The sequence below is a fragment of the Leuciscus leuciscus genome (genome assembly GCF_965113295.1).
Source record: "Leuciscus leuciscus genome assembly, chromosome: 11".
NCBI lineage: Eukaryota > Metazoa > Chordata > Actinopteri > Cypriniformes > Leuciscidae > Leuciscus > Leuciscus leuciscus.
This window is the reverse complement of record NC_138735.1, coordinates 11,368,171-11,656,528: the sequence shown is the minus strand read 5'-3', so window position 1 is coordinate 11,656,528 and position 288,358 is coordinate 11,368,171. Positions and strand designations below refer to the sequence as shown.

The 288,358-nt window shown below is 38.1% G+C and overlaps 1 protein-coding gene and 1 long non-coding RNA gene across 3 annotated transcripts; both read left to right on the top strand.

The window, feature by feature from the left end:
• The first annotated feature begins 53,622 nt into the window (after nt 1–53,622).
• On the top strand, nt 53,623–59,963 carry LOC309508726. Of its 2 annotated transcripts, XR_014209696.1 has the most exons (5): nt 53,623–53,750; nt 57,854–57,907; nt 58,121–58,185; nt 58,286–58,524; nt 59,594–59,963. It is a non-coding gene; the product is annotated as an uncharacterized lncRNA (long non-coding RNA). The 2 variants fall into 2 exon arrangements; XR_014209697.1 differs by lacking the exon at nt 59,594–59,963 and having other exon boundaries at nt 58,286–58,534.
• An 81,414-nt stretch (nt 59,964–141,377) lies between these two features.
• On the top strand, nt 141,378–277,307 carry ofcc1 (orofacial cleft 1 candidate 1). The gene is made up of 22 exons (XM_082184815.1): nt 141,378–141,507; nt 152,675–152,725; nt 158,974–159,040; nt 159,400–159,534; nt 165,589–165,693; nt 166,403–166,492; nt 169,059–169,237; nt 170,856–170,942; nt 171,732–171,793; nt 172,564–172,690; nt 175,173–175,412; nt 181,465–181,728; nt 185,145–185,286; nt 193,658–193,752; nt 201,965–202,056; nt 239,855–240,091; nt 242,065–242,317; nt 244,973–245,136; nt 249,992–250,151; nt 269,452–269,634; nt 276,964–277,078; nt 277,197–277,307. Exons 2-22 carry the CDS (start codon nt 152,720–152,722, stop codon nt 277,268–277,270), a joined length of 2,877 nt encoding a protein of 958 aa, XP_082040941.1. The 5' UTR covers nt 141,378–141,507; nt 152,675–152,719; the 3' UTR covers nt 277,271–277,307.
• The last annotated feature ends 11,051 nt before the right edge of the window (nt 277,308–288,358 follow it).

Below are 288,358 nucleotides of genomic sequence, written 5' to 3'. Positions count from 1 at the left end.
ATTAAATTATATACAGATACAATTAAAATGTCACATACTGTAACCATTAAATATAACATTTACTTATCTAATCTGTAATTTATTAGTGACTATGGCAAATCAGCTGTTCTCCCATAGTAGACAGTTACAGAACGTCACAAAGTAGCAGTTAAAGTCGCTCATGCGCAATAGAACGCCAGAACCATTGCCGTTACATCAGCAGCTGTTGCTTAAAGTTCCTAGTGCAGGGGTGTCCAAACTCGGTCCTGAAGGACCACTGTCCTGCAGAGTTAAGCTCCAGCTTGCCTCAACACACCTGCTGGAAGTTTCTAGTATGCCTAGTAAGACCTTCATTAGCTGTTTCAGGTGTGTTTAATTGAGCAAAACTCTGCAGGACAGTGGCCCTCCAGGAGCAGGATTGGACATCCATGCCCTAGTGTCTACTTAGGGGCTGTTTACACAACATCGTTTTCACATAAAAACGTAAAACTTTTATGTGTTTTGGCCGTTCGTTTATACAACAACAGCCTGAAAATGCAAACTTTTGAAAACGGGGTTCAAAGTGCAAGTTTTTGAAAACGGTCTCCGTAACTAAAATGCGAATCTCTGAAGACGATGACGGCTTGTGCACGCATATTACGTGTTCAGTCTATACTGTTTCATCACCATCTAACGACCTGGCAGCAGAATACAGCGTTTTTAGTCGTTTTCACAGATTTGTGTGAATGGGGATAGTTTTGACAATGGTGTCGTCTGTGCGCGGAAAACTAAGAGGAAAAAACCCTTAACCGCAACGTCTGCTAGCGTTCTATTGCTGTTGATATTCGCTAACATTGCAATCTGAATTTGTTATTCATGCTGCTGCTGTTGTACAAAAATACTAGGTATTTCTGTAGCTCCGTTAGATATGCAAATACAAAATCAAAAGCCTATTCCACTTAAAAGAATTCAGCAAAGCTTGTCTCTGTATCTTTGCAACTACATTGCCTGCTTGCTGCTGCATAAATGCTAAATTGCATATTCACTGGCTGCTAATATGCTTAGTAATTCACTCTAAGCATTACTGTAAAACAGGACTGTTGACATGGCACATGAATTAAACCTTGTGTGTGGTTACTTCATGAGGAATTGATAAAGCAGACTACGCAAAAAAAAAAACATAGTGATATAGCATAAAAACCTATTTATTTATCTTAGATGTTGAATTTCAGAGGATTTCTGAAAGCGCACTGCACTGCTAAGCAAATGCTACCCAGTATTTGAAGGTTGCAGCATGCAAGCTTATTGGCTACTGATACAGCAGGAATCAATCAGCTGTGCCAATTGGCTTTTTGAGAGGAAACCAGGGTGATACTAACTTCCAGGCTGGCCTACACTGCAGCGCTCTATTCAGCTCACTTCACTTCAATCCTGTCTTTCCCTTCCTATGTCTCTCTCAGGTCTTGTATTGGTATAATAATGGATTGGACTGCAGTAGTTCTGTTGTGTCTCACTTTTCAGAAACTGAAGTTCAATAATCATCACATGTAGTTCTGACAAATGAACCACGGGCTCCATCAGAATGCACCCAATGGTCTAAACACACCAGCACGCAACTGCTCCAATGCTCATTAGAGATGATCAGGGGACTGCTGTGTATCTTTCACAGTGTGTGAGTGTGTGTGTGAACATGTTTCTACAATAAGTCATCTGTTAGGATGGACTTTGTAGCCATGACGCAGGCTTCCAAGCATGCATGCTCAATGGAAGTGGTCATTTCTCGTTTTTTAAAGCTGTTTCTGGCTAAATCAAATTACAACCATGGCGCCTGGTTGGCACATGCTATCAGGAAAATTCCCCCCAAAACAGCAGCAGCCTCACTTTTGTCTGTCATACTTAAACCATGGAGTCATGATAAATGAGCCACTGAAAGAGGCTTGTGATATTTTGAGCATTGACGAAATAATGACACATGAAGCAATGGTTCCGAAAAGACCCTTGAGAACTTATTAAATGTCAAGATGAGGGTGAAAAGGTGAATAAATGAATTAAACAAACAAGTGAATGAATGGATAAATTAATGATTGAATAAACGAGAGAATGAGTAAATAACTGAACAAAAATGATTTAACGATGAATTTGATGAATTAACGAGTGGTGTTGGAGCAAATTTGTTCAATATATATAATTCATATCTTTATTGCATTCTCAGTGGAGACTTGTCTGTTGTTATTGAGTTTACTTACATATAAAGTAGAAGACACACACATGGCCTGCACATTTCACTGCTCGCACATACGGAACATAACTGCAGGACAGAATGAATGATCAAACAAATGTATAAATTAATGGAACAATGCATTGTGTTGATGCATCAAGAAAATGTTTTTAAATCGCATAACGCACATCATAAAACTCTCTCACAAACACTCGGACAGGAAGGAAGTAGAAACAGACACATTAACACACTGACACATGAATCTATAGTGCTGGATGACAGACAGATCTATGAGTGTGTTCGTTTGTGTGTTTGTCTGATCAATAGCCATCAGTGACCCTCCGCTCAGCTCTCACAGCTGTGATACACACATTGAGTGTGAAGTCACAGTGTTCTCTGTTTTAGAAAGCTGTTTTTTGGTCTGTTGTTCTGCTTCAGTCATTGCTCTGCATGCAGTTTTTTTTTTTTTTTTTTTTTTTTTTTTTACAGAACTACTGGTCAGTGGTTTTCAGAGGTATTGATCAGCTGCCACACATCTCTGTCCAAACATAATTATTCACTACAGCTCCCTTATTACACAGGATTGAGCTACTGCCTAGTCATTTAGCCATTTTGCAGTTGTAAGGAGTGAGGGGGAAAAAAAGGAGTGAGCTAAATACTTTTCTGATAAATAAAATGTTCATCATAGAAAACCAGCTCAATAGTAGAGGTCGGCACAGGCATTAACTTGAGGCCTGAACCCGGCCCATAAACAAGACCCTGTGACCTGATCCAACCTAACCTGACCAGGGCTGCGCTTCTCAAAAGCATCGTGAGCTAAGTTGATCGTAGAGACCATTGGTGGCAATGGTTCTACAATCTACTTGGCTTATGATGCTTTTGGAAAATCCAAGCCCTGTACAGTTACATTTTAAAACAAAAACCAAGCTAAAGCCAAATTCACTCGCTGTCTGTTTATTTCCTCTCAAGTAGAGACTCAACTGATTTCTTTACAGTCTGATATTAGCATGTTGATAGGCTATACTAAGAACAAAATATACTGTGCATAATTACATAGAACATAGGCTACAGCATAGTAATATATTATTATTAATAATATTTTCTATTAAACTTAATACAATATGTTTCCCTAAGATAGAACATTCCTCACATACTCATTTTCATTCGTGTCGGACTGAATATAACACCTACCTTGACTGAGGTCTATTGTGATACAATTTGTTTATTACACTTGTAGTTAAGTGCATGCACAATCTGTAAATATAGGCTACATGAACAAATGAAGAAACACACATTTGTAAATAAGACATGCAATCACAGGGAAAACTCTAATGAGGAAGTCAGTCACACGTGTGTAGACGCGTTAGCTATAGAAGAGTATAGTGTTAATTATTCTGCTAATTAACATATGATTGCATTGCACTTGTTTTTGCACTTGCTAAGCTATATACTAAGAACAAAATACAATGCATAATTACATAGCACATAGGCTACTGTATAATAATATATAAATAATAATAATATTTTCTATTAAACTTAATATAATATGTTTCCCTAAGACAGAATATTCCTCACATACTCATTTTCATTCGTGTCGGACTGAATATAACACCTACCCTGACTGAGGTCTATTGTGATACAATTTGTTTATTACACTTTTAGTTAAGTGCATGCACAATCTGTAAATATAGGCTACATGAACAAATGAAGAAACAAACATTTGTAAATAAGACATGCAATCACAGGGCAAACTCTAATGAGGAAGTCAGTCACATGTGTGTAGACACAGTAGCTATAGAAGAGAATAGTGTTAATTGCTCTGCTAATTAACGTATGATTGCATTGCACTTGTTTTGCACTTGCAGGTGATTAAATTTTTAACGAAACATATTACTTGGCACAGTTAACAGGTGCCCAACACACACACACACACACACACACACACACACACACACACACACACACACACACACACACACACACACACACACACAGTGGTGGGGGAAGCAGGGTAGATTCAGTCAAGCTGTGCTGCACTGGGCTAATATGCAAAGAGCAGCAACCTATTAAAAATTGGCGCGGCATTCTGGGTCGTCCAGATGCTGTAGTGAAACCCACCGAGGCGTTATCAAAAAATTAGGCAAAGTCCCGGCTGCCAACTCGCACCAGTCCACACTCTTCATTTAGAAAACATGAAGCCACCGCAGGGACGGCGTGTGCTCAATATGACAGCGAGTTTGGCGCGTGATTTATTCTGTCCCAATCTGTGCGGGAAAATCTGCATCTGTCACGCATGCGGAGCACACGTAGGGATCCTATACTACAAGATCTCCCGAGCCAGGCCTTTACATCAGTAATGTAGTCAAAATCATTACATGTTATGTAGAAACATTTTGACACATGCAATTTCTAGTTTTAACAAAATAAACACTAAACATCCAACGTTATCTCACGACCAATTCGTATGAATTTGTACGAGTGAGTAAAAGGTGGCTAATTCGTTGGCAGGGTCAGGTGTAGGCCAATTGGGCAACTTGTAAAATACGTACGATTTAGCAAAAATCAACCTAATTCGTACGAGTGAGGTCGTATGAATTAGTACGAATTAGCCACCTCGTAAAATTCGTACGAATTGCCGTGAGATTGGGTTGGATACATCCTGTGTACATTAAGGCTGCTCAATAAGTCAGCACATGTGAAACTTTTCTGTGTAATTGATGATTTTTCTGTGTAGTTTATCGTTCTAATGCTGCCAAAAGTATTTATGGGAAATGTAGTTTGGTTGCTAAAGTCTTTCTTTCGTTGACCAAATGAGTAGTATTTTCTAGCAAGGATTATCACTATTTTTCATCAACAGTATGCACATACTTATATTTGTAATTACAAAGGTCACAACAATTTTCTTCTGCAATGATTCTTTAATTTCATAGAGCTGCAGGAAATTTTTTTTTATTGCAGTGATGACTGTCTAATGGCACTACAAGAACATGCATATTCCCAAGTCGACTATCTTACTAGTGAATAAAAATAAATAAATAAATAAAAAACTATATATATATATATATATATTTCATGTAAGAGCCCTCCAAAAAAAAGGTCACTGGCAAACATCTCATTATGATATAGCAGATGCTAACTGCCCATGCTAACCAGTCAAACCTTGACTTCTTGTGTGATGCTGCCTCAGATTTCAGCCAAAATGATAGGTGTATTATAAGGAAGCAAATTTGCAGCCTACTGTTTGGCACAGCCTTCCTGTCAGGAGTGCGTCTATGATGCCTAAACCCATTGTGTAGGCATAGCTCACATATTTATGATTTATCTTAAAATCGTAGTATGGTCATAGCAGCTCTGGCCTGCACAAATCACAGCTGAATAACATGTTATTATTCACAAAAACCTAAGACACAAGAAACATTCCACCACTTTTCTTAGTGTTCAGTGAACGAAGAAAATCTATATGCCTTTGATAAAATGAGGTAAAAGAAGAAATTCTACTGTCTTGTGTTTCCTTCTTTTTTCACCCAGAAACTTTCAGCGTTATCGAGATCAATGGGTCCGATGAGAAAATAAATTCTGGGTTGGGAGATTGTATTGATCCTGCTCTAAATCAGAGGCCTGCAGGGGAAGAGTGTAAAGGTAAAAAAAATAAAAATAAAAAATAAATAAATAAATAATTAAATAAATAAACAAACCATATTTTCCTACTAAAAACAGCTGTATGTGCATGCACATCAACCTGAAACATTGTTCAGAATATTGCAGTTTTAAAATATGATCAGAGTTTAATTAAATGTTTTATTGGTTCCACTTTATATTGTCTTTAATTACTATGTACATACATTTCTCACACCTACGGTGACCGGGAGGGGACATCTTCGGTTCACTTAGTTTTGTCATGGCCACAACATATAAACTCGTGGGAACATGATAATATGTTGTTGCCACAAGATATTAATTTGTTGGAATGTCATATTAAGGAACGTGATTATAAATCAGGGCCACGAGATAATTTTGTTGAGGTAACGACATCATTATGTCGTGGCCACGCGATGTAAAGTCGTGGCCTCGAGATCATATGTTGAGGGAACAATATATTTTTCTCCTGGCCACGACTCCATATTTTGAGAGAACGACATCTATTTCTCATGGCCACGAGTTATGTTGAGGATACCACACCGGTCAATACTCTAACCATATACAGCAGTCGGAGATGGAGATGATCTGATGAAATAACATTTTACTTTGAATTAGGAATGTCATATAAAGATATTGTGCGGTCTCTGGCATTAAGACATGGGTACGTTAAAAGTGAAAGACACATGAAGCGCATTCTTAAGTTGAATGGGGTTTTTGGTCGGAAATTTGCTGGCTTGAATGAAATACACAAATTATGAGAAACTTAAATTAACAAATAACAAAGTAAATTATGACCGGGTTAAAAGGAGGAGCCCGTGCTCTGTGTGAAGATTCGGTTCCCACGTTATAAAACTCGTAGCCACGAGAAACGGATGTCGTACCCTCAACATATTAAGTCGTGGCCACGAGAAACGGATGTCGTTCCCTCAACATACGATCTTGTGCCCACTAGATAATATGACGTTCCCACAACTTAATATCACATTCCCACAAGTTTATATGTTGTAGCCACGACAAAACTAAGGCACTGTTTACACGACGCTCGCGGGTGAAAACGTAAAAATATTTTAGCAGATGTGCCTTTCGTTTAGACGGCGACGGGGTTTTTGGGGCTTAAAAACGCAAAAAAGTGAAACCACCCTCCAGAGTGGAAATCTTAAAAACGCTCCACCGTCGCGTTCCCGTCTAAAGGGTAAAAACCATAGGCAGTATATAAACTGGACACAGCGACCCCATTGGATTCAACAGAGACAAGTGAAGTCAATTAGAAGCTCTCACTTCCTGATGGCTGACTGTACTGCGCAGACTCAAACTGAGCTTGACGACGTAGATGTGACGTGAGCAACCCGTCTGTCTTCTAGTAGCTGTGCCAAGAGAAATCTGAATCATTCCCTTCCGAAACTTGCAGAGACGGAGAGTGTGAGTAGGAGGTGTCCGTGAGCTTGGAGCAGGAGAAACTTTTGCTAAGTATTCGGATTAATTACTTTGTCATTTTGCCTCCACGTCCCCCCGATTGCCGCGAGGTTCTCCTCCTGTCCATACGGTCATTTCTCTACTGTGCGACAGAGAGTCGCGTGGTTATGACGCAATCGTTAGCCTATTTTTACAAAAAATTGCTTCTACAGGGCCATAACGTAAGATACAAGGTAATGGAGCCTTTTATACATTTTCGTGTTTCTTTAGAAATAAATAATGGACAAATGGAGTCTTTAAACGCCTCAGATGTAAAGTTATTCGCTGTCAAAGTGACGCCAAAATGAATGGGAGTCAATGGAATGCTAACAGCAGGTGGGGGTCCGCTAATCAATGGCGGCGCCTGGGGAAGCTTCAATATTTTATGAAACGGTGCCCCCCTGGTAAAAACGCAAAAGTCTACTAGGGAGAGAAGTAGAAGGAAGGTTGTACGCAGGCACGCGGACTTGGTGTTGTTGTGTGGCAGTGCTTCACATTGCCACCTAGCTGCCTGGAGTGCATACTACATCGAATTTCACACACTTTTGCGCCACCATATGCACGCAGAGCCATAACGCTCGTCTAAACGCAGAATAAAAAGTGATAACGCAATGCCACTTTTGCGTTTTCTCTTCAGATCGTTTCCGTGTAAACATAGCCTAAGTGAACCGAACACGTCCCCTCCCGGTCTATATATTTATATAGTGCTGGGCAAAGATTAATCGCATCCAAAATAAAAGTTTGCATAATATATGTGTGTGTATTGTGTATAATTATTTTGTATATATAAATAATATCACATATACATATGCATGTATATATTTAAGATTTTTTTAAATTTATATATAAATTATTTATATTTATATATATAATATAAATTATGTATAAATACATATACAGTATATACATGCAAATATTTCTTAAATAAATACTGTACATGCATATGTGTATATTTATATATATACAAAATAATTATACACAGTACACACACATGTATTGTGCAAACACAAACTTTTATTTTGGATGCAATTAATCACGATTAATCTTTGCCCAGCACTAATATATATATATATATATATATATATATATATATATATATATATATATATGTATGTAATTCATTTCTGCAATTCTATCATTTATTTAATCTATGATTACACTGTTGACCCTTCCCTTACACCTAAACCCTCCCCTAAACTATATATATATATATATATATATATATATATATATATATATATATATATATATATATATATATATATATATATTTGTAAGTGCATAGTAGTTAAACATACCTAATATAAAGTGTGACCTTTTAATTTGATGGTGGGTTATAGGAATTGTTTGATTATGCTACCTGAAAGCCATAACATTGTGTCATACTGTTGAACTGGTGAAACCACTAAAGCATTCCTCATTTTTGACATGTCAGGGCAACTGTTATCCCAACTGACATTAATACTATTAAACTGATTAAGAACTTTCTTTGATTTCTTTCTGTTTAATTTTCAGACCCTCATTCCTATCATGACAATCATTGTGGAAATGAATTTTAAAACAGCAGTTTGCAAACCAAAAATATCAAGCTTTTGATCAGCTGCCAAATCTTTTTTTTTTTATTATTATACAGTATATATATTTTTTACTACAGTCAAGCTTAAAAGCTAGCTACTCTACAAGTTGCTAAACAAGTAGAAAACTACATTGAAACTATTTAAGGGGGAAATATATTTTAAAATAAATATCAAATAATATAATTTATAATTCAATCAGATCAGTAGGCTATTTACTTGCCACAAAACAACCAGCTTTTTTGAAATAATGAATATTGATTAGGGTGACAGCACTTAACTTAAACAAAAGAGAAATAATTTAAATGTATAAAAAAAAAAAGAAAAAAAAAAGAACAGCAAAATTAAATACTTAAATACTTATTAAAGACAAGACTTTCCAGTGCTACATATGAAAATGACAAGTTTTAAGAGAGTGAGTTTGATAGCTGCCTCATTCCACTTGGCTGTAATTCTAAAACAATGGCAAAAGTAACTTGGCAATGGAAAAACCAGTTTTGCAAATATTTGAGCTACTATGAAGCTATTGAAAATGTAGTTAAATTAGTAGCATTGCTAGTTAACTACTCCCCTCTACTTTGGTTTTGGTGTTCTTTTAAGTTTGATCTCTCTGCAAAATCTGTGTTTCTCACTAATATAGAGCTGAAACGGTTTCTGGGTCTTGATCCAGCTGGCAGAGATTAATGCAGTGGAGTTCTGCCCTCAACACCCACCTCCCCCTTAGCGCAAACCTGCTTCATTTCATGTGGCTGCAGGTAGCCTGGCCTGGGTCAAAGGTGAGAATGTAGGACACACCCCAAAAATGCATGGGTGTGTCAGAGTAATTAGTTATGCAGCTAAATGTGTCTCTCGGGTGCTTAGTTTTGTGATGATTACTGTGTGCACATTGAATGAGCATTCAGATTAACAGTCACCTAAAGAATCTATGTAATGCTATGCGCTGTACAATTTTTTTTTTTTTTTTTTTTTACTCTTTAAGGAAATGTGACCATGATGTGATCTTAAAGGACAAGTTCGGTATTTTACACTTAAAGCCCTGTTTTCAGATCGTTTCTGATGAAATACAATGGTTAAGATTGAAATTTGGACAAATGCTGCTGGCCCGAGAATTTTCGGTTTCTGTGGTAGCACCACCGGATGACAAAATCATGGCCAAAAATGTCCTTGCAGTAGACAAATGATGTAAGAACAGTTTACTGTAGATGCTTTCATAATAACTTTTACTGCCACTTCCTAGACAAAGTCAGAGGTGAGGATACTCCAGTTGAAATTTCCCAATTTCCAATCATGTTGTGTTCCAATAACTTGGAATTCTCCAGCATCCGCTTGTACTTAGCCAATGGAACATTGTTGAAGTCACATACATTATGTACAATTTTCAAATTACTCTAAAGCTTAGATTGATCGATCTCTACCAACTTTACATTTCAGACCTCAAGCTCTATTAGTGAAGTTCACACAGGTGTCTTAGCAGACTAGCCATAAGTGTAGTTCATCACATTATCTCCATGAGCATGTTCCAGTAACACTTGCCAATCACATACTTCTACTTTTTTACCATTTTAAACAAGCTGCTTTTCCTAAAAAGGTTTTGCTCAAAAAGTGTGGTTGTGCTATCTCTCACTTGTTTTAAATGTTGGTTTTCAATGATATTAAAACATTTTTAAGTGTTAGTTTGTTCAAAAACTTTTACGGCCCACTGTAAATGGTTTTGGGTGAGAAACGGTCCTGTCTCTCTCCACATTTCACTCAGACTTTTGAACAACTTCTTCGTCTTAGCGTCTGTCTCATATTTGCACTGGGTCCGCTTGTTCGCATTCCTTTTGTCAATTGGCTCGATCCAGAGCATCACCAGGGGCGATATTGATTGCGTTCATATCCTCCGCCAGGCGAACGAGCCACCGTCATGCGCCTTCGGACATCTTCGTTTATGACGTGGTCAAATCGCGTGAGGCAGAGGGACCAGCGGAGCATCTTCATCTCCATAACTTGGAGGGCCTGCTCGTGTTTAGTGGTGGCTGCCCAACACTCGGAATTTTACATCGCGTCTGGGCGTACAACGGTTTTATAGATCTTGCCATTGGGTGGAATGGGTATTCGGCAGTCACAGAGAATGCCTGTGACTTGTCGCCATTTGAGACATGCCGTGTTGACTCGGCGCAGGCGTCAGGGAGGGAGTCGCCGTTGCTCCGGATGAGCGAACCGAGATATTTGAATTCGGTGACTTTGTTCAGTGGCTGCCCTCTAACTCTGATCGTCCCGTCGGTCTGGGGCCCGCACTCCATATACTCAGTCTTTTTGATGTTGAGGCACAATCCGTGCACGTCCAACTGCTCGTTCCAGTCTTGCACTTGACGTTCGAGCCCACGACGGGCTGCCTCAGCTTGGAAAGATGTCGTCGGCGAATAGAAGTGACCAGGGTTGAGATGCCTGAATATCCACCGTGGCAGTGTCCATGCAAAGGATGAACAGCAGCGGGGAGAGGGCGGATCCCTGGTGCACACCGACGGTGGTCGGACACGGTTCGGACAGGCTGGCGGGGCATTGGACGGCGTTGGTGGTGCTGGTGTAGATGAGCTGGATCCACCGCACATACTCTTCGGGGGCACCATGAGAGCGGAGGGAATGTCAGATGAGGTCCCGGGGCACCCGGTCGAATGATCAGACCTGTGAACAAAGAACAGGTAAATACATACAGAGATGACAGTAGCATAATATTAGACTGCTCTTAAAACACACCAGCAGCAAAAGTGAGGTCATTATGAAACAAACTCTTCCTCTTATGTAACAGTTCCAGTTTCTTCTAATTGGGCTGTGACAATAGTCAAAGCATCATCATACCGTGGATTCAGGTGTCACGTACAGACAGGCTTTCATTTATCTCAGCTGCAAAATCCCAGCATCCAGTTGTCAGTCTCTCTGGCATCAGCGTGCTGCTGACTGCTCCATAAATATGACACCTTGTTTTGTCCTGCCAGTGTCTGGAGGTGCTGCATGGCCTTTGAGGGGGAGACAAGTAAACTAATAGGCTTTCTCTGATGCATGGGAACACGGGCTCGCGGCTCAACGATCGCCCTGCGGCGACTCCTGACAGCCACATAATGACTGTATACCTGTCAACTGAAGGATATCTGTCGAGCCATAAATACAGAGTTGCCTTTTTGACATCATTTTTTTTTTTTTAAACTCAATGATCAACAGAACACAGGCCGCTTTTACCCAGCCTTTTTTCACACAAAAAAATCACAAACTCAGACACACGCAACCGCACACACTGAAAACAGCTTCTGAGGGGAAATGTATGCTGTTATAATTGCGTTTTTCTGCACTGTACTGCACTCGTGTGCTATGGTGTGTGTTTGTGTGCGACAGGAAGCACAATGCAACACAAGGCGAATGAGATGTAGAAAACAAGCACACATGTGTGTACACTGCCTAAGGGTTACAGGTGAACACTCTCTCTGCTTTGTTAGGCTGTAAACACTATGCAGCGATGAGTAGGAAAGAAAAATCAGAAAAGAGATAGATCTCTTTAACATCTACATTTTTTCTCCTTTACAGTACTGATATTAAATGGAGACTTCTGCTTATTCTCAGATTTTTTTTCCTATGAAAAAAAACAAAACAAACTAACAGTAATCTTTAGAGCAGTGGTTCTCGACCAGGAGGCAGAGGCCCACTAGGGGGCCTCGAGATGACTTAAAATGATAAAAAAAACAAAAACAAAAAAACATTAAAATAACCTTATATAACCTTATAAATAACCTAGATAAGATATTTATTCTTTTAATTCACACCTTCAACATTTTCTTTGAAGAACCAGGGTTCACACAGGAAAGTCTAATAAATGAGGAAGCCTAATTTTAAAAGTGTGATTTCTAGACCTGGAAAAGTCATGAACATTATTAGGCATTTGTTCTAGTTATACCAAAGACAATGACTGGAAAAGCCAACAGGGTAGGGTAATTTCTTTTTCATAAACACTTTTTGTCATTTTGGTTGAAACTCTCTTCACATGATAGCAATAAATAATGGAAGAAGTCTATATATATATATATATATTTTTTTATATATATCTTCAGTGGAAGTCTCAGGGACAAAAAGTGTTTGTTCAATCATTGTATTTGGACCGGATAGGATGTCCTGCCTGCCTGACAACTCATATTTCCATACCTTTGCGCACCTTAATCACGCAGACATCACGTCATCAGCACGTTCCATGAGGCTATGTAGAGTTGTAGACATACATTCACCGAGCGGCGCAAACAAACAGCAGCCACCTTTTACAGTTCCTCTTGAGCCAAAAACAATGAGCTTAGTTCACAATATGTTGTAACTGTAATTACAAGATGGCAACCTGTGACAGACTACCCGGAGCTGTAGATAAAAGCGTCTGCAAAATTAATAAATGTAAAGCTGTTCACGTCCTCAGACTCGGGTTTATGTGTTTTTTTCTGGCAACACTATCAAGGGCAAAATGTATCTGCAGCAGTCAGGTGGTTCAAGTCCGAGCTCTGTAAGTTGTTCACGTTCATTATTTGTGTTATGTTATCTGCTTCCTTTGAGACAAGATGTAATTTAACACCGTCTCTTGTGATAATTTTCAGAATCTGCTCTGGCTCTGCTCATGTGTTTTGAAGAAGGCCTGGTTTTGGAGAGCGCTCTGAAAGGAATGGGATCTAATGTTTTCAAAGCTAGCTTGCTATTGCTAGCCTCTCCAAAATTACCTATGCCCTACATTTAAAGGACAAGTTCGGTATTTTACACTTAAAGCACTGTTTACAGACCGTTTCTGATGAAATAGAACGGTTAAGATTAAAATTTGGACACATGCTGCTGTCCCGAGAATTTTAGGTTTCTTTCGCTTCCCCCCCCCCACCTCCAGAATGGCTGCATATGGGCACTGGAACAATCCTTCCTAAAACGCATTAAACTTTCGTTTACAAAGACGTGAAACTCACCGAGTGGTCAGGGGTGTTCACTGATATGCTCACACAAAAATCGCTGCAAAAGATGCTTTCAAACAGGTGTTTTATCATTCGTTGAGAGCTTGAATAATAGACACTCCAGCCCAGTTGGTGGCGGAGTAATAGCGTACCTCACAGCACATCCAATACAAGTCAATGGACATCCAATACAAGTCAATGGAGTTGGACAAAAACTATGATAAAACCTGTTGGAAAGCATCTTTTGCAGCAATTTTTGTGTGAGCATATCAGTGAACACCCCTGACCACTCGGTGAGTTTCACATCTTTGTAAACGAAAGTTTAATGCGTTTTTAGGAAGGATTGTTCCAGTGCCCACATGCAGCCATTCTGGAGGTGGGGGGGAAAGCGAAAGAAACCTAAAATTCTTGGGACAGCAGCATGTGTCCAAATTTTCATCTTAACCGTTCTATTTAATCAGAAACGACCTGTAAACAGGGATTTAAGTGTAAAATACCGAACTTGTCTTTAATGTCTTAAAATGCTTGGAATTAAGTCAATTTTTATTTAGCGTCTTTTTTATTATTATTTAGGATTAGGGGCTTTTAAATAATGTTTTAGACAATGGTGGACCTTAGGGATCAAAAAGAAAGTCAATTTCTCAAACATGCCAGTGCCAATATAGCAAAGCAAAGTCTTCAAAAGTCAGAGATCCGAATACAAATATTTCTCATTAATTTCCCTCAAGACCAATATATCTGAGCTATGTTAGTCACATTCTTTTTAGAGCTCTATATAACAAAATATGTCTCATTTGAGTCTATATTTATTTCTATTAGGAGATATATTTGAGACAAAGTTGCTGAAGCACAACTGATTTCTCCAAAACGCCACCCGAGCTATGAAAAGCTACTTCTACTTCTGAAAGCTACTCCTGAAGAGTAAATTGTTGGGAAGACCTGTCTCCTGCATTCCTGACCCTGGACACACTCTCTATAGCAAACACTGCAGCCTTAAAATAGAACAAACTAAATTGTTGTGTGGAGATTCAAAGCAAATGCAATTGCACATTAAAAATGTGAAGCGCCAGGCAGCCCTCCATGAATGGAAATTATTTATTCTGAAACCATATTAAAGGTCCTTTCATTTATATGGAGGGTTATTTACAACTCACTGGCTGCTTACTGCCCCTGTAATGCCTGTGATATCCCAAATGCAGCTACTAAACGAATGCATCTTTTCAAGATCAAGCAGAGTATTTTTCTACATGAGATATGTGTGGTCTGCTGCCAAGGTTTTCTTCACTGTATCCTGCTTTAAAATCTCTCAGTGCTCATACACATTTCTATACTGTGGATGCATGTTCACAATAGGCTGTCTAGAGTAGGGGTTTTCAAAGTGTGGGGCGCCTCCCAAGGGGTAAGCTGTGTCAAAAGGGAGGCCCACTGTCTTAGAATTTGAAAATCCCTGGTCTAGAGGATGGTGGTCCACATGAAACTGTGATCTCTTATGATAATGAGAAAAAAAAAAAAGTAACACATCATTTGACACGTGTGTGTAAGAGAGAGAGACATATCTAAAGATCCAGCAATCCTCGTATATCTTTCTTCTGCTCTGCACACTCATGTAACTCTTTCACACATTTCAGTATGAGCTACATTTGTGTAAATTTGGAGAGAATTATTGAGCCCAATGAAATACGTGTGTGACAGGAAGAGGAAATGAGCAGCCATGCAAATTAATCACCTCTTATTAGCGGCTATGCTAATAATACCTACGTTCATATGACACTCAAATTAATTGATTTAATTGTATAAAAATGGATGAAGCACGGTGAAAGATTTTCATATTTGCATTCATCCACTTCAAATGCTGCTGAATATGCTTTAGAATATATCATGAATAAAATTAACACACACACACACACACACACACACACACACACACACACACACACACACACACACACACACACACACACACACACACACACACACTTTATTCACACTTGTCTGTAAACATATCTACACATTTAGCTATACACACATGTTTTCATATTGACAGAGAAAGAGACCTGAAAAACCTACAGGGACACTCTCACACCTGCGTCCAAACTGGCATCTATTAAAGGAGTTAACTGAGCTAAAAACAGGAACAGCTGCTACACACACACACACACACACACCAAACACAGACAGGTGACAGTGTGTCATAGCGGTGTATCAGTGACAAACACTCACCATGCACGTGTGTGTGTGTGTGTGTGTGTGTGTGTGTGTGTGTGTTTTTGCGACCAGCGGCGAACCATGAGAGCTGTGGCAGATGACGAATATTTAATTGAAATGAAACTCAGAAGAGACATTATGAGAATTGTACTTGTGAGGGAATAAACAGACACAATTGAGCATAGCTCAGTGCGATAACAGAGAGAGACATGCTTAATAGTGTCATGACAACATGAGAGAGAACTGCAACAATTCATTCGTAGGAAAGAAACATACTCAATGCACATAAACAAACATGAACATGACTGCCTGGCCAACACATTGCATGCATGCATTGTTACTAGTTAGCTTATTAGCTAGCTATACACGTTTAGCTATCTTTAACTAACTTGGTACACATGCAGTTCTCTACAGACTGTTGCTCTGCCAGGAAAGTAGTAGCTACCTGAAAGAGAAAACTGATCGTCGAAGAAGACAGTTTATAGCCTACTTATAGGGCCCTTTGTAGGCCATGCTTAGAATGCAACACAAACTTATTAAAAGCTGGCATCCTATAATGGCATCCTATTCTGTACTATCACTATATCTTGCCACATAACCTGCAACATGACTCTTTAAAGTACTTAAACTAAACTAAAGCCAACATATTTGCAGCTAATTGTTTTTCAGTAAACTGACATATGTTTGAGTGAAACAAGATATTCAAAGAGGCATTACTGTTGGGCAGGTTTTGTCAATTGGAAGCTGTATTGTTACATACCAGAATGGAGCTTGGTAGTTGGAGGGGAGGCATTTAAAAGTAAGAGGAATTTGTGAAAATGTCGGTTGTTTTAGTTATTATTCATTTTGATGACATCTTGGAATGATGATTGACCAGGAAATTTCGCACAATGTTGAATAGATAATATTTAGATGACAAACAAAATCTGTCATATTTATGTCCTCGTGTGTGTTTCCTGCCATAACTATAACTTTTACGATTTTCAGATCATCCAGTCTGTGGATGGTCTCTGGCACGCGTCGCCACTCTCTCTGCGTTCTGTTATCCACACTGGGGTTTGGGTGCGTTTGGATGTGCTCTCGCTCTCCGTGGCAGTGCATTGTGGGCCAATGCAGAGCCTCTAGCCCCAGGCATCCTCTGTTTCAGGTCCACGCGGCCCAGCACTCACAGATGTTCTCCGTTTGATACCGCTCTCCCCGCACTCCTGGAAGTGTGGGTGGCCAACCATCATGCCTGTTGCACCCGCCACTGCCACACTATTGGCTGTGATGGGGTGACGCACGTTGAGCAGAGGGGCGATAGGCGGATGACTTTTAATCCTGAGAGCATGAATAATCCTGGTGAAGACCCCTGAAGAGTTGAAGAAGACTGAGGAGAAGAGACAGAGGAGATCTTCCTCCAACAACTTCAAGGAGAGTGACACCATTTTGCTTTTGAATTTGCTTTTCACCATTGTGTTCATTTAAACTTCGGGAGTATTTTACTTCCTGTTATTGTTATATTACAGCATTTCTGAATGCTTTGCTGCAAGAACTGTAAAAAAGAAAAAAGAAAAAGAAAAGGTGAGCAGAATTAAACATTTTGCTGTCAAATGTTGCAAACTGCAACTATCAATTTAATAAATAAATAGGATAATTAACAGGCAGGTTGCAAGACATCCTCTTTTCCTCAGAATCCATAAAATATAACAAAGATCAATAATGCTTTGTTATTTAACATTCAACAAAGATAACTTGACATAACAGACTAAAAAATTCTAGCACACTGAACACAGAGAAATTACTATGTAATTTATTTAAAGTGCATTTTTATATTGTTCTAATTTGAAATCATGGTTTCCACTTTCCAGTTTAAACTTGTTTTGTTCAGTTCAGCTCGAAAAATCAAATAACAATCCCCATAGAAAAAAGGAAAAGAAACAATTTTGTTTCTTTAAAATTTTAAATTTGCTTGACACCATATTGTTGATGTGCAGAACAAAAACTTTACCGACTGTAGAAATGATTGTGGGTTTTATTTATTTTAAGCTAATTTATAGACAGATAGACAGTTCACTTAACAGCAACTGGTGTCACTGATAGCAATGTTTTCTGAATTCTATAGCCCTTTTAAGTCGGTCTAAAGTATCATTTTTGTCAGTGCAATCCAAATGGCTGCTTTCAGGCTATGAATGCAAATATGTACTATATTATTAAATCAAGAGACACATATTTGACTATTTTATTTAATTATCACATTTTCTCATAGTAACTAGAAAAAGGTATAGTCATGGCCCACAGCAGGGTCAATACTCTCCAATTCATTCCTCTGGCCATGATTATAACAAAATATACGGCCAGCTCTTCAAGTCCCCATTACACTGATTTTGCATTTGTAATTTGAATTTAAAGGGCCTGTGACGTAATAGCTGGAATGCTGCTGAACTGCTCTTAAATTGTTGGTCTAAATGCAGGCTGGATAAGCAGTGACAGGTTATACTCCCTCACTGGCCCATTTACAGTGTCTCATCTGATGAGAGTGAACTCGTCAACTTACTGCTGGAAACACCTCAATTTCTCTCTCTCTCTCTCTGAACTCTAATCATTCAGACATGATTAATGGAGCAGATAGATCATTCATTCCACTCTCAGGTCAACATATTACTTTTCATTTTTCCCTGGCTGAAAGAGTGAATGTGTTCACAGATCAGGCAGAAGAGCAAAGAAAACCACAGAGACAGACAGCAGTCGAGGAAGAATGGCAGAAAACAAACACAGAAAGAAACAAACAAAGAGAGAGATAGGCAGGAGTTTTAATAGAACAAAAGCAGTCAGGGGGAGCAGGAGTGTGTTAATGACAGATGAAGGGATGTGTATTAATAATGGAAAGTGGAGTGGAATAGAGTTTTACTTATTCAGGACTGCTCTCTCGCCTCTTTATCTCTCTCACACCTTCATACTAGAGGAACAAAGAGAGAACAAGTTATTCAGAACAAGATTCTTTAGATATTCTGAAGAAAATGTGACTGCTGCTTGCCGTCACGTTTTGAAAGTGAGTTGCCAGGTTCTGAGTGTTTGCCAGGCTATTGTAATGTGGTTTTTGAAGTGTTCGTGAGCTGCTTCTCTGTAGTTGATTTCTAACCCAAATCAAAAGAATCAAAAGAGCACAACACCAAGTCGCAAGTCACCACTAATATTCTGGTAGTATCTAATGCTATGTCTACATTAATCCAGATACATTTGAAAACAACGTTTTCGTTTAAAAACGCTCTCCGTCCACACTAGAGTTTTCAGGCGTTTTCCAAAAGTTTCTCATCCACACTGAAACGTCGGAAAACCCTAAATTCACCTTACTGCGCAAGCTTACACCCTCACAAAAGAGATGATACAGACGGAAAATAAATAATTAAGTTATCGCGCAATTCTTCTGGCAGGATAATTTTATTTAGCAAAATATCTCACCATTCACTGATGCATCCAGGTCACACTCAGTCACAATAGGTTTGGTCTAAAACGCAACTGATCTCATGTATTGCCGCAGGACATTAAGTGTGAGTACATTTTCTGTCATCTTTGCAGGACTGTGATATGAAGAGTGTGCAAAGTAAAATATTTCAGCAACAGTGTGAAAGTGAATAGCATATAACAGGCACAATATAGTATACAGTATAAAAATGAATATCTATTGGTACAATATGCGTCACTTGACTAAACTTACGACATCGTTTTTAAATATCTCAGTTTTGACAGTCCACACTTCAACGCAAAAACAGCGTTTTCAAATGTATCCACTTTGGAGAGCGTTTTCAAAAAGGTTTGTTTTCATTAATAAAAATGCCGTCTTAGTGGGGACGGAAGGCCATGCAAAACGGAGAGAAAAATATGCGTTTTCAAACTAAAACGTATTAGTGTGGACATGGCCCAAGTCTTCTGATTTTTTTCTCTCCACGCCAGTTAGAAAACAAGTCTGATTTCTTGAATAAGCATAGCACACATCTCCTCAATAAGTTGCATGATTTCAGGTCTCATTTGTGCACAAAACGAGACAAGTTTAATGCTTAACTCAAGTATGAGTAATTGCGTTCCTGTAGCTCAACTCATAGATTATCATGCCATGGTCATGGTTTTGATTTCCTTAATGTGATAGTAATAGTGATGCTTGACTTCTAACTAGATCTCCAGCTGCTGCAGGTATATGGAGTGAATTTAACAGTTATTAGTTTTGTGTGCAGTTTATCGTAATGTGCTCCACTGACCTGCAATGCTGTGCCAGTCTAATTTTTAACCACAGTGCGCTGGTTAATGAAACTACTGGTGCCCTAGTAATCATGTTATTCTCATAGTCTTGATTGCTGAAACAAATTGAATGCAAATGAAACTCGAATAGAGAGAAAGGGTGTTTGAAATGGAATCAGAGTCATAGAAGAGAGCCGCTCTGTGTGTGATTGATAGCAGAGAGTTTAAGCGTGTTTCTACAGAGCTGCGCTCACATGCAGCTGCCTTTGCTCATTACAGCCAAGCATAATTCACATTGTGATGTCGGCCGTATATGTCAGGGAGTCATCTCAACCCATCCACCGCCCTCTTTCTTCTGCTGCTTTCTGTCAATCCATCACAGACCCAGCCACACACACCTGCCGCCCTCCGGCAGGCCGTAGCTGCAGGCCACAACTGCCTTGCCGGTGACTGCTAGCGCACTATGAAGGAGCTTCATTTCCCTGTCAGATGTTGAGTGGGCGCTGCTGCAGCGTTTGGCATCTAGAGTCTCAGGAGGCATTGCTTGTGTGAACGTAAGCTGGATCATTGTACATAAAAGCAACGTCTGCGAACAGTGCACAAATCTCATGTTGAGTCCTCCTCTGCAGGTTCACAGCAACTATAAGAAGCAATTTGTCTCGATTGCTCCTTCCTGTTAATAAGGAAGAGACCAGCAAGCCATTTCAGACACGTTGTGGTGGTTTTGATTTAAAGGTTCAGGCAGATGTCACGATTACAGTTGTACGTTTGAAACGTTGTGCTTTTCAGTAACTAGATTAACGCCACATTTTCCTCGAAGGTGAGATGTGTTTTTGTTCCTGCACTTCCAGAAAGACCTAACTAAATTATTCCTGAATAAAAACAAGGGCTTTAACCCTGTCGGCTTAGCTCGCCTCTAGACAGAGATTCCTCCACTGAAATAAAAGAAGCACACGTTGTAGACGTCTCCAGTCTGATCGAGGGCTGAGTCTGGTCATGGTACTCATGCAGTCCTGGAAAACAGAATACACAGGCGTTACACAGGATTATTGAAGACACCACACAAAGACAATGGTGGGAGTTGATACATCGAGAGAGATATGCACGGAGTGACAGCCATGGCAGGCGCATGGAGCGCAGAGATATGAGGAATTAGTGCCGTTACAAGGCCGCAACAAAACCTATTGTCTGTGCAAACATCAACAAGAGCTCAGCACTCTCCAACTTGTGGATTTGACGGCCGAGATTGAGATGATGCGACCAAGCTCATTGTTTCCTAAATGTTATTAACCGCCGCGCCACTGATGCAAATGACAATTCCGCTGTCATAATCCACGCACTGATGGGAAACCTTACAGCAGCCTTGTGTCTTAACAACAGATTACTTCCTGAGCCCAGCTCTTCACCTCTTTCCAAAGACTGATGCCACAGGATTTCTGCTTCTTTATACATCCGTTGATGTTCATTCTCTCTCTTCCATTCTTCCATTGATCCCTCCATAGCATTCAGGATCTGCCAATGGTTCATGCCTGCAGGGGTCCACAAAACCCATTATCAGGTAGAGCACCCACCTCCATGCTCCTTAACTCAAAGATATTTGATTTTTGGAGGGCGTGCATTAGTCAGTGTGTGCGCATGTCTTTCTTTAACCTTTGATGCAGATTTTTTAAATAATAGTGATAACAATAAAAGTTTACATTTCACAATGTATAAGGTCACTTTACAGTCAAATTACAAGCAAAGTAACTTCATTCATTAAATTCAAAGTAATTAAATTATTGCACATTTATAACTCAATCATTTTACCAAATGTATTTATTATTAATTTATAATATTTATAATATTATTATTTACAAATTACATACACTGCATGTTGTAAGTAAACGGCACTACAAACTGTACTCCTGACAAGATGGCCAAGTTCAGTTTGAGTTCTGAGTTCATTTGGAATGTTCACTTATAAGCTATAATTCGTCAACCGCTCTCAGACCCCTATAACAAACCAGGTTAATCAGTAAATTACTGTGGGAATAGAGCCATTGCGGTCATTTACAACTGAAGGACTCCGGTCAAATGAATGCTCTTATACAATCAGGAAAATTTTAAGTAGTTTAATTATGAGTTTGGCAGCAAAATTACAACAAAATGACAACCAAAAGAATGCTCTCAGAATCTTGCATGCAGAAAACCACACGCAAATTAAGTGAGTACAACACAAAAAGACAACATGCACACTTGCGGCATGCTGTAGTTTTAGTTAGCTGTAAATTCCTTTATCTCTCTCTCTCTCTCTGTGTGTGTGTGCGTAGTGTTGTACATTTCACCAAGTGTGTGTATGTGGCTGGCAGCAAGGTTTTTTGTTGGATATCTGCCACCCCCAGATAAGTCACTCGACTGGGCTTTTTCAGCAGACACTGGATGGGCCACGGGGAATCGAGACAGAACATCAGAACTGAGTTGCACTGGCTTACATTCCTGTATTTTAGGAACTCTCATTCATAATGAGACAAACCAGTCACATGATTTCAATTGATTCTATATATTTTACAAAACAAATACATAATGGTTATTATGTCAAAATCACTTTTGCCATTTTCTGGCCTGTTGAACAATATAAGATCAGATTCTTTGCCTGCAAGGTGGAGTAGATGTATAAGAACGTTATAATGTTTATGCATTCATGTGGCACACTGGGTCTTACTTCCACTTTTGGCTTTGCAACCCGGGGTAGCAGTTACTTCAACCCAGCCTGAGGGGCAGCAATGCATTGTGGGAGTCAGATGCTCGGTCATAATAGTATAACTGTTTTTCATTGGAGTGGCCAATTAATGATTCCGAACTCTGCACTATTCAGAATGCCCTTTAAATTTCAATTCATTTTAATTTATTTGAATTGAGGTAGCAGACCCAAAGCAGAACTTTCATTTTAATTGAAGTAGAATCCAAAAATAACTACGAAACTAATTTCTTGTGTTGTTTTCTTATACACCGCATATGGTGATTTCCAAAAACATTGCATAATATTCAATGTTTGGAATTTGTATTAAATTTATTTGTATGGAATATCATTTCATTTCCCACAATGTTTCAATTTACCCTACATTTTGATGAGAAAAAAGTATTTATATCTGAATAGTATATATATATATATAAAAAAAAAATTTTGTAAATAATAAACGTTTGAAATCAGGCATAAATGTGCATAAATCATGGAAATAATTTATGCGATTATTTAAGTTTATTATAAGACTTTGATGCTTGCAGTTCAGTAAATCTCTTCCTCTCATTTAAATTAATTTCTAATTCAACATCTTGTGAGGCGTGGCCAATTTAAGATGAATTCTAACTTATAAACTGAAAGGGAGCCAATTCTTAATTTTTTTGTAAAAAAAAACACAATCCATTCTAAAAAGACATCTGACCTACTCAAACTCAAATGCAAATAATAAAAAGAAAAAGATACGATCTGTAAAGGTTAATGTGCACAATCAATCATATACACGTTATATTGTGTGGTTGTGTGTGTATGGATTTACTATGCATGAGCGTGTGTCCCTCATGACATCAAAAGACAGAGACAGAGATGGAGAATGTGTCGCTATGTGTGTATGTGTGTGTTTGATGGCACTTGAAGTCGGGTTCTTTCCCCGCGTCCCCATTTCCTGAGGGCTCGGACTCAGAGAGTTGTCACCTTGGAGTATTCCGGGGCCTGTGAAGCGCTCCAGTCCTCTGTGAGAATGTCACGTCCCGCCCAGGGCAGTTTTGACAAACAGAGTATATATTGATACATGATAAAGTATGCTAGAAATCACCCCACTGCTAAAGGCTACTATAGTTTTAATATCATCATTTGAATTAACAAGCATTCTGTGCAGGAATAATGAGTCTTCATTATTCAAAACATCATCCTTAGCCGCAGAGCTCTCGGGCTATTACGGCATGAGAACTTAATGAAGAGAAGATAAAGAAGGGTTGAGATAAAAGTTTCAATGGCCTCACTCAGTAACCAGAATTAAATTTTAATGCAGGGTGGGAGGTGATGGATGGGCAGACTGGAGCCGATGCCTTCTGAGGTGGAGGACATCTGATGACCACATACAGGAGCTGACATATGGATCCTGCCTATGCCAGCCTCTAGAATTGGGTTTAACGATCGAATGGCATGACCTGACAAAGTGCGAAGAGATTAATGTCTAAAAACCTTCTATGTCTACCAACTCGTGGACATCCAGATTAAGGATTGGTTGAATGAAAATTAAAAAATCTTCAAATTAAAAGTTCCTCTGCACTCCAAAAAAACTTCAGGCCTAAATTTAAGATTGATGTATTTAAATTGCATACAATTTCCATCCATTTAGAAATTTTACAGTTTTAACATAACACTTAATGTTGTGCAAATTTGTCAGTCATACTGTAGGCTGCATAAAAGAAACAGGTAAGATGTCTGTACAAAAAAAAAAAAAAAAATCTGGCATAGTTTTTTATCAACTATTTTAACCTATTTGATTTTATAAAAAAAAAAAAAGTATTTATTTTTAAATCTGTAAAATCACATATTTTACTTTGTTGCAGCACCATTCTTCACAGGTTGTCAGTAACGCTGTTTAGTTCCTGTCTCTATGAAGCCCCTCCTTCCGAAAAAAACAAAGTCTGCTTTGATTGGTCGGCTGGATTAGCGTGTTGTGATTGGTCAAGCATGTTTCGGAAATGTCACGTCCCTTACCATAACTGCCTTAGATCCGGGGTGGAAAATACTTGTCACGCTCTCCAGTCACTTCACCATCACACTACATTTCCCATAATCCCTCCTGGCTCACACCTGGACAGGTCATCCACACCTGCCATCATTCACTCTCATCAGCTCCACTTAAGCAGTCAATCTCCTCATCACAGTTGTCTTGTCTCGTTGTTGTATACATGCTTCAACTTACCAGACCCCTTACCTGTTGGACTATCTGCAGCCTGACGCTACATAAAAGCAGTTTTGTGGGGTAACATGCAAAATATTAATAATAAAAAAAAATCTGCCACTGCGTCATGTATATGAGATTTATATAGATGAAAACTCCACTCATAGTCATCTAATGTAGTCTACATCATAGTTTAATGGATATGTTCTAACAGGAAAGAGGCTTAAAAAAAATAAAATAATAATAATAATAATAATAATAATAACTCACAAAAGGAACCCAACTCACAAATCACTTGTGTGTGTATGTTTGAGTGTGTTTTCTCCCAGGGGCTTTAAACTCGAGTGTGTTTGCCTGCTGAAGCATTGTGATGCCTGCTGGAGGACATCTCTGTGAATGGAGACATCTGATGAATGAATGGGTCTGGTGACCGATCTACACTCTGCTGGCATATAGCACGTGGTCTGAGTGAGAGAGAATCAACTATATACATCTCCGACTCTAAGACAACATAGAAGCCCTCTAGCATGCAGATGCATTTCAGCACTTGAGGAAAACTATGACTTCAATGTATCCAACTGCAATCATGTGGAGTAGGCTGTTTACATGACTTTACTAGCCTCCAGGGATATAATCACAGTGTAAACTAACACAAGAGAGTCTGTGGATGGTAAAATTAAAGGAATAAGCCACAGGAGGTCGTACGTTACAGTGATTTTACCACGGTTAAGGGATGTTGTTTGGCACAACAAGAAGCAGAACCACTGCTCAATATATAAATTGTTATAATTGAATTGTTCATTGTTAATAATAAATAATTATTTTGCCAAGTGATTTACTTCATTAACTGTAGGCTGTTTACAACTTTGTGTATTAATCAAATTCATATGATCTGGAGTCACAAGTGTGCGTTTATCGGCTATAGATTAAGTGAATGACGCATCATTCCCTTTGTACATGCTTTAGTGTAGGGGGAAAACCGTAATAAGTAATTCATTCATATGGGGATTGTAATGTATATATAATACAACCCCAAATCCAGAAAAGTTACATTTTGTAAAATGCATAAAATCAAGAATCTGTGATTTGTTCATTCTCAAACTCTTTCGGAACAGTCCACAATGAGTAGGTGAATTGGTAATAAGTGAGGGTATCGTGATTGAGTGTAAAAGGAGCATCTCAGTCTTTGCGAGCAAAGATGGGTCATGGCTCATCACTTGGTGCCAAATATCATGAGAGAATTGTCAAACAATTCAAAAATCACATTTCTCAATGCAAGATTGCAAATAATTTAGGTATTTTACCATCTACCATTCATAATATTTTGAAAAGATTTAGGGAATCCAGAGAAATCTCAGGCTGTGTAAGGCAAGGCAGGAAACTTCTGTTAAATGTGCGTGACCTTTGAGCCCTCCGACGGCATTGTACGAGAAAACATCATGCTACTGTGTTAAAAAATAGCTACATGTGCCACGTAGTACTTTGAAAAACCATTGTCACTTTACACAGTCTGCTGCTACATCAAGGAATGCCACTTGAATCTCTGTTATGCAATGAGAAAGCTATACATCAGTTCTGAACAGAGATGCCACAGAGTTCTATGGCCCAAGCTCATCTCAGATGATCCAACACACAGTGGAAATCTGTTCTGCGATCAGATAAGTCCACATCTAGGTGTGTTTTGGGGGAAACGGACATTGAATTCTCAGTCCCAAAGACAAAAGAGACCATCCAGACTTTCATCACTGACAGGTACAAAAGCAAACATCTGTCATGGTATCTGTCAATGCCAGGCCTCATTCAGCATGTGCTACAACAGAGTGGTTTTGTAGACACTACACCATGCAGTCCAGATCTGTATCCTACTGAAAATGTAAGGCCCATCATGAAAAGGAGAATCAGACAATGACGACAATGGACTGTTGAGCAGCTGTCTTGTATCAGGCGATATTGGGTAAAAGTTCCACTTGCAAAACTGCAACAATTAGTATCCTCAATTCCTAAATTTTTTAAAAATGTGATAAAAAGAAAAGGTGTTGTAACTCACTTGTAAACATGCCTCTGTCCAAAGTTTTTTGAAGTGTGTTGCAGACATCAAAATAAAAATGTGTCAATATTTACAAAATACAATTAAGTTAAATAAAATTGAAAGAAAATGAACAAATCATTGATTTTCTTGCATTTTTCAATTGGGGTTGTACAATATATTTAGTGTGGTTTTTATCTTCAAATAAAATAATAATTCAAATCTATAACTTTTGTTTACCAGACAGTTGAAGACAGAAAAACTATGAGAAGGCTGCAGTGAATACAAACAATTCAGCAAGATGATAAGAAACACGTGCATCTGCATCAGAATTTACAAGTAAGTAAAAAAAGTAATAATTAATTTCCCTGACAGTATATGAAGCATCACTTTACAAGTGTATGACAATGAAAATATAATTATCTGCAATTTTTTTTTTTTCGTGTTCCAAGGCCATTCTCTGACACTTATTTTCTGGCAGTATCCTTTTCACTATGGATGTATGTATTTAAAATCAGCAAAGTAAAGTTTGATGTAGACATGATGTAGATTTTACAGGTGTCTCTTATATTAGATGAATTGCTGACAGGCACTTTTTTTTCTATGGGCCTAATTATAGTAACTACTGTAAGTAGTAACTATGATAAACACAATTTGTTTCCCCCCCTCACTAGGCATGCTGCTTTCTTGATTATCTGTAAAGACTTGGTGGTGCTAGCTGGAAGGTCAGCTAGTAAAGGTTGCAGTAGTCCAGTTTTGAGATGAAAAGAGTCTGAACCTGGAGCTGCACAGCACAAGATACTGTAGGTAAGATCTAATTTTTTAATGTTATAGAGCATGAATCTGCATTGCCAGGCCATTTGGAAATTTGCTGTCAAGATGTGCTAGTTTTTCAATGGTTTGCAGTAGAGTATTTCACATTTACTTCTGAACAATCCAATCTTATGGCATGCATGCATACAGAACATTACTATTCAGAATTATTCATGTGATTTTACTTAAGTGATTTTTTTTTCTGGTCTTGTAAGTAACGTTGGTATAATAAATGAGATGTTTGTTGACAGAAGAAAGCATCAGCGGTCTCAGGTTTTTACGAGTGCCTCCCTGTAGTTCAGGTAATCGGCCCAGTAAAGCCACCACGTCTGTGTTTGCTTTAGAAAATGACTTACACCTTGTCACCATACATCAAGCCTCCATACATGTGCTGCTAATGTGCATTTCAGTATATAAAATGCTTATGTTGGGCTGTATAATCTTTTTAAAATAACCAATTAATGCCTCTACGAGGACAATAAAGTTGGACATCAAACTCAGGTGCTCTATGGAAAAAGTAAATATCATTTGAGTGTGTTTAGCTCAGTGGTTTTACAGCTCTAAGCAGAGTGCATTTCACACTTCAAAGAGTGAGTTTGGTTTTCTCCACTCCCATAAAGGATCTCCCTTCATAACACCAGTCTATTTATGATGGTCATATAACCATAATTAAACAGAGACATGTGTTTCCTAGCATTACTTGGAACAGTGATAATATGCAGACAGGAAAGGTTCTCTCTTAGGATCTCTCTCACCCTCAGCCCTTTTTAAAAGTTATTTTTCAGAGAGAGGATAATTTTTTTTTTTTTTTACATCACTAAACAGAACATGGAAAAATTTGGTATTTCTAGAGTTGATAGAATATCATTTGGATGTGTCACAATTTGGATGCCTTGGTGATTGTTTTATACTTTCCAAATTATGAAGTATAACAAAGAATAAAATTAACATAAACCATTTCAACCATTATTTTTTTTAAATAATTTGTTTTAAAACATATTAGGAAAATGATGACTGCCCCTTAGTATCATACCAAGGAGACAATAGCGTTGGTAAAGGGAGAGAGAGAGAGAGAGAGAGAGAGAGAGAGAGAGAGAGAGAGAGAGAGAGAGAGAGAGAGAGAGAGAGAGAGAATATTCACCTTGAGGCATGTATGTCCAAAGTTTGAGACTGCAAGACAAACTATGTTTTTGAGTTTTGAAAAGTTTGTTTGAAGGGAGTTTAATACATTTCTAAATGTTCTAATAGTGGAAGAAACACCAATTTATGATGTTTTTTGAAGTCCAAACATGTACTCAGTAACGAGTTTGTTGAGTTATTACAGGTCAAATTCAGCATATGGTAGCTAGCACACAAGAAAATATATCATGTATTGGCAAAATGTAATCTAAAGGAATTTACAACATCATGAACGCCAACTTAACTGATTACTTCAACCTCTATAATTTGCCCCATTGCATCATTTCAGTGGGATTTATAGTCATGGTCCACACGACTGGAGAGTGCCGCCCACTTCTGAATCCAAACAACCTCGCTGCAAACATTCACAAGCCCCAACCAGACGAAACTATAAAACAGCTCACTAATCATTTCAATCCATGACAGGACTGCAAACCTGACATAACCTGATTCTATTTCTTTATTGCATTCTTTCTTAAACACAAATATTGTTTCCAACCTGACCAACCTGTGACACTGATTTTTAAGTTGAACGACGTCCTACAACAGTTGGGGCCAGTCAAATTTTTTACCTTTTCAAGGTCAGTTCTTTTCAAACTCTTAAGAGAGATTTCCTCACTTCTGAAAAGCAATGACAAGCTGTTATTGAGGCTCTGGTACAATGAAGGGCTGATTTGGTTAGATTTGGAATCAGTTGACACCCACAGGCTTCTGTACAGGTATTTGATTTATGAAGAGAAGGAGTGCCTGGCATAGAGCATCGTCTCCAGAGAGAATCTTTCCTCTGATTTCCCTTGAAATCATAAACAGCTGTTGTTTAACTAAATCGGATCAGAGTCACACGGCTTCAGGCCAGAACAGGAGCCAAAGCAGTCCTGCAGTCTGTCATCTGACAATATTTTGAACTTTCACTGTCCTTCTCTCTCTTCTGCAGTTTAACGTTTACTATGGTCCAAGACATGTTACCTGGGAATGAAACGATGAATCGGGAAATATTTTAAAAGACTGATATTTGTTATCTTGCATGGTAAAATACTACCAAAAGTGTCCATACAGTAAGTCTCTTAATTTAATATTTCGCTCAACAATTGACTTTTCATTTTTGAAACTTCAAATATTATATATTTCTCAGTAGCAAGGTAGTTCCTGTTTTGAAATCACGTGGCATTTATCTAAATATTTATTTTAGCAATCAGGTTTCAATCTAGAATTCTATTATTTCTTTCATAAACAAATCACAATTATTTAAGAAAAAAAAGCAGCTTCAATATAGCAAATTGCTTTTGCAGTGTACAATATTTACAATTTTAAATGTAACTTCAGTGCTAACAATAATTCAGTAATTCTTTTTGTACCAGTATTATCTTTCAGCTGTTTTTATTACTAGCGATATCTGCTTCACAGATTAATGAACTGGAGTTGGTTAATTTAAAAGAATAAGTAAAAGTACTTCTATCATGACAACTCTCGGAGTGATTGGCATGGTAATGGGAATGACAATGTTGTATGTTTGGTCTTGGTGGAATAGATCTGCTACGCTGCTGTGTGCAAGTAAGACATGCAATATAGCATACATGAATTACCCATAGCAGATCTATACAGGTGGAGCTGGGGAAGGTGGAGGGTTTCTGAAAGCGCACTGCACTGCTAAGGCGTATGCTACCTAAGTATTTGAAGGTTAGGCAGCGAGCTCATTGGCTACTGATATGGCAGTAACCAATTAGCTGCGCCCTATAGATACGATGTGATTATGAACAGGTGAGTAAAATGACCTATTAGTCTGCACCATCTAGAGTTTCATTCACATTTATAAACTTGTATTCATGCAGCTTTGTACTTTATAGTGTAACTAGCTACTTTAGACCAGATTTCAAGTAGCTATTTATTCTGTATAAAGTATCTTAGTTGGCTACTTTTTAGTAACTTAGCCAACTAGATTCATTCTTCTTGCATTCTCTAAACTCTTTATATACTGCTTTAGATAGAAATGCAGAAGAACCAGACCTCAAAAAGCCAGGGCCATTCTAGCCTTCAGATGATTATTTACTGCCCTGAGAAGAACCATATACACTTGAGTATGGTCCAAATCAATAAAAGTTGCCACAAGTTTAACTTCAGATTAATGTTGTGTTTCAATGAACACAATTGGACTATGTGAATGAAGACCAACGAGTACCAAAAGTTCTTGCTGACAGAAGTGACCCATTGCTAATTATTTTTTCCACTCAAATACCTTTTTTTTTCACAGATTATTTCACTTTTACAACCCAGGCTTTCATCTGGCCTGTACGAGTTTGTCACACAACGGTTGTCAGTGTATATTTATATAACTATACACCGTTTTTCTTCAATAATGGGGTTCTTCAAACTATTTGCTTTAAGAGGGTCTTCTCTTTTTCAGAAAAAAAAAAAAAAAAAAAAAATTGGTTGCCTTTTTTTTCCTCCTGGATTTGCTTCCTTGGATTTTCTTCCCAATTCCATACAATTTTAAGCTTTTCTTTTTCATCCCATGTTTTATAGGCAACCTCAATCCAGCAAATTAGATTCGTGAAGGTTTAACAAATTAATCTTGTTTCATTTAGTTTAGGACACTATAGTTCAGGTGTTTGTAATACTTAATCTGCGTTTCAGAAAAAAAAAAAAAAAAAAAAATTAGGGTATGTTTACACGACAAAGATGTACTAAAAATGGGAACGTTTTTCCTTTGCTTTTTTTTCGCGTGCAGACCACAACATTGTCAAAACTAACGACTAAAAACGCTGTATTATGCATGCCAGGCCAGTAGTTGGCGATGCCACTTTGTAAAGAAACATTATGTGCCTACAGACTGAACACGTAATATGCTTGTGCATGACGTCACCATTTTCACAAATTTGCGTTTTCGTTGTTTACATGGAGATGATAACGGTATCATTTTCAAAAACTTGCACTTTAAAACACAATTTCGGAAGCTTGTGATTTCAGGCCGCCAAAACACTGTTGTCGTGTAAATGAACAGACAAAAACATAAAAAAAAGGTTTTGTTGAAAATTGTTTTCAACTGTGTATGTAAACGGCCCTTAAACTATGATTAACTGTTCTAGATTAATACCTACTCCTGGATTAATTTAAACCCTGTCTGGGAAACACCTGTTTATGTCTATATGTTTTTAGTTTCTAAAGTACCTTTTTAATAGTAATCAGTTATTACACGTATGTGGTCTACCATTGTGTTAACTGTGGACATTTCTGCACCACTGTTTACAAACAGGATTCCTGAATGCTCCCATTGTATTCCATTAGTTCTAAAAACAGATAGTCCTACCCCAAACCAATTGGTGGACATGTTGGGCTGCTCAAACAAACGGAAAACGCAGTCTTTTGCAGTGTATTATGCAGTAGTTAAATTGATCCCTTCTCAGTGAGAGTAAATGACAGCACGTCAGTCCTCTGGTCTGGCCTTCAGCGTCAGCACAGCCTGAACTTTAAATATCAAACACAGCCCCATTTACTGCAACTGTCTGTTACTGTCTGACAAGGACCACAGACTCAAGTACAGATCTACAGGGCTGAGTCTGAACGCATGAATGCACAGGGATGAACATGGGGAACTAGGTGTTTTCTTTTGAGCGAGTGTGTGATGTAAGAATCCTGTGAGTTGTGTAATATATGTATGTATGAATCAGAGTTTCCTCTTCACAAACACATCCTTAAAACTTACAATACAGAAAAATATTCATTTTCTTTTTATATAATTTCAGAAAATAGCTACTATGAATAATGGAGTACAGATAGTGTACACTGTGAATTTTTTTTCTGTCCTTGACAATTGTTACTTGCCAAATTCTACAACAGAACACACATGAGATCTAGAAAAATGCCAAGGCAGACTGTGAAATCAACAGCCTTTTATTTCATACTGCACAATATAGACGTTATACAATACTTTTGTCACAACTGGCGACTTTGACCGGACGATCAGTTGTATCTCGATCTGACATTCTCAATGATACACAAAATTGATACTGCAAAAGTGGTACTGCAAAACCCAAACAAGCTCTTGTGCCATTATTGGAATGAAAGAAGGAATTTGTTGATTTATTTTTCACAGATGATAATTAAGTTTACATGAAAAGTTGCATTTCATATAGACTAGCAAGTAACATTATTAACTGAACACTCTTTCTTAACTTAGTCAGTGAAGGTCAGATAAGAAGTTTTCGTATCTGGAGAATTACGATTAAAAAAAAAAAAAAATGTATGGAATATTGCAGTATTTAGTTTAATAATTTATCTGTGCACATTATTATTTTTTAATTTTTTTTAATTCATGTGCCCTCATAATCTTTAAATAAAATAACTTCCCCTCCCACTTCCAGTGACATCTCTTCTCTGATGAAATGTTTTTTTGGCGCGAGGGCAGGACAAACTGTCAACGATCCAATCAATACCTAAAATCAAGTCTTGCCCTACATTTTTTTTCTTGTTCGAAAAGCTGTTTAATTTGGATATATGTCACCATAGATAAAAACTAAATAGAAAAATATAGGTATATAGATAGAAAAATGTGGGACACACTAAAAGTAGGTTCTTGCATGTGTGTCTATTCATAGGTACAGAGCAAAAACAGACTGCATTTTAATAATCATCTCTTTAGAAAGTGTCAGGCTTAAAGTAAAACAAATACAAATAGGATTTTATTTGTGTCTCAAGACCAAAATTTCAGTTATAAAATTGACCACAGTGCAACAGGCCAACCTCTTTTCCAAGTGTGTGGTCATGGAGGTGATTGGCACTGTTGAAGAAGAGATAAAGGCATTTCTAGATAGATGTGTCATGACACCATCAGCACTGGGTGGATGTTTTTGGCATTGATAGTTGGCTGTTGTTATACACTTCGCTTAATTGCTTCTCTATGATAAAAGTTCTTTAGCAGAGTGACAGTTGTGTGTTCATGTTTCAGCAGATCCCGGTCAGTTACAGCCACACTATGAGACACAATAGAAGCAACTGAACTGAAATTACACATTTGACATTTTCAACAACAGACTGTCAAACACCCTCAAATGTCAATATGTGGCAGTGCAGGGGTGAAGTTTATATAGAGATAGTACTTACTGTTTGCATACCTTATATGAACATAAACAGTGAACACCCTTTTTTTTTTCTTCCTAGAATTGTATTTTCCATTCATTTTCTCCACAGAGAATAATAAAGAGTTAAATAATAGAGTTTGTCAATAATATTAAAAGTATGGCTATATTATATTGTTCCATTCACCTTATTCAAGTGTTAGTGAACTTAGTGTATTCATATAGAAACATATTAGATCAATAGAGAATGAAGAAGGCAAATAGGCACAGCATCCCAAATTAACAAATGCTAGGTACATTGCGAAACCTTCAGTGCTACTCAAAAACAGTATTCATTTATTTTATGACATTACTGAATAAAATGTTCGTTTATGACGTTTTTTTTGTTTGTTTTTTTGTCAATGACAATGAAGACAATAAAAAAAAATATGAATCTTGATAATTACACGAAAAAAAAAAAATTTTAAAAAAGATGTATTTTAGAGGCTGTGGACAAATGCTTCCCTGTGCAGTTATGTAACGACATTCAAGATAAATTAGTTTTTAAAACGAAATACAATGTAATTTAATTTAATTAACCTATCCAGCACGTGTATAACTTATAATAACATAAATAATGAATAATAATATATTCCGTAACTAACATGAAGTGCTTTTCCAAATATATTCACAGTAACAACAACATAAATCTAAAAATGCATTTTATTTTCTCAGATCTGGACAAGGGAAAGAAGAGAAGAGAAGAGTGCCAAGTTTTGTTATCACATTGATTTTTGTCCATAAACTATGCTGTGCAGAGCTGACAAAAAAACAAAACAAAAAAAACAATTCAAACACTGCCTGGAAAACCGAGAAACATACAATATCTGTTACAATATCTGCGCGTGTGAAAGAGACTAGCACTGATTCACAAATCTCTGTTACAGATGGGAATTGGCCATCAAACACAGAAACATTCATTTCCCTTTTTTTGGGGGGGGGGGGGGGGGGTGATAGGGGCGGAAGACATTAGAGCCAAGCGCACTGTTCATTAGCAGATGAGAGTGGCGGCAGGTATGTTGTCCCATTAATTAAAATAATCACATTATAGGTGCTGGAATAATTTATTAACTCAGATTTAGTTAAGGCTTAATTTTATATGTCACTGTTGGTCAGGAGGACAGAAGAAATGAAGAGAGGAACGACAATGAGGATATTATGCTACAGAATTGAAATTGTCAATTTGTGTTGGGCCACTCCGCTGGGGACAGCTTTCCCTCTTTCTGCAGATCTATCATTTCATGAAAAAGAAAAGAGGCAAACGAATGGGGGAGGGAAATCAGTCGCCTACTATTTTTAACTGCCCCATAAATCTGTTTTTAAATTCCCTTCCATTTAAAATACCCTGGTGAAGCTTGCCTTCATACAGCCTGTTAAGTACCACAATCCATGCATGGCGCTACATTTATCCTAACAGTGTAATTGGTCCAGCTCCCTCGGCTGGTGGCTCAGTTACCGGTCCTCCCCCAGGCCTGCAACCGGGAGAAATCCCAAATCACCCAAGGATCCCACGCACAAAGACCCGGCAGAGAGAGACAGGGAGAGAGAAAGACAGGTACCCCCTCTGCAAATATCTGCTCCAGTGTTTCTCACCATTTTTGTCTTCTATATTACCACAGGGCTGGCAACAATGCTCTGGCATCCCTTCATCAACACCGGTGGAAATGACGAATTTAATATGAATGTAATATCAATGAGATGCTTAACAAAAGTCATTGTGTACGCTGACATGCAATTAGTGCACGCCACCATTTGTAGAAATGTCAAAGGGAAAGGTGCAATTTCATAACCAATAGCATCGGCAAAAATAAGAACACGAAAACCCATGCACAATTGGTCAAAACACAAATGCAATTGGTGGAGCTACTGTAATTTCTGTGCGAGTCTGTTCAGAATGCTCAAACAAACTGAATGAAGAAATGAATGAATAAATAATCTGATTAAATACTAAACTATTTTTTTTTTTGTAAAATTGTTTTATTTAACCTACTGTTTTGTAGGTTTAACTAACCTGTTTAAGTACCCCTTAGGGGATGTGTTTACATGTTTGGGAATCACCAAGCTACTCCATGCTGGCTAATAGTTCCACTAGAGGGAAGTGTGTTTGTGTATGTGTGTTTGAGATATGGGCTGGTTCTACAGTCAACAGATGAAAAGCATCACACATACACACACACTGAAACACCCTGAGCACATTTGCTGTGTGGCACCATGCACGCTACAATTACGTGCGGGAGGACAAAAGCCTGAGAGAGGGGCGGCAGAAGGCCGACTGGCAGCGAGTTTCACCTGCAGCTAAACTCAGAGGAGGGGCCGGAGAGGGTGAACGGCGCATAATCAAGCCCAGCACTAATTTAGAGACTCCAGCTGCTCCTGCCAGAGGGGTCTAGGAACACCTACCACTAACCCCAGACGCTCTTGCTCGCTCTCTTTTCCTGTTAATCATCCAAATGACCTCCTCCTCTCTGTGCTTAATGCATGCCAAAACAAAGAGGGGCAGTGTCAAACACTTTCAAATGTCAATATGTTTGGCGTGGCACTGCAGGGGCGGGGCTTGTATATAGGTTGTGCTACCTGCTTTCACACCTTGGCTGCATTAAGTCTTTTTTTATGCCTTTCTATCCGGAACTTCCCTCCATCTCCTTCATTCAGATATACGTCATTGCTTACGTTGCACGAGTGCCCACTACTGCCGGAACTCTTGGGTTTAATGGAAAGTCCTTGATCACTTGTGGGTAATTTAAATGCGAGCACTGCGAGTTGATGTTCTGACGTCACAAAAGTGTTGCATTGTGGTCCATGGATCTGCCTGAAGTGTTACATGTTAGTAGACTCACTCCCTTACTGTCTGTCCAAATAAACTTCCCTCATCCACTTAAAATTGATTGCACTTCAAAATGGTGCCGTGGATTCTCATACCGGCAGAGGTGTGAAAGTTTCTTCGAGTGAGAACAATAGAACATGAATTGAGCAGTTCTCCTAATGATCTTAGGAGATGTTTAGTAAAATTTATAGTTTTAGAGATATCATCCTCAGATCTGAAATAAAGCATGACCACACTTGTGGCTTCAGTTTAATAGTGGTTATAAGTTGTTATACTACATTCACATAATATTTTTGAACATTTAAAATGTATATTCTTAATATTATTATTATTATTTATTTTTTTATGTTTGAGCTTATCTCCATATTAATAACAGTCTGAGTAATTGTAACTGTAAACTCACAAGTGTTGGCTTTCTAAATATACTGTATATTGGTTATGTGTCTTTTCAGAATGCCTTATGAGCAGCAACCTTTTTTATTTTGGGTATGTCATTTATGCCCCACTTTCCAAAAAGGGGGGTGTGGGGTAAGGGGATAAGTATATCAAACTTTATCTGCATATAAATAGTATACATACAGTGTCCTCATAAAAATGTAAACTATATCGTCCAGCTATTATCGTTCAGATCGAATCTGCTAAATGCTACCAACAAGGCATGAAAATATTAAGATATTATAAACAATAACATCATGATTTATTGATTTATGATTTATATCATGAAGATGCTTTGAACCAATATTGTGAAAAGCACTAGAAAATTTAATTTGACTCGACTTGACTGGAATTCATTTAGTGAAAAGATGTTATAGAGCAGGGATGGGTAAACTTGGTCCCGGAGGGCCACTGTCCTGCAGAGTTTAGCTCCAATTCTAATCAAACACACCTGAACAAGCTATTCAATGTCTTTAGGATTACTAGAAGGCTATAGGCAGGTGAGGTCCCTTTTGAGGGAACTCGAATTGCGTCGAATGACACTTTGGGGGAACGCCCCTCAGTGTAGCGCCTCTAAAGCATGAATGAAACTAAGCCAATCTTGATTGGTGTTGTGTCATGACGTAACGTGTGACGGCATACACGGAAGCTACAAAGGGACGCCGGCACACAACAGCGTCAGCTTTCTGTTCTACAGCAAGCGCTCTCTGTCGTGTGTGTCTTATTTGGTGTTGTTTGTCAGTACACGATCACTCATTAAACAAAGAAATGGCGAGTCATGCAAATGCAAGTTACAGGCGGTGTGTGCATCCCTGCCCTCGTTACATCATGGGTGGGGACACACCAAACGTGCGTGAATTGTTTGGGAGTACAGCACGCACGGGCAGCTCTCGAGGGGGCTGCTTGCATGGATTGTGAATCATTACCAATCTGAGTGCTGCGCTCCAGCCTGGCTATTTTCAATGATGATGGCCAGGCTCGCGAGCCCCGTGGTGTGGGACCGCGACACTCTTCATGGGGCTCGCAAATGGATCAGACAGGGGATCCTGAGACTGCTGAGGCACGTTCTCAGGATTCCTCTGCCAGTTCTGACGTTCTCTCTCCTCGTGCGGAAGGCCACCCAGCGGCTTCTTCCGCACGAGTGGAGAACCCAATGCTTGAGCTGTCTGCTTCCGAGGAAGTGGATGTGCTCAGCATCGAAGGCAGGGATTTTGGAGATGACTCACCACTCCATGTCCCTGCATATTAGGAGCTGGGTGAGGTTGTCTCTCGTGCCGTGGCCCATTTAAATCTCAGTTGGCCATGTTAGAGACAGGAAGCACTCACTAAAAGTTAGTCAAAACAAGTTGTGTAAATGAGAGAAGGGTTATGGGATGATGCCTCGGGTGGAAGAGTCTCTTGCCACCTATCTGTCCATCTGTCTTGCCATCACCTGCAGAGATACATCTTCCTTAGTGGGCAGGGCTTATATGGGCTGGTGCCAGTTTGCACACAATGGCAGTACTGCAGGCGTACCAGGCCGACCTTCTTAAAGACACTGATGAGGGCGAGGGTCCAACTCCCGAAGATATTGCGGAGTTGTGGAAGGCTGCAGACTTGTCTCTCTAAGTCACCAAAGAAACAGCCCGTGCTATCGGTCGTTCTATGGCGGCTATGGTGGTCTCGGAGAGACATCTATGGCTAAATCTATAGGGGCATCAAGGAGAAAGACAGGGCTTTCCTCCTTGATGCCCCGATTTAGCCTTCAGGCCTGTTCGGTGACGCCGTAAACAGTCGTCGACAGGTTTCAGGAGGCGAGGAAACAGTCTGCAGCCTTCAAACAATATCTCCCTCGCCGCTCTAAGTCGAAGAAGTCTGCCCACAGTCTGTCCACCAGCTCCTCCGCCTATAGACAGGCACAAAAAGAAAGCGTCGCTTCTAGAGCCCCCCCTCAAGGAGCTTGGGGGCATAGACAGCGCTCTCAGCCGAAGCCTCAGCAGAAGCAGGGCGACGAAGAAGAAGGCTTCAACAAAGAGATTCTAGCCAACCTATTGTCACCTGCACCTCATGTAACATGTATAGCATGGCCTTTCTCTGTCAGCACAGGATTTACATGTGATAAATGCAGGGAGATAGTAAAGCTGACGGGGAAGATTTCAGAACTAGAGACACGCATCCAAACTAATCGAGGTTAATTGTAAGAGTGCAAGGACTTTAGATACTATTTTGGATGCGACTAGCTTAGTGAACTCTGTACACTGTTCGGTTCCGGCTGAAGAAGAGCCCTCGCAGCAGGGCAATTGGGTGTCGGTGAGACGCTCTAGTCGCGGGACAAAACACTGCTCTTCCGTTCCGATTACAACATCAAACAGATTCTCCCCTCTCAGTGAAACACCCACTGAGAATCCTGTTGATTGTGCCCTAGTTATTGGCGATTCTATTACACGGAACGTGAAAATAGAGACACCAGCCACCATAGTCACATGTTTGCCGGGAGCCAGAGCGCCTGACATCAGAGCAAATTTAAAAGTGCTGGCTAATGCTAATCGTAAATTCTCTAAAATTATTATTCACGTCGGCACTGATGATGTTAGGCTCCGCCAGTCGGAGATCACCAAAATTAACGATGTACGATGTCAGGCAATGTAATTTGCTCCTGCCCCCTTCCTGTTCGCAGGAGTGATGAGATAGTTAGTAGACTGTCCTCACTCAATGGCTGGCTGTCTGACTGGTGTCCGCGTAATAATATAGAATTCATAGACAATTGGACAAGTTTTTGGGGCAGACCTGACCTGTTGAAAAGAGATGGTATTCATCCCTCCTGGGATGGTGCTGCTCTTCTCTCTAGTAATATGGCACATACAGTAGTCTTAGAGCTCAAACATGACAATCTGGGGCTCAGGTCAGGAAGCAGACAGACTGGCTAAACCGACCGTCTGCTAGCTGTCTCACGTCACCAAGGTCAGATAAATCCCATCACATAGAGTCTCTTTCACCTAGATATCATCATATAGAGACTGTGTCTGTTCCCCGAACTAGGAAATACAAAAAACTCCTAAACCCATTCAAGGGTAACATTTTTATTGATGTTCAAAAAATAAAAAACAGATATAATACGGATGAACAAATGATAAAGCTTGGGTTGCTGAACATTCGATCCCTTACTTCAAAAGCAGTCATTGTTAAAGATATGATTACTGACTATAATCTCGACGTGCTGTGTTTGACAGAAACCTGGCTAAAACCAGACAATTATATTACTTTAAATGAGTCCACCCCGCAAGATTACTGTTATAAACATGAACCTCGTCTGAAAGGCAAAGGGGGAGGTGTTGCTGTAATTTATAGTAATATCTTCAGAATTACTGAGAAGTCTTTTTTTAAATATAATTATTTTGAAGTGTTGTTGCTAAATGTAACACTATCTAGTGTAAATGATAAATCACCTTTAACATTTGAGCTGGCTACTGTATACAGGCCACCAGGGCACCATAAAGATTTTATCAAAGAATTTGCTGATTTTCTATCAGAGTTAGTACTGGCTGCAGATAAAGTACTAATTGTTGGTGATTTTAATATACATGTAGATAACGAAAAAGATGCATTGGGATTGGCATTTAAAGACATTCTGAACTCTATTGGAGTTAGACAACACGTGTCAGGACCTACTCATTGTCGTAATCACACTCTAGATCTAATATTATCACATGGAATAGATGTTGATGCCGTTGAAATTCTGGAGCAGAGCGATGACATCTCAGATCATTATCTAGTCTCATGTAAACTTAATTTAGCCAAGGCTGCAAAGTTGACTCCATGTTACAAATATGTTAGACCTATCACTTCTGCCACTAAAGATTGCTTTATTAATAATATTACTGATCAGTTTCATCATCTCAGCATACCAGATAGCTTAGAAGAACTATAGGTATTTCGCATTTCATGGAAAGAGAGCTCGATTGCATATAGAGAGGCTTTAAAAGCTGCTAGATCTGCTTATTTTTCAAACCTATTAGAAGAAAATAAACAAAACCCTAGATGTTTATTTGAAATAGTGGCTAAACTAACGAAAAATAAATCCTCAACCCCAGACGTTTCTAAACAACACAGCAGTAATGACTTTATGAACTTCTTTACTGATAATATAAGGGAGAAAATTATAACTATGCAACCGTCTACTACAGTATCGCATCAGGCAGTGCATTGTAGTCTCCTTGAAGAAAAATTTGATTCATTCGTTGCTACTGTATAGCAGTATAGCATTCGTTGCTACCCTATCTATGTGGAAGAAAACTTGGTTTCTGTCCCAAGGTCCCGTGTTGGGAGTGTCATGTCACCGGAAAGCCATTTCAACAGAAGCCTCCCTCACGGGCTGGCGCGCAGTCATGGACGGCCGCTTTATGAGAGGCCTATGGCAGGACCATCATTCTTCCTGGCACATAAATTGCCTGGAAATGTTGGCAGTGTTCCAAGCTCTGAGGAGCTTCCTGTCAGACCTCATAGGTCATCATATCCTTGTGAGATCAGACAATATGTCAGTGGTGGCCTATATAAATCATCAAGGGGGTCTGAGGTATCGCCCTCTATGCAGACTGGCGCATCAGATCCTCCTGTGGTCCCAGGGGAGACATACAACATACATTCCAGGGGATCAAAATCAGGGAGCAGACATTCTGTCGAGGCAGGGGCTGAGGCCCGGGGAATGGAGACTCAACCCCGAGGTGGTGGAGTCAATATGTCAGAGGTTCGGCCCAGTGGAAGTGTATCTGTTCGCGTCTCGGGAGACGACACGCTGTCCACTGTGGTTCTCCCTCACGCATCCAGCCCCGCCATGGTGCATACGTGGCCGAGGCTGCATCTGTATGCATTTCCCCCGATCGCTCTGCTCCCGGAAGTTCTAGAGAGGGTGCGTCGCAACGGGATCAGTCTACTGTTAGTAGCCCCGTTGTGGCCGGCCCGAGTATGGTTCTCAGACATAATATTGTTCCTGGAAGGCCCTCCATGGGAGATTCCCATCAGGAGGGACCTGCTGACACAGGCAGAGGGCTCAATATTTCACCCTTGGCCGGAACTATGGAAACTGTGGGTCTGGCCCCTGAGGGGGCACAGTACCGAGAGGCTGGCCTGTCAGCAGGAGTAGTAGAGACCATACTCAGCTCTAGAGCTCCCTCCACGAGGAAATTGTACGGCCTAAAATGGAATGTTTTCACCATATGGTGTAGAGAGCATGAGGTGGACCCAGTTAACTGCCCAGTGGCTTCAGTGCTGGAGTTCCTCCAAGATCGCTTCTCGGCTGGTCTTACCCCGTCCACACCCAAGGTGTGCATGACTGCCATTGCAGCTTTCCACGCTCCTCTGGGTGATGGGCCTCTGGGTAGACATCAGTTGGTCGTACGTTTCCCCCGTGGGGCTTGGAGAATGAGGCCTGTGGCTCGTACCAGAGTTCCCACATGGGACCTGGCAGTGTTTCTCGAAGGGCTGGTCGAGGCCCCCTTCGAACCTCTGTAGTCGGCTGAGGCCAAGAACCTTTCTCTAAAGGAAGCTTTTTTGTTGGTCATTACTTCTCTGAGGAGAGTAGGAGATCTTCAGGTGCTCTCGATATCCCAGGGCTTAAAAAAAATTAAAGCTATCCTGCATTCATATGTGCCAAAGGTGCCATCTAATGTGGCATGGCCTACGGTTCTGCAGGCTTTTCATCCTCCACCTCACATGACGGCGGATGAAGAGAGACTTAATTTGCTCTGCCCTGTCAGAGCTCTCAAAATATATATTTAGAGGTCCTCTTCATGGCGGAAGTCAGACCAGTTGCTAGTGTGTTTCGGGTCATCCAAGAAGGGGCTTCCCGCATCCAAGCAGACCATTAGCAACTGGATTGTTCAGGATATCTCTATGGCCTATCTCTATCAGGTGCACAGTTTGCCTTCACCTTTGGCTGTGAGGGCTTATTCAACCAGAGGCATGGCATCCTCTAGAGCAGTGGTTCTCAACTCCAGTCCTCGGGACCCGCTGCTCTGCACATTTTGTATGTCTCTCTTATCTGACACACTCAAATCAGTTCATGGAGTCTCTCCTGACGAGCTGATGATCTGGTTCAGGTGTGTTAAATAAGTGAGACATACAAAATGTGCAGAGCAGCGGTTCCCGAGGACTGGAGTTGAGAACCACTGCTCTAGAGCCCCCCTTTCAGGGAACCCGATCCAAGAAGTGTGCGATGCAACAGGATGGGCCACCCCTCATACTTTCATCAGATTTTATAGCCTGGACATTCCATCTACTCCTGGAAACCTTGTGCTTTCGTCCTAAGTGTGCCTGTGCGCAGCTTCACACATGGTACAGGCAGGGCTCGTTGTGGCATAGTGGGTACTCGTTCCCCCAAAGTGTCATTCGATGCAGTTCGAGTTCCCTCGAAAGGGAACGTCTCGGGATACGACTGTAACCCTTGTTTCCTGAGAAAGGTAACGAGAACTGCGTCCCTTCGCCACGCCTTCCCCTGCCTGGGAACGACTTACTTCATCACAGAAGCTGACGCTGTTGTGTGCCGGCGTCCCTTTGTAGCTTCCGTGTATGCTGTCACACGTTACGTCATGACACAACATCAAGATTGGCTTAGTTTCATTCATGCTTCAGAGGTGCTACGTTGAGGGGCGTTCCCCCAAAGTGTCATTCGACGCAGGTCTCGTTCCCTTTCTCAGGGAACAAGTGTTACAGTCTGAGACGTTTTATCAGCAAGTCAAAACTCTGCAGGACAGTGGCCCTCCAGAACTGAGTATTATTATTATTATTATTGTATAAAAAAATGTGTCACATTATACTGTACCTAAGTGCCTTATGTGGTCAAATCTAAATGTACTTTTTTTAAAGGGGTTGTGACTTTTTTTGAATTATTTTTACGTTCTATGAGGTTCACTTATAATGTTAATAACGTTTTGTCCCAAAAAAACTATTGTAGACATTATATGAAAGCTTTAGCATAAGTTCTGCCAGGAAGACTCAATCAGCCCGTCATGTATTACCTCACTTCTATCCAATCATGTGTTAACACTCGCAGTATAAAAGATTGGTACTTACATTTATCTCAGTTCACAGATGCTGACGCTGCCAATTACCTCCATCCTCCTCAACCACCACCAAGATGGTACCTTCCCCTTCATCCTCCCCACCACCACCAGGATGGTCCCTTCCTTTACCTCCAGGGGGTCGGCTGCGCCCCTGCCTTCGTCTTCAGGCAGGATATGCAGCTTTCGCTACCCTTGCATTGCGCGATAAGGACGGGGCCTACGCCAAAGAACTTTATAAATTTATGCTTGCTGGGCTGTTAATACATTTATGCTTGTTATATCAATTTATCTCCCGAGTCTTTCTGGTAGAACTATATAAAACCGTAATTTACAATAGAGTATGAAATAGCTTACGCACGGTTTGCGTTGTAGCTGCTTCATCTTTAACAAAAGTTTCTTCGCTAACTCTCCATTACACACCGTCTCGTTTACAAAACAATCTGTAGTCAAATGCTCCATACAAACATATAATCAACGTGCGGGGCAGGGCTTTTCCTATCATTATTTCTAAGGATGCTGATTTTTAGAAGGCATCTGTCTGACTCCGAAATGGCGAACGGGAGCATGGTGTCAGGATTATGTTTTAGTTTTAATTTCGTCCCTGTGTGTTTTTTTCTTGCGTTCAATTTAGGCTGCGTCCAAAAACTGAAAAATGCTGCCTCCGCAGGCAGGATACGGAGGTAGGAAGGTAACAAGGCATGTTCGAATCCAATGATAGTGCCACATCCTGTTTTCTGAGATGCCTTTCTTGGATCAATTTTTTAAGCAGCATAGATGGATCCTTCACTACCTTTGATATCCCACAATCCAGTGCGTTCCATTCCCTGACTGTTGAGCTAAAAAATAAAGATGGCGTCTGAAATTTGAGGTTGGTGCTCAGTTTGTGTGTAAAGTGTACATTTTGACCAACTTTTCCCACTTTTGATGACATTTCAAGCGAGAAGTTGATAATGTAGTAATTAAGTATTCAATTGGTTCAATTGTTGTTTGTCAGACTGTACGAACGTGATCCTTGCTGTAAGCCATGTCACACTGTAAGATCTCAGTTGTCATTAATGTCAGACTGTAAGACAGTCAAGACGTGTTAAAAACAGAAGAAAACTTGTCAGGAGTTTTACATCATCAATCAATGACACATTCGGTGATGTGAGCTGCGCTACACGCGGAGATTAAAATGGTGGCTAAAAATAAATCTTTAACATTAATTTTGGTCATGGCTCGACTTGAAAAATGAAGAAAATTTGATGGTTGTCGTAGGTGAAATCACACTGCAGGACTGTGAATGAAATCTGACACTGAGACACTGCTAAATGAGACACTGTCCAAATTTTGTCGGATGTAAAATTTTATCGCAACGGTCATTAATCGGCTGTTGGTGAACATGTCAAACTTACCATCAAAGTCATCAGATTTTAGCCTAGGGTCATAGGAATCTTTCAGGATGTGCAAAATTTGTAAAATACGATATCCTCGGCCAGATTTTGCTGTTGGAGGAGGACCATCATCCATTGAAGTCCACTGATTATGGCTTGTGGGTGTGCGGATCCTCCCTCACTGTGGGAGTCATTGAGGACAACGACACCATTAACTCCAACTTCACAAGACTATCAACACCTCCAGCAGCCATCTCTCTGCCCGCTCCATAGAAAACACTTTGTCCCAGCCCGGAGTGTCCCAGAAACAAATAGAGATCCCACTGCCTGCCTGGAGTTAGAGCCAGCCACAGAATCCATCCCTGAGCCAGAGCAGGTCATCGCACTTGTCCTGAGGCTGGAGCCGATTGCTAGATCCAGCGAGGAGTCATGTTCGGTGAGATCCTTCCAGTTCCCAAATGAGCCAGTTGAGGAGCGCATTCACCACCACCTCGTCCCTCCGGCTTCACCTTGGTCTCTCGTCACCCTGGTTGCGCTGCAGACTTCCGGGCCTCCGGCTGCGCCACAGCCCTCCACCCATCCAGCTTCACCGGATCCTCCTTCCCTCCTCCTCACCCCCCTTATAACCCCCCTCCCTCCCTCCCTCCACTCCTCCACTGATGGGCTTGTGCATACAAGCTTGTGGGAGGGGGGAGTACTGTCAGGATTATGTTTTTAGTTGCATTTTGCTCATATGTGTTTGTTTCCTGTGCTTCAGTTGTTTAGTCTTGATTGCATCCTAGTTAGTCTCCTTGGTTACTGATTACATTCAGCAGTCTATCATAAAGTTTCCCTGTGTATTTATATTCCCTGTTTCATTCAGTTCATTGTTGGTTCTCATCTTTCAGCGTGTTAATTCTCCATGCATACTCCTGTGTATTCTCTTTGTGTTCATTAAAGAACATATTGTTTGATATTCTGTGTCATGATTCTACTAACTACCATGACAAGCGTGACAGATGGTTTGTGTAACATTAGCAACACATTATTTGCTGTTTGATAACATAGTCCATCCAAAGGCTAATCATATCAATTGCCATTGCCACTTTATAATTACTAAAAAGCTGTCACTTATCTCACTATGTGATCTCACAAAGTTTTGTTATAATCAATGAAGTGGTACACACTACACAATGAATCTCTTATTTACATTGTTTCTAAACTAGTGAGTTAGTTAAAGAGAGGATTTGTGAGTGAGCAGAACTCCGGATTCAGACTTAAACAAACAGCCCTGATTGGTCACTGCATTCAAGGGATCAACAAACATGTGATTGGCTACAATGCTTACCGCTACAAAAACACGTAGTAAATAGAAACATTTGGTGTAGTAAAGCACAAACACAAATACAAACTGGAGCATTTACCAAATCTGTTTTGTCAACATGATGTTATTACAGTATTAACTGAGGATGCTCATGCTTTATGAAACCAATATTTCCACTTGCCATATCGAGCATTTACTACAGTTGACCGATTGGATCAGGTAGTACGAGCTGGTATGATTTAGTGGAGGCGGGGGCTAATTTGCATATTCATGGTCCATGTATTCTAAATGAAGCAAAGGTGTAGAGTTACATTCAAGCTATTTTAAGGCATGAAGAAATTAGTTTTACAGGAAAAAAGTTTCAATATGTAATTTTGATTATCAAAGATGAGTTTTAAGGGATACAATTATTGACTACAGGGGGACTTTAAAAAAAATAAACCATCTACTTTTGTTCCTGATGCTGGAATCCTCCTGAAGTCTGTACAGAGAAGTGAACGTTCTTTTACTCCTCCATTTGTCCTGCAGTCAGCAGACTAAAGCATGCGGAGAGCATCAAAATTGAATGGGTATCTGAATACTGTATTCAGAGTAGATTGTGTAAGTTGTTATAATGGCTTCTGAGCTATATAATGGCTGTATAAAAATACTGTATAACTGTTTGTCATTGTCTTGCTCTAGGGGCAGTCATATGCAAAAGTATTTGTCATTTTGATTCCTCATGTCATGACCCCTTTAAAGCAGAAATTATTTCTTAAAGATTAAATGGCTTGATGAGTGCAGATTTATTTTCTGTGATGTATTTCCTGTTGACACTGAAGTATGTGAGGAAAATAGCCAGACTTTGCCATGTAAACCTAACATGATTGCTAGTTGTTGGCAGGTGGTATTCTTTTAAGGGGGTGGTATATTTTTTATTCTAGAGACTATTCACTGGACCAAAAAAAAAAGAAAAAAGAAAAAAAAAGTACGCCCATGATTGCAAGATGAGTCATCAATATGTTTGGTTTGTAATTACAGGAAGATCAAGACTTTATATTTTAAAATGTGTGTGTATATGTGCTAAAACAATTTTGTCATTTTCATTTTATACAGTGTAGATAGTATGGAAGTAGAATAATGTCAAATGTTTTTGAAATAAAAAGCCTGTTGAATTGCACTACTTGAAAAAAAATAGGCATTGCATTAACCATGCTTGCATTTTAATGCATTGTATTTTTAGTGCTTACATTTTTATGGGCTGAAATTCAACATGGTTGAATATTTAAGCTGTGAATATTTCAATTAAAAACATTTCAAACACCTTTTCATTATTAAAAATTCAATAATCCATATTCACCTTTCATATTTCACTTCCAAAATATTCAAACTGTTTAAAAATACAACCAATAATATTCAACAGGCAATTTTCGGTCCATTTTATTTCGCTTTGCAAATTCGCTTCCACAAATTTAGTGGTTCAAATTCGACAGTAAATTCAACATTGACGTCCAGGAACTGCAGGAAAAGCAGTAGATTGCCGAGCATACTCTCCATCTGCTGTTAGTCGACCTCACCATCAGATGGTGCAAAAGCGCTTGTTGTTGACGAAGACATTCATTCATAAAATGAAAATGATTATCTGTGTCAGTATATGCGGAAAAGATGATAAACACACAAAAGCTGTGTTTATGTTTCATTCAATAACTTCATTGTTACTTTCCCTGTGTATTCTACATGTCATCAGCTTTCTCTACCATGAACAGGATTATAATCGGTTTCCCTCAATACCTCATACTCAAGGATTTCCCTTCCGTTGATACAGTGATATGAAAGACCAATCTTGCACCTTATAGACCCTTTTACAGCCCACGTGATCAAATAGCTGCGCGCGCATTTTGGCAACGGAAGTGGTGTTTCTCCCCACTGGCTCTAACGTGTTAGCAACTCCGAAAGTTTATCAAAACAGTTTCCCAGCATCAAAATGTCTGGTTGTTGCGTTTACGGTTGCCCTAATCGATATTCCACCAAGGGGCTTAAGTTTTATATTATTCCGACAGGATCACGGCCGTTTCAGAAGAGTGGCTGCAGGCGATTAAACGTGTTGATTGGAGCGAGGACATAATAAAAAATGCTTGCGTCTGTTGTTTAATCCGCTCGCGTAGCTTGACACGCTGTTGATTCTCGCCATACTTCCGTTGCCAATGTGCGCGCGCATACGGCATCATTGTGTACAAACAGTAAAAGGGTCTATTAGGGAAGTAGGCTGTAGGCTACAGCCTACAGGCAAGAAGATGGACTCAGAATATGAATTTAACGCGCAAAGTTTCATGCTGAGCGTTTCGTGATATACTGGCATAAAATCAACACATACATATATATATATATATATATATATATATATATATATATATATATATATATATATATAGTATGCATACGTGTATTGCATTAGCTTAAACTGTCACAGCACTTGCATATTGTCCTCCTATTGTTAGTTTAACTGTAAATCGCTTTGGATAAAAGCTTCTGCTAAATGACTAAATGTAAAAATTGGCTTGACATTGGACATTCGCACATTTAGGGACCGTCTCTAAAGTTGCATACAACATTGGCATACACGTTTCTAACTTCAATAGCAAACTTAAATTTATTTGAATAAATATCAAAAATCCAAAGGGTGCGCATTATGCCTGACACTAAATGAACACTTTACAGTAGGTTTTATGACTGTAAGTCGTTCTATTCAAATGCTATCGGAGTTAGAAACGTGTATACCAAAGTCGTATACACTTTAGAGACGGTCCCTAAATGTTCGAATGTCCAACATCAAGCCATCTGTATGCCAATCTATCACTGTGAAACGCTCAGCATTAAGCTTTGCGCGTTATTCTGAGTCCATCTGCTTGCCTGCGAGTTTGGTCTTTTACATCACTGTAGTCCATTAAGCTACGTTAAGTTGTATATGTCCAGCAGGGGAATCCTTAAGTATTGAGGGAAACCCTAATAGCCTGCATGCAGCACATCCACAATATAAAGTTAAGGCAACTAAACAACCAAGAGAAATATATGTCAACCTCAAAAATGTAACATTGGATCTGTATATCCGCATCGGGGAATAACATTATAGGCCTAATCTCGTTCACGGTAGAGAAAGATGCATGTAGGCTACACAGGAAAAGTAACCGTGAAGACACTGAATTTAACATAAAACAGCCGTCATAATAATCACAAATACACTTACATTGCTGTAAATGAGTTTTATGAATGAATGACTTGTTCTAACTGTTGCTGGTCTTCAACACGCGCTTTTGCACCATCTGCTGGTGAGGTAGACTAACAGCAGATGGAGAGTATGCTCGGCAATCTACTGCTTTTCCTGCAGTTCTTGGACGTCAATGTTGAATTTACTGTCGAATTTGAACCACTGAATTTGTGGAAGCGAATTTGCAAAGCGAAATAAAATGGACCGAAAATTGCCTGTTGAATATTATTGGTTGTATTTTTAAACAGTTTGAATATTTTGGAAGTGAAATATGAAAGGTGAATATGGATTATTGAATTTTTAATAATGAAAAGGTGTTTGAAATGTTTTTAATTGAAATATTCACAGCTTAAATATTCAACCATGTTGAATTTCAGCCCATAAAAATGAAAGCACTAAAAATACAATGCATTAAAATGCAAGCATGGTTAATGCAATGCCTATTTTTTTTCAAGTAGTGCAATTCAACAGGCTTTTTATTTCAAAAACATTTGACATTATTCTACTTCCATAATATGGCAAGCTAATGTTAGCTATAGCTAACACAACAAAACTCACCACAACCTTGATTGTTGTGATTTGTGGTTTCATGGTAACTTCTTTTATTTTTTGGATCTCACTTCAGGAATGAAGTGAATAAAGGTGCCATCAGATAAAGGTGGGTGTGCTTTTGTTATTTGCTATATTTGTAAGATGAATCATACTCTTTTTGATCAGGTTGTCTGACCAAACCTTTTATATTTAACAATGAAGCACCAGGCATGAAATTCATCACCACTATAAAGCTTCATTAAAAGCTGAGGTCAGCAGTGCAGCATTTAGTCTGATGATGAGAATTCACTAAAGACTGTTAGGACATTCAAAGCCAATGCCTGTAGAATTTAAACAACAGCACAAATATGTTCTGCCACAAAACAGTTCATAACATCATTAGCAATTTACAGTACATGAAACAGTCCCTCATGTATGCTCCAAAAACACACTGTCAACATCAACTGAGCAAGGACTGATAAACTTTTTAATACCCTGATTTTTTTTTTTTTTTAGGAGGAAAAGATTCAGTATGCATATAGATTTCACTATTTTTAAGTCGTAGTAATGGATGTAGTATATTATTTGTGACTGAAATTTGATTCAAAAAGCTAACCACATACATATGTGGTTGTGTGAAATCAACTGAAATAGTGTGCAGGTAGACACATATGCACAAACACAGCTCTTTATGTATTAATGTTGAAGCCATAGCTGGGGTCTGTGTCATAGATTCCCTCCATGAACCCCTCATGTGTCACTCAACGCCCCTTAAACACATGAGGCTGCAGTCGTTTCCCCCTCGACACGAACAGCTTCCTAACATGGCTAGCCACTAAATCAGACACACTCAGGTAAACACATTTTTAATCGAATGTGTTGGTTAATGTGTCACTCACAGAGGCTTAAAAAAACTGAGTACTGTGGGAATTGTAAAAAGTAGCTCTTTGTTTCAAGATTATATATTGTAAAATCATGTTTAATATTGTTATTATTAAAATTTTTTGTGGATGTTGAACACTTTCTTTTTTATGATGTAAAATGATTGCCAGAACACCCTGCATGACCCTGCCTTGACATTTGTCAATATTTTATGTAAACAGCTTTAAGTTATTTTCATTGGTAGCTATGCACATCAATATATTTAATGTTATTTAGTTAATATTTACTATTCTATTTTAGTGACATAGGTCATAGAATATATTGTAGCATTTTAAAGTCATTTTTTACTGGTCAAAATAAATGAAAATGCCAGTTTTTGTGATGTGAGAGTTCACCTTCCTGTGCTAATACGGTGGTTATCAGTGCTTTCTGTAGTGTCAAGCAGATTTATGTTAAATGAAATGTGTTTGTATATTAACCCAATATGTATGCCAAACTGTAAAATATAGTAATTCAAGTGCAATATCATTATTAATGCTTCAAATCATATTTTTCTACGGCGAAACTCAATAACTACTACATAATTTTTTTTTTTTTTAAATACATGAACAACGAATCCCGCATCCACTATAGATCAAACACACAGAGATACACACACCCATGTGTACGAACAACAAAACAACAGTAAATGCAATAGTACTGGATGATTGTATGATGAAAGATTGTGTACTTTTCTCATCTCCCCTCCGCAGTTCCAGCGCGCACAATTAAATAAAACCTTGCCTGAGTTTCACTAAATGCATTAGAGCAATCAGATTCCCTAGACAGAGATTAAGGGACTGGCCTCATCGGATTGGATTACTCAGGACAGTGCGCTCACTCTAACACTGCTGTCTCAACGAGGAAGAGCACTTGGACACTCACATGTCCTTTATTGCGTCTTGATTTTGTCGAATTTCACATGGCTTTCAATAATTTTTTTTTGTGTGAGAGGAGAGGTGAGGGGGGAGTGTTTAAGGTTCAAGCCCCGCAGCAAAGAGCTTTGATACTGTAATGATGATGGATCACAAGAATGACTGACATCACGCCACATTCGACAAGAGCCACAGGTCGACAGCACAGATTAAAATAGGGAGCACTCAAAAGAAAAACAGAACAGAAATGCAATTAGAAACCAAAAATTGGGATGTTTAAGATCAGAGAGAAAGTGAAAATGTGTGTGGGTTTTCTTAGCTATAATTTGGGAACAAAATTTGATATCTGTCAAAACCTTCCTTTGGAGACATCTGAGGAAGTCCTTGGTGAGAAAAAAAAGTTCCATTATTTAAATAACTAATTTTAATATATATATATATATATATATATATATATACTGTATATATATACTGTATATATATATATATATATATATATATAGTTTCTCTTAGGGGTAGGGGTTAGTCTGTAGTCATTATAATTAAGTTGATTTAAAATCAATAGAAGTTATGTCCTCATTTAGTAAGCTAAGTAAACATGTATGTGTGTGTGTGTGTGTGTTGGGCGTGTCTGTGGGGTATCACACACACTGTGGGAAGATTCCTTAGATGCCCGGTTTGATTAAAACTTTCAGGATTCCACCACACACACACACACACACACACACACACACACACACACACACACACACACACACACACACACACACACACACACACACACACACACACACACACACACACACACACACACACACACACACACACACACACACACACAACACCTGACAGGCGCTGACAGGCGCTGACAGGCAGTCAAATCTTCTCCACACCCTTTCCTGTGCTCCTGCGCGCTGAAATGTATTCACTCTGCGGGTTGAATAACAAGACTTGGCCACAGGTATGATCTTTAAACATCTCTGAAGTTTGTTACATCCGTTCTCATGGCGCTTTCAGTTACTATAGACCTGCAGTGTCACTTTCAATACGCCACAGGATATCAGAATGGATCTGAAATGTATGTAATACTCTACGTTTGAAGATCAATCTGGATTCTTTCCAGAAACATTGTGTGAATGTTTGGGGCTGTGCTGTATACTGTGTTTATATCTCTTAGAAGTGACATATCTGCATTCCATTTATTCCAGTAAATGCACCTTAATGCACAGAGAACAGGGTCAAACTTTATGAGGAGACACATCTGCTCTGCCTTCACCTTGAGTCACTGTACACAAACAAACACACACACACACACACTGAATCATAACACAACAGAGAACGTCAGATGTGTGGCGGCACTTCCTGTGGGAGAACCAGCATCAAGTCAGAGTTAGATCGGATGGAATCCCCACATCAGAAATATCAAATCCAGCCCCTGACGCCAAATCTTGTCGAAATATATATCCGTTTTGTCTGGTGTGCAACCCAGCAAAACCTGCCAACAGAAAGTCTTGTCTTTTACCTCAAAACTCCATTAACAGCCTTTTATCAGCCTGAGAGTTTGACTGAGAAAGCCAGAGAAGAGCAGAAGCAGGAGACGAAGTGATGATACTAAAAAGAGCAGAGTATATTGAATAATCTTAATCGCGTATGTTTCAATCTGACTTCATCTAGATGTTACACTACTCAATGCTCTGACTTTGTCTGACCAGTACGATTCCAACAAGTGTTATTATACCAAAAAAAATAAAATAAAAATCGTCACAGGACGATGAAAACCTTGAAATGGAGACATTCTCTTATCTCATACCAGTGAAGACAAACATCCCTTTAAACCACACAATCGTAAGATTTAAAAACAATAGCAAGCATTGCAAGAGCAAGGAAATAAGTAATATAAAATATAAAAATATACTATTACATAAATTATATATTACATAAATTAATAATAATAATAAAATGATTAGATGATAAAATAAATAAATGATGTAAGTCAAATAATAACAATATCATGAATAAATGATAAATGATTATGAATTATTATGAATTTAAATATAAAAACAAAGAAAATAATCTTTAAAATAATAAAGAAAGAAAACACCAATGTATGACTGCATTAAATACAGAAACAGTAAACAATAACATTAACAACAGCACACATGTGTGTGTGCATGCAGACAGACACACACACGCCTTGGGTTTCCATGTTTTATGGAGACTTTTCATAGGTATAAAGGAAAGGGAATAGGCATACTGTAGAAACAGTAGATTATAACCCCTAACCCTACCCCCAAACCTACCCATCACAGAAAAAGTTCTGCATTTTTATATTTTCAAAAAATATCACAACATATAATGTATAAGCTGTTTTCTTAATGGGGAGCAAAAAAATGTCCCCACCAGGACAATGGTTTTTGATATTGCCATCTTTGTGGTGACATTTTGTCCCCATAGCGTAGGGTTTACCAGGACCACACACACACACACACACACACTATTTGAGAAGGCCATATTCATCACTGTATGACGTGTAAATGGCAGACCGCTCCATCATGCAGCCATGTCACACTGTTCAACCCTCATTCACATTTTAAACATTCAATCATTCAGCTCTCACAGCTTAAGCACAGCCTACAGCCTGCAGCCACACACACACACACACACACACACACACACACACACACACACACACACACACACACACACACACACACACACACACACACACACACACACACACACACACACACACACACACACACACACACACACACACACACAGGCATTGGTTTACATGAGGACTTTCCATAGAAAGTCGGTAGACATGATGATTTTTATACTGGACAAACTGTATATTCTATCCCCTAACCCCACCCCTAAACACAACCCTCATAGAAAACATTTAGCATAAAATAAATAAATATATATAAATATAAATTAGTATGATTTATAAGCTGTTTCCTCACAAAATACACAATACACAAAGAAAAATACCCACAAGGTCAACAATTACTGGTATTACTATTGGTCCCCATAACGAAGGGAATACAGGATTTTTTTTACATTTATTTATTTTTATATTTTTTTATATAGGGATGTCTCTAGATCCCCATAGGGAGGTTTTGTTATAATCAGTTTACATCTGGGGACAAACGTAACTTAGCTGTAAGATAAAACTCCTAAAACTAGACCAAAATAATACCACATTTACATCAAGCAGAGTTGCAGAAAATAAACAATGTTTTTATTACATTGTACCCTCATTGTAACAAATTACAGGAGTTTTACAGTAAATTCCCCGCATTTCCCGAAATTTACAGTAAAAAAAAAAAAAAGTCCTGAATTAAAATAGTACGTTATTATATTTTGCTATGGATTCTTGGAGGTGCTGTCTGGTTTTTATTCTAGAATTCACAGACATAATTCTGTTCTTTCTTTATAAAACTAACTACATGTGCTGTAGGCTTATCCAAAGAAAACATAAATAAATAAATAAATAAATAAATAAATAAATAAATAAATAAATAAATAGTTTGTGTCACATTTACACAAACTTCTGAACTCAAGTTGTAAATTTAAAGTATAGAACACTCATAAACATTGTTATATACATTCCATGATTCTCTATAGTTTATTTTCTGTCGTCGGACTCTAGTCTGCCAAACTGTTAAAATAAATATGTTTAATGTTTAAATAACTGTTTTTCTTTCTTACTTTAAAACCACACTACCATGGCAATGGTTCAAAAAAGTATTACAATGGTAAAAACAATGGGAGGGACTATGTGTCGTAGCACAGTTGCACTGTGAATGAACACACCGAAGGCACCATGATGATATAAAATGAGTGACTACTTATAAGCAGTCTGCTACTGGAGTCACTTCCTCACCCGAAGCTGATTGGTTGGCTGAGGGAATAGAAGGTTACCTCACAGCCAATCAGATTAAGTCTGTCTTTAGCTCCCAGCTACCACAAATTGAAAAGATTTGCATCATGACAAACATGTCAGGGCAGAAGAGCTGAATGCAACAACTCAGAGTAATAATAGCGTGGGCAATAAACCAGTGGGTGTTGTTTGTGCCAGTGAGTGTGTGGTTGTGGCACACATACATTGTTAGACTTTTCTGTAATTTCTACAGTTATTTACATTAAATCACCCAGTATTATACTGCCATTTCTCTTTACAGTAAATAACTGTGATTCCCATTGCATCATGGGAATTTTCTGTGACGTCAAACACCACATACAGGGACTTACTGTATTTTTTAAAATTTGCTGTATACTACTGTATTTGATGTAACGGCCTCTCTGGCACAATTCCATTGTGCTTTTTATTTCCAAATGTTTTGCCTCACACCGCGTTTCTACAACGCTATTACAGCCAGAGGCTGTCTATATTGGACACATTGAAGCGACCGGACCATTAATGCAAAATGCAAACCTGTTTGTCCCTTGTCAGAAATAGAGTGAGCGCTCTGACTCGGAGTACCGTACGTCAGAAATATAACGGGGCATCACTATACACTGTGTCTGGGATTTGTCGTGTCGCACTGGAGCATCCAGTGTAATATCACTGGTTCTGACTGTCTTTTGTTGGATCGCGTCGTTCGTGTCTGGCCAGGGGTAGAGACAGAATTCACTTCACAGAGCGAGAGCAAGCAAGCTTGCATATAAGCAAGGTAAAAAACATTCTTTGTGTGTCGACAGGTTTGTGCACCCCAGTTTAACGTTATACTCGTCAACATGGCAGTAACGAACTTTACCTCGGTAAACTGCGCTAACGTTTCATTTTACAGACTTTGTTAGATTATTGAATTGTCGAGTTAAAATACGCCAACGAGCAACGCTTAGTTTACATTAACATTAAATTAACTAATGTGAAATTCTGTTTTGGTTGTAGGTAATGTTGGCCAACTGATGAGAAAATAACGTATGTTAGCTAACACGTTTTATGGCTAGCGGCCACCTTTCTAGTTTTAGCATTAGTTTGCAAACTATAACATATTATAGTTTTCTTTTTTTATGGAATTTAATATTTACTGCAATTTTTGTATGTGTTTAAAGGCAACTGCAACAAAGCGCCAATTCGCGCAAGTGACTTCTAGCAAGATTCCTGAGGTAGGCCTAAGCTGTAGGCTACTTGAAATCATATTTTTTATATGTTTTGACATACGTTTGCTGAAATGATTAGCAATATGTGATAAGTGCTTTGGAGACACTGGTGCAGACTAGGTAGCATACAATATCATATTAAAATCTCTATAAAATTGGCTAACTTGATATCAAATAAGTGACCTTTGCATCATGTCTAACATTATATTTATTACACAGCAAATTAACCAATCAGAAGATGGACCATTTTCTATGTTCATTCTCACCAGATTAAATGTATACAGGTAAGCACTTCAGTAAAACTCTCACTAATTCATTCATACCAAATCTAGTATTCTAAACAACTTAAGTTTATATTTTTGCATTATTTTGGTATTTTACTAGGCAGAGGACTCTCAACCATTGCAGTCCCACCTGACCAGGAAGGTCCAAATATCAGTGCACAGGTGGGTTAACTACTGTAGGAAGGAGAACGATCATTACACAGTGATTTCTTGCATGTGTGTTGTGCATTTGTCTCAAGCAGGGACCCCTTCACTGCAGACAAGCTGAAATGGGCTAAATCATCGATTTCAGTCTTTCTCTCTATGGATCTCAACATTTTTGGACAGCATTTAGGATATGTAAGTATTACAGTTTTTTTCGATTGCTAAACGACAGTTAAAATCGACATATATATACATATATATATATATATATATATATATATAGGTAGAGCTCAGAAAGACTGATTTTGGAAATGGAACAAGGAAGACGGGTTCATGGAGGGAGAAGGGTGGCAGGGAGAGGGCGGATGCGTGCCGGATGTGAGGACACAAGTCCAGAGGACTGCCAGGGATGGATAAGGCACTCCAGAAGGTTCTTCCCCAGGTGCATGGCAAGAGAGAACATTAGATGTGATGTTGATGAAAACCTGTGGCCTGATGCTAGAGAGAGGCAGGATTAGCCCCTCAATTATTTGTTCGAATTACAGTATGTACTTTTAGTTTCTACCTTTTTTTTCTCATTACTGTAATTCCGTAAATTACTACAGACTATTGAAGCAAACTGCTCATTTTCATTTACCTTAAAGAATTATGTTCTAAAAATTTAAATAAATCATGTGAAAGAATGTCACTCTTTTCTTTGAAGAAAATATTACTTTGTATGAAGTCACTGAAATTGTTCAAACTGTAAAGATGAAAAGTTAGTATTTTCTGTATTGGTGTTTGATGCTAGTGTTTTTACTCTCAGTGTGTTCTGAGTGACAGTGTGTGTTATCTCAGTGAGGGTTGTGCATAGTGTTGGCTGCACTGAGCCTGTTTTGAGCCATGTGTTAAGAGTTGTGTTGCTTGGAATGAGTTTTGCAGGTGATGTGAACTGTTTAGCTCAGGTGACTGTTGGTAGTGCAGACTGTAGTTAGAGTTTTGCACATGTAGCTCCAGTTGTGCTCACTGTCGTTTAGCAATCGAAAAAAACCTGTAAAATTTAATCTGGCAAAATTTAATTTAGTTCAGCTGGAATGTTTGAATATGCTATTGACAAAAAGCTGGTTACAAATATATATATATTCTTAAGTTATAGTAAAAAAAAAAGAAAAAAAAAAAAAGTTAAAAATAATTTGACACTAATATGGAATTTTCCCCTCTCTCTCTCTCTCTCTCTCTCTCTCTCTCTCTCTCTCTCTCTCTCTCTCTCTCGACACGCATACAGACCAGGGAACATTCTGATGTTGTCAGTCAAGTTCTGAACAGGAACCAATCTTGGTGGACAAAAAGGTGGACAAAAACATTGTGTTGGCTTTTTAAAGATTATTTTGATGATGACTTTTACTCCTATGCTGTAGAAAAGATGGAGGAGTAGACAGTCAGACATTGATAATAATAAGAAATGTTTCTTGAGCATCAAAGAGACTTCTTTCAAAAACATTAAGACACTTAAATACTTCTTTTGTCCACCAGTGTACATGAATCCAACACATTTTTGGAAATAAGTGAAATTATTTTGAAGGTGGGGTTATGTGTCATGTATTGTGAAAAGAACTGTGTTTTGTCCTGTGTTGGACATTTCCTTTTTGACTGCTTAAAAAAATAAATAATAATATATATATATATATATATATATATATATATATATATATATATTCTGCAGTTTTATGAATGTATGGTTGATATTTCATTATAATAATTATATAAGATAAACAACCAATGACTACATTCATTTTGTCAAATGCTAATGTTTTGTTTAGGATTTTATGTATGTTTTTTAACAATGTGTGCAGTGAACGACAGCACATAATGTGTTAATTTAACACGTTTACACATCTTTGTGCTAACCTTTCTGACATATTTACTTTGTTAAAATCATTAACACAATGAATGAGTTAAAATTAACAAAAAAAAAAAAAGTTGTCCCTAAACTCACCCATTAATGTGTAAAAATGTCACACATCATGTCCAGCATTGGCAGACTGTTTATTTTGTGATATATATGAAATGTTTTAAATAAAAAAATAAAAAAAGGTATTTTGTAATAATTTTGTCTAATTAATTTGTATGTCAGTAGTACTTATGTAGGATACAAATACAAATAATTCTATATCAAAATTATGAAATCTAATTTATATTTAGTACAAATAAAAATTAATTACAGTAGTGTACTGATTAGCCTGGTTTTTACAGTAATGCACTGTTGTAACGAGGTATGTTGTTACGGGAAGAAGGAGGCGGGAACCGGCGAACATTTAAAGACTTTTAATGACAAAAATAAAACAAATACAAAGTGAAAGTAAAAGCCAGCAGCCCCTCACGGACGACTGCTGGTAACACAGAACATCAAATAAAACACAGGCCTGTTCCTCTCTCGCTCTTCACTGTCGTCGCTCCTCCTTTATGCTTCCGCTCCTCCATGAGAGATGCGAGACCGGTGCGTCGCGCACGTGTCGCTCATTATCAATCACGCCACCGGCCTCGCGCCGTCCTCCCACGGCCCTCGACCTCGTCGTGCTCGCCACAACTGTATTACACAATTAAATCTTAATTACAGTAAGTTACTGTAAAACCCCCTTGAAATGTCTAACAATGTAGGTTGGGTGTAATGCACTGTTTGTCTCTTTTTCTCTGTGAAACAGACCTAACACACAGCAGCCTGAGGTCACACGCACAGCCTCTCTCCCTCAGGGGTGTGTGTGTGTGTGTGTGTGTGTGTGCATGGCTATCCTTCAGGGAGACATAGCTGCATGCATTGTCTTTGTAAGAGCGCCTAATACACACATGTTTTCCCCTTTTCTAAAAATGCAAAAACGTTTTTTTCTATGTGCTTGGAATTTCCCATATGTGCTTGAAAGTACATTCAGCAGTACACTTTAAACATATTTCAAAAGTAATAAAGTAATTTTGAAATTTCATATAAGGACATACTTAAGTCCTACTTAAGTGGGTCAAAAAAGCTCTCTTAACTTCAACTTATTGCATTTCATATAATTGTAAATACCATGCAATTAATTGTCTGAAAAGATTACATTCAGATTACACTTAAGTATATCACACTTTTAAAGTATATTATTTCCATAAGTACTCTTTTATACTGAAGTGTATAGTTGTCCTATAAATTTCCCTTCATATATATACAGGTTCTTAAAGTTCTTAAAATGCTTCCTGATACTCAACTGTACAAATACACACACACACACACACACACACACACACACACACACACACACACACACACACACACACACACACACACACACACACACACACACACACACACACACACACACACACACACACACACACACACACACACACACACACACACAATATGTGTGTGTGTGTGTGTATTTGTACAGTTAAGTTTTAGGAAGCATTTTAAGAACATCCTTTGCATATCATAATGCATGACATTAGCAATTCACTTTTTATCTCATGTCGTTCCAAACGTATATGCATTCCCTTCATCTGTAGAACATTGGGGACAATCAACATGGGTTTGAAATCATAACATTTGGTCACAACCAAGCGGCAACCTCCCCGTCTCTCTCTTGAAACCAACACGGAAGTGAGTTAAACTGCAATTCATTTTTTTTTTTTATTATTATTTTATTTATTTACCAGGACAATGCATATTAACAACAGTATGCCTGTAACATGCCAGAGTTAGCCAGTGGCTAATTTTCATCTGTAGTCCTGGTTGCCAGATGTACAGTGGCACCCTAGGGAGAATACACATTTTTTATAATTCATTGACTGGCCGCTTGAGGCTGGCTGCAGAAGTGAGTCAAATCTGTATCTCCCCCATGTTAAAATTACCAACTTTACAGCAGAAAAAAACATGTTTACAGCCTGGATCTCTATGTGGCTTTGATCTATACAGCTAATTTTGCCCTTCATAACAACTGTGAGGGGGGTGAATTTTTTTATAACTCATCCGTTTAGTTGATTCATATTTAAAGTTCTGCATAATTAAGGGTGTGTCCACTTTTGAGTGACAGGTGGGCCGCTGATGTCAATTCTAGCCGATTGTTTGCTGTTAGCCGCGTCACTACTCACTTCACCTCAGCAAATGTTAGCTGCTGAACTTGCCATCTCTGCAGTGTTTGTGCTTTTTTCGGGATTATTTCATACAATTTAATACACCCATTACTTCGCCCACGGCTTTGGATTCCGTCGTTGTTGTCGAGTATCGTTCGAGAGAACAACCAGAGCTGTATTTCAGTTGTTTTCCTCTGTGAACATGCACTAATGGATGTCTGACAATTTCGTTGCTTTTTGGAGTTTTCAGATTTAAAAACGTCTATAGATATAAAGGCTTGTTTGTTCTGCTCTCACGGAACAGATAGATTATAATATGCTTATGTACCGTCAGATGAAATCCTGCAGGTGTCGGCGCTTTCTCCGTCCATGCAATAAATGCACATCCTTGAATGAGCGCGGATTTTCTAGCGCATTTACTTGAACTTCACAGGTAATATATCTATGGTTTAACCCATTTGAGAGGCGGCCAAAATCAGAATTTAAAATGGACTGAATAAGCTCTCTACGAACTTGACGAGCGATGCCGCGCTGACGGACCATAGAGTATAAAAAAAGAGTGACTGACATGTAACTGTTATGCACATAAATCACTGTCACACATACTCTCTCAGAACAATAGTTAAGTTAATGCATAATACATTTTCAACTAGCAGAATAGTAGGCTACAGAATCACGATACACAGTCTCACTTGTAGCCATGTCTTTTAATAATATTTCGAAGGGCAAAAACAGGAACTTTTCATTGGCTTTACATCAACAACTGTCACTTTAGCGCGAGGCCCTGTGCAGTCGCAGACTTGGTACTTTCAGTAGCATATAGCATTACCTCCCAAGCCTGAGCTAACTCGATCACGTCGAGCGGTGAGCCGCGAGCGTGGTTTCATAGCCAGGCTCCTCCAGCTTCACCCACGCCCCGCCTCTTTGCCCATTTTCTGTTATCCGAGAGTGATGCAAGGTGACGCGAGGCCAAGATAGCGACGGCCGACTCCGCCCACTTTAGGCTTCAAAAATGCTCTTCAGAAACCTACGGGTGACGTCACGGACACTACGTCCATATTTTTTTAGTCTATGGTCACAACACACCTGAACCACTGTTGTTTTGCGTCAATGGCGTCAACACACCAGTTTTGTAGCTCACATGAGCTTTGTAGTGCATTTCAGAGGACTACTTTTAAGTCTGTTCGTTCCTTTGAAAATTAAATTTAGTTTCATATGTTTATTCATAAGGTCACATGAAGATTAATGATGAACATGGAGAGTTTAAAGAAAAAAACAGAGGGAGTGTAGGGTGGTGGACACACACACACACACACACACACACACACACACACACACACACACACACACACACACACACACACACACACACACACACACACACACACACACACACACACACACACACACACACACGTTGAGTTTCCATGTTTTATGGGGTCTTTCCATAGACATAATAATGATTTTGATGCTGTACAAATTATATATTATTTTCTTCAACCCTAACCCTACCCATTATAGAAAACTTGCTGCATTTTTACATTTGCCAAAAAAAAACAAAAAAAAAAAAACAAACATCATTTTGAATGATTTATAAGCTGTTTTGCTAATGGGGTCCAAAGATTTCTGGTATTGCCATCATGGGGACATTTTATCCACACAATGTAGGGAATTCCTGAATCACACGCATGCATGCACACACACACACACACACACACACACACACACACACACACACACACACACACACACACACACACACACACACACACACACACACACACACACACACACACACACACACACACACACACACACACACACACACACACACACACACACACACACACACACACACAGGACAGGACAGGACAGGACAGGACATTGGCATAACGGTTTTTATACTGAGCTGATGACATTCTCTCTCCCCTAAACCTACCCTTCACAAAAAAAAATAAAAAAAAATAACTTTCTGCACTTTTACATTTAAAAAAAAAAAGTATGATTTATAAGCCGTTTTCCACATGGGGACCGAAATGATGTCCCCGCAAGTAATTTAGTCCCCATAATGAAGGGTTTACCAGAAACACACACAACTCAGTTTTATATACAACTAGTTTAAAATACTACAGACTGATGAGGTTTTGACAGACTTTTTGTTGTAAGGTAGGGTGTTCCCAAAAACGAAGGAGAGTTGTATCCATATGCAGTTTATTGACAGAATAAACAAACAAATCCAACACTGTGACCAGGGGCTCGTTCTTCGTACGTCGCTTATTACATCTGAGATCAAATGACACATCCAAGATGATATCATCGTGCTAATCATGATCTGGCTAACTCGGTTCTTCGAACACACTTGCCGGATATGATTGGAATAGCTGGATTGAGTTATCTGAGATAATTGCGCGTTCATGCGCTGGGTTAAAAGGGGATATGTATCGATAGTAGAAACATTGATCAGCAACGCTGCTATTGGCTGTTCAGCGTGGCCAAAGAGCGCGCTCAGTTTTTCTCCTCAGCAGAGCAAGAACAGTCAAAGTTTATTCGGAATTTTAATGTTTAATCAAAACGCCAAGGAACACCTCAAAGTCTGCAAAAGCCAGGAGAGAGGGCTGGCAAAAAGTAGCAGACAATTTAAATCCGTAAGAAGTGGCCATGTTAGATGTTTTTTATCACTTAATAGCCTATATTTTTGTATTTTAATAGTTGCATAATTACTTTGTTCATTGTAATGTCAGAGTCACCACAGTAGAACATGGGAACAAATAAAAGTGAAGTACAAAAATATTCTACATAATGGTAATTTTTAGTTATATTATAGTCTCTTTTATAAAAGGCACTGTTGTCTTTAAGGCCTTTTAATAAATGGTTGTCTGTTTATAAAAGCAATCAAGAAAAAGATCTTAGTAGCCTACACTGTAAAATAATTTTTGCTGCATTAAATTAAGGCTGTATAGTCATTTCAACTGTTAAATCTTGAGTAATGATGAATTGCTTTGACTTGTGAAAGTGAAAACTGATAAACTTATGTAAATGTAAAAATATTTTGCCATGAGTTATTGATCATATTTTTCCCGAGTGTAGTTCATTGTAATGACATTGTGTTTTTCTCTTTTGTGCACTTTTACATAATACAACAACACTTGTATCTGTTCCCAAGAAAGTGGTGGCTGAAATATGTGCAGTAAGTGGACATTTTCTAACTTTCCAAAGGAAAGAAAGTATAAGACTTTGTAATGTCCATTTGTTTCCATTGCACCGGACAGTGAATAAACCCTCTCAGATAACTGTCATATGGAGGAACTAGCCTACCTGCAAGTGCATAAATAACTTTACTTAATTTATACTTGTGCTTTATGGCAGCAATATAAGTTGCAGGATTCCACATCTACAGAAAGGCCTACAGAAGAGTCTGCACAGACAGAGGAGACATAGGCCTACAGGTGGGCAGTGTATAGCCAACTTTTCCTTTTTATTTGTTGCATGAGGCATGTGTCTAATATCTCTTGTTGCAGGCACTTGACCACTGGCTTTTCTTTACAACGAACAATTGAAATAAAACTCAAGGAACTAAGTATATTTGTCTTTTATTAAAAATTTAATGAAAAGTGTTTTTTTTTTTCGTTTTTTTTTTCAATGTTGTATAATATGGCACATGCAACAATGTCACAGGCCCTGTCAGGCGTGCAACCCTCAGACTTTTCAGACACTGAAATCGTCCCTTTAGTTAGCCAAAGTTCATCTCATTGTGTGCCCTTGTCCTGGCTAGAGCTGCATTGTAACTGGTTTGGGTCAGGGAATGGGGTCATAAAACACCTGTCTGCAGGCAGGAACATGTCATAATCACCTATGAAAAAATGCAGTTCTGTTAGGATCAGCATAAGTGTATGTAATACAGTGAGCTTGATATTTAATTGTGGAACTTTTCTTACCACTTTCAAATAATGTGCATAAATGTGAATCTCTGAAAATTCTTAAGTCATACACAGATCCTGGCCATTTTGCTTTCACATTTGTGATATGGAAGATTTTAGTCAACTGCCTTTTTTTTTTTTTTTGATATAATATTATTAATCTGGAATATTAAGAATCCCAATAGTAACTGGGCTGCACATTTACATTGTGAACCCCCTTTCTGTTCACATAATCCCCTTCATTGAGGCCTTGATGGCAGTCTATGGTAGCCTATAGTCTATGGTACCAATCACGTTAGTGAAGCCTGAGTGACATATACTGTAATCGGCATGGTCATGATTGCATGATCTTCATAAAAAATTATGATAGCCTAAAAAAGAAAAATTTGCTTTAAAAAAACTGCTTTACAACATTGGGTCTTAAGTGGCTTGGAAATGCCACAAAAAAACCTAAAACTGTTTTTTAAACCTAAAAGCGCCAGGTAAACTCCGAATGACACGACAGACAGCACTTTCCATCAAGTTCTTCGCATCTCCAATAGTGTAAAGGAAAGAGGCACTCGCAAATAATCTTAGGGCAATGCAAACAGTTTGTTCTGTAGTTAAAGCCCGACTCCGACAAGTCGAAAATAAATGTGCGTTTCCAACAATTTAATAATGTAAACGACAATCTCACGAGTCACGAGAAAAAATATACATCTCAGAAAGTGCACTATCGCTCAGCGCTGGACTTCCCGTATCAGCTCAGCTTATAAAGCCGCAGTCTAATCCTGTTTGCATGAAATAAGCCTGCTCCCGAGCAGGTTTAAGCTTACGGACCTGTTGCTATGACAGCAAGTCCAGGATGAGCTTCGAAGAACCAAACAATCCAAGATCATGCCAAATCGTCAACAATCAAATCCAGCTAACTGAGTTAGCGACGTACGAAGAACGGGCCCCAGAGAACCAGCAAACAGAATGAGCTCACCTAACATACAGCCATGAAGGACAAGACTCGACAAGGAACACAATAAACACTGGGGTTTAAATACACTATGGGCCCTATTTTAACGATCTGAAACGCAAGTGTCAAGCGCAAAACGCAAGTAACTTTGTGGGCGGGTCTTGGGCGCTGTTGCTATTTTCCCGGCGGGATAAATGACTCTTGCGCCAGGCGCAAATCTAAAATGGGTTGGTCTGAAGTAGCTTCATTATTCATAGGTGTGGTTTGGGCGTAACGTGAAATAAACCAATCAGAGCGACATCTCACATTCCCTTTAAGAGCAGACGCGCTTTTTCCAACACGCCACTGACTTTAAACAATTTTTTCCTGGTTAGTGGCGCAATTGTTTTCTAAACCATCAAAATAGCATGAAGGAACGTTTGCGCTGGAACACGCCTCCTTTTTTGCGCTGAACCGCCCAGGGAGCGCAAGTTCATTCCCTAGTTTAGCGACGTGCTTCTGTGGAGGGAAAAGCTCGCTTTGCGCGGGTGCAAAATAGGAATGATACATGCGTCGGTGTACAAAGTCAATTGCGCTGGGTGCAAGATAGGGCCCAAGGGGTTAATGGCAAACAAGACAGACCTGGGGACAATCAAAGAACTAATCAACAAGAAAAACTACAAAGGACTACAAAACATGGTGCAAAACAGGAATCATGACATATCTTAGTACAAACACCTATCTGTCATCATCTCCAACCTGGCTAAAAATTGAATCACACAGATGAGTCACTTTAGAGACTCATGGAATATGAGACAGAGAGAAGAAGACAGGAAATGAGAAACAATAGTTCTGTTCCAAATTTTGTGAGCTTATTTGCTGTCAACTGGCCACAAAGGCAGCTACCTACTGAGGCATCCTTATGGAAATTTAAACTCACAAGTGACTGATCTTGTGAAAAGGTTGACTTTAGTATACTTATTATTATTTAATTAAATTTAATTACTTATTATGGATTTTATAAACTTTAAGAGATATACTTTAAAAGAGTATGCTTAAGTGCAAACTGAACATGTTTTCAGACACTTAATTTGGTGTTATTTTCAATTAAATTAAAATGTAGTTTCAATTTCAAATGTAATTAAAATTTTGTTTTCAATTAAATGCAGTTAGTTAAACTCAAGGGTGCTTTTTTCGACCCACTTGAGTACTTCTTTTTACAGTACGTAATTTCATAATTATTTCTATTGTCTTTGAATTATGGTTGAATTAAGGTTAAGTGTAGGCTACTGACAAGCATTTATGGTAAACTAAAATATATACGTTACTGTTATTTCCATTAACATGTATATGTCATGTATTAAAATATATTTGAAATGACCAATTTGGAACGATGATGTTGCAATTTAATACATTTAAAATATTTTACAAAACACACAACAGAAATGTCATATGTCATACATAATGTAAACCAAAACTTTATTTTACAGTGTCTTTGTTACATGTTACATGCATTTACTATAGTAATAACAGTAAATTATGCTTAATTATGTATGCAACTAACCTTAAACCAAACCCTAACCCTCCACTGTAAAAAAATACTGTGCCCGTTTTACTCAATAAAATTGAGGTAACTATTTGCATCAGCTTTTTGAGTATTTTAAACTCATTTTATTTGTGTTTATCCTATTAGACATTACATGTTTTCAACTTGGACTCTTAAGTAATGGGAAATCAATTTTATCAATTTACTCTCAGTCAGTTTACTTAAAGGTTTATGTTGGATAAACTTAAAACTACAAGTCATATTTACAAATTTCTCCTTGTAAGCCATACATTTTAAGTTACCTTTTTCCAAGTTACTTATATTTTTTACACCTATTTAAATGTTTTAAAATTTTTCTAAAAGTGCCATGAAACAGTAAACAATCATCTCAATACAAAACGTTTATTCACTTTACAATGTTACAGCGCAACAATGCAAATTACAGTACTTAATTTTTTCACCTTTACATAAAGTAAAAAAAATAAAAAATAAATAATATATATATATATATATATATATATAAATATAAATAAATATTATGTACTAGTAAATACATGTTAATTAATATTACATTTAGTACTTAAATGTGTAATTAATCACTGCATCAAAGACACCTTAAAATAAAATGCAACCACATATACTCTCTTTAAGTACACACTAGAGGCCTTTTATTTCATTAATATTATATTATCTGTAAGTGCATTTTTATATTAACCATATACTTAAAAGATTTGAACTGAACTAAAGTGAACACTAAATACAGTTAAACGTAATTCTTTTTCACAAGGGGCTCTATGCCTTAAAAAAAGTTTTTGCATTTAAAAAAATAAATATATATATATATATATATTTTTTAATAATCCAACATATTCCTTCAAATCTACACAAAAGTTACAATAATGTGATCATCACGGTGAGTGTAATTACAGTGAGATGTTTAATATCCAGTTTACCCCTGCATGAACACTTTTGACTTGGGCCAGTAAGCAGCCACCCAAAACACCCTTGAAATTAACTACAGAATATCATAAAAAAAAAATATATATATATATATCACCCAATCACCCTAAAAAAAATACTGAAAAACCACTTAAAACACTCATGCAAGCACATAGCAAAAGTACTAAAAACATTAAAAATGTCTTTACTGCAGCAACTACCCACAAAACCCTATAGGATTGAAGTGGTGAGTTTTGTACTGGCAAGCACCGCTCATGTTTTCTTCAGATAATATAAAAAAAATATATAGTTTGTTTTACAGCTCTGCGGATAAATGCGTGTATGGAGTGATGGAGGAGCGAGTGTGATGAGAAATGTATTGATCTGAATGTTGTGTTTGCTTTGAAGGAAAGAGTGTATGTGGTGACAGACTACTCTATTGACTGACCACACAGGTCTTTCGCTAGTGTGAGTATGTGAGTGTAGGATATGATTAAGTAAAGACAAAAGGAGCAAAACTGTACTCTTTTGTTTTTCTTGCCATTCATAACCCTTAAAATTCAACAAGCTATAGGCTGCTTCCATACAAAATAGTGCAACGAGTCATTATTTTGTTGGTCTTATCATTATCATAAAATTGCTGTGAGTGTGGGATTCTAACAAATAACACATATGACTTTCATTAAGAGTTCTCAGTTTTCTGTTCATCAAGGTTGAGCAGAACCCTCTCTGACCCCTATGGATGGTTACAAGCCCCCAAAACACCACCCATTCCCAGGCCGGGGAGTTCCTCTGTGACCCCGAGTGGCCTTTCACGCAAACCCTTAATGTGAGAACCCTCACAGCTGCTGCAATGAGAAACGCGGTTACTTTTCCAATACGCTGATTCCATATCCATTAGCTTAAGCGGTGCTCGGGTGGTTAATACTGAAGATACCGACAAACAAGCTCGAGCTTGCTAGCAAAATCCAAGGGTTAAACCACTCCTAAAGATGCAGTGTTCAGGTGAGTCCAGGCCCAGGCCTGTATGATAATCAGGGGTAATGTTAGAGGCTGTTCCTCTTTGTCTATGTCTGTGTGTCCATTCTAATAGAGGCTGACAGTTAGCTTTGCTCTTTTATGATCTTTGCGTCACTTGGAATCAGTCATTGTGAAATCAGGCGGTAAGAGGAGGGCAGGGCAGGGCGTATGTGAACACCCTCCCTCCCTCACTGCATACACACACACACACACACACACACACACACACACACACACACACACACACACACACACACACACACACACACACACACACACACACACACACACACACACACACACACACACACACACACACACACACACACACACACACACACACACACACAAGGGTGTGGGTGAAAGCCAGACCTTTTTCTGGATGTGGGTCACTCTGCTCTGGCCTGTAAAGCCGTATTGATTTTTTTCTCCGGTCAGAAAAAAAACTAATATGCAGCCACTGTCACTTCAGTTCTCCGAATCATTCTCTTGCTGCTTTTCTCTTTTCAATCCTGATATAGACAAACAATGGATGCATTTGATAGAGCAAGGGCCTGATGATTTGAAAGACAGTCAGACAGACAAGAAATCATCTGACCCCAACCCCCTGCTTTAAAAGTGAGGAGCTTCACCCATATGATTGTCTGTGCAGAGAATGTAGTCAATTGGAATGAACTAATTTGACCTCTCTCTTTCTCTCTCTCTCTCTCTCTCTCTCTCTCTCTCTCTGTGTGTGTGTGTGTGCTTACTTAGCTATAGTTTGGAGACAAAATTGTCCCCAAAAGTTACATTTGACAAAGCCGCCTTTAGGGGCATTTGGGGACATGCAAATTTCATGCATGAGATTTTGAAATTTCATTTGGGGACACATCAATTTGAAAAAAATGTTTTCTCTCTACAAAAGCAAGAAATAGGGTTGACTATAGTAGTTATAATTACTTTTTTTACAATAAATATATTTTTAAATAGTAAATATTTAAATAGTAAAGACGTGTTGTATATGTTCTTTAACTTTAAGCTATAATTTAGGGACAAAACCATCACAAAGATAATTTGAGATTACAATTACGTAAAAACAATTCATTATTGAAATAAAGTTTTTATTTTTTTTATGGTTTTATCTGAGCTAATCATGGCACTTGCAAAGCCAAAGTCATGGGTTCGATTCCCAGGGAAAGCAAGAACTGATAAGAATGTAAATGTGTACCTGGAAATGTAATGTAAGTCGCTTTGTGTGCCCTGTCACACAGCCTGTCTACATTGGAATCTGCCTAATTTAGCTAGTTTCTACCAAATGAATGACAAATGTTGCGACAAAACACTGGAGCTTGATTGGACAAAAAAGCAGTAATTCGCCTTGTTTTCCTTGTTGTGCATTCTGTAGTTTAGTGCTAATTTCAAATGTTTCACACATTAAGAACTCAATTATGTTGTTGTGAAGAGACTGAATAAGGCACACTCACTTGAGATGAAGAATGTACTCATAATAGTTTTCTTTGGAAAAGTGCTGTAACTATGTATGGTATATGTAACCCCTCTAAATATATTCTGCCATGTTGAAACCCGTGGTTTCACTAAGCATCAAAGAGAATCCTCACGATCACTGGCTGTAGATGTCCTACGTCAGAATTTGTTGGCTGTATGGCCGAAGCAGCAGAAAATGTCTGAAGCCAGATGATAGAAAGATGGCATATCCATACGGCAAAGACTGAATCCCATTTGGCATTCACAATGTAAAAAGAATCCTGAATAGCGATGCCCAAGTCGGTGTATAAAAAAATAAAAAAGGCAAAAAAATGACAGCCCATGGCCAATGTATGAAAAAGAGCAACATGAACATTAAAACATTTCTTTTAGTGATCCACAAAAGAAAGTCCAACACTCTCATGGCAATTTGTAACTGTTATATGTTTTGGCGAATTGGTGGCTAATTCGTATGAATTTGCACAATCTTATTCATTAATATTTGTTCCACTGACAGTTAGGTTCAGGGGTGGGGTTAGGGTTGGACCTTCATGCTTGTGTTTTTCTAAAAAAATATCATACTTTTTCATATGATTCATTTTATTTGAATTCATACAAAATCACTACCTTGTAAAATAGTTATGGTTTCACATTATGAGTTTGGAAAAATATGAGGGAAAAATATTTCTTTCATTTCTGGGTAAACTATCACTTTAAATGCTTACAAACATATTCTGAAAACTTTAAGAATTGATCTGTCACTTTTGAGAAAACTCAGACATGTAAACTGAATTTGGAATGACGGGCCAAAACCATGAAAATGAAATGAACAGCACATGTCAAGAGTTCAGAGCCCTCTCAACATCATCGTGACATGGCCTGACCTTTACACCCTGTGCTGATCTCCAGTAATTCTGAACGGCCAACGCTGAATAAATAAAGCTCATCTCTGCTGGTTGAAATCCCTGCATTTTCAACACAATTATGTATGAGGCAGAAATGGAAAGTTAAGTTAAGAGATGTAGCAGAAACACTCTATACTCACTTCCCCACCAGCGCCCATTTAGCCCTCTCATTAGCTCGCTATTCGTTATCAAGCATGCTGTAGGCCTTTTCTCAATTACACTCATTTAAGTTCTGCCTGGTAATTACATTCAACTCTGCTACCTGTAAGGTGGGCAACTGTAAATTAATTTGTAAGTTTTTTGTCTTTTTCTCTTGGGAGGTCAATGGTGGGACGTTATTCAACGCAGCAAAGTAGCAGTACAAGAAAAATCACCTCATGGATAGAGACATACAAATAAAACAGTCTTCTTTCATATTGCAATGTACATGATCATAGATATGGTGATATTTACACTTGGTCATCATCTACAACTGAGGAAAAAAATATAAATCTACTTTCCTGTGTAATATTCATATAATGAAGTTCACTTCCATGATGATGCTTATGCTCAGGAGCAATATTTTCTGTTGAATGCTCATTTTGCCTCATAAGGCAACTAATGCTTGAGCTTCACAGATGCTCAGTCCATGTGTAGGACTATCATTCAAGATTGCTTGCTCATGTGTGCATCACGGGGCTCCCACCCGTTTGTAAGCAGAACAAACCACTTCATAATGCAAAATGCCAAACAATTGGCTTTAGTGATTAAGGGGAGACACCCCAGGTGAATATGAAACTAAATTAACTAATAGATATCAGCATGAAACTTCCCCAGTTGATTACTGACATTAAGACAAATATCTTTTGTATTACAAGTTTTTAGAATATTTGTTTAAATATGTGTGGTGGGATGTATAGAGTTTCGGTTTTTTAATTAATGCTTGTGGGTAATGTAGTGTCCAATTATATTCCGCGAGGGAGCGTATAAAAGGGGATTCGGATGCACCTTTTGTGTGTGTGGTCACCGCCTGTGCGTCAAAACCGCCCATTCCGGTTTGTTTCATCCCGTCCACTTTGAGCATTATGGCCGATGGTTCGTTGTTGGTGGCGGCTATTCATATGCCCCGCCTGCATTCCCGTGCTTTGTGACATGGTGGTATCCTTCTGTGTGTGCGTGACGTGGATGTGCGACTGGTTATGAAATGAAGGAGGAATAGACTGTTTGGCGGGGAAACGCTGTTTGACGCTGCTGCTTTGTATCCAGATTTCCTGCCGTGAAAAAAAACTTTCTCATCAACACGTGCGCGCTTTGTTTCTTCAACTAGTCCTTCAATGTCTTTGTAATTTGTTTTATTTTGTTTTTGGTATATTTAATTTTACCTTTTTTTTCAGTGCATTCCTTTATGAATGTTGCTTTGTTTAACTGTATTCTTTATTTGGCTTGTTTTGTGAAGTTGTCTTGTAGTGTTTTTTTGTTATCTCTGTTTTGCTTTAAGAGTGCAGTGAGGAGGGTAGTGAGGTGAACATATACCCAGCTTGGTGCCAATCCTGAACCTCATCATTGTAGTATTGTTTCATGATCTTCTGGTTTATTAATTTAAATGTTTATTATTTTTTTTTATTTTTTTTTTTGTAATTGTTAAGTGGCCTTGTTGTATATTGAGATCAGTGTGGTAATTTTGCTTTCATTACAGGAGCCGAGGCTTCAAGGCAGGCCGCTAGTAGGCCCTCACGTGCGGTGGTGGAGGTTTTGTCACAGAGTGCTGTGCGTTCATGACCTTATTGGAGTGCGTGTGTTGATGCCCGTGCACAGTGTGGTAAGAGTGATTGTAGGAGCCTTGTGCTCACTAAAATAGCGTACCTGCCATTGTTAAGCCTCGGCCTCCTTCTTGGATTCGCCAGAGCCGTGAATGATGAATGTCGAACCAGTCTTTTAATGTCGTCTTTTGATGGTTGTTGACTATTTGAATAAAACTTTTGTATTTTGTGGTATCCACGTCTCAGGCCCTTCTTCGATAACCACGTTCCTGTGTGTCCTTTGTAGGTGGTTAAATTGATTCATATTCTTATTTCCCTGTTTAACAGGGTGGCGTAGTCGTGCATATGTAGAGGTAGTTTTCTCCTCTTAAGGTCCCGCTACATATGCGAATTAGGTATTATCTCATTAAATATGTGCTAATTTGCATATATTTCCAGAAGAGAAATAAGAAGAGAAACATTGGATAGAGCCAGATTCAAAATTCTTGTTTCATTTTGTTGACATATTTTTAGAGTCAAAGGTTTTTACAGAGGGGATTTTGGATGTCTCTTTTTATCACTCCATTAATCAGTAAAAACTGTCCCATGTAGAACTGCCACCCAGGCCAAGATCCTGTCTAGCCAATGAGATTTCGCTTTTAGAGTTAAATGCCCCATTGTAATTTCATGATTGGTTGCTGATAAAAAAAAGAGGAAATGACCATATTTGGATCCGACAACATTGTGCAGGAGAGAGAGAGCTTTCCAACGGTATATGTGATGACAGGGTGCAGACCGCGATCACGGAGCAGCATGTTGATTTAGAACGCCAACTTTTGTTGAATTTAGGAGAAATCTACAAACGCAAATAGACAAAGTGTAGTAAAATAAAGACCTAAATGTGTATTTTGGACTTTTTTACACCACAAGTCTGAAAGAAGACATGTTATTGAAGAAAAACAGCCCAAAATCTAAAAATTTACCTGAAAAAAAACAAAAACAAAAACCAACGATGTTTTTGCCTGCCGTGTCTCCCCTTAAATAGAACTAGTTGGCTGGTGACTGCAACACTAGATGGTTTCTTATAAATCTTTGAATGACTGAACACGTCAATTACTGAATTCTTCAAGAATGTAGATCTCCAGGAACTAGAATGAGTATATCTAAATTATTGTTAGTGGTAATATTGCTGAAAATTACAGACATTAAGTTGGAAACAACCTGAAATGCTCCTTTAAACTTCAAACTGCTGAAATGTCAGAGGTCTGTTGCTTTCTTTCTGCACATGGCATTTACAGCTTGTGTGTTTTGTATATCAAGTGCACTTGATGTACTTCGAGTGGTTCTCATTTCCTCCGCATCTTTAACTGCTTGTTCAAGCATCTTGCTGATTAGTGGTCAAATAAATCAGGCTCGGGAGGGTGACACACACACACACACACACATTGACAAGCTGCAGTGCTTGTTTGTGACACTGGAAAGACTCAACAGCTAGTAACGACCAATTTGCTAATTACCAAATTCCCATTTTATATGGGTTCCTCATGCTTTAGATTTAGTGTCCCCCCATCTAACTTACATTCACCAGAATGCTGCCTTGATGAAGAAGCTTATTCTCTTAGAAACGCTGTAAAAAAACAAAAAAAAAACAAACAAAAAAAACAATAAGATGCAAAAGCCGTTTGTGTTTCTGCTAATGCTAATAACAGTTTTGCTGGCACACATACCCACACACTAAACACTCACAGACATCAAGCATGTTTGTGGTGGTGTACTTCAGTTCTTGGTCCCCTCCTCTTCTCCATCTACACCACATCACTGGGACACATCATACAGGCACACGGTTTTTCCTACCACTGCTATGCTGATGACACGCAGCTCTTCCTCTCCTTTCAACCAGATGATCCCACAGTAGCTGCACGGGTCTCAAGCTGTCTGGCGGACATCTCCACATGGATGAAGGAACATCACCTGCAGCTCAACCTGGCAAAGACTGAGCTTCTCGTCCTCCCTGCCAATCCGTCTCTACAGCACGACTTCACCATCCAGCTAGAGTCATCATTAATCACCCCATCAAGATCGGTCAGAAATCTTGGAGTAACGTTTGATGACCAGCTGACCTTCACAGATCACATTTCAAAGACAGCTCGATCATGCAGGTTTGCACTGCACAACATCAGGAAAATCAGGCCTTTCCTAACTGAGCATGCAACACAACTCATCGTCCAGGCCCTGGTCATCTCTAGGCTTGACTACTGCAATGCTCTTCTGGCTGGACTTCCAGCATGTGCAACCAAAACCCTACAGATGATCCAGAATGCTGCAGCTCGTCTTATCTTCAACGAGCCCAAGAGGGCCCACGTCACTCCTCTGTTCATCTCTCTGCACTGGCTACCTCTCGCTGCTCGCATCAAGTTCAAGGCACTGACGCTTGCTTACAGAACTATCACAGGCTCAGCTCCCTCCTACTTTCACTCACTCCTACGAGTCTACATCCCTACCAGACACCTACGATCGGTCAACGAGCGACGTCTCGTGGTTCCATCACAGAAAGCCACAAAATCACTTTCCAGAACATTCTCATTCACAGTTCCATGCTGGTGGAACGCTCTCCCCACCCTCATCCGGAATGCAGAATCCCTGACAACATTCAAAAGACAGCTGAAAACAAATCTCTTCCGTGAGCACTTAACCTTAAAAAAAAAAAAAAAAAAAAAAAAAAAAAAAAAAAAAAAAATTTCCTTTCCCTTTGTAACATCACTTATCAGGCTTATGCTACTCTGAATAATACCTGAACTTCGTACTTTGAGCACTTCTTGCGTTGTTGTTGCTTTTGCCTCTTTATGATGACTCGCTGAATTTTGTCCTAATTTGTAAGTCGCTTTGGAGAAAGGCGTCTGCTAAATGACTAAATGTAAATGTAAATGTAAATGTAAATGTACTGCTCTCAGGCATTAAGTGTCAAATGAGAGACTTTACTATAGTGTACTGCCACTACTTTAATGTAGTGAGCAGTACACTAGGAGCAACTGCATAGTTCAAAGTATTGCGGCAAAAAATTATGACAGATGCCAAACGTTTAACATGACGTGCAAAGAGCTGAACATCTGTGCATGCTGACAGAGAAAGAACTACTATATTCTGATAAGGATGTATGATCACATTTCTGCATAGTTATCATGAATCTGTTCGCCATTGTGGACTGCTTGGCCTGAAACATACTCTAAGCTTGGCCGCATTTACATTATGTGGTTCAAGTGACCCATTTCCGATTTTTTGCCCCCATGTGGCACAGATTGAATATGACTCACAAACGTGTAATAAGAAAAAAAAAAAGCACATGGATTCCAATATTCTCGGATCGCTTTCAGGCCTCATTCATATGTGGAAATAAATCTGATATAAATCACAAATATTAATTTGGTCTACCATGTATGCGGACAAATAGAATATTCCGAATGTTATTGACGAAGTGGCGGTAGCGAATGACGTCCACTCGGCCTTTTCAGCCTAAGCGTTTCCGGGTAAGCATGTCTACCTTGGGTTGTTTCACCAACTGTACAGTGTAAATGCAGAAATCGGATATGGGTCACTTTTAAAGGGGTCATGAACTGGATTGTTTTATTATTTTATAATGTTGCCTGGGGTGCCCTTATATTGTTAGTATGATTTTTACATCAACAATTGTCATAATTTATAAATAAAAGCCATTTTTCCAAGCCTGATTTCAGCCTCAGATTTGAACGCTCTGTTTTAAGGGGTGTGTCTGCGGCAGTGCAAACGCCCACTGCTGTGATTGGCTGACATGCTTGCACATGAAATAGCTAGTATTATATGAACTCTCTCGAACTCGTTTTTACTATTACAGCTATCGAGATTAACAAATCGTGAAAAGTATCGTTTAAAGCATTATATTTAAATCTATTCCATCACATGAAAGGTTGCAGCATGATGAGCACTGACTGAGCAGATGACAGACAGTCTGTTGATCGCGTGAATAAAGATCTTATCATTGCAACACAATTTTTGCACTCTCACAAATGCTTACACCAAATCACAATGCAAACACGATGTGAATGCACAGTAAGAGCTTCGTTGTGTAGTGTAACAGTGTCATTATTTCATCACGAGTTTGGTAAGTGTCCAGATAAGCTCTCGCGGCTCGCGCTGTGCTGTTTGATTGACAGCTTGGGCGATTGGAAAGGGATCGTTCTTTGATCGCTTATATTATTTTCATAATTCTACGAGAAATTATGTGAAGTTGATCGTTTAGTCACTGATGCATAAACAGTATTGAACGATTTTAAGAGAAATATCTGAACTTGAATAATTACACAGAAATCACTGATCACAGATCAGGCATTAGAATACACATGGTTATTTACATGTTGCTGGCAGATCCGTGTCGGGAAATTGTGATTGACTGATTTAATCAAGTTTAACCATGCTGGAATCCGAAGGAAGCTTATGCAGACTGTCTTCTTCCACAAACAGGCACTGCACAATATTTAGTAAACAGCATGTTTATTGCTTGGAAGTAGCTCGATCCGGTTTAGCAATTATCATGTCGTCCTATGTTATTTAGCATGTTTGGGCGAATCGGTGGGCGGGGCTAAACAGGCCGTGTTGAAGTAGGCGTTGATCTTCTTTTGTGGAGGCGGTGTTTTATCCTCTTTGACGTCATAGTTCCCCACTTTGAAAAACGAGTCGTTTGCTGAAAAAGCTTGTCTATAAAAGCTTTTATTGGACTAACAAGGTAGTTTTCAGTTCTGAAACTTACAGGATATTATTATAGTATGATGATCTCTTATATGTCAAAAGCTCAAGGCAATTTTGATTTCTCAGTTCATCACCCCTTTAAAGAAAGACGTAAGCTGGTCATCAAAAAACAAAACAAAAAAAACAGAATAAAGTCAAAAAATCGAAATTGGGCATTATGACCTGCAGTGTTAAATGCGGCCTATGTGAATGCAGAGGTTTAATGGCTTAATTCCCCCTTGAGTACAGAGGTTTGTTACTATAAGAGTAATGCAATAATACACGTGTGTTTTTGTATGGGTTGATGTTTAGTACAACAAATTTAAACTTTTTTTTTGTTATATGACTGTCACATATTAAACTGTCTTTTAAATCATTTAATTTGACTACTTTTCAAATACTTTTTACAATTATGTATGCAAAACAGAATACATCACTTGAGATGTGGTCGAAATAACATTTGCTGAAAAATTGGTTCCTGAGACAGTGTGAAAAGTGTGTTTTAAGGGAATTTATGTCTTGCCAATAGTGACAATTAGCTGATAAAACTCCTAAAGCTCTCCATTTAGGTACTATGTTTTCAATCCTTCTTCCTGTCGAAAACTCAACCAAACTCAGTCCCCTGACCTATCAAACACATCAGTGAGTGTTATATGCGTACATGCGCAATGCTAACACCAATTTATGTGCGGAAGTAAAGAGATATAATCAACCTATTTTTGTTTTCTCACACACACACACACACACACACACACACACACACACACACACACACACACACACACACACACACACACACACACACACACACACACACACACACACACACACACACACACGGTCACCATATTATAATATGACCTTGCTTTGCTCAGTGTTGAATGATTAACCAGTTCAGTCTGATGATTACAAGTTCAAAAGAATCAGGAGTTAATGCACATGAGCTGAGTGTGCTACTGGTTAACGGCACATCAACAGCTCACTCTCTCAGTGTACAGGTGCAGCGCTCAGATGATCAAGGACTTTTTTAGACATGCTGGTTTCCCATTTACCCAAAATACACACCATCTCATTTAAAAAAAAGACTCTTACCCTTTGTACAAGTCTTCTGTCCATTGTTGACATTTTCCTTAAATCAGAACATTATCTAACAGGTAATTAGGTGTCTATTAGGTCAGTGGTTCCCGACCCTGGTCCTGGAGAACCCCTAGCACTGCACATTTTGGATGTCTCCCTAATAAAACCCAACCAATTCAAGTCTTCAGCTCATTAGTAGAAAAACCTGAAATTGCTATGTCAGATAGGGAATACTTCCAAAATATTTAGTGTTTGGGGAGGCTTCAGGAACAGGGTTTAAAATCACTGAATTAGGCCATCTTATGTGGAATGAGGGGCTTTAGCATTAGCACTGTATTCAGGAAGTACAGGAGAAACGCTTGGGTGACTTTTTTTCATGCGATTTGTCTTAAAAACTCACTACAGTGATTATTTCAAGAGTTTCTCAGAACACTTTGCATAAAGTCATAAAAATAATGAGGCCTAGCACCAACATTAAGGTGTGTCGATAATTCTGAGTATTGTAGAAGATTTCGCAAGTGATCAAGTGCTAAACAAATATTAGCATGTAATTGTTTCACTCCATCTGAAGAAATATGATTAAAAGTATTTGGCTTCTAAGAAACTAAAAAGTGAGTTTACCATTACCACATCACATACACAAACACACTTTTGTCGCTTTCAGACTAGAGCTTTTCATGTGGACTCGAGTCCTTGTGATGTCAAACTTTAGGTTGTTGGTTAGTACGAAAGTAGTTTTCCAAACTCGTGTGTGCACCACCAAAACACACCCAAGTCTGCATGAAAGTGATCTGGGGTGCAGTTCATGCATAGTTTTATCAGCTCACTCTCTCTTAAAACTGCTTGGCTCTTAAAAAACAAGCTCACATTTTTCATATCCTTAAAGGGATAGTTCAACCAAAAATGAAAATTCTGTCAATAATTACTCACCCTCATGTCATTCATTGACTACCAAACTGAACTATTATGCACTAACATTTTAACTAAGTCATTAAAAAAAAAAAATTAAAAAAAAAGCGTTCAAGTTTGGAAGAAAATGACTAATGATTATATTTTCTTTCTATTTTGGGTGAACTATTCCTTTAAATTCTCCTTTAAAATGGTTAAACTGTTTTTGTCAAGCTAACATTCAGAGTTTTGTCTTGACAAACTTTATTTTTCTAGTTTGCCATAGTCTGCATGCACCCAGTCACAATTTCATGATGTCATAATGCATTTATCCAGACACAGAGAAAAATAAGAAAGTAGTGGCAAATCTGGTAATTTTTCAGCAGAAAATGTCCTCCCTCACAGGTATCTGTGTGTTTTTTTACTGCAGTTATCACAGCGAGATTCATGGTCCGTCGGTGAATATACAATCAATGCCAACAGCACCACAAGATGTTCTCTAAAATCTCCCTGTGGTCCTGATGTTCTGAAGATCAAGACCTAAGGATGACCTCAGGCCAGTTTCTTCAATAATTTGTGGTGCCCTTTTGATGATCATGTTAGTCGCATGCACAATACGACAACCAAACTAGAGATGCTTTTCCATGCCAAGCTTGTTCACGCAATCTTTCCTCTTTTCTTTATCACAGTGAGCAGGCACGCTACATTCAAAGAAAGCAGAAAATTCTTTAATAGTCTTATTCCTCTCTTTAGCATGCATATTAAATATATCACGGCAGACATAGGCTCTGAGCAATCCAGTCTGTAAAACACTCTGTAAATATAACAAACATATCACAGCTGTAGTTTTCACTCAGATATAAGTAACTGAGTTCTAAAACACAGTCACTTCCCCACTCCATACTGTCTACATAAGCAGCTTCCTAAATGAAATTGAGCTTCAGAAGTGACTGTTCTGAAGCGATCTATAGGCAACATCTCTCTACATCTCATAAATATCACTTCTCATGTAAAGCACATGAGACCCAACTTACAATATTCCAGATTAACCCCTGTTACTAAGCTATACTGTTATTTATTTTAAGAAACACACACAATTATGAATTTATTGAAAGGATAACCCCTTCAGATAACATCTCATTCTTGAGGGGGTCCTAAAAACACTTAGCCTGGCTAACGTCAGACCACATCTTATTGAGACGTGGTCTGGGAACCATATGTTCATTTTCTCGTATTTGAGGCGTGGTTTACGAATGCCCAGAGCCGTTTATTGGGCGCTACGAATGTCTATCAAATGCGCCTGTACGTAGCTCATAGCCAATCGTTTCAATTATACCAGATGACGTATGTAGAGCGGCAGAAATTCGACGAGGAAGAAGACGAAATAAACTTGCGTTCTAAACTACTTAGAACACTATCTAAGGCTGCATCGAAAGGTAACTTCGCGTCTGATGCCATGTTGGATCCATAGATATAAACAAACTGCTTCGATGTGTCGCATAAATGTCGTCATCGTCTTGCTGCTCCCTCCCCGTTCTGTGATTGGATCCCTTTTTGAGGGGAAAATCTGGTCCATGGCGTCAAAATCTGGTCCATGGTGTGAATAAAATCGCGCTGTGCTCAAGGCAGCATGGGGAAACCCAGGCTAAAAAACACTAATAAAACTTTTAAAAATACACTACACTAAAAAATACTGGGTTGTTTCAACCTATATTTTGGTCAAATATAGACAAACCCAACCATTGGTTTAATTTTGTGTAATATATATACATATATCTATCTATCTATCTATCTATCTATCTATCTATCTATCTATCTATCTATCTATCTATCTATCTATCTATCTATATATGAAGAGTTCAGATGCAAAAGCCTCTAAATGCCATCTGCAATTTTCTTATAGAATGATCATTTTTATCAAGCTCATATATTTAAGTTCAGTAATTTCACTTAAATGACAATTAATAGGTAATCTTCATTGCCATTTAAGTGAAATTATTGAATTTAAATATACGAGCTTGGTAAAAATGATCATTCTATAAGAAAATTTCAGATGGCATTTAGAGGCTTTTGCATCTGAACTCTTCATATATATACACTCACCTAAAGGATTATTAGGAACACCATACTAATACTGTGTTTGACCCCCTTTTGCCTTCAGAACTGCCTTAATTCTACGTGGCATTGATTCAACAAGGTGCTGAAAGCATTTTTTAGAAATGTTGGCCCATATTGATAGGATAGCATCTTGCAGTTGATGGAGATTTGTGGGATGCACATCCAGGGGACGAAGCTCCCGTTCCACCACATCCCAAATATGCTCTATTGGGTTGAGATCTGGTGACTGTGGGGGCCATTTTAGTACAGTGAACTCATTGTCATGTTCAAGAAACCAATTTGAAATGATTCGAGCTTTGTGACATGGTGCATTATCCTGCTGGAAGTAGCCATCAGAGGATGGGTACATGGTGGTCATAAAGGGATGGACATGGTCAGAAACAATGCTCAGGTAGGCCGTGGCATTTAAACGATGCCCAATTGGCACTAAGGGGCCTAAAGTGTGCCAAGAATACATCCCCCACACCATTACACCACCACCACCAGCCTGCACAGTGGTAACAAGGCATGATGGATCCATGTTCTCATTCTGTTTACGCCAAATTCTGACTCTACCATCTGAATGTCTCAACAGAAATCGAGACTCATCAGACCAGGAAACATTTTTCCAGTCTTCAACTGTCCAATTTTGTTGAGCTCATGCAAATTGTAGCCTCTTTTTCCTATTTTTAGTGGAGATGAGTGGTACCCGGTGGGGTCTTCTGCTGTTGTAGCCCATCCGCCTCAAGGTTGTGCGTGTTGTGGCTTCACAAATGCTTTGCTGCATACCTCGGTTGTAACGAGTGGTTATTTCAGTCAAAGTTGCTCTTCTATCAGCTTGAATCAGTCGGCCCATTCTCCTCTGACCTCTAGCATCAACAAGGCATTTTCGCCCACAGGACTGCCGCATACTGGATGTTTTTCCCTTTTCACACCATTCTTTGTAAACCCTAGAAATGGTTGTGCGTGAAAATCCCAGTAACTGAGCAGATTGTGAAATACTCAGACGTGGAGGAGCAGCGGCTCTACTCTGAGCTCCTCCCGAGTGACCGAGCTTCTCACCCTATCTCTAAGGGATCACCCAGCCACCCTGCGGAGAAAGCTCATTTTGGCTGCCTGTATCCGGGATCTTGTCCTTTCGGTCATGACCCAAAGCTCATGACCATAGGTGAGAGTAGGAACGTAGATTGACCGGTAAATCGAGAGCTGAGCTGCACCACGACAGACCGGTACATCGACCGCATTACTGCAGAAGCTGCACCGATCCGTCTGTCAGTCTCCCGTTCCATCCTTCCCTCACTCGTGAACAAAACCCCAAGATACTTAAACTCCTCCACTTGAGGCAGGAACTCTCCACCAACCTTGAAGTAGGCAAGCCACCTTTTTCCGACTGAGGACCATGGCCTCGGATTTGGAGGTGCTGATTCTCATCCCAGCCGCTTCACACTCGGCTGCAAACCATCCCAGTGCATGTTGAAGGTCCTGGTCTGATGGGGCTAACACGACAACATCATCCGCAAAGAGCAGAGACGAAATCATGTTGTCCCCAAACCTGACACCCTCCGGCCCCTGGCTGCGCCTAGAAATTTTGTCCATACAAATTATAAACATTTTGAACAGAACCGGCGACAAAGGGCAGCCCTGCCGGAGTCCAACATGCACCAGGAAGAAGTCTGACTTACTGCCGGCAATGCGAACCAAACTCCTGCTTCGGTCGTACAGGGACCAGACAGCCCTTAGCAAAGGACCCCGGACCCCATACTCCCGGAGCACCCTCCACAGGCCACCACGAGGGACACAGTCGAATGCCTTCTCCAAATCCACAAAACACATGTGGATTGATTGGGCAAACTCCCATGAACCCTCCAGCACCCTGTAGAGGGTATAGAGCTGGTCCAGTGTTCCACGGCCTGGACGAAAACCGCACTGTTCTTCCTGAATCCGAGGTTCTACTATTGGCCGTATTCTCCTCTCCAGTACCCTGGCATAGACTTTCCCAGGGAGGCTGAGAAGTGTGATCTCCCTCTAGTTGGAACACACCATCCCAGAGGCACTGTCCCCAACTGCCACGCGATGCTGCAGAGGCGTGTCAGCCAAGACAGCCCCACAACATCCAGAGACTTGAGGTACTCAGGGCGGCTCTCATCCACCCCCGGTGCCTTGCCACAGAGGAGTTTCTTGACTACCTCTGTGACTTCAGCTTGGGTGATGGACGAGTCCACCTCTGAGCCCTCAGCCTCTGCTTCCTCAATGGAAGACGTGGCGGCGGGATTGAGGAGATCCTCAAAGTATTCCTTCCACCGTCCGACGACATCCCCAGTTGAGGCCAACAGCTGCCCACCTCCACTGTAGACAGCGTTGGTAGGGCACTGCTTCCCTCTCCTGAGGCGCCGGACGGTTTGCCAGAATCTCTTCGAGGCCAGCCGATAGTCCTTCTCCATGGCCTCACCAAACTCCTCCAAGGCCCGAGTTTTTGCCTCCACAACCACCCGGGCTGCAGTTCGCTTGGCCTGCCGGTACCCATCAGCTGCCTCAGGAGTCCCACAAGCCAACCAGGCCCGATAGGACTCCTTCTTCAGCTTGACGGCATCCTTTACTTCCGGTGTCCACCACCGGGTTCGGGGATTGCCGCCTCGACAGGCACAGGAGACCTTACGGCCACAGCTCCGAGCGGCCGCTTCGACAATGGAGGTGGAGAACATGGTCCACTCGGATTCAATATCTCCAGCCTCCCTCGGGATCCGGTCGAAGCTCCGCCGGAGGTGGGAGTTGAAGATATCTCTGACAGGAGACTCGGCCAAACGTTCCCAGCAGACCCTTACAGTACGCTTGGGTCTGCCGTGTCTGTCCAGCTTCCTCCCCCGCCATCAGATCCAACTCACCGCCAGGTGGTGATCAGTTGACAGCTCCGCCCCTCTCTTTACCCAAGTGTCCAAGACATACGGCCGCAGGTCAGATGAAACGACCACAAAGTCGATCATCGACCTACGGCCTAGGGTGTCCTGGTGCCACGTGTACTGATGGACACCCTTATGCCTGAACATGGTGTTCAATAATGGACAAACTGTAACTAGCACAGAAGTCCAATAACTGAACACCGCTCGGGTTCAGATCAGAGGGGCCGTTCCTCCCAATCACGCCCCTCCAGGTGTCACTGTCGTTGCCCACGTGGGCGTTGAAGTCCCCCAGCAGAACGACGGAGTCCCCAGTCGGAGCACTTTCCAGCACCCCTCCCAGAGACTCCAAGAAGGCTGGGTACTCTGCACTGCCGTTTGGCCCGTAGGCACACACGACAGTGAGAGACCTATCCCCGACCCGAAGGCGCTCGTTCACCGGGGTAAACTCCAACACATGGCGGCTGAGCTGGGGGGCTATAAACAAACCCACACCAGCCCGCCGCCTCTCACCATGGGCAACTCCAGAGTGGTGAAGAGTCCATCCTCTCTCAAGGAATGTGGTTCCAGAGCCCAAGCCGTGCGTAGAGGTGATCCCAACTATCTCTAGTTGGAACCTCTCAACCTCACACACAATCTCAGGCTACTTCCCCGCCAGCGAGGTGACGTTCCACGTCCCTAGAGCTAGTTTCCGTGTCCAGGGATCGGGTTGTCGAGGCCTCCGCCTTCGACTGCCGCCCGATCCTCTCAGCACCGGCCCCTTACGGTCCCTCCTGTAGGTGGTGAGCCCACGGGAAGGCGGCCCCACGTCGCTCCTTCGGGCTGAGCCCGGCCGGATTATATACCATACCAGGCGACGTCACGGTCCTCGATTTAATTTTTCTCATAAAGGGTCTTTTTGAACCACTCTTAGTCTGACCCGTCACCTAGGACCTGTTTGCCTTGGGAGACCCTACCAGGGGCATATAGCCCCGGACAACATAGCTCCTAGGGTCATTCGGGTACTCAAACCCCTCCACCACGTTAAGGTGGCAGTTCAAGGAGGGGTTTTATATATATATATATATAAATATATAAATATATATATATATTTTTACCCAATGGTTGAGTTTGTCCATATTTGACTCAAATATGGATTTAAACAATGCACACTACAAATATACAAAACAAACAAAATACTCGCCTCAATTAAATAATTTAATCAAATCTGCAGACATTCTTCCTATTATTATTTCAGATCACGCTCCTGTGGTATATACTTTTGAACTTGCGTGGAAGCCTAGCAGACACGCACACAGATGGCGGCTTAATACAATGTTACTTCAGAACTCAGAGTTCCTGAAACAGTTGAGAGCTAATCTGAAACTGTTTCTAGAAATCAATCTAGAGTCAGCATCATCACCCCAAATACTTTGGGAAACAACCAAATGCTTTATTAGAGGAGAAGCTATCTCATTTGCTTCTAATATGAAGGCGTCCAGAAATTGCAGAATTGTACAATTAGAACATGAAATTCAACTATTAGAAGCAGATCAAAAGCGACAGTTCTCTGACCAAAAACAGACATTTCTTTTAACTTTAAAATTTGAATTAAATAACCTACTGAAATCAAAGGCAGAATTCTCTATCCACCGCACAAGAGTGACTTATTATAGTCAAAGTGAAAGCTCAAGCAGACTTTTAGCTGCAAAAGTAAAACAAAATGAATCATTTTCCATCATCAACGCAATTGAAACACCATTAGGATGTTACCTATGATGCAGAGGAAATTAATGATACTTTTAGACTTTTCTATTCAAATATTTATGAATCCGAAGAACTCTTTGACCCGACTGTCCTTAAATTATATCTTTCAAAACTTAATTTACCCTCCCTGTCCAAGGAAGAAGCAGAATTTCTTGATAAACCTCCCACTATTACAGAACTAAAAGATGCATTGTCTTCAATGAAAAGGGGCAAATCCCCAGGACTAGATGGTTTTCCTCCGGAGCTATTCCTGGAATTGTGGGATAGTATTGGTCCACTTCTTCTTAATTCAATCAACTATGCTCTTAGCACTGGTTCATTTCATCGTGAGCAAAATACATCACTTATTTCTGTGTTGCTAAAGAAGGGCAAGTCCCCTCTGAAGTGCGGTAGTTACAGGCCAATATCTTTAATTTCAACAGAGTTGAAGCTTTTTGCTAAACTTTTAGTTAAACGACTTGAATTATATGTATGCAAATTCATTCATTTTGATCAATCTGGATTTTTAAGAGGGAGACTTGCATCTGATAATATTAGACGTTTTCTGCATATTATACATGCTTCTGAAACTGATACTCAACCTGCAGCGGTCTTTAGTTTAGATGCACAAAAGGCCTTTGATCGGGTCAGTTGGGAATATCTTTGGTTAGTTCTAGAGGAATTTGGCTTCGGAAAAACATTCATATCTATGGTCAAAACACTCTATACTAACCCTATATGCAGTAGTATCAACAGGTAACATTCTTTCAAAGTCATTTCCTCTGCATCGTGGCACCCGCCAGGGCTGCCCACTATCCCCCTTACTTTTTGCATTGTCATTAGAACCACTAGCACAATCGATTCGACTTGACTCTCTGATATCACCCATAGTCATACAAGGAACTCAGCATAAAATTTCTCTTTATGCAGATGACATACTCTTATATTTTACTAATATACATGTCTCCTTACCTCAAATAATAAAAGTATTCTCCCAGTTTAATAAATTCTCTGGCTATAAAATAAACTGGGATAAATCCCTTCTTTTTCCATTGAATGCCTCTGCAAAATGCCTTCCATTACCACCTATTCCTCATATCCAGTGGCATGACACAGCATTTACATATTTAGGGTTAAAAATAACAAATTTGTCGAATATATCACGCATAAATTATGATAAACTTAAACTTGAAATCTTCGCAGATATGCAGAGATGGTCCAATCTCAAAATGTCACTACAAGGTAGAATTTCAATAATAAAAATGAATGTTTTGGGTAGGTTAAATTGTCTTTTTTCTATGATTCCTTTAGCTCCACCTGTAAAATATTTTGAGGAGCTGCAGTCTCGAATTTCTCATTTTATTTGGGAGGGTAAAAAACCCCGTATCCGTCTTAGTACTCTTCAGCGTATGAAATTGTCTGGTGGTCTTGCACTGCCTGACTTTAAATTGTATTATTTGTCCTTTCAGGTGAAATCACTTACAAATTGGTGTGACAAACACTCTGTACTTCCCTGGCGTCAGATCACATAGAATTGAAGATCTGTTATTTGCAGGACTTAAACCTAAATCTGCACATGAGATGTTCGGGCCAATTATAGGTAACTCTCTGCAGGTTTGGTCAGCTGTTCAGAGGCAAATGGGCTGCACTACTAAACTCTGTGATCGCTCCCCTATATGGCACAATTATAATCTATTGCAGAAGCATGGCCCATATTTCAAAACAAGTTGGGCCTCTAAAGGAGTTTACACTTTGCAGGATCTATATGGACAAAATGGCTTAAAATCATTTCAGGACCTTAAAGAAAAATACTCTCTTCCTGGATTTTCCTGGTTTTTGTACTTGCAACTAAGGTCAGCTATCAAAGCTCATGGAGTTCCCTGAGACTCTCCCCTCTGTGCTCATCCGCTGAGTCTGTGGATTTATCCAGGAACATCGTGCAGCGGACTGGTGTCTAGAATATATGCACACAGTTAATCACAAAACGTGATAAACCCCTGGGAGTGATAAAATCATGGAATCATGACCTCAAAGAGAGACGCATGGAACTGGACTGGGACAATGTATGGAACAATTTGTTTTTGTCATCAAAGAATCCTGCACACCAATTAATCAATTTTAAGTTTGTGCAGAAATTGTACCTTTCCCCATACAGACGTTTTAAAATGAAGCTTATAGATACCCCAAATTGTGAAAAATGTGATTTGAATACGGTTGGCACTTTCTTGCATATCTTCTGGGACTGCCCAGATGTCTCTAATCTTTGGTCTCAAGTGGCAGATTTTCTTGAAGATATATTAGAGTTCCCAATTCCTAAACGGCTTACTTTATTTTTATTTAATGATGACTCTTCACTTATTATTGGTACTAAATTGGCTTCTAAGAAAATGATATTTGCAGGTTTAACTGCTGCAAAAAAGACCATAATTCATTCTTGGATTTCTTCTGGATCCCCATCAATAAAAGAATGGTATAATTACTTCAGAGATATTGTTCTTATAGAAAGATCACTGGCTGTCAATCATAAAGCACGAAGTTCAACTTTGGATGTTTGGAACAAAGTTATTGTCGCTCTTTTGAAACCACCTGTTTTTCCTCAGGTTTAATGCATAATTTAAATGGGTCTTAACAATGCCACAAATTGCATTGCATTTTATTTATTTTGCATCTATTAGTATTATTATTTATTTTTCAAGGCTTTGGCAACTGTAAATAGTTTAAATTTTGATGTTTATATACTTGATGTATAATAACATAAAATGTATATATCCTGTGGTAGTGAAATAAAAAGATAATCACAAAAAAAAAAAAATTGTTAAGGTAGTTTAAAAAATAGATGCGTTATACCTTTCAGAATTGAATGAAATCAAATAACTTTTCTCTTAATTCTGGTCTTACCTATAACAAACCCCATTTCCAGAAAAGTTGGGACATTTTGTATAATGCAATAAAATCAAGAATCTGTGATTTGTTAATTATCTAGAACCTTTTTTTAACTGGCAAATGTACAAAGAAAATATTTCCAATGTTTTCACTGACCAACTTGTTTTTTGTAAATATACATTTTGATGACTGCAACACACTACAAAAAAGTTGGGACAGAGGCATGTTTACCAGTGTCACATCACATTTCCTTTTAATTACACTTTTTAATCATTTGGGAATTGAGGAGTTTGCAAGTGGAAACTTTACCCAATCTCTCCTGATATAAGACAGCTGCTCAGCAGTCCGTGGTCGTCGTTGTTTGATTCTCCTTTTCATGAGAGGCCAAACATTTTCAATCTGGACTGCAGGCAGGCAGTCAGCCACATCCACTCTACGGTGTGTCTATGAAACCACTCTGTTGTAGCGCATGCAGAATAAGGCATTGTCTGGCTTCCCAGGAAAGATGTCATCTTGATGGCAGTATATTACTCTATTACAATCCCAATATACGCCTCCATGTCAATGGTACCTTCAATGACTTTTCTACCTTATATCAAAGGGAAACTTGAAAGGGTTCAACAGAGTGGATTTTGTATGGGATTGCAATGAAGTTAACGGTTTAAAGTCCCAGACAAGACAGAAGTGTGGAAAGGGGACAAGAACAAGAGTTAGTGGAAAAAACAAGTTACCAATCAAGTGGAAATGCTTCCTGAGAGTGGATGAAAACAAAACAGAGCTCTTTCACTTTCTGGCCCAGGAACCTTGTGGAAATGATTACTACCAAACAAGTTGTTTCCACTTGTGGACCCAATGTTCTATTATCTCACCCATAAGAATCAGATCAGATAGCCCCTTGCACGCATGAAGGACCCTACTCCATGGGGCGGATGCTGCAAGAAAAGTTTTTAAAAAGATCACCCTGCGCACTGTGGACACACATGTTGTGGTGATATCCATTGCATATGTGTCGGAGCTGGACATTGAGGAGTTGTGGGTGGCATATGGGACTGGCAAGAACTTCAGATACATACTTGCCCATGAAATTGCTAAGGCCATTTCTCAATATGCGTTCTTGTCTGTACTTGTGTTCTTGTGGACTTGTGAAACGTCATCAGTCGCTGCCCAAGTACTGTTCCAATTCAAAGTTCACATCTAGCCAAGTCCAGTTCAAATCCCCGGATGTGTTCTTGATCCGCCCCTTTTACCGAGGATGCATCGAGAGGTGACTTGTGCGGACTTGAGACAGCCAGGTATCCCAGAATGCATCTCACACCAACCAGCAAGCGTCAATAGCAGAGGAGAAACCCAGCGTAATTTAAAAATACTGCTGTTATTGTGTGACGAAATGTAGTTTTAAGAGTTTTTCAGGCGAGAATGTAGTTGTTTAAAGCTCAAATCTTTGGTTTATTTATAAAGATAGCGCCTATTTGAAAATTTGATCTGACGTTTTCGGAGTTGTGAGATCCAGGCAATCGGACGCTCGGCGCTCATGTACCCCGCCGAGAACAGCCTTTCCTCGGTTAGTGTTGCTGACGTTTGCCGCTGGCTCGGATGTCTCTAGACTACTGGTTTAACATGAGATATAAATCGTCTTGTGTATATCTAACGGGCGATTTATTTATTTATTTATTTATTTTATTTGTCTCATTAATATATAATTTGTTACCTGGCAAAACGTTTTGGCTGAGGGCAAAGTGAAGTTTCATAGCTTTATATATTTAGTCTATTTAACTTTAACGTTGTAGCCCAGAGAGCTGACTTATGTTTGACTGAATCGTTTGCTTAATTATTGTATAGCTTCTTGTACCTTTTAGGCTACTTATACTTTTATAATGGCTATTATTGATCATTAAAACTGACATTTAACAAAAAAAGGTTATGCCATTTTATTTTATATATTTAAAACATAAAAAATATTTTATTATACGTTGCCTACATTCTCTTCACTGTATGTAGCCTACACATTTAATCAAATAAAATGACACAACCCTGTCTCTTTTTGCTAAATGTCAGTTTTAATGATCAATATTATCATGTTTTTTATGTATCATATTTTTAAAATGAAAGCAAAAAGAGTCAGGGTTGTGTTTTATATTTCGTGTTGTTATAAATATATGCAGTGAAGATAATCATTTGCGTTGCTTGAACCACATTTGTGTGGCCATTAATATGTTTAAGATTTTTTTTTATGAAAATGAAAAGAGGCAATGGGCCCTATCTTCCACCCAGCGCAATTGACTTTGTACACCGACGCATGTATCATTCCTTTTTTGCACCCGCGCAAAGCGCACTTTTCCCTCCACAGAAGCACGTCGCTAAACTAGGGAATGAACTTGCGCTCCCTGGGCGGTTCAGCGCAAAAAAGGAGGCGTGTTCCGGCGCAAACGTTCCTTCATGCTATTTTGATGGTTTAGAAAACAATTGCGCCACTAACCAGGAAAAAATTGTTTAAAGTCAGTGGCGCGTTGCACATGTTATTCATATGCTATTTTAAGGGTGCATGCTTGGCCATAATCAATGTAGCGTGTGCACAACGCGCATACACTTTGATTCTCTCATCTACACAGAAGCAGCAGTTTTCATTTTTGCAAATCATACATTATTACGATAGATAGATAGATAGATAGATAGATAGATAGACAGATAGATACTGTAGATAGACAGTTTATTATAAAAGCATACATCTAGCTTACACATTTACCCAAATTATCATACGCCTGTTTAACCGAAGTTAATTTGGGTGGGTTTCTCCATTTCAATGTAACTTCTCTCTTTTACGGCCGTGACGAGAGCGTTGCTCTCCTTGGCTATGAACCGCTCCTGGCGCGCGCCTGGCAAATCCGCCGTTACAATAGCAATCCGCTATGGAAAAAGCGCGTCTGCTCTTAAAGGGAATGTGAGATGACACTCTGATTTGTTTATTTCACGTTACGCCCAAACCACATCTATGAATAATGAAGCTACTTCAGACCAACCCATTTAAGATTTGCGCCTGGCGCAAGAGTCATTTATCCCGCCGGGAAAATAGCAACAGCGCCCAAGACCCGCCCACAAAGTTACTTGCGTTTCGCGCTTGATACTTGCGTTTCAGATCGTTAAAATAGGGCCCAGAGTGTTAGTTTATAACATATTTTGTTTTATTGTAGCATAAATATACATAAAGAGATAACCGGAGTAGCCAGAGCGAGCTGAGTGACGCTATCAAGTACGCCGCTGTTCCATTTGTATTCATTTTATCGGACTTGCGTCCTCCCGTCCTCGGGAGTTCATACTCCTGAGTCGAACTTGTCAAGTCCGAACTACCAAGGACTCAAGTCCGAAGTTTGCGTACTTGGTATTGAGAAACGGCCTAAGTCTCTGGGTCTTGGCAAATCAAAGGCCCTTGTTCCATGCCATCACTGGCTGTGACACAGTATCTGCATTTGCAACCAGTGGCAAGAACACAGCATGGGATACCTGGAATGCAGATGACATGGCAACAGAGGCATTCATGGCTCTATCAAATGCTCCAAAAAGAAATATGATTGAAATAACTTTGAAAAGGAAAATATAGTTCTACCAGAAAGACTCGGGAGATAAATTGATATAACAAGCGCATGTTTATTAACAGCCCAGCAAGCATACATTTATAAAGTTCTTTGGCGTAGGCCCCGTCCTTAGCGCGCAATGCGAGGGTAGCGGAAGCTGCATATCCTGCCTGAAGACGAAGGCAGGGGCGCAGCTGACCCCCAAAGAAAGGTGGAGAAATAATTCCACCGGGACAGAGCCCACCCCCAAAGAAGTGTAAGAAAATATACCCACCAGTCGTGCATCCTGCAGTTCCTGAAACGAGAGAAAAAGTAAAAAAATAAGCGTGATAAAAGCAAAAAAAATTCTCTTCATTAAAGCAGGGCCACGAGATGGAAGGCACTCACAATGGTGAGTGAGCAGATAAGGAGTGCGAGCTGTAATATAAAGCCGATTTAATATCTTAGTTGCTCTTAAGCTTGTTTTAATTTTATTCAGCAACCCAGTTGTTAGTATTTTGCAACTGCCCATGAGTGCGTGGGATAAACGACGCTGAAAATAGATTACCACTGCGCTGTGGGATATCAGTTACGTAAGTCTTTGCATATACACTTGCTACAACCAGCGAGCTATCCGGCCCTACTTTTTAAAGCGTTACAGTGTTGCGTTGCAGACTGCAGTATCGGCAGTTTTTTTTTTTTTTTTTTTTAAGGGGTGGTATAATGTCCTTTTCACAAGATGTAAAATAAGTCTCTGATGTCCCCAGAGTGTGTGTGTGAAGTTTTAGCTCAAAATACCCAACAGATATTTTTATATAGCATGTTAAAGTTCTCACTTTTTGAGGGTGAGCAAAAACACACTGTTTTGTGTCTGTTCCTTTAAATGCAAATGAGCTGCTGCTCCCGACACAGGGGGCGGAGCTTCAACAGCTTGTGTACTTTTGCCTCACACACACATGCACTGAAAATTCAGACAATGATGGAGAGACTCAAGAAGAAGTGACAACATGTAGCAACAGGACATTTCTGAATGGTTAGTTGATGAGTTTATGTAGCTTATGTGTAGTTATCTTCTAGTCACTGATTAGCATATTCTGTCTTGATAATCTATAAATCGCGTTCCGGGGGCGGGGTTTATGTACATTTTAGGGTTAGTGATGTCACTAACCCCGGAGGAATGTGGTGTAGTCTCTACCAGCCGTTTGTTGTAGTCCTTAAAAAGCGATTTCTTTAAAAGCAAATCTCTCCCTTTGCTTTGAACTTTGAGCGTTGTAACTTTGCAGATGTTGTTTATGCTCAAACAGCAACATTACACACTAACTAAAGTTAGAAAAGTCAAATCATATTCAACCACCCCTTTAAGAAAACTACCACGTCACCACAGTCGTCATTTGAACTTTACCGCTGATGAAGGGAACAGTAGAGTAGCAAGTTAATATACTTACCTGAATGAAGTTTAATCATAGTAATGGGGACATGTAAACAGTGGCCGCTGGAAGCGCCTACCAACGTAAAACCTTGAAAGTGGAACTTGAACTTGAAAAACCCTGTGTGGAGATCGTCTCTCCTGAGATTTCGAGCTGCCGCGCGCTTGTTTCCTACACAAGTGTGTCGCACTCGTGCACCGCGAAAGTTGCTGAGATCTAATCAACGATACTTGTGTTGTTATGGTTGGAATCGAAACGCGAGTGAGTGAACGCCGGCGTCGGTTTCTGCAAACTGAATTGGAAGCGTAATTGGCAGCGTCAGCATCTGCGAACTCAGACAAATGTAAGTACCAATCTTTTATACTGCGAGTGTTAGCACATGATTGGTTAGAAGTGAGGTAATACATGACGCGCTGATTGAGTCTTCCTGGCAGAACTTAACGCTAAAGCTTTCATTTAAGTGCAATGTGCAGTACAAATCTGTCATATAGGCAACATAAAATTATAATGAGAACACGACTGTAAAAGACTGTTTTTGCGGAAAGAGCGTGCCCATGAGTTACACCCTGACTAGCACAGTCAAGTTCGCTTGTGCAGTCGCAGTCTTTTTTGCCACTGTAAGTTGTAATATTATGTTTATTTTGTGTATATTTATATAGATGATTAATTTCATATAGGATGCGTTTGGTTGAGTTAATTAACGTAGCAGTAAAGCGTTTCATTGTACCAGTCTTTAGCTTCAGTGTGCAAAGCTCAAAAAGCAATGCACAACATTAATAACTACTGGGACTGTCATAACATTATAATGAGAACGCTATTGTAATAAAATATTGTGAATATTGAGGGTAGTTGCCGTGTTTTAGCGTGTTGTTGGAAGAACACTTCCACAACGCATTCTGACAAGCACATCAAGTGCACATGTGCATTCCCGTCATTTTGTACAGATGTAGGTTGTAATATGTAGTATAAATATCTGATTAATCTCATGTAGGATTATGTTTCGTTGAGGTAAATAATCCGCAGCTCTTCAATGTAGCCTACTGGTGATCATCTTTCTTCAGCACGTGTGCACAAACAGTAATACAAAACATTAAAAACTATGATTGGGGCTGTCATATACAGAACATTATAATTGTATACAGTATTGTAAAACACTTTGTGAATTCTTTGGGTTTAGTTGCTTGTGTTTCAGCGTGTCGTTAGGGGAATAGAACATCCACAACAGGAGTTATAGCCTACATTCTTCATGCCATTTTGCAACTATACTATGTTGAAACATAAGTTGTAATATTATGTTTAATTGTATAAATATCTGATTTATCTTATATAGGATGCGTTCCGCTGAGTTAATTAACCTTCTAGCAAAGCGCTTCAGTTTATGGGTGTTCATTCAGCTCTTCAGCTTCAGTGCATGCAGCTCAAACAGCAATTATTTGTAACAAAGATGTTTACTATTACTGTAATAGTACATTTTTATTTATTTTTCAAATAAATTGATGCATTATTATTAATAACTAGCATTTTTACAGTTCTCATATTATTTTCGTATTTTATTTATCCGTGGTACATGGATTTTGATTCTTTATATGTAGCCTAAGTAATGTTGTGTTTTTTTGGAAACACTTTACAATAATGACTCATTTGTAATGCATTAACTAACATGAACTAACAGAGAGCAATAATCTTTGGTAATGTTAGTTAATAAAATATTTGTGTTCATGTTATTTCACAACATTAACTAATGCTAACACGTACAACTTAGGATCTTAAAAATGTCTTGGTGAGAAAATGGTGAGATTAAGATTAAACTGTAGATTAATAAATCCTGTTGAAGTATTGTTCATTTATTGTTAGTTCATGTTAACTTTTTTTTTTTTTTTTTTTGTTGGCAATAGGAGTGTAAAATTAATCAAAAAAAGTTAAGGAATCTTACACTGGTTCACAATAGGCTACTGTATTGTATATGTTTGATTTATATTGAAGTTTTTGGGACATGGATGGACATGGTGTCCCAACCTCCACATGGCGAGCCTTTTGTTTTTGAAATCAGACTCTCAAAGTATATCAAAATTTGAATTTAGATTTTCGGGCCTATATATCGGTTATCGGCTTTCAAATATAAAATAATTATCGGTTAACAGTATCGGTGCATCTCTACGAAAAAGCACCAGAGGAGGTCATTTCCATTGTGAAGCGCTTCACAATTCTCCTCTATGATCGCACCAGCAGCCAACTCAACATCGATCATGCTCGTCTTGAGTTGTTCACAAAGAAAGGAAGAGGAATGGAGCAAATCCACCCAACTAAGGATGCACTGGTGCAGCACCTCAAAAGAGCAGTGTGGATGGACCCAAGCAATTGGAGGCCATTGTGGTCCACTCTTCCACAGGCAAGCCAGTCCATCCTTATACTCTTAAGTTGTGGCTTCAAGAAAGGCTGCATTGCAAATTCAAAAAAGCCTTCTTAAAGGTCCCATGACATGAAATTTTCACTTTCTGAGGTTTTTTAACATTAATATGAGTTCCCCTAGCCTGTATATGGTCCCCAAGTTTCTAAAAATTTCAATCGGTGTAAATCGAGCTTTTGCTATCTTTCTCTGCCTTTGAGAAAATGGAGGCTCACACGCGCTGATCTTGAATCTCCTCCTTATGACGTCATAAGGAGGAAATGTTACCTCCCCTGTCTCTGCTTTGCCCGCCCAGAGAATATTTTCCGCCAATGAGAAAATGCGCGTGCGCGATTTTAGTTTGTCCACGAGAGATATCATGGCTTTTGAGCGAGCGAAGCATAACAATTGCTCAATAATTGGATGTACAAATGAACACCGAAGGGTCAATACAGAGCTGGGCTTGCTGAACGTCTGAAACTAAAGTCTGGATCACTCTCTTTGGCTCAGCTACACACCTCGGACAAGTAAGTCAACTAATGATATATAAGTGTGTTGCTTTACTGTTTATGGTTACCTAGATTTTACACGTATAATGTGGCTGTAACATTAGCTATGCAGCTATGCAGTTTATGTGTGTGAATACACACACTGTAACGCGAGTGTTGTACACGTCTTTGTTATTTGGATAACCGTTTTCCTGTTGGTTATATGGCGCGCGCGATATCCGCATTTCAAGATCGCAGAGCTTGATGTAATTGTAATAAGATAAATACAGACATTACAGATCTCTCATGAAAAGGCAACAGTAGGTTAGCGTTAGCTACATGATAATAACTGTAAACCATCCGAATAAAGTACCGTATCCAGACATAATATTTTAAACTAACCATTCGGAAACGTCCTGCTGGAGCCGCTGAGTTGCAACTTCTTCATCCGTTGCTTCTCCATCTGGATCAGATTCTGGGTCAAACTGAAATGCTTGAAAGACTGCGTGTCTTCGTGCCATTGCTATATCCAACGTAAACATGCACGCCACCTTACTGTTGCGCAAGATGGTCAAGGCCACACCCACCCTCCACCTTGCGCCGCCTTTCTCCTCCTCCACAGTATTTAAAGCTACAGACACCGAAACGGCCCGTCTGAAGGAAGCTCATTCTGGGACTGGCTTGTAGTGGCTATAATTCTGCACCGAGGCTGAATTTTTGTAAAGAGATTTCAGATACAGTACTAGGGACCACTAAGGCCTATATTAAAGCCTACAAAAAGTAGCATGTCATGGGACCTTTAATGTGCACAGCTCTGTGACATTGTGGAAGAGACTGTGAAGGAGACAAAACAATCAAACAAATATGTTTCTGAAATAGATTTTTTGAAGTAAGTCTTTTTTAAGATACGTCGCTAAGGTCATATTGAATATTCTACTCTTTACAGTCACTGTATTGTCAGGGTTAATGAACAAAAGGATTAAGCTTTTTAAACTACACAACATACATGCAACAGACATGATATTATAAAGTCTAGCCTAGGTTCTCAGATACTGTGATTTCCTCCTCACATCACTGAATTCACCATTAACTATTCACCAGTTTTGATGTTGTATATGGTATCATTGTAATCCTTCGCCATCAAAACATAGGGGTAAACATAACCTTTTCTGTGTTATCATGTCTGATTCAGGAGATATGATACAAAAACCATAATTTGGATGTGTCTGAAAGGTAAATGTTATTTTAAAGTAAAAGGCATTTTTGCAATGGCTCCATTTCTGAAAGTGTTCGGGCCCCAAACTGTACAAGTGTACCAAGTTTCATGCTTTTATGAAAAAAAAAAAAGTGAACATATCACCTCAAATGTCACCTGGACAAGAATCTTTTCACAATATTATGTATTGTAGATGGTGGACATAAATTCTTTGCAATCTTGCATTGAGAAATTGGATTTTTTTTTTAATTGTTTGACAATTCTCTCATAACATTTGGCACAAAGTGGTGAGCCATGACCCATCTTTGTTTGCAAAAACTGAGAAGCACTTTTATACACAATCACAATACCCTCACCCATTACCAATTCACCTGCTAATTGTGGACTGTTTAAAAAAAGAGTTTAACTTGGATATTATATAATTTTTTCACGTTTATTTTGCCTGTCTCGACTTTTTTGGAGTGTGTTACAGCCATCAAAATCAAAATTTGTTATTTATAAAAAAATAAAATAAAAAAATAAAAAGGTTCAAGAGAATGAACAAATCACAGGTGTGTTTTTATTGCATTTTACAAAATGTCCCAACTTTTCTGGAAATGGGGTTTGTAGATGCATTGAGCAGGTCACAATGCATTCTAAATATGCCCTAACCACAGATAATACTAATTTGCTGGTTTAGATTTTTGCCAAATTGAGGTACATTAGAAGGCATCATAATTTTACCTCCTGCTTTTTGGAACAGATTTTGTGCAGAGAACATGCTTAACATGCTGGAATTATACAGTAATTTGTATTTAGTTTTTTATTTCTGTTTCACTTTTAATTTCTCTTTGTTTTAACTGTTGTCATTGTTAGTTTTAGTCTAGTTTTCTAGTTTTCAGGAAATGCAGATTCCGTACCCTCGGATTACGAGCTACTGACGGGGCGGGGCCTACGCCAAAGAACTTTATATCATATTATTTGCTTGCTGGGCTGTTAATAAATGTAGACTTGTTTCTGTATTTTGCCTCCCGAGTCTTTCTGGTAGAACTAAAATCAAAGTGAATTTGTGGACATTTTTATTGAAAATAAACTAGTGAAAAACGTCACTTTTTTCCGTTGTTTTCAGTTTTTGGTTAAAAAAATCTAAGGCTTGCTAACCAATTGTTTTGTGTCAGGACCGATACATTTATTCCCCATGATGGCCCTTGCTTACATCAGAACTTGAACTGACATATTTGAAATGCATACAAATATGAGATTTGATATATTTCAATGCAGTGTAATGCTGCAGCTTTCACGTTTGAGTAATCTAGACATGAATAATAAATTAGCCTTCAGGTTTATGTATTTTTCCCTGATATGAGCTGTGTTATTTATAGCTTCATCTTTATTACAAGCTTAAAAATATGATAAAATATTGTGACATTTTGATGGTGGAAGGGGCTGGTGCAGGCCAAACAAACATTTGTTTAATCAATCACTGAAATTCAGCATCAGGCTATACCTCCTACAGCGCCGCTGCACATGCACCCACACCAAGCTCGTCCTGCCAGACTCTGAAACATGGTTTGATTATCTTTGCATTCATTTGCACCAATGTTTAATGGAGTATTATTACGGAGGGAGGAGGTTTTATTTTGCGGCATTTTTTTGTTTGAGTGACCTTGAATGCACGGGCCAAAGGCACTGAAATAAACAAAAAAGAAGAAGGAGAAAATCAATTAAACACTTTATAGTTGAAACAGAGGAAAAAATGGCTAATTGAACAGCTGCAGTCTGATGAAATGCCACTCCATATGCCAAAGTTTAAAAAAAGCAATTTCTGTGCATCTTACAGAAGAAGAGAGCGCGAAAAGCTCTCATTTAATCAACTAACATTGATATTACTTCTGGCAATTAGAGGCATGCTGATAATGATATGAGTTTTCAGCTGTAAATAATTATGCTGCCTCCAGGCCATGCTTTTCTTCCTCACTGTATCTATAAACAATAATCAAACCACCAGGCGAAAGTTGAGGGCTTTTGTTTGTTGCAGTGTTGCAGTTTGGGGAAAAACATCAGTGCAGCCCCCTGGTGTTGCCCTTGGCGGCTCTGACCTTCAGGAGCCCGGTTCTGGCAGCATGGGGAGCTAATGTATCAGCCTATCGATCCCTACACTTCCACTTCAAACGGACTGTGTGCGTGCACGCTTATTTAGCCCGAGAGCAGGGTGGGACACGAAATGCTCCTGTGGCCTAATACTGTGAGAGACAAGCAGACGGACCGAAGACTGCACTTTCACTGGTGCAATCTGAAATGTAATAATGAGAGAGATACATGCGGACCTCACGCAGCTCTGTTTTAATTGTTTAGCGGATACAGTCTCAAACCTATTGGTGTCACAGTCAGCATTTGGGTTTGGCTAATTATGGCACATGCATTAGTGGTTAGTGTCTGTCTCACATTTTTTCATTTGTTACATCAGACAATAAAGAACCAACAGAATCTATTAAATCAACACATATAGTTTCATAAGAAAATACACAAGGGAGAATGGGGCTAGTTGAACTTTTTACTCAATTGTGAATATTCCTCAGTGTAGGCAGCTTTCTGAAAGCCAATTTAAATATAAGCACACACACGTTGGGTTTTCATGTTTTATAAGGACATAATGATTTTACATTGTACAAACTGTATATTATATCTCTTATCCCTACCCCTAAACCTACCCATCACAGAAAACGTTCTGCATTTTTACATTTCAAAAAACATAATTTAATATGATTCATCAGCTGTATTCCCCATAGGAACCAAAAAAAAATATGTCCCAACAACATAAGAAATATCTGAACCACATACAAACACACACACAAACATATTTTGAAGAAAATGTTCCATGAAACAGCCTACAACTATATGGTTCCCTTTCCAATGGAACTCAACCGCATGTCATGGCTTGATGCTATAGGAACCCTCCATATTTAGCTGGTGTCTGAAGCATGTTTACACGAGCCAAATGGTGATTGGCTGATCGTGATGACATAGCGATGTAGCATGTGATGTCACTAAATAGATGCTATCCATTATGTCGCCAGTTTTTTTTGTCTTCAGAAGCTGCATGTGAGTGTGTGATTGCTGCTTTGGGTGTGGGTTTTGACAAAGATAGGAGTTAGATTCCACCATGTAAGGAAATAAAATTCAGGAGATGTGTGTCGTCGTGTCCACAATATATTATGGGTGATGACTCACATGATGTGTGTAATTCTGAATGGGTGAGGAGCATAAAAGGTCACTTTTTGATGGGGATGACTGCGCTTATTGTGACAAGTTTAATCTCTGCAAGCTCTGATCCCACTTTTCTCTATTTGACTGACCTGTGGCTTGGGTCTCGTGGCCACTAAGGCGGCTCTGCAACTTGTGGTCAACAGGTAGAGTTGACAGACGAGGAGCGAAAGACGGGAGGTTGAGGCCTTTCTCTTGCCCCCTCCACTGACACTGTTCTGGATCTTAAAGCTCGATTTGCGATTTCTTCAGACCAAGAAGGTCTGTGGGCTTTCTAGCACTGAAACACTTCCTCCCACTCCTGAGAGGCTATCATATGTTGGTCCAAATGGACTACACATCTGTAGTATCCTATATAAAAATCACCAGGTCGGTCTGCGTTTGCAGCCCCTTTTCAGGCAGGCACAGCAGATTCTGTTCTGGGCAGAAGAGAAATTCAAGTCGCTATGAGCAGTTTACATTCCAGGGCATGCAAACCTGGGGGCAGATATCCTTTTGAGGCAGGGGCTGAGGCCCGGGGAATGGCGACTCCATCCACAAGTCGTGGAGTCCATATGGCGGAGGTATGGCAGAGCAGAAGTATACCTGTTTGCCTCAGAGGAGATGACCCACTATCCCCTCTCAGGCATGAAAACAGGTCAGGGGTAAAAAAGGTGAGAAGGATGCGGCAGCAAAAAATCCAATCCAATCCTATCTATCTATCTATCTATCTATCTATCTATCTATCTATCTATCTATCTATCTATCTATCTATCTATCTATCTATCTATCTATCTATCTATAGAGTGCTTTTTAATGTTAAATTCATCAATCTGGTGAAAATTAAACAAAGAAAAATGATTTTAGTTACAGTGTCTGTCTACATTACTACTAGACCTACATAATAATAGTTATAATATTAATCCTATGATAGTAATAGCCATATATTGTAAAACAAATGCACTGAAAAATAAAGTTAACTTTCATAATTAGTTTTGTACTAATTTCTATACTTGAAAGAGTATATTTCTATACTTCACATTAAAGGTGTGATTGGGCTAGCCCAGTGTCAATCAAGAAAAGAACCAAATGGGCCGCTGATCTACGTGTTTCATGGGGTGTCAGAAAAAAAAAACTAACGCTGACTTTTTATTGACCAATGCATTACATACTAATTACGCACTAATCCAGCGCCGCCAATTAAGCAAAACAAAACGAATGGGCAACCGATGTACGAGTTTTATGGGCCGTTAAGACAAAAAACGAAACAAAAAAGTATGATATGTATCGGCCCAAAAAGCACGTCGGCCCACCGGGAATCTCCCGGTAGTCCCGATGGCATTAGCCTATACATGCCTGGACGTCACACAAAACAAAATCCTACCTGTAGCCTTTCACCATCCACTTAAATAGCTGCTGTCGCATCAGTTGACATGCCATCTCCTTTCCTCTCTTTCTTTTTCTATTTTTAGCCCCCGACAGCTTTTTTGCATTATCCATCTTTTTCGACGACAACTCACTACTTGTTCCTGCTCGCTCAGCTCTCATGGCGCCCGCGCCCGCTCGCGATACTATCCCACCCTCTTCTATGTCAAAATTAAAAATAATAATGACATTGGCAACATCGCTGTCTGTATTTGACAGGACAGTTAACATTGTAAGCTAACTTACCTAAGGGTTGCTTTCCGACGTGCGGTTCTTTGTTCGGCAGTGTGTCATCAGACTCGCGGTGTTAAAGACTTTGAAAACAATTCTGCCCTACTCTGACTCGGATTGGCTGTTTCGGCATTTTTTTAAAGCTGCTAAGTTTATGGTAACTATAGAGATATAGCGGGTAAATTCTGGCCACGACCACGACCCCCCCTCCCACCCCATAAATATTTTCTCATCGGATCTGCACAAATCACGTAGGTGACCCATTTTGGTTTTAAAACGGCGAATTTCGCCGAAAGGTGAGGAGTTTTCATGCCTGCCCTCTGGTTCGTCCTTACACCTCCTGCTCCACTGGGTTTGGACGCCATTGAACAGACTTTTTCCTCCGATAGTTCTGTTCCCGAGGGTTCTAGCAAGGGTTCACCAGGACCAAGTCCACCTTCTCCTAGTGAGATCTGCAAACTTTGGGTCTGGCCCCTGAGGGGTCCCAGCTCATAGATTGAGACATCTCTTGTTGAGACAATTCTAAAATGGTGACTATTTGTTTCATTGGGTGAGCAGCATCAATTGAAACCAGTCAACTGTCCGGTTAGTTCAGTGCTGGAGTTCTTTTAAGAAAGTTTTTCAACTGGGTTTATCCTGCCTTTTAGAGTAAAGGTCTATGTGGCCACCATCTTAGCTAGCCACATACCTTTAGAAGGGGTTTATGTTGGGATACATTCTCTGGTGTCTCGGTTCTTGCATGGTGCCAGATGGCTGAGGCCTATTTGCAATCACACAATGTTCCTGGGCGGCGTTAGCAGAAGCTCCATTTCAGTCTTTGGAGTCAGCTTCAGTAAATGCTGACCCTCAAGGTGGCATTCTTATTAGCATCAGCCCCTAAGCCAGGGCTTACAATGTATTCAGCAGGGCAAATAGCCTTGGACCTCGAGCACCGAGGACAAAATCAAGCTGCATTTCCACTGTCCTGCAGCGCTACCCAAAAACCCGCTCTTAACACGCCTCCATAGAACAACGTCATACAACCCCACCATTTCACCAGCTGACTAAAAAACTAACTAGATCGCAAAATGAGCTTGACAGAAGCAAACGTTTGAAGAAGAAGTAGTTTTATTTATATAGCGCCTTTCCGTAGCTCAAGGTCACTTTATATTGTACATTACAGTACATTTACACACCCACCCACACACACATTACAATCACATAAGGACACATAGTCACATTATCTAAAATACATGTTAAATAGATATGTTTTTAGCTGAGTCTTGAATGTAGCCACAGATGAGATATTACAAAGTGTAAGGGGTAGTGAATTCCATCATTTAGGAGCATTAACACTAAATGACTTTCCACCTCCAAGTTCAGCTGATCTAAGGGACCGGGCAGGGCGGTACGAGTAAAGTAAATCAGACAGATATGGAGGTGCAAGACCATTTAATGCCTCAAACGTTAGAAGTAATACCTTAAAGTGAACACGTGATGCCATGGGTAGCCAGTGCAATAATCCAGACATGATGTGATTAATGCATCAATTAAGGTTTCAGCATCAGCTAAAGTGAGAGAAGATCGAATATGTGCAATATTACGAATATGGAAAAAAGAGTTTTTAACAAGAGAAGAAATATGAGAGCCAAAAGATAGAGTTGAGTCGATTAAGACACCAAGGTTAAGTGAATTTTGGTGTTATTGCACATCAATCATGATGAATCAAACTGGTATTCATCATTTCACATAAAAAGATAACATGCATACCCATTCAGTTGCATTTATTTGTGATCACAGGAATGCACAAAACATCTCCATTAAGGCTATTAAGTCCAAAGGCTTACACATTTAGAAAAATATTAATAAAATAGTATATGTTTACGTCACATATCTTTAGAAAGAGTGAGCATACATTTTCCACAAAATTATGTGATCCGAGTAGGTTTGTGCAATCTCTCCCGTCTCACTACACTGTTGTCCTTTTAGCCAGAGCAACAGAGGGAGCTCACAAAGAGAAAACAAGAGTTATGAGTTATACAAGTTAACCAGAGTGCATGTAATTTATGACACATATTCGGATGCATTAGTCCGGTATCAACAAAGGCACAGGGAAGAAACGGATGAAACATGTTTAGGATCTGAGACCAGATTGGACAGAGATGATTCGTTCAAACAGAATTCCACACAAAAACCCAACTCAACACTCCGGACCCTAAATCAGACGATCTGCCATTTGAGACTCCATTCAGTCTGAGCTATCTAACGAACCCCCCAGCTAAGTACTTTATGGCCATGCAAGCTTGTGAAGATGAGCCTGAGACAAAGGGCAGACATCTCTTAAAACCACATAGACTGAGAATTTACATATCAAAATACATAAGATCATAAATACATAAGACCCAAAACAAGGCTTGACCGACTTATAATCAATCATCGTTCAACTGCATAATTCTATATCATGTCTACAACCTATGACTATTATGCTTAGCAGCACACACATAATTCATGCAATTGTTATAACTATTGAATGTTTAATTAAAAGGGTGCCTTGCTTGGCACCAGTGTGTGTGTGTGTGTGTGTGTGTGTGTGTGTGTGTGTGTGTGTGTGTGTGTGTGTATATGTGTGTTTTCTTCATAATTCAGAAGATGACGAATGAAATCGGTTTAAAATTGTATTCTTATAATATAAATCATGTCTAAACTGTACTCTCTGCTTAGAGCGGGAAGTTAAGAGACCACAGATAACTTGCAATTGATGGTGAGAGAAGGAGAAAAAGCCAATTCTGAACTAAAAACAGAGTCTAATTGGTCAGAACTTCCCTGAGAGGCTGGACAGACTCCTCAGGTTAAAATCTCAAGACATGAACAAAACATCAGACGAGTAGACGAGCAGACAAAGACTGCAGATCAAGATTATAAGAACATGGGTTAACAGTTCACTTCATTCAAGCCATCTAACTACTCTCATCTCACTTTTCTTTCTCTTACTTACATCATTTTATTTTCTGATGAGAAGTATGTAAGAAATGTATTTCAATTAATCATAAAATGGCCCTGATATGTCACTAGACATTAAGAAATCATGTTCATTTCAAATACTTATATCACTGACAACAGTTGTCCGGCCAGGATATTGTCATTTAAAAGTGAAGTTGCAGCCCTCAACTGATGTTGATGTTGTCATTTTGTGTTTTGGCCTGATGCTCCACCCTTCACCTATCTACTAATCACGAAGTCAGTAGTGTTTCGACATCTGGGTTGCCAGCTCTGCTCTAATTACCACAGCTGCAGCTACAAACGTGTCGGATAAAACATTTCTAACGTTACGAAACCTAAAAGACCTCGTTAGTAAATTTTTGCGATACATAATTACTTCGCAAAACATCTCTCATGAAGCATAAACATAATAAAAAAAAATAAAAAAAAAACTTACTGTGTAGGACTCGTCACTTGCCATTGGAAGCTCCTTGTAGCAGCCTACGTTCCTGCTGGATCCTGCAGCCTAAAGCCCCGTTCACACTGCCAGCGACACGCAGCGACAAAGCGACATGATCCCATTCATTTCAATGGAGCGCTGGCGACTTCCAGCGACACGAGCGACAGTGACTGTTGGCGACAGAATGTGGGCGTGTCAAGCGACACGAGACGCGCGACAAAAGTTCAGAAATTTCAACTTTATGCAAATGAGAAGCGATTTTCGCGAGCGACAACCAATAGGAAAGAAGACTTTCAGAGGAGCTCAGCTCACGTCACCATCTCGAGTGCAGGCAAGACAGAAGAGTTCGAGGGCGATTTTACTGTTTTATATGATTTGACTGTAACCACAATCATGGATATAATAAAATGATGCATGGAAAAGAAACTGTCGACAGTCTCAGTGAGTTTAATTCACACATTTAGTTCGAGTGTTGTAATTATGATGCAAGTTTAGCACTGCTGCAGATCATTTTACAGTTTCCCCTGCATTATGTTGACTATTAGGGACAAGAAAATTGATTATTTGTCAAATTCGAATGACGTTTTAGTCATTTATGACAGTATGAGTTAATCTGTTGATTGATCGATCGTTAATCCAGTAGGCTAAATGATTTAATCCACTGAACACTGCTGTGGTAATATAAAAACCCTCTCCCAACAGCATACTGTTCCTTTTGAGCCTAAATCCTAGTCAAATTAAAATGATATAGTTGTATCACTTGTGATGGTATTTTGTATAGATATGGCCAGACGTGCAGTCTACTAGTCACATTAGAGCGACAGCACTATGAACGCCCACAAGCGACTTCACAGTACAGAGACTAGCGACATACAGCGACAAAATCGCTGGCAGTGTGAACGGGGAGAGGGGGAGGGGATACACCGCTCTACGGTAATTTGAAAGTGATTGCAGTACCAGTTTTGGCCACTATCTTACATAAAGTTCCTTTAAGTTTTGCTGCAAAGTTTCGGTCAATGATTCAACAGCAAAGCCTGCTTGCAACGTCATAATTCATCCACGAGACTTTCCATCCATCCGCCAACACAACACACATGATTGGCCACCCAAGATGCAAAGACACGATGAGACTGCCAGCTAGGGCTGGGCGATATGGCCAAAAAAAAAAATAATAATAATAATAAAAAATAAAATAATATTCACGATAATTGTTTTATATCAGTCGATATCGATAATTATCACAATAAATGTCAAATATTTATTTATTTCAAGTTTAAAGGCAGATTTTTTCTCCTAAGTGAAAGTTGTAGAAACCAGAGCGTTAATTGTGGTTTTAAACTCTTTATTGTCAGAACATCATGACAAACACTTGCCAAACAGGTGAACATTTCACAAATCTGAGGTAGAACATTCAAACATTTGTTATTTTTCCTTAACAAAATAAATATCTTAATAGAAAAATGTATTTCTTAGTTTCTGCATGTGCTAATGGGGGATATTGTTTCAAGTCTTGAAACAGGTTTGTGTTGCCTGACTTTGATGGCACGTATCTTCAGCACAGTTTGCAGTGCAGGCTGCAATATTAATATTACATGTTTTGTCTCGAAACACATATTTGACACCAGCGGCGGTTTCTTCATTAGGGCGATCGGGCGAAAGTGTGAAAGGGACTTTTTCAATCACAATCTCATTCAACCACAGAGTTACGCTAGCAGTCACTCACAGTTGTTCTGCCTCTGGATATAGTCCAATCAGCGCCAAGTCATGTTCTGTGGAGTACCACCTCTTTTTGGGCGATTTCACTATAGACTTCCTATAGTGTTCCCATAGACTTACATTCAAAGATTTTTTTTTTTTTTCGAACTGCAGGCACTGCAATGCATTCTCTATGGGTTCTGGGAGGGCTCGCACTAACGTGCTTTCGTCATCATACGTAAACTTCACTTGTGCAGCGATTGGTGGAAACAAATATACCTATAATAATATTTAGCCATAAGCTGAAGTGACGTTCAATAATTTCCTCAGTGCATAACTTACATTTCACGGACATATTCTCCATCTGTAAATGTTAGAAAGTCAATATTTCCAGTTTGCTGTCATGAGTGGGTGAGCTTTCTGCAAGCTAAACTTCCGTGAACGAGCGCAGCCGCGTGCATGCGCGCCGAACAGACGGAGCGCAATAGAATAGGAGCGCAATTATTCTGACTAAAATATACATTAGCACTAAATTATAAATATATTTAGCTAAAATATTTGTTGTTGTTGGTGAACATAAATGTGCTAGAGAATTTCAAACCTACATGTGTATTTTTATGATATTAGCTTTGTTTTTATTTTTTATTTTAAGTTTAGTAAATTTAACTACTTCGTTAAAAAAACATTATTTTGTTTTTAGATTGTAATGTTGCAATGTTAGAATGTAATGTGATTTGACCCCTTTTTTGGATAGACTGCAGATAGACAGCAAGGTTACACTATGTTTGTTTTTATAACAATATGAACATTGTTTATAGGACAATATTGATCAGGATATTAAATATTTGAAAAAAAATAATAAATACCGTTTTTTTTTATTGAAATAGAAAAATAATAATTAAATACTCAGATTATACCATACCATTTAGCCCAAAAATTCTGATTTATTTGGCAATTGGCTATTTCCCAACCCTACCGGCTGAAGTTTTAGCTAAACTTTAGGCTAATGATAGCTACATTATTATCACTGTTAAATTGTTATTTAACAATTAGCCTACATTCAGTCCTGGATTAATAATTCAGTTTGTTGCAATCCTTCAGTCGCTTTGGTGCTTTCGCGCTCGGCACTTTCTTTTCTCTCGAGGCATCGACAACACAGCTGACACAGGTAAATACACGTGCTAGAAGAGTTTTTGTTTTGTTTGTTTCTGGTCCCGCTTCGGATGCCACGATGCCATCAAGCGGTATCTCTGGTCGTAATCAGTCCTTCACTGACCAATCAGCATTCATTAGCAGAATGCTATCGTGTTATGGGCAACAACAACTCAACCTGTAAGAAATCGAAAGGACATAAGTACTCGTTCATTAAATTTTCGACCTATAACCCATGTTGAACTTACAAAACCTACAATAAAATCTGAGATTTCTCAACGGCAATCGGGTGAAAGAGACAAATTTAGCCGTCTAGCCCCATAGACTCCCATTCAGTCTGCACTCGCCCGCGATCACCTCCAGTGGAATTCTAATGGAACTGCAACCAAGATCGATACAATGGGGCTAATAGGAAGTGCCAAGGCTCTCCGTAGACGGGCTCTGGCCGAGCGGATTAATGGTCCTTGTGGCGCGCGGTTAAAATGAGTTTCGTTCAACTTTTGGCGCATAAACATTATCGAACATTTATCGAACTCTTGATTTTATCGAGAAAAAATTATATTACGATATTTGTCGTTTTATCGCCCAGCCCTACTGCCAGCCAATCAAAGAACCGGGGAAACCACACAGCGAACCACACCTTGCGAAATCCCCAAATTAATGCGAGGAAAGCAAACGCAAGTAGCCTCCAGACTCTTATCTGAACTGGTGTATTGATATAAAATGTAAAACTAAGAAACGATGGAAGTGCATATATTGCTAGAAGCGTGGGATTTCATCATCTCACTCTTAAAACTCATTCTTCCCTCACTTTCTTTATTTCTGCAATTTGTATGAATGTATGTGTGTTTGATATTAGTTTTGTGTTATAATAATCAATAAAGTCTCGATTATATTTAACCCTCTGGGGTCTTAGGTGTTATCTGGGCCCTGGAGGTGTTCTGGCTTGCTCTGACATTTGTGCTTATTTCTGTTACTTGTGACATTTTCATGGCTAAAGTTTGATTACACTGTATTCAGCACAAACTCTGCTACAATAATATGTCAGCAGCTTGTATGTAAAAGTTTGTAGTTTTGAGATAATGACATTTATGCGTGGTTTGTGAAAAAAACATTGTCACTGAAATAAGCTCATGAAACCCATTCTGATTATTTCTTCACAAGACCTTTGAAAATTGTATCACGTAACCTAAAATATTTGCTTCACAACTATGTGAAGATCATCCTGCATACTCATTCAAATAAAACAATATATTGATTTATAATTTGTAAGACATGTTTCGTGTAAGAAAGCTGTATGCGAGGAGGCGTGAATCATCATGACTTTTGATGTGTTTCACACCTTAGAAAGACAAAGACCCTCCCATAATGGCCCTATCAGGTGTTATCAGACCCTATCATTATGAAGAACCTTGCACAAAGAATGAGGAGAGATTTAAAAAAGAATGACTTTTTGATTGTTTGGATTTATGTACAACACAACATAATCCAAAGATAAAAAAAAAAAAAATAAAAAAAAAACATTATTGAACATACTGATCTAAAGACAGTAACTTGAACAGTCACACACCTTTGTGCCATTCCTGAAACATAGTACATACCTGTCATTTCCAAGGTGTTTGATTTTTCATTTTACCATGTTCATGTACTGAGACTCATGTGAATGTTTAAGTCAGCAGGACTCATCAGTGACATCTAGTGTTGTTTTTGGCGGCCTGTTTTAATTTTAGTTTTAGTCTAGTCTTTGTGCCAAGCTGTCATTTTAGTTTTTATTAGTTTTAGTCACGTTCATACTCTTTTTAGTCTAGTCAAGTTTCAGTCGACTAAAAGTCTGAGCATTTTAGTCTTATTTTAGTCAGAATTATCCATGACTATTTTCGTGTAGTTTTAGTCGACGAAAACTGATGACATTTTAGTCTAGTTTTAGTCAATGAAAATTGTATGTTAGCCTCTTTTTAGTAATGCAATTCTATTTAACCCAGTCAATATAGTGTACCACCATGGAAAAATAGCGAACAGAAAAGTAACACTCGTCTCATTCGTGGAGGTTGAAAAACAAGTTCTTTGTGACATGCAATATTTATTGTATTAAAATTTAAATGTAAAAAAAAAAGGCATGAGTCGGCTGTTTTTGTAAATTTTAAGTTTTAATTTAAAATGTTTGCGATTTTAATATAAGTACATGGCTAAATATTTTACCACTTGCTTATACATATATAAGTAGTGCATTGAATAATACGTTGTTTAAATTGTGTTTAAACGTGAATACGTCTATTAAAGAGTGTATATGTGTACAAAGAGAATCGCAATGCTGACAAAACTTTTTTTTAAAATAAAAGTAGCTGATAACTTCTGAATTTGAAATAAAAATAGTGAGTATGTGTTTGTGGTACAGTCGTGGATCAGTTACGCACTGCAAACGCAGCATATGTGAAAGCACTATAGCGCGTGCTGCTCCTGCACCGCATATGTGTGAAACGGGCGTCAGACTTAACTTTTAACTTTGTTTGTTGTCGTTTACGCTAACTCACCGCAGCTGCATCTTCTAAATAATGCCGCGAGTGGGGCTTGAGGAAGTGACATCCCCTGCGTCTGCGCAGTGCGACCTGATGCAGCCCCTGAAGTGAGCCACGGGAAACAGAAATACTGCAAAATAAGAATAACGCGACTAAACGAGACAAAATAACGTCATAACATTTCGTTTTGGTCAACGAAAATGAAGAGACATTTTAGCATAGTTTTTATTTTGTAAACCACATTTAGTCTCGTTTTTATTCGTCAACAATATTGCATTATACATTTAATTATAGTTATGGTCACATGACCAGCATTTACGTTGCGTCTCGTCTCGTTTTCGTCGCGTGACAAAGGTTCGTTGACGACGATATTTAGTCATAATTTTCGTTGCCAAAAGCAACACTAGTGGCATCTGGTCCCTGTAAAAAAAAAAAAAAAAAACCTGTGAACATGCTGATATCAAGAGAAACTTTAGGGCTGCACGATTTATATCTATCTATCTATCTATCTATCTATCTATCTATCTATCTATCTATCTATCTATCTATCTATCTATCTATCTATCTAGAACACTAGGTTTGTTATGCCTTGTAGGCATATACGTGTAGGGCTGCATAAAAAAATTAAAACAATAGCCTATAGCAGGCAGCCTATAAATCGTTAAAAAGGAACACTTTCAGTAACACTACACTAGACAAAAATATATGGATTATCATATGTTACTTCAAATGTTTCCATTCGTTATGACGTTATGAAATGAGATTGGAGTAAAAACATGAAGCCTAATGTTTGGCGCGTTTTGCTTTTCAAACTCACAGCGCGTGCAGAGACCATTTACTGAAGCAATCGAGCCGCTCCAAACTATGAAACATTATTGTTACCACATTATACATATCTACGTTTGAACAGATATCCACACAGTATTTAACAGTAAACAGGGGTCTAAACATTATAATATTCACCATATTAGAGTAAACACTCATACTAGCCTACTTTTATATCATGCTTTGTTTTATTATCGAACAATGCTAAATTTATATAAATGTACGACATTAGGCTTCATGTTTTTACTCCAATCTCATTTCATAACGTACATTTTAGTCTGGCACCAGTTTGACTAGTTGCTACAATGTAAAGTGTATACAACAATAACATGCTTACTATTATGGGAGGAAATGTCTTACCTTAAAAATCTTTCTCATCTTCAAATCGCGTTCTTCTAATTCTTCTGAGGTAAATCCAAGGTAAACAGCACAACACATCACAACGTGTCTTCCAAACTCGTTGAAAATCAGAGGATTGATGAAGATCTAATGCTTTGTTTAGAGGTGATGAGGCGTCTACAAGTCTGCGTTCCTTCACGTGGACAATTTGCAGGTCAATTGCTCTTGCGCGCGTGGGTGTGGTCAAATTAGATTTAAGGAGGACGCGCTTGAGAAACTGTACATCTTGTTGTTTTCATACGGATTACTTAAACAGAGAATATTTGTTTTTGATATAATTTACATTGTTTAAAAATAGAGATTTCAAGCTTTGTAAAGACACATCTCTCATGTACAGTACCAGTCAAAAGTTTGGAAACGTTACTATTTTTAATGTTTTTGAAAGAAGTCTCTTATGCTCATCAAGCCTGCAGTTAAAAACAAAAAAACAAAAAAAACAAACAGTAATATTATGAAATATTATTACAATTTAAAATAATGGTTCTCTTTTTTAATATACTTTAAAATATAATTTATTTTTGTGATGCAAAGCTGAATTTTCATCAGCAAGTACTCCAGTCTTTGGTGTCTTATGATCCTTCAGAAATCATTCTAATATGCTGATTTATGATCAATGTTGGAAACAGTTGTGCTGCTTAATATTTTTTTTATAACCTGAGATACTTTTTTCAGGATTATTTGATGAATAAAAAGTTAAAAAGAACTGTATTTATTTAGAATAGAAATATTTTGTAACAATATACACTACCGTTCAAAAGTTTGGAAACAATAACTATTTTTTTTTAAAGAAATTAGTACTTTAATTCAACAAGGATGCGTTAAATTGATAAAAAGGTGATGGTAACGATTTATATTGTTAGAAATGTTTTTATTTTGAATAAATGCTGTTTTAATGAATAAATGCTGTTAACGTTTTACTCATCAATGAATCCTGAAAAAAGTATTCCAAAAAAATATATTAAACAGCGTAAAGTTTAAACTGTTTCCATCATTGATAATAACTGAGTATCAAATCATCATATTAGAATGATTTCTGAAGGATCATAAGACACCAAAGACTGGAGTACTTGCTGATGAAAATTCAGCTTTTCATCACAAAAATAAATTACATTTTAAAATATATTAAAAAAGAGAACCATTATTTTAAATTGTAATAATATTTCATAATATTACTGTTTTTTGTTGTTGTTGTTTTTTTAACTGCAGGCTTGATGAGCATAAGAGACTTCTTTCAAAAACATTAAAAATAGTAATGTTTCCAAACTTTTGACTGGTACTGTATGTGTGGCAAGTATTCGCTGAGTTACAGTTCATTTTCTGTCGCGTTTCAGAAACGGCAGACCGCACATCATGTTTATTTTCTTTATAATAAATAGTGTTTTCACTATAGTTTAGATATTAATATCCGCTGCAGAGCTGATAGTTACGGCCCATTCAAGCGAACGCTGGACGAGTCATTTGCTCGGCCGTAAAAGTAGTGATTTTTTAAAAAAATATCTAAAAACGTATTAATAATTCCCTTTGAGCTAAATTGACCGGTTTCCCTTACACTTAAACCAAATAAATACACAATTCTAATCATCATTTGTCTACGTTCTTCAAGCAGTCTCTGGTATTTTACATAAACCTATGTGTATTTATTTTCACACTGGTTCACATCGCATAAACATACTTCTGCCTCATATGGTTAGCAGAATCTAGAGGTCGACCGAATTATCAGTTTTCCAGATTGATTGGTTTAGCCAATTAATCTGCACCAATAACCTATTGCTGGAACAACCGGTTATCTGCAAAAATCCATACCGATAGTATTTCCGAGTTGCGTCCGTTATTGGAGCGGCTGAGAAGGGACCGTTGTCATTACACAGTATGAGAGTGCTGAGAAGGGACCGCTGTTATTATACAGTATGAGAGTGACCTATAGGCAAAAAAATAACTCTCTGTTGTGTGACTGTTAGTCTGTCAATAATATCTGTTTATTTTTCGTTTCCAAGCAGCACAGTAGTAATGACTTTATGAACTTCTTTACTTACAAGATTGATAATATCAGGGAGAAAATTATAACTATGCAACCGTCTACTACAGTATCACATCAGGCAGTGCATTCATTCATTGCTATAGGAGAGGAAGAATTGTCTAAACTCGTTAAATCATCTAAATCAACAACATGTATGTTAGACCCTATACCGACTAAGCTATTGAAAGAGATGCTTCCAGAGGTCATAGATCCTCTTCTTAATTAAATAACCTCTTATTAAAAAAACACAACTTGATCCTAGATAATTAGTCAATTATCGGCTGATCTCAAATCTACCTTTTCTGTCAAAATTAATAGAAAATGCATTATCCTCACAACTATGTTCCTTTTAGAAAGAAATGATATCTGCGAGGATTTCCAGTCAGGATTCTGACCATATCATAGTACTGAGACTGCTCTCGTTACAAATGATTTGCTCTTATCGTCCGATCGTGGTTGTATCTCTCTATTAGTGTTGCTGGATCTTAGTGTTGCATTTGATACCATCAACATTCTTTTGAATATACTCAAAAATTATGTTGGCATTAGTGGAATTGCCATAGCATGGTTCAAATCACACTTATCTGACCATTATCAGTTTGTAGCAGTAATGAAGAGATGTCATATCGATCAAAAGTTCAGTATGGAGTACCACAAGGCTCAGTACTAGGACCGTTGCTGTTCACCCTGTACATGCTACCCTTGGGAGATATCATTAGGAAGCATGGAATTAGTTTTCACTGTTATGCTGATGATACTCAGCTCTATATTTCTTCGCGCCCCGACAAAATGCACCAATTCACAAAATTAAGGGAATGCATAGCTGATATACACATTTGGATGACTAGTCATTTCCTACTACTTAATTCTGAAAAAAAAAATAGAGTTTCTAATTATCGGGCAAAAAACCTCTCCACGTATTAACCCAAAACACTGTCTAATACTTGATGGCTGCTCTGTCAAGTCTTTGTCGTCGGTTAGGAACCTGGGTGTGCTCTTTGATACCAATCTTTCATTTGAAAGTCACGTTTCTAGTATCTGTAAAACCACATTTTTCCATCCTAAAATATATCTAAATTACGTCATATGCTCTCAATGACAAATGCAGAACAATTAGTTAATGTGTTCATGACACCAAGGCTAGATTATTGTAATGCTATTATGGGTGGATGCCCTACACGCTTAATAAACAAACTACAGCTGGTCCAAAACGCAGCAGCTAGAGTTCTTACCAGAACCAGGAAGTATAACCATATTAGCCCAGTTCTGTCAACACTGCATTGGCTCCCTATTAAACATCGTATCCATTTTAAAATATTGCTGATTACTTACAAAGCACTAAAAAAGGTTTAGCTCCCCAGTACTTGAGCGAGCTCTTAAAGCATTATAGTCCTTCACGTCTATTGTGATCTCAAAATTCTGGCCATTTGATAATCTAATTTGATACCTAGAATATCAAAATTGCCTGTTGGCGGTAGATCCTTTTCCTATTCAGCACAAACAACTTTGGAACAGTTTTCCTAACACTGTCTGGGAAGCAGACACAAAATCTAGACTAAAAACACATCTCTTTGACGCTAGGTATACACATAACACATTATAAACTTCTATAATTCAATGTTAGGCTGCACAGATAAGGTCAGCCGGAACCGGGGAACACTTCCCATAAATCCTTAAGTCATTTGATTTGAAGTTCAGTACGCTCAAAATATCCAGTCAGCACAAGTCCAGTGCTCAGAAAAGGAAAGAAAAGAGAAGAAGAGAAGAATAAAAAAGAGGCCTTAGAGATTTTCTAAACAAATATTTTAAAAAGGTGGTGACGGTGAAGCTGGAACTAGTAAAGTCAACATAGAGCAAAGTAAGAAACAGCGCAGCCAACGTTTACGAGCCTTGTCAGGGGTTTTCCTGCATTAAATTTTTTTTGGTGGCCGCCAAAGCAAATTTTTGTCCCGCCAAAGCCTTATTTGATCGGAAAGTGATGTAGAATAGAATGACTGCTGTGCCTGACAGGGCGCATAACGAGCAGAGAGAGCGCCCCGGCCGCGCGCGTGCGCGCGCACTCACGTCTTCAAACAACACGTCGAGCGCTGTCTTGCTCTCTCTCCCTCGCGCATATTCAAAATCAATTGACACGATAGAAAAAAGGTCGGAAGACCGCAGTTTCACATGGAGCATTTGGAGATTTTTTCTGCTGAATTAGCACGGGGTGTGGATTGTGCTTAAAAAAAAAAAACGTTGCCTTATCTTCTAAAAAGCGTTCCGCCCATTCATCTGACATAAACCACAATTTCAGTAAATGAAAAAAAAAACTATCCAGTGATGAAATGTTTTCTGTGTTGACACAAATCTTGTGCGATGTCCTAAACTGCCAAGATAATCACACAATGCGTGCCGTAGGCTACACGTCCACTAATGACACGTCCGATACGCAAACGAATGACTCCTTTGAACCATTCACTTTAAAGGTGCTCTAAGTGATGTCATGCGTTTTTTAGGCCAAAACATTTTTTGTCACATACAGCAAACATCTCCTCACTATCCGCTAGCTGCCTGTCCCCTGAACACACTGTAAAAAAAACACGGTCTCTGTAGACACCACAGGCTCCACAAACGGCAACAAAAACAAACTGGGCTCACCCGCACCACGAAACACAACAAACAGGGCTCCAGCAAATCACCGACAAGAAGTATTTGAGGGGTGTGGTTTGGGGATTAGTGCGCGTGGACATGAAGGGGGTGTGGAGGAGAGACGAGAGAGAAGCATGAAAGGGGAAGTTTGAATTATGGCCGACACACGACTAAAGAGACGACGTTCCGATGAACAAATTGTAAAGAAGAGGGACAAGGATAAGGAACGCGCGAAGTCCCGAATTTACATCGGAAAAACCCTCGAAATGTGGCGAGAACTCCGCCGGCAGAAGGGCTTCCAATCCGACATTCAGTTGCTCTGTTTTTGCAGAACAGGTAAATCCATTTTTCTTTCTAAATTGACGTTCATGTTCGCCAAACCAACACAAGGATGTAATTAGCTAGAACTATGCAGTCAGCGTTAGCTTTGGTGAATACAACATATATGTTTCAGCTAGCGATCAATCTCTATTGTAAATGGTCAAGCAAATTCACAGTAGGGCGACAATTTGTGTGAATTATTGTTTTCACCCACAGTTTGTTATGGATTTGAATGTTCATTTATAGGCTATTGACAACTTTGACTAAATTTGTTTACGCCTCCGCTGTTGTTTATGCTCACTGGGACACGCGAAGCTAACGTTATCTTGCTATTATTGCGTCCTTGTATGGGAGCTAACGTTATAGTTAACGGACAAGTTCGGTATTTTACACTTAAAGCCCTGTTTACAGATCGTATCTGATGAAATAGAACGGTTAAGATTAAAATTTGGACACATGCTGCTGTCCCGAGAATTTTAGGTTTATTTCCAACAGGTTTTATCGTAGTTTTTGTCCAACTCCATTGACTTAATAGGACGTGCTGTGAGACCGCAGCACCTTTACGGTATTACTCCGCCGCTTCTTCTTCTGCTTCTTCTGTGTATTCAATGAAATGCCCGTGGTTTGCTTGCAATTGGCAAAGGTGCATTATCGCCACCAACTGGGCTGGAGTGTCTATTATTCAAGCTCTCAACGGAAGAATCACGGGTGTGACGCGTTTGGCAAAATAGGTCCACAAAAGCGAAATAAACCTAAAATTCTCGGGACAGGAGCATGTGTCCAAATTTTAATCTTAACCGTTCTATTTCATCAGATACGATCTGTAAACAGGGCTTTAAGTGTAAAATACCGAACTTGTCCTTTAATACCTCAGGTGGTGAAACGATTTTAAGACAATGTTTTTTCTTTTTCTGCATTCTGTTCTGCAATATATAAAAGCATTTATCTAACTTGGTGACATTACACATTGAATGAAGTATCAGTAAAACTTAACTTTGTTTGTAGTGACTACTTTGACTTTCCTTTATGCCGGAAGGGAGGGGAGGAGGGAGGAGACGGGATGAGGAGGAGGGAGGGTCTAGCTAGCCTCCGTTTTGTTTGACAACAATTCGAATGTCAACACTCCAGGCATCACTTAGAGCACCTTTAATGATTGGTTAAAACAACTGATCTGTCCAACACTGAGCTCACGAGACGTCTGAATCGGAGTATAAAAAAAAAAAATCGGTAACACGTACTTTACAATAATGTTCCATTTATTAAACTCTAGTAAACTACATTAGTTAACATACTATTAATAAACTGCACTTCTACAGCATTGTTCATGTTAATTTTAATATTTAGGCTACTAATAGCCTACATTATTGAAATCAAAAGTTGTATTTGTTAACATAGTTAATGCAATGTGAAGTAACATGAACAAACAATGAACAGAGGAAGAGCAGAGGAGAGGAACAGGAGAGGAAGAGCAGAGGAGAGGAGAGGAACAGGAGAGGAAGAGCAGAGGAGAGGAAGAGCAAAGGAAAAGGAGAGATCTGGGGGCGTGGGCCCCATCTAAGATTATCTCGTCCCAGGCCCAGGCAAGACTGTCAGCTGGCCTGATACTTAGAAACGCTCATGATGAAGGATACTTTAGAAGGAAAACTTTAATGAACAAACACATACAAATGAAAAAACACAACCAAACATTAACGAAAACCAACAGAGACTGAGGGAAAACACAAGGGTACACGTGAGGATCATGAGAAAACACGCAGGGTTGCACCTGGACAGAGCGTGACACTTCAGATTCAGATTCAAAACAGACAATGAAACGTTGTGTTATATAGTACACGACTGTACGTGTTTATCATTGTAAAGTAATATATTTTTTGACTAGATGCTGCATTAGTGGAGAACAGCAGTATGTTTGCCATCGAGGCTTAGAGGATGCTAACATTAGTAGCCACTTCAAGCAGTTAAAACAATGTGACAAAAATACACGTAAGTCCGACCCAAATATTTTTGTCACACTCGTTACCATCTATTTGCATTAGTTTATATACAAGCTGGTAGCTTTTACTAGTGACACTAGAAAGCAAACTGTATCGTAATACAGTTGACAAAAACTAAAAAAATCAGAAATGCATTTGATTTCAGTTTTTTCTTTTTTCACTGTAATACATATTTTGAATATTTTATTTTGATTAGATAATCAAGTGTTCTAAAATAGAAGCAAATAAAGTGAGAGAGTATACATACAATTTGCATGTCAATTTCAATGCTATTTGTGTATAAAGATGTCCATCTTTAAGTATGACTGTTTGGATTTTTGTGAAATGGTAAAACTTTACAATAAAATTCCATTTGTAACATTAACTAAGGTTAATAAAAGTATTGTTTATTGTTAATTTCAACATTTACTAATACATTTTTACATGTTAAAGTTGTTTCTCTTAACATTAGTTAATGCACTATGAACTAACGTGAATGGCCAAGGTGTAATTATTATTTTATTTTTTTAATCGGAAGTCAAACACTCACTTGTGTCTGAAAGGGAGTTTTGAGCTGAAAATTATTTTAAATGTCTTAAATGTTGAGGTTAGCTGGTAACACGGTAACATGGCAAATGAGTAGCGCTGTTGACCCTCTCCTGCCTTTGTTCATGGCCACTCCTCAAGCCCCAGTTGGCACACTTTGGACTAAGGTATTCGGCGGGCCAGAAACCCCTGGCTGTTGGCCCAGATCAAGCCCCAGAAGTAACAGTGGAAACGCTACTGGCCCTGGCACACACTAGCATGCTTGCTTTTGGCCCAAAAGTGTAAACAGAGCATTGACTTAAAGAAAGTAGGAAATTTGCAGGCCCTGTCAGTTGTCACTTGCCTAGACTTTGCTCCAGGTGATGTCAAACCTATACTGCACCCTAAGTTTCATCTATGGCTGGTCAGCCAGTTGTTTTGCAGGCTTTCTTCTCTGCGCCTCAAGCCGCAAGAGCAAGAAAGTCTGCACTGTATATTTGTGCTTTGAGGATCTACATGTAATTCCTCTCAGCTCCTGGTCTGCTTTGGTTGCTGCAATAGAGGGAATGTGATCAAGCAGCACATCTCACACTGGATCACTGGCGCGATCTTCCACATCTATGAAGCACACGGTATGACTTCAACTCTAGTGGTTAGGGCCCACTCCACTAGGGCCCTGTCCCAAATGGCACACTTCATATGCACTTTTGGTCTTGTGGACTTACAATGGCTGCCGCATGCGCATGTCCATTAAGTCCATGAGACCATAGGGTGTCCCATTTAGTCATTTTAGGTTTCAGAAGGGTGCTTACGAGCGCCCCTTTGCGGGTGATATGCACCCTTGATGCACACTTTTGCCGAGCCTGCACTGGTGCTCCGCAGTAGACTTCATCCCAACAGTCAAAGCGGCATTAAGCCACGAAAGTGCGAACTCAGAGGAAGACCACAAGTGTTAAGGGTGCCATTTGGGATAGGGCCTAGAAGTGTTGTGTCTTCCAGAGCTGTTGCTAGGAGTGCACCGTTGCAAGATGTTTGTGTTGCGGCAGGCTGGTCCTCTCCACACACATTCATCAAGTTCTACCGTCTGGACACAGATTCAACCCCAGGGTATCAGGTCATTCAGGGTTAATCCGGTCTAAGCCCGTGCTCACAATTGACCCTTCGCAGGGAGTTTGATTGACAGGCGATCTGACCAATCATAATCTGCCATCCGCCAAATCCGCCATTTTTGTCCAACAAAGCAGTCAGGAGAATTAGTAGATTAACGTTGGAGGATTTGAACTTGAAAAACGGAGTGTACTGATGTCTTTCCGCAGTTAAAACAACATTTCTTCTTATGTTCTTTCATGTTTATTTGATGCTATAAATTAACTAGAAGGAAGAGATGATCGGTTCACAAGCAGCTTTAAGAGGCTCTACAGCGATGAACAAATTTGAAAGTTCAGACTTTGTTTCATATCAAAAGTAACCTGGTCTGTCCTGTCTGTCAGCGCGTTGTCAGTGTCCTCTTTGCTCTGCGATGTATCTCATCACTGTGTGAGAACATGGTGTGTGGCGTGAGAGCAGCGTCGCTTGTCGGACATAGCAACAGTAACTAAAGGGGGCGGGTCTTTGCGAACGGTCAATTGTCTGTGCAGAAACACAGCCTTGTGGGGGAGGCATTATCTAGTGGCGTGGCGACGTTGCCATTAAAAAGTTCCCTGACGTGGCATTGAGTTCCACTCAAAAGGGAACGTCTCAGATTATGCATGTAAACCACATGTAAACACCGCGTCAGGCTGCCACGCCCCCGGCCATGCCTGTGCATCTTCTTCAGACAATTAGAATCTGGCGACACACTGGTATGGCGTCTATTTAGGGATTTGGTGACGTGCTACGCTACGTCCTCACGCTCAGCCAATCACCGATCGCCGTGTGTAAACACATGCGTCGGACACAGATTAATGCGAAGCATTCTCATAGCATCAAGCCATGGCGCGATGTCTCGTTCCCCTTCTCTGGGAACTGGGTTACATACTTAACCTGAGATGTTTAAATTAATATTAAACAGTAAAAAATCATTAAAAAATGTAAGTAAAATAAAAGGTATCACACCAAAATGTCAAAACCATTGTTTTAGGTAGCAGAAATTTTAATTTATAATTGGATTAACACATGTGGCAACCTGCCCCAACCTAGAACTCAGTTAAATTATTATTTTTATTTTTATATCACACAAACACACTTAATTAAACCAAAAGCTATTTTCACCAACATAAAAACAAGAAAATAGATGTGCAGTTCTCATCAAATTGGATCATAAATGATGCACAATAAAGTTAAATACGCCCACTATCAGCTCAGACAGATTACACTCTCTCTTCACAGCAAAAAACACAAAGAAAGTGTGGCAATTAACGAAGCTGTAAATGTACCACCTCCGGAAATTCACATCAGTGAAAGACTGCATCGTTTCTTTCCTAACAGCAGTATGTGAAGTGTTGTGAGCGCTGAGGGCAGCGGACAGTGAACTTTGCTTACTAACTTCATCCGGTGTGAGTACAGACTAAGATGAAGAACATAATTAAGGAAACACATGGAAGGTTTCTCGAGGTCTACGATTAATTAGCCTCCTGTCAATATTCTCATCAATACCCGATTAACAAATGACACATTGCCCTATGAATGCTATTGATCTGCCTGCATTCCACAGCATAAATAAGCTGAAGCCTCCTAACAAACTGAAAAGCTGACAAAACAGTGTAAAGTAATTTCTCTCAAACAGCTTGTTGATCCACTTTGACAAAAAGGCCTGTCTAATGTCAGAGAGAAACCTGCTTTCTTACACAGTTTACAAAAAACTACCAAACTAAAACTCAATGATGAGACTTTTTTTTGGTTGGTCTACTAATTCAATATGATTTACATTTAAATTGCAATTCATGTTTATTGCAGTCAATGGCTTGAAATAGTCTTCTACTGTGAGCATGTTTTCAATGTCTAAATTAAAATTCATTTTGATTTGTTCATAGGGGCATAAAGTCAAATATATAGATATGCTGTAACAAATCAGATAATGAAGGAAAATAGTCTCAATGAAAAGTATGAAATTATTGAGAAATTTCTCATTCTTAATTTTAAAGAATTAAATATATTATTTAATGTTTAAATTATTAATATTAATGCATTGACTATCATTAACTAAAAAAAAAAACTAAAAAAAAACATTACATTACATTTGTTATAATATCTAGGGCTCTAGGCTATCAATCAATATTAACATTAGTTAATAAGTGTCTCAATGGTTCATGTAGTTCAATCCCCGGTTCAACCTGACCGAGGTGTCCATGAGCAAGACACCTAACCCCAGCTGATCCCGACCAGCTGGAATGGCGCCTTGCATGGCTGACACCGCCGTTGGTGTATGAATGGGTGAATGTGAGGCAATATGTAAAGTGCTTTGGTGGCCATGGGTCTGTTAAAAGCGCTATATAAATGCAGTCCATTTACCATTTTATACAAATTAATTGTTAATGTTAGCTCAGGTCCATTACATATTAAAGCTGCAGTTGGTAACTTCTGTAAAAATGTATTTTTTACATATTTGTTAAAACTGTCATTATGTCCTGACAGTAGAATATGAGACATATAATCTGTGAAAAAAATCAAGCTCCCCAGGCTCCTCCCAGTGGTCCTATTGCCATTTGCAGAAATACACCGCTCCCGGTAAGAAACAACCAATCAGAGCCAGGAGGAGTGTCTTAGCAGTGTCAATCATGCTTGTGTACGCGCTGATCCCCCCCCCCTCTCTCGCACAGCGCCTACAGTCGTTCAAAATCAAGATAGCCGGTGTGCCGCGCAGCTGTGCTAAATGGCGGACAAACAACTAATACTGCCAATTTCTCGAGTGGCACCAGCTCATGCAACAAAGACAGGTAAACGGAAAAAGACCGATGACGATAAACAAGCCCGTCGGAGCCCAATGACTCAGTGTCAAAACTCTAGCCGCATAACATACAGATAAAATGTCACGCACTGTGCAAAGCAACAATAGAAACCTGCTAATTCACTGGCTTGTCATGTTGCTGAAATAATGTACTAGCAAACCTTATTTAGCATTACACATTGCTAGAATAATTACTTAGATACTGTAACGTTACCATTATTATCTTGCTAGCTATTTATAACTTATAGAAAGAGTGCAACGTTATGAAGTTACATTACATGTATTGCAAAATACGTAATGATTTGAGGACCAAGTTTGTAGTCAAAGTATGGGCAGGCCATAGTCAATGTAAAGCATATTGTTGATGTTTCGTCCCTACCAATGAATGTGCGATAACTGTTTATCCGCCGTCATCAGTGTCTCTGCATGTTTACTAGCCTGCAGGCTCCGCTGTGGAGGGAGGGCTGTAGCGCAGCTGAGAGCGAGGGGGAGTGACCTGTAAGCTGTGCTTGTTCAAATTTTCAGGCTAAGTCAACGTTTTCTAAAAGCTCCCTACTGCAGCTTTTAACTTTACCAATGCTAGCTTGATAGTGAGTACTAAAATACATCTTATTTGTTTATATTCATAATGATAAAGTTAGATTTTTTTATTACATGTGATGTGATTCTGACATGATGTCACTGTATGCACTGCGCTCCTCTCCGCTCGTCTCAGGTAAATAATGCGTCTTCCAGCTCAGCGGTCGGAGTCGCGCGTTCATGTGTTTTGGGGGCGTGGCTTTGGAAGGAGCCCAGAAGGGAGGGGGTGGAGTGAATGGAAATAATGAGCTGTCTTTAAAACAGTCGTGAGAGGTCTACAGACACTCAATTTTTATACTTTCTTTTTCAGAGTACTTACATTTTAATTATGTATTGATATATAAATTTGGAAAATAAGTTTTTTAGACAATTCCTACCTACCCAACCTTTAACAGATGCAACTTTTGATTTGAATAATATATTAGTAAATGTTAACATTAATTACACTGTATAAAGATGATTTTTTTGTAGTGGTAAATAAAATAATTGTTGGTGTATGTTTTACAATACATTTTCAGTTTTGGTTAATTTCACATTTAATTAGTTGGAAAACTTGTGTCACGGATCAGCCAGGCTCCACCATCACCCAATCACATAGGTCACAATCACCAGAGTACTGATCACCCGCACCTGCTTCACATTCCATCATCTCCCTCTGCATTTAAGCACACACCTCGCTCAATTTCATTGTCTGGACTTGTCTGAGCAAAGGACTCACTTACATGTTGACTGAAGTGTATGTTACTTCTCTCCAGCGTTTCACCATCATCTTCCAGTTCCTTGTTGTCTCCAGTGTCTCCTGTTCAGTGTTGTTGCAAATCAGATGCTTACCTGTTCCTCGTTGAGGTGTGCGCTCAGTCATCCATCCATTGGAATCAAGCTGGTAATGTCACGTAGACTCATTTCGACACCACTGGCCTCGAGATTCATTAAGTTATCCAACCATGTGGCCAGTCTTATGCAGTCCTGTTTAGAACAGCTACAGGGCCAGCAATCCTCTCATTTCCCTCGCCAGCCAGAGAAAACCAGCTCTCCAGAACCAGGTCCCGAACAAACGCAGCTGGAAAACACTTGTCTCATGTTTATTGATCGGTAGAGGAGGCTGACCCAGGGTCTCTGTTTGTACTGTGCATCGTGATGTGGACAGTACAAACAGTACATCTTGAAAAAGACGCAATAAGTAGATCATTGGTTCCGAGAGAATGAGAGGGTCTGGGACACTACACATCACCATCTGCAGAGAGCAGTGTGCAGACAAAGAAGCCAAGCGGATGTCCGGAGAGCTAAAACCAATATTCCAACCAGGAAAAAAAGGTTTGGCTCTCTACCCGTGACATCAAAATGAGCCTGCCCTGCAAGAAATGGAATCCCAGATACGTTGGCCCCTTCACCGTCACCAGTCAGATCAAACTAGTCACCTACCAGATACAGTTACCTCCGCACTTCAGAATTCATAAACACAGTAGATGTAAGTTCTATGTGAATTCGCTCTCTTTTCGTGATGGTCAGCACAACCCCCCCACACCCACACCCACATCCACACACACACACACACACCTGGCAGTCTCATTGTCTGTCTCGTTTGAGCAAAGGACTCACTTCCAATTTTCCAAAGTGTATGTTACCTCTCTCCAGCATTTCTCCACTGTCTTCCAGTTCCTCGTTGTCTCCAGCGAGACGCTATCCAATCGGATATTTACGCGTTCTTCGTCGAGGTGTGTGGTCCATCCATTTATGCAGCCACAATCTCCAATCCACCTGCAAAACAAAGACTGTCAGTATCTTTCCATTATTCATCACCAAACTACCATAGCTGTCTATAAACACTTACCTGCATTACCTGTTGCGCATCTGTGTTAAATAAACAACTCTTGATTGTATCTCTGTCTTGAGTCTCTGTTTCGTAACAACTTGCAGTTTCTTTGTAATTAATTGTGAAATTTAATAGCAATTTTTGATTGAAATTTTTTTCTACACCACCTATTTAAGATTAATTAATGTCATTACTATTTTAAAAGTCAATTTCTAATAATTATTAATGAATCTCATTATTATTCAAATACTATTTTTATTAAACCTTTGTACACCAAACAAACTTAAGACCAAAAAAAAAAGACTTTAGACCAAAGATTATAAAATAAAAACTACGATAAGAATTCCTATTAAATGTACACTGACATTTGAAGCTAAGGAAAATATTTCATTACTTTTTACTTGATGGTTACATCACTATTTTGATTTAGATGTAGTCAGTAAATCACAACTTTGTTGAAAATGGTTAAAAAGGTGAAACACAACATGCATACAAATATTACATTAAGAACCTGACAAATGTGTTTTAGAATTTTATTTATTTTTATTATTATCTTCAAACTCAGTATTTCATTACCCATCTGTACTTCCCGATGTCTTGTGCAATGGAAAATAAGCATGAGTGAACAGAAAAACACAAAGCAGATAAAGCAAGTTATGACAAGTTACAAGCCTCTACATTTACTGGATCTGTACGTTCTCTTCTCATTACATACTGATTAAATAAATAGCAGACTCTTCAGCTAGCTTCAGCTTCAGACATGGACTATATGATCTCAGTTTTGACAAAGTTCTGCAAAGTAAGGTAAAAAGGGTCTCGATATAAATTAATGGTGCCCTAGCATCCCAAGGTTTAGTCCCCTTACACTAATGATAGTAATGAACACTTGATCATGAGGGATGATAGCGCCCGTCCTCCAGTCAGAGCTTTTTGCAGGTTAATTAGGTAAGATAACATCATCAACCTCTTTCATCCCTACATATGGAATTAATTGGATAAGCTGAGGCTGGATTCAGGTCTATGTGTAATCATGTAACAATCAAGTGGAGTAATGGAAGAGAGACGCCGGCCACGTCACAAGATGTCTTATTTAGATTCTCTAACAACCTATCTAATAAGCACGTGGACACTAATGGCATACTTTACAATAATGAATCAGTGGAACAATAGCAGTATGGCAATGGCAGCAACTGTAAAAAAAGACATCATGGGCAGTTTGATGGTCTTATCATAATATTATGCAATTAGTCAATGCCGAGAAACATAATGAAGTGTGGTTTAATAAATCCATGTCATATGAAAATGTCTTTGAGGAACAATCAACCATGATTTTAGTTAAGATAGGAATGCACTTCAATTATTGTTATTGATTTGTATATTGATATTATTAACCCTGTAATGACTTATGCCATATGGTGATACTTCAATTGACCCTTCGTAAAGACCCGCCCCCCTTAGTTACTGTTGCTACGTTCGACAAGCCACGGTGCTCTCACGCCACACATCATGTTCTCACACAGTGAAAAAATACATTACGAAGCAAAAAGGTCACTGACAACGTGCAAACAGACATCTATGTATGAACCAGAGTCGGACACTGATGAAGAGATCTGGCAGAAGCAAAAACTTTGAGAATGACCCAGGAAGTTTCCAAATGGTTATCTGATTAATTTATTTAGCTGTTGTAGAGTTTTTTCAGCCGTTTAGCAATGATGGCTGAGCAACACACACACACACACACATACTGTTACAACGTTCGCTATGCACTATAACGACTTTATTAATTGTTGCACAGGTGCTAATGTGGCAACAGGATGCCTGACGAACAAGAAAATATATGCTGCATGGAGATAGAAGAGGTATTATTTTAATTAGGGCTGTGCGATATGACAATTTATATCATATGGACGATATAAAAAGTCTATTGTTTCATATTTATATCGTGGTGTCGCAAAAAACATTGTTTACGATAAATCTTTTTCATCATTTGGATGACTGCAATCTTACACGCCAACCATGGGGATGCAGGCAGAAACGTAAATAACATGGCGAGTGAAGGGGAGACAGAACCGGCTGGCTCCGAGCAGGAGAAGGACCAGCCAAGACAAACCGAGGAGCTCGTTCCTAAACGAGGGGCTACCTCTGTAGCATGGACATGGTTTGGTTAACTTTCTATATGTTTGGTTGACTATTTTATTTTGATAATGAACATGCTGCGATGTCAAGTTAGCAATGCTAGAACGTGTGCGTGTGTGAGGCGTCGGCACGATCGCAGGAATTTGTGTCCTTCTGAGGAGCCTGCTACTCCGTAATTTATGGTCATACGGATGGAAGCAAAAAATTATTAAAAACTGTAAAACTTTTGTAAAATCCAGAAGAAAAGCACAATGCCGTTTTCTGCCGTCTCGGTTTCCTTTCCGTGAACTTTGGACCCCGTCGCATGAACCGAGCTCAGCAAAAATTTTCGTTTTGTTAATCTGTAATTATTTAAGTGAAGTAGCCTATATGCCTATATATTAGTTTTATATATTTAGTTTTATTCTGTTTCCTCCGTTCACAGAAGCGCTTTAAGCCCCAAATAGCACACGTACGTCTGCAAGATGTCTGTTAAAGATCACTTCATCTGGAAAGCATCATGTTTTTGAAAACTGTTTTATATTTCATTCATATTTTATATTTCTACATTCTTAATCAAACATTTGCCCAGAAGTTCTAAATAAAGGGAGAAAAATAATATGAATGAGTAATTTTTTGAGTATATACTTAATATATACTCAATATATAAATCAACTATTCTTTTAGTTTATATACTAAAAGAAAGTATTTTCCATGTGGTAATATATATATATATATATATATATATATATATATATATATATATAAACTATTAATTGACTGAATTTACAGAAAAGGTACTATATCGTGATATATATGTTATCGGGATATGAGATTGTGATATGAAATTTTGGTCATATTGCCCAGCCCTAATTTTAATTATAGTTTTAATTTCTGTAAACAGATTTCATTTATGAAAAAACATTGCCTGACGCAGTTTCCTATAATGAAGGTTAGAAGACAGATACAACTGGATACTTCACCTCTGGAAAGATGAATGTGTATTTAAAATGGGTCATTTATGTAGAAGAAAAGTTGAAGTTATTTTTGAATTTGGAGCTTTCTAGACTGAGAAAAGCCAGAAAATGTATTTTTGGCTTATGTGGATGAAAGACAACAACTCCCAGAATGCCCTAGGAGACCACTCCCAAGCCACGCCTAAAGGTAAGAGAGCTCGCAGTTAAACAACAAGGCTAGGCTACTAGTGAGGCTCCGTGAAGAGTCTGCCCGGGATTTCACGATCGCCCAAAATGTCCGGGATTCGGCTTTTGCGTTCTACAGTCGCCATTCATTATGTTTACTGTGGCGAGCAGGACGAGGCGGAGGGCCGTGGGAGAACGGCGCGAGGCCGGTGGCGTAATTATCGATGAGCAGGACGCGCTGCAGTCAAAGACTGTCTGTGAGACGCAATGGTCTCGTATCTCTCACGGAGGAGCGGGATTTTTTTTAGCAATGTTAAAACACACATCAACCTATCACTTGTTTAGCGTTCATGTAAACACTACATTCAGATTCACCAATCGGAATGAATTCAGTTAGATTGAAACAAAAGGAGTGCATGTAAACAATGAATGGCGACTGCAGAAAACAAAAGCCGAATGCCGGACATTTTGGACGATCTCGACAGCCGGACATGTCCGGGAAAAAGAGGATGGTAACCCCTACCACTCAGCTTTCTCCTGCTACTCAGCTTTCTCCACAGAACAAGAGCCTGTTAGCTTAGCTTCCAAAGAAAGACGGCTGACACTGTGTACATTCTGTGAGTGAGATCCCACCCTCTATGGGCGGGTTGAAGACATGCAGGACAGCCCCTCCTACTGGCTGTAGTCTTTAGCCTCTGGCCAAAATATCCTCCGATGACGCAAAATGACGATTTTTGCGTCATCGGAGGATTTTTTCCAGACAAAAAATACATAAATCTCTTTTCTCAGGGGGATATGAGGGTGGAAAGCACAGTAATTCGAAAATACTACAGATTTTCTACTAATACAAAGCTTAATGCTAAATCCTGAAGTATCCCTTTAAAGTGACTCCGCTGTGTCTTCAGCAGCTCTAATTTCGGGAATAAATGAAGACTGTTATGTTCATTCTTACATCCAACAACAAATCACCTGAATTGCTTACGAGACATTCTTGCAGCTACAGCTGCTCCGGCGTTGAGAAAATGGCAGACACAGACAGTGTACAACTTGCTCAGGGCAGAAACTATGCTAATGCAGCAGAGTCCGTCAGCAGTCGTGGGCGGGGCCTAAGCAATGTGACAAACGGCCTGTTCTATGAGACTGTTGAGGTTTTATGGGGATAAAAAAAAAATGAGTGGGTGGATTTTTATCATTACAGGGAGGTTGACTGCCGACACACATTTATGTTCAAACACCATGTAAAAGGGAATTTTGCTTAATAGGTCCCCTTTACATTTTTGGTCATTTTTTAAAAAGAAATTCAAACAATACATACCGTTTTGTGGCTCTTTCATATCACTGTAGCGCCTCAGTTCAAGCGGCACATGAGCCAATAATCTCTTCAAGCTATAGCACAAAAAAAAAAAAAAAAAATGTGAATGATTATCAGAAGGTATGTTGTTTCACCTGTGGAATGACATCAATACACACCATTTATAAAGTTCAAGTTAGGGGTGGGCGATCTGAGGATTTTATACCGTGATCATCTTGAAGATGTCCACGATCTACTTTACAAGCGAATCGTAGAGATTGTAATCTTTTATGTCCTCGTAATATCGGGACTTTTATTTTGATGGCTCTGCGAACGGCAGCGCCTGAGCACAGCAGTCACATTCTCAGTCTTCATTAGCTGTGGTATCTGTTTAACAGTTTTATCGAAATACGTTGCAGGATAGAACTGTTAAACAAAGAATGCTTTGGAAAAAATCATAAAGTGAACAGATTTGAGTTGTCCTTTGCGTTCATCAGAGATAAAGCAGTTTTCAAGTTTGGCCAGAGCTGTGGTCAGTCAGAAAACACAGAACTTGACATGTATATTTATATCATAACATTTGCTTTTATATTATAACACTATTAATACTTTCTCATTTACCGTCAGCATATGTGCATTTATATCATTTAAACAAATCTTTCAATATCTAATAAACATTTAATTTCAAAAACCTTGCAGGCTTAGTCGAATCCAGCTGTCAGATATTCTGAAGTGCGCATTTGTAGCCTGCATCAAAGTGATAGGCTACTGTGCGTGACTGTCATATCAGCTTCACTGGAGATGCACGATCGACAAACTTTAAACCCTTGATTTCAAACTATGCTGCGGTATATTCAGTTGCCCACTATGTCATATTAATGTCATTTTCACTGTGCTATATGTAAAGTTAGTGTTGCCTTGTCTTTTTTTGAAAAAATATGATTTCCAATGCACACACATTTACCAGATTACTGAGTGCCCAGTTGATTACAGTGTTTACTTCCTTTTTGTTCATATTTTTTCCAAACAATTTCTTTATTCATGAAAAATTCAAGAAGTTACAATCTAAAGAAAGTCAGTTTAATTTAGAGCTTTATTTTTTTTTATTAATTTTCATATTATTTCGGCCAGTCTGCTCTTTTAAGATATCGGCATCGGCCTTCAAAAAACAATCGGTCGACCCCTAGTTTAATTAATATTTTGACAACTGATTGTTTAATGCAATACTGTGTTTTAAGTTGTGAAAATAGATCAGTCCATAGTCTTGTTCCAATCTGGATATTCTCAATAAATATCGAGTAGTGGGAAGATCTAGATTCAGATCGTGGATCGTGATTATTTGTTATATGTTCGTGATATGAAATTTTGGGAAGATCACCCACACCAAGTTCAAGTCGACCAAAGTTAATCTACTAACTCTCCTATCTGGTTTGATTATCCGACAAAATGGCGGATTCTTTTTTATAATTGGTCAGATCGCCTGTCAATCAAACTGCTGGTGAAGGGTGTATTACTAAACTCTCAGTCCCCTAAGAGTATTTAAGGAAATAAAAGAGTATGACACATTATACACTCTTAAAATAAAGGTTCCAAAAGGGTTTTTTATTTGTTTTTTGTTTTGTTATGTTGCAGCAATGCCAAACCATTTAGGGTTCCCCAAGGAACATTTCATAGAACAGTTCGTAAAGGGGCACTTCTGGCAAAATGGGCTTTCATTAAAACTGGGCTGCCTATACAAAGAAAGACAAAAAAAATAAGTCTGTGCTACCTGAGAAAATAGAGAAAAAAAGGATGTTGTCTTCCCTTTTGCCAAATAGGTAGAAACACGTATAAAGTATTAGGAAAACCCATAATGCAGCGCCCGGTGATCGACTAGATCTCACAACTCCGAAAACGACAGATACAATTTTGAAATAGGAGCTATCTTTTTAAATAAACCACAGATGTGAGCTTTAAACAACACATTCTCGCCTGAAACACTCTTTAAACTACATTTTGTGACACAATAATAGTAGTATTTAGGTTTTCTCATCCGCTGTTGATGCTCTCTGGTTGATGAGAGATGCATTCTGGGATACCTGGCTGTCTCAAGTCTGCAAAAGTCACCTCTCGATGCATCCTCGAAAAAAAGAGTAGATCAAGAACACATCTGGGAATTTGAACTGTACTTGGCTAGATGTGAACTTTGAATTGGAACAGTTACTTGGGCAGTGACTGATGACGTTTCACAAGTCCACAAGAACACAAGTATAGTATGGGGTGGTGGTGGCGCAATGGATAAGACACATGCCTTTGGTGTGAGAGACCCGGGTTCGAATCCACTGTGAGACACCAATGTGTCCCTGAGCAAGACACTTAACCCCTAGTTGCTCCAGAGGCGTGCGACCTCTGACATATATAGCAATTGTAAGTCGCTTTGTATAAAAGCGTCAGCTAAATGAATAAATGTAAATGTAAAAGTATAGACAAGAACGCATATTGAGGACCTTTTCAAATACCCACACTTGCGGTCTTGGCCACTTGAGAGTGCATGCAAGCGACAGGAAGTAAGTGTGCAAGACTGTCCGATGTCTAAAAAATACCAAAGTGCAGTGCCCTGAATGCACACTATCTTGAATACTGCATCGGAGCAGTACTCGAGGCTAAGCGTATCCCATCATGCATTAGATTCAGGAAATCATGTGCCCCGAAATCGTGAGATAGCGAGGATAACATTCCACTGTAATTTAAATTAATATATTACTTCTAATTTGGTAGTAACAAATTGTTAAAAAGTCATTTTATTGGTGCAAAGATGAGTAGGCTACGTGTATTTTGAACAACATTCACAACTGCATTTTATCACTTAATTAGAAGCACCACAATTTTAAATTGTGTCTTCTGTTACATAATGACTACTGACCAGACATTTAGAAGTTTGTAAAATGCAATATTGAAACACTGTAGCTATATCAGCAGGCTATATCAAAGTATTTTTGCAACACTATAAGTGTGTCCCATCCGGTAATCAAAAGTTCTACATAGTCTTCACGCCTACTTGAACGCTTGGGCCAAATACAGGACATATGTCATTTAAGTAGACAAGTGGTCAAGTGCAAGGACCACAATTGTGGCTATTTGGAAGAGCCCTGAGAAACAGCCCCTATGTTCCCTTAACGGAAGTTCTGAAGCGCAAAACTTAAATCGCGTGACAAACCATTTTATTATATTGCTAGACAGTAATGAACAATCATTTATAATTTACTGAAATGTTGCACGTATATTTAACAAGCAATGTCATACTTTAAATAACATCAAGCAATATCATTAAGACCAGCTCTGCTGCTGTTCATTAATACAAGTATGTTGTTCAAACAGGGCGTTGTCACGTCGCCGAAAATGGAGTCATCAGTTTCCCAATGTGTAGTGAGCCAGAGTCCTTTACAGTCCTTACCAGAGCCCGAATTCGTGAACACGATATTGATTCACGAGCTCAGGAATTGACCTATGGCTAAGCCACGCCCCCTCCACTCACTCGGACAAACAGTCAACATTCGGTAACAGGCGCTATAGCAGCTGTCACAGTTAGAGACATTTCACAGGAGGCAATTGATGATTTTTGGAGACAGAAAGATTATATATCATCTCAAAGTCACCAAAAGGGCCTTAACTATGCATTGGAGGGTTATATTAATCATTTTATTTTGAGAAGGTCGATGAAATGCTTCAGCTCCAGACAAAGATTTAACGTTACAGGTCAGTGTGTAAACGTTATAGTTTGGTGCTATTTCGCTTCAAACGCTCGCTTTATACGCGCGAATTTGACGCTCTATTCGCGTTTGGTGTGAACGCAGCATAATGAACAGGCTGCAATGTCAAGATTGCAATGCTGGAGTGTGTGTGTGTGTGTCAGAGAGAGAGAGGCGCGGGCGCGATCGCGATCGAACAGTGGAAACATAAAAACATACTCCATTTTGTTCATACAGGACATCATTAAAACTGCAAAGTGTTTAGCCTACTTATATTTGTGTAAAACACAACAATGTGCTTTTGTCAAACTGCAACGCAGCTAGAAGCTAGGCTAACGTTACGTTAGAGATGTTAAATATAACGTTCAAATACGTTGTTAACTTACCTTAGCACGTTTAGTTGGTGTTGTGGTCTAAGTTACCGCATAAATTAATCCAGAGCAGACACTTCTCGGTTGAGATGTGGTTTGGGAAAGGGTAAAAAATACACACCGTCGCCCAGCCTCTCAGGATACCTAGTGTTGGAGTTGAATGTACCCCATGCACACCGTTTGGCCATTTTAAACTTAAAATGACAAGAAAAAACAGATAAAAACGAATGAAAACGGACTAACTGCAATGTATTTCAATGGACGTGGAAGCAGTGTCCGAGTGTATGGATTAGCTATGCGCACTGTGATTGGCTCATCGCGTTTGGGGGCGTGGCTTAGCCATAGGTCTATGGGACCTGATTGAGACGCACCTAAAGTCGTTTGTAAAATGAAACCATGTTAAATGTCACCGCCATGTTGACGAGTAAACTGAGGTGCACAAACCTGAAAACACACACAGACACATTTTTTACCTTGCTTGATGTTGGTAAGGTGCACCGATACACAGCAACAGCACAGCTGTTCTCCGGAACTCTTCAACTCCTAAGTTCCATGCCCGGGCAAAACCCGCGACGATTTGTAGTGATGTTTCCATGTCTATCCCGGGCGCGAGCGGCGCGACGCGGCAAAAGACAATAGAACCCATTATAATCTGATTATAATCAGTGATACTGTCTACACTGGATCTGATTCAGCGCGATACTACAAATCCCAGAGAGCAGGTAATTCAAGTATTTCTGACTCAAAGCTCTGGTCGCTTTAACTGTGCGTTGTAGACATGGTGAATGGTAAATCCTGTCAATACAAATGAATAATGATAATAAAAAAAAATAAAAAAAAATAAATAAAAAAAAAGATGGAATGGCGGCCTTTACGGCAAGTACATTATCCTATAGGCTAAGCTACAGCAATTGTTAAAAATATACAGTAAATATCTGTATGTGTTTTTTGTTGTCACATAAAATTCCCATGCAAAGTGAATCAGTTATTTTCTAAGAATTTGCAGTATTAGCCTATACTGGGTGATTATAAGGGGTTAGCCTATATAACTGTGCAAAAAAAATTACAGAAATGTGTAAGCGCTCAGTAGAAACTAGAAACACTGGAACGACTATCGGCTTGTAAAAAACGGAGGCCCAGCTGCGGCAAACCGCTGGTGGCGTGCCACCCAAAAAAAACGCTGGCAGACCAACCGCATTTTCAGACTCTCGGTTTACCAAGGGTGTGCCCATGGAGGTCCAACCGTGTCAATCCTGTCAATCATGTCAAAACTCTGGCGGACTGCCAGGTCATTGTTAGCTGGGTGTTACATTTTTACCATAATGCTGTTTAAAGAGTATACAATTTTCCGTGATAAGCCTACCCTTAATAACTCTTCTGTTAACTACCCTCCGTCGATCCAGCTGTCTGTTGGTGGGTATACAGAAATGTGGAAGTAGGCTATAATCTGTAGTAGGTCTGGGCGATATAGCCTCAAAATTATATCACGATATTTCAAGAATATTTGCGATAATGTTATTTATGACGATATAGAACAACGTTTTATTGGTGATTACAGCTGGCAGGCAGCAGCATTTATTAAGTGCAAACAAAATGAAGGGCATTTTCCAGAAAATGCATTAAAGACATCGTTAATATAGTCCAAGTGACTACAGTGGCTCAATCTTAAAGGAGCCATATGTAAGATTGTGGCCAAAACTGGTACTGCAATCACTTTCAAATTACTGTAGAGCGTTGTATCCCCTCCCCCTCCCCCTGACTCGAGGTTGCCAGATAGGCTGCAGGATCCAGCACGAACGTTTGTAGCTGCAGCTGTGGTAACTAGAGCTGAGCTGGCAACCCGGATGCCGAAACACTACTGACTTCGTGATTGGTAGATAGCCGGAGGGTGGAGCTTCAGGCCAAAACACAACATGACAACATCAACATCAGCTGAGGGCTGCAACTTCACTTTTTAAATGACAATATCCTGGCCGGACTACTGTTGTCAGTGATGTAAGTATTTGAAATGAATATGATTTCTTAATGTCTAGTGACATATCAGGGCCGTTTTATGATTAATTGAAATACATTTCTTACATACAGCTCCTTTAAGTTTATAAAGCGACGAGAATACTTTTTGTGCGCAAAAAAACACAAAAATAACGACTTTATTCCACTATTTATTTCCTTCTCTCTGAGCCTTGAGTTTTTTCACGTAGTGTTTTTGCGCAGCGCGTCTGTGTTGCACGTCACCACGTAGGCTCACTATTGGCCGACGCTGGTCATGTGTGTCATGCGTGTGACGTACAACACAGAAGCGCTGCACTATTAAACTACGTGAAAAAACTTAGAGAGAAGGAAATAAATAGTGGAATAAAGTCGTTATTTTTGTTTTATTTTGCGCACAAAAAGTATTCTCGTCGCTTTATAAACTTAAGATTGAGCCACTGTAGTCACTTGGACTATATTAACGATGTCTTTAATGCATTTTCTGGCCCAGCAAGTTATAATGTCTTAGAAGCCTATGGATGAGTGAGACAGCTCTCAGATTTAATCAAAAATATCTTAATTTGTGTTCCGAAGATGAACGAAGGTCTTACGGGGTTGGAACAACATGAGGGTGAGTAATTACTGACATAATTTTCATTTTTGGGTGAACTAACCCTTTAATTTCTCAGTTCAGGTAACACAGAGAAAAAGTAAATATTGTTAATTTACATTGCGACATTGTACAAATACAAAGAGGGTTGAAAATCAGCGTAGTTACACTTTAAAAGAGCCATTTCCCCCCCCCCTTAGATTTAACTTAGCTTAACTTTTTTGAAGAACCCTTTTTCCACTACAAATAATCTTTAGTGCAATGGAAAGGTTCCATGGATGTTTAAAGTTCTTCATGCAACATTGATGCCAGTGAAGAATCTTTATTTATAAGTCTTAGCAAAATCCACTTGATCAAAATCACATGATCAGAAATGTATTTCAGGCCATGCGATAAATGTTTTAACATAACATGCGATAAAGGTTTTACTTGAACTATTTTAACTTAAAAAATAGTCAAAAGTGCACTAACTGAAGAATCATCTAAATATATTTACACACATAATTTCTCAGTTTTAAAAACATTCAACATTCCATATTTCCTAAGTATCTTGTGACTGGTCTCGTTATCGTGTGTGCATGATGTGGTGTGTTCCTTTTGAGGCCAAACATTTACCAGTGCGTCATGTACAGGAGAGCTGTGTGTTTTGTTGTGTAGCACCTATCATCCGTCACAGCAGATGTTTGGCTTTGTGTGAAGTATGGTTGTAAATTATGTATGAAGATCTTTTGTGTAAATTGTCATACTACATAATGTATGTTTACAAAGCTGCATGAAAGCTCACCTTAGATGGGAACTCATTACAATAAGTGATGCAGAGAGGTAACAAAGGGCTCTTTTGCACATAAAGTCACTTTCTGATCTCCATCAATAATGAAAGATCATTTAGAATAGGCCGGATAGGCCATCTGCTACACGCACCTCTCAACTCATCAGCCAAACTGGTAAACACAACTTTTTCCCTCAAAGATCAGACATTTTATAAATGTATGTCATAATGGAATGCTAAAAATTAACCTGTGGAGAAGGGCTGGCACATGAATATTAATTACGTGACTGGACACTACAAGAAAGTTACCAAGTAACGTCAACCTAATCAATATGCATGAGGTAAGCCTTCACCGTTGTGTCCCTCATTATTTAGTGAAACCCAGTATACGTCACTGTCACCATAGTGACAGACGCTTTGCACGATAACTGCACAGGCATCAGTAATGCATCAGTAATGCATGTCAGTATAACTTAAATGTGTTTAATCAACTTTGTATTACTTTTGAACAACTGCAAGCAAAAACAGAAAACTGACTGAATGTGCTGTTTTATTTACAGCATAACAGCACATTAACATCTCATAATGATATTCCAGTGTTTCATACCTAACTGAGGTAAGTGTAAGTGTGTTTGTGTCTGTGTGTGTGTGTGTTATTGATCCTAATAATGTCTCAACATATAAGCCATATTTTGAGATGTTGTTTTTGTGTACTGTACAACAAGCCTCCATTGCTCCCTGTTCTATTGTTTTTTAGAGTGTTGATTATTCATATAACAGAACTTCTAAAATATTACTCTTTTACATTGTAGACATTATAATATTGTACTGTAGACAGGTTCAAACAGGATCACAGTTCTTTCCATAACATTTAGCTGTTTTCTAATATGTGACACTTTCTTCATGCAAACAAAAAGCTCTATGATATGAATAGATTTTTTGGGATATATGCTATGGTAATACACTGTAAAAGCTCATTTGTTTAGCCTACCTTAAAAAAAAAGTGCAAACACATTTATATTAATTCACTTAAAGCTAAAGCACTTAAAGCATAAGAACCCACCCTCGTGAACAGCTCTGGGTAGAATGTCACAGGTTGTCATCTTCTAATTACGGTTCCCTAAAATCTGTACCCGACCTGAATCACTTCTTACCCTAACCCGACTTGCATACATGATTTTTTATTTTTTTTTAAACCCCGACCCGAGACAGACCCGATAAAATTAGACCCAAGTCCGATCCAACCTGATTTTATTTCCGCATTTATTTTCAAATCCGACGGGACCCGTCCCGAATGTAAATGGTAATGATGTGTGCACAGCCTTCAGGGCCCGTATTCATAAAGATTCTAAGAATCCTCTAAGAAAACTCTTAATTTAGCTTAAAAACTTTTACGTAGGAGTCTTAGCTTAAAAGCGATTCGGGACCGATCTGAGAGCAACTCTGAGTAAGGAAAAGACAAAAACTTTCATCTTAGTGAGGAGGCGGGGTTGACCCCGTTGCTATGTATGACACAATCTTTTGAAGACTGTGATTGGTTGGTTGTCCAAGAAGAAAACATAAAAGTTATTTTAAGTATAGGGTCTATTCTAAGCCTTCACTTTGAAATTACATGCGTAATTTTTCCTATTTGACCGTTCTCACACACACACACACACACATTATATATGTGTATATAAATCCTTTTTTTTTTTATTTACCATGCTGTTAATTTCCTATAAGGTATTTGATTGGCTTAGAATGATACAAATTGTTCCACTCTTTCCAATTACACTGATTGCTGGCATGTCTATTTAAGTGGTGGTTTGAATGTTGGTTTTAATGTATCAAACATGGAATTTTCCCAGTTGTAAAATATCGTAATGTAGTGATTACTTTCATTTCTGGCGCTATGGCATTTCTGTGCTGTGTCGGAGATGTTAGCGTGTCTCTAATAAGATCAGTCACAAACATGATCACTGCACGATCTAATCTATAGCGTCTTATTAACTCACTGTTATTCATTGTCTGCAACACATTTCTTCTCCCTCTTCGTCTTTCTGCCATTTTCTCCTCTGCTAAAGAAACTCTTAAGCCTCTTAAAAGTCCTCGTCCATGCTCCTAACAATTTTGACCTTAAGACCTCTTTTAAAGGTTAAGATGCTTTCTGAATTACTTTTTTCTTAACTAGGATTTTGTCTTTAATTTTAAGAGTAAACGCCCACATTTCTAAGATTTTTCTTAGAATTTTGTCACTAGGAGCTACTCTTTGCATTAAGATTCTTTATGAATACGGGCCCAGGAGTCCTGCTGACTGATTTGGCTGCTGCTCCATAACTTTCATTTATTTATTTACTTATTTATTATTACTTAATATTATTGCCTGCCCGATGGATACAAGTTATAAAAAAATTAATTGATAGCCTAATAAATCATGAATTTACTAGTGTTGTCTGCAATGCTATTTACCTCATCTCCGGCAAAAGGCTTCTGCACACAAAAAAGAAAAGCCCTGCATGGCATGAACACGTGTGGCTTTTCCTGATGGATCTCATAGCTATAAGATGGATTTCTGTGAGCAAGGTTTTTTTTTTTATAAGTTAGAAGCAAAAGGAACAATGAAATCACTTTTCCAACGGTGTTCATTGAAATGGTAGGCAAAAATGTGGAGCAACTGAGTCTAAATGTGGTAGCAACCGTGTGTAAAGTCCATTGCATGTAGAAGCATGAATTCTGAGATAAAAGGTGAGATAATAACATTTTGTTAAATGCCCGCCATAGTTTAAAAGAATTCGTGTCTTCTCGGGTACATTCCGAAAAAGCACATTTATTTTAAATTACCCGAGACCCGAGGCCGCAATACTGAACCTGACCTATGTCCGAGGCACTTGTCGAAGTTTTGGACCCGAACCTGCTCAGGTCTCGGGTCGGACCTTGGGTTTTCGGATCAAAGTGGACCCATGAAAACCTCTAATGTAGGTTTTAATATTTAGAACACTTCTATTATCGATTGCTATCAGGATGTGAAGAGAGCTTCAACCAATATAACAAAAACAGCCTGCCTACCTCTCACTAATTAAATTGACTTAAATAGATGTCAAACTTACCCCAAAACTCTGATGCCCAGTTTCACAGATAAGTCTTAAGCCCCCAGCAAGCAATAGTTGTCATTTCACCGTGTAGGTTAACTATAGACCCAATGAAGTCCCGTTATGAGTAGCCCACTTCTAGCCAAAATAAACTTAAATTTGGTTACATGTCGTTTTTGCTAAAATAACTTGTGAGATGTATGATATTCCATCATGTAATCAAAGTCAACAGTGATCACAAGGTGTTTGGTTTCCTTTCTTTGACAAGTTCATGTTCTAGATGACTCTATTCTTGGGCTATGTTTAGACATCTATTAAATTTTCATTGACAGGCCAAATTTTGCCTTGTTTTAGCCTAGACATCAGGGCCCGTATTCATAAATAATCTTAATGCAAAGAGTAGCTCCTAGTGACAAAATTCTAAGAAAATTCTTAGAAATGTGGGCGTTTAGTCTTAAAATTAAAGAAAAAATCCTAGTAAAGAAAAAAGTAATTCAGAAAGCATCTTAACCCTTAAAAGAGCTCTTAAGGTCAAAATTGTTAAGAGCACGGACGAGGACTTTTAAGAGGCTTAAGAGTTTCTTTAGCAGAGGAGAAAATGGCAGAAAGACGAAGAGGGAGAAGAAATGTGTTGCAGACAATGAATAACAGTGAGTTAATAAGACGCTATAGATTAGATCAGTATGGAGTCAATATAGGGCCATATATATCTGCAAAATAAAACAATGTTTTGCAAAAAAAAAATATGTTTTGAAAAAAAAAAATATGTTTTGCAAAAAAAAAATATGTTTTGCAAATAAAAATAGAGTATTGAGAAAAAAAATGGCTTTTTTGCAAGCAAAAAAATAATAATTGCAAAAGAAAAGTTAACCACTGAGAGAAAAAAAAAAGTTTAGCAAAGTAAAACTTCAGCAGCATTGACTTTGCAACACATATTTCCCTTTGCGCCGCTCCTTTAAATCCGCGTTTCAGTCATCCGTGCCTCTGCGGCGCAAGCTTTCCTTTGCGCATCATTTTTCTTTGCGCCTCGCTTTGTGTCCCTGATTTGACGTGGGGGGAGGGGTCAAGAGGTTGGGGTGTGTACAAGAGACGAAGGCGCGTCCCTCTCGTAACGTCATCAGCGCGAGCCCCAGACTTTTTTTTTATTTTTTATTTTTTTATTTTTTTTATTGACATATTTATAGAACATTAACAAAAAAGGCATTCGTAATTTCAGATTTTACAAACAAACCTGAGCGTACATACAGATATTACATCACAATATACATATTCTCATCAGCAGGCAAATAGAGCCCCAGACTATTATTGTCAATAATACATACCTGTGATCCATCACCCGTGCTGCGTTCCAGTCCAAAATAGTCATGCTCTTCACTCGCTAACTTCCCTTCATCTCGTTCACTCGGATGTACGTCATTGCGAGTGCCCACTACTGGCGGAAACTGCAATGGGCTGAACTGGAACGTCCTAAGCCCTTGATCACTTGGAATCAGCTGTGGAGTTGATTTATTATTTAATTTTTTTCCCTTTAATAATTTGTTTAATGCAGTATCCAAATGTTTATAGGTGTGTTTGGGTTGTTTTAAATTTAAAACATTATAATTAATATATCATAGAGTTGTCTGTGTGGTGGTGATTAGACGAGATATGTGGTGACGTCACAATCGTACTGCATTGTGGGACATATAGGTGCCTGAAGTGTACATTTGAAGCAGACTCGCTCCCTCGGTCAAAATCGAGGGAACGAGGGTCTGTCCATATAAACTTCCCTCGTCCACTTCACGAAGTGGAACGCACTTCAAATGGCGGCAGGGATTCCCCCAAGGGGAAGTGCTTAGGGAAGTTCGCAAGTGCGTGTCTAAAAGTGGACTGGAACGCAGCACAGCATGTCTCTGCTCCGCCATTTCGATCGATCCACTCGGTCTGGGGCTCGCGCTGATGACGTTACGAGAGGGACGCGCCTTCGTCCCTTGTACACACCCCAACCTCTTGACCCCTCCCCCCACGTCAAATCAGGGACACAAAGCGAGGCGCAAAGAAAAATGATGCGCAAAGGAAAGCTTGCGCCGCAGAGGCACGGATGACTGAAACGCGGATTTAAAGGAGCGGCGCAAAGGGAAATATGTGTTGCAAAGTCAATGCTGCTGAAGTTTTACTTTGCTAAACTTTATTTTTTCTCTCAGTGGTTAACTTTTCTTTTGCAATTTTTTTTTTTTTTGCAAAAAAGCAAAACAACTTCTCAATACTCTATTTTTATTTGCAAAACATATTTTTTTTTGTGCAAAACATATTTTTTGTTTGCAAAACATTGTTTTATTTTGCAGATATATATGGCCCTATATTGACTCCATAGATCAGCCTTTCTCAAACTTTTTTCAGTCAGGCCACCTTTCAAAAGTGCATAAAATCTCAAGGCACCCCAGTGTAAAATATAATTTAAAAACACTGCATAACCCAAATGTAAATGTAAATTTTATATATATATTTATCTAAAATGAATTTACAATTTTATTAATCCGATCATATGTTTAACCCTTTCACACGTAAATTTAAAATATTCTGGCTGACCCGCCAGCGTGAGTTTTTCAAGTCACTAGCTGTGTCTGAAATCGCTCCCTATCCACTATATAGTGCACTATTTAGGGTGTCGGCCATTTTGTAGTGGTGTCCGAATTCTGAGTGAACGACATCATTCCCTACATTCGTTCACTACTTTTACCCACAATCCTCTCTGAATTCGAGTGTACATCCGATGTACACTTGCTGAGACACTATTTCCCACAATCCAACACGATAAGGCGATAGAGCGCGAATGAAAAATAAATATGACGGACGGCAACAATGTCACCATGGCAACGGCGCACGCGAGATAGAAAACAATCATTTGAAGGAAACTTAACAATCATTTGACTGACTGGAAACCCCGCGAAAGTAATGAAAGTAATGTTAAAATAACGGAGGGGTTTTTTTGACAGTTTTATGTATGTATGTATGTATGTATGTATGTATTTATTTATTTATTTATTTATTTATTTATATATACCGTTATATCTATATTTGAATAAACAAATGTGTTGTGTAGTGTTTTGTTCTCTTTTATTTTCACATATAAATGTAAAAAGTAAATAAATATGACAAGCAAGTCTTTTTTTAAAAATCAAATAACGCAATAAACGTGAAAAATACATACATACAATTGTTACATACAATTCATACAGCCAAAAAAGGAAATATCAAAGATGGGTAAGTAATGTTTATGACGAAATTGTCCGAGCTCTCTGGCGCGTGATAATTATGTCAGCGTCCGAATTCGCTCACTCATTTTCGTTCACTCTTTGCTGATGTAGTGCACTCAACTGCCATTCACTATGTAGGGATTAGTGAATGAGTGAACGAGTGAGCGGTTTCAGACACAGCTACTGTGTCACTTTATGGTTTCCATGGTGACGCGTCATTGCTTGTCACGTGACACACCGCAGAAATAACAGTATGTGTTATTGTGTATGTGTACTGTGCGACTAACTGGGACTTGTCACTGCACTTGTTGCTTTTTATTATCTTTAATTATTATCTTAATTGGTTAGTCACTTTGGATAAAATGTAATTGTAAATGTTAAAATAAGTTATACTGTAAAGGTATACGGTAATTGCTTTTTATTGTGGATATATTTACATGTTCTAAATTATATACTAAGCATCTATTTCCTATCAATCACTTATCTTGATGTTTAGTGTTTGTTCAATTACTAATACTGTAAATATGCAGGTATTCTGTACTCATACATTTAGTTAATTTAAAAGAAATTGACTGTACATTTGCTATTATTAAGAACTTAATTAGAGATGTTGTGAAATTGGATCGGTACAAATAAAAATAAAAACTGTAAATTTACAAACATTTGTATTTGAATTTATGTACTTGTGTGCATTTTTTTATACATAATTTCATTGTTATTTTACACAGAAAAACTATATTAAAAGAAAATTACTGTAGATAGACAGCATTATTATATAAAATAATTGTATAAAACCTTAAATTTACAGTATTTAATTGTTTTAAAGGTGTATATGACTTTTTTTAAACGTTAAAAATCCCAATAATTACATAAGATTTTATGTAATATTAAAGATATAATCTGTTATTTAATTATGGAAAATTACTGTATTTTAACGAGATTGTTTTTTGCCGTTATTTTACGGTAATTTTCTGGCGCCCCAGCTGCCGGAATAATACCGTTTTTTCACAGTTTTTTTTTTTACAGTGTACGTAAAAGGTTTTAAGCTAAATTAAGAGTTTTCTGAGAGGATTAGAATCTTTATGAATATGGGCCCAGGGCTGTTTTTGGATGGCTATTAGATGTCTTTCAAATGCAAAATTGCTTGCTGGGCCTAGTCCCAGACTAAAATAAATGTTTGAGCTGTCTTAACTGAAATCAACTTGCACTGACATATTTTAAATTATGTTAGTGCCATTGTTTGGTCTCAAGATTTATTTTTTATTTTAATTTTTTTGACACATTTATAAAAGCTACTTAAATGTCTTAATGTTACTTAAATTGAACAAAAGCATCACTATATCTGAAAAGCCAAGCCAATGTTGATTCTCGTTTTATTACAAGCTTTTTCACGTTACCTTTTTGCCAGCAGACTCTCTGTTCAGATTTTTATTTTTTTTTAAACATGTGATTCCCTGGAGGTTCAAGAGTGTGCGCCATTGTCAACCTTTCTCGCTCATTGCGACAATTAACCCATGCCATTCTCACACCATGACCATACACACATCGAAGTAGCCAGAGCAACATTTCTCTATTTCTATTTCATGTCTAAAATATAAACACTTACAATAGGGTTACCAAAGTGAATCAGGGTAAGAAAAAAACATGTTTTGGAAGAAGGATTGATGATGTATTGATTCATTTTGTTCATTTTTAACAAAGAAAGTTACATAATGCAGACATCCCACCTCACTCAGAAGGTCCGGGTGTCTCCCACATATTGATAGCGGCTCCCTGACACCCACAAATTATATACAATATCCCAGAAATCAAGCGAGCGAGAGGGAAAGCCTGTTTCCACCTGGTATTAGGATGTGTTTTCGGTCAACTGATCAAAAGTTGTCAGCTAAGATACATTACCGTTACACCTTGTATTATCATGCATTTCAAATGCACCTTTTTTGAAAATATTTTTTTATTTTTTTTAAATGCATCATTTTTACTTTCGGCACACAAATAACATATACCAATGGTAGGCTATACTACAACAATCACTCAGCATAGTGTTTTTTTTATTAATTTTTTTACTTAGAACTGTATAGCTCAATTACTTCAGAAAGCATTTAGCACATAAAGTGAAGTTTCTTATTATTTTTGTTTTAATATTATTATATTGTAAAGCTGCCATGCCTTCTTTCCATCCCTTTTCTATTACATTTCTAGGCATGATACTGTAATATTGGACTGTAAATGTTTGTGTTTAGCCAATCAGAAATGATTGTTTTAAAGAGCTGCATATCAAAAGGTAGCTTTGATGGTTATTTGCACAATTATAGAATATAAGTCCAGCAGTCGTTGCCTTTCGGTATAATTAACCCTTCTAAAAAAAAACAGCAATGGTGTAGAAGCGAGTCCCCTTCCAAACTACAAAAGCTTATTTTGTCAATCCAATATGACCTAATACTTTTAGCATTTAATGATATATATAAATCCACGTAAATACTTTTTGCAGACTATTAGCGCAAGGCCAGGGAATCTCTGTGAGACGCGTTTTTCTACAGGATTACAGAGAACATTCTCTAAATTACAAAGCACTCTTCCAAATGAAGATATATATAGTGCAATATTCTCTTTATGTATAAAAAGCGGACTGAAAATTCATTTGTAATCCATGAAAGTGCATGGTGATCAGTGATCATCTCTGGCTGTCAAGTTTAGTTAAAAACGAATTATTAGATTGGGATTTGAACCTCGGACCATTGCACACTGAACTAAAATTATAAAACCACACATCTGTTGTTTTGTTAGCCTGAAGTCCATATCAAAAGGCTCTGTATTAAAAAGTTGCAATTTAGAAAATGGTTTAAAGGAGCTGTATGTAATAAATGTATTTCAATTAATCATAAAATGGCCCTGATATGTCACTAGACATTAAGAAATCATGTTCATTTCAAATACTTATATCACTGACAACAGTAGTCCAGCCAGGATATTGTCATTTAAAAAGTGAAGTTGCAGCCCTCAACTGATGTTGATGTTGTCATCTTGTGTTTTGGCCTGAAGCGCCACCCTCCACCTATCTACCAATCACGAAGTCAGTAGTGTTTCGGCATCGGGGTTGCCAGCTCTCCTCTAGTTACCACAGCTACGTAGCAGCCTACGTTCCTGCTGGATCCTGCAGCCTATCTGGCAACCTCGAGTCAGGGGGGAGGGGATACACCGCTCTACAGTAATTTGAAAGTGATTGCAGTACCAGTTTTGGCCACAATCTTACATATGGTTCCTTTAAATGAAAGGCTTATTTGTGTGGTCATGGTGCAAGGTTATTAAAGTTAGTTCGTTGTGACTCGCAAGGTTAGCTGATTCTGGTACACACCAAAAGATTTTTTACATCTTATACGATTTTCAAAATGTGATAGACCACAAACATGAGGACAAAAAATCCTAGATTTAACCACACACAAACAGATTTTCAACCAGAGTCTCGACTTTGAACACAGGAAATCTCGCAAAATCTCACGAGACTTCAGAATAAGCATGGCGGACGATGTGCAGGAAGAAACTGCGATGATAGTGTTTGGAAAGGTTTTACACAACACGTTGTATAAACATTCGTGCTGTTGCCACAAATCAACAAGCTGATCCTCCATCTCTGCTGTCCACATCAATTTCACTTTGTGCAGCGCCATGACTGCGTTTGTTATGCTTCCGTCTTCTATCATTTCGCTTTCTGATTGGATATTGTTTCGTTTCACGTGATAATCTCCAGAGCGTGCGCACGTTTGTCCTCGGGGTTCCCCCCACACATCAGGATTTCTGATCGTAAATATTCAACATGTTGAATATTTACGATTCGCGATCGGGACGGCTCCGACGTTCTTCCGAGCAGGTTCAGACACTCTTAACACATCTCACACCAAGGGAAAATCTGATAAGATAATCTGTAGAACCATCAAGATAATCGGGACATAGCTATAGGGTCGTCGGAAGGGGGGAAATCGGCCCAAAATCAGCCTGATTATCTTTTGGTGTGTACCCAGCATAAAACGTCGCAACACTGCTGTGCATCACTCCGAGAACTTTAGCCATGACTTTATTATAATACAACACAGCCTCTTGTACCTGATTACTTAAATATACTCACTGATGATCATTTGATATGTTGCAGTCTGTGACTTTATTGCTTCACAAACTGTTTTGGAGCAGAGCAGCAGTGAGTCAGCAGGCGTTTGTGTGGTTGAAAAGCTGCTGGCATGCATGTCATTTTCATAACAACATTTGGCTTATAGAAAATAGCAGCTTTTACTACCAATTGTCTGGCCTTTTTGCTGTATTCCATTTTATGGCCCCTATAAAATATCTATCCTCCCTAACTTATTAGTTACTGAAAAAACAAATCAGCAAATGAGAAACACTGGTCTGAAAACCCATCCGTAATCCAATAAGATGCACATGTGGAGAAACCGCAGAGACCCAGTGCTTCATCAGAGAGAATTATGGGTGCTGTGAGCGCTGAGCTGACTTACAGAATGAATTGAAGCACACAGACAGCGATTCAGCAGGAGCGAGTGAGTGAACGGAAGGCATTTCTCTGTTCCTGTCTATTTATTTGAGTGAGCTGGCGTGTCTGAGGTGTGAGGCAGAGGGATATCCTGTGCTCTTTTACGTTCGCCTTTGCAGGAGAGGTGGCAGATAGCTTTTCCTCTGTTATTGCACACAATGTAATTTGAAACAATTACCAAAACACAGACTCACTTGTTACTACACACAGTTCTCCCCATATATACAAAGTGCAGATTCAATAGCTTAACATGTTTTACAATCGCACCCGGTGGAGCAGCGTTTAGTGTGAAAAAGTATAGTGTTTCACAGTAACCCGCATAGTATGGGATAATCTTTCACATTTTGCCTGGGGTTTGTTTTGCTATTTCTGCAAAAACTTGTGCAGGCCATGTGAATTACCATGGAGAGAGCAGATAGAAATACTAAATAGGCAGTATCTGATAGAAATGAATAAACAGGACTTAAACAATAAGGGGAAATAATTTGTTACCTTTGATAATAAATACATTTTTCTTACAGTATATGTCTCTATGGTCGTCTCGCTTCTGGTCTGTGCTTGTTCATGTGTTTTGGAGGAGGTGTGGCTTTGGACGGCGATTTGCAGGGAGGGTGGGATATGCTTTCAATACTAGCAGGCTAAAGTTAGCATTTCCCAGCTCACCTATTGCACATTTAAAAAGTGCTACATATTAATTCAAGCAGAATTTACACCAGAATGTTCAGTAAATCACAGAAAACCAAAATCTAAAATATTTATATGATATTTAAACGTAAGATGTAAATAAAACACAGCATTTGCTCCAAAAAGCAAGCTATTCAATTTTATCTTAAAAATGTCATGAATTGATACAATTTAAAACACAGACACGTGCTTGTACGTACTTGATAAACACAAGGAGCCAAATTACACTAATAACCTGTAATTCTGTTTCTGCAGGTAAAGGTCAAAGGTCAACACACAAGGAGCAGAACAACTGTGGCGATGGATGTGAGTATGCTTTCAATACGGGGTCAGAGCCTTTAGCTTACAGTTTTCTATTAAGTCAAAGGCAGACTTACCATTCACATTTAACATTTGCTGCAATGGCCTGTGAGAGGTCAGCTGGGAATTGAGTGAAGGAAACGGCATAACAGAAAGCTGAGGAATTCTCAAGTAGCTGAACAAAAAGCCTATTTAAAATCCCAATGAGTTCTCATGATCCCGACCTAGCCCCTCATTCAGCTGGGCTGGACTGCCACTTCTTAGTTTTACACACAAAACAGTATATATTGACATGTTTATTATACTTTTTTCCTTCTTAATCTTTATTGTTCTGCATAAATTTAAAGTAGGTGCATACTAACATACTACTTTTACTATTTCTGCAGTATATAGTATGCACAGCATGCACATTTTCTGCATGGAATACCCAGATGTCCTACTATATTTAATGCTTACACACTTGGTTCGATTGCCCGGTCCGAACCCGAGTTCAATTGCTTCAGTTGATACTCGCCAAGACAGACAGTTGACGGCACCCATTGACTTCCATAGTAGGATGCTGGCCGGGTTGAGACAGTCATATGAAATATTCACTTTATAAATATAAATTAGCATATCAATAAATATAAATATAGCCTATTTACCTAATATGTAGGACATAATCTACCAAAAATCTTAAGATAATTATTTGTGATATTTTGGAAAATCCAGCTATAGTGAGTTATTTGTTACATATAATTGTATTCTACACAGTAAAAGGTGGTAGGTGTTCTTGTAAGGAGCTATATGTTTACCTGAAACTTAAAATTAGCTTAATATAGTCAGTTTGATTCAAACATGATAATTATATTTTTGATTTGAGCCAAACCAGTTAATTTACGTTACCACATTAAGCACATTTTTATGTTAATATTTTTTCAGTGTACATTTGTTTAGCAAAATAAAATCCAATCAACTGATTTTGTAAGTGAAAAACTTGATTCAATTTCACAGAATCTCTTGACCTTACACCAACAAACAGAATTTGTATGGGTTATATTAAGGTCATTGGTGAAAACAGTCGAAAGGTAGGTTTGCACACAAAAAAGAATGGTTTGCACATTTATTTGTAAAGTAACAACCAAGACAGCTGTGCTGAATTAGTGTTCAATGTTTGTCATGTGACAACACTGTAGCATACTACTCTGAAACATACTTCATGTTACGTCATACTCATACTTCTCTACTATATAATAGGTGAAAAACAGTAGGCCTATGTGACAAAATAAGTATGTCAGAATTCACAGTAAAAGAGTAGGCAAAAAGTACCCAGATTACCTACTACTTCTGGCGAGATTCTGAAGTGTGCATACGATGGACACTTTATCACTGTAAGCTTCATAAAACATTTTGTTTTATTTATTAGTTAGGTATAACTAAGTGCAAAAGCTGAATAATTGATCAAAGCCTACTGATTAATTGGGTAAACAATTGACGATTAGTCAATTAATCGTTCTAATAATTGTTAGATTTATCTATTATCAAAATAATATTTGGTTGCAGCCCTACTCTGAAATGTACAATATCAGAACACATTGTTCAGGCATACTGCACACAATGTAGTGCACTTGACTTGACCTTCAATGTAACAAATGAACCGGAAATAATTATAGATGCTATGTTCACTTTTTGTAATTTATTGGTTAGGCTGCCATTTTTGCATAAAATGTAAAAGAATAACTGGATGCCACTCACATGAAATGTGATGAGCTCTTGTGGCAACAATGAACTGTTTTAAATATTTATTGTGAAATAAGGGCTAGACTGTGTGTGTGTGTGTGTGTGTGTGTGTGTGTGTATATATATATATATATATTATAAAAAAAAACACACAAATGTTTGCAAAATAACACCCATCCCCCCCCCCCCCCTTTGGTTTTTAGTGGCATTTTTAAAACGACAAAGAAAGTTCTGTAATTTTTCAAGGTTCTGTTTTTCCCTCTTAATCAGTTAGCATCAAAGGGGCACACATGCATAAATAATTGGCTAATTCACTTAAAGGGGCCAGCGTAGATTAATTAAGTCTGAATTCTAATTATGTTTTCCTGTTTTCACCAACTGACATGGTTGTTGTTCAACATAAAGCTATTAGTTTAATAACAATTAGTATTTTGTGAAAAAGCGTGCTCTAAAAATACATGAAGATAGAGCTGCAGTGAGGGTGCTAGCGAGCTAGCACTTTCATCAGTCCTTGTTTCAATATGAATTTAAAATATCCAAATCGTATTGCAGTGTTTGTGAAATATAGTCACACATATATGAGTCTCATTGAAGGATGCAGGCATGTGCCATTTCTGTGAAGTATTATAAAGCTGATTATTGATAGTTACAGTTCTGAATTCTCATTGGATGAAGTGGCTTTAAAGCTTGTAAAATCACTATAATCACATCTGTGACTGCACATCCTATATTAATGCAAATTGCTACATTGCGTGGCAACAGTAAACAGCTTTCATTTAGCCTAATGAGCTATAGTACTTGGCAGATGAATGGTTTATTCCAATGATTAATATTAGTAAATATAAATTAAACATCTGTGACAATTATGATATTGCTGTAGCCGCCAGTAACCAATTTGAGACAGTTTTACTGTGATTTTTACCATGATCTGGGGTGCCACTTTGCATTGTGCCTAAGAACACCACTTACACTTTACCTCTCGTGGCTTATTTCTTTATTATTCACTGTTACAGATTATTGTAAATGCAGAAAAACAGAGGTAACGGCCCAAATGTTCAATGCTAACCATAAAAAATCACAGGTTTTGACTAAAATTGTAGGTTATTATGGACACCTTATTCTTTATTTTTCGTTTACAGCGGACAGAAAGAAAATAGCTGCTTTGTACAGAACTGGCTCAACAGTTTATGAGATGAGAAGTCACTGTTTATGAGAGATGAGTTACAGAGTACTCATGTTAGTGTGCATCTTTTTTATAAGATCATCAAAAAATTAAGATCCATTCTTGGAATGTAGATGCTTTATAGTCCTGAATTTTGGGTTTGTGTATGTGAGTGTGTGTGTGTGTAAGCTTAAGGTTAAAGCTGTAACATAGAGGACAGAGGCTGTCAGCACATCAACAGGGCGAGAGAGAGATTGTCGTAGGGCTTGTTTACCGCAGCCAGCAGAAGAAAACAGTCAGACGTAAATGAGGGTTGACGGTTTCATGAAGCACAATTGGTTGAAGGCAGATTCAATGTGACTGCTCTGAACTGGGCAATGATCCGTACAGTATGCAAAATTCACTCTGGAACTGGTCTATGCCCACCAGCCTTACGCCCAGAGGAACGGATCCCAGGCTGGAGAAGGCATCCGTGTTCCCAATTCCTTTCGACAACAATCACATTCTCTTATAAAGCTCATGCATTTCTCTTGTCATCCATTAGAGGATTTATTGCTCTTCTTTGTCCAGTGCGCAGCATATAGTGACATCTTGTTAGTGTTCATTGAAAGAAAAGGCAGAATTTTCATTTCTAACAGAAGACTGGATGCCTCTGGATGTCAGTGGGGCCGTTTTCCCTCCCGTTCTTGTTGTATAGTGTGTTTAAGGCAGATATCAGCAGGATTACTTGGCACCTTATACCAACCCGACGCTGAATTACTGATGCACTGGCCATGTGTATTTGTTATGTATTTATGATATTAAAAGAATGTGGCAGTTATGCCTCAGTGTTTGGTGACAGAGTTTGGCACAGGGCCCCACTGATGAATAATGATCATTACCTTGTTTTATCACAGTAAGGTTGATTCATTTTGATGTTAAACAGACGATTGCTGATCCCAGAGCATGTTTCTGTTTACATACGAACAGAGAGATGAGTTGAGTACAACTAAATATTCACTGAAATATACATGCTTTGTTCCAAACGAGTGTCTTAGCAAAAATGACCAAATGCTCTTGGCTAACAACATATGTTTGCTGGCACACATTACATTTGAGAGAAACAGACTTCTTGTAAACACTCTTGTATTTGTGCATAATTTGTACAATGTATTTTTTCTACGCGTTGTTTGGCGAAATTAAAGTAAAAATGCAGAATTTATCTTAGCATAAATCTTTGATCGTTATTATTTCAAGTGACAATATTGGATCACTTTTAAAATAGTGTTCAATCAAGCAGGTCAAAATTCATTACATACATAAATAAATATTGGCATATAATAATAATTATTACAATTATTTCTAAAACAAAGTTGTAGCTTCTTATTTGTGTTTGTCTTTGGTGGTTGCAATATTGCACCAAACAGGGCAGATTAAAACAAGATATTTTCGAAGAAGCTTTATTAATTGTGTTAGTCAAGCTATAACACTAAATGTGGTTTATAATGCATGCAAAGTCATGGATGTTCATGTGTACATGTACAAAAATTCATCAGGGAAAAATAGAGGAATACGACAATGCTGGTGTGACAACTTCAGAAAGTAATTAAAGAGATTTGTTACTGGGAGATAATTGAAATCCACCAGTGTAAGGAAGCGCTGGACGGATAATATGAAATGTTGAATTGGTGAGGATAATTATGTGTCATTTTGCTTTTGGCAAAATCATTATTTGCTTATTTCTCAAGTGGTGGCCCAATTATCACTTGTAAATTTCCATGCGGGACATGCACCAAAAAATAAATAAATAAATATTCCAACAATAAAGTTTCAGTCATGATAGAATGACTATACATAAAAAATGGAGGATAAAAATATACTTAATTGACACATTTAAAATATCTGGTCAGTCTCACCATCTTCCTGTTGGAGAAATTGATTTGAAGACAGTAGGGGAAAAAAGCAAATGGTTTTTAAATAAGTTACAATTAGATTAGCATTAATCTCGGCGGTGCAAATGAATGTGTGGCTTTAGGGCTTGTTGGATGTTAAAGCAGATTTCTAAACTCTGCTCCAGATTGGAGTGTGTCCTGCTCAACTTTAATTGCTTTGTCATGTAAGATGAAAAACATTTCCCACTTAAACTGCTGTCTTTAAGATGATGTTTTATGTTTTGATTATTTGTAAGCTCTGTTAATATGTTTTGCAGTGTTTATCGCCGTAATCTGTGCCATTGAGGGCTCATTTACATATTTAAGATTTAAATACTGCAGTCACAGATCTCGGATTTCATGAAAAATAAATAAAACTAATTCAATAAAGAATAAAAAAAAGACTTATTATTATTATTATTATTATTATAATTTATAATAACTAATGGGGCAATTGTCATGATTTTTAATCACTCCAGTGATTATTTCTTATGGTTGGTTTATTTTTAAAGTCAATTGTATTGAATTTTTTGCCCAGGATAAAAAGTAAAGTTAAACACATTAAACCCATGTTCTTAAAGGTTCCTGTCATATTTTAGACAGGTTTTTAGGCTTTTTAGCAAAGTTTAACCGCAAAACGTATAAAAACGCTAACAATGCATGGCAGTAAACACTTTATTCCATTGTGCTGTTATTTTGTTGACTTCACTCAAAAGCTACAATAAAAATAGAATGATAGAATTCACAGAAAGGGTGTATCAGATATAAAAGAGATTAATTTGTTTGTTTGTTTTTTACACAAAATGTATGAGAGTTTTGTTGTTTACATTCATTACATTAATGTTGTACTTGTAGAAACAATTTGTAAAAGTAAAAGTATGAGCAATATTTTTAAGAGACTGCCCCCTACAAATATTTCCGTACACATCTTTAATTTTAAATGTTCTGCCTTTTTTCATATTCCTGCATAACATGTTCAAGTTTCAGGTTTCAATGTTCAAGTTTCTGGTTATGTTATGTTTTTAATTTGGTGCAAGGGCTCTCATCCTATTTCTTCCTTGTGTGTTTGAGCCTTTATGCTGCTTGCAATGTGTTTATGATGATTTGCATATTCATATGTACGGCAAACCTCCAACATTTAGTGTGCATAAAAATGCATCTTTTTTTTTTGGGAGGAGAAAACATTGTTTTTCTCGGGTTGGGGTGGGATTTTTGTGAGGGTGGGGGTTGGACATTGTAAGTATTTTAATGTGACCTTCATCAGGCATTCATGTCAACTTATCTATTTATGATTCCAGTTTCTTCCACTCTGTTGTTCAATTAGCGCTTGACCCCTTTAGCGGCGTTGTAAATTAAATGACATTTCCGTGTCGTCCCATATTTAAAATACTGCGTTAGTTGCGGATCAGAAATGATGATCTTCATTCTGCAACTAATTTATTCATTTAACAATTTCCCTCCAGAAGTTGCAGCAGAAGGCTGTGGAGCAACCTGAGCAGAAGAAATCCAAGTCGGCTGAATTTCTGATGGGTGAGTCCCGCGTGATGAGTTATTGCTCATAATTTGTGTAAGGATTAATTAACTAATTACAGACAAATGGCTCTGGGCTAAATTTTGCTCTTGCTTGTCAGGGCGCAATTTGTAATTATTTTAATCATTTCTTCTTCTTCTTCTCCTTCATCTTCTTCGTCTTTCTCTCTATCCCTCTTTTATACACACCCTTCCTCTTCGTGATTTGGGTTTAATTTTAACCTCATTGTGTTTCTGTGTCATTTTAAGAGGGAGGGATTTTTCGTTTGTGATTAAATGTTCTGTGGAATAATGTGCCACTCTGACCTTCTCTTATATTTTCTCATATTTTCATATGCACTCTGTCTTTCTGTCCTCAGCAGAAAGAGGCTTGATGGAAGGCGCCGTGAATCCTGCGTTCCAGGAGGACTTGGAGGAAGAGAGTGAGATGAGAGGTGGCGTGAACGATAGCACGCTTGTAGCTCGGCGACATCAGGCCACAGTTACTGCACGAGGTGAAACTTCACGCTCTCCCACCCTCTGTAACGCAGGCACGGCCTTACATTCCACTGCAGCCTGTCCCAACAGGTATCTGTGTAGCATAGGTGCATCTACAGATGTTGCAGCAGCGGATTTGACAAAAAAATGTGTACGTGCTAGATCTGCATGAGATGATATCATGTTTTAAACACGCTGCTCATCATCTAAAAGAATCCAGTTTAGATCTAGACCGGGAGCATACGCCCTCCTGTTATAGCAGGTTATGAATCAGATGTCTGGTTTGAGAGTGTATAATTGTTCAAATACTTTCGCAAATGGACATTTTGTGAAAGTAAACCCATGACTTTCAGCTGAGAGACAGTGATATCATTCATTTGAGATAGAGCATGTCTTTTGTTTAGCTCAGATGTGAAAATATCTTTACGAATGAAAAGTTAAAATGCAAGTGCATCTCGTTACCAGTCTGTGTCTGTACTTAAAATATTGTGTATGTACTTAAAAAATATATTGCCTTTACAAAAAATCTAAATAAAATAAAGTTGTCCTCCGAAGAGGGGGGGTGGAGGTGGGAGAAAAAAAAAAAAAAAAAAAAAAGGCAAGTGAATGTAAGCAATAGACATCACGACAAATATATATATATATACATATCTATATATATCTATATATATATATATATATATATATATATATATATATATATATATATATATATATATATCTATACATATCTATATATATCTATATATATATATATATATATATATATATATATATATATATATATATATATATATATATATATTCATTCGTACAACTAATATTTGGAGACTAGGTGTAAGTGTTAAGATAGCCTAACATACATTGCAGGTGCATTTTCTCAGAGGAGGCAAGGGAGGCATTGTCTCCCCCAAAAAACAACGCAAATATAAACAAATGTGACATTAAAAAGTGTGTAAGTAACACTGTCCAACAGCGACACCAGCAGGTCAAGTTACAGCGGGAGTCCGCGTCTCTCATGCATCAAAAGTAAAAAAAACGGTTTAATTTTTTCATAATATACATTTGCACATCACCACATTTTCAATGATTTCAAACGACTCCTCAGATGAATCCATCTCTCTAAATCCCTCCTTTCCGCGAGCTACTCTGCTCTGATTGGCCAGACAGCTCAATCTGTGGTGATTAGTCTACCGCGTACAGCTCGCGTTTCGAAAACAAAAATGCCCATTGCCATAACAAGGTCAGTTCTGCTTGTCCTGAGGCTTTCTTCACCATAAACTAAACACCGTAACAAACGATGACGCCGATTTTACCATATCAATCCGAGCGCGGGTCCAATGATGAAACATTGGAAGAACTAGTCATTCAACCCGAGCCTCCATCGCAAGGACGACTCGAGCAGGACGTTTCTCAGTGATATGCTACTCGGTTTGAGGTTCATTATGAGATGTTGCAACTGTAATTCCTCACCATCAGCATTAACAAGTGCATGTCCATCAACAAACCGATTATTTTACTTGTACTTATTTATTTACCGAGTATTTTTCTAATTTATTGCGGTGAACATGTGGAAACTGTATCAATAATAGCCGAGCTCTAGCGTGAATGACTGATGTAACATAAACTTTGGTAAAACAAATCTTGCTCCATGCTTAATCTTTCCTCAAAGTAGTGAGGACGACAGACAATCTGCATTAATAGACAGTTCCCTTTCGTCAGCAGGGAACTCCGACGCCTCGCGACGAATTGGGATCCCAATTCGTCAGGGGAACTCCCCCGACGAGCCGTCTCCGTTCCCTGGACTCAGGGAACGAGGGTTACCATACGTAACCGAGACGTTCCCTTTCGTCAGCAGGGAACTCCGACGCCTCGTCGGGGGAGTTCCCCTGACAAATTGGGATCCCAATTCGTCAGGGGAACTCCCCCGACGAGGCGTCTCCGTTCCCTGGACTCAGGGAACGAGGGTTACCATACGTAACCGAGACGTTTTAGGTAATAGTGGCCTACAACTGATTAGCTGTATTTCAGTAAAACAGTAATAATGTGAGTTAACCAGTTAGCAGGAGACCTACATAATATAAAACTCAAAACTAAGTATTTTGGACACCATCTTTAAAGAGCAAGCGGTTTGCAAATCCTGCACTGAACTCCGAGATTTGAGGAGTCATCGTCACAAAAATAAAGGGAACACAGCAAAAGATTAGGATTATACTGCTGTGGTATCGTGGTAGAGATTCATTTTAACCACTGATTATTCACACGCTCGTCCTTTGGCAGTGTAAAAAAACTGGCTTTACCTTCACATTGTAGAGCACAGCGTCTTCTGGACATGATGCTATCCAGTATCCACAGGAATCAGCTGCCGGTTTGAGGGGGTTCAAGTTCTGGTGAAGGACTAAGTTCTGGTGAAGGACACTGATCAGGAATGTTATTAATAAAGTCATCTTTAGTGGCAGAAGTGATAGTTCTAACATATTTGTAACGGAATCAGCTTTGCAACCTTGGCTAAATGGAGGAAACACGAGACTAGATAATGATCTGAGATGGCATGAGAATTTCAGAATTGATGCATGAGATGAGAATTTCAATGGCATTAACATTGATTCCATGTGACAATATAAGATCTAAAGTATGATTATGACAATGAGTGGGTCCTGACATGTGTTGTCTACCTCCAAAAGAGTTCAGAATGTCTCTAAATACCAATCCCAATGCGTCTTTCTCGTTATTTACATGTACGTATATTAAAATCACCAACAATTAGGACTTTATCTGCAGCCAGTACTAACTCCAATAAAAAAAAATCAGCAAATTCTTTGATAAAGTCTGTGTGCCCTGGTGGCCTGTATATTAGCCAGCACAAATGTCAAGCACGATTTAGTATGTAAGCTAATCGTAGCAATAGCGATTTAGATAAAAGATAGCGATGTCAGATTAATGTGATTGGCAATATTAGACAATATCTAATATATGTTGATGAGTAAGTTATATTTAGCAATATAAACAACAAGGAATGATAGTAAATAGAGATTCAAAGCAGAAAGCTATACGAAGCATACAGACACAAACCAGCAGCAGGGCAGACAGGAGCAATCCTCTTTTTTTTTTTTGTGCAGGTTTGCCGAATCAGCCTGAATGAAGAAAATGATGGCATTAATGGGAAGACTAAGTAAAAAGTAAACAACTCACCTACTTAGATATCACTGCTTTATGTCACATCAAACTTGAAATGACCTGAAAACATATTGACTGTGGGGGGTTTTAGTGTGCAATCAGCTTGGTGAAATTAAAGGTAGCCTACATTTCCGTGTCTGTGACCAGTGTTTACCGAGCTTGACGACTGATGAAAATAAGTTGACTTATAAAAAGAACAGCTGAACATCAGATCACAAATAAAATGTATTGTTTAAATTGTTACTGCCTTTAGTTAGTATTTTGAAATATATAATGTTAAAGTCCCCCTATAGTCAATCATTTGATCCCTTAAAACGTATCTTTGATCACCAAAATGACATATTTAAACGTTTTTTGTTTTTTTTTCATGTAAAAAAAAAAAAAAAAAAAATAGCTTGGATGCAACTCTACACCCTTGCTTCATTTAGTATCTGCAGAGTCATGAATATGCTAATTAGCCCCGCCTCCACTCACGTCAGCTCACAGATTCACTCGGCCAACTTACTGAGGTAAACGCTGTTCACTGGTATCGCTCTTTACAACGTTGGACACATAACGGTAATTAATATGATTAGCCTTTTGCTTGACTATGTCATCAAACAGCTAATAATATGTTATTATCCAACAAGGAGAAAATACTCAGCAATGGCATTGACATGAATTTGCACATGGTTTGTCTTAAAGCACATTAAAAACACCACAGATATAGCCTATACACAACATTAAAACTTGATTTTCTCCACAAGGGGACTCTAAATAAAACTGTGAGGACTTTGTCTCCTCATTTTGAAACAGCACTGCACACCACTGATACATTAATAATAATAATAATAATAATAATAATAAAACTGATATTTGTAGGTGATTGCAGTTTCTGTACTTCAACATGAGTTGAAGTACAACTTCAACTTCAACTATTTTTCATATTACTAATAACAGAGATTTAATATATAGAATACGTACAACTGAAACCACAACATAGGCAAAGGAGCAAGTAAATAAACAAAAAACAGAAGAAGAGAAAGTTGGAGTGGAGTTTAAATTTCAGACGGCTCCTGTCTTTGTGTGTGTTGTGAAAGCTCACAGAGCACTGGAATGAACATAGAGTGTTTTAGCTGGCAGGCATATTCCCGCATGTAAATAATTCAAATGATTATCAAATTCAAGCTGAGATCAAACCTTAGCTTTTGCCTATGCATAATTTCAAAAGTAAAACCGCTGTGTTCAAATCCTTTGATAAATACTACATCAACGTTCATTTCACACTGCAAAAGAAAAAAAAGAAAGAAAGGACAGATCATTTTTGTCCTGAGAGAAGCTGTCTTTTGGCTGTTTTTGTAAATTCTGTCAGCATGTAGTTGAGAATGTATTTACTTGCATGTACGAAAATGGCCTGATTTCCCCACCCTAAATCTATAAGCATGCTCCCTAACAGATCAGTGTTATTCTAGCAGCATCAAACTGCATTGCAGCTCTACATTATTGATAGTGTGCATGAAGAACAGAGGAGAGTTTGATTAAAGATGAGAAACACTGGAAGATGGCCAGGCCATGTAGTTAAATCAAAGATATAATTCAAAGACATAATTTCAAAGACCGCCAACGTTATGCAAATATGAATGTTCAGCCCCTTCCAACAAAAACAGATATGGAAGCCAAACTGTGTTTACCGTGGAAAGTGCTTTACTTCAAGACTCAAGTCACTTTAATTTATTTGATGGGTGAATGTCAGTCAAATGGGGCGTTCACACTGACAACGTTTAAATCGCTTGAGGTCGATCTGTATCAGGCGGAGGATCATTGTGTGCACTCCCATTGGTAGTTGCAGCCTCACATCGATGCTCATTTGCATGAAGTCAACACAACTTTGTTGCATTGCCAAAAGTCTCATTTGTTCATGACGCCAGAAACTGAGACAGTATCAGTAGGAGGATATACTTTTAAATAAATTGATGAGAGAAATTGCAACTCTCACTATGGCTGTAGAAGGAATAAAAAGTCCCAGTTTGTGGTTTAAAGATCCTGTTGCCTTTTTGGTAGAAGGTAGTAGCAATGTTCATTGGCAGGATCAGACTGAAAAATACAGGTTTAGCATGATTTCCAAATGTATATTTTTTTTTTTATGTTTTCCATATTTTTAGAAGACAAATTTATTACTGATTTTATTTCTGATTTGAAATACTTGACAGCTCTCATTGAAAAACAATTATTTCAGGCCGATTTTTCGTTAGCCTCCATCAGTTCTGCTAATTTGTAGTATAACTGAAATTTTAAGCATATCAGCTCTTTTATAGTTGAGGTTTGCTCGGATGCATCTTTCACAGCTTTGGTGTTGAGTAGTGAAGAGCAGAGAGCAGTAACTGTTTAACAGGAATAACCCTCTAGCTGCTGGATTTCTATAAAACTCTGGTAAGACGCTTTGATGCCCAAAGGTCAGCAATTGCTAATAAGAAGTCAATGGGATACAGCGTTTGCTTTGTCGCCCCTTCTCTCGCTTTCTCTCCCTCTTTCTCTGACCGATGACCCCGGAGCAGTGTTAGGGTATTGTCTTTGAAATTCAGGGCTCCTTTACTTATACACGTTTCTTATTAGTTCTTTTGAACACAGGTAACATATGGCAGGTTGTGTTTAAAAGATTGCCTGCTCTGACCTTTCCTAGCATGCTAATTAGGCCCCTGAGCAGCGTCGGGCCCTCTTGAGTGCAGATCAGGGAAACGTGACCGAGCGGGGCCTTATCAGGTAGCCTGTGCCAGCCGGCGAGAGCGGTGTGGACTTTCAAAATTAACATTTTCACATCATGTGCTTCTAATAATCACTAACTTCACCCAGCCCACCAACCATCAGCCCCCCTCACTTTCTCTTTTCTCTCTTTCGCCCGCCTGGACTTTCCACAGGAAATGAAGGTGCCCAAAATTACTTTGACCCCTCGTCGGCGGTGGAGGGTGACCCAAGGCGGTGCAGGATGACTGGGGTCGGAGGCAGAGATGAGCTGGAATTAAGTATGCCATTTTTTCTCATAATAGGCCATCTCAGTTCATTAAAGCGGGGTGAGCGAGATCACTCACAGCCTGTCAGAGTGTTGGGCGGGCCGGTCTATGTAAATACTTTTTCCAATGGGCCACAAGATTGAGCGGTGCTGTGACTGTCATTGCCGAAGGTCACCTGTCATTGGTCAGTTCCATTTCCGATCCCCATGCTTTCCTTAACTTCCTTTAAATGAAGGGGGTTCCTTCCAATATCGCTATGTGCACCTCAGCGCGTCTATTAAAAGCGTGCTCTGGGGAGCAAAGTCATATGCATGTTATAATGAAACATGGCTATTAACAGAAAAGCCATTTTGACTATATCTGTTGGACATCGCCATCCTGTAATATTCCACAATCCTCACAAACCTACAAACCTTTGATAATGACACTCCAGAGGTGGGGACACCTTCAAATGATATTTTGCATAAATTTCATTGCTGTCGAACGACTTACATTGGACTTACTAGCATGTTATTATTAGCTCTGAGCTATAATCATTTAATGTAAATGAAGGTCAGGAATTAGTGTCAGTTGTTGGAAATTCATGCCATATGTTCCTTTATGTTACATTTGGACTTTGCAATCCATGTGAAATCAGTCAGTGAGAGGTGTTTGAGAGCACAGCAATAAAATGTACCATCCGTCAGCTGAAATATTATTCAAATTTGATTTTTCTTCCCAGAGTTTATGAATGAAGATGAGAGGAACCTTTATGAGAAACTTTCCGAAATGTTTCAGGAAGAAGACGCCTCCACTGTCATAGATTTACCAGGTAAAGATTTTTGGAATTTTTGGAAAGAAAAAAACCCAATGTCTTAAATATCTCAATTGTTTCTCCCAGCCATCAATGGGATAAAATAGAAACTTTGCTTACTCAGACCTTTCTCTTGAGAAACTAGTCTCAAAAATCTCTCTTCAAGAGTTTCAAGAGAGATTTATTTTTTATTTTTATAATTATGAATTTTAGGAGACACCTCTGAAACAAAGTAAATGCTTAAATGAAATAGAAATCATATGAACTTTGAAAGAGCATCCACTGAGAAGTAGAATTTTACACTGGGCTAAACTTATAACAAGGCTCTGTTCTGTGGAGACATCATGTGAATGTTGTGGAAATAAATTACACCGGCCAGGTTTATAAAATATTGATTCTCTTCTATTTAACTTCATTATGAGATGCTCATGATTTTACATGTAGGATGTTGTTACCCAGCAGGATGCTTTTGTTGTAATTCCCCCAAAAAGCATTGAGCTCTCAGGTAGGCACTGAGCTCAACTTCCTGTGCGAGAGCCATTGTTGTGTGTGACTCCAGTGTTTGTCCCATTAGCAGAGGGTCGGATTAAGACTCTCTCCCAAGTAGAGTGTCGGGCTTATGCTGCTTTTGTCTTGGTGTAAAATGCTCTCAGTGGATCGGTTGAGGTACCGCACAGCAGTTGTAATTGGTTTGCCAGACCGTCATTGGGTTTAGGCCTCACGGTACACACGAATACGGTGTTAGCTGTCTAACACTCAACTGGATTGTTGTGGATTTAGCTGGAGTATATAGATTAGCCTCTTCACTTTTGTCTTAGAATGCTCATAAAATCCTTCAAAGAAACAGAAGGAAAGAGGATACAGGATTAACACACAAACAGTAGAAGGAGGAGGACGATCATGGGTAGCATCCATCCATGAGGCTTTAACACAGTCACAATAGACTTGAGACAATTGCCTGCAAGCCTTCTTCACCGCCACCTCCTTTAGTCCAAAGTCTGCTAATTCTCTAAATATCTCCACACTTCTAACACTTAAATGGGTTTGGAGCATCATTAGCAGAATGGGCACAGTCCAGTATGCAATGAGTAAAACTGAGGGAACCCATTTTGCGCTTCAAATATTCTTTCCAGTGGCAGACAAAACATCATGGGCCTTGTCATACACTTAACGCAATGCAGCGCCAGGCGCGACGCAAGTGTTTTTTTGCTAGTTTCAGCCCGACGCAGTTATCATTTTCACGTCCTACGCCACGTTGTTTAAATAGCAAATGCATTTGCGCCCATTTGTGTGCCCATGGGCGTGCTGGTCTGAAAACGAGGTGTGTTCAGGCACATTGTTGGCGCGTTGCTATTTTGAGCCAACTGAAATTGACAAAAATAGACAGTGGACATTCACCTTGACCAACTGAAACCTGGTCTAAAGTCAATGTGTTTATTTTTATTTAAAGAGCACGTTAGTAATGTGTGCCTATAGGCGGGTCCACAAGGCGCATACACTTTGACCTGTAGATGGTCTCCTCATGCGCTTTAACCTCGCGCATGAGCAGATCCGTTTCCCTGTTTGCAAGCGGAAAAACTGAATGCTTCTCTAGTTTGCAAATTCCGCCATGTAAATAGCGAATATGCCATGGCACGAGCACAACTGGCTTTTAAAGGGAATGAGACTCTGATTAGTTTATTGCACGGTATGCCCAAAACACATCCATTACTCTTTAAGAGAATAGAGACGACCCGATATTGGATTCGAACATGCCCTAAGTGCACTCGTGCTGTGCGCTTTAGACCATGCGCTTAGATCATTAAAATAGGGCCCCATGACTCAATGCAACCAACTTTTGAGGTTCTCTGTTCCAAAACCTTGATAGCCGCCTTGCTGTCTTCTTCTGGATTTGGAATATTACAAATAGTATGTGTAAAAATAATAATAAATAGAGCTCCTCCTTCAGAGCAGTTGATTTCATAAGAGTTGAATATTAGCAAGTTGTAATAATAGGCTAAGAGTAATACATTATTATAGTAATACATTTTTATTTGGACTGAATTTAACTATTTGTATCAGTACTTTTTGGTATTGAATAAATTACATTTATAACCAGCATCTTGCTGCTTCTGCCAACTTGGATAAATGCTTTCACTGAGCCTGTCATAATGTATTATGAGATTGCCTTATGCGTGAAGGATACATGCCGTGCTACCTTAGAATTGGGCCAAAAGAAGGTATCTATCTTTTTGAACATCCATCACATCAGCAGAGTGCCTGTGATTGCCTTAAAATGCTGTCTAGGTAGGCAGCTCACTAGGTTTTTTAACAGACCTAATATGTATCTTTGCACTTGATCCAGGTGTTTCCCCATTTGTGTGTTGTGTAGCACTGTGAAGCTAGTGCAATCACATTAGGGCTTCATTAGCACTACTCTGTTTGATTAACTCACTGGTTTAATTAAATCGTGCTTCTGTGTAATTTGGTTCAGATGAGGAATGTGTCTAAACCTCTGAGCGGGGCTTAACATCACTATCATTGACTCTTCAGATTTGTGTTTGACGTGTCTTTGATGTATAACCATAGTGCATTTGTATGGTAGGTATGGTGGTGTCTGAGCATGTTGAGGATGTTGAACCAGTGGCTGAGGATGGATTGAGGGATCGGCGAAGGACTGAGCTACTGGAGAGGAGAGCGGAGGTCATCCCTCAGTATGTGGAGCAGCTCAGAGAGCGTGTGCAGCAAGACATGATTCCAGTGGGCAAACCCGTGCTGGAACAGGTCAGTTATATATAAGCCCATAAGCCTCTGCTGGTCAGAATGATCTGTGCTCTGAAGCTGCTCATGTCACAGCCGGACTTATTACACCCAGTCTACAGTCTGTCTGCAAATCGCGAGAGATGACAACAAAAAGTTTTTATTTTAATCAACAAAGCTATCGGGGTTTGTTCAGAATATACTGTTCTTTCAGCACTCTCAGTTTCTATGCTTTTGCTTGTGTTATTTTAGGCGTTTTTCTAGTTTTTATTGACAAATGGAGGGAATGGGATTGAGACATGACACAATTTTGAATCAAACCAACCGCATGAGCAGCTCAACTTAAAATGTCATTAACGTGGTCTAACAGCTTAGACAGTTATATTCCAAAACTTCGCGAGCTGCTTTTTTTTGTACTGTCTAGGAAGTTGTGCTGCATCTGTGCAGCATCCTGACTAAAATTAGTGAATTGATTTGAATTTGTTGTCCAACAGTTTTACTGTACATTTATTAGCATGTTGCTAAGCTGTATTTACAATCAACATTTCTCACTTCATCCACTATCTTTGTTGAATTTGTTTTTCACTGAGCTTGATTTGTCTTAAAGTACAACATAACCATACTGCCCATCTTTAGAAAGTGTTTTCATGCCTTTAAATGCTCACTAAGTAGACCCACACAATGTGACTTTTTACTTTTGTGAAATTAAATTTTGTATTCTATACAAGGATATAAAGGTTTTATTTATTTATATATTTTTATTGGATGACCTTATATATCTTTTTTTTATATACACACATATATATATATATATATATATATATATATATATATATATATATATATATATATATATATATATATATATACATATACATTTCTTTGTATATGTGGCCTAGATGTATTGTTTATGGTGAAAACCCTCTGTGAATGTACATTATAGGTAATATAATGTACAATAAGTTCATGTTATTTATGTCTGCATATAATTCATTCTTTTGTTTTTCATTTGAAACCAAAGCTAAAAAATCTTGTCAGCTAATCTGAGATTTTGCAGGTCATATTCTAGACGCTTCAATCTTCAACTGAATGTTATTCCATATGGAGGAATTGTCAAAAACACAAAATGCTAAATTACTTTGAACAAGATCAGAATTAGCCAACATATTCAAGCTGTAATCAGTCTTGGCAACATATGACTGAAATGCGAATGAAGAGATGCACATTAAATAGAGAATGTGAAGTTGAAGTGAGAAATGAATGCGTAAGGAGCGGATGGGATGTAATGGTTATGTTTGAGTCATGGCGTGTGTTGAATAATCACTCTTGGTTTATGTGCGACTGCAGATGAGAGCTTTATTCTGCTCTCCAACTGTTCGGAAAACACAACATTATCCCTACCGCACTCCACAGCTATTTCACAATGTGTGTTTAAGCAGCACAGGATACACCACTGTCAGTCTGCTAGTATAAAGCCTTTTAAACGTGCTGACTGAATTCTGCGGTGTGTGTCTGTAGGGTTTGCCTGAAGATTGTATTAACATGTCTCTTTAGATGTTCTGAATTCAAGTTAGCCGCACATACAGCTGCAGAATGCAGTCTGTTGGTCCTAAACAAGAACATGGATTTTCCTTTTTGGCAGGAAGAGCGTTCAGAGCGAGGGAAGACAGAGGAAAAGGTGTGGGCGAGGAAGCAGAGAGTAATGTCGTTCTTAAGGGGAAATTCAAAGGTACTGATGTGTGTCCAGAAAAAGGAAAGATTACTGTAGGTATGTCAAATGAGATTTCCTGAGGTACAGGAGCTGCTGCTGAGACCTTCTGCTGTCTTTCCCCATCAATCACACTACTATCACTCAAACACACAGTCACAGGCTGACATGGACAATGCTATACAATTATATACCATAGAAAATGTATAAATAGTATGTATTCTTAATAAAATACATGCACACGTGTGTGTGTGTGTGTGTGTGTGTGTGTGTGTGTAGACAGAACTATCCACTTACATAATCCTTTCAAACTTTTTTCAGTTTTTCAGTCTTTTTTTATGGCAATAGCATACTACCATAATAATATTACTATTTATGCAGTATATAACATATTTACTGTTAATAGTTTGCACAGTTTCGTTATGCAAAGAATCACCAGATGATCTTATTGCTAATATATTTAGTGTAGATTCAACACTGTTCACGTAATGCATTCTATTTTGCAGTAGTATTCCGTTCCAATCATAACCATTGTTCATTTATTTGAGCAAGATACATGTTGAGTGTCATAACAACAGCAACATTTACCTTAAATATTATTATTATTATTATTATTACGCTGCATTGCAAGCACTGCTAGTAAATGAAACGTTTTTCTCTACATTATATTTTTTAATGTGACATAGTCTGGTTTAACATAGGTTTCACTGTTAAAGTTGCTGTGCTACGTCACATTTGGGTTTCTTCATAATATTGAATACAATCAAAAGTTTTTGTAATATTTAAATGTGTATTATTTTGCTTCTGCAGATCAGGCACATAGATGAGGAGGAAGCCGTTCTGCAGGACAGACTCTACTCTGTGTTCCAGCGGTGCGTGAATTTCTCTACATCCAATCTGATGTGAAATAATCATTAATCTGTGTTTCCAAAGCCATTTACATTTTGCTGACATTTGTGAGGAGATGTAATATACTCCACATTGTATTGTCTCTACCAGTGCATTCTGGGTAAGTTGCCAAAGGCGAGGAAATCTGTCCGTGTCATTGGACGCAAAGTAGCATCAATTTCATCCTGTTCACTTCAGTCTACAGCCCTCCCTCTCTCGCTCTCTCTCTGTTTCTGAGTGTCAGGCCTGCAGGCTCGGCTGTGTTTAAGTTTTTAATAATTGTGCAGCGCCACACAGACTGATCTAATGAAATCAGGGATGTTAGTTGGACACTGGTGCAGAGGTTTGTTAGATGACCCTCTCCATGTCCTCTCATATTAGCGCTGGGTGACTGTTAGTCATATTAGACGTCTGTATCAGATCAAGGCCACACCACCAATATTCAAAGGATGCTGTGACACATTTTTTTTTTTTTTTTTTTTTTTTTACAGATTTCCAACACTTTCAGTCGCAGTATTGTAGAATCTGTCATCTAGTGTGGCCTGGATATCTGATATTACTTTATTTATTTATTTATTTATTTGGCGGATGTTGTACTAATTGCTTAACATTTGTGTTTACATAAAATTATTTTTGTTGACATCCTCAATTGGAGGGATGATTTAAAGAAATGTATTTATTTATTTATTTAAACGTTTTATGGTATGTCCTCATTTAGATAGCAAAGTAAACTTGTCTGTCTGTGTATTATCAGGGCGGAGAATCGCTTGCAGAATTCTTTGCGTCAACAGCAGGCTGAGATCATCGACCAATATGGTGAAATTATTGAAGAGACAGAAAACACAGAGCCACTAGGCATCAAATCTGACCTCCAGTGGCAGGTACACACACACACACACACACACACACACACACACACACACACACACACACACACACGCACACCATCTCTCTTGCAGTGAACATCTCTCTGCCTTTATGAAAAGCTTGTAGTATGACTCAGTTTTAATGTGCATTATAATAAACAACACACTATAAAACAGGTTTGAAAGCAATGCAAATTGTCTAAGTGCCAACTAGCAAACCAGCCAGAGTAGCAAATATTGCACCACAGCACATTATTTACAGACAGTATTCTTTTTAATTGTTGCCAAGAACAATATTATTCCTTTAAAATGTATCACTTTTTCCTATAACAAAGCTTAAAGATGCCAATCAATTATATACTGAGTAACTAGTAACTGCAAGATAACCTTGCCTCTGTTTGAACCATGTGGTCATAAAAGACTGATATCACTCCCTTAAATCTGATGTCAGAAAGATCAAACCATTATTTAAAAGGCAGAAATGTCACAACATAAAAAGGTTGAACAGCATGTAAAAATTCATCAATTTAGTGAAAGCACAAATTATATTTGAACCCATTTAAATGTAATGCTGATTAATGGGCAAATACAAATAGACTGATATTATAAATAAAGAATACAAAGGTAGAAATAGCGTGAATGTTTTAAACGTTCTTTTGAGTTACACACTAATAGAGCTGAGTCAAATAACGTGATTAAGTTCAGTATCCTGTTAATGATATCAGTCATGGGGGCAGACATATTACACATTTCCTGAGAATAAGCAAAGAATGAAAGCGTATGAGAACAGGTAGCTGCACCTAAGTCTTCTGACTTAACCAAATCTAAAGGAAGAGGACATCAGCCAAAGCAGATAGTTCAGTTGTTGCAGCAAGGTTTTGCGTTGTAATGACTCCTGTAAGAGGGCCTTAACAGTAACTGCAGCCTTGGTTTGCAGACAGAGAGTCAGCTTTGAGGGAGGCAGTAAACGCAGTGAGATTGTAGTATAATTCCTCAGCCTGGCATCCGTGCCCCCCAGTCACTGTTCCATTATCTCTCAAATTGCTGTGTTTCAGAGAGATAAAGATATTTTATGGCTTGCTGACTTGAAACAACCCGCACAGCCAGAAAAGCAATGGTCGACCTGCCACGCATAGTAATTTCATTGGTAAATGACAAAATCTTTGTTTATATGACATTTCCAAAATTACAGTGGCAGATGAATCTCAAATATAAAATGTCACATTTGGCATGCAAAACTATGAAAATATATTTCTGTACAAAATTCATGGAGGCATTTAATTTAGAACGTGTTTAATAACTAAGCCTGCCTGCATCGGTAATCCTGCCTTCAGGACTCAAAAAGATTGTCATATTTATTCACTAGCTCCCCCCAAACCACCCCACCCCACCCTCCTTCATTCTCACGCCAAAAATTTTAAGGGTAAATGTTCATTGTTAATTAAGATTTACTAATTAAAATGAAAATAATTAAGGAGAAAGCTTAATCTTGGAATATTAGGCTATACTTAGAAAGAAAATAAGTTTTTGTGTGTGTATGCATGAGTGTGTGTTTTTTTGGGGGGGAAGGGGAGGGGAGTGGGGTTGTTTCCTGTTTGCAGTGCGTGTTTTGTCGATCTGTCAGCGAGGTTTCTGGAAAAGCCGGCCTGCGTGCCAGAAAGTGAAGGATGAGAAGTGTTAAGGATCCAGCGTGCTGCTATAATGTCATCTAGGCGAGTGTTATGGCGTTACGCCCCTTACACGGCAGCTGCAAGAAATGCAACGTCCTCCTCACCTTTATTTCCTGAAAATCTCTGTTTCTTATTGCATACTACTTTTACTGTTGCTGTAGTATTTAATATATGTATACTGAGCATAGAATGCAAATGTTCTGTTCTGCTGCATGACCTACTAAATTTTTTCAAAATGTGAAGGATACAGCAGAACACACTGCACAGGATAGATACATACACACACACACACACATACATACATACATACATATATATATATATATATATATATATATATATATATATATATATATATATATATATATATATATATATTAGATGATAACTGAGTGCCACTCACATGCTACTTAATGAGGTGTGACAACAATTTTGCATACTACAGTTTGAAACTTGTGAAATAATGCCTCACTTTTCAAAATCATTATACAGCAGTGTATACTGCATATTATTTAATAAATTGTAGGCCAGTGTTCCATTCTGATCATAGCCTGTGTGTATCATTTTAACATTAAGAATAGCCAACTCATTATTCCATTCACATTTGATTAATTCCCAAACAAATCTCAAACTGCAGATTTTTTTATTTTTATATTACAAGCGTTGACAAATCTGGTGTAAATATCCAGCATAAAGCTGTAATAAAGAGTAGAAGAGAATAGAATCTTCAATGTAAGTGAAATTGTTTTCTTTAAAGTATTTTCTCTTTCTCTCTATAAATCGTTGTTTTTACATAGTGACATTTTTCTCTCTCTCTCTGTGTGTAGGTGGAATGGACTCGGACTCCGCAGCCCATAGAGGTGCTTGTTTTGTGTCTGAGGGCCGTGAGAGAGAAGCTGCCCAGAGGTCTGTACTCACTGAGCGTGTCTCTTCAGACTCAACTGTGCGGCCGAACGCTGCGCTGGTCTCGTCTGCAGGAGCAGCAGTGGGCTGGAAGCACAGAACCCGTAGAACACCAGGGTCGATACTGTGACACAGAGCTCAACATTAACCAGAGCCTCTACATGGTAAGAAAACCCCAGCAAACTGCCCTCTTGAGACACCCGCAGAACTGCCGTTTATTTAACCCCAACAACAAAATGTCTGATGTTCATGGAACTGATTTGATGATTGTTAAAGAGCACAGCAATCAAACCTCATCACCTTTTTGTTAGGAATTGTGCGGTATTTTACTACTATCAATCACGGACGCTGTTAAGAGAGGCCGTCTGTCATCTGACGTACAACACTGAGGGCATTTGTCATGTTTTTGGCAGCAATGATGAGATTTCTTTTCACAATTTAATAAGCTGAAAAAAAAATGTTTTATTGTATTAAAAATTATTCTGTTTTCAGCTCACCTAGGGCAAAGGTATTCTCAACAAAATTTTTTTTGCCTCTTGTTCAGTCTAATTAAAATGAGCTAAAGTAACACGATTTTTGAACATTTTGTCAAATTTTAATTTCATTGTGTTCAATCTAACTTATTTAAAACTGAAGTTCATTTAATCCATTTGTGTTAGAATTACATGAATTTAATTTAAACGTTTTTGTTGATATACAGTATAACTAACTGAGCAGTGGATTTGTAGTTCTGTAAATCTGTGGGATGCTTTGCAAGTGACTGCATTAGGAGAGTATATTTAGGGATTAAGTGTTATTTTATGTTTTTCAGTAAAGGTAAAGACATTTTAGTGTTTAATGTTCAGTTATATTGGACATTTATAAGAGTTTATGTAATGTTTTTGAATTTTGTGGTTGCCATTGTGCTGAAGAATAGCTCTTGTGCTTAGGCTGTGGGCAGCTATATGGTTACGCTGTGAGTTTAGTTGTTTCACTCAGTGAGTAATAACTATGGTAATGTTAGTACAGTCAATAAATTAATTAAACCTCACTAAATTAGAAAACATGTTGGGCCAACATAGAAAAAAAAATAAAAATAATGTTTGACAAATGTAATAAAGTTAAGTTTAACATACTACAGTAAATGAATTGACCTAATCCAACTACTGTAAGTTGTGTTGACCTAACTAAACTGGTTTAATTTGAATGACATAAATTGTGTAAATAATTTCTTCACTTAAATTAAAGGCAAATCTGTAAGATTTTTGTGTCCAGTGTTTAAATCCAGAGAAATTAGCAATTATAACCAGTGTAACAGCCCATGTCATTGCGTCGCCTGTCAATGATGTACCATCTGCGTTACCCTCGTACCATGCCTCAGACACAACAAAAATAGTTTAATCAGCCTAATTTGTGGTAAGAGTAATTTTCTCCACCATACAATATATTTTAAAAATGAATTGCATGCCATTTAGAAACACAAGTCATTCAGCTTTAATATAATATGATATTCTATCGATCTAGCTACTGCAATGCACAACAAGTGTCTGACATACAGAGTAACAGTATAATATAACTTTCAACACACCCAATGCATTTTTAGTATGATTGCTTTGACCATGTAAAACAGTGCTGCATTACCCCACAGTTTGAATTTGTCAAATTAAGTGACCTGTATAAGTAGTAATTCAGCACTTGCGGCTATTTCATTAAATACAATAAAATAATGTTAATTTTTAAGAGATGTAACTGTATAAAAGTTCAAGTTCTGGGAAGAAGGAGGCTGCTTTTTTAATGCAAAAAAAAAAAAAAAAACTGTATTGCATTATTACTTTAATACAATCCTTCAGAAACCATTTGAATGTGCTTATTTGCTAAAGAAACATTTATTATAATTATCAATGCTAAAAAAACACAATATTTAATATTTTTGTGGAAACTGAAAAATTTGTTTTCAGGATTCTTTAAATAATAGAAAGTTCACAAGAACAGCATTTTTTTTTCTTATTATTTTTAATCATGCTCTTTTGTAGTAAAATATTTAACACTTTTGATCAGTTTAATATGTTCATACTGAAAAAAGAAAGAAAGAAGTATTTATATAAAAAACAACAAATCACATAGTGGTGCCAAGAAGCATTAGACAAGGCAGGTTTATTTATATAGCACATTTCATACACCATGGTAATTCAAAGTGCTTAACATAGAAAATGAATTAAAGTAATCATAAAATAATCACAACATATGCATAAGAAATACAATATAATGTGTAAGAAATTAAAATAACAATCATATTTAACTAAAGGCTAAAATACTATTCCAGACTACCTGTATCACTAAATTTGGGGCTCCTCTGTCTGAATGGAGGTTGTCAGAGAGCTTCAGTTCGTGAGACATTTAGGACAATTATACAAAACATTTGACGATTTGTTGCCACCAATCACAATCAAGTAATTCAGAGAGCCATGCAATAAAAATACACTTTATAGATTGACTGCATTCTGCACGATGTTAGCTTTGGGTTTGTGCAGAACACCCACACGAGGATAGGGAAAATGCTTTTGATATGGTGTGCCTTCTGAGCCTTTCAGTGATCTTAATTCCAGCGAAAATCAAATGTGTCGGTCATCAGACAGGACTAAACTCCAAAACAGAACCGCTCCAGTTATTCTCACTGCAGTTCCACTTGAGTTATTGAATATAAAGTCAGAATGAGGGTTATGAAATGTGATATTAAACAGTCAGTGTGTGTATGGAAGTGGAAAGAGACTGTATTAAAAACTGCTGCTGAAAGCTCAAGGTTTGACTTGAGGGACAGTCACTGTGAATAAAACAGCTGCTTTTCTAACATGACATTTAGTGTGTGAACGTAAATCAAATTTATAATTCATTATACAAGAGCTGACGGTTTATTGGGATAAAAATGAAGTAGAAATACTGTGAAACTTGAATTCCAGCGGTGTCAGAATTCAAGTAAAACTACTGAGACAAATAAGAAAAATAAATAACTACATGTACATTTAAGAAAATATTAGTGCCATTCAGAGCAAAAGAACAGTGTTAAGGTTATAGGTTAGTTTTGCCAATGCTGCTTTAGAATGCATCTTGTTTTCTGTTGGCTGTGAATGAGAATCAGTGCAGTCACTTGTGTGGTGAAAAGACAACTATATGCAAATGTATACTGTATGTAAATATTTGCAAGTGAAGACTGATTATTATTTATATACTGTAAGAAAGAAAACCAAATGAAGGATCTGTGTAAGACAATGGCCGACGTTAATCGTTTAATAAAAAAAAATAGCACACCTATGAAATAGGCTTTTTATGAGAATAAAGGGACATTTTTAACAAAGTTTTGATTAAAGTGTAGTCTTATATATATATAAAAAAAAAAAAATATATATATATATATATATATATATATATATATATATAATGTATAATGTATAATGCTTTAACTTTATTCTTCTAAAACTACTACTTGAATCTTGTAGCCTTACTTTATTCTTGTAAAAGGCCTATTATTGAATTATTGAAACATTGTGATTTTATTCTTTTAATATTACGACTTTATCCTCAAACTCATTTAAATTGTATTTATTTATTTATTTTTAATTAATTTTGACGTGCACACCAAAAACTGAAATAATCTTCAAAACAAAGTTTGAATGAGAGAGTTAAGTTGAGTTGTTTTAGGCTGAATTAATTCTATTATATATTATATATTATATAATTCTACCAGAAATTTTGTTCAGAAGTGCCTAGCAAACACTGTAAATAAAGATCCTAAAAATGTGATCAAGTTCAATAATTAAAGCCCTAAATCTAGCATGCGCTTGTGTAGTCAGGCCTATATCTGCAGACAGAAGCATCTGACACAAAGAAAATAAAGTGGGCCGCTTTAACTGAATACTCCTCCTCTCTCGTCCAAAACCGTGGGCTCTGATTTGGCAGGCAATCGTTTAGCGCTCCATTGAGATTGTCTAGTGTCAGTCTCCTCTATCCTCTACCAGCTCTTATTTATAGCCAATCCTGTTGCTGTTGATGTTTATGTTTCGAAGATTTCCATCAGATTTGTCTGTAATTGGCTCATTTGCTTTTTGCTGTTGCCCACATTACCGTGTGCTCTCGCCTCATCTCGTCTGTTTTCCTCGCAGCTTTCGCAGAGGAAACGAGGAATTAGCGATAGTAGGAGGAAAGCTACAGCTCATCATGTTTTTCTTGAGTGTCTCTGGCTGGTGCTTAGAGTTGCTCTGGTTGATCCATCTTGCAGATTTGAGTCTTTCCTTCAAGTGGGATGTGAAAGCCGTGATGGTCCAGGCAAGGAAGCGGAAGATAAGAAGAATCTTTCACATCTTTGCCAATCTGAAGTCTTAGTCTCATTTTTTCGCCCCATCTCTTCATTCCATTGTTTCATAGCGCTTCCATCTAAAGCAAAAACAGTCGATATGTTTAAAAGCAAAATTAGACCAGCAGTCCATGAGGAAAGCCCACTCAAAAGAATAGTTCATCCCAAAATGAAAATGCTGTTGTTATTTAAACCCATATGCGGTTGTTGTTGTTTTTTTCTGTAAAATATAGTCTTGACACAGTGACACAGTCTGTAGAACATTTTATTATTATTATTTCTTTTTTCAATGTAATCCTTCAAGTTTGCGTTCTCTTTTCCCTCTTTCTCTTGTGGAGTTTGCTCAGTAAGCACAGGTCTGTTTTGAATGAAATGCGATCGCTGTGATGCTTTAATAGATTCCCAGCATGCAGCAGTTCCACTTGAGAACTGGCATAGGCCTGAAACACAACGTCTCAGTCATTTTATTGTTTTCACTCTCTTTTTTTAATCTTTTTTTACCCCTGCCAATTGATACAGTCAGCAATGTTCTTGCTTATTTTTCAGTGAATTAAGCGTCTGAAATATTTTTCAATATGTCTAATGCAGGAGATTATGGCATGAATTTGAGGCCCGACGCAGGGAATCTGTGCCGTTTTTTAGGTGCGAGCACAAAGCGATTAGAAGAGAAACACATGATGAATGTGATAAAACAAGTCTTCTCCGTTTTCCATTACTCCTAATGGAGGGATGGAATATTCTGGGAATGATTGATGAAGTCAAGCACTTCTTTCTGTCAGTTCATTTTTTAAAGGCCTGTCTCTTGCTTGATGGGTAAATAAGGATCTCTGTGTGTTAAACGCTGGTATTCCTCATGCCACATTCTCCTGATATACCACATTTTCTGTTAAATGTGCCTGGTTTACATGTTCTAGTGATGTCACGGCTGTCATGTTGGGATCGTCACATGCTGGCACTCCTGCTGAGATGGCTTCCTAAAAACCAGCTGTAATCTCATTCTAATGTTTCATCATCTAGGTTCAAACTTTAGATCATATTTAACACACATTTACATCTTTAGCTAGAGAGGAAATGCAGTAGACCACTGGTTTGACCATGGAACCCATGATTTTTTTTTTTTTTTTGTATGTAATATTTACTTCTTTTTTTTATATATTTAAAAATAAATAAATAAATAAATATTTATTCATAATTGCCACATTTTGTATTTACAATATATTTCATTAATTTGTTTTAAACAAACAAACAAATAAATTGATTATTTTTTTCTTGCTGTGCTGTAATCGATTTTTCTTGATGCCCTATTTTTTTGGTGTGACATCATCATCATCATCATCATCATCATCATCCAGCTATACTCTACTTCTATAAATATATTTCAAACCTGTCTATATTATAAGATGCACTTGTACATTGTGCAACAACATGATGGTCATTGTATGCTGAATTGTGTGTGTATATCCTACTTAACCATATTTCGGGGACAAAATTGAGCTAAACCTGACAAAACCTCCAAAAAGCTCCTTTTTGGGATGTCCTCATTTGTAAAAACAGTGTAGAAATAAAGTAAATAAAGTTTTCAGTTTGGGTGTTGGTTAGAGTTATGTTACAGTATTTATAACTAGCTGTATATAAAAGCAATAGAAGTCTATGTTTCCATTTAGATGTGTTTGTGTGTGTTTATATAAATGTTTTTTATTTATTTATTATGTAAATTAGTTTAGTCTTGCATAGGTCTAATCTGTGTTTAAAGTGTTTTATAAATCATTTTGACTTTGACCCTGAACTCCCTCTGCATTGTTTAAAATAGATTATAATTTTCATTTGTTTTAGATGATAGGTTTTAGATTTAGTTGTTGTTCTCAGAAACCCCTCTCTGTCTCTCTCAGGTCTTACCTGCGTCATGTGATCTGTTGCCGTCCAGTGTGCTAGTGTTCAAGCTGTTATCTCTGCCTGGTGATCACAGTCATGTGAGTTGTGTGGTGGGCTGGGGTGCATTTCCCATCTGCGACTGCTCCCTTCAACTCTTCAAGGGCAAGTTCAAGACCCCTCTCTTGCGTGGCAGGCCGAACTCCTCACTAAACCAATTCCGCAAAATCGAGCATCTGCTCTCCACTGACCTGGACCACTGGCTATGCAACCTCTACTTCCAGGTACACCTTTAAGATGTACTGAACATTTACTTCTTTGAAGACACACAGCAATCTAATAATTATGGAAGCTTGTTTCTGCCACAGAATAAAAATAAAAAAGGTAGTTGCGACTTTTTATCTCACAATTATGACTTTTTTTCTCACAATTGCAAATTTACATCTTGCAATTCTGACTTTTTATAAAGTGATATAAAGTCGCCATTGTGTGTGATAAAGTCAGAATTGCGTGATATCACACAATTCTGACCGTAAACTAAGAGATGTAAACTCGCAATTGTGAGATATAGTCGCAATTATCTTTTAAAATGTTTTACTCTGTGATAAAATGAATTACATAAATAATTCATACTATAATTAATAATAATAATAATAATCATCATCATCATTATAATAATTATTATTATTAATGCATAAGCCTTATTATTAGTTACTCATGCTAATAAACCACTGTAGTTACTAGGGCTAGGCATTGACACAAATTTCATGATTCGATTCGATTTTGATTTGATTTAGATCAAAGAAAAACATATCTCTTAACTAATGCTGTAAGCTATACAGGGAACCATAGTTGGTATATCATTATAATGTTAAAGGTTAAAATTCACTGACTTGTAAGCTACTTGAATTTAAATTAGAAATAATGACGTTTTTATTATAATAATGTTATATTAACAGGACTATAACATAGTTATGTTTCTAATTAAATGGTGACTGTCATTAAAATGACAGACTGCCGTGACAGATTTTATTCAAAAATACATTAAATTTTGAAAACAGGTTCAGTAAAAATACAATGAACATGCAATATAGTGCATACATTTAGCAAAATGCTCCTCTCCAGGGTTATTTTTTTCTAGCTGACTAATAAGTTACATATTTCTGTAAGTTGTACCGTATCTTTCAACATACCTTCTGATGTTCATTCATGTTTATTTCATGCTGTAACTTTTTGCTTGACCTGAGGCGCTACAGCGATACCGATTCCGATAGTTTGATTTTCTTAAAGAAAAAAAATCTCTCCCGACTAATGCAGTAAAACTTCAGGGAACCCTCTCATTTGGTACATTACTACAATATCAGAGGTTAAAATTAATAACAGAGCTCAAAATATCATATTCATCTGCTATTTATTTTCAGATATAATAATTGTACTCAAATAAAAACTGAAATGTATACTCAGTTGCACATAAGGTAGTTTTCATAAACACTTGTCTTCATGACAAATATATTCAAACATATGTAATTAACAGTAAATAAGCTAATCTCTAGTGTTTTTGCAGCTAACTAATGAACTGTGAACATTGTATAACTTTCCTGAGCTAAATGCAAGGTTAAGTGACACATGGGCATATAATACGCAGGGGATGCTCTGCTTGCACATCCACTGTGACGCCTGTTTCTCAGTGGATGCACAAGCAGAGCAGGGACAGCGCAGAAGTTGTGCGTATGAACGGGAGAAGCATGCACCAATGGTGCTTTCACTCAGCTGAACTGCGACTTGGTATTGCAAATACAGACGAATATTGTCCATTGTGTCATCTTTTTCTGGTGTTCTCCGTCTGTCCTGTGCTTTGATTTATGAATGGCTGCATACTCTGTCTGCTGCGTTGTGACCGTGTTCCCCTCATACTGTCCCACACAAATATGTATAAAACATTGTATATACGTAATTTACATGATAAAAGTAATCTTAAAGTTAAGATGCATCTCTAGCTTTAATAATTTAAACAGGCCTTTGAAGTTTGGGTAAAAACTGGCAATGATGAATTTTCGTGTATTTTTTTTCACAGCGCAGAATGTCAAGATGATTGCAAAGCACAGAACACCTCACTTATATGATTCGATGGTGAAATTTGTTATTTTTCTTGTTAACTGGTGTGTTTTGTTTTGACCAAGAACAATGCACTGTGGCTTTAATTTAGTGTGAGCGGCGCAGCAAAAATAGACTCGTCGCCGAAACAATCGCAAATTCTGCTCTGCTCCTGAATGCGCTGAAAAAAAATATGCTCTGCTTACTCATCCTGTGTGAAACAAACCTTAAAATAAACAAGACAGATAGTGAAAATAATATTTTTATAAACAAAATAAGATATTATTGGCTGATATGGATATGGCCAATACATTGCTCTATCCCTAGTATTTATTTTTCCTAATACAATTTACAGAATTTGAAATGGAGACTTTGTTTCATGTCATTAGTAACAAAGGATGGATTATTGGATGGGAGTCACACTATACAAACTTTAATTCATCAACTGAAAATAGCTTAGACTGAAAGATCGAATCTTGGGATTTAAGAATCGAGATTGTTTTTTCAAAATGAGAATCGATTTTTTTATTTTTTTACCCAGCACTTGTAGTTACCCTGACTGAACTCTTTTCTGTTCTGCAAATGTCCTGTTTTGTATTATGTGTGTGTGAGAGATAGAGAGTGTAAATGGCTCTTGCAAGTAAATTGGAAATTGGAGCCAGGTTGTAAACAAACCACATCTTTACTAAACAGATCCAGATACATTTGAGAAGAAGCATTGATCCTTTTATTCAACATCTTAATGAAGTTAAAAAGCAAAGCAATGACTTATCTCGATCTAATACATTCATAAAAATAGGGAATTTTGTGTGTACTTCACAAAAAGTCCAACCACATGCTTGTTGAAAATGTATACTTTGAAAATGCTTTCAGCTTTGTTTAATTTTACCATCAATTCTACAGAAATCTGCAGATTTCTCCCCAAATCAGTACAGAAAATGCCACAAATTGTCAGATTCCACCTGGGAGTGAAACAGTCCATGATTTTAGTATTAAAAAATTGTCAAGGTAGTCGACTTGTCTTGGCACTTAGTATGCATGTTTTGGATTGGATCTGGATTAAATCATTTCGGCATTCCATTCCTATTCTAACTATAATTTCCTGTCAATTCTCCACTGTCCTAAAATGTCCAATAAAGAAAGAAAAACATTCATAAATAATAAATAATTATAAATACAAATAAATAAATAAATAATAAACACAAACATACATGCACGCACAGATAAAGAAAGTCAAAATAGAGGTGTGCTTTCTGACCCAAAAATATCAGGTCTGTTTTGGAAGGGTCACAGACAGCAGAGAGAGAGAGAAAAAAAGAACAAAAAGAAATAAAATGCAATTAAGCAAATTTGTGCAGAGGAACGATAGCAAAAAAAAAAAAAAAAAAAAAAAAAAGAGCTTATCAGTATTTAAAAGGGAGGAGAAACACTTACATATGTTTTGTTGTTGATGTCAAAGGCTGTGTCCAATCAAACACAATTAAATCCCGGTTTCTAAATTATCTGGGTCCTGAAGCAAAACCAGTTGAGAGCCACTGATCTACAATATCTATTAGCCAACTCTCATAATCAGTCTTTGTCAATCAGCAGACATCCCTCTGTGCAGGTGAAGAGACTCCCGCGGGGCAGCACTGGGGTGCCGGAGCGCAGCTTCACCCTGCAGATCCCCTCTCACCCCCAGCTGAGCTCCAGCCAGGGGCTTCCTCCCCACCAGGACACCTCCACCCGCTCCTCTGCCTCTCTGCCAGGTAGGACTTCTGCACCCCCTCGACAGGAATAAATGCCAACGAATGTCACGGCCTACCACAGACTCCCACACAGAAGCAGAATGGCAGCTGCCAGTTAGAATCTGGTGGGGCATTCAGAGCAAATGAACCTTCTGCGTTCAGACTAAAGCACGTCCAATTTACGCAGCACAATACGTGACATTTTAGGCCAAATTGTTTTCACTGTAAATGAAGCTCACTAACATAAGATACTCGGCTTTACAGATGATTGACAATTCTCACTGAATGCTATCATCATCATCATCATCCGTTGGTGCGTTAGCAAATGGCACATATTTCCTCTAATCAAAACTCTCAGCCGGAAGCCGGCTCACATTTGCTGTGTTGAACCGTGAGCAGTCAACGTAAGCGGGATTGGGTAATAGCTAGATCTCTAATAGAGCTCAATCACTTGTGTGCGCCTCCATTAGCTTATTGATTTTTTTTTTTCAGTGCGTTCATTGTTTGCCGTTTGTTTGGGAAATAGCAGATGATTCTGGAATGGGACACGTAGAGACGCTTTCAAAACGCTCGGCATATGTTTGTGTGCTGAACACTGTTTTGAAGAACTTCACAGTCACATTGAACAAACAAATGAAGCAAATCTAGTGGGTTGTACGTTGTTTTCACGTTACGTCACTGGGGCCCTTTTGCCTGTGTTGTTGTCTCCGTAATGTTTTTAGATGATTCCATCTTTGTTGGCTTTATTTTGTTTACAAATTATGTAGACAGCATGTATATGCCTAGTCTTTTGATGGTGTTTCAATACTTTTGTCATAAGCTCCCACATTTTCAAACATCAGACTTAATCTTCTTGTGCTTTGGCCATGAATGAAACCTCAAATTGCGTGACTTATTGAGAAGAGGCATGCAATTACTTATTATAAGCGTTTAGAGACACAAATTTTTGTTTGGAGGATGATCAAATGGGAGTAAATATAACCATTACACTCTAGGTGGTATCCGAGCCATATCTAGAGACCAGAATATCATCAAGACTTGGAGGTGGCCACTTTTGACTCTGTCTCTTAAGCAATCACCCTTCCATTGCTTAGCAACCACCTAATTTTACGACAAAACTTGCTGCTTAACAACATAGTACTACACATCATTGGATAAATTAACTCTAAATTAGCTAGTCAGAACTAGTAGTAACATGTTCGCACCTCTGTCGTTTGAACCACTTTGGTTCAACAATATAGGGCTGTCGTAAATGACGTCACTCACAGGTGGAAGTGTAATAACTTCTAACGATTAATCGATTCAAGAACTCAATTATTGTGAGATTATTATACTTCACAAAACATATATATTTTTATTTTTTATTTTTTATTTATCACATTAACATGCAGTATCTAACTGGAGTACACTTCACTTCTGTAAGCTATATATACTGTTGATTCAGTCAGCAGCTTTCTCTACAACATAATATCTCCAAAATGATGTTGTAATGACCTTGGCATCTTAGGACTACTTCGCTATTTTTGATGCCTGTCGTTTCGCTTTATTTGATGTTAATAAATTAAAAGTTAATAAAACTTTGTTGTATTATTTTAATTGAATACTGTGAAGCTGCTTTGATACAATCTGTATTGTGAAAAGCGCTATACAAATAAACTTGACTTGACTTGACTTGACTTGATGGTTGATTAATTGTGGGTTACCTCTCACTTTATACTCTGAGGTTCCCTAACCCTAGTGATTCTTTACATGCTGAAATATATAGATTAAAATGTGTATGCTGTATATATTTAAATGGAATGAAAGATATGGAATGTACTGCATGTTAGCTTGCTAACTGTCCAAGAGCATGATCTCACAGGTCAAAAGCAATAGTTTCAACCTTACAAGTTTGTGATTCTGTTTGTGAATGTTTATTGGGACTATGGTTTCGGAAAACGATGAATCGTTGTTTAGTAGCGATGGAACTTGTTAGGTAGTAAAGATGGAATGATAGTTGTTGTTAGTAATGATGGAACTTGGGACCATAATTGGCTAATGATGCTTTCTGGAAATGCCCTCAGAACACCTTAAAGCCTTGTTTATACTTTCGATAAACGCTCTAAGCGCATGGTCTAAAGCACACGGCACAAGTGTACTTAGGGCGTGTCCGAATCCACTTTTGCTAGTTTAACGACAGGTAAAATGGTCGGCACACCCGGTGCATGGTCTAAAAGGGTTGTCCCTATTCTCTTAAAGAGTAATGGGTGTGTTTTGGGCGTAGCGTGCAATAAACCAATCAGAGTCTCATCTTCCGTTCCCTTTAAAAGCCAGTTGTGCTCGCGCCATTGTGGATTTGCTATTTACATGGTGGAATTTGCAAGCGGAAACACTGAACGCTCTGCTCTCGCACGAGGTTAAAGTGCACTATCTACTATCTATCTATGAAGACAATCTAATCGACAAAGTGTACACACGTTGTGGACCCGCTTATAGGTGCATATTACTAAAGCGCTCTTTAAATAACCAAAATAAATATTGCGCCATTGACTTTAGATCAGGTTTCTGTTGGTCAATGGAGTTGCCTCAAAATAGCAACGTGCTAACAATGCGCCGGAACACACCTCATTTTCAGACCAGCTTGCCCATGGGCGCACAGATGAGCTCAAAGGCATTTGCCATTTAAACAACGTGGTGCACGAGAAAATTATAACTGCGTCAGGCTGAAACTAGCAAAAAACACTTGCGTCCCGCCTGGTATATGATAGGGCCCTTTCATTTCATTTCAGGAAAATTTTTATTAACCATGGACCTTTAATTTAATTAAAAAGGCTTATATATGCTATTGCAGACTCATTTTGTAAATATATGCAATTCATTTAGACAAACACAAACTGGGTGCCATTAAGATGCCGGTACAGACGTACCTGCTCGGCCAGAGTCCTCTTGAAGTTGTGCAAACATTTTTGCCATGCGGACATGGCGAGTATAAACACAGGAATGCTCTAAAACCACTCTGAACAAATTAACAACTGCACTGTAAATCCATTGAAAACTACTCAGAATACCATTGTAATGAATTTAGTACTGTCCTGGCAACCACCTACAACACTCTGGAAAAAGCAACTCTCTGCATAGCAATGCCCTGTCTAACATTTGCATTTACGCATTTAGCAGATGTTTTATCCAAAGTGATTACAATGAATTTAAATGATTTGTTCTATCAGTTTGTCCTCATGTACCTTGTTGCTAGCATCATGCTCTACCAGTTTACCTGCTACCCACAATCATCCACATAGCAACCACTAATGCCTTGACAACGTCCCACACCCTGGCATTATGCTGGTGAGTTTTACACAGACAAGCATCACTTCTTTTTTTCTTCAGGAAATGTAAAAACAATTTTTTTTTTTTTTGAGAAGTTGTGTAATTTATGCTCTAAAATAGCCAGCCCTCCCATTACATAAAGATTAGTTTGGACAGGAAAGAGGCAAATAAGCAGTTTCCTTTCACTCAAGTCCATGTGTAGAGCAGTTTTTACTTCAATAAGTGCACCTTTCCCTGGCACACCTTCCTGTCTCAGAGCGTTCTGTCCTGACTTGGGTCACGGAACATTCTGACGCCACTGAACCAACATCAACCAGTCTCATTTGGTATTGATCTAGCGCAAAGGCCATTGTTCTGTTATTAATCTTTTTTTCTTTCTTTTTTTTTGCAGAGAAAAAAAAGAAGAAGTTTTTGGGCTTTTTGTTTTACTCATCTTTATTTAACAGAGCAGAACAAGAAAAAAGTTTCTGGGGTGCTCAGCTTTAAACATCACATAGGCTTTTTAATTACAAATGAGTCGTGACAGGTCTGCTGGGTAGCAACCTGTCCCATTTTAAGCGTGATGCTAGCTGACAGCTCGGCGCTGTTCTCAGAGCGCCGCAACATGTGGAAGAAATTGGTCTTTTACATTTCACAGCTTGTCACTTCCTCTCTGCTGTGAACTTTGACCTCCCACTGTGCTCCTAACACCCCACATGGGAAGTGTCCCCATGCTATGGCACTCTGGGAGAGTTGTGTTCCACTTACTATATATGCCAAAAAAAAAAAAAAAGTGGAAGGAAGGAATAGAATGAAAAAGAAGCAAGTTCGCAGACAAACAGAGGTAAACTCAATCTGACTCGAATAAGTGATCAAAAGGTGTCCCTCACCGGACATCACAGCGTCAAACCGCTGAGCAGAGATGACGTTAGCATAAGGATCAGTTCAGGTTGCATTACTGCTACACACTCTTATGATATTCAGATGGAGGATTCCCATCAACTGAGAGAACGGGATTGGGCTGACAACCTTGCATTACTCTGAAATGAAAATCAAATTCAGTGAGGAAAAAGTGCAAATAGAGAACATCCAGCTTTGGCTCCATTGCCGGACTAACGTGTTTTATTTTTCTGTGGTACCTAACTAAAAGTCGTTACACACACACACACACACACACACACACACACACACACACACACACACACGTGTGACTAACAGCTAATATATATATATATATATATATATATATATATATATATATATATATATATATATATATATATATATATATTACCTAATTTAAAACCACAGAGAATGCTATCTTTATTGCAACATATGACATAGCTTTAGGCGTTATGAGTTAACTGACCTTTCACATTAAGTGAACGATCCGGTTACACTAGGTCTGTTTGAATTCAAATGACTAATTCAATTAGGCCTTTCTGCTCTGATCACCCTTAGTGGATCTGTAACTGCATGAAGTGGGCTGGGCTTTTGGAAGCTATGTTTGATTGCGTCCTGCCCCTTAAGTAAATGCATCATAGTACTATGGGCCCTTCAGCGCAATGACAATTTCGAAGATTTTCTCTTAGAGTGTTTCTGGAACACGGCCATGCTCTTTTATATTGTTGTCGCTGAGGGGCCAGTCCCGGTCACAGCGGATAACCCTAATACAGGATCATACTCACTAAATCACACTGCATTCTTTCTCCAATTAATTTACCACTGCCCGCCTTTAAATGGATGAATTAACCTTGCTTACATCAAACTTGTTTTTTAGCAGATGAGAAAATGTAGCCTCTTGTGGTAAGTGTGATGGAGTCGGACAGACATTCCCAAAGGCTGCTTAGCTTATGTGAAGAAAAACAAACTGCTCTGATGTGACAAGCCTTGTATAATGCAAATTTTTTAAACATGATACCATTGTAATTGTGCAGATATTTGCTAATCTTCAATATATATATATATATATATATATATATATATATATATATATATATATATATATATATATATATATATATAACTCACAGGATTCCCACGGATATAATATAATATAATATAATATAATATAATATAATATAATATAATATAATATAATATAATATAATATAATATAATATAATATAATATAATATAAAAAGAACATTTTGTGAATATGTGTAATTTTTAGTTCAAATATTCAATTTATCATAAGTTGCTCCTTGTAAGAGCAATGATTTATTTATTTTTTTATATATACTTACATATGGTATTAAAACATTTCATTGTTCATAGTTTATTTAAAAATATGTTATATTCTGCATCCCTTTGTTTTGATTATCCCTATTACATTGGGTAATTATGAGAATCATGGATTATGCTCATGGGTAATCAATAATTCACTAACCTTTGAATTTCTGCAACTCTGGAACCGACACCAGGGCAATTAGAAACCTAGGTGAGCGCACAGGTCTCCGTCGGTCACCCAACCCTTCAGGCCCGGTTCCCACTCTCTCTGCATTCATGGTGAGCAGAGGATAACAAGCCTCTCTTGTTCACCCTGGGAGAACGTGGGTTGTGGCTGCAGCACTCCAAGTTCATGGACATAGCCTACAGCTGTCAACGCTGCGCTAATTCAGACCCGACACCATCTGAGCATCAGGCTGGAGGAACGATAATTAAAGGCAAAGTTGCAAAGTTGTGTTGGCTGGCCCATTAAAACATGCATGATCGTGGCGCAAAGGCAGGCAGAATGCTCTGCTGACAGGGATTACAGTCTCTGGACACAGAACAGAGGTGGAGGGCAGGCTTTTGCTCTACATTGCTGCAGGCCGTAGATCGGAACAGGCGAAAGCTTAGAAAAAATTCATGCACTGCACATGGCAGAGACAGGGGTCTTCGGTTTATATAAGGCTAATGTCTTTATTATTGTGTCAGTTGTTTTTTTTTTTTTTTTATATAAATCTGATGCTGCATATAAAGTATCATTGTTGAAAAAACAAACAAAAAAAACTTGAATGCAAATTGTTGCATTCTATGCTTGATTTAAGTTATATATTACCTGTACAAATCTATAGATTGTTCTATGGTGCTAAACTTTTGCGTAGTTGTCAGACTTTGTATTGGTTACCTTTTACCTTGGAGATGTAACGCCATTGCTCCATTGCTATCATTACGATGATCAAAACTTGCACCTTGGAACCTATTTCAAAGTTTGCGTTCTCAAGCCACCAAACACCGTTGTCGTGCAAATGAACGGCCAGAACGCATTAAAAGTTTTGTTTTCAGTTAAAACGGTGTTGTGTAAGCTGCCCCTAAGTTAATAACTAATGATCTTTGCAACGTAAGTGAATCAATCAACTTAAATAAACTTTAGCTGGATAAATAACTTTATTCTAGAGCCGCTGTAAAGCCAAAACCATCTCTGTAACTTTAATTTCCTAGTATCACTGTAAAGCTGCTTTGATTGAAAGCTTACATTGTCAAAGCTAAGTAATGCATTGTTGCCATCCAGACTCTTTAATGAGCAACATGTTGGACAAAATAATAATAAAGTGCAGAAAGTTTAAGCATAGAAAAGAAAATAGGCTATTAACTCCCCTGGTACATTGGAATGAACTGTTGGAGGCAATCATGTGAAAAAATTATTACAAAACCATTATGAATCAAGCACACCGATGTTGAATGGCAGCGAGCCACTGGGGCTGGTCTCATAACTTGAAGGTTTTGAATAAACCTTTTTTATAAATATAACTCCATATGGTTTCGTGGGTCATTAACTGTGTCTCTTCCAAGAGAAAACAGTCTGACACGTCTTCCGTAGAAGACAAATTTCCCTTCCGACACTTTTTGACTTTTTAAAGCTTCAGCAGTAGAAAATGCAGATAATATGTTTCCGTTGCGTACGGTATTTCTTAAGCCTTGTCACCACAGTGAAAAGACAGCACATCAGAGGTAAGCCATCCAACTGAACAGGATTATGCATTCATTATAATGAAATAACCACCCATATTTATGTTAAGATAGGGCAGATGTAATGCTTTTACCTGTAGGCATCTCAAATGTTTACTAGAAAAACTTGTAATTAAAACCTACATCTGCGTTCAAATTAAGTGTAATATCAGTTCAAAAACAGCACAGAGGACATACCAGCTCTGAACGCTCCTGCTATTAAAACCTATTTGAGTCTACTGAAGCCTTCCTGAAATGTTGCCTATATTTAAAAGTTATTATTACTGATATATTTAATCCCGCAGCAAGAGAAAAATTATATCATCTGGGAAGTTTCCATATTTATTATATAGATATGACTGGCTGAGGCGAAGAGAAAAACGCAATGAAAAAAGTTTCTCATGGTAAAATTTTTACATGTATCAAGCTAAGGTTTACTTAATTGGAAGCTCCAGGCAATGCAGGAACCCTCTTTTTAAATTCTGTGAATGTTAATATGCTAAATAATGCAAAGCTCCTGCACTTCAAGCATGAGACACACATCTGGCAGCTTACCATTTAAATTACAGACGGAGAGCGAGAGAAAACACTTCAAAAGTAATTTTCCAAAGGAAGGAAGAATGGCAAAATGTATTACAACTAAATTTAATTTTTTTTCGATTTTTCATCATGTCTAATTGTGTGCATTAGAGCAATGAAAAAAGGAGAGGTTGGGCTCAGAGATCTTGATGATGTGTGTGTGAGAGAAGAAGAACGGAAGATATGTGAAGAGAAAGTTTCATCACTTTTTCTTTAGCTGTACATTTCGTTTATGTTGTTGAAAGTCTATAGACATTTACTGTTCTCATCAGTTGTGCTTTATGTTTCTGCTTTATGTATATAGTATATCATTAATATCCTTTTGTTTTCACTTATTTCGGAATAAAAAAATAAAAAAAAGAAGAAGCTACAATTATGTATTTAAATTTGCTGATTTGCTTTTAGGTATTTTATTTTATTCTACCTTACATCAAATGTGTACTATAACTGTTTTTTTTTTTTTTTTTTTTTTTTTTTTTTTGCTTTGTCTGCTAAGGTATTATATTACGCAATCCTTGTTTAATTTATCAAATCATAGATCATAAGATATATTATGACTTACAAGAATAAAGGGACGTTTGTAATGTGATTGCAGATAAGAGCCCCACCGGAGCTGTGTCAGCCTATGAGCCCAGCATCCAGACAAACCGCCCCGTCGCTGAGAAAACCAAGGCCGGCATTCGTAGAAAGGTAACTTTGTGACTAAGGAGACATTCTAACCTTGAACATGGACCATTTTTCTCACTTCTTCTTAGAGGCATCATGCCCATTCAAACTCGTGGCACGTGCCCCCCTAACATTTATAAATCGAGTAGACTTAAAAGAGTGAAAAAAAGAGAAAAAATACTATAATTTGTTAATAAAGATAATTGTTCATAGAATTTGTTAATGAGGGTTTGTCTCATTCTGCTGTACTGCCATACTATGTTTGGCATAGTATATGGACTGCACACAATAAAAAAATTCTAAATGCATGGAATGTTATGGAACTATATATATAAAAAAAATATATATAAAAAAACATGAAACAAGCATATTTCACAAACAAGTATGATATAATTAATATACTATAGTATTATTCTCAATCTTTGTTTTCAATTTTATTGTGATTCACTGGTACGCACGCACACAATACACATTTTCTGCATGGAATCTTATGGAACTATTTAAAATAAAATATAAAAAAGACATAAACAAAGGCATATTTCACAAACAAGTTTGATATAATGAATACTACATTTTATTGGGGATTCACTGGTACACACACAGACACACACTACATTTTGCTATCTTTGTGGGGACTCTCCATAGGTGTAATGATTTTTATACTGTACAAACTGTATTTTCTATTCCCTAAAATCACAGAAAACTTTCTATATGTTTACATAAATAAATAAATAAAATAAAAACATCATTTATTATGTATAGTAATTAATTTCCCTTGTGGGGTCTTCTGGCTGGTCCCCACATTATAGGTGATCTCTGATTTGAATATCCTAGTGGGGACATTTGGTCCCCACAATGTAATATAAACCTACACACACACATACACACACACGCATACGCATACACACACACACACACACACATACAGTTTTTATTTTGGGTAATTACATTACATGTTTTTTTAGTCATGTCTATCTAGCCTAAGGCACCAAGTGAGCCAGGACCGCCACTAGTGCCCTCTCAAAAAAAAGAAAGAAAAAAGGTGCTCCCTGCTGCTCCTCCCTCTTGCCTCCCTATGCTCCCCTTATTATCTGAGATTTGTCAAAATACATTTCACACTAACAGGTATTTTTCAGTCTTCAAAGCTAGTTTTGATGTGCTCGACAAGCCAAAACAGCTCAGATTCTGTGAAATCAGCAGTGCCAGCCCGGCTCTCTCTCTCTCTAACCACTCCCAACATGCCTTTTCCCGCGCTCCACAGGACTTACGCTAAATGAATCAAAGCTGTGGCATTACCTGCCACACTTTGAAGTGGTAATTGCAGAATGACTTCTCAGTGATGATCTGGTGCTGCTGTCTTATGTTGCATGGCTGTTCATTGCGTGTTCTCTCATTCCACTTTTTGTCTTTGCATCTGCAGATTAATTCCAGGTATGGACTTATACTGTAAATTGTCCTCATTATCCATATTATGGATGATCAACATCTGTTTATAGCAATACGTATCAATGCAGAAGTTGTGGATTTGATTTTCAGGGAAAGAAAATGGGTTGTTCCATTTTATACATGTCTAAAGATCCCATTACATTTTTGTTTACATAATATATTAATCTATTAATATTGTGTGTCATCAGGCCAACATTATTTTACCTTTTTTTTTTTTTTCTCCCGTTTAAAGCAGTGGTGGATGAAGTACATAAAGCAAGTACTTCAGTAAAAGTACAGATGCCCTAATAAAATATTACTCCAGTAAAAGTATTTAGTTCTCCTTTTAAATTTTACTTTTAAAACATAATGACTGATAAATTATGTTTATATTGCTACTTTGTATACTCCATCCTACTGATCAAAATGCATGTGGGGGAGAGGTTATAATGCACTGACTGGACACATAGATAGAGCTTAAATAGTTTACAGCTTAGTCTGACATCATTATGACGACTTATGAATTTTCAAGTAACCAGCTCTAGTCAGCAATAGAAGATTATGTAGACACTTAATATGTATTGATCTGCAAATAAGAAAACATTTTATTTTATTACCAAAACCATACACTGATAAGTGCTACTGATGATTACTGATAGGCCTAATTCAAGTGTGCAAACAAGTGAAAATAACAAAATATTCCATATAGTACTATATATAAAATTTAGGAAAAACTAAATGTGTGTAAATGTGTGACAAAATATAAACATACAATATAAAACCAGGTGTGACAGGGTAAAATGTGTTAACATGTTAAGAAGATAGCTTTGCAAACATACTTTTTTTACATAATTCATTTGCGTTATTTCAACGTTATGTTCAGTTTTTACTTAAAACATACCCCATTCAGACGTTAAATACACAAATGTGGACATTTAAGCATTTCAACTGGCTTAAACAGCTCACCCTTTTACAGCTGATTAAGTTCACAACTGACAGTTGTTTGTTTTAATACAATTTTCATTTACAATAATATGAAAATCTGTATTCTGTACAATAATACAATTCTGTAGTAACTTACTTTTTTTTTTTTTTTTCAGTAGTTGCACACACACTCATGCTCTGAGGATCTCCCATTCTTGGTTCATTTTGAGCCAAGAGAAATTCAGTGAAATATTAACTGGAGACTCGCTTTGACCGGATCATTTGATTCAGTGAGTTGTTGATTTGAGAACAGATGCAATCGACTGAGTCCAATTCAATTTGCTAACTGATTAAACAGGTTAATTGAAAAGAATCAGCTCGTTCACGAATCGGAGCTCTTGTCAGCTCTGTTACCATTTTGTATAATAAACAACTGATCATTTGAAAGGCATTCAATGTCAAGAAGATATTCCTTAAAAACATTTCCTGGAACACATTTTACTTTTTATGTTATATTTATATTCATGCCTGTTTCTTATTATCAAAGTCAGCCAATCTTCACCAGAATAGTGATGATGTGAATAATGTCATACCTGCCTATACCTGAAAGCCAGCCATTAAATTCAACATAGTGACATATATAGTTTGACAGTTATCTTCAGTATGGGGGAACTCATTGATATGTAGATGCAGGCAGTATCTGCTGTAGCAGTGCGTCTGAGCCAACCCAAGGGCCTAGTGCACTAGACTGAATGACAGACTAACAAACAATATTAGCACCCAGTGTTCTTCTCTGCTACAGCTCAGAATGACTCCTTTTGTGACAAGACTTCTGAAAATACCCCCATTAGACCCCCATCTTGTGCCTTGTTTTGTTCTATCTACCTCTGTTTCTGAGTGAATAGTTATGTATTTGAGGGACTATGAAGAATTATTATATTTCCAAACTCTAGTTCTTTATTACTGCTGGGTCGCAAGTACTTAGTGTATCTGGGGGAGGGGGGCTTCCAGAAATATTTGGTCCAGCCCAGTGAAGTTAAGTGACTGCCCTGAAAGAGAACAAAAAGTAGAAAATGAATATGTTTGTCATTATCCAGTTTGAAAAAGTTTGGAATCTATTTTTTAATGCATATATATGTTTTTACTACTTTAAGAAAGTACACCTCTGTTTTCATCGGTGTATTGAAGAGAGATTATACCGTCTGGGGTGTTGGACATACTGAAAAACGTCTATGTTAATGTTTATCTCGTCACATTTAATCAGGTATGAAATACATTGCCTGAATCACATAAATGATAAAGGAAAATGTTCAATTCAAAAAGGTGAAATATAACAACAAACAGAGCGTAATGGAATGCTGCAGAGCAGCCTCAAGAATATCATTTACTGGGGAAACAATTTGGCCATATCTGATTATGGGTTGGACTTGGCCATATCCCCTCAATGTCTATGGTGGTCAGGGTCCTGGTGTTGGAAAGTTCAGAACACATACTTTAATAACCTGCTGACTCAGTTGGGGTTTTGTTTGAAATTTATTGATTGGTGTTGATTTTATTATTATTTAAAAGCCACAGTGTGGTTCATTATGAGGGGAATAACTGGCTAATTCTGCAGATACTGATTCTGATTGTTGTCTGTCACAAAAAAAATAAAATATATATATATATATATATATATATATATATATATATATATATAACTGGGTCCAAAATGTCAATTTTAACTTGTATTTATTTTATATCTGTATTATTTTATATATTTATTTCATTCTTTTTATTGCATTACGACTCTTCTGTGCTTTAAGTGATTTCAGCCTTTTGGCTAACTTCTGGTATTTTTCTAATTCTAACCACATGCTTCTCAAATCCTACCCTCCAAAAGCACATTGGCAAAATCATAAGCGCAAAATGATTGACAGGCAGCAATTCTGAGAGTTTCTGATTGGCTAGTTCCCCTGACTCACTGAAAAACCTGACACCTTCAAAATAGTGGGAAGATTTTGTGTGTGGTTAAAAAAAAAAGGCTTCCAGCAGCTTTAATATTGTCTTCTTCAGATTTCCAGCTGGCTAGTCTGGAGATGTTTTGTGGCAGATTGTGTTGTTTAATAAATTAAATATATATATATATATATATATATACATTCTGTGAATATAGTGATTTGATGTAATTGCATGCAGCGATTTTAGGGCAGCCCTTTATAAATGACATATACTTAATTTGAAATGCCTTCCAAAGTCTACACAGCATCCAAAAGCTGTGTCCTACAAACCCAGAGAGCTACCTTCTAAGGGGCTGTTTACACAACACCATTTTAAAGTAAAAACTTTTTATGCATTTTGGCCGTTCGTTTGCACGACAACGGCATTTTATAACGTAACATGTTTTGAAAACGGGTTTCAAAGTGCATGTTTTTGAAAACGGTCTCCGTGTTAACAAAAACGCAAATTTCTGAAGACGATGACATTATGCACATGCATATTACGTGTTCAATCTATTGTGTTTCATCGCCAATCTATTGTGTTTCATCTGCCTGGCAGCAGAATACAGCGTTTTTAGTCGTTTTCGCGGATCCGTGTGAATGGGGATAGTTTTGACACTGGTGTCGTCTGTACGCGGAAAACTCAAAGGAAAAACTTCTCAGTTTTAAGCATATTGTTGTCATGTAAACGTAGCCTACCCTAAGTGGCATGGAACCAAATAAATGATCAATTAGGAAAACTCTACAGACAGAAACTCATGGAAGACTCGACTCAACTGAATAGTTTATCATTAGCATGTTGCTAAGCTAACAACACAATACTCTATAATAGTGGTTCTCAACGGGGGCGTTCAGAGAACAACGGGGGGCGTTCGAAGCAAGATTTTTGAAAGAGGGGCATTCAGGTTTTCATGGGGGGCGTTCAAGAGTTTACACCAAAGATCCAGGCAAGATAAGATTAAACATGTAATTACTTGCTAAATAATTGCCTACAACATTCTAAAATCTGCCAGTTTATTATATTTCCAGTCCTAGACCAGCGCTCAAGCACTGACTAGAATCCAGCGCTGACAAGAATCAGCATTCACATGCTCAAAAATGTGTTTCGGGCTGACAACAATCCGGTGGTGGCTAGAATCCAGCGCTGACTAGAATCACTTCTTCAAACTATCTGGTCCGGCTTTCTCATAACAATTTAAAGTTTGTCTCGACAAGCTTTTTAATCTACACGCAGCGGAAGAATGGAAAGTTGACAAGCCAATAAAAAAGGATTGACTTAAGAACCACTTATATATTTTCAAATAGTTTCAATAAATCATGTTCCCATTCGCTCCGGCGACGAATTTTAAAATTAATTAAACTAAATTCTAATTATAAGGTAAAACTTTTAAATTTTTAGGCTTTAAGTAATGCCAATGCCTAATGCCAAAATGTTTTCTTTATTCACCTATAGTAATTTACTGGTCAATCATTATTGTTAACTCGCAAGACTAAGGAGAAAATTACAATTTGATGGATAATTTAAATGTATTCTGTAATCATATTTTGGTAATGTATTAATTCCGCCGTCACATCTGGGGTGCGTTTCCCGAAAGCATCGTTAGCCAACTATGGTCGCAAATTCCGTCGTTATCAGCATAGTTCAACGATTTGGTGTTTTCCGAAACCATCGTTCCAACGAACGTTCGCAAACAGCATTGCAAACTTGTGTGGTTGGAACGACAGCTCTCGAGCTGTGGTTAGAAGCATAGTTTCTAGTTTACATGAGATGTAGACTGAATAAATCCTTATCTTTAGCAAAATAAGCAAGCTGACATTCAGTACAACCCATGTTATTTATTTAGAATTCATACAAATGTAATTTACGTCTTTTAGTTTGTCAAGAAATTTAAAGCACCGTTTTTGAAGACTGCGCATGTGCGAACGTGCTCTACTATGTACCTGTAAGAACGAGCCAAATATTGAGTCTGGTAATAAAGCAAAATAACTGAGAAAAATTAGAAATGGTCTTCAGATGCCATGTCTGTAACTTATATGACAAAATCTAGCGTTAATTCGATCTCAAACAGATGAATTAAAATAAGTTATTAGTCCACCACGTGCGAGACGTCATAAACCAACGTGGTTGAACGATACTTTGCGACATACGGTTTCGGGAAACAGTCGTGACTAGCTAGTTGATTTCTCCAACGATGCATCGTACTATAGTAGTTAAGCAGCGAGCTATATAGTTGTACGGGAAACGCACCCCTGAGCGGGAAACGCTGCTTGGATAGTTTCAAATAGTTACAAATAATTAATAAGACAATAATAATTTAATTGTTCATATGTGTTTATTCTTGTCACATCCACATGCAGTCTAAGTACCGCAATCGCTTGGATTTGTATTTTACATGCAATGACAATAAAAAGCAAATGAAATGAAATTTGCATGCCTCAGGCGCACTACAGCTAAAAACTAACGTCTCTGCAACCTGCAGTAAATAAAAACATCAAGCACAGGGCTCACACTAATTTTTAAATCATTTTTGAAAGATGTGAATTCGACAGTTTGAAAGAATTCGAAGAAGCTTTTTCCCTGTTAATGTTCTCTGTTGAAAATAATTTATAAGAATTCTTCTTGTTTGCTGACTGGCTGTTCGCGGTACAGCTGCTGTTAATTCAATTTTGAATGTCAAATTTGTAACCGTTGCATTTTTTGGCTGCTCCTCACTGATTGGCTGCTATTTGCGATAAGTCACACAATTAAATTTTGAATGTCAAATTTGTAACCGTTGCATTTCGTTAACACTGATATATAGGCTAACTACTTCAGATTCCTTTCTTGCTCTCTGGGAAACTATGATAATATTCCCACTGTTCAGTCAAATGAAATCTGTTATTTGGCTTTTAGTGACATAATTTTTTATATGAAAGCTACAGTCAGTAACTTTTGGCGCTCTAGCGGTAAATAAACAAAATTGCAGTCGTCTTGTTACTGTGCAGGTACTGTGCTACTCCGCAGCGGTACCGAGTGCCGGCTCGAACCAGTCAGGGGCCTTTCACATATTGCGTTTTATGCGCGTGCAAATTCGTTATTTCAAATGTAGGCGCGCGGCAAGCACGCTCATAATAGAAGCGACGCGGTCGATTGAAAACATATCAACTTTTCAGAATGCCGCAAGCGCACAGCAGGTCATGTGACAAAAACCAACCGATCAGCTTCGGCCTTCCGGCGGAAAGAGACCTGGATGATAGGGGGCGCTGGCCCAAAAAAGGTTGAGAACCACTGCTCTTTAAACACAAAATACACACACAAAATACATAAACACAAGTATTGGATAAAATAGACTGTTTTGTTTAATTATATTGATCTGTTTTCCTGATATTTTGAAACTGAGTAATATAATTTAATGAAATATCTACAAATAATCACAATTTCCCTGTGTCTGTCGCATATTGGATTTATTTATTTATTTTACTGATTTAGTTGCAAGACTTCAACAAAATGTCTTGAGGCAGTATTAATATGATGCCTTTCTTTTGGAATAACCTTTGTGTTGGCAATACACTTGTGATACTATTTATAGATTCTCATAATGAGTCATAATTACTACTAGTTGATTTCAGTAGTTTGTATCCCAGGTGTGCTGTTATAAACATATAATTTCTTTTTTATGTCTTTAATGTTTAGTGACTGTCTTTCTGTTCATTTCATCCTATCTCTGTCTTTGCCTCAACTTTGATTAGATGTTGTCTGTAATGTGAATGTCATTTGTTTCCTGTGCTGATTGTTTTGTGTGTGTGTGTGTGTGTTTGAGAGATGATGCCGGAGTGAAGTGTACTGCTATCATTGTATTCCCAAGATAAATCACTGCAACTGTTTCCTGCTCTGATTACAAATGACATGCACATGTCTCTCCGATCAGAGCGGCAGACAGAAGAAGATAATCGAGAGAAACAGTGAGGCGCTCAAACCTCTCCCTAAAGATCAGCTGGACCAGTTCACCTTCTCTGTGCGGTAAGTGTCATTTCTCAAGGCCAATTTCATGCCTTTGGATATAGTTATGTTCAGAATGGAAAACTTGCATACTTACTGCATACTGTGCACGTGGAACAGTAGGCATTATGCCATGACAAACAGAATCATGACAAACAGAAATATCTTTGTCATCACATGACCTCATGATGTTTAATTCAGCAGTTGACGTAAAGTTACCATTTTGAAAATAATAATAAAAAGATAAAGTTGTTTTTATGTCTTGACATACTGAAAATGCAAGTTCAAGTCAGTTGCATTGCATTGTGGAATAGCGTTACAACAGTATACCGTCATTTTGGCAAATGCATTGGGCATTCACAAAATGTGCATATGCTGGGCACAGCATGCTGCAGAAGTAGTGCACACACTACAGTGGTATGCTGTGCTGAACTTTGTGTCTCAGTGTGTGGATAAACATTAAAGGCCTACATATAAACATGCACACACAACCCTAATATTTTGAATATATCATCTTTTATGCTGAGATTATATATAAATCCCACCACCTAATTTTCCAATATTTCTTTGAAAATTGTTATTGTTGAGTTGTAACCCTATAATACTGCAGCTTTTTCTCAGTGCATATATTAACACTCATCAACTTGCATGATTTATTTGAGGCTCAATATGAATGTCGCTGTCCTCAATATGAATGTCGTTTTATTGTCAAACTCAATGTGTGTTTTTATTGAAAGGATCATGGTAACGTTAACATCGGCAACACATAAAACCTTGTGCTGTGGATAATTGCTTTTTCTCTGGTGATGCAAAGTGCACAAGCAGGCCTACGAATGAGTGTTTTCTCCATTTTATTGTGGCTTACAGCATTTGATATTAATGAGAAAACAGGAGTGAAAACACACCGACACAAACATCAGCACCGTACAAATCTTATAAACGACCTCGTCAAAATTGCATTTCACAAAACACTTACCTAAATTTCACTGCACGTGCCTGCGATGAAAGCCGCTCGCCTAAATCCACAGAGGGAAAAATTGAGGTGTGTTTTTATTTTGATTTTGCCCGAATTATTGCCAACGCTGTACATTTCTCTGAGAAGAAAGAAAGAGCGACTCGTTTTATAGGATTTAGAGCTGCCTACCTCTGCTCATTTTTGAAAATTGGTAATTTGTTGCCGCTGGACTAGTATTAAACAAGATCAGAAGCTATGCTGCTGCAAGTATGAGAGGAAATCAAATGAAACTCAGGCCACACATCAGAGAAGAGAGGGGCTGGAGCACAACTACTAACCCAAAGCACGATAAAGGACTTCAAAAAGTAATGCCAGACATCAACAGGCACAGTTTAGCCTTGCTGTTTTTTTATGCGAGCAGTCTGAAATACAATTCAATCGACTGTTTCTTAGTTTATTCATATTGTTTTGAAATGCAAATCACGTAGTTCTCACATAACCAATCCTAGGGAGATCATACTGATTTTAGAGAAAACTATTTTATTCATTTTATTGGATGGAAACTTTGTTACACCATTATTAGGGTGTAAACATTTGTGCATGTGTTTAGGTGCTTGTACATGGGAGATTCTTCAATTAGGGATTTTATTTTAAATTGAAGAAAAAAACGAATTAATCACATTTAGATGTGTGCATTACATGTATATCATATATGAAAAAATTAACTTGTGCAATTATTACAAGGAAGGGTTATAGGAGTTTTTTTTTTTTTTTTTTTTTTTTTGTCTCTAATATTTTTTTCTTTGTTCAAGTTCAATTTGCTACAATTTCTCTATTTTTGGGATTGTTTGCTGGCCAGACTTTCACTCTACATTCAATTTATAAAAATTATTAAAAAACGAAAATTTCGGTTGCACTTTATTTTACAATAAGTGCACTCTCAATGCACTTAAAGTGTACTTACCCACAAAAGTACTGAGGGTTACGCTTTATTTTAATGTGTCATTGTTACAGTGTAATTATATATTTAAGTACTGAGTAATATTAGGGAACTACATGTACTTACTATAGGGTTAGGGTAGGATTAGGAATTGGTTGAGGGTTATTTGCTTGTAATTATGCATAATTTACTGTTATTGTAAGTACATGTAACATATGTAACAAGGACACTGTAAAATAAAGAGTTGCCGTACTGAGTAGTGTAAGGTAAATACATGGGTTAAGGTTTAGGGTCATTACTACATTACTACAATAAGTACATATGTTCATGAGAAATAGGACTGTAAAATAAAGTGCTACCAAAATTTTCAATAAAACAACCTATTTTCAATTTATCTGGTATTAACATTGTTTTTAGGGCTGTGCAACGGTTAATCGTGATTAATCACATCCAAAATAAAAGTTTGTGTTTACATAATATATGTGTGTTTTCTGTGTATAATTATTTTGTATATATAAATACACACACATGTATGTATATATTTGAGAAATATTTGCATGTATATACTGTATATTTATATATAATTTGTATTATATATAAATATTTTATACATAACTTTTTTCTTAAATATATACATGTATATGTGTGTATTTTTATATACAAAATAATGATACACAGCACACACACATATTATAAAAAGTAAAATAAAAACGTTTATTTTGGATGCAGTTAATAGTGATTAATCGTTGCACAGCCCTATTTTTTTTATTTTTTTTTTTTTATAACAAACAATCACTGTTCCTAATACTGCTCATTATCAAGCAAAAAAATCGCGATCAAGATTTAAAAAAAAAAAAAAAAAAAAATTCAGGACATGCTATAATTGTTTAAACACAGATAAAACAGTTTGAAGGGTTTCATTTTGCAAGATGGTCTAAATGTACCTGAGCATGACAGATCGGACATAACCCCCACCCCCATCCCGCGGTAACATGCTGTCTTCATACATGCTGTATGGTTTTAATATGATATGTGAATGAGTGAGGCATATTACTGCCATCTAGAGAATCAGCAGAGACTCTAATGTTACATTTGATTTTTTTTTTTTCTGATGTGAAATGTGTTTGGCTCAAACAGAGGTGTTGACAGTTCACAGCCACGGTTTATTGATAACTGCTGTCCCATTTGTTTGCATGGAAAATCCGTATGAGTTGTTGCCCAGCCCGCTTGAATGACCTCTGAAAGTACAATGTGTGCCGACTAAAACTCCAAACAAACAATGTTGAGCATGCCGTATTACCAAGTAAACTGTACATAATGAAATGTGAGTTTTTTTCGTGACAACTTGTAAATTAAATCAATATTTATCTCGATTATTATATTTGTAAAGTATTACTTGAGTATTAGCTTGTTGATATTTAATGAATTTGCTGAGAAGTGCCCTGAGGGGTAATGCATGTGTATTGACTGTTGTGCAGTAGCACTTGCGTATTTGGACGAATTTGGCTGATTTTCTTTTCTTAAGATCTTAAAAATAATGTAATTTAAAGGCTCATGAAATACATTCGTGCATGTGTGTTAATCTTACTAAACTAAAATTGTAATAATGAACAAATTTAAAAAAGAATGAAGAAGGTCAGGTGTCCAGCAAGGGAACTCCTCCAATACTGTTTAAACATTTACTCCTCATTCTGTAATCTAAGAGAATGACCAGAGTTTGCTGTGCTATTTTTAGAAGCTAAAGACTTATTAATAATAAGACTTATTATTATTAAGCTAAAGACTTGCGTATTGTTTTTCTTTTTTCTTTTTACATTGTTCCCAAATTTCATATTATAATTATTTTGCTATTATTTTTAATGAAAAATCTGGATGTGGCAAATAGTACAAAGAATATTAGAAGTGGAAATGAAGTATTAATGGTGATACTGTACAGTATGTCATTAATATTAAAATAGTAACATTTCTGGAATATACATACCTGTGTATGGTTATAAGCACAATATAATGCTTACATCTAGTGTAGGCACAGTGAAAAAGTCTCAACCACCCCAACTCTAAAACAGCACAGACAAAAACGCATGTCTCAAGGCTAGTGGTTTTCAGTGAACAGAGCAGGGGATGCTGGGTATTGCTCAGAGAGCTGTTTATCTGAATGGGCAGAGCTGCTCTTGTTCTTTCTCTTTGACTTCTATTTTTCTCCTCATTTGATCCTCTCCCAGATTTACATATCAAACACCTTTGCCAGAGTAATAACCTTAAACCACACATTACAATTTCAAAGAGCAAACAAAATGCATCAGAGCGCAAGTATTGATAAGTGCACACAATGACTTTCAGAATGAAAAGAGCGTACAAAGTATAATAAAAAGAGTTTGAGGTTTGAAGACCTTCCACCTTATTTGATGTGCTTGTTTGTCAGTAATCTTTTTTTTTTCTTTTTCTTTTTTTTCTTTGAGATACAGATGAGTATTAAATCAAAATGGGGACACGATCCAGTCAATTCCCGATGGACAAAATCAAGTCCCGTCCTACTTTTTTTTTTCTCTCTTTCCGGCAGTACATCACAATAGGGAAGAAAAGTGCTGAAAAAAAGCTAGTTGGGCATTGTCACATTTTTCATTCACACACAGCAATCCCCGAATGCATCATGTTACAATCGTGGACAAAGTTGAGGGAAATATTGGTTGTAAATATAAATAATTTTTCATTCAGTACTAAAAAGTAAGTTCAATCTCATTAAACATAAACCATTTTACCCAATATATTTTTTTTAGACTTTATAGTATTATTAGGTTAACAACATGCTAACATCAAAGTCTACTGGAATCACTTGTCAAGTCTTTTGTTTGCTTAATGTGAGGAGCAATAGGTGTAGTGTGAAGTATGCACAGGTCAAAAGTTTGAAATAATGATTAATTTGTTTGTTTTTGAAAGAAGTCTCTTCTGCTCACCAATACTGCATTTATTTGATTAAAAGTACAGTAAAAACAGCAATGTTGTGGAATATGATTACAATTTAAAAAAAAGTTTTTATTTAAATATATAAATATAATTTATTCCTGCGATGGCAAAGCTGAATTTTTAGCATCATTACTCCAGTCTTAAGTGTCACATGATCCTTCAGAAATCATTCTAATATGCTGGTTTGGTGCTCAATTGTTATTGGTACTCAATTATTAATAATATATCTTATTCTTTTCAATAATAAAAACAGCATTTGCTGCTTAATATTTTGATGTTGTTGTGAAAATCATGATACATATTTTTCATGATTCTTTGATGAATAAAAAATTCTAAATAGAATAGAAAATAGAAATATTTTGTAACATAATACACGTTTGATCAGTTTAATGCATTGGTGAATAAGTGTTCTTTTTTTTTCTTTCTTTCCTTTTTTTTTCTTACCATACACTTTTAAATATGAGTGTATTACAAATAAATTCCATAAAAAATATAAAGCAGCAAAAACTGTTTTAAACATTGATAATACTAAGAATTTTTTCTTAAGCAGCAAATCAGCATTTTAGAATGATTTTCAAAAGGATCATGTGACACTGAAGACTGCAGTAAAGGATGCTAAACATTCAGCTTTGCCATCACAGGAATACAAGTTCTTTTAAATTTTAATAATACTTCACAATATTACTGTTTTTACTATATATATTTTTTATAATAATAATTATTCCAAACTTTTGACAATTGGTGGTGTATATTATGTCAAATGTGTCCCTTGGTTTGGTGTTGGTAAGGGTGCTGCTTTAGAAGGGCTCTGCCTACAGCGAGAAAGTTATTGTTAATGACTTATTTATACTGTGACAGAAGTTTCTTTCTTGTTTTTTCCTTTGAATGTTTCCTTTGAATGTTGCCTTGAGATATCGTTCTGCAGTTTCTCTGCAGATTACTCTGGTCAAAGATTCCTTTCTCATTGAGCGGGACAGTGAATGTTTTTATCTGCATGTGTGTGTTTGTGTTTTTTCATTAATTACTGCATATATTTATGTTGTGCCGATGTCATCATGTCAACGAAATATGTTTCCCCTTTTTCTCGTTTTGGGGAAACCTGTTTTAATCAAACTCAGTCTCACACAACAATTATATCTAATTAGCCCAATTATCAAGACTCTAATTACATTGAAATATACCCCCCAAATCTCATATCAATTATATCTGTGACTTTTCCTGTCCTAAAAAGAGGAAGATAAAGGGTCTGTGTTTCCTCTTGAGGATGAGCAATGCTTCCAAAATCTCTAAAATCGTTCCCATCTCCTTTCACAAAACTCCTTTCCATCCTTTCACAATGGATTCCTTCACAGTTTGTGTTCCAATTTTCTTCTGTCTCTTTACCTTGTCTGTAAATTGTGTGGTTTCTCATTGGCCACATACACACTGTAGTTTAATATGTCTGTCACTTTCTTTTAAATCACTTGATCACATACATTTTCTTTCCTTGTGAAAAAGAAGTACAGTTTAGCATACCTTTAATATAATTAGAAAAATATTAGTTAAGTGCGATCTGAATGTAATGTTTTCAGGACTTAACTGCATGTTCATTTCAAATTGATATATATATACAATTATATATTTATTTTTTTATTCGCAATTAGATATTTTTTGGACCCACTTAAGTAGGGCTTATATGTAAATTACTTATATTGCCTTTGAAATATGGTTAAAGTGTACTGCCGAATCTACTAACAAACATTTATGGTAAACTAATGTATACTTTAATGTAATTTCTATTGAAACTTTTTATTTGTAATTAAACATTTGTAAATATGAAGTTGGAATTTAGTATATTGAAAATGTTTACTTTAAGAGTAATGTTGAAAAACACACTATAGTTAATATTATAATCAAGTATGTTAGTCAACATATCAAAATAATTGTACTTTAAAGTATTGCAAAATATTTTTTAAACATAACTATTTAAAATTTACTTTAAAATAAAACTTTTAATTTAACATTAGAAAGTGAATTTTTTAAAAGTGTACTTAAATCTCAACCCTTTCCCTCGTTGAAACTTTCATGGCCCCCAGAACATTTTTTATTGTATGAATATCTGAACATACAGTACAATTTGTCAAAAGAGAGAACAGAGTATCTGCTTCAAAAAAATATTCTAGCTTCATGTATTATTTTTTTAATCAACACTTGAATGTAGGTAATGAAAAATACCCCCAAAGTTTGCACAGTCCTATACTGTACCTCATTCTGGGTTAACATATCATTCAGTAAATTAGGCAGTTTTGATGATGGCTTGTATCGCTTGTTTCTGTGTCTTTTTCCCCCGGTTTTTTTTTTTTCTGTTTTTTTTTTTCTGTTTTTTTTCTGGAGATTCTTTTTGAAGATGTGTAAGGGCACCCCCATAACAGTGAAAACATAGATTGCCGGACAATTCTGTCAATGTCAGGGATGGTGGGGAAAGAGTTAATTGCCTTAAGAAACTGTCATGAACCTGCTCTTTTTACATACACTTTAGTTGCCTATTATTTAACTAGTATATTATCTGCAAGTACAGTTGTATACTTTTTATATTTGAAGTACAGTACATGTGCACAGTCAATTAATTTAAGTGCACTTCTGTTTTACTCTTTTAAATAGCCAATAAACTTTAGTTTAACATGATCTTCAATGGCTTGTTGTTTGCAGGTGGTAAAGATTACTGAAGTAAAAATAGGTTTCAAATGGCATTTGCAGTGCATTGACTTAAAAAAAAGAAGAAGAAACTTTCCACTTCAATTCAATGTTGTTTAAAAAATATCAACCCTAAGTCCTTTTTTTTGTTATGTATGCTAATTGAAGATCTCAATAATCATCTTACGGCTGTTCATTGTGAGCGCAGAGAAAGCCATGTGTAAGAAGAGCATGCCTGAAGTTTCACATCCCACGTTCCTCCATCTTGGAGTCACAGGTCAATCAATTCTGATGTAATACTGTGGGTAGTTTTGTCTGGAGGTGTGTAGAGTCACCTCAGGGGCTGATGGGCCCTTTCCTGTGCTGAGAGGCTCCTGGGAACCATCAAAACTCCACACAAACACACGCTAGACTTCTATGGCCAGGTCTGTATAGATGGCCTCTGACTTCACAGAAATCAGAACTGTCAAATCTGACGGGCTGTTGGCCTGAGAGCGGCTGACCGGTCGTGGTGTGGTGGGTGGCTGAATCATGGTATGTTTGTGTTGTGTATTTTCCCATAGCCCTAGTTTCATGAGCACTTCAGAGAATGAGGTGTCCATCTGAATAGAAGGCCATGGACAGAATAGTCATGTTGTGTTTTAATGGAATTCCAACTGCATGTTCAGAAAGTCTCAAGAGATTTCTGCACTAATAAATAACTTAGATTTCATATATAATTGTTTTCCTTAAAATTGTATCCAAAAATAAACAGATGTATCCGAGGCATGTTTCCAATGTAGAGCCTTGAAAAAAAAGAGACGTTTTAGTGTGTATGTATTTAGTGCCAACAAAAACATGCAGTACAGTTTTAAAGTAGTATTAAAACTTCAACAGTCTTCCCTGTGTAAATAAGTGAATATGTCTGGCTCTATGAAGCGGTTAGCTGACAGCAGATTTTATCACAGTTTGAATTACCCATGATGCAAAGCGTGAGGTGCTGCAGTCCTTTAGTTTCTCATGCTCAGGTTTGTGTCTGTAATTTTGCTGGGTTTGAAGAATTAAACATTTTCTCTTGAATGACTATAATGATTGACTAATGTGGATTTGACTTATAAGATAAGTTTCTCTTAGCTGATGCTTGATTTTTATCTATGATTAGACTTTTTATGATTGCGCTTTAACAAGAAGGCCAATGATTTGTTTTCCCAGTGATATCCCGAGTTATTTACAAGACCAGCTGTATTTAGATTGCTGTATGCAACAGCTGTAATGTCTTTTCATTTCTCTTTAAATAAAGAAACCCAAAACAACAATAAATTGTACAGCCTCAAGAATCTGACGGCATTCTGTAGCTACATGTATAAAGCTTTTAATACAATCATTTTAAAAATGATTAATTCATTTCTAAAAAGATAATTTGATGAAAAGAAAAATAAATGAAATACATTTTATACATGTACAGTAAGACAGTTACACGTTCCTTAGATATTATAGGACATATCTTGTATAATTTCTTAAGAATTTGAAACATAGCCTACATCAAGCAAAAGCAAACATATCATTGAGAGCAAGAGATCAGAACAGAACTCAGATGTTCTTGGGTCACACTCACAACACATTAAAGCAAACATGGCAGATAACCACAGGTTTAGTTCATCACAACACCTAGGAACATGTTTCAGTAAAGTTCCTCAATTACAAAGTGTCACAATAATAGTATATCGTTTTATTATTTCAAGTCTAATAAACTCTTTTTTTTTTTTAAATATATATATTAAGCATGAAATGTGTGCCTGTACAATATTCTATTAAAATAAATGACACTTGTTTTAATACTTTCTATTGCATTGACATTCAGACGTTTTTAGTGTGACCTAAGCATACAAATATGCTTTGTGGACACTAAATGTGAAAAGATCCTTGGCCCTGAAATAGTTTAATGTGTGCTGATGTTCGTGTGGGCCGCGGCAGGTTTGGATTTTGTAGTATGGAGCGGGATTTGCAGCGACAGCAGTCTGTACAGATTTATTCAGTGAACAGTGGGTCAAAACCTGCAAACCTTTTTTTTTATTCTGACGTCCCTCTGAATGTCCTTCCTGTCCTGTCTTGTGCATCTGTGTTGAGGCTTTTTTTAGGTGACTGCTCTCATTTGCAAGGGCACATGATTCTGTTTGAAAAAGAGATCATATATTTGCAGTGTGCTGGGTTTAAGTTTCATTGAGTGGCTTTAGTTAACAGGTTAGCATGACATGTTGGAATCAAAACTAATGAATAAATGCCTACATTGTTTAAACACTGTGTGATTGGATATAATAAAGAAATGTAGTACATATATGGAGGGTGGTGAATTCAAGATGCCACCGTAACTAAAGCAACACGACAACTATCAGCAGCAGGGGACATTTTTAATTTAAAGCTCCAGTCCGTAACTTTTTTGGGTTACAAATTATCCAAAATAAATTTTTGAGCAAGTACATAACCAGCCAGTGTTCAAAACTATCTGCTTGCCGTAGCTCGATTCAAAACGGTAAGCTCGTAATAATGTTTGTAATTCCAGTGGTACTGGTGGATTTCCGCGGGAAATTCGAGCATGTCTTTGCGTCATTACGTCACATCTGTACACATAAAGAAGGAGTCTCGGCTAGTAGGCTATATTGCGTGTGAGGATGTTGGAGGTGGAGATTTATAGCCTTTTCTCACAGCACTTGATATAATTAAACTTATCAATTTGATGGCGGATCCAGAAAGGTTCAAACGACAATCACCAGTGACAACTGGACATTCACCCGTTGTAAAATGCAAAAGACTTCGTTCGGACTTCGGAGTGGCTACAGAAAAAAACAGACTGCAACCGGCCCATGCGAAAACAAGGATAAATATCGGAAGGGCATTAAATGTAGTCACGCAATCCTGATGTTGTCAACATTACAATTTGAGAACAAAGTATAATTTGCACAGTTTTACGTGATATGGAGCGATCGTTAGATTTAATCAGCGCGATTTACTGCAATGTTTTTTTTCTCCTTAGTTGGTCAGGGATGTTACTTACTTGTTCAGATGATATTTTCCGGTGAAAACTCTTATGTTGATCATACTTCCAAAAAGTATAATCTGTGATTCTGAATGACAGTATCCACACTGGCGCGGTGAGGGAGAGACACACATTCTCCTCAAAACATTGTGTTCATCCGCGCTGTGCCGTGGCGGCACAACTCACATAAAGTTGATAATTCCGCGATTGACTGCAATTGCAGATTTCAAACAGAGATGGCGACAAAGAGGAAAAGCTACAGACTGCAGCTTTAAGAAACATTTATGTGTTCCAAAAGTAAATATACTATACGGAGTCCCTAAAGGGAAATGGTGTTGAAAAAATTTCTCTCGCAAATCTTTTGCTTTCCCCTGAGAAACTTGCCGTTCCCTCACAAAACTTTGGCAAAGTTATTTTTGTTCCTCACAAAACTTTTGCGTTCTCTCGCAAAGATATTTGCGTTCTCTCGCAAAAACTGTTGTGAGCTCGGACAAACACTTCCTGTTTAATGTCCCACTGGCAGTGTTTCAGACAGCTCTGTATATGTTAACAATGGAGTGATTCATATTGTTTGAACTTGGACTCAAATATAAAGAAATATATCAGTGCTTAGTTCAAATGAGTTAGGGTTAGAGAGACGGTACACGTGGCAGAGAGACAAGTCCGAAGGGACCGTCTGCAAAGTGCAAAACCCTTCAGACTTGTCTCTCAGCTGCCTGCTCATAGAGACCAATTAATATTATAAATATCTCTTTTTGAGGAAAATTGGGTTGTAGCTTTGTTGTTTACGTTGCTATGATTGGAAATAGGTGTTATTTGTGTTTTAAAAACGTTTAGCTCACAAGTTATTGATCCGGGAAGTTTGAATCTGTAAATATACTGTATATCCAACTTTAATGAACTTCTTGAACTAAGCACTGACCGCATTTCATTATATTTGAGTCCAAGTTCAAGCTCTATGAACCGCAACATTGTTAACGTACGGAGCTGTCTGAAACACTGCCAGCGGGACATTAAACAGGAAGTGTTTGTTAGAGCTCACAACAAGTTTTGCGAGTGAATGCACATTTTTGCTAGGGAATGCAAAGTTTCTCGGGGGAACACGACAACACGGTAACAAAATTTTTTTTTTTTTTTTTTTTCCATCACAATTTTTTTTTTCAGCACCATTATAATAATAATAATAACTAGAATGTACATTTCCTGAAGAAAATGTGAAGTGGTGCTTGCAGTGGCAAAACTCGCCTCTCGGTTGCTAGTGTGTGGTACATGATTGCATACGAACCAACAAACATGTCTGTACGATTTTGTGGAGCTGAAATATGGCTTCTATATGTTGCAATATGGTTGCTAGGTAGCTTTAAACGGTTGCTAAGGTGTGGTTACACATTTACCATGATGATATTTACAGACTGGTTTCCCAACCGAAACAAACAAGCACACCCCCATGTCTATAAGATGTTCTGGTGCTGAGATATAGCTTATTCATGTGTTTGTACGGTTGCTAGGGTACTCCAAATGGTTGCTAAGGTTTGTTTATACAGTTTATGGGGTAATATTTAAAGAATATTTGCAGGTCTGGGTCAAAAAATGCCCAACTCTGTGTTTTTACGGTTTGTTACTGTGATATGGCTTATAAAGGTTGTTCAATGGTTGCTAGGGGCCTGTAACTGGTTGCTAGGGCGTGGCAATGAAGTTGTTATGTCACTACTTATTGGCTGCTTGATAGGACGAATCAAAAGAGCCCAACCCCAAGCCTCTATGACCTTCTGAGCCAAAGAAAAGATTTTTCAAATTTTGTGCCTATGTTAAGTCTATGGGACATTTTTCGGCAAATTTTTCACCCGCCAGACGAACATCTTACACTCGATCGCTTATAAAAGTCATAGCACACCTCTCCTCAATAAACCGGTCGATTTGACACCTCATTCAGGGGTCTGTGACAAACGGTGTGGGGCGAGTTACGCGCCAAAGTTTTGTCTAGGTGAATAGTAATCACAACACTAGAATGTACATTTCCTGAAGAAAATGTGAAGTGGTGCTTGCAGTGGCAAAACTCGCCACTGGGCAGATGCTAACACAATTAACATGTTGTGATACCATGATATACCACGTTTTAGCATTATTTACCACGATTTACCATGTTTCTAAGATGATTTACTACGATTTACCACATTCCAGCATGATTTACTATGATTAACATGTTGTTAGAATGATGCTGGCATGATTAGCATGTTGTTAACATGATTAGCATGTTGGTAGCATGATGCTAGCATGATTAGCATGTTGCTAACATGCTTTTAACAAGATGTTAGCATGATTAGCATTTTGCTAGCATGTTTTTAGCTAGATGCTAACATGATTAGCATGTTGCTAGCATTATGCTAGCTTGATTAACATGTTGTTAAGCATGATGCTAGCATGATTAGCATGTTGCTAGCATCATGCTAGCTTGATTAACATGTTGTTAAGCATGATGCTAGCATGATTAGCATGTTGTTAACATGATTAGCATGTTGGTAGCATGATGCTAGCATGATTAGCATGTTGTTAACATGCTTTTAACAAGATGTTAGCATGATTAGCATTTTGCTAGCATGTTTTTAGCTAGATGCTAACATGATTAGCATGTTGCTAGCATTATGCTAGCTTGATTAACATGTTGTTAGCATGATGCTAGCTTGAATAGCATTGTGCTAGCTTAATTAGCATATTGGTAGCATGATGCTAGCATGATTAGCATTATGTTAGCATGATGCTAGCTTGATTAGCATGTTGGTAGCTTGATGTTAACTTGATTAGCATTTTGCTAGCATGTTTTTAGCTAGATGCTAACATGATTAGCATGTTGCTAGCATTATGCTAGCTTGATTAGCATGTAGCTAGCATGATGCTAGCTTGATTAGCATGTTGCTAATATTATGCTAGCTTGATTAACATGTTGCTAGCATTATGCTAGCTTGATTAGCATGTTGCTAGCATGATGCTAGCTTGATTAGCATGTTGGTAGCATAATGCTAGCATTATTAGCATTTTGCTAGCTTGATTAGCATGATGCTAGCTTGATTAGCATGTTGGTAGCTTAATGCTAACATGATTAGCATGTTGCTAGCATGTTTTTAGCTAGATGCTAACATGATTAGCATGTTGCGAGCATTATGCTAGCTTGATTAGCATGTTGCTAGCATTATGCTAGCTTGATTAGCATGTTGCTAGCATAATGCTAGCTTGATTAGTATGTTGCTAGCATGATGCTAGCTTGATTAGCATGTTGCTAGCATTATGCTAGCTTGATTAGCATGTTGCTAGCATAATGCTAGCATTATTAGCATGATGCTAGCATGATGCTAGCTTGATTAGCATGTTGCTAGCATGATGCTAGCTTGATTAGTATGTTGCTAGCATGTTTCTAGCAAGATGCTGTTGCGAGGTGGTTGCTAGGGTTTTCTGGGTGGTTGCTATGGTGTTGCTAGGCAGTTGCTAAGGTGTTCTGGGTGGTTGCTAGGCAGTTGCTAGGGTATTCTTGGTGGTTGCTAGACAGTTGCTAGGGTGGTTGCTAGGTGGTTGCTATGGTGTTGCTAGGCAGTTGCTATGGTATTCTGGGTGGATGCTAGGGCGTTGCTAGGCAGTTGCTAGGGTGTTCTGGGTGGTTGCTAGGCGTTCTGGGTGGTTACTAGGCAGTTGCTAGGTGTTCTGGGTGGTTGCTAGGCAGTTGCTAGGGTGTTCTGGGTGGTTGCTAGAGTTTTTTGGTGGTTAATAGAGCATTTCTAGACGTTGCTAGGGTGTTCAGGGTGGTTGCTAAGGTATTTTTGGTAGTTGCTATGGTGTTACTAGGTGGTTGGTAGTTGTCAAATATGGTTACTATGGAGTTTTTATAGAGTTCTTAAAATCTTTAATAACGAGTTCCTTCAGTACGGCACTCGGCCTGCGGCCTCGTGCCTATGGCCGAATAGGCACAAGCATGGAGCAATATCGCAAGGCTACGAGTGTGATATTGCTTTAAAAAATGTAAAAAAAATGTTTTTATATTATTTATTGGTTTAGGGTGGTTGCTAGGGAGCTCAGAGTGGTTGCTAGGGTGCTGTAACTGGTTGCTAGGGTGTGGCTATGAAGATTTTAGGCCATTACTTATTGGCTGCTTGATAATATAAATCCTCTGAGGGAGAGAGAGAGGGAGAGAAACGCAGGGGTGTCAGGCCCTTTGGAGTGGTGTGTGTGAAAACGGCAGTTGGGATTCAAATGTTTTTAGAACTCCCCATGTTAAGTCAATGGGACTTTTTTGGCCGCTTTTTCGTTCGCTGTGCGAACATCGTACACCCGATCGCTTAGAAAAGATATAGCACACCTCTCCTCAATGAGCCGCTCGATTTGACACCTCACTCAGGGGTCTGTGACAAACGGTGCGGGGCGCATTACGCGCCAAACTTTTGGCAGAATAATAATAATAAGAATAATAAGTATGAGTGACAATAATACTAGTGGTGCTTTGAAAAAGCACCACTAACTAGAATGTACATTTCCTGAAGAAAATGTGAAGTGGTGCTTGCAGTGGCAAAACTCGCCACTCAGTTGCTAGAGTGTTGTACATGATTGCATACGAGCCAACAACCATGTCTGTACGATGTTGTGGAGCTGAAATATGGCTTCTATATGTTGCAATATGGTTGCTAGGTGGCTCTAAACGGTTGCTAAGGTGTGGTTACACAGTTACCATGATGATATTTACAGACTGGTTTCCAAACCGAAACAAACAAGCACACCCCCATGTCTATACGATGTTCTGGTGCTGAGATATAGCTCATTTATGTGTTTGTACGGTTGCTAGGGTACTCCAAATGGTTGCTAAGGTTTGTTTATACAGTTTATGGGGTAATATTTAAAGAGTATTTGCAGGTATGGGTTAAAAAATGCCCAACTCTGTGTTTTTACAATGTTTTGTTGCTGAGATATGGCTTGTAAATGTTGTTCAATGGTTGCTAGGGGCCTGTAACTGGTTTCTAGGGCGTGGCTATGAAGTTGTTATGTCACTACTTATTGGCTGCTTGATAGGATGAATCAAAAGAGCCCAACCCCAAGGCTCTATGACCTTCTGAGCCAAAGATATGATTTTGCAAATTTTGTGCCTATGTTAAGTCTATGGGACATTTTTCGGCAAATTTTTCGCCCGCCAGACGAACATCGTACACCCGATCGCTTATAAAAGTCATAGCACACCTCTCCTCAATAAACCGGTCAATTTGACACCTCATTCAGGGGTCTGTGACAAACGGTGTGGGGCGAGTTACGCGCCGAAGTTATGTCTAGGTGAATAGTAATCACAACACTAGAATGTACATTTCCTGAAGAAAATGTGAAGTGGTGCTTGCAGTGGCAAAACTCACGACTCGGTTGCTAGGATTTTGTACATGATTGCATACGAGACAACAACCATGTCTGTACGATGTTGTGGAGCTGAAATATGGCTTCTATATGTTGCAATATGGTTGCTAGGTAGCTCTAAACGGTTGCTATGGTGTGGTTACACAGTTACCATGATGATATTTACAGACTGGTTTCCCAACCAAAACAAACAAACACACCCCCATGTCTATACGATGTTCTGGTGCTGAGATATAGCTCATTCATGTGTTTGTACGGTTGCTAGGGTACTCCAAATGGTTGCTACGGTTTGTTTATACAGTTTATGGGGTAATATATAAAGAGTATTTGCAAGTCTGGGTCAAAAAATGCCCAACTCTGTGTTTTTACAATGTTTTGTTGCTGAGATATGGCTTGTAAATGTTGTTCAATGGTTGCTAGGGCGTGGCTATGAAGTTGTTATGTCACTACTTATTAGCTGCTTGATAGGACAAATCAAAAGAGCCCAACCCCAAGGCTCTATGACCTTCTGAGCCAAAGATATGAATTTGCAAATTTTGTGCCTATGTTAAGTCTATGGGACATTTTTCAGAAAAATTTTCGCCCGCCAGACGAACATCTTACACCCGATCGCTTATAAAAGTCATAGCACACCTCTCCTCAATAAACCGGTCGATTTGATACCTCATTCAGGGGTCTGTGACAAACGGTGTGGGGCGAGTTACGCGCCGAAGTTTTGTCTAGGTGAATAGTAATCACAACACTAGAATGTACATTTCCTGAAGAAAATGTGAAGTGGTGCTTGCAGTGGCAAAACTCGCCTCTCGGTTGCTAGTGTGTGGTACATGATTGCATACGAACCAACAAACATGTCTGTACGATGTTGTGGAGCTGAAATAAGGCTTCTATATGTTGCAATATGGTTGCTAGGTAGCTTTAAATGGTTGCTAAGGTGTGGTTACACAGTTACCATGATGATATTTACAGACTGGTTTCCCAACCGAAACAAACAAGCACACCCCCATGTCTATAAGATGTTCTGGTGCTGAGATATAGCTTATTCATGTGTTTGTACGGTTGCTAGGGTACTCCAAATGGTTGCTAAGGTTTGTTTATACAGTTTATGGGGTAATATTTAAAGAATATTTGCAGGTCTGGGTCAAAAAATGCCCAACTCTGTGTTTTTACAATGTTTTGTTACTGTGATATGGCTTATAAAGGTTGTTCAATGGTTGCTAGGGGCCTGTAACTGGTTGCTTGGGCGTGGCAATGAAGTTGTTATGTCACTACTTATTGGCTGCTTGATAGGACGAATCAAAAGAGCCCAACCCCAAGCCTCTATGACCTTCTGAGCCAAAGAAAAGATTTTTCTAATTTTGTGCCTATGTTAAGTCTATGGGACATTTTTCGGCTAATTTTTCACCCGTCAGACGAACATCTTACACCCGATCGCTTATAAAAGTCATAGCACACCTCTCCTCAATAAACCGGTCGATTTGACACCTCATTCAGGGGTCTGTGACAAACGGTGTGGGGCGAGTTACGCGCCAAAGTTTTATCTAGGTGAATAGTAATCACAACACTAGAATGTACATTTCCTGAAGAAAATGTGAAGTGGTGCTTGCAGTGGCAAAACTCGCCACTGGGCAGATGCTAACACAATTAACATGTTGTGATACCATGATATACCACGTTTTAGCATTATTTACCACGATTTACCATGTTTCTAAGATGATTTACTACGATTTACCACATTCCAGCATGATTTACTATGATTAACATGTTGTTAAAATGATGCTAGCATGATTAGCATGTTGTTAACATGATTAGCATGTTGGTAGCATGATGCTAGCATGATTAGCATGTTGCTAGCATGCTTTTAACAAGATGTTAGCATGATTAGCATTTTGCTAGCATGTTTTTAGCCAGATGCTAACATGATTAGCATTATGCTAGCTTGATTAACATATTGTAAGCATAATGCTAGCTTGAATAGCATTTTGCTAGCATGATGCTAGCTTAATTAGCATATTGGTAGCATGATTAGCATGTTGCTAGCATGATGCTAGCTTGATTAGCATTATGTTAGCATGATGCTAGCTTGATTAGCATGTTGGTAGCTTGATGCTAGCATGATTAGCATGTTTTTAGCTAGATGCTAACATGATTAGCATGTTTCTAACATAATGCTAGCTTGATTAGCATGTTGCTAGCATGATGCTAGCTTGATTAGCATGTTAGTAGCATTATGCTAGCTTGATTAGCATTATGTTAGCATGATGCTAGCTTGATTAGCATGTTGGTAGCTTGATGCTAGCATGATTAGCATGTTGCTAGCATGTTTTTAGCTAGATGCTAACATGATTAGCATGTTGCTAGCATAATGCTAGCTTGATTAGCATGTTGCTAGCATGATGTTAGCTTGATTAGCATGTTGGTAGCATAATGCTAGCTTGATTAGCATGTTGCTAGCATGATGCTAACATGATTAGTATGTTGCTAGCATGTTTTTAGCAAGATGCTGTTGCCAGGTGGTGGTTGCTAGGGTTTTCTGGGTGGTTGCTATGGTGTTGCTAGGCAGTTGCTAAGGTGTTCTGGGTGGTTGCTAGGCAGTTGCTAGGGTATTCTTGGTGGTTGCTAGGCAGTTGCTAGGGTATTCTTGGTGGTTGCTAGGGCATTGCTAGGTGGTTGCTATGGTGTTGCTAGGCAGTTGCTAGGGTGTTCTGGGTGGTTGCTAGGCGTTTTGGGTGGTTACTAGGCAGTTGCTAGGTGTTCTGGGTGGTTGCTAGGCAGTTGCTAGGGTGTTCTGGTTGGTTGCTAGAGTTTTTTGGTGGTTACTAGAGCATTTCTAGACGTTGCTAGGGTGTTCAGGGTGGTTGCTAAGGTATTTTTGGTAGTTGCTATGGTGTTACTAGGTGGTTGGTAGTTGTCAAATATGGTTACTATGGAGTTTTTATAGAGTTCTTAAAATCTTTAATAACGAGTTCCTTCAGTACGGCACTCGGCCTGCGGCCTCGTGCCTATGGCCGAATAGGCACAAGTATGGAGCAATATCGCAAGGCTACGAGTGTGATATTGCTTTAAAAAATGTAAAAAAAATGTTTTTATATTATTTATTGGTTTAGGGTGGTTGCTAGGGAGCTGAGAGTGGTTGCTAGGGTGCTGTAACTGGTTGCTAGGGTGTGGCTATGAAGATTTTAGGCCATTACTTATTGGCTGCTTGATAATATAAATCCTCTGAGGGAGAGAGAGAGGGAGAGAAACGCAGGGGTGTCAGGCCCTTTGGAGTCTGTGTGTGAAAACGGCAGTTGGGATTCAAATGTTTTTAGAACTCCCCATGTAAAGTCAATGGGACTTTTTTGGCCGCTTTTTCGTCCGCTGTGCAAACATCGTACACCCGATCGCTTAGAAAAGTCATAGCACACCTCTCCTCAATGAGCCGGTCGATTTGACACCTCACTCAGGCGTCTGTGACAAACGGTGCGGGGCAAGTTACGCGCCAAACTTGTGGCGGAATAATAAGAAGAAGAAGAAGAATAATAAGTATGAGTGACAATAACACTAGTGGTGCTTTGAAAAAGCACCACTAACTAGAATGTACATTTCCTGAAGAAAATGTGAAGTGGTGCTTGCAGTGGCAAAACTCGCCTCTCGGTTGCTAGTGTGTGGTACATGATTGCATACGAACCAACAAACATGTCTGTACGATGTTGTGGAGCTGAAATATGGCTTCTATATGTTGCAATATGGTTGCTAGGTAGCTTTAAACGATTGCTAAGGTGTGGTTACACAGTTACCATGATGATATTTACAGACTGGTTTCCCAACCGAAACAAACAAGCACACCCCCATGTCTATAAGATGTTCTGGTGCTGAGATATAGCTTATTCATGTGTTTGTACGGTTGCTAGGGTACTCCAAATGGTTGCTAAGGTTTGTTTATACAGTTTATGGGGTAATATTTAAAGAATATTTGCAGGTCTGGGTCAAAAAATGCCCAACTCTGTGTTTTTACAATGTTTTGTTACTGTGATATGGCTTATAAAGGTTGTTCAATGGTTGCTAGGGGCCTGTAACTGGTTGCTAGGGCGTGGCAATGAAGTTGTTATGTCACTACTTATTGGCTGCTTGATAGGACGAATCAAAAGAGCCCAACCCCAAGCCTCTATGACCTTCTGAGCCAAAGAAAATATTTTTCAAATTTTGTGCCTATGTTAAGTCTATGGGACATTTTTCGGCAAATTTTTCACCCGCCAGACGAACATCTTACACCCGATCGCTTATAAAAGTCATAGCACACCTCTCCTCAATAAACCGGTCGATTTGACACCTCATTCAGGGGTCTGTGACAAACGGTGTGGGGCGAGTTACGCGCCAAAGTTTTGTCTAGGTGAATAGTAATCACAACACTAGAATGTACATTTCCTGAAGAAAATGTGAAGTGGTGCTTGCAGTGGCAAAACTCGCCTCTCGGTTGCTAGTGTGTGGTACATGATTGCATACGAACCAACAAACATGTCTGTACGATTTTGTGGAGCTGAAATATGGCTTCTATATGTTGCAATATGGTTGCTAGGTAGCTTTAAACGGTTGCTAAGGTGTGGTTACACATTTACCATGATGATATTTACAGACTGGTTTCCCAACCGAAACAAACAAGCACACCCCCATGTCTATAAGATGTTCTGGTGCTGAGATATAGCTTATTCATGTGTTTGTACGGTTGCTAGGGTACTCCAAATGGTTGCTAAGGTTTGTTTATACAGTTTATGGGGTAATATTTAAAGAATATTTGCAGGTCTGGGTCAAAAAATGCCCAACTCTGTGTTTTTACGGTTTGTTACTGTGATATGGCTTATAAAGGTTGTTCAATGGTTGCTAGGGGCCTGTAACTGGTTGCTAGGGCGTGGCAATGAAGTTGTTATGTCACTACTTATTGGCTGCTTGATAGGACGAATCAAAAGAGCCCAACCCCAAGCCTCTATGACCTTCTGAGCCAAAGAAAAGATTTTTCAAATTTTGTGCCTATGTTAAGTCTATGGGACATTTTTCGGCAAATTTTTCACCCGCCAGACGAACATCTTACACTCGATCGCTTATAAAAGTCATAGCACACCTCTCCTCAATAAACCGGTCGATTTGACACCTCATTCAGGGGTCTGTGACAAACGGTGTGGGGCGAGTTACGCGCCAAAGTTTTGTCTAGGTGAATAGTAATCACAACACTAGAATGTACATTTCCTGAAGAAAATGTGAAGTGGTGCTTGCAGTGGCAAAACTCGCCTCTCGGTTGCTAGTGTGTGGTACATGATTGCATACGAACCAACAAACATGTCTGTACGATGTTGTGGAGCTGAAATATGGCTTCTATATGTTGCAATATGGTTGCTAGGTAGCTTTAAACGATTGCTAAGGTGTGGTTACACAGTTACCATGATGATATTTACAGACTGGTTTCCCAACCGAAACAAACAAGCACACCCCCATGTCTATAAGATGTTCTGGTGCTGAGATATAGCTTATTCATGTGTTTGTACGGTTGCTAGGGTACTCCAAATGGTTGCTAAGGTTTGTTTATACAGTTTATGGGGTAATATTTAAAGAATATTTGCAGGTCTGGGTCAAAAAATGCCCAACTCTGTGTTTTTACAATGTTTTGTTACTGTGATATGGCTTATAAAGGTTGTTCAATGGTTGCTAGGGGCCTGTAACTGGTTGCTAGGGCGTGGCAATGAAGTTGTTATGTCACTACTTATTGGCTGCTTGATAGGACGAATCAAAAGAGCCCAACCCCAAGCCTCTATGACCTTCTGAGCCAAAGAAAATATTTTTCAAATTTTGTGCCTATGTTAAGTCTATGGGACATTTTTCGGCAAATTTTTCACCCGCCAGACGAACATCTTACACCCGATCGCTTATAAAAGTCATAGCACACCTCTCCTCAATAAACCGGTCGATTTGACACCTCATTCAGGGGTCTGTGACAAACGGTGTGGGGCGAGTTACGCGCCAAAGTTTTGTCTAGGTGAATAGTAATCACAACACTAGAATGTACATTTCCTGAAGAAAATGTGAAGTGGTGCTTGCAGTGGCAAAACTCGCCACTGGGCAGATGCTAACACAATTAACATGTTGTGATACCATGATATACCACGGTTTAGCATTAATTACCACGATTTACCATGTTTCTAAGATGATTTACTACGATTTACCACATTCCAGCATGATTTACTATGATTAACATGTTGTTAAAATGATGCTAGCATGATTAGCATGTTGGTAGCATGATGCTAGCTTGATTAGCATGATGTTAGCATTATGCTAGCTTGATTAGCATGTTGGTAGCTTGATGCTAGCATTATTAGCATGTTGCTAGCATGTTTTTAACTAGATGCTAACATGATTAGCATGTTTCTATTATGATCTAGCTTGATTAGCATGTTGCTAGAATTATGCTAGCTTGATTAGCATTGATGTTAGCATTATGCTAGCTTGATTAGCATGTTGGTAGCTTGATGCTAGCATGATTAGCATGTTGCTAGCATGTTTTTAGCTAGATGCTAACATGATTAGCATGTTTCTAGCATGATGCTAGCTTGATTAGCATGTTGTTAGCATAATGCTAGCTTGAATAGCATTTTGCTAGCATGATACTAACATGATGCTAGCTTAATTAGCATATTGGTAGCATGATGCTAGCATGATTAGCATGTTGCTAGCATTATGCTAGCTTGATTAACATGTTGTTAGCATAATGGTAGCTTGAATAGCATTTTGCTAGCATTATGCTAGCTTAATTAGCATATTGGTAGCATGATGCTAGCTTGATTAGCTTGTTGGTAGCTTGATGCTAGCATGATTAGCATGTTTTTAGCTAGACGCTAACATGATTAGCATGTTTCTAGCATGATGCTAGCTTGATTAGCATGTTGCTAGCATAATGCTAGCTTGAATAGCATTTTGCTAGCATGATGCTAGCATTATTAGCATGTTGCTAGCTTGATTAGCATGATGCTAGCATGATGCTAGCATGATTAGTATGTTGCTAGCATGTTTTTAGCAAGATGCTGTTGCCAGGTGGTGGTTGCTAGGGTTTTCTGGGTTGTTGCTATGGTGTTGCTAGGCAGTTGCTAAGGTGTTCTGGGTGGTTGCTAGGCAGTTGCTAGGGTATTCTTGGTGGTTGCTAGGCAGTTGCTAGGGTATTCTTGGTGGTTGCTAGGGCATTGCTAGGTGGTTGCTATGGTGTTGCTAGGCAGTTGCTAGGGTGTTCTGGGTGGTTGCTAGGCGTTTTGGGTGGTTACTAGAGCATTTCTAGACGTTCCTAGGGTGTTCAGGGTGGTTGCTAAGGTATTTTTGGTAGTTGCTATGGTGTTACTAGGTGGTTGGTAGTTGTCAAATATGGTTACTATGGAGTTTTTATAGAGTTCTTAAAATCTTTAATAACGAGTTCCTTCAGTACGGCACTCGGCCTGCGGCCTCGTGCCTATGGCCGAATAGGCACAAGCATGGAGCAATATCGCAAGGCTACGAGTGTGATATTGCTTTAAAAAATGTTAAAAAAAAAATTTATATTATTTATTGGTTTAGGGTGGTTGCTAGGGAGCTCTTAGTGGTTGCTAGGGTGCTGTAACTGGTTGCTAGGGTGTGGCTATGAAGATTTTAGGCCATTACTTATTGGTTGCTTGATAATATAAATCCTCTGAGGGAGAGAGAGAGGGAGAGAAACGCAGGGGTGTCAGGCCCTTTGGAGTGGTGTGTGTGAAAACGGCAGTTGGGATTCAAATGTTTTTAGAATGCCCAATGTTAAGTCAATGGGACTTTTTTGGCCGCTTTTTCGCCCGCTGTGCGAACATCGTACACCCGATCGCTTAGAAAAGTCATAGCACACCTCTCCTCAATGAGCCGGTCGATTTGACACCTCAATCAGGGGGCTGTGACAAACGGTGCGGGGCAAGTTACGCGCCAAACTTTTGTCCGGAATAATAAGAAGAATAATAAGTTTAGTGACAATAACACTAGTGGTGCTTTGAAAAAGCACCACTAACTAGAATGTACATTTCCTGAAGAAAATGTGAAGTGGTGCTTGCAGTGGCAAAACTCACCACTCGGTTGCTAGGATTTTGTACATGATTGCATACGAGACAACAACCATGTCTGTACGATGTTGTGGAGCTGAAATATGGCTTCTGTATGTTGCAATGTGGTTGCTAGGTAGCTCTAAACGGTTGCTATGGTGTGGTTACACAGTTACCATGATGATATTTACAGACTGGTTTCCCAACCAAAACAAACAAACACACCCCCATGTCTATACGATGTTCTGGTGCTGAGATATAGCTCATTCATGTGTTTGTACGGTTGCTAGGGTACTCCAAATGGTTGCTACGGTTTGTTTATACAGTTTATGGGGTAATATATAAAGAGTATTTGCAAGTCTGGGTCAAAAAATGCCCAACTCTGTGTTTTTACAATGTTTTGTTGCTGAGATATGGCTTGTAAATGTTGTTCAATGGTTGCTAGGGGCCTGTAACTGGTTGCTAGGGCGTGGCTATGAAGTTGTTATGTCACTACTTATTGGCTGCTTGATAGGACAAATCAAAAGAGCCCAAATCCAAGGCTCTATGACCTTCTGAATCAAAGATATGATTTTGCAAATTTTGAGCCTATGTTAAGTCTATGGGAAATTTTTCGGCTAATTTTTCGCCCGCCAGACGAACATTGTACACCCGATCGCTTATAAAAGTCATAGCACACCTCTCCTCAATAAACCGGTCGATTTGACACCTCATTCAGGGGTCTGTGACAAACGGTGTGGGGCGAGTTACGCGCCGAAGTTTTGTCTAGGTGAATAGTAATCACAACACTAGAATGTACATTTCCTGAAGAAAATGTGAAGTGGTGCTTGCAGTGGCAAAACTCGCCACTGGGCAGATGCTAACACAATTAACATGTTGTGATACCATGATATACCACGTTTTAGCATTATTTACCACGATTTACCATGTTTCTAAGATGATTTACTACGATTTACCACATTCCAGCATGATTTACTATGATTAACATGTTGTTAAAATGATGCTAGCATGATTAGCATGTTGTTAACATGATTAGCATGTTGGTAGCATGATGCTAGCATGATTAGCATGTTGCTAGCATGCTTTTAACAAGATGTTAGCATGATTAGCATTTTGCTAGCATGTTTTTAGCCAGATGCTAACATGATTAGCATTATGCTAGCTTGATTAACATATTGTAAGCATAATGCTAGCTTGAATAGCATTTTGCTAGCATGATGCTAGCTTAATTAGCATATTGGTAGCATGATTAGCATGTTGCTAGCATGATGCTAGCTTGATTAGCATTATGTTAGCATGATGCTAGCTTGATTAGCATGTTGGTAGCTTGATGCTAGCATGATTAGCATGTTTTTAGCTAGATGCTAACATGATTAGCATGTTTCTAACATAATGCTAGCTTGATTAGCATGTTGCTAGCATGATGCTAGCTTGATTAGCATGTTAGTAGCATTATGCTAGCTTGATTAGCATTATGTTAGCATGATGCTAGCTTGATTAGCATGTTGGTAGCTTGATGCTAGCATGATTAGCATGTTGCTAGCATGTTTTTAGCTAGATGCTAACATGATTAGCATGTTGCTAGCATAATGCTAGCTTGATTAGCATGTTGCTAGCATGATGTTAGCTTGATTAGCATGTTGGTAGCATAATGCTAGCTTGATTAGCATGTTGCTAGCATGATGCTAACATGATTAGTATGTTGCTAGCATGTTTTTAGCAAGATGCTGTTGCCAGGTGGTGGTTGCTAGGGTTTTCTGGGTGGTTGCTATGGTGTTGCTAGGCAGTTGCTAAGGTGTTCTGGGTGGTTGCTAGGCAGTTGCTAGGGTATTCTTGGTGGTTGCTAGGCAGTTGCTAGGGTATTCTTGGTGGTTGCTAGGGCATTGCTAGGTGGTTGCTATGGTGTTGCTAGGCAGTTGCTAGGGTGTTCTGGGTGGTTGCTAGGCGTTTTGGGTGGTTACTAGGCAGTTGCTAGGTGTTCTGGGTGGTTGCTAGGCAGTTGCTAGGGTGTTCTGGTTGGTTGCTAGAGTTTTTTGGTGGTTACTAGAGCATTTCTAGACGTTGCTAGGGTGTTCAGGGTGGTTGCTAAGGTATTTTTGGTAGTTGCTATGGTGTTACTAGGTGGTGCTGTAACTGGTTGCTAGGGTGTGGCTATGAAGATTTTAGGCCATTACTTATTGGCTGCTTGATAATATAAATCCTCTGAGGGAGAGAGAGAGGGAGAGAAACGCAGGGGTGTCAGGCCCTTTGGAGTCTGTGTGTGAAAACGGCAGTTGGGATTCAAATGTTTTTAGAACTCCCCATGTAAAGTCAATGGGACTTTTTTGGCCGCTTTTTCGTCCGCTGTGCAAACATCGTACACCCGATCGCTTAGAAAAGTCATAGCACACCTCTCCTCAATGAGCCGGTCGATTTGACACCTCACTCAGGCGTCTGTGACAAACGGTGCGGGGCAAGTTACGCGCCAAACTTGTGGCGGAATAATAAGAAGAAGAAGAAGAATAATAAGTATGAGTGACAATAACACTAGTGGTGCTTTGAAAAAGCACCACTAACTAGAATGTACATTTCCTGAAGAAAATGTGAAGTGGTGCTTGCAGTGGCAAAACTCGCCACTGGGCAGATGCTAACACAATTAACATGTTGTGATACCATGATATACCACGGTTTAGCATTAATTACCACGATTTACCATGTTTCTAAGATGATTTACTACGATTTACCACATTCCAGCATGATTTACTATGATTAACATGTTGTTAAAATGATGCTAGCATGATTAGCATGTTGGTAGCATGATGCTAGCTTGATTAGCATGATGTTAGCATTATGCTAGCTTGATTAGCATGTTGGTAGCTTGATGCTAGCATTATTAGCATGTTGCTAGCATGTTTTTAACTAGATGCTAACATGATTAGCATGTTTCTATTATGATGCTAGCTTGATTAGCATGTTGCTAGAATTATGCTAGCTTGATTAGCATTGATGTTAGCATTATGCTAGCTTGATTAGCATGTTGGTAGCTTGATGCTAGCATGATTAGCATGTTGCTAGCATGTTTTTAGCTAGATGCTAACATGATTAGCATGTTTCTAGCATGATGCTAGCTTGATTAGCATGTTGTTAGCATAATGCTAGCTTGAATAGCATTTTGCTAGCATGATACTAACATGATGCTAGCTTAATTAGCATATTGGTAGCATGATGCTAGCATGATTAGCATGTTGCTAGCATTATGCTAGCTTGATTAACATGTTGTTAGCATAATGGTAGCTTGAATAGCATTTTGCTAGCATTATGCTAGCTTAATTAGCATATTGGTAGCATGATGCTAGCTTGATTAGCTTGTTGGTAGCTTGATGCTAGCATGATTAGCATGTTTTTAGCTAGACGCTAACATGATTAGCATGTTTCTAGCATGATGCTAGCTTGATTAGCATGTTGCTAGCATAATGCTAGCTTGAATAGCATTTTGCTAGCATGATGCTAGCATTATTAGCATGTTGCTAGCTTGATTAGCATGATGCTAGCATGATGCTAGCATGATTAGTATGTTGCTAGCATGTTTTTAGCAAGATGCTGTTGCCAGGTGGTGGTTGCTAGGGTTTTCTGGGTTGTTGCTATGGTGTTGCTAGGCAGTTGCTAAGGTGTTCTGGGTGGTTGCTAGGCAGTTGCTAGGGTATTCTTGGTGGTTGCTAGGCAGTTGCTAGGGTATTCTTGGTGGTTGCTAGGGCATTGCTAGGTGGTTGCTATGGTGTTGCTAGGCAGTTGCTAGGGTGTTCTGGGTGGTTGCTAGGCGTTTTGGGTGGTTACTAGAGCATTTCTAGACGTTCCTAGGGTGTTCAGGGTGGTTGCTAAGGTATTTTTGGTAGTTGCTATGGTGTTACTAGGTGGTTGGTAGTTGTCAAATATGGTTACTATGGAGTTTTTATAGAGTTCTTAAAATCTTTAATAACGAGTTCCTTCAGTACGGCACTCGGCCTGCGGCCTCGTGCCTATGGCCGAATAGGCACAAGCATGGAGCAATATCGCAAGGCTACGAGTGTGATATTGCTTTAAAAAATGTTAAAAAAAAATTTTATATTATTTATTGGTTTAGGGTGGTTGCTAGGGAGCTCTTAGTGGTTGCTAGGGTGCTGTAACTGGTTGCTAGGGTGTGGCTATGAAGATTTTAGGCCATTACTTATTGGTTGCTTGATAATATAAATCCTCTGAGGGAGAGAGAGAGGGAGAGAAACGCAGGGGTGTCAGGCCCTTTGGAGTGGTGTGTGTGAAAACGGCAGTTGGGATTCAAATGTTTTTAGAATGCCCAATGTTAAGTCAATGGGACTTTTTTGGCCGCTTTTTCGCCCGCTGTGCGAACATCGTACACCCGATCGCTTAGAAAAGTCATAGCACACCTCTCCTCAATGAGCCGGTCGATTTGACACCTCAATCAGGGGGCTGTGACAAACGGTGCGGGGCAAGTTACGCGCCAAACTTTTGTCCGGAATAATAAGAAGAATAATAAGTTTAGTGACAATAACACTAGTGGTGCTTTGAAAAAGCACCACTAACTAGAATGTACATTTCCTGAAGAAAATGTGAAGTGGTGCTTGCAGTGGCAAAACTCACCACTCGGTTGCTAGGATTTTGTACATGATTGCATACGAGACAACAACCATGTCTGTACGATGTTGTGGAGCTGAAATATGGCTTCTGTATGTTGCAATGTGGTTGCTAGGTAGCTCTAAACGGTTGCTATGGTGTGGTTACACAGTTACCATGATGATATTTACAGACTGGTTTCCCAACCAAAACAAACAAACACACCCCCATGTCTATACGATGTTCTGGTGCTGAGATATAGCTCATTCATGTGTTTGTACGGTTGCTAGGGTACTCCAAATGGTTGCTACGGTTTGTTTATACAGTTTATGGGGTAATATATAAAGAGTATTTGCAAGTCTGGGTCAAAAAATGCCCAACTCTGTGTTTTTACAATGTTTTGTTGCTGAGATATGGCTTGTAAATGTTGTTCAATGGTTGCTAGGGGCCTGTAACTGGTTGCTAGGGCGTGGCTATGAAGTTGTTATGTCACTACTTATTGGCTGCTTGATAGGACAAATCAAAAGAGCCCAAATCCAAGGCTCTATGACCTTCTGAATCAAAGATATGATTTTGCAAATTTTGAGCCTATGTTAAGTCTATGGGAAATTTTTCGGCTAATTTTTCGCCCGCCAGACGAACATTGTACACCCGATCGCTTATAAAAGTCATAGCACACCTCTCCTCAATAAACCGGTCGATTTGACACCTCATTCAGGGGTCTGTGACAAACGGTGTGGGGCGAGTTACGCGCCGAAGTTTTGTCTAGGTGAATAGTAATCACAACACTAGAATGTACATTTCCTGAAGAAAATGTGAAGTGGTGCTTGCAGTGGCAAAACTCGCCACTGGGCAGATGCTAACACAATTAACATGTTGTGATACCATGATATACCACGTTTTAGCATTATTTACCACGATTTACCATGTTTCTAAGATGATTTACTACGATTTACCACATTCCAGCATGATTTACTATGATTAACATGTTGTTAAAATGATGCTAGCATGATTAGCATGTTGTTAACATGATTAGCATGTTGGTAGCATGATGCTAGCATGATTAGCATGTTGCTAGCATGCTTTTAACAAGATGTTAGCATGATTAGCATTTTGCTAGCATGTTTTTAGCCAGATGCTAACATGATTAGCATTATGCTAGCTTGATTAACATATTGTAAGCATAATGCTAGCTTGAATAGCATTTTGCTAGCATGATGCTAGCTTAATTAGCATATTGGTAGCATGATTAGCATGTTGCTAGCATGATGCTAGCTTGATTAGCATTATGTTAGCATGATGCTAGCTTGATTAGCATGTTGGTAGCTTGATGCTAGCATGATTAGCATGTTTTTAGCTAGATGCTAACATGATTAGCATGTTTCTAACATAATGCTAGCTTGATTAGCATGTTGCTAGCATGATGCTAGCTTGATTAGCATGTTAGTAGCATTATGCTAGCTTGATTAGCATTATGTTAGCATGATGCTAGCTTGATTAGCATGTTGGTAGCTTGATGCTAGCATGATTAGCATGTTGCTAGCATGTTTTTAGCTAGATGCTAACATGATTAGCATGTTGCTAGCATAATGCTAGCTTGATTAGCATGTTGCTAGCATGATGTTAGCTTGATTAGCATGTTGGTAGCATAATGCTAGCTTGATTAGCATGTTGCTAGCATGATGCTAACATGATTAGTATGTTGCTAGCATGTTTTTAGCAAGATGCTGTTGCCAGGTGGTGGTTGCTAGGGTTTTCTGGGTGGTTGCTATGGTGTTGCTAGGCAGTTGCTAAGGTGTTCTGGGTGGTTGCTAGGCAGTTGCTAGGGTATTCTTGGTGGTTGCTAGGCAGTTGCTAGGGTATTCTTGGTGGTTGCTAGGGCATTGCTAGGTGGTTGCTATGGTGTTGCTAGGCAGTTGCTAGGGTGTTCTGGGTGGTTGCTAGGCGTTTTGGGTGGTTACTAGGCAGTTGCTAGGTGTTCTGGGTGGTTGCTAGGCAGTTGCTAGGGTGTTCTGGTTGGTTGCTAGAGTTTTTTGGTGGTTACTAGAGCATTTCTAGACGTTGCTAGGGTGTTCAGGGTGGTTGCTAAGGTATTTTTGGTAGTTGCTATGGTGTTACTAGGTGGTGCTGTAACTGGTTGCTAGGGTGTGGCTATGAAGATTTTAGGCCATTACTTATTGGCTGCTTGATAATATAAATCCTCTGAGGGAGAGAGAGAGGGAGAGAAACGCAGGGGTGTCAGGCCCTTTGGAGTCTGTGTGTGAAAACGGCAGTTGGGATTCAAATGTTTTTAGAACTCCCCATGTAAAGTCAATGGGACTTTTTTGGCCGCTTTTTCGTCCGCTGTGCAAACATCGTACACCCGATCGCTTAGAAAAGTCATAGCACACCTCTCCTCAATGAGCCGGTCGATTTGACACCTCACTCAGGCGTCTGTGACAAACGGTGCGGGGCAAGTTACGCGCCAAACTTGTGGCGGAATAATAAGAAGAAGAAGAAGAATAATAAGTATGAGTGACAATAACACTAGTGGTGCTTTGAAAAAGCACCACTAATAATAATTCATTACATTTTATATAGCGCTTTTCTCGGCACTCAAAGCGCTTTACATAGAAGGGGGGAATCTCCTCAACCACCATCTCCATCACCATCATTACCCTTTAGGGACTCTATACTGAGTACAATTAAGAATATCATAATATCAAATTTAATCAAATAAGTTTTTATATAATACCTGTGGTTTGTACATTAGATGAACATTGCCAAACGTGCCGTTACAAAAAAAAGAAAGAAAAGTTGACGGTACCAGCATTTCTGCAGTAACGAGTACTGGGTATATTCTGTACCCGCTGATAGACGTTGCTTTCAAACACTCCCCTTCATATTTCTGTAAGTGCTTTCTGAGTGCTAATGGTTTCTATTTACAGCTTGTTTTTACAAGCATTGAGTATTGTAGCCAGTCACAATGCTAGTGCTAGTGCTAGCATAAGTCAGTAAGTCATACAAATGCATGAGGTTTTGTTTTGTTCAACATGAGACGCACACTTGTGAATCCTTTCATTATAATCATTATATAAAAATATATTCATAGTGATTGTAAAGGGAGGGCTCTTCTCTTTCTCTCTGTGTATTATTTCCTCACATTTACATTTATTCATTTAGCTGACGCTTTTATACAAAGCGACTTACAATTGCTATATATGTCAGAGGTCGCACGCCTCTGGAGCAACTAGGGGTTAAGTGTCTTGCTCAGGGACACATTGGTGTCTCACAGTGGATTCGAACCCGGGTCTCTCACACCAAAGGCATGTGTCTTATCCATTGCGCCACCACCACCGTATTATGCATTGATCCAATTTTAGTTTAGTTTTTCACAATGCTAAGTACACTGCTAAGTTTCTGGATTGACAAGTGTACAGTATTTAAATGTTTGTGAAATGGCGGTGGTTGACGGTGATTACCAACGGACCAGACAAAATGGAACAAGATTTTTTTTTTAAAGTACAGTTTTTTTCTCTGGTACCGAAATTGGTACAGAAAACCACAAACTTAACTACTGAAATATTAGTACTGTGTCAACCAAGTTATAGGGTGTACAAACATATAACAATGATTTTTGCAACTTTCATTTTGTATATAATTAAGGTGTATTTGTACCCAACTAAAAGTCTTAAAGTTTGCCTGTTTTTTGTTAGGATAATCCAAATACATAAACTTTATATCATTTCTTGGTTACAGTGTTTATTTTATCTGAGGTGTGGTTTACGGCCTAGTTGCATGCAAAATAGATTTCAGTTTAAAGAATTGGCAGAATATTTGCAGATTCTGGGCCTGCTTTAGTTTGTTTATTTGCCTATTTCAGTTGTGTGGATATTCAAGATCATTTTAATTGATGACTCATTTCCTGCTAAAAATCCACCGATGCTGCGCTGGGAAAGCATATTGAACATGTGCTTTGAAAGTAAGACATTTTATGCCAGGGTTTTGCTGAATAACCTGCTCATAATCACTCTCAGCGGATCCCAGGTGCATTCACAGACTTCATGTTTCCACTGTGTTTATTAGACTCAGTGGGTCTGGGCATTACCATGTGAGATTCCCTACCGATAGACGCAACCGGCCTATAAACACACACATGTTGCGCTGGCTTTAACTCAGCTTCCTCACGTACACGGGGTGTGGAAGAGTGTTTGGATGTAAGAGCCAGAACACTGGCAGAACACACATAGTCCATGTTTCTGTTTTTATAGAGACTCAAGCTCTTTTCTCATATATAAGAACTTCACTGCATTAAAAAAAAGGAACGGTTAGCTATTAGTCAAACGAGATCCACTAATTAAGTGGAACACATTTTTTTCTGCTTTCGATTAGGTTAAAGTACCCCAGCTCCCATCTCCCCTCAGCTGCAAATAATTCTGATAATTTGGCAGTGGCAAAATTCCTATTCTAATTATGAGCCGTATTCTAATTCTGCGGCAGTAATTCTCTTTTACTACTCCCCGAATCTCCTCTTGCTGCCTTTTTCTCAATGAAACACGTTTATGTGCATCTCACCCTGCCAGAAATAGGGAAATGGGGTTTCTTATAAAAGTTTGAGATGTGAAGATAATTATGGAAAAACAAGGCAAGATATAAATCTACATTGTATTGTAAAATATTTGTTGAAAACAGGATGCAAGTGGCCAAATAGAATGATATCCAAAATTACGCTGAAATGATCTGTGGCTTTGTGGGAAAAGAGACTGTTGGTTTAAATAGCATCTGGGGGTTGTTGGTTTAAACATCACAATGATTATTGATTATTAGGCTATTTGTTATGTGCTGGGGGCATTTTAAGATTTAAATTTGGTTACATAACATCCCGTTGTTGACACACTAAAGCATCAAGTTATCGTGAATCTAACTGATGCTGCTGAGACCCTGACTGATGTGACAAAATTCCAGAGTTGCATGTAGTTTATTATGAAAGTGTGTAGCCACAGATACTGACACGAAGTTTGAATGTTCTTACATGTCTGTAGTTCTCTTCTCTATGATAACTGTTAACGTTCAGAATAAAGCCCTGCTGTCTCTCTTCACTTTCACATTGCTTTAGATCAACTGACATCAAAGCTGCGCTTCTCACTGCTGACTGTAAAGTGAACGTTACCTGCTTGGGATCAGTTGTGTAAAACTCAACCTTGTGTAAAGGATTATTAATATACACACTTTGTCTATACCACATCTTAACGTTATGCTATCAATCACCATGCACAGCTATTTTCAACCTATCACACATACAGACAAAAGCACTTACATACGCCATTGACTTTTAGTTCAGCTGGGGTAAAATATAGTCTCTCTCGGGCTGGATCACTATGTTCTGTATTAATGCTTTAATTAGAACACAGAAACATCAGACTCATAGTAGTTTTAGGATGGATCTCTAAATAAGCGTCAAATGAAAAGAATCAAAGGTCTCTGTGATGTCATGCAAGCAGGTTTATTGATTGAAGCTTATATTAGAAAAGGGGATTAACAAAATATTAATAATACATACAAATATAAAATGAAATAAAATAAATAAATATTAAATGAAAATGTACTGAATTTGACATTAATATTAAATAAACAAATATGCAGGGGAAGGTTAATCAGTCGAATGATTCTGCTGAGATAGGTGTAGTAACACAGGCACACGTTCTGCAGGCTCAAATACGTGACTTTGCCTACATTTCTCCAAAACCTGGACTCTTTCTCCCATTCCCTCTTGGACTCTTCCTCCCATTCCCTCTTGGACTCTTCCTCCTGCCCCTCCTCCAATGAACCTTTTTTGTTGATGTTTTCTGATTTGAAACACCATATTCACAAATAGAGCTCCTTGTGTGAAGCGGACAAGAGGCTAGACTCAAAGTTCAAATACGGTTTGACAATGGCATGTTTAAAAAAACAAAAAACAAACAATTATTGTGTGGATTATTAGGAACACCTTTTCAATTTCTCATTAATGCAATTATCTAATCAACCAATCACATGGCAGTTGCTTCAATGCATTTAGGGGTGTGGTCCTGGTCAAGACAATCTCCTGAACTCCAAACTGAATGTCAGAATGGGAAAGAAAGGTGATTTAAGCAATTTTGAGCGTGGCATGGTTGTTGGTGCCAGACGGGCCGGTCTGAGTATTTCACAATCTGCTCAGTTACTGGGATTTTCACGCACAACCATTTCTAGGGTTTACAAAGAATGGTGTGAAAAGGGAAAAACATCCAGTATGCGGCAGTCCTGTGGGCAAAAATGCCTTGTTGATGCTAGAGGTCAGAGGAGAATGGGCCGACTGATTCAAGCTGATAGAAGAGCAACTTTGACTGAAATAACCACTCGTTACAACCGAGGTATGCAGCAAAGCATTTGTGAAGCCACAACACGCACAGCCTTGAGGCGGATGGGCTACAACAGCAGAAGACCCCACCGGGTACCACTCATCTCCACTACAAATAGGAAAAAGAGGCTACAATTTGTACGAGCTCACCAAAATTGGACAGTTGAAGACTGGAAAAATGTTGCCTGGTCTGATGAGCCTCGATTTCTGTTGAGACATTCAGATGGTAGAGTCAGAATTTGGCATAAACAGAATGAGAACATGGATCCATCATGCCTTGTTACCACTGTGCAGGCTGGTGGTGGTGGTGTAATGGTGTGGGGGATGTTTTCTTGGCACACTTTAGGCCCCTTAGTGCCAATTGGGCGTCATTTAAATGCTACTGCCTACCTGAGCATTGTTTCTGACCATGTCCATCCCTTTATGACCACCATGTACCCATCCTCTGATGGCTACTTCCAGCAGGATAATGCACCATGTCACAAAGCTCAAATCATTTCAAATTGGTTTCTTGAACATGACAATGAGTTCACTGTACTAAAATGGCCCCCACAGTCACCAGATCTCAACCCAATAGAGCATCTTTGGGATGTGGTGGAACAGGAGCTTCATGCCCTGTATGTGCATCCCACAAATCTCCATCAACTGCAAGATGCTATCCTATCAATATGGGCCAACATTTCTAAAGAATGCTTTCAGCACCTTGTTGAATCAATGCCACGTAGAATTAAGGCAGTTCTGAAGGCGAAAGGGGGTCAAACACAGTATTAGTATGGTGTTCCTAATAATCCTTTAGGTGAGTGTGTGTATATATATATATACATATATTGCATTTTGGGATTGGCTTATTTATGAAGCATGCATGCGATGATGCCTTATTTGCTGGCCAAAACGGGTTATTGTAGAAGTCAGAATAATGTTTCTTTTTTAAATAGGTTTTTCTTTCACTCTTTTTCAACCATCACCTCTAGTTTCATTTTTGACCCTCTTTAGCACTTTGTGTGACTCAATGTGTTCTCTGATGGAGGGGCTAAAAAGTGGCTTTGGCACATTTACAAAACAATATCTTTAGTCCAAAACAGAAAAAGTGAAAGCAAATAACTTAATTCTGCAAATAAAAAAAGACGTCCAGCTTTTAACTGACTCCAGATTTGAAGCAGTAACTAAAAGCACAGATAGTTTTCAGGGTTGCTGTGCTTTGCCTCACAGGCATTAGGCCATAAATCAATCCCACCTCACTGCACGTCTTTCCTGCCAACACACGTCATGACCTGCACCTACACCACACTTCACACTACTTGTAATAATTCTGACGTTTTCTTGCAATTTGTATTAGAGAAGAGTGGGTGCAATTAGTTTTGAGTCATTGGTAATTCATACAGACATTAGATTATTTAGATATATTTTACCAAGATGATTTGTGATATCACTTACGTCCATATAGCACAAACATTGCAGGATGAGTTACAAGCCAAAGTTTAATTAGAGGTTTGTTCAAATCACTAACCCTGACTGTGAACGATAGTGTGTAATAGTACAAAGTCTGAATGTAACAACACAGATGAATGTAACACTTTACCTCCTTTTTTTCTCCTTCACATTTCAAGGACATGCTCTAAACTGTTTTCTGTTCACACTTTCTTTTAAACTAATCTCAAGAAATGGAGCTATAGCAATAAAAATCGGTTTTGTGGCAACAACAGATTTCACATTGCATTAGACATTCTCTCTTGAAAAGCTAGTCTGCGCAGGCGGCTAAAAATACATCTGTTCATATATCATTGATACGTTCATTAGAGAGGGGATGCAAGTCAGAATTTATTTGCCGCTGTGGCGTAATGCGGCTTGACAGGGAAGCATCCCTGACACATTAACTCTGTCTAGGGTGTTGTGGATTTACAGAAGGTGTTTTGGTGTAGTGTGGATGTTTTAGTTCTGTATGTTATCTTTCATATCTTAGTCAGCTGTGATTGCTTGAATGTTGCAGACACAGGTAGGATTGTACTCGATTACGATAGTGGAAAGTGTGTGTGTATGTGTGTGCAGATTTGGGTCAGTATTATTATATTTTTTTAAAGACATTAATACTGATATTCAGCAAGGAAACATTAAATTAAATGTGGCAGTAAATACATTTGTAGCCTAATGTTAGAAAATTTCAAATAGAATTTGACGGTTTCAATATTGATAATAATAAGGAATATTTATTGAGCAGCAAACTGCCATATTATATTGGTTTCTGAAGGATCATGTGGCACTGAAGACAGGAGTAATGGCTTCTGAAAATTCACATTTGTCATCACGGTGATAAATTACATTTTACATTTATTAAAATAGAAAACAGTTATTTTGAATTGTAAAAATATTTCAAAATATGTCTTTTTACTGTACTTTTGATCAAATAAATGCAGCCCTGTTGACAATGAGACTTTCAAAAACTTAAAAACCGACCGATGTTGGGTTTTCATATTTTATGGGGACTTTCCTTAGACATAATGTTTTATAAACTGTATTTTCTATCCTCTAATCCTTCCAATCACAGAAAACTTTCTGCATTTTTAGATTTTCAAAAAAACATCACTATTTAAATGTTTTATAATAATTTATTAACTTTTTTCTCCTTTTAGAAATGCATTATTACCACTGCACATTGTCAAAATCACAATTAAGATTTTTTTTTTTTTTTTGCTTTAATGATATTTGGACTTGTTAGCCACAGCTGTTAACATGGCCTGTTTTAAAATGTGATCTTAATTTTGTCCCCAGAACCACAATTTGTAATAATTGCAATCAGACATGTTAAATGGAAATGAATTGATTTTAATTTTAATTTTTTAGTCAATCATATTTATCCACAATGACTCACAGCTTATAGAATCATATGTGTCGTCCCCAGATCTCACCGGCACAGTTTGCACAGGTCTAACGCTGTGTGTTGTGGGACGGCCGAGAGAACACGTCTGGCAGTGCGTCTCCTCCCGTCACTGCTCGATTTGTCCTGCCGTCCATGTCCTCATCTGTCTCAGATCAGTCTGAGCATTTTTCTTTTCATTGTAATGTGGTTTCCCCGTCTGTACATGCATTACTGCAGCCAGTGGCTCTTTCTGCAGGCTCAACACATCCCCGTCAACAGGTGAGACACGCGTGACCATACACACAGAAAGATCATTCGCAAACACAGTGTCAAGCTCATCATTATTCCAAACACACAAATACATGCAGAAATATTCCAGGAGAGAATATGCTGACCTTTACAAATGTCTGCTTACAATAATTCACTGGAAACACACTCGCACGAAAAAAATCATGCCCTGTTGTCATATGTTGTGCATGTGCATTTATATGCAGGCAAACAGACTCATACACGTGCATCTTTTACAAGACTTGTCTAAACTTTAACAACCTCATGAGGGGAAAGTCAGTTGATTATAACATGCGGTGGTACGGGCCTGTAAGTGTCCATTATTTGGAAAGAATTTAGCTTCTCCTATTGTGTGGACAACGTTTCATCATAAACCCTGTGTGATACTGCAGTGTGGTTCTGTTTAGCATGTGGTGTTAATTTAATTTATCATCCAGAAGTCACTCAGTGAAAATTCTTATGCACCAAGTTGCGTTGTTGCCAAACAAATCCGATCATTAAATAATGGAAAACGACTGACCGAAGATGAGAGGAATGTAAAGAAGGACAGATGAGGGAGAAACAAGTGGAAAACACAGAGCCGGGGTCATAGGCTCATGACATGTTCCACATGTCTGTCCGTTTGTCCGCTGCGAGCGTTTCTCTACAGGGCTGGTGACCACAGTAGCGGTCAGAGATCAGCTGCAAACTGACAGCACACACACACACACACACACGCTTGCACGCCCCGCAGTCATTAGTGTCTCTCTCTCACTCTACCCCACGCACATTTCATTACCCCCAGCATTCTCACAAATACCACCCCCCTCCACTCCTACACACACAAACACACTTCAAAATCAGCACACAACCTTGCAGTGCCAAATGAGTCCCACCCGTCTACACAACAACATGTGTTCTGTGGATTTTATTGCACCATAAGCATGTGGAAAAACCTCTTCATTACCAACACAGGTCCTGTTGTAAACGCTGGAGTGAGTTGTGTTAGGTGGCTAAATCTGTTGACGTAATTTACAGCAAAGCATCCTAACACAAACATGAAGAGTGCATTTCATATTTGACAATGGAATATAATATAATCTGGAATTGTATCACATACATAATATGCAGATCAAATCGGATTGAAACTCGAATGCAATGGATTCAAGTTGAATCTCAGACTGAATAATATAACACAACTGAATCAAGTCGAGTCTCGCATTGAGTTGAATTAAATCAAATTTAATTTGACTATAAATCTAAAATATCATCTTAAAAATGAAAATTTACTAGAAAGACATAACCTACAGTAAGTGTTGGAAAATGCTTGAGTAGAACAGCTGGAGTGGTGAACGTGAGCAGCAGAAATGGGCCGAATAGGTGAAATGAAGAGTGGAAGAGATTCCCAGGTAACATTAGAGGAGGATTAATGAGCAGAGAGAGGATGGTAGATTAGGAAAAACATGAAACTTTGTGTAAAAACATTACATATTAGTGTAAGTTCTTATACATTTCACCTTATTTTGTGCATTTTTTTTGTTTTGTTTTTTTGATATTCAATTAGATTTTTTCCCCTTTTCTTTCAGCTTTCATTATTGCTATGCATGTATAAACAGTTAACTTGGTTTTATTTACATCATGCCTACACTCTTAAACATAAAGGTTTCTTCGTAGTTGGGAAAAGGTAATTTCGATTATTAAAATATTATTCATATATATATATATATATATATATATATATATATATATATAAATGGTTCTATTTAGAACTGCTCACTGAAAGGTTCTTTGGGAAACCCAAAATGGTCTTATTTGTCATCTCTGCAAATACCCCTTTAGGAACTTTGTTTTTAGGAGCGTAACAACACCACATAACTTGGAATTGATTAAGTTTACAATTTACACCCATTTATGAAGAATTCTCATTTATTCTTTATTTGATAATCTTGCTAAATCATTTTCCCGTCATGTGTCTCTTGGGGCAGGTTTGGGTTGGGTGCGCACACGGTGGATCTGGTCTATCAGGGTTCGCTTCTATCTACCCTGGAGGAGGTTCTGCTGGTGCTGCTAGGCCCCCTGACCTTGAATGCAGCTACGCTACTGCTGCTCCTGATCAGATGGGGCTGTCAGCTAGCGTTTGGCTCACCGCCCTCCTTCCTGTCAAAGTTTATCATGGCTGCGGCAGTGTGGACAGTGCTGGACCCTCTGGCGGTCTTTGCTGTGGATGCCGTCCTGGGGGTAAGTCACTTAAAATAACGTGGACACTTCTGGACTGTATATAGAAGTTTCACATTATCTTAGCAAAGTCACTTCACAAATAAAACTGAATGTGAGAACAAGGATGAGATAGACAGACTGTAGAGAGAGAACATTATTCAGGATTTTAAGTGTATTTTTGGTTGGGAATGATGAATGGCATTTACATATGCCAATACATTGTACATTCAGAAAATTAGATATATTAAGAATCAAACTTAGAATTGTAAACCTCATTCATATTGAAATGGATCTTAGAATATATTGTGTTATTATGCATATATAGTATAATTATGATGAACCAATGAAGATATGGCATAACTAAAAAACATTGGCTGTTCCAAACACTAATCCCTTAATTTCAATTTATGAAAATATTATATACTGTTTTTTTTTTTTTTTAAATCTATCCAGCTTTTTTGTTGTTAAGTTTTCTCTTGTGAAAAGAAGTGCTCTTCAAATCTTGTATTTTCAAAAGACTGTACTTGCAGATAATATAATATAATGTGTAAAGTGTAGGCCTACTTAAAGATGGTACACTTTAATGAAGTATACTTTTTAAAAGTGGACTTTGTAGTTGTCACATTAAAAGTTTGACTTAAAAGCACAGTTTACTTCATTATGTTTTAATAATCATTTCTCATGATTTAAAGAAGAACACCCATTTTAATGTATTGATAATTATACAATTAAAGAAACTTGCAAAGTAGCCTACTTGATTATGATTTTAAAGGTGCTCTAAGCGATGTTGGGTGACGTCACTTCTTGTTGACGTTCAAAGTATTGTCAAACAAAACGGAGGCTAGCTAGCTCGACCCTCCCTCCTCATCATCCCGTCCGCTACACCCCCCCTCCCTTCCCTGCTTCCTGAAACAGTCATGAACCATTTAGAAAAAAACAAACTGGATTTACCCACCTGTCCAGCAAAAACAGAGCCACTTGTATGTTGGATTGTAAGCCCTTCTGCCGGCTGAGTTCTCGCCACCTTTTGAACGCTTTTCCGATGTAAATTCGGAACTTCGCGCTCCTTCTCCTTTTCCCTATTCTTTATTATTTGTTCATCGGAACGTCGTCTCTTGGCTATATAAAAATTCTCAAGAATATACAATTTTAACGTTAGTCGTTGTTAGGACATCTCTCCTCTAGGTAACTTCCCTCTTCATGCTTCTCTCTCCTCCACTCCCCACACACCCCCCTTCATGTGCACGCGCACCCCCCAACCCCCACCTCCAAATTATTCTTGTTGGTTATTGGCTGGAACACTGTTTGTTATGTTTCGTAGTCCAGGCTGGGCCAGTTTGTTTTTCTTGCCGTTTGTGGAGCCTGGGCCGTCTACAGAGACCGCGTTTTTTTTTTTTTTTTTACAGTGTGTTCAGGGGACAGGCAGCTAGCGGATAGTGAGAATATGTTTGCTGTATGTGACAAAACAAGTTTTGGCCTAAAAAACGAGTGACATCGCTTAGAGCACCTTTATCTTTAGTGACCATATTGTAACATCCGATCCACCCCCACCATCTTTGGCATCCAAGAGGACTTACAGGACAGATTGTACAGAAATTCCGTAAACCTTTCCTGGTGAATGTGCAACAAAAATGTGGAGAGCAGTGAGGCCTGTTACAGAACATTGCCTGGATTTGCCAGAATTTGTGCCGAAGATGGGCCAACTTGAAAAAGGGGAGAATTGTTCTCCCTTTACAAATTATGTGTTCAACCAATTGAACCCATCATTTGGGCTAATTAAAAATAACCCACCTATTCACTATTCTATTCTGCTGCTATTCATGTGGTGGTCAAAAATTTGCTGTTTTTATTAATATTATTATTATTATTATTTCAATTAAATGAATGTACTATATTTTAGCTCGATAATATTTTGTATTTAATATTTTGTATTTTCAGGGGATTTTATGGTACTAAATTATATTTATGCAGTAGTTATAATCCATTTATTCACTTTTAGAGCATAAACCACAACATTTAATTTTCAACTTAAACTGTCATACATCTTGAATGCTTTGGAGCACCGACTTAAGTGTGGTCTCTTTTTAAAGTTGACACTTGGCAGATTATTGCTGAAGTAAAAAATAAAGAAATAAATAAATAGTTTTAAAAAGTAAACTTTAAAAAAAAAGTTTAAGTATGTTACATTTATTGTTATGAAATACAAATACTATTTTAACTTTTTATATAAAATAGATATTTTCCAAAACTTCTTTTATGAGAAAATCAAGGCCATAAATCTAAACAAGTTGTTTTACAAATTTGAGCTTGATATCTAAAAAAATTAGCTTTCAGTAAGATTTTGTTTGGGTGCAGTACCAAAGTTTCCACAATTTGTTTCACAATAATTTCCAGTGCAGTCTCTTTTTTTTACCACGAGGAGTACACTTTTTTTTCCTGGACCATTTAACCTTTTTCCGAATCATGTCCATGATTATTTTTTGTTTGTTTGTTTGTTTGTTTGTCTGTTCACTTAGCAAGTGGCAAGTTTCTTACCATTCTGATAAAGTTGGACAAAATGTTTTAACATTTGACAAATCAAAATGACCGAATAGCACCAGAGAGTTATATATTTACATTTTAAATGTGTGTGGCAGTTTTGAATTTGTAAAATATGTTTTGATTTTGTTTGGTCAGCGTCTGTCCTACAGTGCAGAGGAACCGTTAGCAGATGCTGCCAAGCTTTACTGGCATTTCTTTCGAACGGAGCAGTCGGGTACAGCAGGCATCATCATCACACTTTTCCTGTATGGCGTCCACTGCATCCTCTCCTTCACTTTTCTTTATGTTTACATCCTCAGGTACAATACTTTAAAAGCAAATCAAACAAACACAAAAATAAATAGTTTGTCATGTTGTTCTGGACTTGTCCCAGTGAATGAACTTGAATGTCTTATTTCATTTGTCACATGCCCTCATGCCACTGCATATCATTTTGCTTAACTGTGAGCACTCACTTTTGCAGCAACCTTGGTTCTGCAACCATTTTTCCTAATCATTTCCTCCAAAGGCATTTCAGAAAATTGTCCATTAATGAAATCAAATGTAGCTTACATTTACAAATCAAATGTAGAAATCAAAACTAGCTCTGAATCTCACTGCAGGATTTTAGTCATTTTTGGTCTTGGAATATAATTTTCTCTAGGAGTGTAATCCTTGATGAGCCCCAATTTACATTAAAGTAATCCATAGCCAGAGACAACATAGGCAGGCAATGACACGTACATTTAGAATGCAAAATAGGTGGTATAATAATAAGTTAAGTGGGAGAGACAAAAACGCCTGATAACACGAGTGCAAGAATTGGTCGCAAGAAGATGCTCTTCTCTGAACAGGGCATTCATGTTATAGGGGAACTCACCTGACCTTGACGAGGCGTTCTTTATTTGCCATTTTTAATTGTGCAAGAGGGAGAGAGAAAACACAAGGCTGTTAGCAGTGCAACTGAGCAGAGGGATATATTATCATATAAACACATTTACATTTAAAGACAGCAACCAACATTGTCTTATAGATATAATCGACTTGACATTTATTGATCTAGTTAATAGCAGCATTTCATGTTTGTATATAGTGTGTGTGTGGGGTGGAGGAAATGCTGATGTTGAGAGAAAAGACATGTAGATGAAAAAGCAATAAATTGTCTATCTCCGGAAACTAAATTTCACAATAAGAACAAAAATGCAGTATTCTCTTTTCTGTTGTTCTTTGCTGTCAACTTGTGAGTTTGTGTGTGACCTTCCTGGTGGAAGTGTCAAAAGTGTCAAAACACTGCAGTCCACACTATTCAGAGTCTGAGATTATGGCAGTGTATTTTTGGACAGGGAACCCCTTAGGGACATCCAGCCAATGAAGTCCTGTCCACCAGCACATAAGAATCATAAACAGGCTCTATCAAGAGCTTTCTGCTCATTATCATCATCTGACAGCCAAGTGTTGATGTAATGCAATTTGATTTAATACTCTCATGAAATTAAAGAATGAATAATCAGAGAAATGACATGAAGATGAGCTCAAATCACCTTCACAGGGTTTGTTAATATGCATGACAGACACAATGAACATTGGGGTTTCCTATTATATTGCCAGGCAGCAAATTGTAGTGTTTTAGCTTTACTGCCTTCTTGAAATGTTCATGATTTTCTTTTTTCTTTTTTTTCTTTCTTTTTTTTCATGAAATGAAATGTTCATGAAATATTACAGAAACATGCATTAAGAAAATTAATAGGCTCAATTTTGAGTTCTTTTGGATTTTCATTGTTTGAATTGCTTCTATTGGGCAAGAGAAAGATGCACAAAATCATATTAACACAAATGGAAATCCTTTGATGTTAAGGCTAAATTTGGACCAAGAAGTCAAGAAATACACGTGTCAGATATAGATATGGCATCAACTGTTCATGGATCACTTTTCATGTTTGAATATTTAGGTCTGTAATCACACACTGTAGCTTTAAGGTCTGGAAATAAAACAAAGGACCCAAAAGTGTAACAACCTGATTTTCCACTAATCAGTGTAGAATGGTCTCAGAGAAAGAGCTTTCATCTTGTTTCTCAATGGTTGGGCTTATATCCCACACTGGATGGACGACATTAAGTGTCAGCCGTAGAGAAGGGTAATGTCTCATGCCAGTGCATGGCTCTAGGATGGCAGGGTTGGCGCATGTAACATGGGTTAAAGCTGAAGAGTGGCTGTGCTGTGTGAATGTAGGCCAGCAGTCTGATTGTGAGTAGGCTTGCACGTTTTTATGGGTTATCTGCTTCTATTCACTGTGTGGAGAGAAGCACTGACACAGTGCCTGACCTATTTCTAAAATAACGCCTGAGGCTACACGTATAGATAGAATGAACTGTTATCCGTTTTTAATTACATTTTAGCAAGCCCTGATTCACTCCCTGCAAAGCCGGAAAGAGGTATGTTTTGCATTTTATCATTATATATGTTGGAAAATATATAAACACAATCAGACATTTGATGTGGGTCCATTAGTGAGCATGTTCTTCTGAAATAAGAGGAGAATAGTGGCACAACTGAAGTGTCTGTTTTAAAGCAGTGAATGAATGGTTCTCCTGCTCAACATCTGGTTGGTTGAGAGGCTTTCAGGCTGACGATATCATTGGTTAAGAGGCAGACTGATACGAGAATGTGCTAGTTCTCCCGGGGTCTTTGTTTAATTCCCGATGAATTTCTTTGCGCTGAAATTTTGTCAGGAATATTTTATGGATAGTTTCAAATGTTTAATGGTGGGATTTATCAATCCTGCTCCTTCCTTCCTTCCTTCCTGCAGAGTTTAGTATCTAAAACACTTGTCTGTCATTTTTAATAACACTAAAACCTTATTGTCTTATTCTGTGCTTTAAAGGTAAATCTTTATGAGCATGACTGAGCACCACTGGTTCATGGGATGTCATGGTTTCCCATTTATAGCTTAATCTGACCTTGGAATTGTTTTTTTAACTGTTAGCTAGATGCAACAACTGTACATTATCAAGATGTCAATGGTCTGCTTGTACATCTGACATTCAGATTTATTTGAATGTCTTAATTTATCATTGAAAGGTACACTTAAAATGTACTTACAACTGTTATTGCTGGGTGTGAGCAGGTCATATTGACTAGGCACAATAACCCTCACACAGATGTCTTTCATGTATTTCTTTGGATGTCCCTCCTTCTGGATTGTTGTTGCCTTTTGATGGAGTCCTCTTACTGTCTCAGGTCCAGGCTCACATTTTGAGCAGGTGGCTAAGAGCAGGACTGCAAGCTATGTCCAGCACATCCAGAAATGTTTGATGAATAGCAATGGACGTTTCTCACTTTAATTTGCCTGGAGTTCAGATTTGGACCTAGAGTGGCAATGGAGTGTTGGAGGGACGTTCAGAAACAGGACCCTTCCAGAAACAGAAAGACTTAGAAGAGCACCGAAAATGCCATTATCCGTACTGACTTTTTTATTCTGCAAGCCAGTGAACATGCTTATAGAGTGATCATAGAGTTTACTAGAATAATCTTTCAGGGAACGACAGGTATCTCTGGTTCTGGAATTGAGGAGAAGGATCCATGACCATGGACCTCCTATCACCATACCAGGATCACAGTTAGCAAAACCTTCCACAGCAACCAAATATTGCTGCAAACTATTATTTCTGTTTTCCAGCTTACCTTAGATATCTTAAGCCATTGTTTTGTATCTTTTTCACTGTCTACAATAAATCCCTGGCATAATTTAAAATGGAAATATGATTGGATGAATATTAGTTCACATATGATTACTAAGTATGTAATAGAATATGTGTACTCTGGTAATTGTTCATCATGCATGAATGGGTTACCTTCATTTATTCATGCATGCTTAAGTCCGATGTATATGCCTTGGCAAAGCAGTCATCACACGCTTCTTTCCCATGATAGAATGATGGATCAATATATTCCACAATATGTTTCAGTTATATTTCACATCATATTTTAGAGTTTTTCTTTTTTTCTTTTTTTCTCTCTCTACTGTTTTTCATCTTTTATACTTTGCATGGTAAATGTTTCTGGAGTGTTCATTACCCTTTGAACAAGAATAATCTCGTTTCTGTAGCGGAGGGTCATAGGCGTTTTGAAGAGAAGCCAAGCTGTGTGTTTTTATGGCTGTTGATTCATGCGCTGAGTATGTGAGATGTCTGAGGAGACTCAATATCAATAACCACACTGTAGTAGTCATATGACTCAATTCTTTGTCACCAGACAGAGATTCAGATGCCTCTATATGCTCAACTTCTTTGAAGAACATTAGGATCAATGTATGATCTGAAGAGACAACCTTTCCACAAAAACACAAACAAACAAGCCTCCTACACTACTTGTAGAATCTAGCATACTCCCCAAGTTACTCATGGCACATTCTCTTTGACTTTCTCTGTGACTTTGTTTACTTGAGTATAATATAGGGGAGAAGAAAATAAAAATTTATATTTTAAAATATAAAAAAATAAGTTAACAAATGTGTCAAACCTTCTACCGTAGACTAGAGTCGCTTCTGTTCTGCCGGTTGACATTGACAGGTCAGGCCTGCTTCTCTGCCGAGCTGAAGCTCATCAGAATTTCACTGTGTTGGAAAGGTCAGATGAGCTGTTCGTCAGACGGTAACAGCCTTGACAGCAAAATGACCAGGATGTGACAAGGTGGAATAAAACCCGTTTGAACTCTGAACCTCTGTCCTGCAACTTTGCAACAAACCAAGAATTAGTTAATTGATTTATCAGTTAATCATTTACATGCCATTCCAACCCCTTATTAGTTGCTATATTCCAACTGCGTTTTGTGAGGAACAGATTGGAAATTAAGTTGATATTCACTGGGGGCTCTCAAATATCATTCACACTTGTGCTCAGTTAAAAACAGCTGGATGTACATCATTAACAGTGAATGCCATTGGTTCTTTCATGTCACGTGACAGAATAGGATACAACACACGGTGTGTTTGTACATTTCTTTTTGTAACAACATAGCATTAACATTTCATAGTTAATTATAAAAATAAAATTGGTTTAAAATAAGTAGTTTTTTTTTTTTTCTACAAAAAAATCAACTTATGCATTTCAAAAGCAACAATGTTAACTGCCATTTTAAAATTAAGTGTTAACTTTTTTATTTTATTTTTCATCCAGACTTCACAATGATGGGAGACTGTTAGATATCTACCAACGCCTCCACAGCACTGAGGGAGCATTCTTTATTCCACATGACATGGAGGTCTCCAACCAGGAGCTCAATTACATTGTAAAGAAGGCAGAGCAATGGAGAGGCTTCAATGGAGAGAGACGCAAGGTGAGTTTGTGGAAGTTCTGTTTATAGTGGTAACAACCAGCACTGAACACTGGGGTTCAAAGAGAATATCTTCTTTCAAAAAGGCGATCCAGCTGCCATGGGCTGCATTGCCACAACGCTTGACTGTTGCAAAGCTCTTCTCAAGTCTTAGGCGCTTAATTGGATTAATGGCTGTTTTAAAGAAGATGGGCAAAATGGTAGTTGATACTAATCCATCAGATTGCCTCTGCAAAAGATTTCTGTCTGTCTGATGGCTTGTAGATGCCCGCTAGCATTTATGAGTAAGAAAGCCTTTGTGATGGTTTTCAGAAATGGACTGTCACGTTGAACTGTTCACTGAGCTTTCTAATATGCATTATAATTAACATAAAATGGAATCAAAGGATATAACATTATTATTTCAAATCATTCTGTTTTCTTTAGTTACATTTATGAATGCCAAAAATTTGTCACAGAGGTTTTTAGCTAGTCTAATTAGTTGGGGCTAATTATCCAAAAAGGAATTCGGCTTGATTAATCCACGGAAATCAATTTCCAGCAATATTTCATTAAGAAAAAAGACCGCTCAATCAACAGAGGGACGCATGAGGACACACACACACACACACACACACACACACACACACACACACACACACGTTCACAACTTGGGTGGCAACTCCTCTTTTAGTGTTCTTGATGAAGAAATGTTATTGGCTGTCAAACAAGTCATTAAAAAGGCATTCTGTAATTCCTAGCTCAAATCGTAGACCTTTGAGAATCACGTTATTTTTCCAGCCCTTTCCAATGACCCTGTTTATGTTTTAGATTCCAAAAGTACTGCTACAGCTGTGGCAATATTAGTAATGAAGGTGCTACAAATTGGATACAGTTGTTTAGATTGTAATTAAGAAAACAGCATCGTTTAACCAACACGCTTGCAGAATCTTTTTTAACTAGAACGGTCTTCATCCCAGAACTGCAGTCATAACCTCCTCTCTCATATTGGCCCTAATTTGCCGTTATTGAACTGATAAAATGCTAACACATTAAACACATTTGCCAGCATGATGAAAATTTAGGGTTATTGCATTTCACAATTTTTACATTATTCAGGCTGACGATTTTTCATTTAAATAAGACGGGCTAGGCCATTATTTCATAATTATTGTGGCAATTTCTCTATGCAAAAAAGGGTCACTTTCCCAACTCAGCAAAGACATATCCCTATTAAACTAATTTGCCTACTTGCAAATTTTTGTCATTTTTCCCTCATTAACTATTTATCAACACAGTAGGAAAAAAAATATATGTTGGAGGGGAGGGAGCAGCCAGACAGAGCTGAAACTAATATTTTGCAACTCTAATGATTTTTTGCATCCTTAATTAGATAGAATATGCTTGATATGATTAGGTCAGGATGTAGTAGTTTTCATTAAAAATAGATTTCAGAAACTGTATTCCAAATGTTCCTTCACAATTAAATAATGAATCCAGCACATTCCTTATTATGGACCCAATTAATATCGCAGAAAGAGGCATGATTTTAATAACAAGAGGCCACGAGGCCTTCATTAGCAGAGAATGGGGGTGGAGAGAGCGTAGAAAACATTTACAGGTACAGATAGAGCCACAGGATGCTTGGAAACTTCAGAAAGTTTTAGCAGCTTGTTTGAATGCCTGTGGCAAATACATGTGCTGATCATTACGAATGAATATTACAATGTTGCAAAGATTGACATGCTTTGTCTCGGCCTCAACTCAGGGTTTCCAAAAGGGGGGGGGGGGGGGGGGGGGTTATATTTACTAAATACCATCATTACAATAAATATAATTTATTATCATCTTTTTGAAAGATTGGTTTGTTTTATGTAATGCAAGTATTTGGTTGCATTTCAAAGGCCAGCTGTGTCTTGCAGTGTGACATGCTGTACTTTATCTAAAACTATTTTTCTAATGCCTCTACAATTATTATACATGCAGATTTTATGAGCTCATATTAATTAAGATACTACATGGAATGTATGCACTTTTAAAAATATATTTTTCAGACCTCAGACCATGTAAGTGGTCACAATTCACCATTTCTTTTTTTTTCTTTTTTTCTTGAATGTGCAAGGTTTCCAGTGTCATTTGTTTCCAGTTGTTTTATTTTCACAAAATAACTAATTTATTGTCATAATCACACTGGTTTGTTGCGCAAATAGTTTTACTGTTTACTGCACTTTGTTATTCTTCTAGCTATTTACCTATAGCGGCCAATGAAAATCATGGGGAGTCTCTCACATTCAAAGAAAATAGCTTACTTCCGTGTTGCAAAATAAGCTGGATTGAAATACTAAATATTAAAATAAACATACATATACATTTTAACCTAAAATCAGTGTCCATGCAATCTGTCATCTAGCATTTGGGTATAAGATTATTAAAGCTAATAATTTGCTCATTAAAGTAACTTGATTCCCTCCTGATATGAAGCACATTCTTCTTTATAGAATAAAGAAACTGTTCTGACAGTAAAACAGTCATGGGTAATTCGTCATTAACACAAGTTTCTTCTTCCGAGCACTACGACAATAAAACAATCCACAATAAATAATTCTGCTTGGTCTTATCATGATCAAATTCTGCACGTTTCATGGGGCGATCATAAAAACTAATCGGATTTTTTACTCTTTAATTAACTTCATATTATGGTTTATTTTCTTCCAGGCCATGTGATCAACATTATTACATTATTAACACAATGTCATACTAGCATTCAGTGGCAAAAAAAAAAAAAAGGAATTGCATTTCATGAACACACATAGCATGGTTAGCTACATTTGTAGACTGTGGGTCTTTTGACTTTATTTTATTTTTTTATTTTTTTCGTAAAACTATACATTTCTTTGATGGTGATTACAACCGCATAGACTTTGTTTTAACCAGACTCCTATAGTGTGTATATCTTGCAAAGGGGCCTAAAGTCAAAGTGTGCGGATAATGAGCTCATTAATTATGTATAGGCACTGCTGCAGATGGACCTCATTAATTGCGTGCCGTCACCTTCTTGATTACTGTACCTGGAAGGGAGGTGCTAATGTCTGCCGTGCTTAAGCAGGTAACGCAAACTGTTTTGTCACCGGCTGTGTGACAGTGACAGAGGAGTCCGGCGTCGCTGTAATCTTCACCGTAATTCACCAGAACGTTACGCTAATGGCTGCTGATAGCCCTGGAGATGTTTTCGCTACTGAATCGCATCGAGATTTGCGCTCTGTCGTGCTATTTGTCTCCACATGTCTCAGTAATGTCTTTCCACGGGCTGAATTTAGGGAACACCCAAGGTGCTTTGCAAAACAACTGACAGGGGGCCCAACCTGTCGCAGGAAGGAGAACACACGCATTGAAGATCTAATGACGGCCAGACTGCCGCTCTCTTCCTGTGCACCCCCCACCACTCATCTCTCTGTCTCTCCGTCTGTAATTATTAAGACGGGAGTTACGTGGGACCTTTTCATGCTGTTGCTTTAGTCCAACTTTATGACGGCAAATTCATCATAGAACTCGCTCCAAGCTTCAAGTTGCCTTTGTTCACATGATGAAATATTGTCAACTATATGTTATATTTGAAAGTCAGAAAACCCTGATAATATTGTATTGTTTATTTTGGCATCTACTTTTCTTCAAAGTACGGCGTCAAGAACATCTTTGGGTCAAGTTTATTTTCAAATGCAAATGAAAGTACAACAAATTAAATGTTTCTGTAAGAAAAAGAAAAAAAGAGACATATTTTAGACCTTTTTTTTTTTTTTTGCTTTGTAATATTGTGTGTTTATTACAATTAAGCAAAACATAAAAATATTTTTTTTTAAATCTGTAATTCTATATCAATCAGTAATATTATTTTTATTTTTATATTTAATAAACCAATAATTTTATTTAGCAAGGATCTGCATATCATTATATTGATAAAAAATGACAGCAGAACTTTCTGTTTATCGAATATATTAAGGAGCTGCTTATCAATAATAATAATTGTTTAGGCACCAAATCAGCATATTTGATTGATTTCTGAAGGATCATGTGACACTGAAGACTGGAGTAATGACTGCTCAGCTTTGACACCACCAGTGGCGGTTCTAGACCACAGTAACTGGGGGGGCCAGGCAGGGGCCACTTGTGCTTTTAGGGGGCACACCTTTAACATTCATCTTAACCTATTTTCAGTATTATTTCAAGTCATTTTTCACCATGTCATGCATGACTGCAATCTCTAGAAAAAGCTAATAAATTATATTAGCTAAGCTAATAAAACAATTTCAATTCAAATGAATGTTTCATTATGTTTAATTGTAGTGTGATATAATGATCAATAATAACACATTTTTAGCATCTAAGCACATCTAGGCACTTTTTTACACCTGGGGTGGGCGATATGGCAATAATATCATATCACGATTTTTTTTTTCAGGAAAATCACGATTTATCACGATTCTTTTTTCATGTTGGTTTTACTATTTTGCAAGTGACTGAGCATTACAGCCAAACTAATTTCTCTATTTTAAAAACAAAGCCTTATAGGTAACAAAATATAAAATAAAAAAGAGTGGCAGACATTTAGGCTAAAGTGGCGAAGATAAAAATCTTTGTCATTATTTTCTTTGTTATTAAAAATTAAGAACAGAGATACATATTACACATACACAACTTAATATACAAATGAAATAAACTGCTTTATTTTTTCAGCTATAGGTGTATTTAACAGTATGAGAAAGTAATTAAATGAACAAATATGAAAATAAAACACAACAGACTTAAAGTTCTCAGTCAAGAGCAGTGAATGATTTCCTCTGTGTGTTTTGTTGTTTTACTAACATTAAAGGGATAGTTCTCCCCAAAAAAAGTCATAATTTACTCTCTTAAGTTGTTTTAAACCCGAATAAGTTTCTTTCTTCTGTTGAAAATAAACGTTATTTGAAAGAATGTGAGTAACCAAACAGTTGATGTACCCCTGTGACTTCCATAGTATATCTTTTTTCCTACTATGTATGGAAGTCAATGGGGACCAGCAACTGTTTGGTTTTGGGTGAACTATCTCTTTAAGGACAAGCGGCAGCATGTTTATTATTAGGGCTACTGTCTCTTTAAGAACTGCACGCGACGCGTCTAATATACACGCATATGACAAGCAGATTTTAATTAATTTTCTCTGTTTGCTTTCACTTTAGACATAACCAACTTTGTTTATGTAAACAATATCTGTATTTGACAGTATTAGCGCAATATAAGACTCAAAAGATAACTTAGTCCCTCCAGTAACAGGCTTTTAGTGAATGTGCGCGTCGAGTGTACGCGCTCACTAAAGCGCATATTTGAACAGCGCATCAGCAGCGAATGACATGTTTAACCGGCAAGGCTTTAAAGCACATGCAAATAATGAACTTTTGTGAACTGCAGTGTCCCGTTCCTCTGCGTTAACATTTGATGTGAGTATACGCAGTGTAGCCTAGATGAAGGCGCCGCAACTGAATAAATACGCAGTTGTTTGGTGTGATTTTACGATTCCAAATGTAGGGGGGCCAGAGGGGGGGGGCCAAGCTTGTTGACACGGGGGCACTGGCCCCCCCAGAACCACCACTGGACACCACAGGAATAAATTACATTTTAAAATATAAAAAAACATTTATTTTAAATTGTAATAATATTTCCCAAAATTACTGTTTCGACTGTAATTTTATGACCATATAAACAAATAAATGCAGCCTTGGTAAGCATAAAAGTCTAAAACATTAAAACATTTTACTTACCCCCAACTTTTGAATAGTACCGTATATTGCAGTATTACATTTAAAAAATATACATTTTTTTTTAAAGCTTGGCATAACTAGAAATATGTATATTTGTAGCTGTAGGTTTATATTTGTAGTTGTTTTTATCTTATTTTCATGCTTGTTTTGTCTTATTTTCAATAATTTTAAGTCATCTTGAGGCCCGCTTGGAAGTTTGTGGAGGCCCCGGCCCCCCGGTTAAGAACCACTGCAAGAAAAATCCTGCGTTTCCTTGAAAGCAAACCCATGGCATTGATAGCTCCATGCTTTGATAATTTAGAGAATTAATCTTTTTTATTATTTTTATTATTATTATTTTATTTTAGTCCCACATACATTTGAGGGATTTTCCTGTATTCTCATTTTTGGTTCGCACCTACAAAAGCTCACCTGCTGACTAGCCGCCCATGACCGGCAATCTCCGGAGACTCTGTCAGACAACAATGGGTCAAAAAAAAAAAAAAAACTGGAAAAACACCCAAAACAGGAAGATAAACACAGGAACGAAGGGGAAAGATGCTCCGAATCTCTCCTGATATGGAAAGGGTCACAGGAAGGCACCTGCAGCCCTCCCCCTCCACTCCGCAAGCCTGTTTGCTTGCATTAGTTCTAAAAGCCGCTTCTTCAATTACAGGAGGCTATTAGTGGACAGTGCACAGAGGCTGCAGGGCCCCGGGCTACAGCGCCGCAGAACCGCACAACAGAGCTCAATACGACATGACTGCAGAGGGGACACGCCTGCCATGCAGAAAAGGTCAACGACTTTTGGTGGGCAGCAATGTGTGAAAGTGTTGCAGTCGCACAATGCTTAGAGAAGAGAGGGAGAATCTAGTCTGGATTTGTGAAGAGTGTGGAAGCCCTTCAGATGTTTCTCGGCTAATTTATTGCTTTTCTGGGTTTATAAAACTCATATCTCATCTGCAGTTTGGTTGCTGTTTCATGAATAAGTCAGGATTTTATGATGGATGGGTAATCAGTAAAAACATTATCTTAGAGAGTGAGCAAGAGTTAGTTTGGTGACACGCTCAGAAAACATGGCAGCACCGTGATTGTTTTTATACAGCGCTTGTTTTCCACATACCAGGCTGGACGTTGGTTTTATCAGAGATGGACGTTTCTTTTAAATTTATCCGAACATATTGCACACGGTCAGCTGTCAAAACAATTGCAGCTGGGCGCTTGAAATTGAGTCCACATGTTTAGATAGATCCTGTAATCTCTCTCTCTCTCTCTCTCTCTCTCTCTCTCTCTCTCTCTCTCTCTCTCTCTCTCTCTCTCTCTCTCTCTCTCTCTCTCTCTCTCGTTCACTCATAACGTAAAACAGAAGGAACAAATTGGATGGTCAGTAAGTCAGTGAACATTGTTTAAAGATGCAGCACAACAGGGATTTGTGAGAATATCACATTTTTTATATAATTCCTTTTCTTCCCTCTGTGATCAAACAAATTGTTTTCAGGCAACAACTTAAACTGACCAACAGAGCCTCAGAACAGAGATGGTTTATCGCTAAAACACAATAGTCACAAATAGAAGTGGACAACGTGTATATTTCAAAGTTCTTAAATATGCTCACAAATCAAGATTTTGTTCCAAAGAATCAAAATATGTAATTTGACTAAAATTCGTAACAAGCTAAGAATCAGTTTAAGCTGAAACCCATTCATTTGTAAGAATCTTTGCCTATACAAAGCTGTAGGTGACAAGAATTTCGGTGCTGAACAAGCTGAAACCTTGTAAAGAAGAAGTAAAGAAGAAACACTGATGTCTTCTACCATATCTTTTACCATATTGTTGTTGCCTCTGGTATTAGAGGGTCTGCTTTGTGTTGTCTCTAAAATCACCCTGTCGTAAAATCTAATTAGTTAGGTATGTATAAATTAGTTAGGAGAATGTTCCGCACACTCTTCATAACTACGTTTTGGTGTATTGGTGGCTAATTTGTATGAATTCGTACAAACTCCAAAGTAATAAAACATTGGTATATTCACGTTTATCTTGTAAAAAAAAAAAAAAAAATGCTTTTAGCGCATCTCACTGGACATTACATTTTGAAACTGTCATGAAACGTGCATGATGCAATGTATTTTGCAAACATTTTGCCACAGGTATGTTTTTCTAATGAGCCTGGGCTATGCAGAATAGTTGTTTTCTCATGAGATCGGGTTCTCACTTTTGTTAGTTGAAGATCCAATCTGTAAATTGGAAAAACCCAATTCCTTTGGGAAAACCCTAATGAATCGGCCTGTGTTTTTAAGTAGTATCTGTACTGATGCTCAAGTCTCTGTATGAGCAGACTGGTGTATGCAAAACCGTCTTAGTACGAATGTAAATATCCTTGATTCTCTCCCCTCCAAACAAACCTCGAAAAAGTTACACTCCCAGGCATCAGTGCTTCATGCAAGTCACCATCTCCTTTCCAGAGTTGTTTATGGATTAAATGTGCTTTTTAAGCATTTATAAAAGCAGATTAGTAACAGTGAATTATGCAGATGCATGGGGCAGATTATCCTGAGCTCAGATACTATCTCCTCTTTATCTGTCTCTGCTTGGAGTCTGAAGTTAAATATTCATGCCCGTTTAGTTTATAATTCTCTCTACCAGCCCAGTTTCAGTCAAGCACACATCACAGTAGATTGGCGTTGCATTAGCATGGGTTCACTGAGGTAAATGAGTTGTGCTGTCAGAAGAGCGTTCACTGTCCACTGCAAACAAGCGATAAATAAACAATACAAATGATCTTGAGATGACTCATTTTGTCCGTTCTGATGCTCAGCAGTTGCTTGTCATGTCTGTGGAAGCGGTAGGGCAGATATAGAGTCGTTCCACAGGCAAATCACGCCCGGGCACCACAGATTTATGCTGCCCTAATTACACAAACAACATTCCTTGCCATGTATGCGGCGATAATGCGCATCTGTCTCTGTTCTACATGCAGGACATATCTGGGTAATCCAGGAGTCTCTGCTTTAAATGCATTGGCATTTTCTGCATAAAACAAACATGTAGCCAGAGATAACCATTCAGAAAAATTGCATGGAGTCAATATTACCTCAGTATAAAATGCACCAGTTGGTGTAAGGAAGTAGTCCCATATAGGGGAAGGATGCATTTATTTTGATGGTCTCCTTTAGTTGTTCTGTTGACTATAACTAATGTTGCACCTGCATGTCAACTAACTCTTAGTAGACTATTAGTTGAGTATTAGTAGTGTAAACTGTTATGGGGTTACTGAATAAGGGGTTAAGGGTTAATAAAATAAGTTGACATGCACTTATAGTTACTTATAATCATTAGAATGTATGTTGGGGACCATGAAAAATGGCAGATATTAAGCAGACAACCTACTAATACTATAATGAGAGTTAGTTGACATGTAGGTGCAACATTACTTTTACGTATATCTAAAGGGGACCATCAAAATAAACTGTTACCTAGGGGAATTAATTATTTTAAAGACGTAAGCAATGAGGTTGTTTATCAGTGTGCTTTTGTTAAAGCCTGTCCGCATTATTTCAATGTATATAAAAAAAAAAAACTACATTACCCATGATTCTGCATAAAACCATCAACCAGATAATTGCAACTAGCAAATCACACCAAAACAACACTTAAGTGTCTACTCACTCCAATGAAGCTCTACAAAGGGACTGACTAATAGTCAGTCTCCCTACGTTCTCACAAATCTTTGTGATTAATAATAATATTCAATATAACAATCAATATTCAATATAACAATTAATATTCAATATAACAATCAATTTCAATATAATTCACAGTGCTTCTTGGGATTGTCCCTCCCTCATTGAAAATAAGTATGCCTACTGTGCTGCCTACTGTCTATTTCTCCATTGGCTGGTGTTTACTAAGGCATCATCCTAACTAAAATTCATAAGTTAGAACATGATGCTAAACTAACTATATTAATCACAAACATTAATGCCACATACAGATATTATGTGAAATTGTTTTTTATTTATTTATTAGATGTAACTAATTTATTACAATTTTAGCAAAATTATTCAGTGCCATTTCTCTTGACTTCATCCGCTAATATTTATTTATTTATGTATTGCACTGAGTTCTTCAATGCATTGTGGTAATGCTTTCTCTCTGAGTGATACTTGCACTTTTTGAAATTTGAAGTTTCAAATTTTGAAGTTCCCACAAAGTTGAGAGCGTGGAATTGACGAAAATGTCTTGCTATGCTGAAGCATTAAGATTTCCTTTCACTAGAACAAAGGGGCCAAGCCCAACCTCTGAAAAACAACCCCACACTATAATCCCCCCACCACCAAACTTTACACATGGCACAATGCAGTCAGGCAATTACCATTCTCCTGAAAAACCACCAAACCCAAACTCGTCCATCGGATTGCCAGACAGAGAAGCATGATTCATCACTCCAGAGAACACTTCTCCACTGCTCTAGAAGTCCACCACTGGTGGCTTTACACCACTGCATCCGACGCTTTGCATTGCACTTGGTGATGTAAGGCTTGGATGCAGCTGCCCAGCCATGGAAACCCATTCCAGGAAGCTCTCTACGCACTGTTCTTGAGCTAATATGAAGGCCACATGAAGTTTGGAGGTCTCTAGCTATTGACTCTGGGACTGAAAGTTGGCGACTTCTGCGCACTGTGCGCCCCAGCATGCACTGACCCCACTCTGTGATTTTACATGGCCTACCACTTCATGGCTGAGTTGCTGTTGTTCCCAATTGCTTCCGCTTTGTATTAATTAACAGTTGACCATGGAATATTTAGTAGTGAGGAAATTTCATGAATGGACTTATTGCACAGGTGGCAACCTATCACGGTACCGTGCTTGAGTTCACTGAGCTCCGGAGAGCGACCCAATCTTTCACAAATGTTTGTAGAGGCAGTCTGCATGCCTATGTGCTTAATTGTATACAACTGTGGCCATAGAAGTGATTGGAACATCTGAATTCAATGATTTGGAGGGGTGTCCCAATACTTTTGGCAATATAGTGTATAAAATTGGGTTGCGGCTTAATGACCATAGGAAAATGTGAGTCCCATGGCCAAACCATTTGAGAACCACACATTTTTGTATAGTTGTGTATTCTTGTAGAGCAGCTTAACCATGTATATCAGTATCATGTCCCCTGAATGCCCTCACTGGCCCCACATTCACCCTAAAGTTCAAACCCCAGCTACAACTCTGCCTTACTTTCTCCCATGATCCTCTGCTGTAATCTGCCCATCACATCATACTGTACCAGGCCTGCCATGTGCAACTGCCACATAAATAACCCAGGCTGTCCGCCACACACACACGCACGCACAGGCTCATTCAAATCCACCTGTCAACTTGATGAAGCACTCGCCCGCAGGGAAGCATTGTTTACATTTTCACTCCACTCTTCGCAAAAGTGAGATTCTAATTATTTTCCCACTGTAAATTAAAGCCAAGTGGGACAGAACTGAGAAGCTGCAGATTCCAGTGGTGGAACGGCACTATATATAAACCGCTCTCAGGGAGATGGGTGGGTAGAGCACGAGAGGAAGGTCAGCGCTGTTTTGTCTTGATAACACAAGAGGAAAACAGCAGAGGTGCTCGTGGTGAAGGAATCTTAAAATCTGTGTCGGGGAAGCTACTTTGAACCTGTGTGTTTGCCAAGCTACAAGCTGATTTTAATTGAAAGAAAATCTACTACAGTCAAGCTAAATGTTTAAAGAATATGTGAGCTCCAGTTGAATCTAGCTACTAATGAAAATTATATTCAGTAAACACATATCTTTATATATACATATTCAGAGCATTATATATAAAGTAACAATGAGATTCGGAGGGTGACAGCTTTACATTTGAACAGGAAAAGTGGTTACACTTTATTTTACAGTATGTGTAGGCCCATGTACATTGTCCTTACAGTGTAGTTACCCAAAAAGTACTGGTAATAAGGTAACTACATGGGTTAAGGTTAGGTTTAGGGATAGGTTCAGGGTTAGTACCTAGTTATAACCCAGTTATTGTAATTGCTATAATAAGTACAGCATGCACATGCACTGGACTGTAAAATAAAGCGCTACCGAACAAGTTATACAAAATACAGCTAAAAAAGAATTTTAAAAATAGTTTTAGTTTGTAGTTAGTTACTCCCCCACCACCTTATTTTACTGTCTGTGGTCATTAAAGCTGGGTCTGAAAATGTTAAACTGATTGAAATATATAGGGATAGTTCGTCCAAACAAGACAATTTGTTCATCATTTGCTAAGTTGTTCCAAACCTGTATGAATTTCTTTCTTCTGCTGAACATAAAATTTGACTTTTTGAAGAATTTCGGTTGGTGTTGGGCCCTATTGACTTCCATAGAATCAGTGTAAATTGATCATCAGGGTCAGGGGTAGGTCATTCGTAGGAATTCATATGGATTTGGCAACTAATAAATCAAAAATCTTACGAATTCGTACGAGTGAGGTCGTATGAATTCGTACGAATAAGCCACCTCGTAAAATTCATACGAATTGCCGTGAGATCGGGTTGACTATGTGTCACCCCAATGCACTGAACAACAGAAGGAGATTGATCCAAAACAAAGTAAGCCTTACTGTCTAATGCTGAATCTCAGTGGGAATTATTATATATTTTTTTCATTTAATAAGTGCCTTATTTGAAGTTCTTTTCAGTACATATATAGCAACTCTATAGCAATGCCACACAAATAGCACTTCTGAATTTGATGTTAGCATGTTGCTGAGCTAACAGTGGTATATTCCAATGAGCTTAAAAAATACAGAGTGCACAGTAATATTGGGTAAAATATTACATTTTAATTGGATGAGCCAGTTAATTGTTTTTTTCTCCCTTTTTTTCTTTATTCTTTATATTTTTTACTGAGCTTGTCACAATGAATTTTAAACATTAGGGCAGAACTTTATCTCCCACCCCCCACCCCGCCCCCCGCAATAATATCTGCAATAATAATACTAAATGAGAAAAATGCGCAATTGCACAAAAACTACTGAAATATGTAGAAGATTGAAAAAAAAAATCCTTTGCATATTAACATGATTGTAAGCAGTGGGTTTCATCTGTTTGACTTTATTTTGTTGTTAGACTGTTTGTTCACCCTTTAGATATGTAGTTTGTTCAGTATAATTAGTTGCATTTTGTTTTACACAAGAATAAATGGGTCCATTTGAAATCACTGAATAAATTAGGCTCTTTATGTCAGTATTTAAAAAGCAGCTCTCATCTGACTCTGAATCGGCACTGCAGTTATTACTCCATTAAACAGCAGCTTTCGTACACACTGGCTAGCATATTAGGGTTGTCGCGAGGATGCACCCGCACTTAAATAATGCACTTATTAAATTTCGAATATCCATTTTTACAAATATGGAGATGTGTAATCTCATTTGCTTGGGCACAGGCACAGGCTCATTTGGAGAGGAATGGAGCTCCAGCCTGTATTTTCACTTCCCGGACCCCAGCCTGTCTGTCCGTTTGCCGTAACGCCTGCAAAATCTGAATTTATGTTGCGGCTGGGAGACATGGTTTGATGTTTATAGTCCTCAAAGAAGCAATGGCTGTCTCTCCAGATTCAAATAAAGAGACTGATATGGACTCTATCAGATTTCTGAATACAGACGTCCACAATAAATCGAAGCTTGATTGGTTAGAATTAGGTTAGCTCACTTGAATGCTATCTGCTTAACCCACAGATGGGTTCCCTGAGAACAGCCAGGCATTGAGTGTGAGTCAAGCACTTACCGCTAGCGTGAAGACAGCGCTGGAGAAAAGCGCCCGCCAAGTATTTTAAGAAAAGGTTCAAAGGAATAACCATGATGCAGTGCGTGAAACGCTCAGAATACAGACTTTGTGATTTCTGACAGTGGAATTACACATGCAGATTAACCCCACTCGGTGCAAACAACCAAGACGAGATGTTGCTAAAGCGACAAAGAGGAGCACTTGAAATGTCACGTAATATGAAGCACCAAACAACAGAGCCTTCAGTATCTGTCCAGACCACACATGAATCGTTCAGAGAACAAAATCTGAGTGTTTGCAATTTGCTCGCTGATGTCTTTCCGATGACGTTTGATGTGTCCTGTGACAATGCTCACTGCAGACCTTCTCTCCAGGCACTCTGTATTTAAGAAGTGTCTAATTACGTGCGGTAATGACTCTCAATTTCCGACCTGTGTTTAGCCAACAGTCTTAAGTAGTTTGAAAATCAAGACGTGGGTACACAGCGAAATTAAAGTTCTCCTTCGCTCTGACCCTGCCTGACAAGGCCTATGTTTTTCCAGAGGAGTCGTAATTACTGAGCAAATTAAAGGGTCACCTTGAGTTTATAAACTCGTCTGTGGCCTGAAAAACTTCCTGCTAAAAGAGGGAAAAGAGAAACAGAGAAAGTGAGTCATGTGGTAATCTGAAATCCGGCCTGTCTGAGCCTGTTGACTTCTTCCAAACACCCCTCAAATTGTTTGTGGTCTCAGAGGATGAAGTCCTGTTTTCTTCTCAGCATTTGTCTTATTGGTCATCCAGACCTGCTGGACTGAGTGTTCATTTTGCTTTTAAGAGCCAAAAATGTCCACTATAGAGCATTGTAATGATGATGTATTTTTGTAGGATAACCTTGAAGTTAGCATCACCCTGATTCCCTTACGGAGCCCCGCATGACATGGGGGAATAAAATAATAAATTATATTTTGGCCACAAATTAACAATCCGTTCCCACGAATTACTGATATGTCAGCATTTTTTACTAAATTGTTCCCTCGTTTTAAGTTAATTGTGCACAAGATATCATAATTTGTTTCCTTCTTTTACTAAAACGTGGCCACATTGTAATAATTTGTTCCCTTGTTTTATTTAAATCAAAGCGAGGGTACGGATTAGTTCAAGTGGCCATGAGTGGCCACAATTTAAGAGAAAAATTTTAGAAAAACAAGAGAAATAATTCTTAATCCGTGGCCACGATATATACATACATACATACGTATACATGCATTGTATATACACTATATATGTCCGCATGTCATGTGTGGGGATTTGTATTCCCTTAATGAAAAAAACCGAACAGCATTTTTCTATTGGCTTTTGTATTGTTGCACAAATAATCTCTGTGACCAACAAAAGTTTATGATATTTACAAAAATTAACAAAACTTTTATACACTTAAATACAATAATTCATTACATTTTAAATAGCTCTTTTCTCTGCACTCAAATCGCTTTACGCAGAAGGGGGGGGATCTCCTCAACCATCACCAATGTGCAGCATCCACATGGATGATGCGATGGCAGCCATAGTGCACCAGAACGCCCACCACACACCAGAGTATTGGTGGAGAGGAGACAGAGTGATAGAGACAATCAGTGTATGGGGATGATTAGGAGGCCATGATAGACAGAGGCCAATGGGCAAAATTTGTTTGGGATTTTTTTTAATGACCACAGAGAGTCAAGAACTCGGTTTAACATATCATCCGAAGGACGGTGCTTTTTGACAGTAGTGTCTCTGTCACTATACTGGGCCGTTAGGACCCACACAGATCACAGGGTGAGCACCCCCTACTGGCGTCACTAACACCTCTTCCAGCAGCAACCTAGTTTTCCCGGGAGGTCTCCAGACCAGGCTCAACCCTGCTGAGCTTCAGTGGACAACCAGTCTTGGGCTACAGGGTGATATGGCTGCTGGCAAATACAATTGCCAGAAGTAAACAATCTAAATGTTGGTTTTGAACTTGCTACACCATGGTCGCACGATTTTCACTTCAGACAACTCTTTCAGTCTTCATAAAAATAAATAAAAAAAGCCTGAAAGTTGTATGTTGTAAATTAAAATGTGAAAATATCTTGAGCTTGTGTTAACGACAGACCTTATATTAGGCATAATTTTTTTATTTTTTTTTATAAAAAAAACAAAAACATTTAAAGAACCCATTGACCTCTGGATGATGCAACTGGAAGTGCTAAAATGCAATTTTATAATATATACAAATATATACAAATAATTCATTTCAGGGTTATACAAGACCCGCCATATTGGAGGTTTTTTTTTATTTATTTTTTTACTTTGATATATTCTGTAGTTCTGAATGATATTCATGTACCAAATTATTTACATGACACTCCAAAGTACACAAAAACACCATTGTAATATTTTTGTTAGACGTAAAAAGAATGGTGAGTCTTTGCACATAACGTGCTGTGACAGTGCATTCACACATATGTTTGAGAAATGATGAGTATATGTATAGTGTGCGTGTGTGTGTTTGAGGTCAGAGGGGTGTGTGTGTAGCAGTGCTGACACTAGTGTGAAGCTGGCCCAGTTGGGTGAGAGGCGCTGTGATCTTCACACACCAATGCGTCTGAGATCCATGACCTATATAGCATGTTACACGCTCTGCTTGTCTCCTGTGTTCCTCTAATAGAGCAGGGCAGTGCATTACAGGTACAACACACACAAGGGACCCGTGCACACAGATCAGAGCCATCCCTCATGACATAAGACCTGCTGAGACACTTAAGATCTGATTTAATCACAACATCTGATTTTTTTCATCTCGTGTTTTTATTTATTTTGTTGTTATTTTGTCTGTTTCGGTCTGTTTGTGTCTGTTGCTGTTTTCAGTTTCCTGTCTGCCTGCGTGGATTGCGGTTGTTGCTCTGTATAGCTTTGTTTTTAATCTCTTTTCTCTATCTTTCCTTGATGTTTGTATTGCTTAATATAACTTGATCATCACAATATATCTGATATTATCTAATATTGTCTGTCACATTAATCTGACATTGCTAGCTTTAATCTAAATCGTTAGCACAACACGCTAGCATTTCGCTAGCCTATTAACCTGCCTCATCGCTACGGCTCCATTGCAGCCTCCGAAGCCTACTGTGTCGTTCTGGTCCATCTGCTCTCTGTCTGGGCTCTGGGCTCTCTTTTCATTGGCACCGTCTCCATCCATCGTCCCCATGGCTTCGTCGAAGATAATGGCTCATCCCTTCCTCGACTCCGCATTGGGGCATCACCCTGGCTGGACTCTGGGTGTGTTGGGGGATTGCTTAATTAAATTGAGTATATTTAGGTTTATAACTGGTCTGATTCTCACCTTATTGATGAATAGGAATTGTAGTTTGCAAGTAAAGATGGAAATTCCTGCATCAACGTCAGCTGCCTCCGTAATAATCTTCTGATACATGCAGCACAATCAAGTAAAAATCGCTGATAAATGTATTAGGTAGTCTATTAGCAAAAGTGTTTTTCTTCCTGTTTCTTCAAAACAAAAAGTGTTGCATTGTAAATAAAGTAAGCGTGCTCCGTCCCAGAACGTGAAGTGCAATATGAGTGCATGCCTGCGAGGGATTGGGGATAATCGCACCAGGGCACGGTACAGGGCAACCGTGCCTAGTGTGGGTACACGCTTAGTTTAGGGTCCAATTCTGACTATTAACTAACAATTAACTACAACTTTTGCCTAAATAAACCTCTAATTAATGCTTATTAATAGTTAGTAAGGTAGTTGTTATGTTTAGGTATTGGGTAGGATTAAGGGATGTAGAATATGGTTATGCAGAATAAAGTATTAATAAACAGCCAATATCCTAGTAGTATGCTATAATAAGAAACCATTTACTAGTGAGAATTTGACCCTAAACTATAAACTAAAGGGTTGCTATATGCTTAAAGCAGTAATTTATTTTAAAAGAAAAACAAAATATTAAAACCCCAAACTTTTAAACTTTTGCATTTTTATCCAATTATGTCGTAAAGTCAACATGAAATGCCACATTTTACTTCCATAATTTGATGCATTTCTGAAACAGGATAATCAACAACAACAACAACCAAAAATGTAGTGGGACATGATTGTTTTTGTTTTTTAATCATCGGGAATTGATTGGATGGTGAACAGTGGTCTTTATAGACCATGGGTGTCGAAACTCGGTCCTCGGGCCAAATTTTGATCAATTTTGATCAGTTTTTATCTTTTTTTTTTTTATTTTTTTTTTTTAGAATGAATTGTGCACAAAGCAAACAGGATCTACGATGAGGTTGTGGTTGATATCATTTACGGTTTCATTCATGCTACTGGAAATGCAAGGTCAACTTGAGCACTCTGTAGTTGTGTAGTAGGTCTTCGAAGTATTCCAAACATAAAGAAAATTTGCATACTGTGCAAAAATAGTACAAGTAGCATGCTTTTCCAAGCATGGCCTTTAACACCAGCATTAATGAGTGATACGGGCCAGTAGTTTCTTTGTTTTTCCTTTCCCTCGTTTAAGGATTAGGCTGAAGCAGGTTATTATCGACTGTTGTTGGTTAGTGTCGTGTCAGGGTCAGAGGCTGTGTGAGTCATTCAGAAACCTGACACGCTGCATTCCTGCATCTCTCAGCCAGAGCTCATCACCTCCCAAGCACAGCTGTAAATTACAGACCATTACTGTCAACTATCCAGGTTTGCATTCATCTCAGTGAGCACTGAACTGTGGCCGCAGGTAGGGCAGGTAATTGCGTCAGGGTAAGCATTCGTGCAAGCATGCAGTTGTACTCAGATACACCCTTGGTCTGAACACACACACAAACACGTGCAGCTACATGAATGTGAAGTCGTAGTCTATTTTTTGCTTTCTTTGCGTTAGCATTGTCCAGTAAATATATCAATATACCAAATTTTGATACCACAGCAAAGCAAATGCCAATCGACACACTTTAATTGGAAGTTAATTGTTAAAAAGTAATATGCAAATAAACAAATTGAATCATTTTAATATTTTTTTTCATGCAGTTAAATACTTAAAAAATAAAGAACATTGAAATAAATGAAGAGCAGTTTTTTTTTGTTATTAATGACAGCGGGATAGGCTACATTTAAACTGCAAAGGCACCAATTAGATATTTTGACCAAATTTTTTTTTATTTTTTTATCTCTGTTTCCATGTGGTTTTCATTCATTTACAGACATGGCAAGAAATATTATCACGTTTTCACCTTTTTTTTTTTTTCAAATAATCCACAATTTAAAACTTTTGAAATTAAAACATATTTTGAAATCCTCATATGCATGTCTTAAGTGAGCAGGAAAATAAAAATAAAATAACACATATTTGGTAATTCCACAAAGAAATCCTAAAATGTCCTGTGCAATATTTTTGTCAACTTGGAGTTGTTTATAAATTACAAAAATAATGTTGGTTGGTAATGTTGGTTAAGTTGACAGTGCATTTAAGACATAACAAACTTTTCATTGAAGGAATAGTTCACCCAAAAAATGAAGACAAAATAAGATTATGGTCATATATTTTTTTATTATTATATTTGATATATATATATATATATATATATATATATATATATATATATATATTAATAATAGTAATAATAATAATAATTATTATTATTATTTATTTTTTTATTTTTTTGTAGAGCATGTGTTCAATTTTAAAAGCTGTAACTCTAGCTGCAATACTTGGTACCACAATACTGTATATATATTTGAATCATGTGCATATGTGTGGGGGTGTATGTGTCTCATTAGGTGGCAGTGTATGACTACATCTGGACGGAGGAGGAGCCTGTGGTAGGACTGGCACCGCCTGTAGGCATGCCCATTACAGGATGCGAGACAAGCACCCATCTATCCATCTACACACTGCACTTGAACGGCCTGCGCCAACATTACAGACACTTCCTGAGACAACCTGATGGAGCCATTATAGAGGTGGGCATCTTCTATGGCAGAATCCTAAAGTGAACTTTAAGAGTTAGTTCACCCAAAACATTTTATTGTCATAATTTACTCACCCTCTAATTGTTCCAAACCCGACTTTCGTTCATCTTCGAAACACAAATGAAGCTATTTTTTAATAAAATCTGAGCTATTTCTGTCCCTCCATTGACAGCTACGCAACTACCACTTTGCCGCTTCAAAAAGTTCATAAAGAGATTGTAAAACTAATTCATATGTATTGAGCAGTTTAATCCAAATTTTCTGAAGAGACACAATCCTTTTATATGATGAACAGATTAAATTTAGGCTAATATTCTCATATAAACATTGATCAATGAACATAAACAGAAGCTCAACTGTACATGCTTGATGCGCGAGAACAAAACTCTTGCGGGAGCTCAAACGCACCGTGTAACACGAGAATGAACCTCATTGGTTCTTGCACGTCAAGCAAGGATGCTTGAGCTTCTGTTTACCATAACTGATGTGTGAGTTGATGAATGTTTATATGTGAATAAATGCCTATATTAAATCTGTTCTGGTATAAAGTGATTGTGTCTCTTAAAATAATTTGGACTAAACCACTCAATTCAAATGGATTAGTTTTACAAGCTCTGTATGAACTTTTTGAAGCAGGCTAAGTGGTAATTGCGTAGCAGTCAATAGAGGGACATAAAAAAAGATCTTATTTAAGATATCTTCATTTGTGTTCCAAAGATGAACGAAAATCGTAAGGCCTTGGAAAGACATGAGGATGAGTAAATGACAAAATGTTTGTTTTTGGGTGAACTTACCCTTTAATAAGTGACTGTCTCAGAACGCTCTCTATATGTCACACAGATGACACTGATTAACAGAACACAGGTGATACAGATAACGATGATTGACTAAACAGGTGATACAACTGAACTGATAATGACAGTAACCATGGAAATGAAGGAGTGGCTGGAAAAGAACAAAGGAAAAAAGGAACAAATCAAAACACAAATTGAAAGTCCAAACATACACTGACACGTGACAATATGCACAACACACAAATAGTGCTTCTCGCGTGGCGGTCACCCAAGAATTGATCAGTCCCAGTTGATCACAATTGAGCCTAACATTAGCATGTAGCTATGCTAACAACAAAAACCAAAAAAAACAATGCATTTTTCATTGGACTGAAGAATTTTGCACACTTTTCAGTATTAAATGTACATATTTTTTCGAGACCATCCCGCATCTCATTGATTTACAATATGTTGTGATATTGTCTTACCTGTGAAGGATACGTACAATTGTTCCTCAGGTTTTAGCCAAAACAATCCAAAATGGCAGCATACTGATGCTGTCTACACTGGATTTTTTTTTTTTTTTGTGGACACAATTGTCACTCATAAACTGCTACAAAATTTCACAAACAATTCCGACCTAAAATTTGAATTAGAATGACTGAAATAGTATTTTCTTGTAAAATGTCCACCAATAATGTTTATTTAATTTACAACAAGAACAATTATTTTTACAATGCATATTGTGAAAAAAGTCTTCTTGTCCAAGTGTGCCTAATGATTCTGCTGCTCACTAGGTTTTGGAACTGAGCTAAAGAATGCTAAAGAATGGGGTATTGTCACGTTCACCACAGGCAACCAATGCATAGTCAACCAATGCATAGTTCATGACTTTATCCCTCACACCTGGACTAGGTGCTAATTCTTTCTTCCTTTGGTTAATCTAGGAATCTATAGCAGGATATATTGGCTAACCTCCGCCCATGGCTTCACACGTTATTAAATGCAGTGGAACAGCAGGGCGCAGACTGCCGTCCAGATTGCTGTCTAATTAAATGTACCACTGATTCTGCTTGGTAACAACTGCAAGCACATGAATTAACTCCCATCCCCCCCGAGAACAACCTGGATCATCCTAACAAAATTAATATTTTAGAACTTCCGTGTCAAAAACAGCAGATTTATGCTGCATGCGCGTCAACGGGTCGCTTGCAGGCAGTGCGGTCGGTTAATGGCGTCCTGAGCTGTTTTGTGACTGATGAGAGCACCACCGAACACGCCACATATTTATCAGTCTGAGGGGTGGCCCTGGAGAGCTGCAAACACAAACACATCAGTGATGATACTAAACAACAAAACACTTGACAAGCTGTCAAAAATTCCTAAACTTTGTCCATGTTTGTAAGACCAAATTCTGTATACTAGCATTCAAAAATAGCAAATCATACAAACTCATATCTAGGTATACAATAGGTTCTGCAAATGCCAGCTTTGTAAAATTCACTCTTGCAAAGATATAGTGATTTAGATGAGAAACCATCTGAAGGCCCAAAAAGTCTTCGATTTTGTTTTTGGAATCTGAATTTAATGGAAGCTGTGTTCCAAACCCATTTTACTACTGTATGCATGTTTTAATTAATTTGTTTGTTTGTTTGTTCGTTCCTGCATTCATCCATGTTAAATGTTAGCATTCAGGCCGTCAATGTATCATATGAACAGTTTCCACACAAAAGCAGTTGATTCAGCACACTGAGGAATTGATTGATTTATTTAAAAATAAAGAATGTAAAAAAAAAAAAAAAAAAAGTCCATATTTGACCCAAATTGGGTTAAAACAACCCAGCATTTTTTAGAGCGTATAAATGCATTATTATTATTATTATTATTAAAAATGATTGATTTTGCACAATAAGAGTGTGCATAATAAGAGTATTAAGAAAGTAATCTTTGATTTCATGTGGACTTCCGCACTGAGTGACTTTGATTATTTTAGGAGGGGGTTGTGTATAGTGTTTGTGGCTGGCTCAGCAGAGGGACGTGTCAGGCCATATCTGGAGTGTGTGATGGGTGTGGCGGTGGGCAGGCTGACACACGAAAGACGCTGATAGCATCAGTGCCGTCCACCCCAGGGCACATGCGACAGCCACGCCAGCACCCAGACAGCACTGCCAACCTACAACACTAACTCGTTCTCAATGTATTTAATGCAATGTTATCATCTAGAAGTAATCAAAGCTCTAGAACACAAAGTGACCTGAAGATTTACAATTACAGCTACGCATGTATTAGCTAATTTCGGTGTTGGACACTGGGATATGAGCAGGGGTTTAAGTACTTCAGGATAAACTTTAGTATTATTGGGGGGGGGATATGTACTTTTTCCTCAAGTTTTATTGAAACTGAATATTTGAATATTTACCCAATTTCTTAAGTGTATAGTAAGCAGTCTAACAACCACAAAAATGTTTTAATGTTAAATGAAAAAGCTTTTTCTAGAACAGTGATATGACTGGAGTGTTCAAGGTCAGAATTGTTTAAGGGGGTGGGCCTTCATATGTTGCCATGACATTGATCATATATATATATTTTTTAACAGTGCATGACAAACACAATAAAATGTCTCTTCCTATTTCCTATTATCAAGTATGTCAGTATAAACATTACATGAATTCTAAACATTAAGATAATGTTAGCTAGACATGTCCTGCTATATTAGTCTGAGACAGCAGAACGTCTGGTTAAAAACGGAGATGAACTCATCATAATCAAGTTTCTCTGTCAGTTTGTGTTAAAGGAATCGCCCGGATTCATTGCTAGACTTGGATTCTTGCAGCAGTACAATTGGGATATTTGAAATAATTTAAGCTATAGTATCAACTGATTGATATTGGCTTTACCTATTTCAAATTCAACTCTACAAATTAGAAAATCTTACTATTACAAGTTTTACAATCTTGCTTCGTAAAGATAACATTGTGGACGGGACTAACTTACAAATCATATTTAATGTTTTATTTTCACACTCGTAATGATATGCACCTATTGGGAGAGGGAAAACTAGGAAACCACCTGCAATTGACCATTGAAACTTGCATTTAATTTATTTATTTTTTTCTACAAAGTTTTAGAAGCTTCGCCACTGGATTGGAGTCCTCTTCTCATTATTTCTTTTCAAATTTAGTTTACAAATTTGTATTGCACCATTGAAGTTGATTAGATCCAAATACATTTCTGTGCACAAACCCATCATTACAGGGGATTTAGGTTTCAATAAAGATTTTTTCTTTGTCAGCATGCAACAGAAAAGTGTGCAGTTTAATCAGTTGCAATGCCGCGGCAACTTTATGATCCTCTTGTGATGTTTCTATTAAAGTTAGAGATCCTTTAAAAGCAAACATTACTTAAGCAGATGTTTTCCGCTCCTGAGTAACTACAAATTAGGCAGATAATAGCTCCGATTTTAATGCAGCACCAATAACTTCTTCAGTTCCGATTGGGCCAACATTCACCTCATATGTGGAAACAAGATGGCGTTGGACATAAACGCGTGTGAATTCATTAGGGCTCGTGCTAAAACGGCAGTAGGTTTATGTGCGTGAGCGAGTGTCTTTCCTCTCGGGCTAGTGTTTAAGTGTCTGCGGCCTAAGAAAGCGGCACTCTGGCCAACTGTGCTGCATCATCTCTTGTTCCCATATGCCGTCTGCAGCATATGTGAAGCCTGCCGCCACTTCTGTAAAACTTCCATTAAAAATGCACAACTACAGCTCCAACAGCTTGAGTATTACCTCTGCACAAATTATTAATGCTCGGCAAAACCGCTGATGAGCACCCAGCACGCATTAAACACACTCACTTTTGCCAGCCTGTTTTTGTCATGTGGCTTTTGAGGTTTTGAAGCATGCGGCACTGTTTGTGTTTCTGTGTGTCTTTTGTTTGTCCTTGAATGCAGCAGACTCTTTAAATAGACGCCGTGTGACAATCGTCTGGTATCGAAAGGTGTTAACGATTGAATGCTAGTGACTTTTGCCTAACAACACAGATAGTTTTAGTGACATGGTGGTGCTGGATACTATCTTCTGCATGTTAAAGAACTTGTCTTGATAGTGGAAACAGGAGCTAGTTGTTACTCCTGTGAATATTTTCAGGGTAATTTTATTTTCAAGTGAATTTCTGAATTTGACACACCTTAAAGTCTTGAATTCAGAAAACGTTTAATTTCTCAGTTAAACAGTTAATAAAACTGCATAAATGTAAAATATGACATACACAAATTGATGAATTATGAATTAATGAATTATATAAAATTACAACATTTAAAATTATTGCTGCAGTTTTTTTTAAAAGGGTTAGTTCACCGAATAATAATAATTATCATCATTTACTAACCCTCATGTCGTGGCCCATGAGACTTCCGCTCATTTTCTAAACATAAATGAAAATATTTTCATGAAATCTCAGTGATTTATGTCCCTCTATTGAAAGTCTATTCCACATTAACTTTGACTCTTCATAAAGTTCATAAAGAGATGTTAAAAGAACTTCAAAGCAGTTTAAACCTGTTTTTTTTTGTTTTTTTTTGAGACACAGTTGTTTTATATGATGAACAGATTTAATTTAGAATTGTATTCACACATAAACATTGACCAATGCACATAGAGCACATCAAATATAATAATACAAACAAAAGGTAAAAGTAATAGCTTGACACGCGAGTACCAATGAGGTTTGTTCTCGCATGTTACGCAAGCATGCTTGAGCTTAAGCAAGAACCAGTGAGGTTCCAAGCAAGTACAGTTGAGCTTCCACTTACCATTGATGAGCTCTTCATATGTGTTTTGATCAATGTTTATATGTGAATAAATGGCTAAATTAAATCTGTTCATCATACAGTATAAAGCAATTGTGTATCTTCAGAAGACCGACTGAACCGAAAGTCGAAAGGGTTTTGGAATGACTTGGGGATGAATACATAATGACAGGATTTTCATTTTGGGATGAACTACCCCTTAAAATACCCTAGTTCAAACTTTCAGTTAAAATCTAAAATATTTATAAAGCTTCATATAAAGCTTGTATGTATGATACAGTGCAGTTTTATTGTATTTGCTTGATGATATTGGAGTTCCAAAAAAGGTCATACTTTATGATTACTCACTATGACTAATTAGTACTACTGCTAGAGAAAACAACCATTTATGTAACTGAACTTTTGATTCAAAACCTGAAATTTAGCATTTATGACATCTAGTCCCAGTCACCCCTATGCCATTAATTATGTGTGTTATTAGTGTGTTATTGAACCATGGCATGTCCAGAAACTTCACCAACCTGGGGTGATCATTTGCTTCCAGTGCAGGCAATGAGGTAAGAATCGTGACATTTTATGTGTCATATCTTCCTTTGGATAATAGTGTATCAGATCCTCCATTAAAGTCCTTCTGTTGAGCTCACATTTATGAGTCAGAGCTCAGGACAGCCGACTGAAGCCACATTGACCCAGATTAGCATTTGAATTTGAAATATTTAACCTTTAAAATAATCCTGCAGCTAGAATCATTGACAAACGACCTCAGTTCCTCCTCTCGTGTCTGCTTATTATCACTGTTCTTTATGTTTGACGATGCCTCATATGCCATGAGGTCAACTGCAAAAATAATAGTAAAAAAAAAATATATATATTTAACTTTTTGTTCTTGTTTAATGGGGCTAGATCATTCAAATATGTTGCATGCATGTCATTTTTTCCATTGCAAACTTATTTATGTGAATTGAACAATATCTTGTAGTTGTGATGTGAAAAAAAAAAATTATAATAATTTGTTCTAACCAGCCACAATAAGGAACAGAACATGTTGCTATGTTTTTATTTGTGCCGTCCTGAACTGGACTCCACTGTGAAACCAAATCTTCAAAAGACCACTTTGTTGTATGTGTCAATTTATTTTATATATTTTTGAATGTTACATACTGCCGTTTTTTGCCCATTATTGTTTCCAACACTATGGCTGCCATGTTCATTGTTAACTAGCACCGTTTCAGGTTGCTTAAATGTTAGTTTAAAGGTCTACATAACCGATAATTGCAATTATTGCAAATGAGTTAAATGCAATCCATCTACAATCCAACTTTTGACAGAATATCCACTTTAGTTTACAACACGGAAGTAAGAATTTCCTGTGAATGTGTGAGACTTCTGATTCACTAGCCACTATACAGTAGATACATTACTAGAAGAACAAACTGCAGTGAATGGTAAAACTATCTGTGCTACAAATCAGTGTGTTTGTTTATGATAATAAGTTGTAATATGAAAACAAAAACCAGTTTGCTAAACCAAGCAGCATAATGGACTGTTTTTTGTACAGCTAAAATACTGTAACTGGATGCAGATGACACCGGAATCCTTGCACTTTCAATGCTAATTGTGGGAAAATAACTTAAGTAGTTTTGAATAACCTTTGATTATTAAGTTTTCTTACATTGAGATGAAGTTACAAAGCAAATCTGAATAACTAGTTTAAACATTTTGTATGGTGTGTTGTTACAGGTGATGGATGATTCTGAGAGTAAAGAGTTTCAGACATCAGAGGTGCATGAGGAAGATGAGAGGATGAAGACTGTGACACATTGCAGAGAGAGGAAGAGGAGAAAACCTGCCTGGCGTGAGTATCAACACCAAATCGAGACGCAAATGAATGTAGATTAAGATAAACAGTTATATGATAATGGTGCTGGAAGTTTTTTTTATTTTTTTTTTATTGTCTGTTTTGTGTGTTAAAGGATCGCACAGGGTTGAGCCTCTTGGAGGAAGTGCCTGTGACTCAAGCAATGGAATTAAAGAGCCCAGCCCATAACCTGAAGTAGCCACACACAATAAAAATAAATAAATTACTTTCTAAACACAATGATGCTTTACAGTACATTTGTATGTATACACCTATATTTCATAGAGTTTTTCTGTCATCATTTACTCACCCTCAAGTTGTTCTAAACCTGAACGAATTTCTTTCTTCTGCTGAACACCAAAAGACGATATTTTGCAATATATTAGTAACAGAACAGTTGATAGGCCCCATTGACTTCCATAGTATGGAGAAAGAAAAAATACTATGGAAGTCAATGGGGCCCATCAACTGTTTGGTTACCGACATTCTTCAAAATATATTCTTTTGTGTTCAGCAGAAGAAAGAAATGCATACAGGTTTGGAATAAATTGACGGTGAGTAAATGATGACAGAATTTCTTTGGGTGAACTATCACTTAAAAAATGAATGTAAAGACGAGAACCGACAAAAACAACAAATATACAATATACAATACAATATAAAAGGGGTGAACTTGCACTTTGAACCCCCCCCCCCCCCCCCCCCCCAAAATGGCAACTAAATTAAACATAACCCTTACATATACCTAGAAATAAAAAAATTAAAATAGATAAAATAATTGGTAACAAAGAAGGATATTGATAATGGAAACTGATGCACTCCAATTAAATATGGATTTGAATGAAGATTTGCATTTAACTTTACCTACAGTAATAAAAAAATAAAATTATATATATATATATATATATATATATATATATATATATATATATATATATATATATATATATATATTTCATGTTTTCAGGTTTTTGTGTCAGATCTCTAAGGACAGAAGTAGAAAACTAATACCAGACGTGAAAGAAAAGTGCAATACATAAAAGCAAGGCAGTTCATCACCCAGAAAACAATGTAAAGTAAAAGTTCCACGAAGACATGAATGCGGGTCGTTTGGTCTTCACTACTGCTTCAACACCATGAAAAATGACGATTCTAAAAGTCACTTATCAAGACACAGTGATAAAATATCAATATTGGGGCCACATTAAGCAGGATAATATTCTGTCTGCCTTGATTTGTATTGAGTATGTGTCTGCTGCCCGGTGCTTGACGTAATGAACTCGCCCACAAATCAGCCCTTAATGGGGCCCTACTTATATATACTGCTTAATTAAAGGTTGTGGGCTTATTAACATGTGTCAGCGGTGGCGGCTGTGCGAGATTGAATCTGTTCGTACGGAGCCAGGTTGTAAAGGTTTTATAGATAACCTATCATTATTAAAGCCCATTGCTTAATATCAGATCTTAATAACCTGTCATTTTCATTGATGATGATTTTCTTTATGGGCGGCCATTATGATCCAAAGTTGCGGCTGTTTAGGGAAAAGCTGTTTGGGACTCTCGGCACCTCAGCGCTTATGACTCTCGTGTGCTCATTGAACTTTCTGTCTTTTATGCGACGAGAGAGCATCAGTGAGTAGTGACCAGAGGGCTTTTAGCTCAGAACAGCCCAGCTGAGATGAGCCTTCATCTGTTTCTCTCTCTCTCTCTCTCTCTCTCTCTCTCTCTCTCTCTCCTCTCTCTCTCTCTCTCTCTCTCTCTCTCTCTCTCTCTCTCTCTCTCTCTCTCTCTCTCTCTCTCTCTCTCTCTCTCTCTCTCTCTCTCTCTCTCTCTCTCTCTCTCTCTCTCTCTCTCTCTCTCTCTCTCTCTGTGTGTGTGTGTGTACAGTTCAAGCTTCTTCCCTGACCAGCATCAGAAACACACATTGAGCCCATCAAACTAATTCATATCCATTATGCATTCTTGCATTTTATTACAACAGATAGTAGATGGTATGCAATATCTATATACTAAACTACCATTCAAAAGTTGAGGGTCAACTTGATACTTTTGTTCAGAAAAGATGCATTCAATTGATCAAAAATAGTCAAAACATTAATGTTACAAAAACAAATCTATTTTAAATAAATGCTCTACTGTTAGACAACTAGAAAAAAAGAAAAAAAAGAAAAAAACATGGTATCATGGTTTCCACAAGCAGCACAGCAATTTACAATTGTGTATAATCTTGAGCATCACATTTTAGAATGCTTTCTGAAGTATATTGTGATACTGAAGATTGGAATAATGGATAATAATTCACCATATCAGAAATAAATAGACTTTCAAAATAGATTAAAGCAGAAAACACCTATTTTCAATTTAAATAATATTTACAATTTTTTGACTGTATTTTTTAAAAAGTTCTGTGATAGTGACGTTCACTCCATATGACCAGGACTTCAAATATTTGATTGCTAATGACAAATACTGTTTCATATTGATTTAAAATTCAAACGGATCCCCAGCAGCAGTTATTTCTGCGAAAGATGCCGGTGGGTTCTCTGTTCTGTGTTTTTGCTGATTTCAGTGAAAAGAGAAGTCAAACCATGGTATAGGAATTACAACTTTTTGAAGTATGTTCTTGCATACACAGTCCTGCTGGTACTTAAACATGAAAAGGAAACACTTTGTGTAATTCTATATTCTATATCCCTGCTGGTATTGAATATAGAGAGAAGGTGATGGGTGCAGTGCATGATAGAGGGCATTCTACGGGCTGTATTGTGGGGTCTGACTCTGCTTAGTTCAATTAAACTACACAAAGGCTTTTCAAATATTCAGATTTGACTTTAGGGAACTTTGCATTTTCTCTTTAAGATATGTAGCTGACGAAGATTTAAAAAAATGTACTAAGATTTATACAATGTTAGGTGAGTGTGTGGAGCTGGAATTAAGGTATTCTCATAAGAATGGATTTAAACATCATCAGATTTTGATCAATTACTTTACAACCCTGTTTTAGGTCCCAAAAACATGAGCCTTGTGCAGGAGCCAAGATAAAAACAGTGAGTGACTCAAGGCCGTGTGTTTCACTGATTTTACAGCAGTTAAGGGCATTTTGTGTAAGAACATATGCAAGGTGTTTCGATGCTTTTAATAATACCATTAAAAATATTTGGTAACACTTTATTTTGATGGTCCCTTTTGAACATTCTGTTGACTACCGGTATATAAGTAACGTTGCACTTATGTGTCAACTAACTCTCATTAGAGTATTAGTAGACTCTACTTAATATCTGCTAACTCTTTATTGTGATGGTCCTCCAACAGACATTCTACTGACTATAAGTAACTTTGCAACTACATGTCAACTTATTCTATCCCTAACCCTACCAGTCTACTAATACTCTAGTAACACTCTAATGGGAGTTAGTAGACATGTAGGTGCTATATTACTCATAGTCTACAGAATGTGTTAAAGGGGCCATCAAAATAAAGTGAAACCTAAAAATCTTGGTTTGAGAGTATTTGAGTATTGAGTATAAATCTGAGAGTAGAACTGATAAATTAAAATCAAATCTTTTTAAAGACAAAAATAAATAAATAAATCTGTCTTTATATATATTGAATTGTGACCATTATTTGTTTTGTATTCATAGGACGTGCTTTTCTCACTTGAAGAAACATGACATTAATGTTTGTCCAGTAAGGTGGCTGTGTCTGCTCTCTGTGAGGTCTGCCGCACAAACAGGAAATGCTAAAATCGTGTGTCACATCGCACTATGAACATCTGGATGTATCATGTGGATTTTGCTCGTTCATTTCCTGTTTTATTTATTTATTTCTGGAGTGGCAGCGGCAGATGTACTGTTCACTGAGAATAAAAAAATATTTGCAAAGAGAGGAAGAAAATAAATAAATATGCAAATCTTGTCACAACGTTGAACTTGTAGTGGCGAGGAACATTCTCTTATATTTCATTAAGCAGAGGTCAATGCCTAATGTAGGCCACTCTCTTACAGCTACTTTCCTGCCATTAAAGCAGAACTGCAGTGAGGCATAGTGAAGGCAGAGACCCACAACCTTACACACACACACATGGCTCAAGTAAGAGCAAATGCACCAGTGCATCAGAATAAACCTGATGGAGGTGCATCCATCCCTCGCAGGCTTTTCACCCAAAAAATAAATAAAAAATGTTTGCTCAATGTTTGTCCTACCGCGGTTTTACTTGTTCCTTCAAAACGCTCTCTCTCTGGCAGCAGCATGTCTTTGTGGCACTGATCATTAGGTAAAACCTTCTTCTCTTCAAATAATCCTGAGCGTGAATGCTAAAAATGTAATGAACTTCACGCTCCATTGTATCTGACATTGCTTAATTAATGGGTGCATTTAAAGTACATAGGCTCTGGTAATTGATTTATATGCATGATTTGCACATACAGCTGTTGGTTCCTGTAGGAAAGTCATCACTCAAAGTGTGCACGCTTTACTGATGGACTAGAGGTGCTGCTAGCGCATCCTTTGAAGCACACATTTATTATCTTATCCTTTCATTAACCCTAATACCTCCAATAAAAACAAAAGACACTAAAGAGACACAACTATCTTTCAGAACAATGCACATGATTTGTCTAGAATCAAGGGTCCATTGGAAATGGTCCAGAAAAATTGGATGAGAAAATAACTGACAGTATATAAATACAATGCCACATGAGATTGAATAAAGTGTAAATGACTAATTTTCTTAAAGTAACACTGTCCAATGGCGACACCATTGAATAATAAAGCAAAGGGAGGCAACATCTCTTTAGCCTTTATGAGATCATTGTGTTTTCATCCTGTATCATGACATGATGTGTGGGAATGATGCGAAAATATTCATATGAGTTCATCCATAGGTCTGTAATGCAGTATACCGTCTGCATACGGTCTCCAATCGGCCTGAATAACAGGGAGGATTTGATGACTAATGATTAACAGTGGAAAACTAACTGATTAACAACATGATTAACATTCACAATTTAAAATGAGTTTAAATGTTCAAATATAGTTTTTACATTGGACTAAAAAAAACAAGACTTTTCAGAAGTCAACTATATGCCTTTGAACTCAAATTCGAAATAAAGCCCTGATTTAATTAAAACAGAAAAACATTCAAACCTGATCTAATTTTAAAAACAGCATTTCCAAAACTGCTTGCCAATGTGTACGTGTTGTCTAAATAAAGCATTGGTCAGTCATGTGATGCTATAATTATTGAAGGACTGGTATGTGTGTGTGTGTTTTCTTCTGAGATTTGGAGGTCGGTGGCCTCTAACCATTATTTGGAGCTCGGGCAGATCCTCTGCGGAGCTCCGATCAATCTTTTACCTGGGGAACGAGTGCTGCGTATTTCTATCACCATTCTATTGATTTTTCCATGTGCAGAACCCTTATGTGAGAGAGTGAGGTGTTTTCATGTGGACACCACAGAGGAAACACAGCCTGCAGCACACACACTCATTTATTTATGCTTGCAGACACCCGCCGGCGCAGACGCCTGCAAAATGCACACATCGGCATATTTAGACGATTTTCAGATCTCACATATACAAGTCCACAAGACCTAACATATGAGCAAGCAGAGTTAAACACATGCTTTTTAATTCAAAAACATGCTGATTGCATTGAGAAATTCCTTCCTCTCACTTCACTTCCCATAGACTCACTTGTGCATAGAGGTACACCAGCGCTCCTGAGTGTTTGTTACTGCGATCAATATGAGAGTCATGATACAATCTGGTCATGTATCCTCATGACTTCTATTATGGCTGCCATCTCTGTACATGCCAACTTGATTCAGGACATTTCAATTGTTGGATCACCTAAAAATGAAAACCCTGTCGTAATTTATGTCGTTCCAAACCTGTGATTTTGTTTCTCAGCTGGAAAACACAAGGAGATGTTTAGCATTATGTTCACGTTGCTCTTTTCCACTGTAAAATCACATAGTGACTGTGGCAAAAGCTCTAAAATGGCCTTTAAAAACCAGGAAACCCAATAAATGTCTGGTAAAAGTAGACCATATGTCTTGTTTTTTTGTCATCATTCACTGAACCGGCCTCATCTCCCAAACTCAAATATCACACACATACTCTTTGCATGTCAAAATGTACTGTGCCAAATTTGACATCAAGCACCAAAGGTGTCAAATCTGAAACATAAGGAAAAGTGGTATATGGGACCATAGAAGCAGTGTCTGAAAAAGAATGATAATGAAATATACATCCATAGATAATTTAGTCCTATTAGTTCACGTTTCACGGACATTGGTGTCAATGGATCTTGTTATCAAACCATATCTAGAAATGGAATATTGTCTGTCGGTTTCCATAAAATTATATATTAAGAGTAATGCAACATGTCTTGTCATATTGAGCTGTTGTTTCAATTGATGGCTAGATCATTTTAATGAAATTAATAGAAAGTTGTCTTGTAATTGTGAACTGCATTTTGAAGTGGTAATGATTTGATGTTGTGTCATTTTGAAAGATGATTTTAGTTCAGTGAACAAAATGTATCCAAGCAATTGGAAAACATGTTTTGAAAGTGTTTTGAAAATTGTGTGCACTTTGATCATCGGTTGTGAGTTTTGTGTCTAGAGTTTTGAAAAATGACGTCAAATTGATATTAGTGCCAAAGTGATTGTAAAAAAAAAAATATATATATATATATATATATATATTTTTTTAAGACAACATGAATTCAGAACTGACACTATTAAGTTTCTTAATGTGCATGTTCCTGATTGACAAGTGATTCATGTGATTCCACAGGAGCAAAAAAAAAGTCTCTCTAACCGTTTACTAAAATGTTACGACTTGCTTTGTCTCTTTCATTCTTCTTCTGTCATATAGATACAACTTTTCGGCATCCAGTCAGTTAGTCACTTCGTGGATAGATAGTCACTTCGTGGATGAAAAAAAATCCCCAGTTTACGTTTTCCTCCTTGGATAGAAATTAGTCATATAATGTAAAATAGGTTGTGAATGGCATTTTGTGTTGTTGTTCAACCTCATCTTTAACTTTGAGAAAAAAAAAAAAAGAAAAAAAAAAGTTAAATGTTGTATCACAGCTATTGCTGAACAATTTGCTTAAGATGTTTTTAATTCAACTGTTACTGTAGATCTTTAGAGGTATTTGGTATAATCCTATACATTTTAGTACTGTAAAAATGTGTTGTTTAGTACACAGCAAGAGATTGTGTGCAAGCAAAGAGACTTACAGTATAAAAGCACAGCAGAATCCATCAACAGCCAATAATCAGTCTCCTCTCTCTCTCTCTCTCTCTCTCTCTCTCTCTCTCTCTCTCTCTCTCTCTCTCTCTCTCTCTCTCTCTCTCTCTCTCTCTCTCTCTCTCTCTCTCTCTCTCTCTGTGTGACCAGTGCTGCAGCTGCGATCAATACTGCATTACATAGAGCTGCCAGTGTATACAATACTCATCAAACTGATTATTTTTGATGCTAAACTGGCAGTTTCATTTGCTGTGGAACAAAAAGCCACTGCGGTAACCACTGTTCAATTAGCCAACCCAGACAGCAGGGTTGCAAATAAGACAAATGGCTATTTATTTGGCTGAAATAACATGTTGTCTTAAACAGGCATAAGGAATGAAATGTCATAGTTGCACCCTGCTTAAAATATGACTTGTTTCATTGAATATTGAAATTTCATGAATATATTTTCAAAGGCCTTAAAAAAAAAAAAAATCATGGGGTTTGCGGCCGACAATGACACAGTATGGAATTAGTTACTTTGTAATGTGCATGTAATGCATGTGATGAGATTTTTTACAGAAGACACATGCCGTACCCTTTCATGGTCAATGTGCACTATAAAAATCATTCAGCTTAATTTGCTTACATCATAATGGTTTTGCTTTTTATTAAGTGAAAAATATGATAATGCAACTAAATCACTCTGATTTTCAAGCATCAGATGTCAAGGTAACAATTGCACAGTATCACTTTTTTTACGGACCCAAAGTATGCCAAACATGTGTGAGATTTCGTAAACTTAAAGACCATCTTTTTCTTAATGTCTGCCAATAGTCCCAGGCTCATCAGATGAATCCAGCCACTCAAATGATTAAAAAGTAATTTTCTTAACTGTCCTCCCAGGACCTCTTTCTCCATTCTTCCTTTTTTTTAAGAAAACATTAAATTGCTTCAATCAAGCATGGCTGTCTCCTGCGCGTAGTGTAATTTGTAGCTCCGTTTGCATGCAGTGCGGTTATTTGTCATTGTTTTCCTGTAGCACATTTCCCAAATGCCACGATCAGCCTTTAATACTCTAAATTGCCGCTCTGTTACTAATGGTGATGTGGACAGATGTGGATTTGCACTATAGTACAGCATGTGTGTTTGCAGAGCTAAATTAATGACTAAAAACAGAGCAGAAGAAAGCATATGCCAAGTGCAACACAGTACGATGAACAAAATTAATTAGATAAACTGCGGCTCTCTCACTCGCAAAACCTTCTGAATCACGGCTCAAGAAATACGGCCCCGTTCCCATGACATTGGCTTTCGATTACAGTGAAGGCGGAGGAAGACAAAATATATATCATGAATTTTGTCTGTATGTTTTCTGATTCACAGTACGCTAAGAATTATTCTCTTGTTGCAGGCTCACACAACACAATATCTGACAAAAATCTAATGAAAAGCCAGTGGAGTATATTTCTCCTGCACTATTACTCTCCCCCACCAAATGACCTTTCATGCTTTGTAGTCCAGGGTAGCGGGGTCGGCTCCTTATATAATCAATATTCTATTATGATAGTGTGTTAAGCGTGTGGAGGTTTACAACTTCACTGTAATAGCGTCCTTATATCATCTTGTGGCAGTCTGTATTGTTGTGTTGGTGCTGGGACTGAGGTGATAGAATCCGTCTTGACTGTTTGCTAAAGACGCCTTGCCACTAGCACATGTGACCGGGAATTCTGTAGTAATGCAGGGCAATATCCTTTAGGTCAAGTGTACAAATGTATTTTTATACATTCATACAGACTTGACACTGTACAATGTCAACATATTGACTGCATTTAAACACTTAATATTTGTACCTGTGTGTACAAACCCATCTCGTTTATCAGTCAATGATGGAGAAACCATATTTTTTTAGTCAGAGAAAGATAATACAAGTCATTGCAGTCTTTGTATGGCTGAATTTAATTATCATCAAAGCTTGATAGATATGAACTTTTTTTTTTTGCTAATGTTTAAAAATCTCACAGAACAAAATCAAAATCATTAGGAAAATAACCCATGCAGAATATGTTTAACTGCATATAGGCCTTGATTTTTGCAGATGTAGCTGTTTCAGAATGTTGCATGCTGGGTGATTTAACATTGCTAGCGAGGCAGAGAGCTCAGAAAAGGTTACAGCTACGCAGAGTCATTAAAGATTCATTTCATTATGCCTCTCCCTTTCTCCGATAATTAACTTCTGTGAGTATTTCACCCACGTAAACGTTGTTGGCTCTCTATCACCGCAGCGTTTGAATGTCATTTCCACAGTTAGGTTGAAAGAAATGTTTTATTTATAACACAGAGAGGGTTGACACTAAACTTTGACACCGACGACTAAAATATAGAGAGATTGCACATTGCTGTAATTATTCATAATCTGTGGCTTATTTTTAATTTTTGTGCTTTTTGTCTCTTGCATTCTTTCTGCTGTGTTTTACAATTTTCTCCTTCGCTCATCGCTCTCTAAGATAATTCTTGTATTTGGTTACACTTTATTTTAAGGTGTCATTGTTGCAGTGTTATTATATATTAAAGTACTGAGTAATAATAAATACTGAGCAACTACATGTACTTACTCTAGGGTTAGGGTAGGATTTGGGTTTGGTTGAGGGTTAGTTGCATGTAATTATGCAGAATTTACTGTTATTACTATGGTAAGTAAGTACATGTAACATATGTAAAAAGTTCACTGTAAAATAAAGTGTTACCTTGATTTTTTTTTACTCAGTTGTCAGTTCTATTGTCAGTTAAGCAGATGCAGTAAGGAATAATTGTGAGAGCTGCGTGTTTTGCTTGTTTGTTGCGTCTGTAGGTGCGCAATCTCACGGCAAACATCCGTCATGATGTAACATAGAGCAACCGGGATCTGTATTCCTCGGCACTGGCATCTCTCCAACACATCCTATAAATGAGGTAATCGTCCTTGACTATAAAATTTGCATTTTCAAGACTTAATTGCTATCATTACATTTTTTCGTAATTCTATTAATTTAACAGAATGGGGTGCTGGGTTTTATGGTTATAATTTGCATTAAAACAATGCGCTCCAAAAATAGAACCATCGCTGATATTGGATTGAGCAGGAGCATTGAAGGGGCGACGGGGACAGACGGGGCTTCCGGGATTGAAATGAATATGTTGAAGTGTGTTGGCGTACAATGGATGCGTGAGACACACACACACACACACACACACACAAACATTTAATCCGTCTACTTTGAGGATGTTGGAGCATGCAGCTGTATAAAAGCTTATAAAAGCATCATGAAAATGGGCCAGGCCTCATCACATTGTGCAAACTAAGTCAAGCTTGTGTCTTAATGGAGGCGCTTGTGGTTCAATGCTGCAAATATGTGCGTGATGTCACGTCACTTTGTTCCTCTGCTCCTAAATAGACAGAATGAGAGGGACATGTCCATTCCTTCATCAAAATAACCTTTTAAGACCTTTATAGAGCTTTAGATAAAGAGAATGAAAGGAAGTGGGGCTCAATAACTTTGTAAGTGCCTTAGTGCATCCTTTCAGGACAAGAACCATTCTGCTGTGGCCATCATCTCCACATTGCGTGCCAGAGTGAGCAAAATGTGTGTATATATATATATATATATATATATATATATATATATATATATATATATATATATATATATATATATATATATGTACTCGTTTTCTATACCACTCTAATATTTAATATAACCAGATTTTATAAGAACAAATCCAATCTTTTCCTTATAAATCTTAACAACTAACACCAATACCTATCCAAAGTGTGCATGCTATATTATTATGTATAAAAATGCTGCTATCTTGTAAATATGAGAGATGCACAGATATTACATTTATCAGCCGATACTGATAGCCGATTAATCAGAATGATATTGGCCGGTACCGATGGTTTTTTTTCTTATGGAAAGAGAATCTCTCCCAAATAATGCTGCAAACTATACAGGGAACCCTCTCATTTGGCACACTATAATATTGGTTGCAATTAAAAACA

What these genes read in the sequence shown, in the direction of transcription:
- ofcc1 (XM_082184815.1), top strand. An exon ending in GTCGGCTGAATTTCTGATGG is followed by an intron (nt 159,041 to 159,399) that starts GTGAGTCCCGCG and finishes TTCTGTCCTCAG; the next exon opens with CAGAAAGAGGCTTGATGGAA. An exon ending in AATCTGACCTCCAGTGGCAG is followed by an intron (nt 172,691 to 175,172) that starts GTACACACACAC and finishes CTCTGTGTGTAG; the next exon opens with GTGGAATGGACTCGGACTCC.